Below are 251,270 nucleotides of genomic sequence, written 5' to 3'. Positions count from 1 at the left end.
TGGGTGAAGGTGGACGGGTGAAGGTGGATGGGTGAAGGTGGACGGGTGAAGGTGGATGGGTGAAGGTGGATGGGTGAAGGTGGACGGGTGAAGGTGGATGGGTGAAGGTGGACGGGTGAAGGTGGACGGGTGAAGGTGGATGGGTGAAGGTGGACGGGTGAAGGTGGACGGGTGGAGGTGGATGGGTGAAGGTGGATGGGTGAAGGTGGACGGGTGAAGGTGGACGGGTGAAGGTGGATGGGTGAAGGTGGACGGGTGAAGTGGATGGGTGAAGGTGGACGGGTGAAGGTGGACGGGTGAAGGTGGATGGGTGAAGGTGGATGGCTGACGGCTGAGCCAGCAGCACGGCAGCACGGCTCTGCGTTAGCAGCAGCACTTGCCTAGGTGGAGCTGCTTCTCTTCGGCATCGCTGCGCGTCCGGCGGCAGCGCCGGGTCTCATCGCACAAACATCGCCTGGCTGCAGCTCCCGGGTGGGATGGGCAGGATCGGGCGGAAAGAAAAAAACCTGTGGGCTTTTGTTTGTTTTCCAGGCTCCCCCTTAAAGTGCTGTGCGAAAGGTAATCACTCCTGGAGGCTGGGCTTTGGCAACCCCTGCTACGCCGCCGAAACCTCCGGATACGCCCTGGGTGAGCCCCGAGCACGTCCCCACGCCCGGCTGGGGAGCGCGTCCCAGCCCCGGCTTTCTGGGGTTGTGGGGACGTGGGGACACTTGTGACCAGCTCCTCCCCAACCTCAGATGGGCTGCTACAGCCCAGCCCTACGGGCAGAGTGCCTTTTTTTTTGTTTTTTTCCAAGAGTTTCACAGCAATTACGGGACTGCAGGTAAATACCCAGACCTCAGGGCTGGGAAAAGTTGCCAATTGCCGTGCCGTGAGACAGGTTCAGCCAGTGACGTTTGTTCTCCTCGGCCCGGCTGAAACAAGGACCATGTTACAGCCCTAAATAGTCGCTTCTGGGGGACAGGTGGGTCACAGCAAACTTTATTTTTCTGGAGACAGCAAGCACACTGTGCAGGGAAGACTTTCCAAGGATGCTCCCCACGCCCTTTTCAGGAAATACCACGCCGCTCTCCTTATTGCCATGCCAATATATATATATTTTTTTAATTGGCATAAATGATAGTCTCGGCAGGGACACGCCGTGTTTTCCCTTGGCTGTTGTATTTTATTTTGAAATTGCTGTTGTTTTGATCTCTGCATCTCTCCACCCCCCGGCTCGCCTCTCGCCCCGCACGTTCGTGCTCTCGGTTCCTGCTCTGCCGCCACCGCATCTGCTGAGCCCGGGTGTGAAAACACCGCGGGGGCCTCGCACGCCGGTCACAGCGGGTCCTGGGGGACGTCACCCACTCGGGGACACGGCAGAGGAGTTGCAATTCAACTTTGCAAAAGCCCCCGGGGCGAGGAGCGGGCGGCCATCCCTGCCTGGTGACTCACATCCCTCGCGGACACGTGGGCAGCGCTCAGAGAGCCCCGACGCCGCTGTGCGGGGGCCCAATTTTAGCCCTGGGACAGACATTTTAGCCCTTGGGGACAGACATAATAACAGCGAGAGACGTGTGGCTCCGGCCGGGGGGGGACCCGAAATATCCTCCTCCGCACGGCGATGGCACGGCCCCTGCCCGGCGCCCGCGTAAACCAGCTTTGGCCAGACCTGCTATTCCAGTGGGTGGGGTTGGCTTTGTCCCGCGTTTATTACAAGCTCCCTCTTGGCACCGGTGCCAGCTCCTGTGCCTGGTCCCGGGACGGTGCTCTGGGACGTGGTGGGGCTCAGCTGGGCGTCCCCGGGGAGGTTCAGAGCTGGGGCAGCTTCCTGGGGAGGCAGCAGGGGCTGGAGCACCCCCACCGCCCCACCAAGCCCTGCTTGGGCATCTCCTTCATCCCCCTCATTTCTTAAATAGCAATAAAACCAAAAGCTGTTCGAGACGAGTAAAACGTTTGGTTTCTTTCCCATTTTTTTTTAATTCAAGACCAGGCACACGGTTGTTTTTTTTTTTAATTTATCAATATTCCCCCCACCACGAATGTCTGTGCTGGGCCTCTCCATCCCTCGAGCAGCCGTTAGCAGCTGATCTTCGGTGCTGAAAATTGTTTTTAAACTTCCAGATCCATCTTTTGGATTTTTTTTACAGGCCTGAGTCCATAGTGGGCCCTTTCCTTTTATTTTTTATTACTAGCATTTTTACCAGGATGACACTTTGACTAGTCTGGGAAATCTCGCCCGCCACGCCAGCTCCTGACGATGAAGATTTAATCTTTCCGGAGAGGAGTAGCGCACCAGATGATAGAAAACACTGCAAATTTCCCTCAAATTGCGGAAATCCAGGGCAGAAGGAGCCTGCTGCAAGCCTCTAGCCCCACCTGGAGCAGCACAGCAGCCGCGTGCGCCCAGACCTCGGCCGGGCAGCTGTCGGTGTCACCACAGCTCGAAGCACCGTGGTGCTCAGCTCTCAGCCCCGGGTGCACCGCCACCTCTCTAATATCCAATTTAAATCTCTCTCCCAGCACCTTTTTCCTCCAAATCTCCCCCAGAAGTGCCGGGGTGCAACAGGCAGGTGCAGCATTTCTCTGTCAAGCACAAATTTCCTGGAAATCCACCCAGGAATGTGCCAAGGCGCAGGCTCAGAGCTGCAGTTTATGAGCAGCGGCAGCACTGGCAGCGCCCGCTTCCTTACGCGAGCCGTCACCCGTGGGGGTGCAGCTCCACGGGGGCTGCAAATCTTCATTTTTCGGCCAGTGAAATGCACAGGTAGCTCCTTCCTGCACGGGATTTTTCCACGAGCAGGGCTGAACGCAGAACGTCTGCTCCATCTGGGGTGGGAGCTGGAGCAGGCTGACGGTGGTGTCCGTGGGCATCCTTGTGGCGAGCGGCCGGAGCCAGCCGGGGATTTTTCACCAAAGCCGAGCTGCAGAATGACTCCCGAGTGCAGACAAGATCGGGAACCACACTGCTTTAATTACACCAGCCCAATTTTCCCTCATTTGGTTAAGCCTGGGAGCTACAGAAAAAGCTATTTCCAGGTGCAGGGCTCGCATTAACGCGCGACCCCTCCCAGCCCCCCGCACGCAGCCGGGGTTTCGCCGCGTCCCGGCGGCCTCGCTGCGCATCCCAGCGCGCTGGGAGCGGGCACAGCAAGCAGATAACCGGGGTTGGACCCGATTCCTGCCGTAATCTCTGCTCTGACGGGCTTGATTGCCTTGCCTGCGTCTCGCCAGGCTTGGAGTCAGCACGGCAAAAAGAGTTAAGGGGAAGCCTCTGCCCCGGCGCACCACGTCGCAGAGCGCGCGGGGCCAAAGTCTGCCTCCCGGGCAGCCCCGGGGTCAGCCAGCACCCGGCGCCTCCCTCGCTGGCACGCAGAGCAGAGCCGCTGTTCTTCCACCCGAAGGAACGCACCCTTTCCTTCGCACAGCGCTCCCGAGCCCTTTTCCCCCATCTTTCCACTTTTGGGGAGAAAATCGGCAGGACGCAAGCGGTGAATTGTGAAATCGCAGCGGTGAGAGGGGGGCACCCACGGGCACCAGACCTGGCCAGCAGCCCCAGGCCACCTTTGCCTCCCCTGCCCTCCCCTCCTGCTCTGCTCCTCCACCTCTTTCTGCACACACAGCACCCACCAGCTCTGTCCATCGCCCTACGAGCAGGGAAACGCGAGGAAAAACCCATAAAGCAGGGACGCGAGGAGGGGATTTTCCCCCACTAGCGGGAGCCGTCCCTTACCGCTCGGTCGGAGCGGTTCTTAACACGTCGTGTTTGTCCTGTTTTAAACCAAAAGGTGTTTCTCAGCAGCGCTACCTCTGTGGGTAACACAATTTTCATTTCCCCTCGAGGGTGCGAAGGGGCCGGAGCTGCGGGAGGGTTTGGGCCCCCGGTGCAGAACAGAAACCCCGTGAGTTCCCCTTAAATTGGTTCAGGGCACCCGGTGACAGCAATGGCTCTGTTTTTGGGGCAGGGCCGGGCAGCAAGAGCTCGAACCCCGTTGTGGTGCGGGGCAGCTCCCCCCGGGGCAGCTCCAGAGCTGGCCGAAGTTCACCCACGGCCGATTTATCGAGCGCCGAGGTCAGGTTCACCGCGACCCGGCAGGCCGGGTGCCGAAAAGAGGGGGGGCTCGCCGGCCACCCAGGGCACCAAGGACGGTGCCCCCCCCCCCAGCCTGGCCTCTGTGTGAAGACCAAACCCCCCCAAGGGGGCTCCCCAGCGTCCAGCCCCCCCTGGCCCCCTCCAAACCCCTCCTGAAGCCCCCTCGGGGCTGGCAGTGTTTTGCCTGGGGGTGCCGGGGGGGCTGCCAGGGGGGCTGGGCAGTGCTGGGGGGGGCCCGCAGGATGCCACAGGAGATGTAGGGGGGGCCTGGGGGCACACAGGTGGATGTTGGGGGGGGGAGAAGGGAGATCTTGGGGTGCGGTGCTGGGGGCAGGGTGCGGGGAGGGCTGCTGGGGGGCATGTGGGGGCTGCTCAGAGCTGGGGGTTTATGGGGGGGGGGGTGCGGGAAGGGTGTACATGATGGGGGGGTTTGGGGGAGAAGGGGGAGACACCGGAGGGGAGATACCCAGGGGTACTGGGCGGGATACCCGGGGGTATGGGACCGGGGGGGATACCCGAGGGTACGGGGGGATATCCGGGGGTACGGGACCCCCAGGGGGGGGATACCCGGGGGTACTGGGGGGGGGATCCCCGAGGGTCCGGGACCCCGAGGGGGGGGGGACCCCCAGCGACACACCCAGCAGCCCCAGGGGGCCGCGGGGCTCCACCCCCCCCCCCCACCGCTCCCCCGCTCTGCCGCCTGGGCCGGGCCCCCCCCGAACCCCCCCCCGAACCTCCCCCCCCCCCCCAGTCCCTCCCCACCCTCCCGGAGCATCCCCCCGCCCCCGCCGGGCTCCGGGGCCGCTTTAAAAGCCGCCGCTCCCCGCTCCGCCCAGCTCGGCCCCGCGGCGCGCACCATGCCCGCTGCTGCCTCCTCTTCCTCCTCCTCCTCCTCCTCCTCTTCTTCCTCCTCCTCCTCCTCCTCCTCCTCCTCCTCTTCTTCCTCCTCCTCCTCCTCTTCTTCCTCCTCCTCCTCCTCCTCGTCCTCCTCCTCCTCAGCGCCGGGGAGCGCGCCCCCCGCTCTCCTCTGCCTCCTGGCCCTGGCCTTGGCCCTGGGCGGCCGGGGGGTGGCGGCCGAGCCCCCCCGCCCCATCTACACCAACCACTGGGCCGTCAGGGTGCGGGGGGGGCCCCGCCGAGGCCGCCCGCCTGGCCGCCGCCTACGGGTACCGCAGCCTGGGGCAGGTAAGGGGGGGGGGGGGGGGTGTGCAGTTTGGGGGGGGTCCCGGGTTGGGGGGGCTGCGGGGTTTGGGAAACTTCGCGCCGGCTGAGGGAGAGAGCTCCGGGAGGCGGGGGGGTGCTGCTGCCTTCCCCCCCCCCCCACCCCCCCCGTCCTCGTCCTGGGTGGGTTTGGTTTTTTTTTTTTTTTTTTTTTTTACGCTCGGTTTTTCTCCCCACACTGTAATTGTGGGGTCTGTGGGGTGGGTGCCCGCCTCCCCCCCCCCCCCCCCCCCCCCGGCTGAAGGTGTCTCCGGGGGTGTAAGCTCCGACCTTGTCCCTGTCCCGGCCCTACTGGGACGCGTAATTAGTGTGAGGGGGGGAGGCAGGGGGGTGCGCAGAAGTAGGGCCGGCACCCCCCCCCCCCCCCCCCCCCCGCGTCCCCTCGCCCTCCCCTACCTCACCTTCATCCCCAGTTTTAATTACTGGGAGAGCCCCGGTTTTAATTACTGGTTGAGCCCCAGTGTTAATGACCGCTCCGCCATGGGGCTGGCAGAGCGCAGCCCTGCAACCCCCAGGGGCTGCCCGGGGGCTGTCCCCGCTCGGCCGGAGGGTGCCTTGGGCGAGTGTCGTCCCCCTCGCCCGGCTCCCGCCAGCCTAACGCCAGCCCAGCTTTGGGGTTTCGCCGTGTCTGTGCCTGCTGGAGCATCTGCTGGCCCCGCACGCCGGCGTCCCGTGGCCGTGTCCCTCCCTCTGCCCCAGCAGGCTGCAGACCAAGGGAAATATTTCTGCGGTTGCATCAGGGTGTTCCTGGCTCGCGCCTTCCCCGTGCACCTCTGGGGCTTCCCCCCTGGCCGCTCTCCGTCCCCAGCCCCACTGCCACAGGGACCTTGCCCTGCAGCCCCCCCCCCCCCCCGCTGGGAATTGTCACCTCGGGGCTCCCCGAGGCTTTACGTGCCCCAAGGTGCCCGCGTTGGGTTCTGCCCCGTGCCGGAGCCAGGTCCCCCCACGTGTCCCCGTGCCCAGGACGTCCTTACGCCCGCGGTCACCGCGGAGTGACGTGGTGCTGGGGGAACACTTCGCGTGCGGAGCTCGCTGGGGTTTTTATGGAAGAGCAGCAAACAACCCGACAGCAGGAGAGGCACTTACACCCCCTGCTCGCTCCCAGCCCTTTGTTTGCCTCCAGCTCCCGGGGCGAGCCGGGGCAGGCCCAGGGCGCTGCGAGGGGCCGGGTGTCTGCATCCCGGGGGATACAGCCTGTCCTTGTCCCCATCTCTGTCCCCGCACAAGGACTTGCCCCATTTTCAACTTGTTTGGTGTCCAGCAGGGTAAGTTGTGAAGATTTCCGATGTGCACGGCAGTCCTGCCAGCAGTGCAGGATGTCAGTGCCCATGGCAGGACTTGTTCGGGGCTGGATTTGGGGTTTTCCTGAGTTTATGTTGTCTGGGGGTGCTGGCCCTCGGTGGGCTCACTCCAGGCTCGAATTCAGCCACAGCCACTTGAGGACTGCTGAAGGCAGGAGCCAGCAGCTGGGTCCCTGGGGAGGAACGGACCAAGTGCCCATGGCACAAGCAGGCAGGGGACCCCTGCTGGATCAGGACCCCCCTCTGGATCCATCCCCGTGCTGGAGCAGCCGTGATCCCCAGGGATGTGCTCGGCTGGCGAGGTGCCCGAGGACCTGCCTCGTGGTGGGAGGGGAGCAGCTGGCTCAGAAACGCTCTGCCCAGCTCTGGTGCAGAGCTCGGTGGTGCACAGCTCCCGAGAATCGCTTCACTTGTGGCTGAATCGCTTCTTAGCGTTAGGAATGAAATTCGTGGGGTAATTCCCATCGGGAGGAGCCTCCGGTCCACCCTTCCCCAGGTAACTTTGAAGCTGAACTCGGCCATCTCCTGTGCTGCCTGGTGCCTTTGGTGTGCTGGGCTGCCAGGAGGGAGCTGGAGGGTGCCCGTGCTCGTCCAGTGAGCCGGGAGGGATCAGCCCCTCCATCACCTTTTTTCAGGTGGAATTCCCATTTTTAAGCTTTTCTCCTCGGGTTAGCTTACGCTGAAGGGTGCCCACGGAGGTCACCTGGCCCAACCTCCCCCCCTCCTCCTCTCCACTTGGCCCCCCCTTGACAAGTTTTTTTTTTTCATTTTTTTCCCCTCAATAAATCCCACGAGAATGAGGGAAGAGGAGCAGGGGAACAGGAGCATCCCTGCAGCTGACGCCTGTTTGTAGGTCGTGGTCCTGCTGCAACGAGCACCGGAGGGAGCAGGGGCGAGGATAAAAGGAGTGTTACCGACCCGCAGGCTGGAGAGGCAGATGTGGAGCTAAGCCAGGAGGGCTGCGGGGTCCGGATTTCCAGGCAAAACAAGCAGGAGGCAGAGTGGCCTCACCTGAGCCTTCCCCAAAGTCCCGGGAGGTTTGAGCTTCCCCAAAATCTGGGGAGTTTTGAGACTCCTCCTGCACCTTCCCGCGTGCACGGAGTGGGTCTGGAAAGCGGAGCTGTAAAAGGCAGCAGCTGAAATGTTCAGCGCTGGCAAATCTGGAGGTACTGAGGACGCTGAACGTGGAAGCAGCCCCTGTCTGCCTGGCTCTGCCTGGGGTTTGGGGACACCGGGACATGGGGACAGCTCGCCCCGGTCCCCGTGGTGCCCAGCCCCGGCACGGGGTGGCCCTTGGGGAAGCAGACAGGACGCCGGAGGGGTGGTGACAACCCCCTGGGAGCTGGCAGCGGGGTTATTTTGCAACTGCTTTCCTTTGCTGCAGGGTGGGATTTTTTTTTTTTTTGCTTTTTGCACCAATTTCCAACCCCCAGGAGACGGGAGGAAACCCTCTGTCGTTGCAGGCGCCTGGCACAGCCCTGCACGTCCCCAAGCCTGGTGGCAAGGAGAAGGACGGGGACAGTGATGGGTGACCAGCACTGGTGCCGATGAGCTCAGCTTTGGGGTCAGATCCTTTTTGGGATCAGCTGTGCCCACAGATCCCCTGATTGGCTTGGCAGGGTGGCACAGTGTTTTCCTGCGAAAGCAGGGTCCTTTTGCCCCAAAAATAGGGGCAAAAATGTGTATTGGGGGATCGTGGGGCTTCCAACATCTGAGAAGAGTGGGTGGCAACCTTGTGCCCACCTCCCCTGGTAAAATAAATCTCTTACAGATCGGGAGCTTGGAGAACTACTACCACTTCCACCACAGCAAGACGTTCAAGCGCTCGACGCTGAGCAGCCGGGGACCTCACACCTTCCTGCGCATGGACCCCAAGGTACGGGGCCGGGGGGGCCCCGGGGACCCCCATAAAACCCCGGAGTCACCCCAAATCCCGGGCACTGCAGCCCGCTCTGAGCCGCAGCTCCGGGGCGATGGCAGCACGTTACCCCTGAAACCCAGCCCCGTGCACGCCGGGGGTGACTCATTTAACACGGGTATGTTGATCGACGGTGAAAAATCCTCAGAAGGGACTAAATGCTAACGTCTGCCCGAAGGATGGGAGCAAGAAAAAGGGGGTGGGGGGGTGGGGAGGGAAAAACAAAAACCCTCCCAGCACAGCGAGGCTGCCGCCCGCTCGGGGTGTTGATCCAGTTGCCACAACATTCGCTGTCTCGAGGGTTGCTATGTGTGAAATCATCGGCCGTACCGCGCCTCGCTTTTTCCTAGAGCAAGCACCCGAAGGGATTCGGGCTGCAGCTGGATTGACAAAAGCCATGGGGGACCGGGATGGGCGAGCCTGGGGCGGCACCGAGGGGAAAAACCTCGGGGTCGGCACCCAGGGGTGGCCGGGGAGGTGGCTGTGCAGGCACAAAAGCCGCTCGGCCTTGGGGGGGGATCCGAGCAAGCGATGAGTTCCCGTCTACAATGGAAATAGGCCCACTTAATGGGGTCTGGTTGCGCTGCTGCTCCGAAAGCCGAGCCAGCTGGCTTCCTGGCTGCTAACGTTCACCTTGCCTGGCTCCGCGGGCTGCACGTTAGAGCAATGAGCTCCCGTTCTTGGCCGCCGCCCCGGGTTCAAGCCCTCCTGGCATGCGCTCTCTCTCCCCCTTCCCCGTGCGTGTTTCCAAGTCGTTTCGGAGGTGTCCTGGCATCTGAACGGCACCGAGTTCGCGTGCACGGCGCAATTAAAACAAACAAAAAATAAATAAGAAATAAAATCACTGCGAGGCGCAATGAAACGCGACGTCTCAGGCTGGAACAGCGAAGATGGAAACAAATCTTGCAGAAACCCCACAGACCCAGCGAGCTCAATCGTTTGCAGATGTTCCACGTCTCGTGTCTTCGAGGGGGCTATTGTTCCAGCCCCGTCCTTTATGGGTTTGCTTCGCCACAGGGGTTGGTGGCGTGGGGGCTGTGTCCCCCCCAGGCACTGGCAGAAGGATGGTGACAAAGCGTGCCAGCCCCTGCAGCCTGGTGCTGGTCCCCACGGGGACCCAAATCCCCCCCCAGGAGACCCCCTTTTGGGGTGACAGGAGTCGCAGCTGGTGGCTTCTCCCTGTGGGGCTGGTGTCGGCCAAACAGCGTGGTAGGGGGTGGAAGGATTTAGCAAACCCAGCGATTTTGGGGCAGATTGCAGCAGTGAGAAGACACGTGGAGCACGGCTGTACCGTGCTGTGAGCTGCAGCCCGTGTCTGGGGCCCAAAAATGCCAATTACTGCAGGTAGTTCTAATAGAAAAGCAGCACCAGAGGATGGCACGCCCCATAGCAAACCCCATAACCCTCCGATTGCTTTTTGGGCTTCGTGGCGAGCACGTGCTGGAGCCGTCTGCTTTGTCCCAGGGCTGCATTTTACCTGCTCCATCTCCAGCTGAGCAAGCCAAGCTGTTGCTTTTCTGGAGGTGTGAGGGGTTTGTGTCCTCGCCTGTCCTGGTGTTTACACGTGGTGGAGCTGCATCGTCCCCTGGAAATCCTAAAGCGGTGCAAAAGCTGCCCTCTGTCTGCAGCCAGGGCCGTGGGTTTGGCTCCGTGGTGCCTGCACCTCCTCTTGGGTCCTCGGGTGCCTCCTCAGTGCTGATTAGGGTCGGCCAGCAGGGCCGGGAGGGAGCAGCGAGCCAGGCCCCCAGGCTCAGCACTGTGTCGTAACAACTTGGGCCGCTTCTTGTAGCAAAAAGCCATTCTTTTTTTTTTTTTTTTTTTCCCCTTGTATAATTTCCGAGAAGCTCCCCCCCCGTGAAGGGCTGGTGGAAGCCGCTGGGAATTTCACAAGCTCAGGACCCACGGCGGGGCTGGCCCCGGGCTCTTTCCCGCTCGCCTCCTGCTGTCGCTGCTCATTTTTGCATGCCAGCGGCATCGATTTTGGCACCGGCCGCCCTAAATCAGCGCGGTGACGCTGCTGATTTGACTGTGAATTAAATTAAATTAAAGATTTGCTCCACGCGAGGCTTCTGGGTTGCATCCTGGCTCGTGCGGTGGAGGCAGGGCGTTTGGGGTGAAGGTGCTGCATCCGAAGGCGAGGGCTGGGTGACACGGCCTGGGAGCACTGCTTTCTGGAGAAAAGCCATGTAATTGGGCACATTCCCCTATTTAATCCATCTTCCTTTAAACCAGACCGTGAAGTTGCATTTATTTTTTTCCCTTCCGATATTTAAATCCATCGTTGCATAAACAAAGCAGCGCGCTATCAGCAGCCGAGGCGCTACGGAAACATATTTTCATATGAAATATGTTGTGGTTTTTTTTTCTCGTTTGTTTCAATGTGTTTTTATTTTCCTTGAGAATATATTGGTTTAAAACCCAAGCTCTAGGCTGGAAATTGCCTGGTTCGATACGCACCGCTCCCCCGTCCGCTTTGATCCCGGTAAATCACAGCCATAAAGCCATAAACCAGGCAAGGAGAAGTTGGTTCAGCTGGCAGCTCCCGCATAAATAAGCCACACAAAAGCTTGCCTTTTGAGTTTTTATTCTCCTTGTTGAAAAACCTTCGTCCAAAGAGCAGAGCCGTCCCCACGAAGGCATCCCGTGCCACCAAAAGCCCCGAGCCGCGGGGGGAAAAAGTTTCGGGGGAGGTTGGCTCCGCGGAAAAGCCTTCCCTTCTGCTCCAGCGTGGAGAAAGCTTTTGGTTATGTGGTTTATAAACTGCTCCTAACCAGCCTCGGTTTGTCTCTGTGCCTCTAACCTCGGGAGACCTGAGACCTCGGGGTGCCCCTGTGCCATCCCCGTGCCCTCCCGGGGCGCATTTTGGCACCTCCGGGAGCCCCCGGGCAGTATTTGCTGTCCTATTCGGCTGCCGCAGCTGGGAGGAGGGTGAGCCCAGAGCGAAGCCAAGCACCTGAGCCCCTCCCAGCAGACCGGCTTCTTCGAGTAAGCGCTGAAACACGCGTTTTGTCTCCAGCGGGACCCCAGCGCGTGCTTACAGGCTTCGCTCAGCCGGGACGGTCGGGGCACGCGCTCGCCGGCGATGTGTTTGGCGCCGGGGGAGGGATCTGTTCCCGGGCTCGGAGCCCACGAGGAGCTGAGCTCGCCCTGTCCGTCTGTCCGTCTGTCCTCCCCAAGTGAAGCCTCTCTCTGTCTGCTTGCAGGTGGACTGGCTGCAGCAGCAGGAGGTGAAGCGGCGGGTGAAGAGGCACGTCCGCGGCGAGCCGCACGCCCTGCCCTTCAACGACCCGGTGTGGCCCAACATGTGGTACCTGGTGCGTGTCTCCTCGCCGCCGCCCCCCCCCGGCCTTCCAGCCCCGAGAGGGGCCGGTTGGAAGCCTTTAGGGCACCAGCAGCCCCGGGCTGTGGTCCCCACGCGGGCGTTTTTCCCCTTGGTAGAGCCGCAGCCGTCTCTCGGCAATGCGGTTTTCCCCCTGCCTGGCTCGCCCATCAGTGTTTGACAGGGAAATTTGTTTCAGGTTAAGTGCAGGGAGGAAACGGGCACTTGAGAACTGAAGAGCCCGCGGTATTTGAAAGGGGAGAGAGGAGGAATAACGGGGAGGGGGCGCTCCCCAGGCCGGCTGCTGCCGGGGGGGGTTGATCGACGGGGTGAGGTTGTAACAAATCCGTGAGTTACGCGGAAGGCAGCGGGATGTCAGAACGCTTTGGGGTCGATTAAATGTGCTCTGAGCTGGATGGGCTGGAATTCAGGCCCTCGGGCCGCAGCCCCGTGGAGGTCGACCGCTCTGCCATTCCTGCCCTTAGCACTGCGGGGACAGAAGCAGCCGCTGCAGGTCGGAGATGAACGTCCTCGCCGCCTGGCAGCGGGGCTACACCGGCAGGAACGTGGTGGTCACCATCCTCGACGACGGGATAGAGAGGAACCACCCCGACCTGCTGCAGAACTACGTGAGTGGGGCACCCGCTGAGGGGCTGGGGGTTCATTTCGGGACAATTTCAGGGCCTAAGCACAGCCTCCGCCTGTGCAGCAAGAGGTTGGAGGAAGAGGGTTTTGAAATGCTCAGGATCTTTTTAAGAAGGAAAATAAGGGATTGGGGAAACTCCAGCAGGGTGGGGGCTGCTGTGCCCTGCCAATAGGCAGAACCTGATGGCAAAAACCTTTTCAGGACCCTCTTGCAAGCTACGATGTCAACGGGAACGACCACGACCCGACGCCGCGCTACGATGCCAGCAACGAGAATAAGTACGTTAATAATAATGATAACGACAATTGTGAGCCTGCTGAGCCCCCATCCCGTCCCATCGCCTCCCACGGGCAGGGTGGCAGAGGCACAAGAGGTTGTGCTGGGGATAACAAGTGTTGAATCGGCTCCTTCGGTCCAGAAGCGCCATGGAAAATAATTTTGGATATGGCCTCGTGCAGTTCCTCCAGGTGATGCGAATCTAAGCACAGCCCTGCCCCAGTGGCTTTGATGTCACAGCTTTCACTCACTTTCTGGGCTTCAGTTAAAGCGGGACTGGGACGTGGCAGCGGGTGTGAAAGGGAAATGCAAAATGGCAACGCCAGGAGCGAGTTGCATTGGGGCACAGAACACAAGGAGCGAATTTCCTCCGTCCCCGTCCCTCGCTGGGGGTTTGGGTAAGGGCTCTGCAGCTCCTGGGGCGCTTCCTTCCACTGCTCAGGCCTTGGGGCTGGCTTCTGGGTGGTGGTGGGGGGTGGCTGGAGGGGTGTCCTTGGCTGCGGGACGTCTGCGGACGGGGGTTTTGTCCCCGCAGGCACGGCACGCGCTGCGCAGGGGAGGTGGCGGCGGCGGCCAACAACTCGTACTGCGTGGTGGGCATCGCCTACAACGCGCGCATCGGAGGTGAGGCTGGCGCTGCCCGCGGCTCCCTGCCCTTTGTGTCCCCCCCCCTCCTCCCCGGGGGGGTCCTGCTTGGGGGTGGGCTCCCGGAGAGGGGTAGGGGGGTGGTGGGATGTTGTCCCCCCAAAAAAAATTTTGCCAGGGGAAGGGTTTGTGCTTGGTGATGTTGGCACCAACGTGGCTTACCGTGAATTTTGGGCAAATCCCGATGGGGGGAGCAGGGAGCCTGGGGGGTCTGTGGGGAGGGTGGGGGTCCCCAGACGCACACAGGTGATCCGGGGTTGGGGGATGCTGGCTCTGTGTGTTTTGGGGTGGAAACCTGCTGCTTGGGTCGTGCCCTCGCCATGAGGCTGATCGAGGATGGAGTGGTTTTGCCCTAAAAGTCTTTTTTTGGGGGGGGGCTGTATGGTGGCTCCAGCAATGGCTTGTTTGTGGGGTCAATGGCTGTAAATGAGCCGCTCGGGAGCAGTCTGGGGACCCCAACACACCTTGGTGGGGAAAATAAAATGCCTGCGGAGGTGTGGGGGGGTTCAGCCCGGCATCCTGGCGGGGCTCCGGCAGGAGAGGGGCTTGGCGAAAGGGCTCTGCGCCCCCCCCGAGCCACCCCCACGTTGGGATCCCAGACCCAAGCACCCAGGGTCTCGATCCCTCGCACCCCATTGATGCAGGCACGCACTCTCCGTAGGGCCGGGTCCTTCCGTGCGGGGCTGGCGGCGGGGTCCCCGTGCTGGGAAAGCCCCGACGGGAGGAGATGTCCTGGGGAGGGCGAACGGGGGGCTGGCAGGGGTCGCAAAGGCTGCTCCCATTTCCCCAGCGATGTCCGTGGAGGCGAGTTGCTTGTCGCCTTTATTACGGGTCCCATTTCAATTTGCTTCCTTCCTTGGCTCCTGCGTGTGCTGGGGGCGCAGCTGGAGGTCGGGGGGCAGGCAAACAACCCCCCCCCAGCCCCGGCCACGCCACCCCAGCTGATTTCCCTCGCTGCCCCTGCGTCGCTTCTCATGCGCCGGGAGCGAAATCCATCGGGGTGCCCTAAGCAGGGATCCTGCACCTCTCCTCTCCCTCTTTGACGCCTGCTTCGGAGGCTGCTGTCGCTGCCTTATCGCTCTCTACAGTTACCTTAAAGGAGGCTGTAGTGAGGTGGGGATTGGTCTGTTCTCCCACGTGCCTGGTGACAGGACGAGGGGGAATGGGCGAAAGTTGCACCAGGGGAGTTTTAGGTTGGATGTTAGGAAGAACTTCTTTACCGAAAGGGTTATTAAGCATTGGAACGGGCTGCCCAGGGAGGTGGTGGAGTCACCATCCCTGGAGGTCTTTAAAAGACGTTTAGATGTAGAGCTTAGCGATATGGTTTAGTGGAGTGCTTAGTGTTAGGTCGGAGGTTGGACTCGATGATCTTGAGGTCTCTTCCAACCTAGAAATCTGTGTCTGCCTGCGTGGAAAGCAGCCCGCTTAGCTCCCGGCCTCCGTTACCCAGCCCTGGGACGGAGCCGGATTTTCCCTCCGGGCTGCATTTTCCTGCGGGGTGGAGCAGGAGCGGGCTCTGGGGGCTGCTGGGGCCTGCTCAGGACCCGGCATCCATCCTGCTACGGCGCTGGGTGCCGGCACCCGGCCCTGCTCTCCACCTTTTCCCCTCGCCTTTTCTCGTTCACACGGCAAGGAAAGGGAAGGGAACACGGCAAGGAAAGGGAAGGGAGTTCTCGGGAGCTGCTCCGCTCCCCCCTCCTGCATTTTTAAGCTTGTTTTTGGCCGGCTGGGGACAGCGTCAGAAAAATGTATTGGAGTTGACCATCGTCCAGAGCGCAGCTGCGGCTGTAACCACATCTGCCCGCATTTGTTTTCGTTAAGAAAAGCACATGTGGAAGGGGGAAAAGCGGTTTTTTGTAAGCCGGAGTCTCCCCAGATGGCGAAACGCGGAGCTGAAATTCCCGGCACCGGCTTTCCCGGTGCTGCGGGAGGGGGACGGGCTGGGGGGCTGCCCCCGATGCTGATGGCAAGGCCCTGGGACGGTGACAAGGCTCTGGGACGGTGACAAGGCCCTGGGACAGGCACTTTGTGTCCCTCTCCAGCTGCCGATGCCGATGGCACCGTTTTGCTCAGCTCTCAACCTGCAGTCTCGATTCTTTCGTGTCCCTTCTCAGTCGGTGCCTGGCCACGTTGCCGCAGGGTCGGTGTCCCTGAGGTGTGCTGATGGCATTACAGGGACCGGGGGCTTGTCCCTGACTGGCCCCGATGCGATCGGTGCCTCCCAGCTGGGTTTTTCTGGCCGGGCTGCTCTCCCTCCGGCTGCAGGTGGATGCGCTGCCCCGTGCCCAGCATCGCTGGGTGACCCCCGGTGTAGTTGGCAGAGCTGGGAGGCTCCTCTGGGGTCACCAACACCCCGCGCCTGCAATGAGGAGGGGGATACTGAGGGGCATGGGGGGCTTTGTGACCCCCCGTGGCAGCGAGGAGGGCGTGGGGACTTGCAGCTCCACCGCGGCCGGTCCCGCTCTGCTCCGGGCTCTCCCTGCAAAACACCAAGGCTTGCATCCACCGGCGCCTCCTGCGTCCCGTTTTCCATTTCCAAGGTATCCGCGGGGTACAAATGCAGCGTTTCATGGCTTCTCCTGCAGTGGATGAGAGCGGGCAGTGCTTCCACGGCCGTGCAGCCTCCGCCTGGGGCTGCTGCCGCCCCCGGGGCTGTCCCCTCCTGGCACCACCCGGACAGGGGCATGGGGACGGGCGCAAGCAGGGGTCTCAGTCCTTCTGTGGCACTGGGGGGCCTTAAGCATCTGGGAAATGCCGCCCTCATGCAGGGACAACGGGGTTCTTGAGTTAAAAGGGGAAAAAGGGGAAAACAAGCCTTTAGCACAGGGAGTTTGGGGCTGGCAGCGCAGCTCCCTCCTGCCAGCCCAGCCCTGATGGAGCTGATTTTTTTTCTCCGCCCCCCCAAAACCACGGCCGGCGGTGAAGCCAGCAGGGCAGAAGGCAAGAGCAAAGTTTCCAAACCAGCTCCCCAGCCCCTCGCCGCCGCGGGTGTCAGCTACCGAGGGCGCGCCGAGCCGAGAGAGGCCTTTGATTGCGATCCTTGCGCTTTCCGTACAAGCCATCCAGCCCCTAACGTCTGATGTTTTTGTGCTTTTAGGCATTCGTATGTTAGATGGAGATGTAACAGATGTTGTCGAAGCGAAGTCGCTTGGCATCAGACCCGATTACATTGACATTTACAGCGCGAGCTGGGGGCCCGATGATGACGGGAAGACAGTTGATGGACCCGGTCTGTTGGCCAAGCAGGCTTTTGAGCATGGCATAAAAAAGGTGTGGATCGCGCAGCGCCCAGCCGCGCTGGCACTCCTCCCCTGCCCCGCGGGACCCCTGCCCGGCCCCCCGACCCCGACCCCGGGGGCGAATCCCCTCTGGTGGCTCCCGGTCCCCCGAGGGACTCGGCGGTGGTGGGACCCCGCACGTGGCCGGAGCATCCCGTGGTGGGCGCCGGGTCGAGTGGCAGAGCTCTGCCGAACCCAGAGCATCCCACGGGGAAACCCCCACGGCGAGGCGCCCCCCACCCGCAGCCTCTCCATCACCCCCTCTCCGCCCTCCCCAGCTCCCCGTTATCCTCCCCCGGGGGGTCACGTGCAGCATTTCTGTGGTTTTTTTCACCCAAAATTGAGTCTCGCGGCCAGGGTGGGAAGCGGGTGCTGCCGCAGGGTCCTCCAGGGCTCGGGGGCTGGAGGGGTGGGCTCGGCGCTGGCTCGCGTGGGTGCAGGGAAAACTCAGATTGTCGTCCTCAAAGCTCTCCACTTTTTATTTTTTTTTATTTAAAAAGCCAAATATTGGCTAAAATCACCGGGCAAAGCCCGTCGATGGCCCCTCAGTGGGTAAGCGGTGGGGGGGGGGGGGCACAAGGTGGGCTCCTCCCGTGTTTTGGGGCAGCTCAGGGTTGGGTTTTGCCTCCCTGACCCGATTCCTCCCTGGGTTTCCTCCTGTCCCTGCGACACGCGTTATCTCTGAGGAGGGTGGGGTGTTTTTCCCACTATTTACTTGACTTCCTGCCGGGGCGGTCGGGCTGAAGAGGAATTCATTGAAGTGCCTGGGAGTTCATCAGGCCGTGTAAATACAGCGAACAGGCTGCTTTTTAGAGCTTTTCTTTTTTTTTTTTTTTTTTTCCCCATGCGGGAGGGAGCCGGCGGCAGCGGGGTCCCTGCCTGGACCCGCCGTTTCGGGAGGATTCCTCCAAATCTGCTTTTATTTAAAGGACGAGAGCGGGGTGGGGGTTGGACAAGGGAGGAGGATTGGGACGAGGATGGGTCCTGCGCCCCTGGGTGCCCTCTGTGCCCATTCCTCTCCACCCTGAGCCCTCCCTGCCTTTATTTCCCATGGTTTTTGGGTGAAGCGGGATTTGGCGATGGGCAGCGCGCCCCAGCTTGGTGTTCCCAAGCTGGTACCGAGCTGCTTTGGGTTCCCAAAGCTCCTGTCCCCATGGGGTCACCCGTGTTTGCAGCACCCCCATCCCGCATGCACAGCTCTTAATTGCCCCCCGCCTCCCCGTAAGTAACGAGGAAAGCCGTAGGCAGACAGTGGCAACCTTCAGCCCAAGCAAACGGCTGTCGTTGAGTTATAAATCCTTAAAATCGAGTTTTTAATGGAAACGTTCAAATAACCTCTGTCTGCTAGCGACAGGGCCGCGCCGGGGTGATTTCTCCTCGCGCCGGGGTGATTTCTCCTCGCGGTTCTTGCTCCTCCAGCCACACCTCGTTAGCTCCCGAGCTAATGGGGCTCTATTGATCCTGGCGCTAATTAAGCGCCGCCGGGCGGCTGCCCGAGCCCTGGCAGCGCTGCAGGAGCAGGGGACGCCGCACAGCCACGTCCCACTGATGGTTCAGTCCCAAACCTCTGCCGGGGAGGGGTTTCCAGTGGTTTAGGGGACGATCTGCCTGCGATAGCTGGGCCTTGCTCTGCGTTGGCCTCTGTCCTCCTGGCTCCGAGACCGCCTGCCCTGCGCAGCCCTGGGGACACGGGCACGGCTCCGGGGCAGCGCCAGGGCTCGGCAGAGGCTGAGCACTCTTGTAAGGGAGCTCTCGGCTGCCTTGTGTATGCACCCCGCCGGAGCCCGATGTTAAATGGCACGCAGGTGCCCGTAGGCTGGTGGGTTTGGGTGTTGGTGTGAGCCGGCGGGGGCTTTATTGCTCTTGGTGGCCACCATGTGTGGCTGGCCGTGTGCCCATCCTGCTTGTCCGCCTGCACAGCCACACGTGTGGGGCTTGAGAAAGCCGGACCAGGGACCCCAGCAAGCTCTCCATCATTTCCGTCGATCCGTGCGATCGTTTCCTTCGTGGTGGCTCCTCTTGCAGCCCCGCAGACAGCTCAGTCCCCCCTCGCTAGGAAATCCCCAGCACGTGCGCCCAAGTAACAAAAACCTGCGTAAAGCAGGGCAGGAACCGGGCCGAGCCCGAGCACCAGGGGCAGCTCAGAGCCTCTGCCCGAGGAGGGGAGCAGGTAACAAAGCAGCCCTCTCCCCGAGCGCTTCAGGAACACGACGAACCCCGGCGAATTCCTCTGCCCTCGCATTTTTTTCCGCGGAGGCAGAGCCAAGCAGTGGGAGGGAGGCGAGCGCCCGACCTGCCCGGGCGAGCTCCCCGGGGAGGATGGGGCTCGCCCCGGCTGCTCCCGGCCTCCGCGGAGGCAGGAGAGGGAAGCAGCCATTTCGGGGAGGAGGCTTTTACCTAAAAGGAGCGGGATACGCCAGGCTGTGGGTCTCGGCTTCGCCGGTCGGCGTCGGTACCCGCGCTGTGCTCCGGGATGTCCCCAAGCATCGTAACGTGCCGTAACGCACCAGCTCCGTGTGCCCCAAGGGGCAGCGAGCGGAGTCCCCCGCCCGGTGTTGCACCGCCGGCTTCGTTAGGGGCCCCGGCTTCGTTAGGGGCCCCTCGTTAGCAGGAGGGCTGCTGTTCCCACCTGGGACTTTCCCGGCTCCGGGGAGGTCTGCGCGGCCGCTCCCGTCCCCATCCCCTCGCTGGGCTGCCGCAGGCGTGCCCGGTGGGGATGCTCCATCAGATGTTCCTGCCAAACGATGGGGGAGGAACAAAACAAAACAAAAATCCTAAAAGACACCTTGCAGGAAGCTTTCTTATGGTTTGGGTGGGCGGTGGGTGCGTTCGTGATGGGCTCTGTGGGCTGCAGAGAAGCAGGCGCGGGGTTTGGGGGGAGGGGGGTTCCTGACGTTCCTCCTGGACGTATGGGATGGGGTGACCCGGCTGCTCTTGCACAGGGGGAAAACACCCTTCGAAACTGGTACCTTCATCCTGGCCCCATCCTTTTGCCCTCGCCAGCCCCCCGGTCCTGCCCCAAACCCCGGGCGATGCTCAGCACAGCCATCCCCTCATCCCCGCGCCGTTCCCCACGTTCATCCCACCCGAACCTCGGCTCTCCTCACCCCTTCTCCTCTCTCCGCCCGCAGGGTCGCAGGGGTCTGGGCTCCATTTTTGTCTGGGCGTCGGGAAACGGCGGCCGGGAGGGCGACTACTGCTCCTGCGACGGCTACACCAACAGCATCTACACCATCTCCATCAGCAGCACCACCGAGAACGGCTACAAGCCCTGGTACCTGGAGGAGTGCGCCTCCACCCTGGCCACCACCTACAGCAGCGGGGCCTTTTACGAGCGGAAAATCGTGAGTTTTAGCCCACTGGCTGCTGCTTCGATGTGGCGGGTGGGTTTTGCTTGGGTTTTGGAGGTTTTCTTTCTTTTTTTTTTTTTTTTTTTTGGTGAGACTGGAACTGCTCGCTGCAGCAGCTGCGGTTGTTTCGTGCTTGGGAAGAGCTCGGAAATCTCGGAAGAGCTCGGAAAAAAGAGTTTTCCCCCATGGAAAAATGCAAAAATGGAAATATTCACCTGGCCCCCAAAGTTTGCGCTCACTTTCCTCCTGCTAAAAAAAGAACAGGGGGATTTTTGAGGGTTTTAGCTTGAGACAGAGAATAAAGAGGGGGGATGGAGGCAGTTGGCAGGGATGCATTAAACCCAGCCAAAGTCCTTGCCGTGCTGCAGGCGGGTGCACCAAGCAGCAGCAGTTTTGGAGAGCCGCTCGGTCAGGAACCGGGTGCCACATCCCCTCCAAAAATCACCAGGTTAACCCGAAACCCGGCAGCCTTTAAAAAAAAAAAAGTAATCAACTGGGCGTCTCTGCCCACCTCCGCTTTCTGAGCTTTTAGTGCTCAAGCACCCTGCTCCTTCCTGAAACTAAAGAGCTGGAAATGGCTTTCTTTTGTATTTTGTTTTTTCCCCATGCAAATGGGAATTCTTGCCTGATGCAAGGAGCTGGAGCTTTTAAGGACAGCGTTTGATTTGGCGTGGCTCAACCCCAGCCCGTGGGCGCGTACTGCTGCCAGCTCTGCTCCCACCCCAACTTCTCCTCCAGCTGATCCACAGCAAAATTAACTTTTTTTTTTTTTTTTTTTGCCTTTCAAATAGTTTTTGCACCTTTTAGCAAAGGAAAATATAAGTACGGGTGTTTTTTCACGTGCCAGATGTATCTGCAGACCCTTTTTCGGGCTGATGCTGTGGCAAGGATTCGGTATCCAGACCTCAGCTCCCCGCGAGCAGCACCGTGAGCAAACCTCGAGCTTTGGGGTCGGTGCCGGGAGCACCTCGGGCACCCCGGGGCTGCAGCTCCTCTCTCCACAGGTCACCACGGACCTCCGGCACCGCTGCACCGACGGCCACACCGGCACCTCCGTGTCCGCCCCCATGGTGGCTGGCATCATCGCCTTGGCTTTGGAAGCCAAGTAAGTGACCTCGCCGCCACCTTTGGGGAGGGACGTCCCTAGCTTAGTGTCTGGAGGGCAAAATGGGACAAAAAATGGTGTTTTTTTCCTCTGGGGTGGCTCTAAGCGGGGCAAAGTTGTTCTGATTTGCTCCTTTGGGGCCAGGTTTGATGCAGGGCAGTTGTTTCGCAGCTGATCTTCCCGCAGGTGTTTCGTTGAGCTAATTCTCCGCTCGTTCCCATCTGGTGGAGAGCTGGGCTTTGTGGGATAAGTCGGGCTTTTCGCTTGGTGCTCCGAAACTGCTGACAGCCAGGCGCTCAGACTGCGGGCCCCGTTATGATGAGAAGGAATAAATTGAATTTTGTTTTCCTAAATGTTGTTTGAGAGCAGTATCAATCACAGCTCGAGACGCCGAGACTGTCAGGGAAGCATGGAAAATTCTTCAGCAATATCCCTGGGTTGGGGTTTTGGGTGATGCCGAAAGCACCCAGCGCTCAGTGCACAGCACCACGAACACACAGGCATCATGTAAACCCTGCCTGAGGTTTTTTTTTGGAAATGCTTTGGGTTTCAATTTCATGTTAAATGTGCAACCCAAGTGTTTTTTTTTTTTTTTTTTTAGCACTTTTTGCCATTATTCCCAGAAGGGGAGGGTTTGCCTAGCAGCTTGTATCAGCTTGTGTCATCGTTGTGCTTCGTTCCTGCAGGAAATGGGGAAAACCTTTGGGATTTATATATATATATATATATATATACACACATATGTATGAATGCGTGTGTGTATATATATATAATATATATATTTAGTGTGAGAGCTAAATACCCTTTGCCAGGAAGAAATCCCTGCAACACCCATGCACGCAGCATCCTTTGGGTGCTCCCCCTCTGCTTAGGCACCCCAGTCCTTGGCCATCCCCCAGGCAGGGGGTGAGCATGGAAATAACCAGTGCATGCTCTACGTGAGCAGCAAAGACCCTTTTTTAACCCGATTGGGGTCCCTCCTGCCGTGCCGTGACCCTGTCTCCTTGCAGCCCCCTGCTCACCTGGAGGGACGTCCAGCACCTGCTGGTCAGGACGTCGCGGCCGGTGCACCTGCGGGCAGCCGACTGGAAGACCAACGGAGCAGGGCATAAAGGTGAGCAGTCGTTGTCCCTTTTGGCAAGCAGCGTCCCACCCTGGGCTGCTCCTGGTGTTTTCCTGGCACTGGGGCATTTTTGGGGTGTAAGCCGGGCAGGTCGATGAGCTCCATGTGTTGGAGCACCTCCTACCCCGGCCAGTCGGAGGATCCTCCAGGAGGAGGGTCTGGCAGGCAGAGCGGTGGGTTTCTGAGCCTTCTCTCTTTCCAGTTAGCCATCTATATGGCTTCGGGCTGGTGGATGCAGAAGCTATTGTGGTGGAAGCCAAGAAGTGGAAGACGGTGCCCCCCCAGCACGTCTGCGTGGGAAGCCTGGACAGGGTGCCCAAGTGAGTGGCGGGCACCGTTACCTTGAACTGGGAGAACTGGGGCTGTGAATTCGGGGTCAACGAGAGCCTCGTGGACAAGCCAGAAACGTTTCTCCTCTTTTTTTGGTGGCTGGCTGGTGTTGTGTGCTGATGAGACACTAGGGCAGGAGGTCCTGTGGGACCAGATCTAACAGTGGTGGTTTATTCCTCCCTTTCTTTGTCTCCCCTTCCCGGGGCAGGGGGATCAAGCTCTGCAGTGAGCCCTGATTCCCACAGGGCTTTTGGGGTCCTCTGGGGCAGCCCAGAGCCTCCGACTGAGACAGGTATCCCAACCAGATACTGCCTCGCCTTGCAGCGAGCTGCTCAGCAGGGCAGCGCAGCTCCTTTGGAAAGCAGCGAGGATGCAAAGCAGGAACGGACTCGGAGCCAAGTGTGTTCACGAAACTATTTATCTGATACAGACGCTAATTACAACCCGGAGAGGAGCGCTGCGCTGATAATTATAATAAAAAAGCGCCCTTGCAAGCCATAAGGCATAGATCTTAGAGGCGGTTCAAAAGCACCTCGCTACCATTGAGCAATTCAGCAGATCCCCCTGCGAGGCCGATGTAAGGCGCTGGAGGAGGCGATGATTTGCCACGAAGCGGTGGGAGACCAGGTTTAAACACAACTGAGTGTCTGCGCTGATGGGAGCAGGGCGAGCACGGTGTTAAGAAGGAGACGAAGGAAATAATCCCAAATTTGGTCTCGTTAAGTAGTCCTCTGCTTAACATGAGCATTAACGCCTCGCTGCAGCCATCTCCAGCCCGGGGTTAATGGTATTTGGGTTCCCAGCTCCCATCGGTGGGATTAAAAAGGTTTTTTTTTAATCGGCAAGGAGCAGCCATCGCCTTTGCACCGTGTGTTTTTGAGTGCTGGGGAGTTGCATCAGGGTTTATTGATTAGGATTGCCCCCTGCCCCCGGCAGGTACATCCGCCCCGACCACGTGCTGCGCGCCAGCACCCTGAGCAGCGCCTGCAGCGAGCAGCGCGAGCAGCACGTGCAGTACCTGGAGCACGTGGTGGTGCGGCTCAGCATCGCGCACCCGCGCCGCGGGGACCTGCAGATCAGCCTCATCTCGCCGGCGGGGACCAGGTCGCAGCTCCTGGCCAGGAGGTGAGAGCAGCCAAGGGAGCCTGCGTGGGGTTTTTGGGGAGGTGGGGAGCACGCGCGCGGCGTGGCCGCAAGGGGGGTCCACGCAAGGGTGGGAGTGTGCAGGGATGTTTTAATGCGTCCTTAATTCAACACCTGCCTCTTCCGATTGAATACGGTGTTTGTGCTGCTCCTCGCAGGGTTTTCGACCACTCCAACGAGGGCTTCAAGGGCTGGGAGTTCATGACGGTGCACTGCTGGGGGGAGAGGGCGGCGGGGGAGTGGACGCTGGAGATCCAGGACACGCCGTCCCAGGTGCGCAGCCCCGCCGCGCAAGGTAAGGGCATCAAACCCCAGGGCGCTTCCAAGAGCGGGCATAAAACCCCAAACGCTGTTGTGCAAAGGCTTGGGCCGAGCCAGCAGCAGGCCTGTGCCCCCCCCCTCCCCCCGTGAATTTACTGCAACCGAGAGCGAGGTTTCCAAAATTAAACCGTACCGAGTCAAAACGAGGAAAGCCGAGAGCTGTAATTTTTGTTTGTTTGTTTTGCTTTGCTGCTGGAACATCTGCAGCGTGGGCTGCTTGTGCAACAGCAACAGCAGCGCGAGGGGACGATGCCCCTCGGGGCTGCCACCGTGCGGGCAGGGGGTGGCTGTCCTCGGCCGGCCCCCCCTGCCTGTCCCCAGCCCTGCCATGTCCCCAGGAGCTGAGCTGGCAGGATCCGGCCCCGTGGAAAGGGGCAGTGGGGCACGAAACATCACGCCTCGGGCTAGTGCGCCTTGTGGGGGCGTGCAGATTCACCTTAGCATTGATAGAAAGCCAGCAGCAAATTAAAAACCTCACCCACGCTGCTCTCTGGCACGTGGGGGTTAATTGCCCGGGAAGGCGTTGCTGGTTGCTGCCGTGGCCTGAAATCTTTTTGAACTCGTTGTAGCAGCACCGAAACGCCCCCCGGAGCTGCTTTTCCCCCCCGGAACTGCTTTGCCCCCTGGATTTGGTTTTCAGCTGGTATTTCTGATCCCCTCCCACGAGGGGAGCGAGCTGCACGCTGCCCCAGGGCTGTGCCGTACCTGGCTGTGCAGAACAGAACCAAAAGGAGCACACGAAGCCACCCCGTAATAATGAAGCAGAGAGGGCGAAACAGGAGGGAAGGACGGGGAGATGCTCGTGGCCGGGGCTGGTACCTTCCCCTCTGCCGCCGGCAGCAGCCCGGTGGGGAGCTGGCACTTGTAGGCACTCGGCTGCGAAATTGGGAGGCGAAAATTTAAAGTCAGACAAATGGCATTTTATCATAATGGTGGGGGTAAAACCTGGGGTGTGGGGTCAGCGCTTTGGGTGACGCTGAGCTTGGAGCGAAGCGTGGGTAGGGGTGAGTGCTGGGCGAGAGGCAGCCGCTTCGGGTGACAGGACGTGTGCCCCGCAGGGAAGCTGAAGGAGTGGAGCCTCCTCTTCTACGGGACAGCCGAGCACCCCTACAACACGCTGGGGGCCCCCCAGCCCCGCGCGAGGACGCTGGAGGCCTCGGAGACGGAGCCGTCGAGGGCGGCCTTCCTGCAGAGCCAGGTGGAGGTGGCGGAGGAGGAGGAGGAGTACGCGGGTAAGAGCCACGGCGTGGCCCCGAAGTATCCCCAAAACGCAAACTGGGATGAACTGGGTGGGCTGGGGGGGGCGGCGGGGAGGAGAGGTGCCCGTGGCCAGAGCGGGGCAGCAGGATGGCGAAATTAGAAGGTGGGGAAAAAAAAGCAGCCTGTCGGCGCTCCCGCCGCAAATTGGCGCTGGAGGTGGCTGGGGAGGAAAAAACAAACCCAAAAAAATCCTCTGCCCACCACCCTGGTGTGCACAGCGAGATGTGTCCCTGTGTCCGGCTGCCCGGGGAGGGACCGGCAGCGCCCTCCCAGCCCGCGGGGGTCCCTCAGCCTCGGTCCCCGTGCCTGAGCTGACGTCTCCCGCAGGTCCCTGCCACCCCGAGTGCGGCGACCAGGGCTGCGACGGCCCCAGCGCCGACCAGTGCCTGAACTGCATCCACTACAGCCTGGGCAGCGTGAAAAGCGGCAGGTGAGGGGCCGCGGGGTGTTTGCACGGGGCAGGGAGTGTAGGGGACGGAGGGGAGATGGGGGGAGGCACGGGGGGCTCTGCCCCAGCGTAGGGTGGCTTGGGGGACACGGTGCTAGAAGTGAAGTCGTGCTGGGGAGAAAGCGTTGGGGTCGCTGGTCGGTGCCCAAGGGACGGAGAGCTGAGGTGCCAAATGACTTCTGAAATTGGAAGTTTATTATTGTCTTAGCGAGGCCAGGGCTGGAGAATCCCCAGCACTCTAATTCAGAGCCACGGCATCCAAGACAACCTAAACCTTAAGAAGAAAACGAGGCAGGGACGGGGACGCTGCATTTCGGGAAGGAGCCGCCGCTCTCTGGGCTGTGTGGGTGCGGGATGTGACGGATTCGGGGAAGGCAGGGGGGCAATGATGGGAAACCATCCACGCCAAATCCAGGGCAGAGCACGGAGCTCGCAGTGCCTCGCTTCCTCCCGCAGGATGTGTGTCAGCTCGTGCCCCACAGGGTTTTTCGGCGACAAGGCAGCGCGGAGGTGCCGGCGGTGCTACAAGGGCTGCGAGAGCTGCGTGGGCAGGGGCCCCGGCCAGTGCACGGCGTGCAAGAGGAGCCTCTACCACCACCCCGAGATGGGCGCCTGCCTGCCCCTCTGCCCGCCCGGCTTCTACGCCGAGGAACGTAAGGGCGCTCGTAAACCGCTTGTAGATCACCGAGGTGTGCTCACGGTGTTTGCAGGAGGAGAAAACCCCTCCGCTGCCCTGTGCTGGCTCTGGGACAGCCCCGACCTGCTGCCCCTGAGGGTGGAGGGGGCAAAATGTGGGCACTCAGAGCTGTTAATTAGAGGCAGTTGTTATTAATGATCCTAGCTGCTTGCAAAGCGTATTAATTCGTAGCATGGAGTGGCACGGTGGGGCTTGCTGGGGGACCACACGTCCCGTCCCTGGGGAACAGCCCCTGGGCTGTGCGGCTCTGCCCGCCGATGGCAAATCCCTGTCCAGGTGTCATCCTCACCAGCTCTTTGGTTGTTCTTCCTTTTTTTTCTTTGGAAAGGTCAGAAACGCTGTCTGAAATGCCATCAAAACTGTAAAAAATGTCTCGGCGAGCCGGATAAATGTACTGCATGCAAAGACGGATTCAGGTAAAATACCAGCGTGGTGTGAGGTTTTATAACTTCATCCCCTCTGCACCCCTGCGAATCTGCCAGCACCCCCCGAAATGTTGCACCCAGCAGGGCACGGTCACGGTGCCCTGCTCGGGGAGCAGCCGGGGTGCAGGGAGAGCTGGGGACGGGCTGTGTCAGGTCCCTGGAGCCTGTGGTGTGGGTGCAAACGTCCTTTTCTGCTTTGCTGGCAGCCTGGCGGGAGAGAGCTGCGTGCCGGAGTGCCAGCCCAGCATGTACCTCAGCCGCGAGCCCCGGCGGTGCGAGAGCTGCCCCGCCGGCACAGGTACGTCCTCGCCCCCAGCACCTGCACACGAAACCCCCAAATCTTTGGGCATCACGGCCCCAAGCCGGAGAGGGAGTGGGGAAGAAATCACGGCGCTGGGAGGCTGTGGGCTGCGTTGTTTTTCCTGCTCCCATCCCCCTGGATAACCGTGTCCGTGGGGAAACGCCCCGGGGACGGAGCTCAGCAGCTCCCCTGGCTCCCACGCACGCTGCAGGTGCTGGGATGTGTTCCCGTTGGAAAGGATTTTAGGGAGTTTTTCGATTTTTATTAGAGCCGTTTTTTATTTCCTGATCCCTCCGAAGCCAGGTGCTTTGGTTTAATAAGGTTGCGGAGGAGACTGTAAAACCCTCTCGGAGGGATGGAGGATGGCTTGGAAGCATTTAGAAATGTCAGGTGCCCGATGTGTGCTGACCCCGGGGCCCTGCCCTCCCGATACCCACCCGCGTCCCCAGGTTGCTTGACGTCCCCTTTAAATTTTGCCTTTTCTTGCCCTTTGAAAGTCCCATTATTTTCCATTGTTCATGTTTGTGTTTGCTCTCAACATCATCACGGATCTGATAATGGGATCTCTGGACAATTCAGGCTCAGCGCTGTGAGTCTCATTCATCACACACGGGCAATTGCCTAGGACTAAACCCAAAATTTATTGATCTCCTTGGCAAGCGTGGAAGGGGACGGACTCCTAATCCCTTAAGAAAATTACTTCCTTTGTAATTCTTATTCCAGGCAGTGTAAATATACTTCACCACAGTTTTTTTTCGAGCCCTTTCCTCTCTCCTTTTCCCACATAACCATTTCTCAAGCGCAGTGCGTGGAAGGCCTCTAATAAAAGCGCCTCCATCCCCGCCGCTGCCGCCCAGCCGCGACACGCTGGCACCACTCGTCTCCTCCACAGCCGAATTTTGCATCTCTTTTTCCAAGCATTGCCCTACACAGGGTGGCAAAACCAAACCGGTGCTCGCCTGGGAGCAGCCGGAGGGAACGGGGAGGGGATTTCAACACGATGTCCCCAGCCGAGCCCGTAACCAGCCACAGAGGGCCCCCAGGGCAGGACGCCGGCTGGGTTTTTGGGGTGGAAGCAGGGTTCAGGACCCCGTCAGCATCTTGTTTATCCGCAGGGCCAGGTGAGGAAGAGTGCACCCCCTGCTCCCCCGAGACCCCCACGCCCCACTGGCGTTGCGTCCCCGCCTGCCGGGAGGGCTTCTACCCCGCCGACAGCCACGGGCTTCCCAGCAAGGTCTGCAAGAGGTACGGTGCCTCCTCCTGCGGGGGGGGGGGAGCGAGGAGAAAATAAAAATACAAAATTAAATGAAAATTCATGAAAACAGCTCGCAGCTGGGGCTGTTTATGGGGAAATAAATCCAAAGGGCAGGGGAGCGCCGAGCTGGCTCCCTCTTCTTTTTTATTTTTTTATTTTTAAGAGCCACCCAGCCAAGGTGTCTTAGGGCTACGTGGAGGGGCTCAGCCCTGGCCCCAGGCTCCCTTGGGGAGGCGTGGGAGGAAGGGTGATGATATTTAGGCAAATGTTCCAGCTCTCAACCAGAGTCCTTGCCCTGTGGCCGTGGCGTTAACCCGTTCCTGTGCCCAGCACGGGGCCGGAGGTGCCGCAGGGCAGCGATTTGGCTGCCTGGTGTCGGAGTGGGACTCACTGCAGCCTCCTTAGGGCCGGCATGCCAGGGAAGGGCGAAAGGCAAAAGCACCATGGGAGCACCAGGAGCTGTCTCGCAGCACGCTCCCTGCCTGCCGAGGGTTTCCCTAGCCCACGTGCTGGCCTTACGGGGGATGAAGGTTGGGATTCGGTGTTTTCCCCGTTGCGGGTGGCTGGCTCAGCGCGGCGGGGTCTCCTCCCCAGGTGCGAGGACCACTGCTCGGCCTGCGAGGGCTCCAGCGGGAACTGCATCAAGTGTAAGGAAGGTTTCAGCCTCCTCGGCGGCTCCTGTGTAACCAACGAGACCTGCACCAACGGTAAGTGCCCGTGGCGTAACCCCCGGCTGCAAAAAATGAGGGTTTCTGGGGATTCCCTTTGTAGGGTAAAGCCAGAAGCTGCCAGGCTTCCCGGGGCACGGCTGCGGTGGGCGAGCTGGCAGAGCTCTTGGATGTCTGCCTGCTGCTCAAAGGCATCCAGGCGTTTGTACTTCGTTATGTTTTAGTCTCGGGGCTAATTCTCCCACTCTCTGCAAACCTTCTTTATTCCTTCATTAAACCCCCATGAAAGATGCCCTTAAGAAGCGACTCCTTCGCAATTCTCTCTCCTCAAACACTGGAACGAATTGCACCGCCTGTTACGTGTGATGTTTGTTTATTTAAAATGTTAATCTGCTCTCATTTTCTCTTGTTCCTCGCCCCGCCAGCTGACAAGACTTTCTGTGAGATGGTGAAATCAAACAAGCTCTGTGAAAAGAAGCTGTTTGTGCAGTTCTGCTGTCAGACGTGTCTCATGGCCGGGTAAAGTTCAGCGGCTGCATCCAGGACTTCCACCAACTGCCAGCCCAGTTTCGCCAAATGTTTAGGACAAAAGTTTATTTTTTCAGCTTCGGGAGAGTTTACATGGTGCTGTCAAGCGTTCCCTCGCAAGTTTGATAGCTTTAATATCACTGTCAGCTCGTTTCTATAGCAATACGTTGAGCAGAGATCGGATCGTAGCCTGAATGACCGAGCCCGGTAAGGCACCGTGCAGGCGGTGATATTAATACTCTCAAACACTCCTCGTGAGCAGGGAGCAAGGCGTGATCCGTGTACCCAAGCTTGGTTCTTCGCAGAAATCCTACTGACGTGCGCGGCTGGCAGGAGCCCGGCCGCAGGGGATGCGGGACACGAGCCGGGGCTGAGCCCCGCTGGGTGACGGCGACAGCGACCTGCGCTGCCACCAGCCAGCGCCGCGCTCAGCACCGGCGTGAAAACGATGAGTTGGGCGGCTCGGGAGCAGGCTGTGCAGCCCGCCCTGCCACCCCTGTTCGGGTTCAGCCGTGAGCGTGGCCATAACCGGAGCTCCGAGGATCGAGGCGGCTCCGCGGGCAGGCAGGAGCCGGGTGTCCGCAGGGAGGTTCGGGGGGGTTCATCCACACGGAGCAGCCTGGGGGGCCGCAGCCTTACTGTAAAATTAATTTCCCTCCCTAATTGCTGTTTAGTTCAGTTCTGGAACGAGCTAGAGCCTTCCCCTCGGGGCTGAACGAGGTGGCTTCCCAACCCGTCCCTCCCAGCGTTTCGCATCACCGTCCTTCCCCCGTTTTGCCGGTATACCTCTCACAAATCCTCCTGTTCACGGCAGTGATATTTTTTCTCGGGCATCTGTTTCCAGAAGAGACATTCCAGGGATCTGGCCAGGAAGCTCTTAATTCCATAAAACCCTCCCCCGAAACAAACCTTTTCATGCTCTCTCTTAATAGTACGTCATGTGGTGTTTATATAATTGTGTTTAAAATATCCCTGGCTATGTTGTTTTACAGATTTTTTTAAAAAATAACTTATACAGTCCTTGTTTTTCTCTGTAGACTATTTTTTATATGGGGAGCAGGGAATCTTGTCTTACGTCCTTATCCTCTCCGACCTTGCCGAGACGCTCTTTTCACCAGACATATGTAAACAGCATTCCCTGCGCTGCATGTTCTGATTTTCATTGTTAATAGATTTAAGGAGTTAAACCTCTTGCCAGTGAAACTCGCAGTGCGGATTGTCACCCGCTCCTCCCGGAGCTGGGCTAATCCCTGCTTGTTTTCGGCTGCGACGACGCGCCCTGCCTGGGCTTGCCCAACGGAGCTTACCTCCGCCAGGCGAAGGGGCGAGAGCCACACCGCCACCGGCAGACAAAACCCTCGCAAAGACGGAGCTTTGGTGAACCGACCTTTAAGTTAATAAACTATTGATCTCCCCTGAGCAACGGGTCTGTGCTTTTTCCAAATTCCTGCCTCCGGAGGCAGGTCAGGGCGGTGGTGCTGCACCTCTCTTTGCTTTGCTGCCCTTGCTGGAGCCTCTCTGATCAGCGGGAGAAACGGCTCCTGAGCAGATGGCGCACGTGCAAAAAACCTCGTGTTTCCTCTCAAAAAGACCTTTTGCCTTCAGAGCTCGCAGTGTAGTCCTGGCCACAGTGTGGGCTGGTGGCCACGGGGCCACCTTCCCCTCTCTGGCTGGGGATGGAGGGAGCCGTGGAGCCTTTTTGGGTTTCTTTCACAGGGTTTTACCATGGGTCAGGCGCCCAGGGTAGTGCAGGTATCTGGAACTGAGCTTTTTAAGTGTGAAAAGGGAAAGAAGTGAGCCCTCTCATGAGGGAGTCATGGAATATCCCGAGCTGGAAGGGAGCCACAAGAATCAGCGTGTCCAAGTCGAGGGAAGACGCTTTCTCAGAGCTGTGCTGCTGTGGGCTTGTGCGTCTTACAGTTCTTCCCATTTATCATCTAATAAATGTGAATTAACCAGATGATGTATCACGTACTGAGTCCTTCTGTTGCTCTGGGATCCCCTTTTTGGTCTTGGGCCAAACCAGAGGTCAGAAGTGGGGTGAAATGCTTCTGGCTTCTGCCACTTTGGTTGTAAAATAACAAACTTTAATTTCTGTTGCTGTGTCACTGTCAAAAACGGGAGCTGTGAAGCAGGAGCACTGCGTCAGCTCTGACTTCCAGTTCTGGCTCACAGTAGCCTGCCTGTAACACTGCTCAATGGTTTATTCAGATGTACTGAAATGCTAAAAAAAAAAAAAAAAAAGAAAAAAAAAAGCTGTTTACCCTTACATCCTTGGCATAACTTAAAATACGAAAATACACCATGGGTGAAGCAATGCAATTTAAGATGACCAATCCCTAGCAGTCGCAGCTTTATCTAGCTTTCTGCTGCCCTCCAGCCTGCCAGGAAAAGAAATAAATTCTACACATCGGGTTCATGCAACAACACCAGTTTCCAGTATTTCCCAGGGCTCTAACTCCATCAGAAATCATTCTTGGAAAGTAATAAAATTCAGATTATTTATCTAAGCTATTGCAATGCTAGCTTGGAGCTATTAAAGTCTCTCTGACACTGGTATGCTCAGAGGATCAAAGTGGCTGTCTCTTCAAGATAAACGAATACTTAGGCAGTGTATTAAAGCACATTTCTCTATTGTCTCTTGGCACCAGTGACCGATCCATAATAGCTGTTTTCTGGAAAATCTTCTTAGAGTAGCCTGACTCCTCATTTGCTGTTTGGCTGCGAGGTTGCGTTCACAGCCATCGGCCATTTCATAGCTGGCAGGTGGAGAACACACATCTTAAAAATCATCACTTTGACTTTCCATTACAAAGAAGGGGCTTTTAAGAGCTCATGTACCGCGTCTGACACCAAGAATCTGTCTGCTCTCAGTTACGGCTCCATTACAGCCAGAGAGCTGAGGCACGCTGCTATACTGTGCTGTAGGAGAAAGGTCCCCATTTTGTTTAGCCTTGTCAGGGGCAGGACCTGCTTCCCAGGAGGCTGAAGAGAATCTCCTTTCAATGTCTGCCTGAAACAACTGAAGATTGCATCGACTTTCCCATCGTGTGATTCCTTAGTCATGTGCAACCACGCTGCTAATTCATCTCTGCTTATGACACCTCTTTCTCTTGCTCTCTCCTAACTTCTTTTAAAGAAACGCAGATGTTATAAAAACCTGACTACGTGCTTTCGTATGTAGCATTGGTCACAGACAGCAGCGAGGGTGTTTCTTTAGCAGGGAGCACAGGAACTGAGTGACCTCAGCCGACACCTCCGCAGGGATTGCCAGCCAGAACGGAGCCAGCGCTGACACTGTAATCCTGGGGACCAAGCCAGGCGTCACTCACAGGATGCTGCTGCTGGATGCTCCCAAAAGAAAAGTATGAGCCATCCCTGTGTGGTGCCAAACGTGGCTGCAGCACTCACACTGTCGTCACATCCTCTGGGTTCACAGAAATGTCACAGCTCCCAAAAAAATAAAATCCTTCCCTAGATAGTGGTAGATGCAGAAATCATTCTGCCTCATCTCACAGAGGGAGCCTTGAGGGCTGGAGAAGTATTTTTCCAGGGTCACAGAGGTGGTGGCGTGGTGACATTCAGCAGGATTTGGGGACCTGGGGGTGACCAACCACTTCCCTTCCCATGCCACCTTCAGTTAACGTCACCTGCACTGTGGCTCATCCATCTGCAAAGTGCTGCTGCTGCCAGCCGAGCCCTGCCAATGGGGCCAAGTGCCTTGGCTGTGACTACCTGACGTTAATGCCAGGCAGCTCACCAGCCTTGGACCTGGTTTACACTGAAGTGAAGCTGCCTGCCCAGGCACGGCAGGCTGAGCCATCTCAGCTCCCCAAGAGATACACCCAGCTCTTCCTCAGCTTTCCAAATCCGTAAAGTGGGTCAGGAGGTGGGTGATGCCACTTGAAAGTGTGCTTTATCTTGAAGGCGAAAGGTGAATGTTGTGCTGCAGCCTGCAGTGCTCCCAGCCCATCATTTCTTCCCTGAGAGCTGGAAAGCATGTGGAGATGCCAGAGCGACTGTCTCGAGCGCTGCAGTGGGAAGGTGTTTACGGGCAACCCTGTATTCGGGAGCAAAGCCCAAACTGCTGCTGGGATGGTGGAAAGCACCAAGAGCTGTAATTACTGTGTGAGGCTGCCCTGGCTGTGTAGCAGGAAGGGAGCAGCACTTGTTTGAAAAAGCACAGTCCCACTGGCTAAAAGCACAGCAGCTGACTGTCCAAGGGAAAGCAGCCCGCTTGCTGCCATTCAGCCCACGGGAAGCAGGTCCCCAGCCTGCTCTGCCTGGACTCCTGCAGAGTTAGTCTGATCTGAAATGCCAGAAGCAGAGAGGGAAGCTCTGGTAACAGCTTCTGCCTGTTTTAGGGTTTAATGGATAGCAAAGCCAAGCCTTTACTCCGTTGATAGATGTGCTTGGATGCAGGGCTCTGCACTCTCTGGCTGTGCACAGAACCGAGCTGTTGGGAACGTGGAGAAACCGCAGCTCGTGGAGAAACCGCAGCTCAGCAGAGGTTTTGCCACAAGGGAGACTGCAATGGCCTCTGGCTGGGTCATGTTGTCCATGAGAGGAGGGCTTGGGGCAAAAAAACTTCTGATTTTGTACGTTTTCCCTCAACATTCACAATTGCTGCTAGGAGCCCATAGAGAAGGATCGCTGCCCTTCTCAGCAGTGCTGCTGCAGACAAATGAAAGACCCAAAGTTTTCCAACATCTGCAAGGCCTGGCCTTCCCCTGGCCTGGGGAGAGAGGGGTGACAGAGGCACCCTGGGACACTTGGGGCTGCTTTGGCCAAAGGCAGAGGCGTTTGTAGGACATCAGTTCCCTCTGCTGACGAGCTGCTGAAGTGCTCTGGTGCTATGGCGGCACTCGCAGGGAATTGCCCAAACGCCCCAAGCGAAGGCCGCACCTGAGCAGAGCTGCTCCCCTGGGCCCTTGCTGTGGCTCCCCCCAGCTCCCTGGGGGGATGAGGTTCCAACTGTGTGGAAAAGCACTGTTTAAAGACATTTAAAGTGGTGAGATTTAGAAGGATATGAGGGACAAAGGGAAGAGTGTGACTTGGGGGGCACCCACAGGAGTCCCTGTGCTCCCCTCTTTTAGAGGTCCCGCACCCTGGGGTGTCCCCAGTGCACCCCAGACACCATCTGTACAGTGATCTCCTCCTGAGGGGAGCAGAGGGGCAGGCGCTGAGCTCTGCTCTCTGGGGACAGCGACAGGACCCGAAGGAATGTCATGGAGCTGGGACAGGGGAGGGTCAGGCTGGACATTGGGAAAAGGTTCGGCACTGAGAGGGCGGTTGGGCACTGCCACAGGCTGCCCAGGGCAGTGGTCACGGCACCAAGCCTGACAGAGTTCAAGACACATTTGGACACCGCTCTCAGACACACGGTTTGGGTTTTGGGTGATCCTGTGTGGAGCTGGGAGTTGGGACTCCATGCTCCTCCATGATTCAGTACAAGAGGGACGTAGAGCTTCTAGGGAAGGTCCAGTGCAGTGCCATGAAAATGGTTAAGGGATTGGAGCATCTGTCCTATGAGGAAAGACTAAGCGAGCTGGGCCTGTTGAGTCTAGAGAAGAGGAGATTGAGAGGGGATCTTATCAACCTCTATAGATACCTGAGGGGGCAATGTAAAGGGCATGGGGCCAAACTCATCTAAGTGGTGGCCGGTGATAGCACAAGGAGTAATGGGTATAAATTGAACCACAGGAGTTTTCACCGCCACGTGACGAAGAACTTATATTGTTCAGGTGACAGAGCTGAACCTAAAAGCGACCACCACCACGCTCTTCCCGCCTCCCCCTCGCCCTCCCCGGCCGCCATTTCGCGGAGGAGGAGCCGAGGGGCGGAGAAGAAGGGGGGCGGGCGGCGGGCGGTGCCTGCTCGGCGCTCGGCTGCGGGGCCTGGCGGAGCGGGGCGGGCTCGGCGCGGCTCGGCACGGCACGGGGAGGCTCGGCACGGCTCGGCCTGGTGCGGCCTAGCACGGCCCGGCGGGATGGTGAAGCTCACGGCGGAGCTGATCGAGCAGGCGGCGCAGTACACCAACGCCGTCCGGGACCGAGAGCTCGACCTGCGCGGTGCGGGGCTGAGGGGGGAGCTGGGCCCCGGGGGGGAGCTGGGCCCGGCGCTGTGGGGATTGGTTTTGGGCCCAGGGACTCGTTTTTTGGCCTTTGGGGAGGCTGCGGGGGCTGTTGGAGGCTTTATTCTGTGCGGGAGCGGGGTAAAGGCGCCCTGGAGGCTTTTTTAGCAATCCCTCTGTCCAGGCGTCTCCCTGAGGCCCTGTTTTTGGCTGTGTTTTACTCTTCTGTAGCCACCCTCTAATCCATGCCTTACTTTCTCTCCCGCAGGCTATAAAATCCCCGTTATCGAGAATTTAGGCGCCACTTTGGACCAGTTCGATGCGATCGATTTCTCTGACAACGAGATCCGTAAGCTGGACGGGTTCCCCCTGCTGAGGAGGCTGAAAACCCTCCTGATGAATAACAACAGGATTTGGTGAGTGGTCGAGTTTGGGACCCTGGGGCAGAGGAAGGTGCTCTTGGGAAGAGAAGCATCTGTGCATCTGTCAGTGCAGGGTAGTTGTAGAAGTGTTTGTTTTGTGGGGAAAAAAATGGCAGTGAATACTGTATAAGCCCTATTCAGCTTGCTTGCTTTGTTCATTGAAAAAATTTGTCCCTGATCAGTCTTCACTTTTCAGACAGGACAGTGACATACAGAGTCTGGAACTTGGCTAGAATCTTTGGAGTTCATTTACCATCCCCATAAAGAACAGGCAAACAGGGATACCTGCAGTTGAATGAATGTAACTCATATCACACATCTAATGCTCTTTCAGTGCCAGCTGGTATTTTATGCTGCTTTGGTTAGAAAAAGTCTTGTAGCTGATGCCAACCCAAACTTGTGCCAGTGTCAGACTTGGTTATCTTTAAGAGAGAAGCTCTATATTTTCATATTTGCGTGTCTTCGCCATTGCTAATTTCCAGCCTAAGTTAAACCTTTGGATTTTTGTTCTTCTTCAGTCGGATCGGTGAGGGACTTGAGCAGGCTCTGCCCAGCCTCACGGAGCTCGTTCTTACCAACAATAACATTGCCGAATTGGTAAGCTACTGATGCAGAATAAATCCAAACAGGACTAAGTTGTGTGGTTTTGTCGTCTTTCTAATTAACCTTTTTCTTTAGAAAAATACCATGTGAATTTGGTAGTGTGGTGTGTATGTCGGTGTGTATGGTTTAATTAACATAACTTGCAGCATGCAGAGGAACAGCAGTCAAAAAGTTTGGGTGGGTTTCCTGTTAAAATAGCTGTAGTAATTCTAATTGATTTCTAAAACACATATGAGAGTCTAGTGAGGAGCATTCACAAAGGTGATCTAATTACTTTGAGATTAAATACTGTTAGGTCTAATATTGGACTGAACAAACAGTCTCTTTTTAAAAACTGTATGAAAATTCTCTTTTAAAACTTCTTTTTGGTCACTTATTCAGAACTGGAAAACACAAGTGCATCTAATGTTCTCCATTTGAATTATTTAATTCATAAGCCAAGAGCCTGAGTGCAACCTTATTGGTTTTGTTAGTGGTGTTATGTGTAAAAGTTGAGCAGATTTGAATCCTTTATATAGCATTTGAGCAGATTTAATACCAGCAGGTCTACTTGCAATTTTCTTATTCTTAATTCATTTGTTAAAAATGAAACTTGCTTCGTTGCTCTTTTTTCCACCTGTTTCTGGAACGTATCTTTTCCATAGTAGAAATCAAAACTTTTGGCTCAGTTGGCCACCTTAAATTGCGTATAGTAGTATTACTTGAAACTTCATTGACTTACTGCAGTCATTTGCCACAGTACAAATGCTATTTGCCTAAATTTTCAAAAAAATAAGCTTGGAATGAACGTGAGACTATCCTGACTCTGAAGCAGTAACTTATAAAGACTGGTAGAAGTTTAAGAACTTTGTTTTCAAATATTGGATTCTTATTAAATGCATTCAAGATTGTTTCTGTGTTCCCATTATGTAGGGTGAACTGGATCCATTATCAAGTATTAAATCATTGACGTATCTGAGGTAAGTAATCTTGAAGAGAGAAGTTACTTTGTTTTGTGTTTTTCCTCTGAATTTATATCTGTATTTGAATATAGCTATATCTTAATTTATTTTAATATATTTCATATTAAGTACCTCTTTGTAACCTTTATTTACTTTGTAGCATTTTAAGGAACCCTGTAACAAATAAGAAGCATTACAGACTGTATGTAATCCACAAAGTTCCTCAAGTCAGAGTACTGGATTTTCAGAAAGTAAAACTCAAAGTAAGTCTACTCTCTTCTGATTCAGCACACGATGAAGACCTTTTTTCTTGTTACGTTCTTGAAACTTTAGTGGCAAGAGCAAGCTTTTTGCCATATTTGTAAATTGTATTAAACTATGAATCTAAGTGGCTTTAAAACATGTGCTTTGCTTTCTTTTATGATTTCATTCTGTTAAGAAATCTAGTCTGCTTAATTACATTTAACTATGTTTTACTGCCATCGTTTGTTTAGTCTGATTCTCTTCTGGCTGGCTAGTTTTGTTGGCAGAAAGAGATCTGGAGAAAGGATTGAGAAATCACAGCGGAGCCCTCTGTTCTCAGTGAAGATGCAGTGTGGGAGAGCTGTTGTTTTTCAGAGCGTTAGGCTGATACGCCTTGAGTCTGAGCGTTTGGACAGTGTTTGTGTGCTTGTTGTTACGTCTGCTCTCCGTGTGCCAATGTTCGCTGATGAAGATGAGCCAAAGCATCTTTCTTTGCAAAGACAGCAACTTTGCAAAATGCAATGTTCCTAAATTAACTTTGTGTGTGTGGTATCGCTGTAGGAGCGACAGGAGGCAGAGAAAATGTTCAAGGGCAAACGGGGTGCACAGCTTGCAAAGGATATTGCCAGGAGAACAAAAACGTAAGATGAAAAATAAATTTACGCTGGCGTTCTCCTTCAGAAACACCACTTTGTGTGCGGCATTACGCGCTACACTGAAACAGCCGTTATTGGCAGGATGGCTTAACTTTGGTAGGGTGATTCCACAAGGCACTTCTGACTAAGTTTTGGATGGTGGTGAATACAGCTCAGAAATACTTCTGAAAGAGATCTTTGGTCAGGGTGGATTCATTTACATCAACAAGCTGGAAACCTTTTTTCCCCCCCTCTGTTACTTTACCGCAAAGAGGCGGCCATTGTTTGTTTGTACGTTTATTTTTCCACTCTCTAGCTGATCGGTAACTGAAAAATCTTATGTTTTTCTAGGGACTCTAAACAGTAGAACCTGTTTTAACTAGGAGGATAAATGCAGATGAAAACATTTAGTTTAATATAAAATATATAAATAATATATTTTAAGGTATATTTTAATATAAAAATGTATGCTTATTTAACTAAATTCTTAAATGGTACGTCATAGAATGGCTCAGGTTGGAAGGGACCTTAAATATCATCTTGTTCCAACCCTCCTGCCGTGGGCAGGGATGCCACCCACTAGATCAGGTTGTCCAGGGCCCTGTGTAACCTGGCCTTCTTTTTGTTTAATTTTTCATTGAGTTGTTTGGAAAACAGAATTCAGATCACGCCTGGCAACAGCATTTCCAAATTCATAGCTAAGTAACGAAAGTATCTCAAATGTATTTGGCATCTAAAACTGTAACAGGTGGACTTTCACTAAGGATTGTAAGTATTAAAAAAAAAAAAAAAAGGGGGGGGGGTTCAGGTCTGGTAGTTTTAGAACAGGTAAATCGGTGATCTCAATAGTTTGATAAACATACAAAGAAAATCTCCCTATAGCTGCAGAAGAGGCTGCAGGTTTCTGAGGCTGGGTCAGCATTTCAGGAAAGTCTTTCCTGCTGCTTAGTCAGTAACTCCCATTTTCACAGACTACAAAAGTTTGGTTTTTTTTCTTAAACCAGGTAACTCTGAAAAGCAGAAGTTTAAGATTCTACCTAGAGTAGCGCAGGCTTTAACACAGGCTGCCACAATGGCACGTTAGATGTGTAAGAAAAGGAAACCCCCATTTCATTTACTCTGTACTTATCCACCCTGCTTTTGTAACGGGGACGGACAAAACGGAGTGTTCAACAACATCCAAATCGAGTAGCTCTTGTCATATACTTGATAAATTATGCCCTGCCTCTCGTTATGAGCAGATGAAAGGTGGGAGGGGGAGCGGGACCCTGAGGACAAGTTGCTGGTGTTTCTGAAGGAGGCCATTCACTGTATCAGTTTGTTAACAAAGATAAGATACTACACTTGATTGAATGAAATGCTTCCAAACCTGGTTTGGAAGTAAGAGAAGCACGTGCTCCTCACAGGGTGTAATGATACTTTACTTTTTTTTTTTTTCTTTGAAGCTTCAATCCAGGCGCAGGTCTGCCAACGGACAAAAAGAAAACTGGGCCCTCCCCAGGTGATGTCGAGGCAATTAAGGTAGGTATGGCAGGACAGCACACGGGGACAAAAATGGAGGAGAAAAACTGTGAATCCAAACAAAAAATGTTTTTTTATTTTTTTTTTCCTGGCAACATCTGACTCTGCTCAGATGAATAGAACAGTACGTCCTGTTTGTTGTAGGTGCTTCTCCTGTAAGTTTTCTTCTATGGCATACCTGTTTTTTTGAGGTTTTAACTGAAACTTTGTCCTGAGCTTAGAGTTCTCCCAGAGTAGAACAGCTTGTTTAATAAGGGAGGAAGTAAGTTCGTGCTTTGTCATATCTAGAACCTTCTAGAATGTAAAAGCTTAGCTTCGCTTAGGTGGAAAAGAAACTTGGTATGTTTATTTTAAACAGACTGACGTGCTGCGTGTGAAGGTTCATCGTGTTCTTTTGTCCGTTTTTTAGACTGCCATAGCAAATGCCTCGACTTTGGCTGAAGTGGAGAGGCTGAAAGGCTTGCTGCAGGCTGGTCAGATACCCGGCAGGGAGCGAAAACCAGGTCACGCTCTGCTTCTACTGCTGGTTTCCAAACAGAACCTACGTGTCTTAAGTGCTCAGCAAGTGCTTTAAGTCGGAAGGGGCAAATAGTGAAAGAGTTGAAAAAAAAAACTCGTTAAAAACCCCCATAATTCGATGGCCGGGGATCAGCCCTAAGGCTCTGCGGCGAGCAGGGGAGCCGCCTGGCTGCCAGCATGGGGTTCGGAACTGGCACAGGGTCTCGTGGGGAGCAGCAAGGTGCCGCGGTGTCGGCTGTAAGCGCTTAGCCTTATCGCCTGCCTCCAAGCAGTTCGTCCCAGTCGTTTAAAGAACAATGATCCCAGGATTTTGGGCGTCCCCCGGGGGGTCTCTGGGCGTCCCCCGGGGGGTCTCTGGGCGTCCCCCGGGGGGTCTCTGGGCGTCCCCCGGGGGGTCTCTGTGACCACGAGCAGACACCCCCTAGCTGCAGGCTGCCACCACCGCTCGTTACCCGCAGCTGAGACCCCCCGCAATCCACCTTTTTTTGGGGCGTTTGTTAACACTTTGCACTATTACGCGTTATTATACACCCCGCTGACCCCCGCCTGTCTCCCCCAGGGCCGGCCGAGGACGCCGAGGAGGAGATGGAGGAAGACGCCGTCCCCAACGGCTCCTAGCGGGGGGCCGGCGCCGCCGGGGGCTTCCCTTGGGGCCGTGCCGGGGGTTCTGCGCCGCGGTCACCCCTCAATAAAGGAGCGGGGCCGGGGGCCGCTGGTGCTGAGTTGCTGCTGCCGGGGGGCGTGGTCTGGGGGGCCTGGGGGTGTGGCCTGGGACAAGGGGGGCGTGGTCTTGGGGAATGGGGGCGTGGCCATGACCGGGAGGGGCGGTCCTTCGCGGGCAGGGGCGTGGTCAAAGCCGGGAGGGGCGGTCCTTTGTGGGTGGGGGCGTGGTCAGAGACAAGGGGGTGGTCCATCGAGGGCGGGTGGGCGTGGCCAGACCTTATATGGGGAACCGGGGGGGCGGGCCTTAAGGAAGGCGGCACCGCCCGCTGCTGTTGCGCCCCCATTGGCCTCCCCGCCCTCACTTTCTCATTGGTCCTCGCCGTTCTGATCTCGCCCCCTTTCCACTCTGTCGCCCCGCTATTGGCCCGGGAGGCGGAGTTCGCTTAACCCCATTGGCTCCCCGCTCGCCCAGCGGGCGGGGCACGGCACGGGGCGGGCGGTGATTGGCGGCGCGGCGCCCGGCCGGCAGGAGGAGGAGGAGGGGGCGGTGGCGACGGGGAGCGGGGCGATGGAGCTGGGGGGCGGCGGGGCCGGGGATGGCGGAACGGGGCTGGAGCGGGGCGGGGGCGGCGCCGAGCTACTGCGGCACGCGGGTAGGAGCCGGGCCCGAGGAGGGGCTGTGAGGGGGGCTGGGGCTGGGCCTGGGGTGTGAGGGGAGCTGGGGCCTGGGGGTGTGACGGGAACCGGGGCTGGGGCCTGGAGCTGGGGGGAGAACCGGGCCTGGGCGTGTGAGGGGAGCTGGGGCCGGAGCTTGGGGCTGGGGGGAGAAGCGGGCCTGAGGAGGGGGCTGTGAGGGGGGCTGGGGCTGGGGGTGGGTTAGGAGGGGAACCGGGCCCGGAGCCCGGGCCGTGAGGGGAGCTGGGGTTGAGGCAGGGGGTGTGAGGGGAGCAGGGCTCGGAGCTTGGGGCGTGAGGGAAACCGGGGTCTGGAGCCTGGGGTTGGGAAGTTAAGGGGTGGGAGGGGTGTGTGGCTGGTGGCGGCAGGCAGCCCGCCCTAACCCGCGCCTCGTCCCCATCCATCGCAGTGGGCTCGCTGCTGTCCAACTACGGCTGGTACATCCTTCTGGCCTGCGTCGCCGTCTATGTCATCGTCCAGAAGATATCCCAAAGCCTGGCCGCCAGGCCGGGCGGCCGGTCAGGAGCGGTTGATGCAGCAGATATTGGTCAGTAAAGCCTCGCGTGCTCCTCGGGGCTGTGTGCGGTGGTGCTGAGGTGTGGTTGTCAGCCTCTAGGTTCCTGCTGCACTCCTCAGTCGCTACGGGATGGCTGACAGCTGTTGGGCTCCACACAGGCAGGATCTTGCTTAATGACAGCGGAAAGAGATTCCGCTCTGGGGGATTTTAACTGTGAGGGGTACTCAGGGTGGCCGTTAGGGCCCATGGAAGCGTGTAGATCTTCTTGCTGAAGAGACTGGGGGGGGGGGGGGAACGAGAAATGTTTTTAAAAGTCTGTGTTGTGGTGGGGTTGTGTTAGGAAGCAATGTGGTCAGGAGGGAAGGAGCAGGGCTCTGCAGCACAAGGGAATGGCTGGTCTGACAGTGCAGGAGATTCGAGAGCCACGTGCTTCAGGTGAGTTGTGGCCGTTTATCTGTCAAAAAAACTTCCAGAATTCTCAAAGAAAAACAAAACACCCAAACGGAAGTACTGGAGGAGGGACCTTTTTAATTAATATTCATCGTTCCTCTCCTTTGAGTTATTCCTTCGCAGTCCTGACTCCGTTGCGATTATGTACATTTGGGGTGTAGCCGCCTCCTGTGCGCGTTGCCTTCTGCAGTGTGGCAAAGGTTGAAAACCTTACGCAGTCGTGATCCTGCCCCACTCCAAGACCTGCTGCCGTAAAGCGCGGGCTGTGCTTGTATGTCTGCTGAAAGAAAAGTGCTTGGCACCGATCCCTTTGGTGTGCTGGCATGGCAGTTCGTGTGACCTCAGAAAATGTTACTCACTTGTCCTTACCCTACTGGTGTTTTTTTGTAGTCATAATTGGATCTTGATTTAATTGCCGGAACTGCCTATACAATGAAATTCCTGAAACTACCAGAAGTTCTTTTACGCTCATCATTGGGTAGTTACAGACATGGAAGGGGACAAACAAACGTGGAGGTACTTCAGCTATCGGAAATAAAAAAGAGTAATAGTTGCCTCTGTTTTGGATAGCATTTTTCTCTTGACCCCTTCTAAAGGCCAGCCAGGTTACTCGGTGTAGATTTTCCGAGACTGCGAGTTTTCTGTTGAGATATGTTTGACATTTGTGAGTAATTTCTCCGCTGACGGAGCAGATTAAATCTGCCAGTGCCCCGCTGCCATAATCCAACCAGCAGGACCAATTGCCAGAAGGAGTAGGAGTGAACGTGGGCTGGTTGCCCTATGCTTCTGAATAAAACAAGCTCTCTGGGTAAAAATGGAATCCCTGCGAAGCCTGGATGATATTTCTGAAATCATTTGTGTCAAACAAATCCTTCAGAAATAGAAGCAAATATTCTAGAAGCATGAATCTTAATTTTTATGGGTTTGTTACATGGGTGTCTGTATTCATTAAAAGCCCATTGAAGTACTGCTCTAAAAATATTCAAATATTATGAGATTTAAATCAGCGTATGAATTACTGTGAAAGATAAGCTGCAAACTGGACTTGAGCTGTGATTTTCTGCAAAACTGTTGTGGCAAGGGATGCGAGCCTTTCCTTGTTACCATCCTTTGAGGATACCATTTAGAATTTATTTCGAACTGCTTTGCAAACCCTTTTGCGATTTCCTAGAGCCCGACCTGGTGGTAAGGAGGCAGGAAGCTTTGGCAGCAGCACGCCTCAGGATGCAAGAGGAGTTGAATGCACAAGCAGAAAGATACAAAGAAAAACAAAGACAGGTAACTGGAGAGCACTCCTTTCCTTAGCTCCTAAACTTGTCATCAGGTACTTCGCTGCTGTTGTAGAAAGGTTTATACCGTGCTAGTTGCCGGAAGGACAGGAGACTCGTTCTCTCTGCGGGAATGTAGATGGTGGGGTTTCTTCCCCTTTCGTCACCTGGCCCTTGTCACCAGGCGTGTGTCTGCGTGCTGTGTCAGCCTGAGGTCCTGACGCTCATTCAAACTATTGATATGTTTAGTATTCTGCTCGTTCTTGGACCGATCAATCTCTGGGACGCTTGATTCTCCGCCAGTATTTGTGTGTCTGGAGCACCTTGGGCTTTTATTATTTGTTTGTTTGATTGGTATTTTTTTTGAGAGGTAAGTCTGTACCTACAGAAACGTAGTTACGTGCACCGTGAATGGCTGGAGGGGATCTGCTGGAGTTTTAGATTAAACATACGTGTGTTTTCTGCTCTTAGTGGAAAATACGAGTTCTTTGAAACGTAGTTTAGCACAACATTGCTGTGATTTAGTGTTTGGAGCTACAGTCTGAGGTAGTGACAGATAGCGTATTGCTATCTGGGGCGGTGCAGAAAAGTGGATGTGATCAACACAGCAAAAATATTGCTCATTAATCCCGGTTCTTCTTCTATTTTTGCTTTTGCAGTCAACTACGTTCAGGTTTCAATTTATAGCTGATACTGTGAGAAATGCTGGCAGTTAAAAGAAAAGTCATAGTGTGGGAGAAAATAGCCACTGTTTAGAAAATCTGGGCCTAATGTACTTGGACTTGGGGAACTTGGTTTTGTTTGACTGGATGGGTCAGCTGTCTTGTTTTCTTCCTGCTTGTTGAGAGGAAGGCAGTCTGTCCTAACTATGAATTTATTTATTTTTTTGGATTAATTACTTCAGAAGAGAGAAGGGAGAACCTTTGATAGTGTATATTGGGATGTAAATATGTAGCTGGCTTGTTCATTTAAAAAAGCACGTTTTCTGCCGTAGAACCCCCCGTTGTGCTTCAAATGGCCATCAGATGCAATATTCTTTGCTCAGTACTTTTTATAGACTTAGTTCTGTTCTACTTCCAAAATATTTTTAAGCATGAAGGGGTCAAAAGAAGCTGCAGACGCAGTCTTGTGTGTACTGGGGAAGAGGGGGTTGCTGTTCTGTTGTTGGGAAGATTTGGGCGTTCACAAAGCTGAGGTACTGCATCGGGTAAAGATAGACCCGCTGGGTTCTGATGAGTCCGTCGTAGCTGTTCCTGTAGCACGAGCAATTCTCTTAGTTCTAAAATCTTTGTCTTACGTATCCTCAATTTGTCTCCTAGCTTGAAGAAGAGAAGCGAAGGCAGAAGATAGCAATGTGGGAAAGCATGCAAGAAGGAAAAAGTTACAAAGGAAACCTGAAACTGAGTCAGGTAACAGCTGAGGTGTTAACGAGGTTACAATTATGTATGTGTAATGAGATTAGTTGAAGTTCGCATTGGCTAAATTCTGAGTAACGTTTACTTTTGTGAACAGCAAGAAGTAGAATCCGGTGCCTCCACCTCATCAGCAGTCCCGAAATCTAAACCAAACAAAAAGCCTTTGAGAGGAGGTGGTAAGTATGAAATCTTTAAGATGTTTTGAGCTTGAAACAGAGCATTTACCTACCTGTGTACGAAGTCATTGTGATTACCTGTAATTTCCCTCTTGTTCAGGGAGGAAACAAAACTGTACCTTACAAACAAGTTCTCTAGCTTTACCCATTGTGGTCTGCTCACACGTTGTACGAAACCTAGCAGGCAGTTTCTGTCGTGCTTTTCCCCAGGGAGACAGTATTTCGGTTTTCTTGTAAATGCTTTTGCCATAACTTAGGGAGATTGTTGTGACTCAAAAATACAGGTTCTTGCAGTATTTCTGTGACTCTTCCCCTATGGTTGGAAAAGTTCAATCATTTAACATCTGGCCTGTCTTTCAGTCACCTGTACTACTAATTAAATGCAGGAAGAAAATATTTTACTTTCTCTTACAGACTCAGGGACATGAAACGCCTCATTAAGGTAGATGTGACCTTGTTAATCAGGTATTACAGTAATAACCTATTGAATATGCAAATCCCGCAGATGTATAAAACAATTGCCAACTCTGACAAACCACCATAGGGTGGTTTCATTGAACTCACTGTCAACCACGGAAATTTATCTCGATGGATCAACTGTTTTCTGTAGCCATAAACCCTCCCCGTAAGGGTCACTGCTGTAGGTCAGCCATGCAGCTCCTCTCCTTCCTCTCCTCTTGGCCAAACAGCCTTTGCCATACCTGCAAGTGCTGATTTGGCTATAATATCTTAATTACAAATTTCCGTAGCAGAAGGGATCACCCTAGACAACCTCAATTGTATCGGACTAAAAGGGAAACACACTTAGGGCGCAGCACTGAATAAGTCACTTGATTTAAATGTATCAAACCTGAAGATCCTTCATTTATATGTCCTACACCTCAGTAACTGTTCAACGCTGAAAGTTCTGCTTTGAGTGTTACAGATTGATTCATCTTAGGTTGTTTAATATGAGTGCAGTCTAATGTCTGATACTGTCAGATATCTTCTGTAGCTCTTGCACAGAATGTTTGCTGCTACTGGGAATGAGAAATGCGTGATCATTCTTAGCGCATGGTTCTTTCATGTGCTGAGAAACGTGATCAGGGCAACTAGGTTGAGGCATCCTTCCAGCTGCTACCTGTCCTCATTTCAGCCTAAGCAAAATCTTTGCTTAAGTTTAACGGATTATAGAATTAGAGGTCTCTGATCTTCTCATGAGTTAGCTAAGGATGAAGTGAAAGAACCATCTGCGCCGTTCAGCTGCCGAATTAAGCTGGAAAGCAGAACTTAGCTCGTACAACAAAAACAAATTTCAAAGATGGAGGTGGTGCTTGAAGTTTCAGTGGAACAGGCTGCTTTGAAACCTGCTTGGTTAGCAAGGCTTTTGGTTTTCCTTTTCTTTGCCTTGTACAGAACAAACTGAATATGTTTGCCAAGTTGTACCTTTCCACGTGCGTGCTCATAAAATGAAGTTGCCTGTAGTATGGCATTGGAAGGCTCAACTGAAGGATCTGTTTGCATCGCTGTGTGCTTTTGCCTTTTCAAATTCGTTTAAAAATCTTGTAGTAGTAATAAGTGAATCTGCGTTTTAACCTTCAAAATATTTGTTACAGGACTGGAATTAAAGATTATTGTAAGTCCCTAACTAGTAGGGCCCTGGGAGAACAGATGAACTCTTCCTGCTCTACAGCAACTGCAGAGCAGCATTACGGCTTTAACGCAGATTTAGAGAAATTAAATGGCAATTAATTTTAATTTAATTTAATTGGTCAAATTAAAACACAAATGATTTGCAATGGCTTTTACTGTTAGCCCTGTGAAATAAACCATCTCAGGTCTGGATATTTTCTCTGCTTTCGTTTTCCTTAAGTTGCTGCCTATGCAGTAACTATAAATCAGGTGCAAATAATTGTGAAATTTATTTTTGACTTGTGTGTTGATGAGTATTAATACGGTGGCTTTCTTGTGTGTCCTTCTAGGCTATAACCCCCTGTCTGGAGAAGGAGGCGGAACGTGTTCCTGGAGACCAGGCCGCAGGGGCCCGTCAGCAGGTGGATGAGGCTAACCTCCCTAGTGTCTCACGTCACTAGCAGGCTTAATCCTACCCACTGTCTGACTGCCTACAGTTGGCATGTCACAGTGACTCCTCTGGGGTGTGGTTTAGTGCAGGTGTTAATTTAAAAACAGATTTTACATCATTTGCATATATTAACAGCAGACGATACTACACAAGAAAAATACCCGATTCTCTTAGAGAGGGTGAAGAAAGAAACCAAGTCAGTATAACCAGTTCATTCTCTTCCCTCTGTAGTGAGGAAGCCTAGTCTCCAGCCCAGATGCGTCACTTGTGATTGAGAGCTGGATTCTGTGGCTGGCCTTTCAAAAGACTGGCCTCGAGCCGCTGAGTGAATGATCTAGGCCTCAGTTTACCTGCGTGAAATGCGGATATTTGCCATCCTCAGACGTGTAGTGGGATTTACTGTGTTTGGCTGGAAGGCCTTTAGAAGGGAAGAATATTACCATTGGCACATACCTTCAGTTTTTGGAGGAGGGACTTTGAGAAAACCCAGATGACCTGACAAACGCCCTGGATTTGCACTGAAGGCCAGTTACTTTAGAAGAGTCTCTGTGACAAGCTACCTTGAATGATGTTTTCCTTAGAAATGGTGAACAAACCAGTGAGGATTACTGATGCTAGACAGCAGATGGGGGTTTCTTGCTATTCCTTTTTTTTTTTTTTTTAATTTCAACTGCTTTGTAAAAAACAAGATACAGTTAATATTAAATACAATTGCCAACAAATCCTAAATCTAGTATTTACAATCTTGTGCTTTTCTACGGCATCTTTTCTATAGAAGGCGTATGTTCTAGGGCAATAAATGTATATAAAGTGAAACGCTAAAGCGTTTTGTATATATGTGTAAAGCAAAACATATGAGAGATCAAATGAAATGATTTTGGCTAGCACCATAAACAATAGTTTGGGGTGTTTTTTTTTTAAAGTGGTTCTTTTTGTTTTTATGTTTTGTTTTATTTGGTTGTTCTGTGTTCCAAATCATGATTCCTAGAAGAACCCTCTTCAGGTTAAGACCAAATCAAATTTTCCTCAAGTTTAAAAAGTGACACTCTCCATTCCCTACCCCTAGTAAGTGATTCAGAAGTGGGGTAGGTTGGATTAATAGTTGTAAAACTCTCCAGCTATATATAGTTGAATCCAAATCAAGAAGATCTGTATCAAACTCACTTGCTCTTAGCAGAGCAGAGGGTTTCTTTTCAAGTTGCCGCTGACAAATATGGTTTGTGGAGGAGGGTTTACACAGGCGTGTTCAGCTTGAGCTGCGAGATGTTCAAAGGGAAAAGAGAAGCCACGAACTGTGCTGAGACCTGTGTGGTGCCTTGTTTCCGGGCAGCAGGACTGCGCGTAGCTTCAGCCATGCAGCATCAGGGTTACACCTCAGGATCGCTGAGAACTTACCGTGTTCCACTTGCTGTTCTAAAGGTGTCTCAGGGTGTGAAATGAGAGCCTGGCTGCATTGCGCGGCTGTCCCGCTGCCCTGAGTAGCCTGGCGAGATGCTGAGGTGTGTTCTTACCTTGCTGTCAGCCCGTGCAGCACAAAAGCTTTTTTTTCTTTCCTTTTCTTTGGGGGGTGGGCTGCAGGGGGGCTGAAAAGAGCCTATGACTAGCAAATGCGTAATGTTGTCAGGTGAGAGGCTGTGAGGAGTAAGTAACAGAAGCATGTTTGGTCTTCATCCTTATGGCCTATATCCAGCAGCGCGGACAGAAAATAGAGTTGGTCATCAGAAATAAACTTCCCAAACCTCCCATCCTCTTGGTACTCTCTCTGGCACAGAATGCAGAAAATGCCTGAAATCCAAACTGTGCATTGTAAAGGGTGTAACAGCTCCTGTTAGCGCATGACACGTGCGTGTCTGACTGCTTCTGTTGAGCTTGCATGTAGGCATTTATGTATATCAGTATTTTATTAGGATAGGTTAAGGCTGCTTGAAAACTTGTCTCTGAGTGCTTGTGTTTGGATTATTTGTGTCCGTCTGTATGTGTGATGACTGCCAGCTCCGAATACACTGCTCGTATGTATATGGAGACTGCTCCTTCTACGTGTCGCCCGATCCTCCGTGATTTTCTATGACTGTAAATGTAGCAGGGGCACATTACCTGGGAGTTTTAAAGTTGCCGAGTAATGAAATGGAAAAGTGAAGACCCTTTTACTTTAGACCTATGAAGTGTGTGCTAAAATGCATGTAGAAGATGAAGTGAGAAGGCCATTAACGTTCCTATGGAAACTAGTTTTCATTTCCTGGCTTCTGTGCATTTTGATACGTAACCTTAAATTTCCATTGTTGTAACACAGAGTGCAGAATGTAACTTCAGGTTTTCTTCTTTAATAAGGCAGAAAAAAATAGAGGCGGGGAAATATTTTTCAAGATCTTCATCCGGGGGAGGGCTAAGTTATCTTGCTCGTGCCTGTGGGGAACGTTTTCCCCTTCTGTTTGGGGAAATAGGCAACAGTCTGAGGTGGTGTCTTCAGAAAAAGAGCCGTGGGAGATTGTTGTCGTAAAGGTACAGAATTCCTTGTCTTGATGAAGTGGCGAAGATGGGTTGATTTAGCTCAGTAAAAGCATTCAAAGGCATAAATAAGCAGGTCTGGGCTGAGTATATGCTAATCTTTCTCTGTGTCCCAAGACTAGCTTCTGGCTGGGGCTGGGATATGGATTTTTGCCCAACTCTTAAGATATTGAGACGTATCCAGGGAGAACAAAGTGATTTACATATTTCTTGAAACTTCAACTTTCCCTCTTTTTTTTTTTTCCCCAACCCTAAAGTCCTTAAATTTTTCTTGATCAGACACTTCTAAGCTATTGAACAGAGTGGGAGCAAGAACCTCAGTTTGTAAGACTTTTCCTTTTGGCTCACAAACTATGCAAACAGATGGAAGAGTTTTTCCTCTGACTTCAAATAGAAAGTCCTCCCTTGACCACAAACAAGTATGGAAACGTGGCTGCTTGTTGCTTTACAGCTGAAGAGTGAAGCATGCAGAAGGCATTAGGTGAAAGTGAACCCTCTAATAAATCCATTGTTCCTGTTTTGGTATGAATTCCCAAGAACTTTAAATTATGAAAGATCATATTAAAAAGCCTTCAGGAGATTTTTTTTTTTTTTCCATTTACAGCAGTTATGCAAGAACTCTCTTACTCTACTGATGCAGATGTTCTGGAAATACCTTTATCTGGAAGAAAATAGATAAACTTAGAGCTGATACAATGGTGTTAACGTGCTACATGTAATGGTACTCAGCTGCTGAACAGTAAATCTGTCTTGGGTATTGAAAAATCCCGAGTCAACCGATGTACAGAGGTACGAAAACATTCTGTAAGTGTTAGTCGGTTGAGAAATAAAGGTAAGTATTTTTCATTGCCTTTCAGATGAGTTACATGCTGGAGAAACAGAGGGTTTTGTTTTCTTTAAATTGCTGATGAGGTTTAGTCTGTGCATTGTTCTGTTAAATCTTCACCAAGAAATACTGAGTACTGGAATTACAATCGAACCAAAGCCGCGTCACTCAAAATTTATTTGGCTTTACTTGGGCCTTTCAAAAACACTAAAATGAAGAAAAGCTTCTAAGAGCGATAATGCGTTGCATACGTAGATGTTAACAAACAGAAATGTTTCTTACACTGGAAATTTCTAATAATGAACAACAGAAGACGGACTTGTGGGACTGAGGGCAAACAGGAAAACTGTTAGCAGAGCTGTTCCCAGGCATCCCAGAATCGCCTGTGTGTTGTTCAAAGATCTTGTGAATGAAAATGATCACCCATTTCTGCAAGGAAAGGAACTGCTCTCCTAGCAGAGACTCTTTGTAGGTGTGTAACGACAGAGCTAACAGATGTCTGTCACTGTGGTTTATGCAGACCTGTGTTATTTTGATTCTAAACTCTGGAACTCAAGGACTTGGGCTGCTCAGCTGTTGCTCTGTACACAGGCAGGTTTCATGTTTGGACTGGGCTGATATTCGGTTCAGGTGTTTGGGTTGGATTGGTTTTTTTGTGTGTCTTCTTTCCCCCTCCCTAGGAAGATGATTAAAGAGAGCGTTTGCGTTCAGAGAGCTCTCTGGACGAGAGGACGTTCGGCGTGGCAAACTCTGGGATGTTTTGCCAGCAGCGCTATGGTTAACGACTGCATCTGAACCATCCTCACGCTAATTCATGCCTCCTGCACTCAGCGAGGCTGTTCCCAGTTCTGGCAGCAGCGGTTTTTCAAGCCTGGCTGCACATCAGCTCACATCTCTCCGTCAGATCACATCCACGCTTTGGGAGATCTCTGACCTTGTCCAGGCTACAAGGCGACACCTTTTTGGTGGCCAGGTTAGCCGGGAGCGTGCCACAGCGCGTTTCTGTCCGTGCTATCACTGAACACTGAAACTATATAATTTCCAGCTGTAGAAAAAAAGCTGGGCTAGGCTTGGATAGGCTGAAGATGTGGCTTTCTTTTTTTCCTCCCCTTTTTGGAATGAAAGCTTAGCTTTTGGAACAGCTCTGCAACCGCAAAGGAAAAGCATACGGCTGCTGGCTGGGTGGTGTCCTGGCCCGGTTGCGCTGTTGTAGCTGGATGTCTGTGAGCTTCCAGCCCAGCTGTTCCAACCCTGACACACACCCTGCCTATATTCCCAGCTCCAGAGCCAGCATCTTCAAAAACTTCCATGAGTTTTTATGAAGCAGCCGATGGCTGCAATGGAATAGGTCTCCTCGGCTCAGTTTTGGTGGTGAGCCGCGTGTGAGTGCACGCATTTTGTCGCAGATTTCTCTTGTGGCGGGCTGGCAGGCAGCTCTGATCCCTCTTTCTTCTGTGATCGCTTTTGTTTTGAAGTACACGCCTGCTAAAAGGCACTTTCAGCACGGAGCAAGATCTCCAGTGGTAAATTAATAATTTCATTCCTTCCTCCGTGTTTGCCACAGTTTGCAAATCAAGATTCTTGTGTGCTGCTTACCAAGCTCAGCTTCAGTGCTGGCACCGTGGGCAACACTGAGGTAGGGAGGGCAAGGAAAAGAACTTAAAAAAATCTATTTAAAGAGAACAGAAGGAAAAAATGGATATCCTGAACTCGGGGGCCTTTCAGTCTAGTTCTGGTGCTTTCACAGAATCGCAGAACGTTAGGGATTGGAAGGGACCTTGAACGATCATCTAGTCCAGTCCCACAATCTCCTGCATGCCTTAAAGTGGGGAGCTACTGTGAGGTTGCCCTACGTGATGCAATCAAAAAACCCACTCAAACCGTGGATCCTAAAGCTTCTTCTGCTTACTGAAGAGTAACATGGTCTTGTAACGTCCCTGCTTCTTGGTAACGTACTTGCCGCTTCGTTAGCTGTTCGCCTTCCTAGGTATCTGTCATCTTGGCGCTTGATTTAAATACACATTCTAGGCTTTTTCAGTGTTTTTTGCTGACTGGTCTGGGGGTAGCGGGTTACAAACTCCTGCGCTCCCCCTGCGTGCTGCAAAGCAGCCGTTTGGTGCAGCACAAAGCGCCCCCGCTGCGGAGGGGAGGCTGGAGCAGGGAGCGGGGTGCTTTCCCTTGCCCTCCTGCTCCCCAAAAAGCTGGGGCAGGTTCCTTGGCCGGGAAGGGAGCAGCCAAGGGTGGCTGCAGGCCGGGCTCCTGCGGGAGGGGAGCTGCGGTGCTGCACTGCGGTGCTGAGCCGGGGGATGGCAATGTTGGCCTGGCTTTCTAAGCGAGGAGCAGCCGGTGGCGTTTGCGTGTCCCTCGAGCGGGTGTCTCCGGAGTGATTCAGCCGAAGAGGAGAAGTTGGGATTGGTCCGGGTCGGGACCAGTTGAGGATGGGGATGAAAAAAGTGGGTGCTGGAACCGGGGCAGGAGTTTCTGCATCATTCAGGAAAATGCAACGGAGCTGGAAATACCGTGACAAAGACAAATGCTGCCGGTTGCCCAGCGAGATTTTTTCCACCATGAGTCTGTTACCTTGAATGTATGAAGTATGCTCATTTTCCAGTGTCTGGGTACTTTCGAAAGTATCGGTTTAAGTACTGGAACGTTAATAACTAGAGTTTCTGGGGCACTGGCAAACTAGTTCACTTCTTTAACTCTTCTTTTAAAATATGGTGAAGATGGTAATAACGTAGAAGGCACATCCTGTGAGTGGGGTCGTTACTGTGGATATATCACAGATCAAAACCGGTGGGAAAAAGCGGTTGCAATGCAAAATCATCTGTCTTTCCTACCTAGGGTAGTGCCCCTCTTCTGTTACCCTGCTCCTTTGTTCCAAAAGGATGACATTTACTCTGCAAGCATACAAAACAGTTCACTGCGTCAAGTACGTGGCTTTTTTTTGCATTTAAAAAAGAGGATTACTGTTTTGTTACTCTGAATGTGAATCTAAACTGCTGGGGTCTGACAAGGGTGCTCGCCCTGGCTGGTCCGTGTGCTAATCTCGAGTGGGATGGGAGCCCGGAGGTGGGGCACGCACCGCGAGCATCCTCTTCAGGCTTCTGAGAGTCCTCGAGAAATTTCCTCAAGCAATCCCACAAACTGCGTGCGGAATAGAAAACGTGCTGCATAAAAGCATGCCTGTTTATGCTTGTACGCAGTTACATTAGAAAAATACCTTGCGTTTTAGTTTATAGTAGCAAGAATATATAGCGTCAAGTATTTATTAAAAATAAATGTTCTATTAATAGAGGAAGGCACTTAAATGTGTTTGTGAAGTACGAGCTTTCTGGGTCAAAAATTTAAAACTTACTCTAGGCCACCAAGGGTAAGGGTAGGGTTTTACTTGTGTTGGAGGAGCTAACCTGTGTTGTTCAAAATTTCCCTGAATTTGCTTTTTTTTGTTGTTTTTAACCCTATGGTGGCAACAGCGGCTGCCCTATGCAAGAACAGGGGAGGGGGCAGGAGCAGTGAAACGGGCATTTGCGCATCTGCCACTTTTGAACTCGATTTTGGCATAAAAATAATGGAAAAAAAAAAAAAAATGATGAGATCAGGTGAGGCACCGTAGCTGTGCCTGGGGAGGCCCGCGTGGCTGGGTGCTGCCTGGAAGGACATTGCGGTGTCCAGAGCTGCTCCGTGCCACAAGGAACTGCGGCTCTTTCGATGGGTTTGTGCTGTGACCATGTTTCATGGCAGCATCCTCCAGGTCCCTGGGCGAAGCGATTACCGAGCCCTGGCAGTGCCGAAGCCCAGCACGGGATGCTAGTGGGGCATCTCTCGCCGGCAGCACGCCCGAGATGAAGTTGGTTACAGCTTCACTGAGCCTCAGACGTCAGGGCAGTGGTGTTTGTTCAGGCAGAGGCTGGAGCCTGTGCGTGGGAGGTATTTGTGTACCTGCCGTGAAGGACGGAGGGCAGCCAGCCTCCCTGATGCGAGCCGAAGCTTGGGTTCACCTGCTGCCTGATCTCCGTCCTGCTGGGCATCTCAGCCCTGTAGCTGGCAGCGTGATACGGGATCTTGCTTTGCTCGCAGTCCTGCCATGGTGAGAAGTCTGAGCGTGCCTCCCCTCACAGGGCTTAAAGGCTGGTTAAAACACTGCCCAAGCGCCCCTTCCCCTTCCCAAGCGCTCTCCCCTGCGAGCTGCGGGGCCGGAATCGCGCTGGGAGGCGCGGGGAGGTGGGAAAACGCCAAAGTAAACCCCAGGGCAGCAGAGAACTGAAGCCCTGCAACGCCACGTGAGCCGGGCTTGGTGTCACGCCGCTGCGGGAGGTGCAGCAGCGTCCTCGTGCTGGAGAGCTGCAGAGGACAAAGCCGGGTCCCCAGCACTGCCCTGCCTGCTCCGAACGCCGCCGTGTGTCCCCTCGGCGTCGCTCCCCTCGGTTCTGCGAGCTCCTGCGCTTCATCGGTTCCATGTGTGTTGAAGTCGCATGGCGCTTTCAGTTCTGATGACTAACTTCTTTTCCTCCATGGGAAGGAGCCAGCTGACAGCTCCTCAGCCCCAACCCTTCTTTTTTTATGGCCTTTTAACCACACTAGCTCTGCCTTTTCCTGTAATTCGCAGGCCACAGTGTCTTTCCCTTGAATCAGGAGATTTTTCCTGCTGATTTGGAGCACGCCGAGAGTAATCCTGTTCCTGCTCACCGACTTGCCACATCTCCTCCTTTTGGAAAGGAGGAAAGGCCTCCTTAGTTTAATTTCAACATCTGTTGGTTTCCTGAGTTTTAGGACCTGATATTCGGGCTTATTTGGGGAGAGAGGAGGAGCAGGGTTTGGCAAGGCCCCTCACCAAAAAAGCTTTTGAAAGTAAAGGAGCCAGAGTGGCACAGGCTGAGGGCAACCCCAGGGGAAAGGGATCAGGGAAACAACAGAAAAAATAGTAAAACACTAAATCCTGAGAGGTAGAAGGGAATTACAGTAGTGGGGACAGGGTGGGGATTTCCCCCTGTGGAAGGGATGGAGAGCACTGCACAGCACAAAGGGATTTTGAGTTATAACTGGTTTGGGATCATTTTAATGGGGATGAACTGAGGTGGATGCTGGGTCCCACTCCCCGTTCCCCAGAAGAAGTTTCCAGATGAACAACTTTGTGCTGGCTTTGTCGGAGCAAAAGCAAAGCTCCCTGCGAGGCCCAGCCCGCGGGGCTCTGCCTGCTCTGCTCTCTGCCAGTGGCAGTGGTGGCGAGGTGGCAGTGGTGGCAGCGCAGCCCTGCTCCGTGCGGCACGAGGATGCTTGGCGAGCCTTTGAGGAGCCCTTTTGGGGGATCTTCACCACTCTTTTATCTGCCTGGCGGCAACACAGAACTGTTGGGAAACTGCAAACGTTCGCTGCACCCAAGCTAGTGCTGCATTTTTAACCCTTTCCCCACGTTCTGCGGCTCTGGAAGGCAAACCATCTCAGCCTCGGAAACCCCTCCCGCCTTCTGGCTGGTGTTCGCCAAGCAGTTCCTCTCCTCTCCTCTCCTCTCCTCTCCTCTCCTCTCCTCTCCTCCCTTCGAGTCTCCTCTCCTCTCCTCTCCTCTCCTCCTCTCCTCTCCTCTCCTCTCCTCTCCTCTCCTCTCCTCTCCTCTCCTCTCCTCTCCTCTCTCCTCTCCTCTCCTCTCCTCTCCTCTCCTCTCCTCCACTCTCCTCTCCTCTCCTCTCCTCTCCTCTCCTCTCCTCTCCTCTCCTCTCCTCTCCTCTCCTCTCCTCTCCTCTCCTCTCCTCTCCTCCCTCTCCTCTCCTCTCCTCTCCTCTCCTCTCCTCTCCTCTCCTCTCTCCTCTCCTCTCCTCTCCTCTCCTCTCCTCTCCTCTCCTCTCCTCCTCTCCTCTCCTCTCCTCTCCTCTCCTTCCCCTGGTTTTTCCCTACCTCCTGTCTCTTCCTGTTTGGGCTTTTTTCACTTTCCCTGCCTTCTGCCTTTTAGTTCTCGTCTTTTTCTTCCTCTTCCTATAAACGAACATCTCACGCGATCCTGCTGGGTTCTGCCTGTTGGCAGCCGAAAGGAGACCTCCTGCTCTTTTGTTTATTTGCTTGCATTTCTTCTCCACTTCCATTTATGTTTTATTTCTGTTTAATGCCATCAATTGTCATGGCACTCGGGTAATTCATTGCTCCTGACATCGCAAGAGTTCATCGGTTCTGACCTCAGTATCAGGCTTGCAACATCACAGCACCAATAAAACCATGCAGAAGCGTTTTTTTTTCAAGACACATCAGCATTTATTAAACGATTGGATTGTAATGTTACCTGCCACTTCCCAGAAATGTGACACGCCATAGGAGGATTGTAAAAATCCACCATAAATGCCCAGGTTTGCGTCACTGAAGGTTGGCACAGTGGTCTCTTTCACAACGGTCCTTGCTCAATAACAGACTTTCTGAGCTTGTTGTGGATGACACCATGACATAAATAAATTGTAAAAGATGCAAAGGGAAAGACTGGCAAGGGGAGATGCAGAACTGCATAGGAAGGGGAAGAAACCACGCTGATAAGTGGACGGTCAGTGGGCTGCACCAGCTGCGTTTGTTCTGTAAAGGCTGCAGGCTTTTTGCTTGAAAATGTCAAGGGTTTGGGGCTGCACTATTTGAAGCCGAAGCACTCCGCAGATGAAACGCATGCGGAGAGTTAGTGCAGACAGATTAAAGAGAAGTACTTCACCCTGTCTTCCCTCTGCTGAGCAGTCCTTACGGCCTTAGGATGGAAACAGACTGACCTATTTCTGCTAGCTTTAATTAGCAAGGTGGGAAAAGAGAACTGCCCGGGCCTTCTCTTCCCTGGGCAGCTGAGCAGGCAAACGACATGGCACGGAGACACGGCATGGAGTGAAGCTGGGGCTGGAGCGTTTGGCCCCACACGCAGCCAGGGGGGCCTGGCTGTGGGACGGGGCCGTGTGGCTGTGTCCCGGGGGTGTTTTGTGGTGTGGGGATAACTGGAGCCTATCTGTGCTTGATCCTTGATGGTGTAGAAGGGGGAACGGAGTGTTTCTATCCCGGGGCTGTGCCGGCTGTCCTGCCCGGGTGCCAGTCCTCAGCACCCCCTGTGCCACCTCAGCCCCCCCCCGGGTTCCCATCCCTCACTTTTACCTCACAGCTCCCACCCCACACCCAAAAAAACCCCAAATCCTCACAGCCCATCCCCTGCTGCACCCGGGGGCTCCTCACCCTCGGGGGCTCCGCACCCCCCCGGGGCTCCTCATCCCCGGGGGGGCTCCGCACCCCCCCGGGGCTCCTCACCCCAATTCCTCCCCCGTCCCCTCAGCGGGGAGCTCGGTGCGGGCGGCCCCCTCCCGGCCGGGCGGAGCCAGCCGCCCCGGTCAGCTCGGCGAGGCGCGGGCCGCACACGGCGCCTGTGCCGAGGGGCAGGGCCGGGGAAGGGGAGGCGGGCGCCCCCTTCCCTCCGCTTCCCGTCCCTTCCCCTTCCCCCCATGGCGGCGCTGGGCGACTCGGCGCGGCTGGCGGCGGCGGCGGCGGTGGCCGAGGAGGAGGAGGAGGAGGCGGCGGCGGCGGGGCTGTGAGGGAGCCGCCCCGGGGCCTGAGCCTCGGCGCCGGGCTGCGTTGGGGCCGGGCAGGGCCGGGCTGGGCATGGCGGGCCGCGGCCGCCGCGCCTGGCTCAGCGTCCTCCTGGGGCTGGTGCTGGGCTTCGTGCTCGCCTCGCGGCTCGTCCTGCCCCGAGCCTCCGAGCTGGCGGCGGCGGCGCGGCCCCGCCGAGCCCGCCCGGTGGGCTGCCGCCCGCCGCCCCCCGCCGCCGCTGCTGCTGCCGCTGCTGCAGCCGCCGCCGCCGCCCAGCCGCGCCGCCCCGGCCCGCAGGCACGGAGCTTCCTCTTCGTGGGGGTCATGACGGCGCAGAAGTACCTGAGGAGCCGCGCCGTGGCCGCCCACCGGTGAGAGGGGCCGAGGGGGGGAGGCTCCGTGATGGGGCCAGAGCCGACGGGGATGCGGCTGAGCCCCGCGGGGTGAGGGATGAGGGGGTGCCCCGGGGGGGGGGGCGGGGGGTCGTGGTGGGGCTGAGGGGGGTTGAGGTGCTGGGATGGAGCGCCCTGAGGACAGATGGACGGATGGATGGATGGATGGACAAATGGACGGACAGTCCTGTCGCTGAGGGGTGGCTCCGTGCTCGGCCCCGGGGGACCGTGGTGGTGGTCGCCGAGGGGTTTGGGGACGGCGAAGCGCTCGCCTCGGTGTGCCTGACACGGGCACGGCGCTGCCGTCCTCCCCTTCCGAAGAGAGTAATTGTGGTAACGTGTAAAAGGCCGTCCTCCCTTCCGAAAAGAGTAATTGCGACTCCCCTGCCAAAGACAGCAATCCTCCCCTTCTAAGACTAGCTGTAATAATGTATAAAAGGCTTAAAAATAAAAGCTCGGGGAGCGCCGGAGAGGGGGATGAATAAAAAAACCCACCCCAACCCTGCGCCGAGCCGAGGAGATGGAGCCCCAGCAAACGCGCCTGGGAACAAAGGGTGAAGCCGGCCTCCGCTCGCTGCCTCCGCCGGGGGCTGCACCAGGTAGAGCCGGCACAGGAACCCGCTCCTGGTCACCGTGCTGGGATTAGGGGACACCTTTGTGCTCTGCACGGCGTGCCGTGGACCCCGGTGATGGGGATGGCGGCGTGTAGACGGGGCTTCAGCCCTCAGCCTCGGAGCCTGGCGTGCCGGAGACGTGGCCCTGCCGAAATACGCCCCTCGCTCCGGGAGTCTGAAAGAGTTAAGAGCTGGAAATGTCAGCCCGGCTCCGAGCAGGCCACAGGGGCTCCGGGGCGGGTCTTTGCCTCATAAAACATCCCCTCAGTGCCTGTGCTGAAGGAAAGCCTTCTCCATCGCCTCTCTGCCCCGCTGGGAAACGCGTGGCCCCGTTGGTCGGGCAGGGCGGGATGGACATGGACGGGCCGTCTCCTCCTGCTGCCCGCCCCGGCTTTGGGAAGGGGCAGCTCTTCATATCAGCACCAAACGCAGTCAAATTGCTTAATTTGGGCAATCTGCAGCGTATTGTGCACCAAAGACGGTTGTAATGGAGACTTAATGCCTTCTTTCGGCAGTAGACCTGTAATTAAGTTACAGAGGGTGTGTGACTGATCCTTTGAAATGGGTGAAAGAATGTGTTTCTTCAGGGTTCTGTATTTTTCTTCACCGTGTGGGATGAAGCACTTTGGATTGCAAATCCCACGAGCCCTGCAATTCCCATTTACATACGGGAAGGCTGGAGTCATGTTGGGACATCACGTAGCAGGTTTTGTGGCAGAGCAATCGGTCTAGCAGCCACCAAATTTTGTGTCAGGAATCCCCGAGAGGACGGTTTATCACGACGTTGTCCGGAGATGGGTGTTAGTCCTGGATGTTTTCCCGTGCTGGTGTGGGAAGGGTTCTCGCACCTGGATTTGCCCGTGCTTGCTGAACAGTCCCGTGCTTGAGGAGAGCTCAGAACCAGATCTGCAACGTCTGTACACGAATAAAACAGTTAAAGATGCAACTTGGCGAGTCGGGCTCCTTCAGGCCCGGGAAGGAGGGCTGAGCATCACTTTTTATTGTGCTTCTCTTTTGGTTTAACCTCTAGAGGGGATTTCAGCTCTCAGAAGGGCCGAATAATGAGAGCTGGTAACGTTGCGGTAGGGCTGAACGCCTTTTTTTCCCCCGCTACTGGTAACAGAAACGAGCTAATGTCCTGGTGACAGGAAGACGTCTTTGGGGGAAGGTGGGGAGGGGGAAGAGGAAGACGAACCTGAAATCTTAAATGGCTTTTGATTGCCATGAAGTGCTCCGGCAGACAATCGCTGGGATTACCACACTGACAAAGCATCCTGGGGAGCTGAATCGCTGGCACAGCGAGCGAAACGGGAAGCTGCTCGCAAGGCTTTCCCGGGGTGGCAGCGTGTGCAGAGCCTTGATACCGCTGAAAGGAATTAGGGATTCAGGGGCTGAATACCTCCGCGCTGCCGCGGCTCAAAGGCCATTGACGGGCAGAGCTAAAAGGGGCCAGAGCGGAAAGCATTCGCTGATCCTCGCTGCTGTGAATCCACATAGGGTCTAACAAGAGGGGAAGCAATCCACTTCCTGAACATCAATCACGAGCAAAATGACCACTGCAAGGCAAAGCGGGCCTGCTGGATTTCCAGGAGCCGCCGGCCCTTTGAAACAGTCGTGCTTTTGTAGTCTGCGAGGCAGAGAAATAAGCTTCAGATCTCCAGGTTGTTTTTTTTTTGCAGGGCGGATTCGTAGCTTCGGCGGTGATTGCATCTGACAGCCAGGTTAGAGGAGCTTCCCTTCGAGAAGGCCGGCGAAATGCGGCTGCAGAAACTGCGGTGTCACATCAAAGGGCGCGAAATAGCCAGGAAAAGAGCAGTGCAGGAAGGAGTTAAAGTACGGCTGGGGTTCAGGGAAAGTGCAGCACTATGTGCTAATGGCTTTGCAGTTGAGGGGAGTTGTCCTGAAAGAGCTACAGGAAGGAGAGGCAATAAGGGCTAAGCAGCCTCCCGCAAGATTTAAGCCTGCTGTCTCAAGAACAGAAATACCGAGCAGTTAACCCTTTTTTCTTTCCTTTTTTTTTTTTTTTTTGTTTTGCATAGCAACTAGATTTCCAGGGAAGCCCGAAAGGAGAGCGGCGGTGCGAATGCCGCCGATGGCTGGGTGTCAGAGGTTGGCATCCGACACCGCGCCTGCCTTGCCCGTGGCGGTGTGACTGCCCGGTGTCCCTGCAGGAACAGAGCCATGGTATTTCCCGGTTCGGGACGGTCCCCACGGCACCACGAAGTGCCACAAACCCCCTCTCTCGAGCTCGAGGGGTGGCTCCGTTTTGGACGCGCTGCCCCAGGGGAGGCAGGCTGCGCCGGAGTCTCAATACCCGAGCGCTTGGAGGAGGCGAGGTGAGAGGCAGCCAGGAGGATTTGGGGTCTCACGGCGTGGGTATTATCTGTCTAAGCCCGCTCTAGCTGCTGCTGGCCTATAATGCAAACCACATTTTCATGCTTCCTTTCAGTTCAGAACCTAGGGCTAGCTGTCGGGTGGTGGCTGTGGGGTTTTCTGGTCACTAGCGAGGTGGGAAGATGGATTGCGGAGTGTGCGTTCACACCTCCTGGGAGAATTCACGTGCACTGACTTTGAACATCGTGACGGAGCTATACGTGTTTTGCTCAGCATATCAGCAGTGCCACAGGAGAATTCTGTGTGTCCTGCTCCTGTGTCATCTGGCACAAAGATGACGTACCTGGGCTTTCCTAGCAGGAAACAGGATTTTTTCCTAACATTTCTGAGAATGTTCATGGGACAGAAGGACACAAATCAAGTAGGATCGACTGGTGCATGGGGGATGTGGAGAAATTAAGTTGCCTGCAGGGGATGGATCCCTTTTTGTCCCTTCTTCCACGAGGAAAATCCGTGCGTACCCAGGGACAGAAACCTGGCATCTCATTAATTCAAAGGACTTTAAGGAACTGTGGAAGCTGCGTAGGTTCTCTGTTAAATCCCCCTGTAGCAAATCTTGGTGGAAAGATGGGACTTGGGCTTTTGAAGAACAATTGTGCAAAGCTACCACTAATTAAACATGAAGTTTGCTTGAAATGTGTGTCTGAGAAGCAAGTCCTGTAGGTCCCTTATCGCGCTGAGTTCTTCACAAATAACGATTTTCTTCAGGTTAATTACACAAGATGACCATTTCTGCAAACTTAAAGGGATTTCTCTGGTCTCTTCTAAGGGAGGTTCCCAAACTGCGCGGACAAAAGCAAAACACATTTTTCTGTAATTGTCTCTAATTCGGGTCTCTACAAAGGGGGCACTGTCTGCGTAAGGTAGCAGGCTGTTTCTGCCAAGTCTGCAGAGCTGAGGATAAAGCAAGGTAATTCAAATAAATAATAAACACTATGGAAATTGAAGGTACAACTTTCCAGATCCGTGCTGCTCCAAGCTGTGCTTTTATAGCTTACTTTTAAATGAAGAAATTACTTACGACAGCGCTCAGAAGCTATAGTAGTGGTCACCTTTTCTAATAGATGTGTATATATTTTTTAGAACTATCTTTGTGCACGCAGTGTGCTGTAGTGCACAGCTACCTGTAAGAGCTCTGTCAAAGTCTTTGCATCCAGTTTGCTGGTGATTTGCTCAGACGAAGGTGCACATGGGATATCCCAGCTGTTATCCAGCCACTTAAGGGACGATAAAATTGACTTGTTAGCCAACAACATTGGAACAGTCCCAACATCCTCTGCTAAGAGGTTTCTTCTACGGAAGCGTTGCCTAATTTTTATGTGTACATGTTTGTTTAAATTGCATTTTAATTTCTCTTGTCGGTGCTGGCTTCTAGTTTGTTGGAGTTGTGTGCCCAGTGCACCGAGAGAAACCAGGTCGCACATGTCCCGCGTGTTTCCAGCGCTGCTCCTAGGCAGGTAACAGAGAGCCTTGCTGTCCTGATTCATGCACGTCCTCCCGTTTAACCGAGCCGATTCAGATTACACCAAGGAAATAAGCTTGGGAGCTGCCTGGTTTTTAAATGACCGGCGCAGTGCACGTATCGGTTGTGTTCAGAACCTGATATTTCTCTCTGGACCGGGTTGAGCACGGCAGGACCTGAAGCTGGCCGAGGCCACCAGCGGTGACTGCAGTGGAGGCGACCACTGCAGGAGTCTGGTGGCAGAGACACCGGGGCTGCAGTTCCTTTAAACAACCGAGGGTGACCCAGGAATCCACGGGAGGGGAGGGAGGGTGCCAGGTTTCTCTAAAAATATTTTATTTTTTTCTTATTACTGTCATCAAACGTGGAACTCATCTGCAGATGCATTCTGCAAATCTTCCCTTGGAGAAGCCTTGGCCAGAAGAGCAGTATCAGCCGGTGGGAGCGAGTGCCGAAGCAGGAAGGTGGTGCTTTGAGAGCAGGGCTCTGTCAAGGAGCCCAGCAGGTCAGGTTGCTGCCCATAACCTGAGATCGGAGACGGGGAACTGAGCTAAAGATGGGAGGGCTGGCAAGAAATTCAGCCGGTAACACGTGGATCTGCAGCATCGCTTGTGGCCGAGCCAGGTCTGCCTCTTTGCAGTGTCAGAGAAAAAAAAGCAGCTTTGATCCGAATTCATCCCAGCATTTACCAGTCCTCGATCCTGCTGGTGGCTGGGGCCAGAAGGATGTGCTTACAGCGACCTTACAGTCTGTGGTTCTGCTTCTTTCCCTAGGTGCAGTAACGTTTCCTGAACAAATTGTTCTTTTTGTATTCTTTCCCTAAAAAGGGGACGCACGAAGCAGCGAGCTGTGGCTTGGGCACGAGGAGCAGCCCGTGGCGGCTCCCATTGTCTGAGCCTCGGAGGAGCAGCGCTCACGCTGCCACAGACGCTCGGGCAGTTTGTTGGTGGGGGAGCACATTTCATCTGTCCGGGTTCCAACATACGCTGGGGACGTAAATTCCCAGCGAGTCATCTTGAGCTGGGAATTGTGCTGCCGCAGGAAACGAACGGGGGCTTCGTCGGGCCGAGGCAGCGCTGGTCTTGGGGTTATTTCTGCGCTGGGCTCCTGTTTTAGCATGAAACTGAACTGTGGACCGGGTCCAAGAAAAGATTGGGCCAAACTGGCCCTGAGCCAAGGGGCTTAAGGCAGCGGGAGGGCTGGAAATCAAATCTGCCAGGGTTTACGGACGTACATGCGTTTTGTTCCCCCTCCGTTGAATGGGGGCTCTGTCCCGACAATGCTCCAGCGGGTCCCCAGGGGAGGGGAGCTGGGGAGAGAGCTGGGAGGAAATTTAAACCGGGAACCAACACAAGGCGGGGAGGCAAATAAATACATAAATAAAAGCGAAGACCACTGCTGGAGAGGCCAGAAAAGACATAAAACTTGGGCTGGCAGAAGCCATCCCACGTTGTCTGTGGCTCCCAGCCCTTACAAAGGCAGATCTTTCAGGGTATCGGGGGCATTAAAAATGAGAGATTGAAGTTGGAACGCATCGAGAACCTGCTTTTTGGGGAAGAAGCCTGTACATTTAGATCATGCGCTGCTATGGGAAGAACGATTTTCCACGTAGCCTTTTCGTTTGAACCCCGGTATTTGTATGCAAGGGGGGGGGGCTGTCAAAATAAACAGTAAAACTTAGTCTTGTTTTAAAAGGGGCAGTTTTCAGTGCTTTGCCAGAACGTAACCGTAAGCAGGAGCACCACGCGTTAATTACATCACCGATGATTAAAGGCCTCATCACCTCTGTTGGGAAGTCATCAGGAATGTTTCCATTGACTTCACCGTGTGCTCTTGTGGGACGTCGGGATCTAAACTTTTCCAGCAGAACACTACCCCTATGAGTAAGAAATCCAGAAGACAAAGCTTTTAAAGTAATTGTATGATATTTGTTACACAAAGCTGGGGCAGTGTGTAACTGTTAAGGTGTCAGAGTCGATGTTCAGTCCCGATTAAATGCTTCTGCATTTCCCAGGCAAACCGAAGGTTTAATTTTTCTGAAATATTTTTAGATTTCCAAGTCGGTGCGGGAGCTAATTCTGTCGATTTTTGAATTGCACATGGTTTGCGCTGCCCAAAATCTGCTCAGCTTTTGGCAAGGAAGCCGTGCTGGGAGGCATCTGGTGAAAGTGACAGTGATGCATGGGAGGTGCTGTGTCCTTCACCTCGAGGGTGCTTCCACGTTGGGCTCCGAATGCAGATGAGACTCTGAGCAAAGTCACCAAACGTAACGAGAAAATATTCTCCTATCCCTATAAAAAGGGGTAAAACCTGTCCATTATCAATGAAAATAGTTTTCTGTACGTTCCTGTGAAGGACACCTAAACTCTGTTTTCTCGAAGTTAGAACTGGAGGAAATGGCTCTGAAAGCTCAAAGTTCGTATTTTTTTAGGGCAAAAAGGGTTACATGACTGGAAGTCCTCCCCGGAGGAGGCTGAGTTTTCTGCCGTCTGTCTTGCGGAGCAGTCCCGCGGCTCTTCCTGCCGTGTCAACGCGGTCCCCGCGCGGATGGGCCGGGTTTGGCAGAGCCGAGCACCAAGGTGCGGAGCAGATGTCGCCGTGCTGCTTCGTGCCGAGCAGGCTCCTCTTCTGGGGACCTGCCTCCTGCTAAAATCCGGCCCGAAGCGTGAGGAGAGCCGCTGGACGTGCCGCAGCTCACCACTTGGGTTACGTGCTCTCCATCAACGTCCTAGGTCTGCTTTTACACCAGTCCTTTGCTGGCATAGAGCCTTTTGGGGTTATTGTTCCTGGGGTTCTCCAGTGGCTGCAAACAACCAGGAGCATTTCCCGAAGCCTTGCAGCACCTGGAGGAGCCGCCCTTCGCTTGCTTTCCCACAGGATCCTGGCCCTTGACAAGTTCACGTGAAATTTAGTGGCTCTTTACTCCTTGGAAGTCAGTACTTCTGAACGTGTATTTGAGCTTTGGGGGGTGCTTAGGGGAGGTGGGAGGTGGATATGATGCTGAAGAGCTTGCAGGGAAGCTTTTGAGGCATTAAACCCGGTCGTATGAGTCGTTGGCCTGTCTTGGTTCCCTTCAGCTTTGCTGTTAGACCAACACCAAGTACGTGTAAGAAACCCTGCCCACCACTACTGAACTGCTCTTATTGTATTTTTTTACAGCTACAGCTGCAAAAGCGGTGCTCAGGTGCTTGCCTTGTCAGATGTTTTTGCGTGTTAAGCCAGTTGCTCGGGGTGCAATGCGAGTGTCCTTGTTTGCATGGGAAAAAAAAATAACCCTTCGAGGCGTTCAAAAAGAAAATTTGTAAAGCAAATGAGGTGCAGCTCTGAGTTCTCTCTGCTGGGTAGCGCTTTCTGCCTGCCTCTGTTTGCATGCTCAATTAGTTCTCGTTGTCTTTTGCAACCTAGAACCTGGTCCAAAACCATTCCTGGCAAGGTCGAGTTCTTCTCCAGCGAGGGTTCGGACACCTCCATTCCCATCCCCATCGTGCCGCTTCCAGGGGTGGATGACTCTTACCCACCCCAGAAGAAATCGTTCATGATGCTCAAATACATGCATGACCACTACTTGGACAAATACGAATGGTTCATGAGAGCCGACGACGACGTTTACATCAAAGGGGACAAACTGGAGAACTTCCTGAGGAGTCTGAACAGCAGCGAGCCCCTCTTTCTCGGGCAGACCGGCCTGGGCACCACGGAGGAGATGGGGAAGCTGGCGCTGGAGCCGGGCGAGAACTTCTGCATGGGGGGCCCCGGGGTGATCATGAGCCGGGAGGTGCTGCGCAGGATGGTGCCCCACATTGGCGAGTGCCTGCGGGAGATGTACACCACCCACGAGGACGTGGAGGTGGGGAGATGCGTGCGGAGGTTCGCGGGAGTGCAGTGCGTTTGGTCCTACGAGGTAAGGACGAGGGGGCGGCGGACGAGGGGGGTGTTTTGGGGGAGGGAGAGGCTGGCAGCAGGGGATTGCTGCCGCAGGGCCGTGCAGAAGCGGCTCCGGGGCTCGCCTCCCTTTGCCACCTGACGGTCCCAGCCGTACGGTTTGTACACTCTCGTTTCTTACAAGCGCCGCCCCAGGAGAGACCTACACGAACTTGGAAGCGGGGAGGGAAGCGGAGGCCAATTAGGCACGCCGGGGTGGTGGGAGGAACGTTCGGCGCTCATAACGGGTATCTTTATTTAGACACAAAGGGAATAAACCTAAATCAAAGTGGCCACAGGTCCCTGCAGTCCTGACTGCTCAAGCCGTCTTTCTTTTAGCTGGTTGTGTCCCAGTGTCAGCGTGCAAAATCGAGGCTCCCAGTGCCGCGGTTCAAACGTGCCAGGCTGACAGATGTTTGCCTTGACAGTGGCAGTTTTTCCCACCCCACAGCCGCTGCAGAGATGTCTCATCGGTGCTGGCACCGTCACGCAGCCCCGTCCTGCGCCCGCCCGCCCGCCGCGCGGCTCCTTGATGTCAGCAGAGCCAAGCCACTGCTCTTACACCGAAACTCCCGCTCTGCCCACGCGGTTGTGGCTGCGGAGTTGGCACCTCGAGGGGGGAAAAAAAACCCAAGAGTCCCCAGGCTGCTTTCGGCAGTGTTTCTGCCGCAGCTTCCTGCTGCTGCGGGGTGCCGGGGCCGGCGGCTCCTCCGAGGGGCGAGGAGGGGTTCTGCTGCCCCGCTCCTCTGCGCCCTTTGAAGTGAGCCCTGGGTGTTTACAGACTGTCTGATCGAAACCACCTGCTGGGCTCGAGCTGCGCTTCCTAACGCTCCTCCCAGGGAAAACGCCGGGGGTTTCGCTGAGAGAGGAGAGAGGAGGTGAGAGCAGAAGAGAGAGCGAACAGTTTATCTTTTTATGCAAGCGTTTACGGCCAGCATACAACCGCTGCTTTGTGCTTCTGGGAGACGTGGTAAAGAGAGGGAGATTTCTGTCTGCGTGACGGAGGAGCCGTGGTCGCGGACGCCGACGGGTGCTGCTGCTGCCTCGCTCTTACCAGCAGCGACTCGTGTTGAACTCTTGATGTGTTTACTGAATCCTCTGCCCCCGAGAGCTCTTGCTTCGTTTCAGTTCACAGTTCGGTGACAGGAAGGCCGCTGTGGAAGGGGAAGGAGGGTTCCAGCTGCAGTAATTTATTCCTATCTGTCGGTCCTGAGGGCTTGCTGGACTACCAGCCGCTCTCCACATTCCCAGCTTACCGACCTGGAACTGGTTTATGCAGTGCCAGTGTCGTGGTTAGCCCTTAGCAGGAAGTCAGTAACGTTTTTTCCACCGTTTTTGGCAGCATAAAATTTTCACTCTAGCCGTTCCGAATCGGAATAACTTTCCTTGTGAATGCCTCTCCCATGGGGCATTTGCGAGCTTACTGCGGGCCAGCACCTGGGCTCTGCTGAGACTGCCAAAGACCCCTTGGAGTCAATCCGACCCCATTTGGGCTTGAAATAACTAATGATGGCAAACAACTGCACTAGGAATGATGTCTGACAGGGTGAGGTTGGGCTTTTCCTCAAAATCAGTTTCGTTTGGTCAGCCACTGTTCAATTATCCGTAGTGCTGGGTGCTCCCAAGTGCCGTGAAGTCCTTTCGTGCAAAGACGTGAGATGCCAAAGCTCTGCTGCTTGGGAGGGAAGGAGGACGCTGGGTGGTAAAAGCACGCCTCTTCTGCGACGAGCAGCCCTGCTCTCATCCAGTCGAGGGTTTTCAGCTGAAAAACCTGTCATCTTTCCGTTTTTTCGGTGTGGTCCTCTCACTGCCCAGACGACTTGATTAAATGCGCCTAGTATTTTATTTAAGATGAACCAATAGCCGTGCGAAATAACACAGCTGCCCTAACAGCTGTGGTAGGAGAAGCTCGGGGTAAAAGCGACGTTTTCCGTGCCTCGTACGTTCCCAAATGTCAACTAACAGGCGGCTGTGAGCGCGGTGCAAGGCGTTGTGTTTCAGTGAGCTTCTGGTGGAGCAAAGAGTTGGTCTGCACCAGGGCACGGCGTCCTTCACAGCTCCCACCGAAAGGGAAGCGGCTGCAGCGCGAGGTTCAGCAGGCAGAGCTGCTTCGGCCTCACAAAATCCCAACCCAGACAACCCGAATTTCCCCCTCTCATCCTGCACGTCCCATTGAGCAGCACCAGCGAGGAGCTCACGTCTCCGGCCGCAGTCACCCCCAGCTCCCTGCTCCCACCCGTAGCGCCTCGGACACGCGGAGCCCTGCAGGACCTCGCTTTGGGTGGTTTTCTTTTTTTCCCCTGTGCTGTTCTTGCCGTGGGCGCTGTGCCCGGAGGCATTTTACTCATCTCCATGACTGTCACTGCCCCCTTTCTCTGACTTCAGGATCCCACAATGTCCTCACTGTGCTGCTCATCTCCACTGGCTCGTTCCCTGGGGTTGTGCCCAAGCGCAGCTCCAGCCCTGGCTCTGTGTTTCTCTGCTCTCAGCAGGCTGTCTCAAAACCCTCTTTTTCCCCCCTTCCTGTGTTTCTGTCGCTTCGCTGCTCTCCACGGTGCCTCGCGGAGCACTTCATTAGCGGCACCGCTTATTTCAGGGCTTGTAAGGGTTTGCTCGTGCTCTTCCTGCTGTCAGGGGCTTTTCAGTAAATACAGCAGAAAGAACTGACGCCGCGATTCTTCGGGCTTCCTGCTTCACCCCGCCCCAGAAGAGATGCCACAAAAATAACAGGCAGGTTTGGGGAGAACTGAAACTCCCCTGCGTCCGCAGCGCATCAGGAGCAGTGGATGGATTTTAGGCTCCTGGGGCCAGGCTCGTAGCCGTGGCCCTACAGGAGACGGGTCGGGTGAGTCACGGATGAGACATACCTCTTAAAATGTTCTGTGTGGCGAGGGGTTGTCATCGTCGTGAAAACAAAACCGAGGCAGCCGCGGCCGCTTGACAGATAGCTCCAAAACTCGGCCCTCCGTGGGGTGGAGCAGACAAAGCTGTGGACTTCGTGCAGCACGCTGGGAGGAAAAAGTCATGAAAAGAACGGAGCTGTGAAGTATGTGAGGAGTGCAGACGGGAGCTTCGTGCTTTGGGGCGATGCACGGTGCGGGCCTTCCTCCTGCAGGGGAGGAAAGGCTTGTGCTGAGCTCGCTAGGAAGTGACTCTGCACTTCTAGGGAATATTGGTGTTCCGGACATCTGGTGCTTTTCCTTAGCAGCAGTTTACATACTCAAGCCTCCTTCTTTCGTAGCTCACCCAGCTGCACAGACCCCAGGGGTGCTGGAGGTGTGCGTTGTCGCGCGCTGCGGCGCTGTGCCACGCGCTGCCCTGCTTGCTCAGCCTGAGGACGCCTTTCAGGGTTGGGGACAGCGTCTGGTTTGTCATTTAAACAGTCCCAGCGTGTTCGTGGTCTGCTTTCATTTTGAGTTTAGCGTTTCCTTTAAACGCGTCTGAGTTACGGAGCTGTTGTCCTGCAGCTCAGTGTTATTTCGATCTTGTTTGTCTCGTTTTAAGACGCGGTGTTCAATATCCTCAGCATCAGAGTGCTGATAACTTTAACACAAGCCCTTTGTAGCGGCCAGAAATCGAGGTGGTGCTGATACGCACCCCGTTCATCTCTTCGGCGTTAAAACCCATCCGACACGCGTTGCTTTCAGGTGAGCCCAGCAGCTTCGCTTCCTGCCCTGCGGTGGAAACAGCCGGACCCAGCGAGCAGCTCGCGCTCCGCCTGCGCCGCCTCTGGTTTTCCTTCTCCTCTGGCTGAGGCAGTGACAGAAAGGAGGAACACAGCAGTAAGGGGGGTACGGAGGGGGAAGTGCTTTCCTCCACACCGCCACCAAATGCTCTTAAACCTCCAGAAGCGAGATTTTTTTTATGTGTATGGTACAAATGGCAAAAAGGGTCGTGACAAAGGGAGCGAGCGCAGCAGGGAAGAGCAGCCCGAGCCTCTGGGCGTCGGCTGGGGGAGAAGCAGGGTGGTGGTGACTGCGGGTACTGGGGGGCTCCTGGGAGAAGGGTGGGTTCGAATTAGCGTTTTGTGCGGTCTTTCATCTGCAGTAATTGAAGATAATTGCTGCTCTGAAATCCACTGAAGTTAGGAGAGCCCTTAAAGTGCGCCTCGGATCTGCCAAGTACGTTGGCAGCGCCGGAACGTGCTGCTTCTGGAAGGGACTCTGCCCTGAGCAAAACTCAAGTTTAGGGTTGTACGAAATAATCCGAATGACGTTCAGAAATGCCTTCTGTTCCTTCCAGAAACCTGCGATGTGAGCTGCAAGTGTGAGAGAGAGGGAGGATGCAGGCCTGCCCGCTGTTTTAGGGTGGATGTTTGTAAATGGACCTTTCTCAAGCGCTCGATTTCATCTTTGAAGCGCTTCAGAGGTGTCTGCTTGGCTTCAGAATGAGAAGTGGGTGGCTGTTTGTCCTGGGGGAGTGCACGAACAGAGCCTGAGCTCCGTGAGGGTGGTGAGCAGCGGTTCCTTGTCAGGGCACGCAGGTAGGAATAGAGGAGAGCCTTATCCGGGCAGGGGGGGTGATGCCTGGGCAGACTGAAATACCTGCCCGATGTGACAGGCAGTCTGTGGCTGCAGGGGGGGAGGCAGCGAGGTACGGCCACGGGGCTCTAATTTTAGTGGCGGTGTTTGCTCAGGAGAAGGGCAGGGAGGTCACAGGAGGGAGCAGCCGGGGTTGGCGAAGCCAAGGCGTGGGCTGGGAGGATTCGGGATAGGAGGAGAGACCTCAGATCTGCGCCCAAGTCCTGACCGAGCTCTTTCACTTCAGAAAATAATTACGTATTTGAGAAACAAATATTTCAGAGGGGAGGAACTGACTTGACACCACTAGGTCGTTGCTGACTGACCTCTGAACTCAGGTTGGTAAAGGCTTTTTGTGTGTTGTGGGGATCAAGACCTGCTCTGTATCGAGCTCCGAGCATCATACTGGGGTCACTTGAGCCTGGATCTCGCTGACTTTCTGCCAGCCCTCGGTTTGAAAGGGGAGGGCTGCGTGATTCGGGCTTCCATGTGCCTTGCGAGCTGGAGGTGCTGCTTGGGACTGACCCATTTCTTGTGAGCACAGAGGCAGCGAGCGTGTTTCTGGCGAGCTGGCTGGCTTGCTGCAGTGCCCGCGCTGGGGGCTGCGTGATGCTGTAGTGCAGACACCAAGGAGGCTTCCCCCATGAAGCCAGAAAACAGAAATATTGCTTTTTTTTCCCCGTTATTGGCTTTTCGAAGTGCAGTAGTTCTGCTAGGAGTCAGGATCCGTCAGCCTGCCGAGTTAGGTGGCTGTCTGGCTTAGTTCTTATCGTGAGGACAAGCCAGCGAAGGCTAATCCGGATCAAGAACCCCGCTGTAATACCTCGTCATCCCGCTTGCTTAATTAAGGCGCACGGAGGATGCGTGGGGCTGTGAGTTCGTTCAGCTGAGCAGCCGTGGGGACAGGAGGGAGGGGAATCGGAGCCCAGAAGCTTCCCAGAGGATTTTTCCCTTGTGAGCTGGCTGCAGGGCTGCCCCGTTTCTGCAGGGTGGGCGCCCGCTTTGTGGCCCGCCGGCGCTGCGAGGCACAGCGGGAGGAGAACATCCTTCCTCCGCCCCTAAGGAGCTCGCCGGCGACTTGGCGCTGTAATCCCAGAGCCGCACAACGCCTGTCGTGAGCGAATCCCACCTGCCTGGAGACCTTGAAAGGGCACGGGGAGATTCAGCCTCTGGTGGGTTATAACCCAGCGGTACCCGTGTGGGCAGCTGGCTCCCGTTACGCTTTGAGCTGGCCGCTTCCACGTTAGTTAGTGCTTATCTCTGTGTATAAAAGGCCAGGGTGGGGTGGAAGAACAAACCTCTTCGGGCTTCCCTCCGCATAAACAAAATCTCGGCGAAATGCCCCAGGTGACAAGACAGGGGGAAAAAAAAAAAGTTAAAAAAAAATTGACTTTCTCACTTGCAGTGGACACGAAGCGGCTTCAGCTGGGGCTCTTGGCCTGGGAGAGTTTCCCCTCTATAAGCGGAGGGTAACAGTGGCCTGGATGCTTTGGGGGCGAGGTGTGTGTAAACCTGGGGGAGAATACCTGCTTTTCTCCCCTCGGGCTGCTCCGGCCCAGCTGGGTGAGCAGCTTAAAGCACCGCCAGCACGGAGGTGTCAGAGCCTGCGAGGCAGGGAGAGAAAAGCCAGGCTTGTGTGGCGATGGGAAAGGAAAACAAGGTGGGGAAGGGGCTCGATGTGAACTGCCTGAGGTCACCGAAGGGGTGGCAGAAACGCCTCCAGCTCCCGTGCTTCCAGTGCTGGCTGCACCGTGCTTGGTATTTGGGGGAATACTTAGGTTTTTTAATAAAAGCGATCAAATTATTGCAAAGAAACAAAAGGTGGATCTTTTAAATGGATGGATACGATGGGTGTTGATATAATATCTATTTTTACTTGGATAAAAAACAGTTTACCGTAAAGCATCATTTTCTTTTGCACTCAGAGTGAAGGAGCCCAGATCGTTATCCAGAGCTGCTCTAGGCACTGCTTGCAGCCAGCCGTGTAGCATCAGCCTGCTTCGAAGGCTTTTCTTAGTGCTTTGGGGGGAAAATAACACCCAGTGGGCTGCCGCTGCTTCGATGCAGCACTCTGTGAGCGCTTCCCCGTGCTTGGTGGGCTGGGGCAGCCCCTTCCTGAGCCGCCAGCTCACCGCGCTGGCAGTCACAGGTCTGCTGCTGGGGAGAGCTCCCAAAACCAGGGCAGCCCCCATCTCGGCCCAGGAACTGCTGATTCCTGTTCTCTTTCCACATTTCCTCCTCCGAAAGCCACCGTCGGGTGCTGCCGAGGCAGGCGGCGAGGCTCAGCGTCGGCTCTGGGATGGCTGGCGCTTCGCGGATGGCCCTGGAGAAGGTGCAGGAGGACAGCCCGCAGGTTTCGCTCGGGCCTCTGCCTGTGTCTGACGGCTCTGCGGGCGGCGTGCGCCATCCTCCTGCAGCCTGTGCCCTGTGCCGCCGGAGGATTAATTGCTCGGCATCTGCCTAACCTCATTTCCTGTAGAAACCTCCCTGCCGGAGACCTGCTGCTGTTGTTTTGCCTTCCAAACCCATCCGATTTGGAAAAAAAAGAACTCGGTTCTACTTTGCTGGGCTGTTGCACCGTCCTTGATGGATCGCTGAAATGCTTAGAACACGTTAGCACTAATTTCCTGTGTTAAAGCTTATCTGGGCTCCTGGCGGTGCGAACTTTCATGGTTATCAGCTGGAGACCTCTTAAAATCTTGCCAGAAATCCTGCTTGCCCAAAGGGTGGGGATTATCTTCCAACAAAATGACCTTTATGTGGCACGGAGAAGTTGGGAACATAATTGGGAGGGCCGGGGGGACCGACCGGTGGTGATTTCTTAGATCCTGAAATTCTGGGTAGGAAGCATGTTTGGGGTCCCCGCAGAACCGAAAGTTCAGCGCTGGTTGGTTTCTAAACCCCACTCCTGAAAGTGGGTTTCCGCTGCTTCCCTCAGTGAAAGCAAGGCAGTCGTCAGCGATGATCTCAGCCGCATTTTGAGCAAGTTCAAAATATTGCTGCAGTAGGGAAGCAGAAGTTGTGGCAGATTTTTATCGGTGGGATGCTCGAGAATGGGTTCAGCCTCATGCCGGGGCCTTGCACCTTGTGTGGTGATGACGGTGGCTTCAGAAAAAGTCAAAAGCTTGAGTGTAATTTAAATTGCTGCTGGTGGCCCCAAATGCTTCTTAAGACCTTTTGAACTGGAAATCTCCTTATCCGCCTGTACAACGTCCGTGCCGCACTGCGTACCGTGATGAGGAGCCCTGTGGACGGAGGAAGGCCCCCGCAGCGAGCTCTTTTCCAGCCCAGCAGGTTCCCTGCGCCCAGGTAAGCTCTGCAGGCTGCACGGCGCCCTTGGAGCGGAGATGCTGTGCATCTCGTGACGTCCTGGCGACGTTGCTGGGGCTGCGTTTTGTGTCCGCTCCGGCGTGCGGCTGAGAGCACGTCAGGGCAGGATGGAGCCCCAGGTGATGATGCAGGGCTGTGAGGTGCAGCTCCTGGACCTCGTACTTCAGAGGAATTAACTCAGAAAGATGGCTGGGAGAAGGCACGACGTGCTCTCGTGTAACCACGGAGCACGGGTAGGGTCGTGCCCACTGCATCTGAACTCCATGCAAGGCTCTGGGGTTAATCCTCCCTACTGAATGGCTTTGGGGAGCTCCAGCTGAGAGCTGTGTTTTTGCTCTTGGAAGCTGCCTTCGGAAGCATCTGGCGCTCTTCGGGGATTAAGCACAGGTTCTTAGACAGAGGTTAGGATTAGCAAGGAAGGAAGCAGGAGCCCACAGTTTGGGCTCAGGCAGCAGTTCCTTAGGAAGCAGGATGATGGTAGCAGAAGAGCTGCTTGCGGGTCCCAGAGTGCTCCTGTCCTCTTCTCCCTGCTGGCACAAGGAGGGAAGCACAGCGAGGAAACACCAAGAAACCCCAACCATGGACTGTGACCATGCTCGGCCCTTGTGGGTGGCTTGGAGAGGCACGGGGCTGGTGGTGGAAGCTCGCTGCCTGCTCCTCCCCACGGCTGCTGCCTCAGCTCGGTGCCACCGGTGAGAAAAGGGCGCTGAGAATCGCAGCGGAGCGTTAAGGAAGGTTCCTCTGCTCATAAGCCTTCAATGGGTTTAATTACTTGGCAGTAACTTCTTTAAACCGTATTTGAGTTGAAGCTAAATGTTTTGGCTGGTTATGTCACCGCTGTATTAGCGAGGAATGCAGGAGAGAGTGCTAGTTTGTATTAACGGAGCTGCCTTAATCCTTCGTAGCCGTGCTTTTTAACGTGTTGCTGTCTTACAGGGAGAGAAAACATTTGCCCATGAGACAGCAGAGCTCGCTCCTCAGCGTTTCTGCGTAAGGCAAATGTTCTTTGTCCTTAATAAGGACTAAGAAAGTTCTCGGTAGTGGGTGTCCATAATTAATGGTCAGCGTGCATGAGTGCTGGGTGGCCAACTGTCTGCATCTGAGGTCTGGCTTTTTGTAAATACTTTTTCCTACAATCCTCCTCCATTTATGGGTGGGTTGGAAGCCTGACCCCATTTTTAGTGGTTCCATACAGCCTTCAGCCCCGATGTTTCCCTAACAATGGCCCTGTTGGCCTGGGGTGACTCCAGCACGCACACCTCTCGCGTTCGCCGTCCAGGTCAGCAAAAGTTTTCTTGTGAGCACGCGTATCTTTGCTGTCCTGACAAGAGAGAAATTTGTTTAACCTTCTCACGGATGATTTGTTAAGAAACCTCACCCTTACCTTGCCTTACATGTTTGTTTAACCTTATCAGAGCTTACTGAGCTGACATGCTCGGTTTTATATCCTTCTCCTGTTGAAGACACTTCCTAACATCTTTGGCCAAGGGGAACTTCATTAAAGACAAAAAAAAGCAAAAACCAACCAAGAGACAGTAGCGGGTTTAATCTTCACAAAGCAGCAGGGCTTTTGCCTCCCTGGGAATATTACGAAGCTGTGACTTTTCCAGATTTTGAGCAGAGCGATTTTTTTGTGACTTTTCCAAATAATCTTTCTCCCCCTTCTCTGGCTCCTTGGCATTGAAACCGTGCTGCAGTCGCCGCGAGAGCCTCCTGCAGCTGCGTGTCGCCTCGCCGCTGCGTTGCAACGGGCCCAGCTGCAAGCGGAGCCACCTCCGATCCCGTGGAATAACGTGAGCAGCCGAGTCCCGACGTCTGCTGCTGGTATCGTCACCGCTGCGTGCGCTTGTCCGGGGGAGAAAGCGTCCACGTGGCTCCTTATCTGTTCCGGGCCAAAAATAACACCGCGGCTCCTGCGGCCTCAAAGAACGAGCCTGGTCTCGGAGCGGGGGACTAGGGTGAAGGTGAAAAGGATAACTGATGGGGTAAAAGGCAGGACTGGGGGCCTGAGGGTTAGGATGGCAGGGCTCAGGACCGCGGGGACGAGTCCCTGCTGACCCGCAGCTCTGCCCTCCCTGTGCCACGCAGCGCGGGTTTGCTGCGGGAGGAAGATGAGAGGTGAGGGCAGTGTCACCTCCGTGCCGTCGCGGCACGGCTCCCCACGGACCCCCGCGGGGCTCTGCAGGTCGTGTCTGCGTCCCGCCATCTGCCCTCGCGGCTCCCGGGGCGGAGGAAGCGTGAAACGCGCGGCCCCGCTCGCTCGGCTAGGTGGTCGGGGACAGAAAATGCCTTGTTCCCCGTCAGCCCGCACAAAGGCTGCTTTATAGGCGCTTGGCCGTACGTCTGCCGAGGTGCCTCAGCCTGCTAGCAGTGGTTGCTGCTGGAGGTATGCAGGCGCTGGGGCTGCGATGGACAGGGGGATGTTGTTCGCGCGCTGCCTCCCCTTCCTTCTGAGGGCAGGGAGCCGCGCGGCGGCCCGGTGCTCGTGGTGATGGAGCGGTGCCTCGGAGGCTTTCCCTGCGAAAGCAGGACTGGAACCCTCCCGTCACACGCGTGGGGACGGACCTGGCCCGAAACGCAGCCTGCGCCAGTGTGGAGGGACCCCTGTCCCCAGCAGGGCACGTCCCAGCTGGAAGGGATCCCCGGCTTCGTAAAGTTTTTGATTTTCTTTGCAGCCTCTGGATCGCTTTCCCCCCCGTCTTTCCCCTCCCCAGCTTCTTGCCCCGTCTGCCCGAAGTCATTTTTCTCCTGTCCGTGTCCTCGTGCTGATTTCACACAGAGGCTTGGCTGCAACCAGCCCTGCCCCGAAACGCACACTCATCGTTTGAAACCTAGGGGAGGGAGCGAAGGGAGAGAGGCGGCGTCGGCTGGCGGAGCCCTGCTAAGTGCTCGCTCTCTGAAGTTCGCCTCCTTTGGCTTTTAGGCATCTTCACAGTTTGCCATCTCCTGCCTCCTGTGTTTGGTTTTCTTTGCCTTTTTTTTTGTTTTTAACCCCCCAAAGCTAGCTGACAGCCCTCCAGTTCCGTTCCCAAATAGCATTCTCATGCTGTCACCGCTGGCTCTGGGACTCGAGGGAGAGCTTGGGTGGAAAAACAGCTTCTCATCGAATTACCAAGAGAAGGATCTCATGGGATGAAGGAAGAGCACAGGAGGGACGTGCCCTGTTTCCCATTAAGCTCTTTCCCTTTAACATTTTCTTGTGCTCCAGTAGCATGGATAAATATTGAAAACTGGAAGCTGAATGTGTCAAAAGGTGCCATGGGGCAGGTCCGGGGTACGAGCCACCGCCGGCTCTGTGTCCTTCGAGAGCGGCAGCTCTGCCCTGGGGACGTGTGCCCCCACTTGCTCTGTCCTCTGGGGACTGTGGTGCTCTCGCTGAAGGTTGCTTGGGCTTTGAAGACGCATTTAAGCTTTCTGCCGCCTCTCTCACAAGCGGGTGAGAAATTACTTTTCGACTTAATTTCAGACTGGCTGTCGTTCTCAAGCAAGCCTGGAGAAGCGCGGTTTTGACCTTGCTGGCGGGGAAAACTTGGAGGAACCAGATTTCCCAGGACGCTGAGGGAGGATTCTTAGGTCTAGAATCCTGTGCTTCGGCATCAAAGCGCCTGCAAACCTTCCCGTGCCCCCTCGGTGGAAGGAGAGCTCTCCTGCACGGCACAGGGTTATCCCCGGGGCACCGCAGGAGGAACCGTCAGGGCAAGGTGGGGAGTCCAGGAGGTCCTGGCCCGGTGTCCCGCAGCCAAACCACACCTCCCCTCCCCTCCTGCACCAGTCACTTCAATTAAAATTCCACCGTCAGGGCCGAAGTGAGGGCAGGCAGGAGCAGACTTGTTTTCGGGAGGGAGGACTGAATTTTCTGCCGGAATGGGCCTTTTCTCAGGGTGAGCTCAGGAAATGCTCCCCCCCCACCTCCTCCACCGGTTCGGTGCAGAAAAGCCACAGGTCGAAATTGCAAAAAATAATCAGCATTGTCTGCTTCGGATCCCAGAGGGCATCAAAGAGCGAACGAATTGAGGAGCCCTGCAGGGACAAAGCTGCGGTTCTCCGGCAGCCTCTCTGAACCAGAGCCCAGGGCACTCATTGAAGGCAATTTGTTAATGAAGATCGGGGGAGCCGAGCAGGAGAAGAGATCCCCCCCGGCACCGGGAGCAGCGTGCAGGGTTGGGGAGCAACCTCCTGGAGGTGAAAGGTGGCGAAAGCAAGAGAGCCAGAGCGAAACCCAGGGGGGTCGTAGCGCGGTGGAGTCTGAGAAATTCCAAATATTCTAAACAGAGGTCCCATGAGCAGAGATACGAGGGAACCAAATTCCTTTGGCGTTTGCAACGTCAGGCTGGCTGAAGTAGCCGCTCTTGTGCAATGCTCTGCTGGATGGTTACTGAGCAAACGCTGCTCCTTCTGCGGCTCACGGCAAACCAATTTGTTTCCAGCCACCCGTGTAAAGCAGGTAGCTGTGGCACGGGTGCTCATGTGCAAAGGGTCAGCGCAGCGACACGAGTTGAGGTTGGAAGTGCTGGAGGGTGGAGGAGAAGCAGGCTTGCAGTTCCTGAGCAAACTGTCTCGTTGAGGAGTGTGAAGACGAGGCAGACCTTCACGGCCCCCTAGTTGCCGGCGGTTTCTCCGGTAAGAATGCAGGAGCTGGGCAGGTGTGGGGGGGAAAGGCAGAGGAGGACAGAGACGAGCTTTCAGAAAGGAAATCGGTCTCAAAAAAAAATTGAGTAAAGAGCAAAATGTTACAAGGTGCGAGTTCGGGAACAACCTGCTGTTTGCCCTGGCTCGCGCTGTGACACGGCTCTAATCCTCAGAGCCGGATGTCATATCTGATGGGCCGCAATGGTCTCGTTCTTTCTAGACGTAGAACTCCCCTGTGTCTGTCTCCCCTAGGCGAGGAGGAATACCTGCCAGGGAAGCAATGCTCTCTGATTCTCAGCTGCTTTGGCACGCCAGCAGAACCATCCTGCGCTAAAGTGATGCCGCAGGGACGTGTTCTGGCGTGGCAGCCGAGCTCAATCGAAGGGGGAGCGCTCGGGCACCTGCCTGGTGGCCAGCACAGACGAAGCGCCGAGCAGCCTGCGTCGTAGCTGGTATCGTTTCATGCCTCGTTACCGTGCTAAACAGTCAGCTCTTCGTTCAGAACCGAGGTCTGAAAGTGACTTCTGAGAGCGCGTTTTCTTCCCGGCCAAGCAGAGGGTGTGCAGCGAAGAACAGTGGCTTGGATTTTGTTTTTCTTCGGTAGCCAACATAACGTCACTGGTTGTCTTTGTGCCTGTGTCTCTTTGTGTGGTGGGGCAGAACAGCCGTGTCCAGCTCGGGGTCGGTGCCAGTTTCATCAATATGATGATTATACGCAGAAGAAAGGAGCTGCAGTGGTTCTCGTGGTGTTTCAGAGGTAAATAATAGGGAAATATGGCCATCTCTTGATATTCTGGTTCGGCTCCACAGGTTGCTGTGCACTGTGCTGGAAAGTCCCCCTTTTCTTGTAACCCTGCGTGCTCATGCACTCTGTGGTTGGCTAAAGTAAACGTTCCCATCCTCGTGTGTGCTGGGCTATAACAGAACCGCTGTAAAATACTCCAGACCCCGGTCCTGAGCGTTGCTGCATGGATAATGCCGTCATGTTTTTCTTTATTTTTAAATCCTAAGGGTCGCTGCAGTCCTTTCTACGCCAGCCTTTGGGAACCAGACCACAGCTATAACTTTGAAACTTGGAAATACCCGTGCAGCCTCAGTCCTGCGTCCCACACCAGACAATAATGAGCGCTGAAAGCTAAACTGAGCCCATTGATATGGTGATGATCAGTACTTTTCTCTTTCTGATTAACATTCAACCTGTGTCTTCTATAACGTTTCGAACAAGCCATGGGATTGTCCATTCTTCTTCGATCCAGTTGCCCGGTGGATTCGAGCCCATCCTGCCAGGGAAGTTGCTGGCGCCGTGTCCCGTTAGGGCGGTATCCCTGTTGGCCTGGGATGCAGTTTTGGGTGATAAGTGTGATCCAGTTGGGGTTGTTTTCACTTCCCCACGAGTGAACCTGTGACAGACGGACGGCGGAGCGAGGTCCTTCTGTGTTTGACCCGTTGCAATCCCGTGCGGGTTGCTGCGTCCCCGCGTGTCGCGCAGGAAATGCCGGGGGCCGTGAGCTGCAGCCCTCGCTTGGGAAAGCTCCGGGGCCAGGAGATTTTAGGAGAGGCGCGGTAAATGGCCGGACGCCACGCGGTTCTTTGGGGAGCGATAAGCGAGCGAGAATAGACGCAGATATTTTTAATGGGGTTTTAATGTAAATCTAATGCAGTTTAGGCAAGCAGCCTGGTAAAGGGAGAGCTTCTTGCCTGCACTCTAGGGGAGCTTTTATTCCTGGGCAGCCTCTTGGTAAAGCCGGATGCTCCGGATCCCCCTGGGCTCTCACCAGCGGGTCCCTGGGGTGGTGGATAAGCTGTCTTGTTGCTCTTGGCCATAGGAAGGTGTCTGTAAGTCACCAGCCCTTGGCAGTTGTCCTCTGGGGAGTGGGAACTCGGCCGTGGCGGGCTGGCGGCCCTCCCAGGTGTAAGGCACAGCGAGGGAGGAAAGGGGAAGGAGGAGGATCCATGCCATGAGGGCAAACGCTTGGTCGGAGGTCAGAGCTGGGAGGTGTTCGGGTGCTAGGACAGCCTGGGAAACTCAGATGTCTCAGGAATTGGGAGGTTTGTAAGAGCTGAAGGTGAATGAAGATGGAAGGGCCCACGGAGGGCACTGGGGCACGACCGCCCGTGGGCTTTGAGTTCCAAACCAGAGCTGTTGGCAGCTCGCAGGGCTTCGTCGGGCGGGCGAATCCCTGCCTGCCCAAACCAGAGCCCTCTGGGCAGAACGGGAGCCTGGAGAGGTGACGGGTCGCTCCGGCTTGTTTCTCTGTCTTCTGTTTGTGGGGGCGTGCTAGAACGACGGAGGATTTGCACGTGTGTGTGTGTGTGCTGTGTCTGTATTCCCCTGAAGGAGAAGGCACAGTGGAGATGCTCTGCCAGCACAGAACTGAGGAGACCAGAGGCAAAATAGCAGATGGGGGGGCTAACCCAAGCTTTATTCCTCTCTCTGCAGCGAAATAACCTTGGTTGATGCAGGTCCGTTGTAACTCTCACCCCCTCAGCAAGCTGCTGGAGGAACCTGCTGGCAGCGTCTCCAGGTAACAGCGGCAAGCAGGCGATGCTGACAGGATTTCACTTACCACACGTGAAATACATGAAATGCCCGCGGGATGGCTGCAAGCAGGCGGCTGGAGGAGAGGCCAGCGGGCAGCTCTCTGCGCCGGGGCAGCACCTCGGCTTCCCGGCACCCTCCATCGACACAGCTCGGGATGAGGGCTTTTTTCTTGTCCTTTCTTTCTCTGTTTTTTAACCGATTTCTAGGAAATGCAAGATGAAGTGGGCTTTGTTTGGACCCTCCCCAGCAGACACTTTATCACGCCGGCGAGGCGGCGCTGGGTGACGCAGCACAGAGGCAGACTTGTTGCTCGCTGCAACCGCTGCTGCCTTCACAGCCGGAGAGAGCCGGGCTGCGAGCTCGCCTGAAGCACTCCAGGGCTAAATCTGCTGCTAAAGCCCTTTCAGGGGAAATCCTTGTGGCAGAAGGATTTCAGGTTTATTAATTGGTCTAATTTCTCTACCGAGTGAAAGAGGTCTTAAATCATTCCGATAGTGAGGAGTCAGGTCCAGGTAAATTTATATTTAATGAGATAACATTATAATGAAAGAGAACGTTTTAGCTGTACAGAAATGTCTTAGTAAATGCCTTTCACAGTCCTAAAATGGAGTAAAGTTCTTTTTTTTCTCTTGCATTTTCTTTTTTTTTTCTTCCCCCTCTGGGCAAAACCTTGCTGAACGCGTCTGGACAGTGAAATGTTCTTTTGTAGGGATGAACTCACGATCTCCGAGGTTACATTTGCTCTGAAAGGTGTTTGCACACAATAAAGCACTTTTATACGTGACATTTACTGCATTATAGCAGCTAGCTTTAAAAATAGCATTTTGGGAAGGCTTCATTTCACATGAAGTGTACGTACCCTGAGCTTCCTCTTTAAAACGTCAGTGCCACTTGACAAAGCCCCTTAACACCTTCCTCGCCGCTGCTGCCTGTCCCTTCCCAGGAGTGCTGTGTGGGGTGTCTGGGGGTGCTGTGTGGGGTGTCCAGGGGTGCTTTGTGGGGTGTCCGTGAGCTCCGTATCAATTCTTGCTGGTCGGAGCTTGGGAACTGCCCGTGGTCCCTCTGGTCCAGGTGTGTGTTGTCGTGCACTCCTCAGGTTGTGCGTAATCCCCCCTTGCTGCAGGGGGGTCTCCGGTTTGTAGCTCGCTGCAGAAGTTGGGGAGAACTTCACCCAAATAGAAGCCAACACACGGCTTTTCTCAGCACCTCTCTCCCAGCGGATGCCTATGCATATTGCCATTTTTTTCAGTTCCTCATATCTGTTCGAGAGCATCACCATTAGTACTTTACCTGCACAGAGTAAGTACAGCACAGCAGCACTCTATGTAGCGAGAGGCTGTTTGTCTTTTCTGGCTCCTCTCGGTGCATTTAGTGGCTTTTTTCCCTCTCTCTTTCTTTCTTTTCTCTTACAGATAGGTTTTGGCCACTGCTTTTCAAATTGTTCAAATTTCCGTCTTCAGTATCTGAGGCTAGCCACTGAAGCTGTCTTGCTTTTAATGCTGTTCAGGATGTGTCTTTTTTTTTAAATTTTTTTTTCTTTCTTTCTTCAGTCAAGTCTACAAAGAATACTCTGTTTTATGTGCTTTATATGTATGATTTCTTCTTAAAGGACAACTCATTTCCTCTACTTTAGAGGTATTTTCTTAAATCTGTCACTTCCTGTCTCTTTCTTGGCTGTCTGATTTGCCAGTTTTTTACATTTTTTTATAACTGTTCCACTCATTAACTTCTCAGATCCGCTGGGAATTGCATTTTGCCCAGGCGAGGTGAAACTCCCTTTTTATTCTCTGGCAAGAAATATTTGACGATTAATTTAATTGCTAAATTGGCTTCCAAGCAGAAGCAGGCTTGGAAAACTGCAGGGGAATTAATCATGCCCGTTTAACAGAAGGGACTTGAAAATGTGGAGGCTGTGCTAAAGACGTCACTGAAAGCCGAGGTGCATGGCAGCTAGCAAGCTCTCAGTATTTTATCGTGCTTCAGACCTTCTTTGTAATTCCTTGCTGGCTTTCACCACGTTTTTCCACTCGAAGAGCTGAGCGCGCCCTCCCACGAGGAGAGCAGAGCCCTCGGCTCCGGGAAGCACCGGCCGGCTGCGGGGCTGAAGCCCTGGGGCTCACTGCGGACACCCGAAAATTCAAGTACTGGCACAGAAAGCACGTGCAGGGCTGCCTGCAGACAGAGGTGGGTGGGCGCTGGCACCCAGTGGGTCCTCGCCCTGCTTTTCAGATGAGTTACTTCTGAACAGGACAACTCCTAAGGCTGAATTTCCCTCTGATGGAAATGGCATGCGACTTGATCAGGTAGCAAGGTTGTGCTGGTTTACGTCAGCTAAAAGTTAGGCTTAGAAATCTTGCGTGTGGCTGTCAAGTACCCCAAGAAAACAGTGAGGTCTAAAGGATGGTTTTGTTCAGGATTTCATTCAAGAAAATGGAGTCCCTTCTTCAAAAGCTTGCAAGACTGCATCTGAGTTGCAGTGAGCTCAACTTCATGGGACTCCAAAGGCATTATTACAGCTTCTGTAATTATCCAAAATAGCTGTTCTGTACATGAGACTGGCAGGACTTTAAAGCCCGCTGTCTCGGGCTTCTGCAGGACTGGGCTCCAGCACTGACTCTCCCATTGTCTAGCTGGGAATCTCCCTTGGAAATGCGCAAAGCCCATCATAAATATCGTGTGTGGGTATCGTATCGGGTGACAAGCTGCAGAACGTCTGATTTTATTAATTATATAGGATCTGCTCTTGGTAGTAGATGTCAATAATGTCTTGCATTGACTGTGGCTTGGGAAGGACTTACAGAGCAAATTCAGTGCTCAGAGAGGTAGGAGAAGCAATTTCATTATGGGCTGAGTTACCTGTTCCGCCTGCTGTCCCCATCAGCAGGGGAGAGCTGAGCACTGCCGTGGCACCGTTAGGATGTCAGATTTGGTGTTTGGAGGTTAAATTAAATGGGGGAAAAGGAATGAGAAGTTACAGCTGTGAAAAATACTCTTACGTAGATAAAACCACTGAAGTTACTCTATACATTAATAAACATCGTTGCTTATAAAAAGCACATGTAATATAAAAGTCTCCAAGATGACAGTACCTTGACAAATACAATCCTGCAAGCCCTAGGTAAATACATTGATGAGATTTTCCACATTGTTTGCCATGCGTTCATTCAGACATGCAAATAATGAACCTTGTTTCCGCAGTGCAGGAAGTATTTGTGAAGTGCAAGCACCTCTGATTTGTATCCGCATTGTACTGCCAATTTGAACACACACCTATCCTCTGAAAGCCCTTTTTTTTTTTTTTTTACAGTTACACTATCTCTAACTGCAAATAATCCAGTTCCTCTGATCAATTTTAATTATTTTTGCACTTGTTGCTCAATAAATGTTGATATTCCGAGAACTGCAGTCACTTTTCCATTGTCTAGGCAGCAATTTGGCAGAGCCAAATAATCAGTTATGGTCACTGTCGATTTTTAAGTGCGTGAGATGTTGTAAGGCAGGTGTAAGTGAAAATCCAGCTACGGTCCGTACAGTCGTCCTGAACACCTGACTGCCTTGGTGCTTACACAATTAAAGACAGTAGCAGGTATCCTGTGCACATTATCATGTAAGCTGAGATTTCAAATGCTAGAGTTGTGTAATGGGCATTAACTGTCTGCACAGACGCCAGAAATACCCCGCTGGTAAAGTGCTGGGCTCTGACCTATAAATGGGAAAAGTAACGGAGAAAGCAATTATGCAGTAAAATTGAAATTTCCGAAAGGGAATGAAGCAGAGTGGTTTTGTAATAGGAGAGAGTAGTGGGACTTCAGGTCACGTCTGCAAACTTTACCTTTCTCCTCCCTCGTACTCTTCAGGGAGAGCCTAAGGCTTCCTCTCTGCCCTGTAAGTGCCGGTTCTGGACATTTTGTGCACCTAAGCCCCTCGTTCAGTGACGTTTCTTCCTGATTCACTGGGAAGATCTGTTCTTCCCCTATAAGTTGTAGCTGAATAACGTCTTTGCCTCGGAACAGAAGGGAACACCTCGTTTTCACGGTTAACCGGTCCCTTCTCGTTTGGATTACCTCTCTGCAAATATTTGTCATCGTTTGAGTTGATCATCCCTTGGCTCCTAATGCCCTTACTGCTCCCTTCATCCATCCGCCTGGGTTCTGCCACACATCGGGGCAGCTTGTTGCTCTGCTGGGTCCTTCCCCAGCCCTTCCAGCTGTATGGGGCAGTGGCACCTTGGCAGGAACATCATCTGCTTTGGGGCTGCGTGGTGTTGTGGAGGACGTATGGCTTTAGCTGCCTGGCCCTGGAGGTGGGGATTCCATTAACACGTAGAATCACAGAATCACTGAGGTTGGAAGAGATCTTCAAGATCATCTGGTCCACCCTACCACCAACGTCACCCCCTAAACCATGTCCCCAAGCACCAGGCCCAACCTTTCCTTGACCACCCCCAGGGACGGTGACTCCACCACCTCCCTGGGCAACCCGTCCCAGTGCCTGACCGCTCTTTCTGAGAAGAAATGTCTCCTCATTTCCAACCTGAACCTCCCCTGGCACAACGTGAGGCCATTCCCTCAGTCCTATCACCAGTTATCTGTGAGAAGAGGCCGACCCCAGCTCCCCACACCTTCCTTTCAGGCAGTTGCAGAGAGCAATAAGGCCTGCCCTGAGCCTCCTCTTCCCCAGAGCAAACACCCCCAGTTCCCTCAGTGTTCTTTCTGTGCTCCCCCTTCTCTTCCCACCTGCCCCGTCCTTTACGGTGTTCCAAAGGGCACTGCGACAGCAGGAGAACATCTGAACAAGGCAACGTGAAGCCAAGAGCTCTTTAAAGCTAATGAGTTAATGTCCTTTCCTAACGAGCTGTGGCCTGGGGCTAACTGCATGCAGGTGGGGAAGGAGGAGAGACATCTGCTTTTGCTACTGATGTCTGATGATTTAAGAACAGCATCTAGGCGGTTCATCTTTCCGATGCTCAATCACAGGGACGAGTAAGGCCCCTTAAAGGTTTTGTTGAGGTTGGAGCGCCCGACCTGGTGCTGCTTTCTGGCCTCCCTTGGGTGGCAGCGTGAGGCCAGGAGGTGCCCCCGTGGGCAGCACCGGCTGGACCTGGACAGGCTCTCGGAGCTCCCCAGAGCAACACCAACACCAATGTGGCTTTTGACAGAGGCAAAAGCCGTTGTGATTTGAGCACTCCGCTAGCAGTTAAGGATTTTCCCAGAGTTTTGTGGATGCTTGGATGTCAGGATGTCACTTTTTTTTTTTTTTCAGAAGGTAAGGAGCGCATCTCTGGGGAGTGCTTTTCTGCCTCTGAATCTATGCAAAACATCTCATTTTTAGAGCTGGAAGCATTTCTGAGGAGGACAGACTGGTGTTGGTTCCAGGACTGACTTAGTCTGGTTGTGTAGTGGGTTTTGGTTTGTTTCTCGTGTACAATAAGGGGACGATTTGGCAGCTCATCATATCTGTTCAATTGCTGTTAGAGAAGTGAATATTTAAGCTGAAGGCTTTCTTTGGTCAAAACTGGTTTCGAAAGGTGAACAGCTTAGGAGTTCATAGAATGCCTTGGGTTGGAGGGGACCTTAAAGGTCATCTGGTTCCAAGCCCTTAAAAAGCTGTGTCCCCCTAAAGAGCTGTGTCCTAAAAATTTGTTGCTAATAATAATTTTTGTGGTTGGAATGTATTTTTATAGTATTGAATTGATTATGTCCTTATTCCTTTGCCTGCAACCGTTAAAATAAATGGTATTAGTTTGTCTTGTAAAAAACAAACAAAAATTAAAAAATCACAAATACTTGCAATCTCACAGGCTTCTGAAAATGCTGGAGCTTTAAGGACAGAATGAAACAACTCCTTAGCCTTTTTGCCATCCAGGATTATAGCTCCTGCAACAGAATCAGGCATGAAAAGGGATCATTGCGGTAATGCTTCGTCTCTTCTCTATCTTAAGCGCAAAGATAAGCATGTTTATGCTTGAACATGACGACACTACGGAAAATAACTGCTGATCTGATTAGCTCGATTGAGATGGAGCTCGGCTTCCTGTGCTTTATGGGTGTTCCTCTGCCCGGGGCGGCGAAGGAAGGCTGCGCTGCCGAGGCTCCTGCCTCATTCCCATTCTGCAGCAAGCCGGAGGATCGGACAAGTTGGGGCAGCAGACAAAAGGCAGGCCTGCAACGCTCCGCTCTGCGTGGCAGGCCAGCAAGTTTGGGTGTTTGAGTAAACGGGGAGCTGGAAGTCATAAAAGCTGAGCAGGACGGACTTCTGAATATCTTTAGGAGAACCCATGTGCTTTTATTTTTTTTTCCTTTTAAAATGTTTCTTGGTTTTGTTGTTGTTTTGTCTGATTTTTTTCCATGCGAAAGTGGATTTTTATTTTCACCTCTTTTTCTTTTAATCCAGGCACTCAGAAAACCTGAAATTGAAATTGGCTTGTATTGATGGCTAGATAGAGCTGAGAAGCAGACAACTGGAATTTCTCTCTCAGAAAGCAAGTATTCAGTTAAGTCAGTAAATCCCCCTATGACACTTTAATCCTAAGCCAGAGTGTGAAGTCTCATGCAATGAAACAAATGTCCACACCATTAAGGAGGACTCTCAGAAGCCTCTTTTAGCTGCTGGAAACAAAGCCATGCTAACATGCTGTTCGTTCCCTAAATGTTTCCCAGTTGTAAGCTGTAATGGGCAAATACATTACCTTTCAGCACAGCTGTGATTAAAAACGGCAGGATTGCTAAGCTGGCTGCGTGTGGAACTCCCCGAGAACGCGCAGCGGTGCGATGTGATGTCTTTCCTCTCTTCTTAACTTCTGCCACAGCTGAAATGCAAAGCTTGGGGCAGCGAAGGGCGATGCGCTACTCAGAGCACTAAACACCCGAGTGTGTTTCATTACAGGAGCCTTTTTTTCCCATTCCACCCTTGGACTCCCGCTGCTACAAATAATTGTTCCAGTGGGTGCTTTGGTCAAAGCAAGTGCTCAAAAATGTCTCTGTAGGGTCAAGCTTAGGAAAATCAGTCGTTCTTTATCTGGGCTCTGTATTCGCAAGTAGCAGCGTGGTGGGTAGAGTTTGTTCTCAGTGTATTCAGCCTGCAAGACCACTGCATAAAAGGGTAAAACATGATGGAAGGAGCTGTTTGCTTGATCAGATGCCATCTGCTTATCATCAGGCTCATCTGGAGCCCTGTTTCCTCTGTAGGTCGGTTCCAGGTGTGTGTGTTCGGTCTGCAGACACGGCTGCCCTCTGATGCTGAGCTATTCCCTCATCTCTTGCCTTGTGCTCTCCGCTCTGCCTGTACTTGCCCGTTGCCTGTCACCTTACTTTTGTACTGTAAATTTTGGAGGTCAGAGAGAGGTTGGGGTTTTTTTAGTATTATTTTTTGTTGCTCCACATTCACTTTGTTACCGAGCCTGATGGGTTCTCACCTGGGGTAAGAGAGAGCCTTAAGCCATCCCCAGCCTATAAATTATAAACAGAATTGTCTTTAACTTGCAGATTTTGAGCAAATCTTTCTCAGAGTAGCACTGGAGGTGGTGACGAGGGCTGAGGTTGGTTGTCTGACAAGTGTGAAGTTCTCACGGCTGTCTGGCGAGGCTGCCGGCTGCCTGCTTCCTGCAAAGTCCTCCTTGTACAGCTGGCTCCGACTCTGGGGTAGTAACATATCTTTTGACATGTTCTTCTTTTTCTTTCCCTTTATTTTTTTGTACTTGGTGTTGCTCTTCTCTGACTCCAGCACATGATCTCGGGTCCTCCCCGCAGACAATGAAGTCGGCCTTGGGCAGCAGCCTTTCCTATTTTTTTTTTTTTTGGCAAATCCTTGCCCAGAACCTGTTTTGGAGCCTCGACCTTGTCATTTAGTTTTACTCTTTGGAAGGGATTGTTCATAAAATGCTGGGGACACTCATATGGATCCGTCCCAAAAGTGTTGCATGCTACAGAAATGTCAAATTATTCCAGACACTTACCAGGAAGAAAACCTTTGGAAATAGAAATGTCCATAATAGGTTATGTGCACAGAGATCCCTGCAGGGTGTGTGTTTCAGAGACACTTGTCTCTGCTGTTAATACCAGAGCAAAAGACCACAGGCATCTATTTAAGGGGTTTTTTTCATTATTATTATGGGGTAGAGAAAAAAAATAATATGGTTTAATATAATACTAAAATTCCAGTCAAATGCAGAATTGACCTCTCTCATTTAGGTGCCGGATTAGCCGGTCAGTCCTCATTTTGGACTTGTTTTTTGCTCCCTTTTTTAAGGGAGGAGTAGGGAAGCTGCTGTTTAAAACATCTCAGTCTTTTATTTATGGTTCTCTTCCAAGCCTTTAACAGCGACGAGTCGCGGTGCAGCTTGGCTTTATCCAGCACACGCTCCCGCTGCGCTTCGCCCTTGCTGTCCAGTCCTCCCGAAAGGTGCCTGTGGGTAAGGAGTCCCCGAGTTCAGCCCCTCCGAAGGACGCCTGCCGTCGGAGGTGTCATTTCCTAGAGCCACATCTGCGAGAGCTTCGCCCCGTTGCAGGGGCCGGCCCTCCCCGCTGGCCCTGCTGGCGCGCAGTCGGGCCGGGTGCCTCCCTGGGCAGCCGCCTGCCTCCGGCTTGGAAGCCGAAGCTGCCGCTTGGCAGGGAGACCGGGCTCGCTTCTGAGAACTGCATGGGTGTGAGACCAGACGCGAGGACGGGCGCAGTTCTGGCTTTCCTCCCCTGTCCCTCAGCTGTAGCTTGCCGTGGTCTCTGCTCCTCCTCCTGAGAAGTCACGGAAGCCAGCTGTCAGTGCTGCTGGTGTTTTTCTCCTCCTCGTCTCGCAGCTCGAGCTCTCCAGCCATGCCCTGTTGGCAGGGATCTCCTGACACTGCTGTCATTTGGCTTCTCGGGGTAAAGTGACCAAATCCTAGGATTAATTTTCCAGGAGGGTGTATCAGCATGTCTTTGATGGGAGCTGTAACTTGCATCCCAAGCCACTGAAAGTGACGTTGGTGAAGAACCTCGTGAGCATCTATCTCCTGGCTAGCAGCAGCAGGCGGTGAGGCAGCCGTCAGCTGCTCTTGCTGCTGCCGAGATCGCAGCAACTTGAGTGGCCCCACTGACCACTCATCCACCTCCTTTAAAAGACTTTGCAGTGTATCCAAAGTGGTTCATTTAGAAAAGCAGGTCGGCCTGCTGAGACGTTCGCAGCCTCGAGCGCATCTCAGCTCTGCAGCGCTTGCAGAGAGAGAGTCTGAAGGAACGAGCATCTTCTGTGCCGCTGAACTGAGCGGTGCTTGGCGGTCCCCTACATGAGCAGCTTAGGGCTTGGGGCTCCTCTAGTCCAGGAGGTGCTGGTGCAGGACGCCGGGATGGAGGTTACAGTGTGGGACAGGGAAGCAGAGGTCAGTGAGAGACGATGCTGTATGCTTCCCATGCACAGATTTGAGTTTTCTCATTGTATAAAAAAAAAAAAAGCCTTGCAAACCATTTGGTACATTCCAATGCATTCTCCGAAGGTGTATTCGGCATCTAACAAAGCAATGGTGAAGCGTTGACAGTTTGAGGATACAAATGAAGTGAGGTTTGGAGGAGGAGCAGCCAACTCTTCTAATTTTTCCTGATATTATTTAGTCTGAGCAGAAAGGTTTTCAGGCCAACAGCCCTTATTCAGGCTGGAAAAGGCAACTTAGATGCCGAAAGCTTGTCAGTCTCTTTACCCCCCTGCCCCTCCGCCCCTTGTTTGTATCAGTTGGTCTAATAAAAGATCTTACATCTCCTGAAAAATGTTTCCTCGCTAAACATTTAAACATAGTGGCTTGGATTTGTCAAAACTGTCTAGGCGAATTAGGCAGGTTTCCATAACACTCCTGAATGGCGTCTAGAATCAGGAGGATGGATTTGGAAACGCCGTTCAGCTTTTAAAAAGTGGGTGGTAAAGCATGATGGACAATACAGCAGCCTTTAATGTTTTAGTTATTGAAAGCCAGCGTCTCTTTAAACAGTCCTGCAGCAGATGTTTGCTCTGCTTTTCTGCCTTTTAATGCAGCTGGGCTTTTCGGTTACTGGAGCCTCTGCTGCTTTATCATCCAGCGTTAACTGCAGCTCTTGTTACGCCTTCCTGCAGAAATCCTTGCTTTATTTATTTATGGCCACCTAACTCACCCAGCTCTCTACTTTCCATTAGATAACCGCGCGTTCCCGTCCTTTGGAAGCACTGGAACCAGGGCTCGGCCCCCAGCTCCTAATGTAACGCGGCACAAATTGCTCGCCTGCTTTACGAGGTGGTGTGCCCTGGTTGGCACTTGGTGCCAGCAGACTTGATAATCCCTCCAGAGCAGATACAGCAATAAAACATCTCCCGAAGTCCTGCGGACGTGCTGCAGGGGAGGTGAGTGCAGCCTCCAGCATTGATCCGTCCCTGTGTCACTGGCAGGGAGAAGTGTTGTGCCGAGGTGTCACGCCACACACAAATCACGTGAAATGCTCCAGTTCTTGGCAATTGGTTTTTTAATATCAGCTGGCAATTCATATTCTTGACCACCGTTTCTCAAGTACTTCTGCAGGTGAGCCTTGAGTGCTTTTTCGATGACTGTGAAGCCATTAACATTCTCCTGACAAGTTCTGCCCTTTGCAAGAAAATGTGTTTGGTCGTATTCACCACGTGCAGGGAAGGGAGAAAGCAGGAAGGTTATTGCAGTTCTGGGTTTGTTCCTTTCCATGAATGCACTGCAGAGAATTAAGCACGCTGTGAGGAGCTGCTTCTTGCTCTTGCTGCACTGCTTTTTTATACCAACAAGCAATGTTTGTCAAACTGACGCTGTACCAGAATCTGCAGAGGATGAGGCAGCTCAGCTGATTGTTTTTTTCCTTTTTTTTTTTAAACTGCTGAACGAAGGCATGTATTAGTTGGATCTGGCTCTCCAGTGTTTGTAAAAGTCTGCCTTTCAAGCACACGGTGGTCCGCTTTTAAGTGGCATTACTGCCTTTTAAAATTATGCTGAAACTTTTGCAACCCATTGACAGATCTGAGTTTTTTGTTTTTTTCTAACCGTGGGTAATTACAGGCTCACAAATCCTGGCTCCTGTGGGTGCGTTGCAGCGCAGGCTGCAGGGCGGTGTACAAGCAGCGGCCGCAGCGGGAAGGTAGGCGACACGAAGGGGCTGTGGTTGCCGCAGGCATCTGCAGGACGCTTCCTTCCCGGAGCAGCCCTGCACCTGATGCATTTACAGCCCGTCCGGGGGCTGCTGTGCTGCTCTGAAATGCCCCCACTCGTTCTGCAGAGCCCAGACCTGCATCGTGCCATCAGGGGAAGCACCACGCCGCTGCAGCAAGCGGCAGTACAAAAGGGTTTGTGCTTGGAAAGTCAGAAAGCTGGGGCAGCTGATTTTTTGTCGTGCTGCTTGCGCAGGCTTTTTAGGTGCTGTTGCTGTCAGAGAACCGTCTAGGTTGGGAAAGGCCTTCAAGGTGACTGAGTCCGGGTGTTTGGTAGAATTGGTTTTAGTCGTACATCTCTTGTACATAGTGGATTTGTTCAGTCCCCATATCCTATAGAAGCACACGTAAAAATCGCTGTCCCATTGGCTTCCAGTTCCACACGGGCTTACAGGTTAAATATAAAGACTGTGTCCAGCATCTCTGGGAAAAATATAAATTCAGTAGATTGAACTCAGTGGGGCAAATACTTGTCTGAAGTTAGAAGCTAACAGATTCTCCCCAAAGGTGCTCAGTCTCTTAGGCACGTAGGGAGTTTTTTCACGGGAATTGGAGAGCAGGGGCCTTCTGGCTGCGAGGTCTTTCCTGTGAAATCATCTTGTGGTTTTGGGAGAGGACAGAGGGCTCAGCCTGCAGCTTCTGAGCCTCTTGACCTGGAGGGATGGGTAGGACCGTCGCTCCTCCTCTGCAGAGGCAGTTTCTCTTTCTGCTTGGATAGCTTTCTCATTTTTCGAGCCCCTGAACTTCTCAGAAAGAAACGACTGTAGGAGTGCAGTGGAAATGGCAAATGTAATGGTTTCTAAAACAGACAAGCGTCTCATTTCTTCACATCCTACCCTCTGTGGAGGTTTCCTGCTGGTACTGTTGATGACATTTATAGCTGTTGCTAACAGGGGAAGGGCAAAAAAAAAAGAGACTTGTTATTTTTGCTGTCATAGCAGTACTCAGAGCACCAACTTTAGGAAATTGGAGCTGGAGAGCTCTCTTATTAGCTATTAGTCTTCCTGTCCTTTCCAGGCATGCTCCCCCAAACTTCTGTGCAGCATTCTGTGACGTGAAGTTTTGAAGCGTTTGATTATTGGCATTAATCGCACTAAGCGATTTAAATGCTCTTATCTCCGTAAGAGCCCCAAATCTTACTTCTCTCCTCGAGCAAGCTGCCTGACAGCCACCGTGCAGGTTCCAGAATTCAGATTGCCTCGAAGATGCCAGGGACAAGGAAGCATTTGCCTTCGGCTGGGAGCTGGAAGGAACGAGGTGTGCTGCTCCCTGGCCTGGCCTTTAATATCCCAGCGCTGCTTAAGGGCATCCTCCCCTTCTGAGCTGCCTGTGAGAGTGCTGTGCTCGTCCCCCACAGGAGAGGTATTCCCAAACGTTTCAGATGACGGGAGAACGAGCCTGGAAGAGCTTGGACAGACCGGTGGGGCAGGGAGTAAGTGTGCGAAGTTGAGAAACGCAGCATTTGGTGTACAGTTCTCTTTAAAAGGAAAAAAAAAAAAAAAGGAGAATTGGCAGGGAAACAAAGGCTGAAGATCACAGCTCTTGCGTGGAGTGGTGTTGAAATCTGCAAGCTCTCTTGAAATAATGGGCTTTAGAGGGAGGCTTGTTCTAGCATCAAACCCCCCATCTTCCTGATGGCCGGGCATCTCGCGTGACTCTCATTTTCAGTCACCTGTTGCCGTGTCACAGCACTTGGGTAGGATTTCGTTACACGAAAAGCAGTTGCTTTTCCCTGCATCTTGGCTTAAAGAGAGCTACATGAAACGCAGACCTGGGCAGAGCCACGTGTGCCCAGCTCTGCAGGGCTGGCGCAGACGTTCCTGCACGCGCCCCCGGCGCTTTCAGCATCGCTGCAGAGGGCACAGCATCCCTCCAGGCTCTGGCTCCTGTGGCACTGTGAGGTTTATGAGGTTTGCTGTTTAGAAGGTGCCGTTCAGGCGTGCTGTGAAGCAGTGGTCCAGAGCGGAAGGCTGATGTTTCTAATCTCTTTAAAATCCGGTCTGAAATTCGGCCCCACGCCTCCCTGCTTGTCGGGACTTGGTGCGGGGCCAAACTTTGTCTTTACTCAGAACAGCCCTGCCAAATTTGGAAGTGAACTTCGGAGCATCTCGGTCCCCCATCGTTTCTGTAGCTCACTTGAGAGTGCTCTTTATCGATGGCATTTATTTCTTAAAATCTGTAGTGAAGGCGGTGCTGGAGACTTGCCGAAACCTAGGGGGGCTTTGCTGTTACCTTGAAAAGGTGTCTGGGGGATCAAGCGCTTCTGGGTTGGAGCTTGCTTTATTTTCCAGACAACACAGTTTCCCCAGGGGTCTCAAAGGTACAAAAGTCCTTCTTTTTTTTTTTTTTTCATTGTTTGGTTTTAAATGGCAGTTGCTAGCTGTCTTTTTTTAATGATTTTTAAATTACCATTAGTGCATTGCGGTGGCAAACTGTTAGCACTTTTCCCCTCCTGATTTCTTCCCGAGTCCTTGCTTTGTTCATGCCTTAAATATTAATATAAGGATTAATTCCTATGGTAACGCCGTGAAAGTCTTTCTTGGTAATTATTAAAGGTAATACCTCTGTTTTTTTCACTGTGCTACTCCTGAACTTCTCCCTAATCTCCTTTGAGTGAAACGGAAGGTTGCTACCGAGACCCTCCCAGGATGAGGGGGTGGGGGAAGTAGTGGCCCAGCTTGAAAATTCGGTTCTTGCCAGTTTTCAGCCCAAATCCTTCCAGCACTACGAAGGAAGAATGATCGATTTTGCTGTGTGGACACAGAGGAATAATTTCTGTGTTTGAGCTTTACAAGGATTTATTGGCATGCATTTACAAGATGTTAAGGCTTTGACAGAGGGAACTTTTCTTGAAAAGAAAAGGAGAGTGTGGTAGCTTGTTTGGCTTCCCTTCCCAATTACATTTCGGTAAAATTAACTTGATTTCCTCTTCCCCTTTTAATTATGTTACACATGCAGCTGGAAATCAAATAATAGACATGTGCAACTCAGTGTCACCCCGGGGATAGCTTCTCCTGGATTTCCTGTCTCGGCCAGCGTGGTGCTCTGCGCTCCAGCTGAAGGAGCCCAGCAGCTCAGTCGCAGCAGCTCGTGCCTTAAATCTTCTGTGCCCTCAAGTTGAGATATCTTGGGAAGAAACACCGCTGTGCTGTTCTCTGGATTTACTGACCAGTGTAACAGAAGGGCTGCTGCCTCGCCCCAGTATTACGGTTTGTCTGGGAGCAGAGAGCCATCTTTTTGTGCAGAGAGAACGCAAATCTCAACTAGGACAATTTTAAAGCTGCTTGAGGCTTTTGGGTTTTTTATATGAGGTCTCAAGCTTTGGTTTGACTGGTCCACTCCTGGTTACCTCGCAGTTGCCTTTAAGTCCGAACGCAAGAATTGCTGTGCTAGCACTATCACTGCCTGCTGATTTACAGTATTTCCTCATTGCGCTCCTTGCGGTTCAAGGTCCGTTTAATTACACTGATTACGACGTTACGCCGATGTTCTTATCCTTATCTGGTCTGAGCTTTGTCCTCTCGGGGCTTTTGCACCTGCACGTGGACTCAGTCCCGTGCCAGGCTCCCCAGCATGAGACATGGACGTACTGCAGTGAGTCCCGTGATGGGTACCAAGAAAGGTGGTGGCACCCGGGGACTGGACAAGAGGCGATGGGCCAAAGGGACGGACGTGAAATTGTGTGTAGAACCAGTGAGGCTGGAAAAGACCTTCAAGATTTAAACAGCAGAGAAAATATCTTTATTGCGAGGGTGGTCAGACGCTGGAACAGGCTGTCTGGAGAGGCCGGGCAGCCTCCATCCTTGGAGGCATGCTCCTGAGCTGCTCAGGTAGCTCTCCCTGAGCAGGATTGCCAGAGGTGCCTCCCAGCCCTGTGCCGTTACACTTAACGAGGCTTCTCAACTGCCTTTGGGGTGGGAGTTGGCCATGTGCTAACCCCACTGGAGGACGCAATCCTTTGTGCAACCCTTTTGCAACCGATGGTCTGCCGCCGGTTGGATGCGTGAACGCAACGCCAGTTGAAATTGCTCACACGCATCTAGGAGAACGAGTCCAAGTGACGTGCCCGTAAAATATTTGAGACTTGGGGCTGTTGGCTACAAATTGGGCAACGCGTTCAAGTGGGGGTTGCGCGCGGTAAACCTCTGTCTGTGTCAGGCGAGGGCAGGGAACCCTTGCGGTGCTAACGGCCCAGTAAATGTTTTCAGCACATTGGACGGGCTGCATCTCGACACACACTTGTTACTGTGTGTATTGTGCTATGCGTAATAAACTAAAACAAATAACGTGGCTGCCAGCCATGTGTTCCCTGTCGTTGACTTAGCGCAGCCGAGATTTTCACAAGAGATTGAAACCTTCGGCTTCAGTCATCCCTGTTCGTGCCAAGAGAAATCGCGCTTGTTCTTGGGGCTGGTGGTCTGGAGATGGAGGCTGCGGCGCTGCAAGTTCCTGGTCTGTTCCTTCCCAGCACCGTTATGTGCACGACCTTTCCTCGCCAGGCTGCGACTTTTTGCATGTTCTGCACCAAAAAGCATCGTGTGAGGCTGGTAAAGCTGATGGTCTGCAAATGGACATCGCCCGTTCGTGGAGAGTGACCCAAATCCTGCCTTGATTAATTTTAAATGTTGCCTCAAAAGCTTTCACACGTTGCTAGAGCAGTACCCAAGGAGCTGTTGCTACCATTCGGGCAAAATTACAGCCTGCAGTAAATGGGGCTGATTGTGGGAACTGCCTTTCTGGTACAGACGCATCAGGGTAACAAGCAGCTTGATGGGTGACTTTCCTTTCTGGCCTCCTGCGGTGCTTTGAAAGCCTGGGTGGTCACTTGCAGCGTCAGCATCTTCCTTTAAAAAAAAACAGAAAAAGGGGAAAAAAAAAAAGAACTTTTAAACAGCTGTCAGTCCAAGAGGCCATAAACGAGAACAAAGCGCTCACAGCGAGACGTGGCGGTTCAGCGCCCGGGCCGGTGCGCGGGAGTCCTCAGAGGTGACGTCCAGAGGGCACGGGGGTGAGTTTGGAGTCACAACACGTCCCTTGGGGGCACGCATCCAGCGCCACGTGTCCCGAGCAGCACCGGGGTCGGCGGTGTAAGGCCGACACTGGGATTTTGCCTTCTGGGGCTTGAGCCTCCCCCCAAAGACTGCGTTTAGCCTGCTGGAGAAGGAGATGCTTTCCCCACCTCCATCCCTTCTTTAATCTTTAATCTTTCCGGCTCTGAGCTCCCCTGGTGTCGGGGAGCAGATTCACGTGTGCATCCCCGCCTCGACAGCCCTTTGCTGGATGCCGGCTGAAGTCAGTGAGCTGAAAATGGGGGCTGTGGGGTATGGCTGGGTGGGCAAGGAGTCCCGCGGGGCTCACCTCGACGGGGCGGCGCTGGTGCTCGTCACGGTCATCAAACCCTCGGTGCCTGAGCCTGAGGTCAGGCACTGAGCAGATAAAACCATGATTTCTGGAGCAGTGCGCTCCTATTTTAGTTTTGGGGGTTCACCCCTCCTTTCCCAGCACATTCAGCATTGATATGGAAAAGTGGCTCTTTGCATCCCCCTTAAGGTGAGCAGCTGTTCTCAGAAGGCCTCCAGCGCTGTTTTTCTTTCCTTTTCCGAAAGGAATGGAACCTCCGAGGAAGGCCAGGGCTTCTCTTGCAAAATCTGATCGTTTAAGTGGTTTTTGGGGATGCCGTGTTTTGTCTTGCGTTGATTAAATGCCTGTCTACAGGGGAGAAAAGCGCTATGGATTAAAGCGTCCTGGTTTTCTCTGATTACATAGGGGCTGATTTGTATATAGTGTAAAGGTAAAAACGCTCCAAATTGAACTATTTGTAATCCTTAGGCTTTAAATACATTTTAATACCTTTACAGTTTGTCTTAAGCAGGAAACAATAGAGCTTCGGGCAAGGCGTACGTGTTAATATTGTCACAGTAATTTTGCATCTTTAATGGCTTCCTGGCAGTGCACTGAAAACCACACCTTGCAGGCAGGGAAGGGCTGTGTTACCCAGCCTTTGTGCATGTATCTGCGTAGTTATCTCTCTTTAAATGGGGAACGTGGATCACAGAGGAGGAACGCGTGTTGTAGGATGTCAGTAGAGGGTTTAGTTTGGGGGTTTAGTTTCCTTAATCTACCCAAGCAGCCAGGCCAGCAGGAGTGGAGTCTGTATCCCCCCCCTCTCCTTGGCACTGATGAGATGCACCTAAAATATTATCTTCTGAGCTCAGCAGGGTCATGGACGAGCTGGAGAGGGCTTAGCAGAAGGCCACCGAGGTGACCAGAGAGCCACGAGTCACAGATATCCTCCAAGGAGAAGCCGAGGGTGCTGGACTTGTGTCCTCAGGTGAGGGAGATGCCGTGGGCTCATCCGCCAGCCGCCTCCAGCTCTTTGAAGGGCAGCTGGGAAGATGGAACCAAACTTGTGGCGGTGCAGCGAGGAGCAGCATCCCCAAATTGCAGCTCGGGAGGCTCGGAGCTGTGCCGGGAGCCCCACGTCAGGCAGGAGGGTGGGCGATGGACCCCCGGAGCTCCCTCATCAACCCGGCTTCTGGAGCCCCGCGCAGAGCTCGCTCAGACGTTGGGGTGAGGCGTGCAGCAGCTGTCCACCCCTGTGGTCTCGAGGCAAACAAAACCTGGTGTGGCGAGCCCGAATGTGGCTTTGTTCCCATTTCTTCCGAGTGACTAATGCCACCGGGAGGTGGGAGGGAGGCATCGGACGGGGAACATCTGGGTTGTCGCTGCCTGGCCACATCGCCTCCAGACCGTGCTCCTCGGCCACTTGCACCTCTTTAGGCTGACAGGGGTTGTGGTGGGTTTAATGTTATGTTTAATCAAAATCGGAATCGTGCTGAGCCCTCCTTAGGGAGGTAAAAGGATTTTTCTGATCCTGATCTGCAAGAATGTCAGGCGGGATCCGGTGCGTGAAGGATTAAAGCGAGATAGGGTCCCTGGGCTTGCCTGCAATGGGACAGCTTTAGGATGTTGTTATCTGCGTTGAATTTTTAGGCAGGAGGTGGTGAGGAAAGGAAACAGATCTTGTTTTCACGTGCAGCGTAGATACTCCATTGCAGCCCTGGCAAAAATTCCTGCCTCATGAGTGATATTTAATTAGACCCTGTGTAGTGCTGCTAGGCAGAAGCTCTTCTGTGTGTGTGAGGGACCAATTTTAGCTTAACACACGTGTGTGTTTTGCATGTGCTAGACCATTTTTAGCTTAACAGCCAGGACTGTTTCTCGGTACCCCAGCAGTGCATGGGGCAACCTCCATGGTGAGAAGAAAATCTTTGCTAAGCACGGGTTTTTGCCCTCTTGGGGTCCTGCTTGGGGTGCAGCAGTTCCATTTGGGGTCACTCAGACCCCAAATCAGTAGGAGATGCCTGCCTTCCTCCCTGGGCCGGGGCAGACCCGCAGCTGCTCCTCTCCTTTCATCCCACGGGGTCAACTCTTCCCTCGCAGGATCTGACCAGTTTTCATCACCTTCAGCAGGAGCTTGCCGTGCCCTGTGGGAACAAGCAGGCCCAGAACAGATCCTGCTTCCCTTGGGATTTCCCAATTTAAGGCTCTGCAAACGCTCGTAAGACCTTCCTGCACCCGAAATGACCCAGTAGAGCAACGCTGGCAGTGCCCTCCTGCTTTGGCTGCGTTTCAGACCGGCTGGCTCAACCCTCTCCATCTAGTCCTCGTGGCTTCTGGAGGCTCATTTTTAGAAAGTGCAAGCGCGGAGAGCCGTCTGTCTGGCTTGCTCGACAGATTATGTCCAAGATTTTCGGTAGCTTAGCTATGACCACTGTCTTACTTCCTTCTGTCTGAAGGATGGCCGCCAGATTGAGAAGGAGCACACATCAGAGCACTGACGCACATCGAGGGAAATCCGGGAGCTGTCTGCTTGGAACAGCTGCTTGCCCTTCTTTTTCTTTTTTTTTTTTTTTGAAAGAAACTAGAAAAAAAAAAAGGACAAAATTGAGCAACAGCGTGGGATGCTCGAGCCACCAGCACATAGACTGATCGTCTCCACCGGCTTCGTAATCAGCCGTTTGATAAGGAGTTAGGGCAGCGCCTGGGAGCTGGGAACGTTTTTGGGATGTCCTGGTTTGTGAGGATCTGTGCACGGGGGCCAATCCCTCACAATAATAGTTGGTCAGGATTCGAGACTTCCAAATCAGGGAGGGAGGAAAGGAAACGTACTCGGGAGCTGAATTTGTTAGTATCGTGAAGTGGAAAAAATGCACTCAGCATGCTTTTAATTGCAAGTGCTGCATTTTAATGGGTTTCATCCAGCTCGTGTTGCCCGAGAGGATCATGTCCACTGCAGAGAATCCTGTTTCTTCGCAGTGCAAATTCCCTGTCTCGGTTAACGTTGGAGGGGTGCTTTCAGGCCTAAAATAAGCTTGCCAGCTGTGCCTGGCTTCGAGCTTGTGCGTTTGAGGATTTGGGAAGGCGCCGGCTCCTTGCGAGCCTCCGTGCGCCGCTGCCCTGTGAGCCCTGTGCATCTCCCCGCGCTGCTCAGAGGGAGGGCCATAAAAAATCCTGTAAAATCCCATTTAAGGTGGGCAGGCAGCAGAAAGCACAGGGCGATGAGAAGGTGCCAGTGAGATCCTTCTGTGCCGCAGCGAGGGCTGCGCAGCGGGGAGAAGCAGAAGGAAGGAGCAGCGAAGCCCAGCTGCTGGTGGACAGCGTGGCGCCGCGTTGGAGCGCAAGTGTCTGTGTCGGGGTGGCAAAACGGTGTCCCCCTTGCACGGTGAGTCGACCTCAGAAGAGTGAAACGGGTCCTCTCGATCTGTGCTTGCGTGTGAGCACGGGCTGGAGCACGCTGATGAGCCGAGCGCTCGGCATTGCGTCCCAGCATTGAGGCAGGGGGGACGACAAAGCCCCCCCAGTTTCTTCCCCCCCCCAGTTTCTTCTCCCCTGCCACATTGCTTTGCTCGGGCAGTTGTGGAAATACCCGCCCACGAGTGTGAGCACTTGCACTGCGCTTGTTTACAAAGAAAAAAGGAAATCGCTCCCTTCTCATCAGCCTCTCATTTCTGCCTTCTGCATCATCGTAGATTAATTATTGCCAGTGGTTATCGGAGAGGTTAAAGGAGAGGCATCAGCAGAGCCTGTAATAAAGCTGTAGGTGGGCAATAGAGGAACAAACTCCGATCACCCTGGCTGGGCGTTGTGCTGGGTCGCTGTGGGTGCAGCAGGATCGCTGTCCTTCGGCACAGACCTCCTGCTGAGCTGGTGCTGGGGGAGGCTCTGGGGTCGAGCTCGAGTCCTCCTTAGTAGTTTGTGGAGTAAATCGCTCTAGGAATTGCCCGAGCAGCTTCATGCTGTGTTGAAGGGACACTTGCCGAAGCATTTTGTGGATGGGAGTGCTTGAAGTGATGCTCAGCAAGGAAATAGCGCAGCAGGGAGCTTCCCAGGGGGTGGTGGTGCAGAGGCACGTGTCTACCATACTTACAGTCTCTGAAACGCAGCTTGTGTATGTTCTAGCATGTGTGCTCTGAAGGGCTTGTAGCCCTGCACGTTGGCATCTCAGCTTCCTGAGAGTGTAAATTCTCAGCAGCTCTGGCTTCCAGAAAAATACCAGGTGAGCAGTCTAGACGGAGGTGCCGGAGGATTTCCCTCTGAACAGGAACCCAGCAGAAGCTAGAAACCAGAGCGAGTCTCGATGGGAGAGGACAGGGCTTGGGCCTCTTTTCTTTTTTTTCCTTTTCGTACTGTAGTTAGCTGGCAGTCCACCCAAAACCAGTTGGCTGTATTAATTCTTCCTAAGTGAAAGCTTTACATGGGTGTAACTCTTTCTTTTCTTTGGCGGCCAAAACATTTTTATTTCCAAAGGCAGAGGGATAGAGCAGAAAAGTCTGTATGTTTTTTTCTCTTTTGGTGCCATTTCTTGGTAACGGAGCTTCAGCTAACTCAGAACTTAGAAACATTTCAAGTGGAATTTAAAAAAAAGAAATGGGGGAAAAGGGACACAAATGCAAACCGGGAATATGGGGCAAGGGCAGCGCTGAGGCTGGCCGGACGGTGGGAGGTGTCTTCATAACGTGCGAGAGGAGGCACATTTCACAACTTCCAAGGGCACCCTTGTTGTGTAGCACCCGTTAACCCCAAAGCCACGTTGCTGCCAGATAGGGATCTGCCAAAGCCCTCTGTGGGGTTAGGAAGCCTTAGGGCCAGCTATCAATATGTTACGACAGAAAAAACATGCATCAGTTGTCAGGTTTCTTGCATCAGGGAGTCAGTTCGTGATGGAGGGGGTGTAGGAGAAGCTCTCGCAGCGTGGGGAGGATGCTGGGTGGAAATCAGCACCAGTGGGAACCCCGGATCCCAACAGACACGGAGCTGTTGCTGCTCCATGCTCCGGGTAGGGCTGGAGGAACCAGCAAGGACAGGATAATGCTGCAGGTCCCGGTGTGTTGAGCTGGAAAGGAAGCTCAGAGTGTGGGGGAATGGGGAGCATCACAGGAGGCGCTGGATCGGTGCGGGCTCAGGATCGACACCGACCCCGCAGGAAGCTGCTCAGGTGCCGTGCGAAAGCCTCGAGTCCCAAGGCAGGGCCAGGGCAGCCCGCTGCACCCCGGGAGGGGACAGGTCGGTCTGGGCTGTTAAAAACCTGTTAAAAACAGCCCCACGCGGTGAGAAACCTCTGGGTGTGCAAGCTCTCACGTGGAAATCAAAAATGTGCTCTGAGAGCTGCTGTGTCCTGCACTTCTGCTGTTCCCCCCAGCAAACATCCAGCGGCTCAGCAGGATGCTTCCTCGTGGTGCTGAGCCTCCGAGCAGAGCCAAGCAGCTCTGAGCAGGGAGGTGCTGTGCTCGGCCTGGAAATCCCGTGACATTTTAAAGCACCCCGAGCTGTTTGAGCACAGGGGCCCTTCCCCTTTTCCCCCCCGCCCTCGACGTCCCCGGGAGCTGCGGTGGCTTTCGGCAGGGGTGGCGTGGGTGGTCGGCGAGCTGCAGGAAGGAGAGCCCAGTTCGGGGAGCCCGAATGCTTGAGGAGAAATAATTGTCCCTAATCTGCCAGCAGATCTAGCTAGGCAGAGGACAGCTCATCACCGCGTTAGCACAAACGGGCTTTCTAACGGAAACGGAGCTGATGGATGCCTCCTAATTATTCCCTCGTGTTGCGCATGTTAGAGAGCCAGCCTGAAAGCTCTGCCCAGAATTCAGAGCCTTAATTTCTTTGACCTTTCCACTGATGAAGACGCAAGGCTCTGTGAATTGCAGTCATCTCCGTTAATTCCTCTATTGTTCTGCGGCTGCAAACGAGCCTGGCCTTCCGCACGCCCCGGCCGGGAGGTGCGTTTTTGGGGACGCTGAGCCGCTCCGTGCCGGGGGCTCGTCCTCCAGGCAGGTCGGGTAAAGGAGCCGGGCGGCCTGGAGCTGGGGTTTTCGTTAAATATACTGATGTGGGGGGCTTCTCTCCCTTTGCACGTCTTTCTCTAGAAATAAGCGCTTCTGGCAGATGGGTTTCTGATGGAGGTGCCACCTCGGACACACCTGCTTTGACACAGCACGGTGCGTTTCGGAGAGCGTATCTCGAGGGGGTGTAATGCTCCAGCGTCGCCCTCTTGGCTGCAAAATGCTCTTAATCAGCCTGAAACCCCTTTGAAAGCACACGTGTGATTTCCCCTCGTTTATCAGGGAGACCTTTATCCCCGGCTGGCTTTCATCTTTTAATGAAGAAAAGCTTCAGCTGCCGGTGCCGACGAGCACCCCGGTGCCGCGTGCGTCACCCTCGCTCCGTGAATCACCGGTGGGTGCAGCCGTCATTTTTGGTAACTAGGAGGCAGACGAAATTGCTGGTTATGATTTGATGTCTTGCCCACAGCACAGCAAGCAAAAGGGATGAATTAGAGACAGGAATAGTAGCACAGCCTTCTTTTTTTTTTTTCTTTGTGTGTGTGAGAAACCTCAAAGCACATAATAAACTATTGCCATTTTGATTACCCAAAAAAAAAAAGAAGCTGAATGCGGAGATAAAATAAGAAAACCTCAAGTATAATGGTTTTGCCAGTAATATAAATACACCCCAGAACAAAAGGCTGCAGAGCTTTTTTTATATCTTGTGTTCAGTACACTGGATTGAAGAGAAAATTGGCCGCAGTGTGTTTCTAAGCCCGCACCTCGCTTGCAGGTCCTTGCAGTCCAGCGCCGCTCCCTGACTCCAGCGAACAAAGAGCCATAAATTCCAGGACCAAAGAGCTCCTTGGGGCTGTTCTGCGCTGGTGGGACTTGTTTGAACCGTTATAAATACATGGCACTGACGTCGGCACTTGAAGTAAAGCTGCTCATCTCCTTTCTGTATTTTCTATCCTCGGCCGCAGCCAGGGATCTGCCTCCTTCCCTCAGCCCTTCCCTTGCCCCGACCCCAACCTGCTGCTCCCCGCTTCTCGAGGCTCGTCCCGCTCTCCGCTGAGCTTCCCGGGGCTCTGCAAGAGGACAGGAGGACAGAAATCACACAGGATGCCCTTTTTCTCTGGACACTGCGTTTTGATGGCAGCTAGCTGAGTTTTGGTGCACTGCACCGATTCACATTCTCGCTGCGTGCCTCCTGCTAGCAAAGTGATTTTTTTTCATCCTCTTGCTTTGGGTGTGGGAGCGCGGTGCCCTTCTAGCATTACTGGGAGGTGGTGGGGAGCTAAGCCCGGGTCAGCCTGCCCTATCTGCTGCTCTTCTAGGACCAAAGCAGGATTTCTTTGGCCTCCAGCGGCGGCGGAGCCATGCGGCGCAGCACCGTGCCTCTCGGGGACATCTGCACCAGCTGCTGTGCTCCACCCAGGGTAGATGGCCGCGGAAAGCAAAACGCTGCTTAATCCCAAATCCCTTCTTGTGCCCACAGCTTCACTCAGAGCTCCTTTGTGGCTGAGGCTCGCGTTGCTCCAAACTCGTGTCATTACCCCAGCGGCATAAAATGTGCAGCCGGACATGCGGGTGCCTGGAGGAATATTGTGTCCCCGCAGGTTCGCCCGTCCACGTTGATGGGGAGGCTGCGGCTGCTCGCTGCCGGTTCTTGGCAGCGTTTAAGCTCGCTGGCTTCGCAGAGCCTCTGACGATGGTTTTTCCACGAGGTGCAGCACACGGCCGTGCCCAGGGCTGGCTGCTGCCGTGCCGCCGCTCCTTCGGAGCTGGGATGCTCGTGGCTGGCACGGCCGCTGCTCTCCCCGCAGCAGGGCACCGCGCCGCAACCCCGCAGGCTCCAAACCCGCTTTTTTGTTTCCGTGCAGAGCACGAGGAATGGGAAAAGCAGGCAGGGCTTGTGCTTCGGCGGCAGCTTGCAGTGCACTGAGCCGTGGCCCCTCCTCGACTTGGCTCGTTTCGTCCTCCATGTACCGCGGGCTGTCGCGTCTCACCCGGGTATCTCTGTTAACTGAAGGATTTCAGCCTGGTCTCATTTTGCTCAGGAGAGGGGAGAGAGAGGCTCATTTTCTGAGCTCCTCCAGAGCTGGTCGGTTAGGTGAGAGGTTCTTAAGTGTACCCCAAAGAGAGGCGTGTCCCACGCTGCAGAAGAGCACCCTGCAGGAAGGATTTATTCTACCATCTGCCCTGGGACAGGAATTACTCCTGACACCAGCACTGACCTCCAGCACGACCCAGAGAAAAGGACAGTGCCTTGTATCAGTTCATCATCTGCAGCCGCCGTCCCTTGGGCAGCAAAGGCTAATTCTGCTCAGAGGTGGAAAAATGGCACGTTCCTAACGGTGCTTCAACGAAACAGTGACACGCAGCAGCCTCGCTCTGCTTTATGGACCAGAGAGCACTTGAAATGGAATCAGTCTTCCAGTCCCGTTAAAACCGTGCCAAAACACTTTTCAGACTGGGTAAATATTAGCAGCGGGCTGACGAGGGTTGCTTGCAGGCTGCCATCTCGAGCGTCAGCCACCTTGGGCAGGGGGACCGCCTGGCCAAAATTTGGGAGGCTCCTTCTCTCCTGGGACGGGGCAGGAGCCGGCGGTCAGGTCCCCAAGGACACAAGGGGCCCTGTATTTAACATGGGCCCTGCTTAAGCCACTGCTCCGGGAGCGGGAAGTCCGCGTTCCCGGTTCTTTGCTCGTCCAGGATGAGGCTGCCAAGTCTTTGAATGCTTTAATTACCATGCTGTAATTCCATCTGCGACCTTAATGAAGATGATGTCTTGAGGGGCGATCTGCTCTCGTCCTCCTTTTGCGCGCCGTGGGCTGACACCCGAATGTTTGCGTTTTTGGCGTTCCCGATTTTTGGGTTTCTCTCTTAAAACCAGAAGAGACTGTGTGAAAATCAAAGGAAGTACAGTAAGTCGTGAACGCAGTCAGGGCAGAACTTGCACAGCTGCCAAAATGAGGTTCAGATATTTTACTGGGTGATACAAAATGAATGTTTAATTCATCGTGCATAACACTTTAAATAAATATCACTTGGCCACCACCTAATGAGGATACGTTTGACCATTGACACCTAGTATTCTGGACGTCGTCTCTCCGGCTAGTTTTTACAGCAGTCCGTGCATTTTTGGGAAAATAACTTCCAAAATACAATTCATTCAATCGCGGCTAAGCCGAGTCTTCAGTTTTGTAACACCGCCTTTTAAAGCCTCGATTCAAATCGCTGCTTGAAGACAGCCTCCAGGATTAAAACCGGTTTTATAGGGCAGTAAACTGCAAATTCCTGTACCGGATGGCAGCAACATACAGCTGCTGTGTGCTCGGAACTAAAGCCCTCGATGCTTGGCCTCCTTTTGCCTTTCTCCAGATACATTTGCCTATTGCCCCCGTCCCGCGCCATGCCCCGAGGAGTTTGCCCCGTTCTCAGCAAGGGAAGCTGTCCTTTAACCGGTGCTGAGCCTGACCTGCACAGAGGATTATTGTTTCCCTTACGAAATTGGGAAATATTATTGTTTAATAATTACTGTTTCCCTTAATGAACAGAGATGCCCATCTCCCTGCTTTTTGTCTGATACCCGGTTCATTTTTGGGACTACCTGGGCAGGGAAGGGAAGGGCTCGGCGTGCCCGCGGGAGGAAAGTGGACCTGCAGCAGTGCAACTGGGATTTGTGCGGTGCCCGCTGCAATGGGTGGGGAGAACCCCTCTGCTTTTATCAGCAGTGGCTGTTTGTAGCCGTGCTTTTTATTTTCTTTTTAAGAATTCGGTCTGTAATCCCAGCTAACCTTCGGCTTGCGGCTATCTGGGCACGGTGACTTATCAAGGCGCTGTCACGTCCCTACCGTGCCCTTTTTCTGGCGAGATAAGGAAAGGTGAGAGGAAGGGAGAGGCCGAGCGTGCTCCAGCAGCTTTTCCTCAAGCCCCAGGTTTGTGTCTGCGGGGGGACCCAGGCGGTGCCGACGGCTCCCGGGGGATTTCGCCCTGCTGCCCGCGTGGCCACACGCCTCGGGGCTGCCCTGCAGCGGGGCCGTGGCTCTCCCCCAGCTCCTGGATGGGACACGCTGCCGGGGAAACCTGCTCCAGGAGCTCCGTGCACCACTTCCCCCAAGTCTTTCTGCTGCTTGTGTCGGTGCCAGGGCTTAAACATCAGGGAAACCAGAATGTTTGCGCTGTGAGCTAATCTGCTCTTTAAAGATGGTAGATAATGTAATAAAATAGCTCAGCGGTGCCTTGCAATTACCTTGCACATTTCGTCATGCTTCTAAAATTTTTGTCTCCTGAAATTGGGACTGTATTTTTAGTTCAGTGCAAGCAAAAATGTCTGGCCAAGAACCTGATATAGTTCCTAGGAAAATGGAAATATTCCTTTAAATGTCTTCCAGAGCTGTGGGTTTCCTCTGAGCATTAAACTCCATTCGTTAGGTCCTGATTACATACTTGGGTCTGGGCTATATACGGCTTGGATTTACAGTTCTTTCTATGGACAGTTTGAGCTCTTCCTTGCTTTTTTTAAAAACCAAAACACAACTTAGGCTTTTATTTTAGCAGGACGTAAGCATATTTATTTAGTGGGCAAGAGAATAAAGATTAGATTTCTTTTGTTTGCTGCCGAGGGTTACGGTTTATTATCATTTTTTTCTTCGTGGCTATTATGAAAAAATTCACACGTGGAAAACCCAAACGTCACGGCAGGATAAGGGCTTTGGTAGCTTCCAAGGGAGGAAGGGTAGTAAAGAGCAGTGGAGTGCCTTTGGATTTGACTTCGTTCAGCAATTACACGAGTTGGTGCGGCTCTTACAGACCTGCAGCGTGGTGAGTTCCCACGGGGCTCTGCCCGTCGTTCTGCAGCTCTCAGGCCACAAACTATTATCAGTAGCATTAACACGAAGCACAACGGGAGCGGAGCAGACGGGCTCAGTTCCTGATGTCCTTTCCAGAGCGTTCCCAGTCTCAGCACCACGTGGGAGCTGCCTGCAGGATGAGGATCAGGAGGGTGCTTTGGCTAGGGTGGGGTTATTGTTTTCTTCATGTGTGCTTTTTGACGTTGTGGGGTCGTTTTACTTTTCCCGGTGTATTTTAGCCCTTAGACAAAAGCTGGATGCTCATCCTTGCTGCCAGAGGACACTGCTTTGTGTAACGGGGAGGCAACGGGCACCAAAGGCACCGCGCCTCCTGGCTGGGGCCGCGCTGCTCCAGTTCCAGCCGTAAATCCCTCTTAGGAATCCTACAGGTGGGAAATCCCAGACTGCAAGAACAGGCATAAAGCAGTGAACAGCATAACAGCTCCTGTAAATCACGCCTGCCTGTTGTCTCCTCACCATCCCACGTCGGGCAGGGAAGAATCCTTCCCGATTTAGCGGATTTAGTGGAGTTTGTATGCGATTTCTGTCGACGTGCTTCAAATTAGTCTTGGTGCTTTATTTCCTAGGCTTCATTAAGCTTGTGGTCTGACCATATTGTGATAGCCACTCCCAGCAGTTTACTGACTACTAGTTTTAATATCCGGATGTAGATTTCTTCAATATCCTGCGATGCATTTTTCAGTCCTTTTCTGGATAAGGCTAATGCTAAACAGTCTGTGATGCACCAGGCCCCCGAGCTACATTTTAAGGTTAGCATAATGCTTTCCATCTTTCTTCTTTACACAACACGGACTGCTGTTGTGCTTCTTTTCGGGACATAAAGTACCCTAAGGGAGGGTCTTGCATAAGAAGGACTAGAAGATGACACAGCGGTGCTGCAAGCCTGCCTCTCCTGGTCAGTCACTGTGCCCTGTCCCTTCCACTCTCTCCCTGCATCTTTGCCCATCCTTTGCTCCTCTTTTTTCTCCCCATCTATGTGAAATATTGTAACAGCGAACTGTTTCCATGGAGAGCAAAATGCCCTGGGGATCATCTCCGTATTCTTCTGGCTTAAAGTCCTGTAGAAACAAATGCAATACCCGAGGAAAGGAAAGATGCTGTCTTTTGACCGTTTGCTGGGGAAAAATATGGCACTGAACAGATTTGGCTCGATTTATTCACAGTGTTGCTGTAGTACTTCTGGATTAAGACACGGGAAGGTAGAAGGCAACTATTCCACAAGTTAAGATGTCAAATTTCCCTCCGAGACAGAGGGACGTTGCTTGCTGGTGTCTATTCTAGACCACGTGTAGATTCACCTTCTCAAAACAGAAAAAATCCTTTGGATATATTCCCGTTACATTAAAAATATAAAAGAAACCCACCCCCTTGGGCATTTGACAGGAGGCCAGCCCTCAGAGGCCAGCTGAAGACAGGGAGACAGGTTTCTAACATCTGTTAGGGGTGGGTGGATTTTATTTGACTCTGGCGCTCGCATCAAGGCCAGGCAGAGGCACGGCGTGATGGGAATCACGGCCCGGCACCCACACACTGCCCCGCTGGCACTTCAATTTAAAAACCCCACAAGCAGTGGTGGGGAGAACCGCTACGAAGTGCGGGGTGAGGGTCCTGGGGTATGTGCTTGGGTCCTTCTGTAGTATTCAAGGGAAAATACCCATGATGCTGGATTTGGCACCCCAAATCAGGATTTTGCTAAAGAGCATGTCCTTGCCAGGCGTCCTTGAGATCGTTTGTCCCACCCTGGTGCCTCTCCAGGTGCCTCCGAGCCCTGCCTGGCGAGCTGCATGGACCGGAGCTGTGATTTTAGGACACAGCCACGCTGTCGGTGCCCACCTTGCTGCTTGCACACAGTGCTGCCCCGGGGCTGTGTCAGCAGGATGTGCCCAGCCGCTGGCCGAGCCCAGGTGCCGAAGCGCTTTGGGAGCAGGCAGGGGATGAGCAGCACGCCTGTTTGCTCGCTGGCGTCACCTCAGAGCCCTTCTTAGCTCCAGCTTGAAACCGCACCGAGCTGGGAGCGACCTGCCATTCAGATGATAGAAGGGTATCTCAGAAGGGCACTAAGGCGACGGCAGCAGAAAGTAGTCCTGTGTGTCCCGCTGAAAGCCCCATTGAAGGGCTCTGGCTCCCTCATGGACGTGCCGTCGTGGGACAGCAGCAGAACACAGTCCCCAGCCATGCACCCTGCCCGATGGCCCAGCTGCCTCTGAACCGCGGCGATTTATAACGCCCCGAGGAAACGTGTGCCCCTCTCAATGCTGCTTTAAGCTGTCAGGCCGTAAATTGTCTTGGTTCGGGAGCTACTTCAAAGCAGCCCTGCCTTCCTGCAGCAAGGAGAAGTCTTTTTGGCAGACCCAGCACAAGTCATTTGCTATTCATGAGTCAAATCCCTGAAACGTCCTCGATCAACAACTAAAAATGGGTCAGAAGAAGACAAGGCATCGCTGTCTGGCGAACGAAGCCGCTCACCCCACCAGCCTTCTCCATCTGTTGGTAAAAGCCGCTTCTGCTTCCCCAGCGATGGCTCTTCCCCCCTCCCTGCCTTTCCCCGAAGCGGTGGGACTTGGCCCTGCGGTCAGACCCTCTCCGATCCCCTTGTCTCCCTGCTGCTCCCATCGCCGTGTCTCCTACACGAGGGACAAATGGCAATGGGGTAAGAGGAAGTCACAGGTGAGGATGTTGAATTCCTCAAAGCTGAGCGGTTTCCAGATCCAGGGGGGCTGCAGCCCTCAAGGGGGAGGGAAGAGGAGGCAAATGCCATCTGGGTGCTGATAGGGACATGCGGGCTGCAGGCTGGCTGCCAGAGGGATAAGGGACCGAGCAGCGATGGCTGCAGGGACCAGGCACAAATTTTGGGGCTGGGTCCACTCTCCCGAAACTGCAGCTGCAGCAGCTCGGTCACAGCCAGCAGAACGAGCCGTCCTGCAGCTCAGAAGCAGAGGAGCAAAGAAAAACCCAAGAAGGGACCAAAAAACCCTGCATATGTGCCTGGCTGGTGGTCGAAGGAGAGCTTGGTGTGCTGTAGGACTAGGAAATCCTTCCCAAAGCTTGGAAAAATATGAGGCAGGGTTTTTTTTTTTTCCATTTCTAGTAGTGCCTAATGCAGTAGCCTTCAGCATAACCATGTTTTTGTCAGTATCCACATCTGTTTTAATCCAGGGCGTGACAAAAGCAGCAGCAGCAGTATCTCCTTTCCCTCAAGGGCAGGTTGCAACAGGCGAAGGTGAAGCCCGGTAGCTCGGAGGTGAGCCCGTGGCATGGCCAGACCGTGTGTAATGCCAGAGGCACTCTGCTACGGCGCTGCGCTGCTTGTCACTTCTCCAAGCCGTGCCAGACAGCCAACTCGCAGAAAACCTCAGCCCATATACAGCCAGCCAGCAGCGCTCTGCGAAATCTTTAACCATATTTGAACTAACGGGCGGACTTGGATACCGCAAGGGGGAAATGCCAGTCTGCCTGACAGCTCATTTTCGTAACGAGAAACTTCTTCCACCGACGGGAGGACAATAAAAGCTGTGGCTGCTTAGAAAGATGGGGCCTTCCTTATAGTTCAGAGCATATAGGAACAGCAGAGGAACGGGCTGGTCCCAAACCTGTGCACGTGCAGCCCTGCTTTTCACTCCTTTCACCGCTTTTCTCCCCTTTTCGGGGGGGAGACCCTGTGAGTCGCAGCAAAAGGAGGATGGAGTCTCTGTTAGTGATAGATACTTTCTCCTAAAGCATGGTTTATTTGAAATATACTGTTCCTTGTGCACAGAGAAGCAAGCAATAAACGTAGGTGACCTTTGTAGTTAGAGCTCTTACTGCATAATTTATGGGGCTTTTAACGTACAGGGCACAAAAGTCAAATTCTTGAGAGATCAGCAGCCCTCCGAGTGGGCAGGCTTCCTCTGCTGATCCCCTGGATGACCAAGGAGCCATATTTTTTATAACCGAACTATCACGTAGTGCACTTACATGCATTGTGTGTGTTTTAGATAGCAGAAGCCTTGGAGGCAGAGCCCTCCTTTTGGCAGTTTACCTCAGCTTTGGCAGTGCCACGTTAATTTAGCCAGTGCACGCCTGCTTGCAGCGATGAGACAAAGGGCAGAGTTTGCTTCTCAGCTCAGCACACAACAGCGGGCAGGCTTCAAGGCCTGTGTGGTAATGATACGAGCACAAAAAAAAAGAACCCACTTTCGCAATCATGGCATCCGACTGTGGAAATTCTGTCTCCGGCAGCGGCGTTGCCGCGCTCTGCTCTTTACCATCGCGCCCTCTGAAGCGGCGTTACTCCCGGGCCAGGCCCCAGCTGTAAGATCCTCACGGGCTGACTGAAACATGTGGGCTTCTCCACATAAAACGAGAGCTTGTGGCTTCATTTCCCTCCCCTGCTCTGAGCAATTACTAAACAATTCTCCTGGCAGCAAAGCCTGCACGCGTTTCACATGCACGCCTCAGAACAATGCCGCGCAGCTTCGGCGACCCCTGGAAATTGTCACCCCGTGCCGCTCCCCCCGCGAAACGAGCTGGGGATCCAGCCCAGTCCCTTTCAGATGCCCTTTGAGCCAGCTCTAGAAATGGTGGATCTGGCAGAAAAGCAAAACTGAACATGAAGAGCCCACCCGAGCTCACAGGCTGTGGCAAGAGGCCGGCTGAAATCACCGGTGTGGGCCGCGGGTGCTAAAACCCGTTGGGGTGCCAGGGCTGTGTAAGGAGCCACGCAGCGTGTTCTTCCCATCCACCAACGGGAAGAAAAAGGCCGTGTTCTTTTAAATCAGATTTAATTGAGGAAGGATGGAGGAGCGAGCTCCCACTCGGCTGCTGGCTGCCTGCAGGGGCGTCCTGCTGGCTGCAGCCCTGTCAGGAAGCCCGGGCGGCTCTGGGCTGCCGGCTGCTCCCGCTCAGAGCCCTCCAGCAGGGGGGTCGTGGGCCTCGCCGGGGGGCTGGAGTGGAATTATTCACTGGCCCTGGTGCTTTGCAATGAGCCCTGATCGACGCTGGTATGGAAGGGGATAAGGTTTGGAAAGCAGCCCCCAAATAACAACCCTACAGCAAGCGGCATCACAGCACCTGTGAGGATATGTGGCAGCTGTGGGGAGGGCTTGCTAGCAGAGACATCAGAAATCTAATAAATTCCCAGTTTTCTGTCATTTTTCATTAGCCGAGGCTGGTGGCAGAGGAGTGGTGTTGCCATCGGTTGTCAGGAAAGGATTTCCAAATGCAGTTGTGAAAGACGCTCCAGCACGTTGGGACGGCTCCTGGCAGGGCGCGGTGCAAGGCTGCAGCTCTGACATGCAGGCACAGCAGTTGGCTCTGTCCTGGTGATTTTACTCAGCATTCCCCTCTTGCCTCTCTCCAAAAGATGTATTCCTGCCACGAGTCTTTACAAGGGATCAGAAAAAGCAAGTGTGGACTGTTGCTGTAGGAAAAGGCAGCCGTACCTCTCCTCATCTCACACAGTGCTGCCTAGGCTGGAAGCACCGGAAGTCTTAAAAATGGATTCTTTTTTTTAAAATATCCCCCCACCTGCTTTCTACACCCAGGGAAGAACTGCAGCAGCAGCTATGGTGAGGCCAAATCTTTCCCTAATCAAACTCCCTGTGATCTCCTGTGACAGCCCGGACCTGTAACCGTGACATTACTGCCACGTCCCCTGGGCACCGTGTACCTACCCAAGGCTGGGGACACCCAAAAAGGCACACATTAACACAGAAAATATTGTGGGTGATGTGTGCAAAGCAGGCAGGGCTTGATCCTGCAGTGGTTTTCACAGAGTCTGATGTTAGCAGACCCTGGGACCTTTTTGGATGTGCTCTCCAGCATCGCCCCAGCATTATTCCTGCTGCTGAGATGATGCCAGGCTACGCAGGCTGCAGCTGAGGCTTCTCCAAGCAGGGGGTTTCTGTCCCCCCCCGCACACAGCAGCTCGGGGTGGCCTCGCCAAGTGCCTCGGGACCAAAGCAGCTCGTCGTCCAGCGTGGCTCGTAACTCTTACAAAATCCCTGGATGTGGAAACCAGCTCCCAAACAGGAATTTTTGAATTCCACGAACAGAAGTATTTCTAAATGATTACATTACTGCCTCTTGAAAACACATGGTGGAAAATCATGCAGCGGTCCAGAAGAGGTCTTCTCTTCTGCAGTCTCTGCTCAGAGGAGACCGCATCCTTTTACAGCATCCAAGGAAACATTTGCCAGGGTGTCAGAAGCTTTCTGCTCATCATCTCCAAGAAACGGCCCCGCAAGGGTCATGTGCAGCTCCTCCGAAATCCTAACACTCCGCATGAGAAAGAGCAGATACAGGCTCCCAAGGCTGCGCCTATTTCTTTCACGGGCCTGTTGAAAGTCCTAATGAAAACCAAGTTTCTCTTGTGCTCTGCCTGTACCGCCGAGTCGAAAAGCGAGGAGTTGACAACAAGGAAAAGAAATCCCGAGACGCAGTTCTTTTTTTTGGTGGGGAAGTAATTTGGCGTCATCCCCGCGTCTGGCCTTTAAATGAACACATCAGCAGTGACTCGCTGTGTTCCTGCTTCCCTTCGGGTCTGGGTCGGAGGCAGCCCCTCTCTGCTGGAGAGGCAGAGCTGAATCATTTGCCCCGTGGGTCAAAGCCATGTGCTTTTCACCAGGACCCGTCATTTGGGAATTATGCTCGAAACAAATTCTGAGCACACTTTCTCAAGCAATAGCCACGATAATTAGTCATTAGCACCTATCATGTTTTGCTTCTTTAATAGCTGGAGGATAGAACATTTGTTAATACTTAGTGGTGTTTTCTTGGGATTTGTTTCTGTTAAATCAGAACCTTTTGGAAGCAGAGCCCGCAGTTGCAGGCAGCTCTCCTAAGGTCTGCAGTTGCATCTCCGTATCCCAGAATGGCACAGTCAGTTTTTCTTGGTTTCTTCTGGGGTACAAAAGGCTTCCAGGTTAAATTCTGGTTTTTCCTTTAAAAACAAAGCTCATATCTGTGTGTCAGATACACCCATGGGGAAGGACATTTCACAAAATGAGCGAGGTCTTCTCTTGAGGGTTGCCTGTGGTTGCTCTCGTCTTTCTTCTCTCTGTCAGGTTGGGTCTGGTTCATCTCGTCCCCCTTATCCACAGGAGGACAGCTTGCTTACCAGTTAAGACGACCGGGCTCCTTTATCCTTATTCAGATAAGGAGGATGAAGCTCTCCATTTATTGCAGGGCCAGAAGGAGGGAGGTTCTCCTCCGCTTGGCCTCAGCAGTTGGCTCCCACGTGGCACAGATTGCTCCCATCTGCAGGTCTTGGGTAACGAGAGCATCGAGGTGAAGTGCATGGTGCCAGCTTTGAAGGCAGATTCATTTTTGTAGGTTTTCTCCTTTCTGTTGCCGAGTTAGGCCTACTTTAAAGGCTACTTGGTTTGAGAAGCTCTAAATGAATAGGTGATTTTAAAGCTTTTTGCTTGCTTAAGCGAGATAGCATTTAAGGGCGGTTGTTTAATTAAACAGCTACTTGGTATTGTTAACAAAAGATTAAACTCAGCAGTGACGCTCCTAACTCACAGATGCCTTGGGAATTCAATGACCTTGAGTTTGCTGTGCTTGAATCTTGCCTTGGACACTTGGCTTCCTTTCCCGAACGCTTTGCAGAGGGGAGCGAGGCTCCACGAGGCTCCGGGGTGAAGCAGGCGCCTTTCACCCGGAGCCATGTAAGAAGAAGGGATTGTGCTGACCGAGTGCATTTCTTGCTCAGAGCATGCCCTCGGGTCACGGCGGATCGCATCTGGGGCTGCCTCTGCTCCTCTGGCAGCCAGCTGTGGCAGGTTGGGGTGCTGGCTGCTCGGGATGTTTGGCTGAGATTCTTAGTTTAGGAGACGGAGCAACGGGAAGCAGAGGTGCGTGATGGCACTGGTGTGAGAAGTGACTCACTCGGCCGAGGGATCAGCTGGGAAGGAAGCCCCGTGTCCCAGCCGAGCGGTATCTCCTGCATCCCTTCCTGCATTTTGGCATTTGGGGGGGGTTATGGGGCCGAAGGAGTGGCCAAGTTGGCTGGAAACGAGCGTTCACCCGTTCCTTCCCTGTGTTTCCCCCCACCATAATAACAGCCCAGGAGTGCCTTCAGTCACGCAGTGGCTGGCTGTGGGACTGCACATCGGGATTTAAAGCAGAAAGGTTGTCAGGATAAGAACCTCGTGGATGCAGATCTGTGTTCGGAGAGGTCCCTGCTGGCTGAGGAAGCAGGGGGCTGCTGTGGCTAATTGCCCCAAAGTGGCAAGGCCTGATGATGAGCACAGCCACGGCAGCGACCCCGCGGGGGAGCAGCCCCTCGCCAGCCGCCCACGAGCATCTCCTCCCAGCTAGGTGACACGAGCCAGGTTTTTTGGGTTTTAATTAGTTTGGCTTTGTATTTAAAGCACATCTTGGGCATTTCGAAGGCTGCCGTACGACATGTCTTGTCCGCGAGTGCTTTTCATGAGACTTGTGGGGCTGTGTTTTCCGGGCTGTGGCAGTACAATCTGGAGCTGTGAGAGAAAGCCCTCGGGGGCTAATCCGTGGCTGCAGGCCAGGTTCTGCATAAACCGGTCTTATTTTTTAAGTCCATTTTCTCCAGTACACTTTTTTTGGCCTGCAAAAGACTTCTTCATTTAAAACGAAGAACATAACACTCTCTCTTTCAGTTGGTCTTCTGGCCGGGAGCCAGGAGTGCCCACAACAGCTGTACCACAGTTTAAACCTTCAGTCTCTAATGGTTTGGGGAACATTAGGGTTTTTAAGGCTTCAACAGGTCTAGAGTAAATAGTGATCAATAAAGAGTAGCTCTTCTTTGTATCCTTACGCTCTCGGTGCTCTGCACTAGAATAAAGCATGCTTAGAATATAATCACTGCAAAATTAATATCCGTGAAAGGTTCTTTTTTTTTTTTTAAGGGAATCACAGAGAAACCTGTTTCCCTGAAAGAAGAGTTTGCAAGAGTTCAGCGAGCAAGAGCCGGGTCAGAGCCATGTGAAAGCTGGCACATAATGCCCTGAGACATGTGCCCTTGTGTCGCAGCCCGCAGGGAGCGCGTGGACCGACTGCTCCGGGGCAGGGACAGCAGCTTGCAGGGGTCTCTGTCTCTTCCACCTTCTGCCGCCCACCCATCTCTATTCGTAGGGTTGTGTAAATGTCTGGTCGCTGCCGTGCTTCCCATGAGCTGCACTCAGCGTGGGCCGGAGCGCTTGGCTCCTTGCAGGTGTCACCCCCTGGGCTGGAGCAAGGTGGCCGAGGTGGAGCAGATGTCTCTGGTCCCAGTCGCTCTGGGTTGGAGCACTGGGAAAGTCTCCTAGAGATTTGTTTTATCATCAGCTCAGGTTTCCAGCCTTTGGAAGAGGCAAGAAGTGCTACCGAGCGTTCAGAAGTTAACCTGCCTGGCTAAGGGGTTGTTCCTGCGTGGCAAGCCACATCTTGGAAATACTCCCGCTAATTTTCTTTTGCTAGGGGTTCCAATCTGTACTTCCACTGGGAAGTTTCATAACATTTTCCTACCCATCAGTATCCCATTAAAGCTTTGTTGTGTAATCTAAAAGCCTTTCTGCTTTCATGGTTTCCTCTTGTAGCTAATTCAGAATGCCCTAGATGGCAGTTCTGGAATAAATGCACTCAGGCTGCATGGTCTTGATTTTGGTTTTGTATAAATTGAAAACAAGATCTGAAATTAAACCCTATTGTCCATTTCCCTTTAAATAATAGTTGCCTAATTATGAGTTTTAAGAATATTTATCTAATGCTACAATACTCTGGAAAGCTTGTGCCTATGGTTGTAGTTAAAATGTCGATGAGATCTCCAGCCTGTTACCATGCACATTTTATTTGTAGTGCTATATATATATATATCACTACGAATATATATATACATGTTGTGTTGCAGAGGGTAGATCAGTGGAGTCAGTACAAATATACGTGGGGGTATTGCAGTTTTTGTGGCTTTCTCTTGCTATCTAAGCTCTCTGTTATAACAAATTGTGCTTCCTGACTGCAAGTCTGTGTGAGCTGAGGTCTCCGAGAGCCCTTAGCCCAAGCAGCAAGGGTCAAAGTGGGCGAAAAATAAAGTGTTATTAGCAGAGGAAGCAGCACAGGGACACCAGTGAAGAACAGGGTGCAGGTGAGTGGCAGAAGAGGCTGCTCGGGAAAGCCCGAGCGAGGCTCCCTGCAGCTGGGCACCTCTCTGCTGCACGCAGGAGCACACAGCCAACCTCTGCCTGTGGCGCTCTTAAATCCTGCACTCTTCTTAAATCCTGGGCGGCTCGTCTGTGCCGTGCCAAGAGCCCATAGCCAGGAGCTTCTCCCTTGGCCTCGTCGTGGTATGATATTAATAAGAGGCGGCCTCTGGCCCGAATTACAGACAGCAGGAGTCCCCTGGGGGACAGCGGGCAAGAAGGTGAATGGGGGCAGGAGTGGAGATGGGGAGGGTGAAGGGAGATGGAAAAATGTGCTGGCTTTCTCAGCCCAGCTGAAATTCACCCCTTCCTTCGAAATTAATGACATTTGTTCAGATTAAAACCCAAGCATACGCAGGTTGCTCCTGCGTTGTCCACAGTGATCCGCTGAGGTTCAGGTCGAGGTATGTGCACATCTGGGTCGTTGGGACAGCGGTGATTAAACCCAGGTGTCAGCTTATCCCAGGATTCGATGTCTGTCCACAATAATGGGAAAAATGCGATTGAAGGCCTAATAAAACAGGGCTTCTGCGGGGTCCCAACAGCTGGTAGAAGCATCGCTTGCCCTGCCTGAGAGGGGGCCTTTCTGTGCGTGTGCTTTTCCTGTTAGTGCTCTTTTCAACTGTCGTCATACGTGGGTCTTTGTTATGTTTGTCTTCGGGATTTTAGCCCTGCTAATTTTTGTAGCCCTTGTGTACGTACTGTATTACCTATGGCAAATTCTGTTGGCGTAACGCAGACTGGGTCCTCTGTTAAACAAAGCCGCGGTGTCCGCTCCTCCGGCAGGTCGATGGCATTTGTGTTTCGATGCAGAATCAACCTGTGATCTTTTAAAATGTCCTTTGTCGAGGCTGGTGTGCAGCATTGACCTTGAGGGTTAGATTTTTTTCCATCTCCTCCTTTTTCTTTCAGGCTGTTTTGCACATTATCATCCTGGTTTGCATACACCTTTCATTGTGTCTGCCCGAGCCACTGGAAGCTGTAAGGCTGGTCTGCCTGCTCCTCTTACATCGTGGCTGTCCACAAGGCTTCTGGATCTAATCTTAGCTCGCTATCTTGTTGTTTTGAGAAAGCAATTTCCATTTTAAAGATGCTTTTATTCTATCACACATACACGTCCTGTGCTGTCTGCCTTCTGGAGCTGCTGCCGGAATCTCAGGTGCATTGTGCTTTCCACTGACGCTTTAAATGACAGGGGAACTGCAGCTTGTTCATCCTTCCTGCATGGCAGTGCAGGGCTTCGGCTGGCATATTCAGCACCTCAACCCAAACGTCCATCAAGCTGGATTTTTTTGTGCCTTTATTCTGTAGCTCTAATGCCTGAACAGCATTTGGGTGTAATGGAAAAGCTGTCATCATCCTTGCTTACTATATATTCGGTATCCTTTTTGTTGTTTTATTATCATTATTAAAGCCCAAGGGAAGCAAAGGAATAGTAAGAGTTTTGTAGTGAACGCTTTGTGTTTTTATTTCCTGGCGATTGCTGTTAGGAAGAAATGAGCTTAGGATCTTCTTACTGCTCAGTTGTTTGGCTGACGCTGGTGTCTCCAGAGTGGGCTGTAGTAATCCCAGATCCACGGTAGATGTTTCTTTCACCAGTTTACAATGAATAATCCTCTTAATTTCCTCAACTAGCAGCTGGTATTGCTACAACCTGTGCCTAAAACCAAGAAGGGCTTATTCAGAAAGCCTTCTGGCCGTGCGAGCAGGGAGGCATTTTCTCCCCGTGGGGGCTGCGTGGGCTGACGTTCCCAAGGCCGGCGCTGCAGGGCCGCTAACTTCTCCTTCCTCTCTTCTAGATGCAGCAGCTGTTTTACGAAAATTATGAGCAGAACAAAAAGGGCTATATCAGAGACCTGAGGAACAGCAAAATCCACAGGGCTATCACGCTGCACCCCAACAAGAACCCCCCGTACCAGTACCGACTTCACAGCTACATGCTGAGCCGCAAGATAGCAGAGCTGCGCCACCGCACCGTGCAGCTGCACCGAGAGATTGTCCTGATGAGCAAGTACAGCAACACAGAAGTCCACAAAGACGACCTGCAGCTGGGGATGCCGCCCTCCTTCATGCGGTTCCAGCCCCGCCACCGGGAGGAAATCTTGGAGTGGGAGTTCCTTACGGGCAAGTATTTGTACTCGGGTGCCGACGGGCAGCCCCCTCGCAGAGGAATGGACTCTTCGCAGCGGGAAGCGCTGGACGACATCGTTATGCAGGTCATGGAAATGATCAACGCGAACGCCAAGACCCGGGGGAGGATCATAGATTTCAAGGAAATCCAGTATGGCTATCGCAGGGTGAATCCCATGTACGGGGCAGAGTACGTGCTGGACTTGTTGCTCCTGTACAAAAAGCACAAGGGGAAGAAGATGACTGTCCCCGTCAGGAGGCACGCGTACCTGCAGCAGACCTTCAGCAAGATCCAGTTCATGGAGCACGAAGAGATGGACGCCAAAGAGCTGGCCAGCAAAATTAACCAGGATTCCGGATCCTTGTCCTTCCTCTCCAACTCGCTGAAGATGTTTGTTCCATTCCAGCTCAGCAGATCAAAAGTGGAGAGGAAGGAGCTCAAAGACCAGAAGATCAACATCCTGATTCCCCTCTCCGGACGTTTTGACATGTTCGCGAGGTTCATGGGGAATTTTGAGAAGACGTGCCTCATTCCAAACCAGAACGTCAAGCTGGTCGTCCTGCTCTTCAATTCCAACTCCAACCCCGACAAAGCAAAACAAATCGACCTGATGAGAGATTACCGCTCCAAATACCCCAAGGCCGACATGCAGGTTTTACCGGTGTCTGGGGAGTTCTCGAGGGCACTGGCTCTGGAAGTCGGATCCTCTCAGTTCCAGAACGAGTCTTTACTTTTCTTCTGTGATGTTGACTTAGTGTTTACCACAGAATTCCTCCAGAGGTGTCGAGCCAACACAGTTTTGGGTCAACAAGTATACTTTCCCATCATTTTTAGCCAGTACGATCCAAAGATTGTTTATAGTGGAAAGGTTCCTAGTGACAATCATTTTGCCTTCACCCAGAAAACAGGTTTCTGGAGGAACTATGGCTTTGGTATTACCTGTATTTACAAAGGTGACCTTCTTCGAGCCGGCGGCTTTGATGTCTCCATCCAGGGCTGGGGCCTTGAAGACGTAGACCTGTTTAACAAAGTCATTCAAGCTGGCTTAAAAACTTTCCGAAGCCAAGAAATTGGAGTAGTCCATGTGCATCACCCTGTTTTTTGTGACCCCAACCTTGATCCAAAACAATATAAAATGTGCTTGGGGTCCAAAGCTTCGACGTATGGATCCACGCAGCAGCTGGCTGAAATATGGTTTGAAAAAAATGACCCGAGTTTTGGGAAAAGCAGCAATACTAATGGCTCAGTGAGGACAGCCTAATGTCCAGCTATGCTGGAAAAGACTTTTTTTTTAATTATCTAATTTATTTTTGGGAAAATGTTTTTTGATAATTCACTTTTAAAAGACCACACAGGATATATTTTAGAAATCATCGTTGTTTTCTTACAAAGTGCTCATTTTGAGAAGAACAAGGCCGTTGGTTTTTTTGTTGTCGTTGTTGTTGTGTTTTTGTTTTTGAACAAAACTGTGATCAATATTTGCCTTCAGACAAACAAACAAAACATGTTTAAGAATTATCTGACCGATCTGCGGAAGCCTGACTTGAATTAGAATTTCCTTATGAACAAAATATTGTTTCCTACCTTTTCCATTGCTGTCTTCGTTGCTAGGATTCTGTAAATTGGGACCTGAGCGTTCAAGCAGAGCGACAAAACGCTGTATCTAAAAGCTGTTGAGACTGCTACAGTGCACAGATTCTGCTTTTTTTTTGTTAAGGATAGCCATTATTTTTAAAATTGTGTTGGAACAAAATGAATCAGTGTGGCGTTGGTAGGGGTGTTCGTTGCAGGAGTTTTTTCAAATGGCTGATTATTTCAGTTTAAAATACACTTCCACTTGTTATGGCCAGGCAACTTGAAGGGAGGGGAGAAAGTAAGCACAACCTGCAATGAGATGAGTCCTCGTAGAAATTTTTGTCTTTTATACTTGGTCTGTGTATGGATCCAATGTTGGAAGAATCCGTGGTGGATTCTGTATATTATCCTCAACCGCTGTCCTGTCTGGAGCTGAGGCCGTGTGATAGAGAAAGGCTGAAGCATAAATGAATGAAATAAATCAAATGAGAATCTCTCGCAGAAAAGCGACAGTACACACCGAAAAATTAGAACTCCCTAACGAGGACTTTGAAAAAACTTCCATACAAAGTGTACTGCACCTGATTGCATCGATTTTGTTCGGTTACGTAATGTTAATGGGAACAATTATTACATTTGATTACTAGTTTTGTTTTGTTTGGTTTTGTTTTCTGTATCTGATAGACCTTTAATTTATTTAATATCCATTGTTTTAGGTTCTTGACCTTTCCTTGAATATCTGTTAGTCATTTTAATATTTTATATATATATATATGTGTGTGTAAATATATATATATATATTAGGAATGTATTGCATCTTCTCACTGATAAGGTAGTGTACATCATATTTGCAGCAAATGATCTCCAAAGATTACTTTCTAAAATATTTTTTCATGGATCTTTTTTTTCCCAAATTTCTTTAACATTTTTGGAATGACTTACGAAAGCTTAGGAATTTTTTTGGTATTCTAAGAGGAATCGGGGATGGGGAGGCTGAATACAAGGAAAGTGTGATCCCTGTGAATTAACACCTAGCAAAGTTAGAGAAAATATACAAAATAAAGTGCCTTAAAGCCAGAAAGGGAACCCTTTATACTGAGACTTAAGCAGTGAATGGACGTTGTCGTTGAAGCAGATGATCTGTCGGGACCTACCTACCTGTAAATATCTTGCTCAGCAGAAACAAAAAATAAAAACCAGCGAACAATATATTTTTCTATCGTATCCTCCAGCACCATTTTGTCTCGTTGCTCTCAGTTCCACTTTGCCTACTCTTTGGGAAGTGGAGAATGGCGAAAGAAAGGAGAAAAACCGATGCTTAGGTTGTTGCCACGTCTGAGGGGATCTTATGGAGTAATTGCTATTCCAGTAGAAAAAAAAAATAACCATTGTTTACACATGTATGGAATATGAACTGCAACTAGCGTAGAGTCGATGTCTTATAATGTTCATCGTTTTTTGGTGACAGTCCCAAGGATGTAGGTACTTGGATGGATTCAGTGCATGGAATTTTTTTTTTTTTAAGACTTGCTTCTAAGATGCAATAAAGATTTTTTATTTGCAATCGGAGCTCCTCATGTCGTCTGCCGCCGTCCGTGCCCATGACGCAGCGTGGGCGCAGCTGTGAAGGTGAATTGGCCCGGGGAGGTAAAGCCTGGCAAACCAGCCCCTCTCTTCCAAAGGGTTTTGACCTCTCTGCTGTGTTTCGGCCTGGAAGGAGCCTCGTGCCACCTCGCTGGGCTGGGGGAGAGGGAGAGCAGCCTTCGTGGCAGGTCCCCGGGTGCTCCTGGTTGGGTTTAATGGGGGCTTTGGGCTTGTCCCTGGGGAGAGATTAAAAGTGCTCCCGCTGCTAACAGAGACATCTGAAAACATCCGTAACGACACATCTGAAGTGACAAGGCTGATCAATTGAGTCATGTTTTGTGTATTTAAGACACAGTAAAAATAATTGTGAGAAGCGTTGAGTACTTATTTTTAATAGCCCTGCCACCTTTATCACGGGTGTTCAGTATCGGTGTGGGGCTTTTTAATGTGAAAAATAAAGTCCCAAAGCAACAGTCTGAGGGATCGCAGAAATGTTTCTTTGCAATAGGGAAGGGGGAAAAAAAACAACTTGTATTTGTGGCTGCAGAACAGAGTTTGAAGAATATGACCCCTAAAGAACTGCACCAGAGGACGGGGGAAAATAAGGCCTATACTTATACCGTATTTATTAAAGTTTATGATTATGCAGGACTTTTTTAGCCCATAACAGCTGGTAAAAGCAGAATGCATTTAAATGGAAAAAGTCATTTAATGAAAAGCACCCGTCCAGTGTTTTTTTTTTTTTTTCAGTTGCTGCAGTTCTGGTCCAGCTCCCAGACAAGCTCAAGGAGTGAACGCGAGTTGTGCACCAAGCTCGGAGTCAGCTCTTGGGGCCCACATCTTAATTGAGCACATATTTTATGAACTTGCAGCTTCAAAGTAATCCATTTTAACGTTCACTTTTAAATTATAACCATCTATGATAAAGTCTAACCTTATAAAACAACATTTTATGCTAAAATAAACTCTTATTTGCTGCCCGAGTGTTAAGGAGGTTGCGCAGGTGGAAGCCATTGGCTCTCAGGTGCTAACCCAGCCTTCGACGGAAATTACTTTTGGAGCTGGGACATTGCCTTTGCAGTTTGCCTCATTTGTTCGGTTCAGGGAGAAGCTTTCTAATTTCTGAACAGTGAATTAGCAGCGGAGACACCAGGAGCATTTGCCTGCAGCCTGTTCAGAACCTCAAGGTGTGAGGGCATCAGTCTGAAACAACTCAGTGACTGAGAGCAATTTGCTCAGCTGCTTCTCTTGTGCATTAAAACTGTTAAAAATATGCAAGGCACTTCTTTCCCTTGTTCTCCCCGTGTGCTTAGCCATGGTGCAGGGTGGCGAGGGCAGCCTGGCCGAAATCTGTGGTGAGCCTCGGGCTGGGGGGGGGGGGGGGGGGGGCGTCATCGAGGCTGCACTGGGCTTCGTGCATCACACACAGGAGTTAAATCAGACCTGACCTTTCGGGGAGGAGCTGGATTTACTGCCACCCTTTTCTAAAAGCGCTTCCCTCTCAGCACCTTCTGCCCTTGCTCAAGGATAAATGATGTGCAAAGAGGGGATGGGGAACGAGAGACAACAGGATGGGGAACGGCGGCACGGTGCTTCGGTGGCCGCAGCGCCTCTTTGCAGGTTAAATATTTGTGTGCAGCTTTGCAGAGTCACGGTCTGTGGAAGGATTTCAAGTTCTGGTCCTTCAGGCACAGCGGGTTTTTATTGCCCTGAAAATGAGTTACCAGCTTTGGCCTCCAAGCGAGTTCCCTGGACCTGGCCATACAGCGCCTTCCAGCAACATCAGCAAGAAAGTCCCAACCCAGAATCTGCTTAGTCTGGAGTTTTGGGTGAAGGGCTAACTTTACGCTGCAAATCATTAGACTAAGCTGTTCTGCATGAATACTTGCTAAAAATATTCCACTTGCAGAGCCAGCCTCACTCGAGAGATTTTTTTTTTTTTTTTTTGGAAGACATCCTTCAGAGGCCGCGCGAGCAGGTTTCTGTTCGCCCGGGCAGACGCTGCCGGGTCCCCCGAAGCCCTTTGCTTGGGGATCAGGTTGCTGGGCCCTGCTTTAAGCAAATGTTTTTGTGCCCAGCTCTGTAATCTCTACTGCTCTGGGAGCATGAGTTATTGCTCTGGCTGGAGCAAATTCAGTTTCTTTTTGTTCATATTGCACTCAAAGGCTTTTTTCTCCGCGGGGCATGGGCAGGCTTGGGGACATCAGCTCGCCTGGCTTGGGCGCATTCGAGCCGCGGTGCAGACTCATCCCATGGGCTCCCCCCCCCGCATCCTGCCCCTTGGCACTGCTGCCCCAGGAGCTTCTCTGCTCTCTTCCAAGCTGCTGCCGATGTTTCCCAGGTGCAGGCGTCCCAAAGCGGCTCCTCGGGGGGGGAGCGACGCTGCCAGGGCAGAAATCCACTGGGCTGCAAATCATGTTTATGAGCGGGGAGAAAAAATAAAAATTAAAAAAAAAAAATTAACATTAAAAAAAAAAAACAGACGGAATACCGGGCTGGCTGTATTTGCTTTCACACTTTAATTCAATAAAAACCTCGACTTTAATTGACCTGAATAGGCTCCAAGGTTTCCAGCGGGCTGGAAGCGGGGGTCCCCGGTGCAGGGGAGCTTTGCTGGGCACGGGGCCGGCTCCTGCTTTGCTGCTCGCCACCTCTTTGTTCCTTTAGAGAAGGAAGACAAAAAGGAAAAACCCACAAAACCCACACCTTTCTGCTTTATTGACTTTTCAATGATAGGGCTCCTACAAAGGGCACAGTTAAAAGCCACTTGAGTGATTGCGTGCTAAAACAAATGCCCAGAGCAAACAGGCTGTGACATGGGGAAGATGGGTGCTGTTTGCTCTGCTGGCGCTGGCTCCCCGGGCAGTGTTTCAGGTGGTTCTGAAACAAAAGGTGGGCCCCGGGGCACCTATCCCTATCCCTAATCCCTATCCCTATCCCTACCCCTACCCCTACCCCTATCCCTATCCCTGGCGCCTTCCCCATCCTCAGCCTCATCCCTTTCCCCACCCCAAACCTATCTCCTGTCTCCTTCCCATTCCCTTCTCCACCCCTTCTTCATCCCTTCCTCTTCCCGTCCCCACCCCCATCCCCTTCTCCTTCCCCAACCCCACCCCATCACCATTCCCCTCCTTGTCTCCAACCCATCTCCATGGCTGCAAATCCGGGGCTGTGGCCGATGGCTTCTGTCTCCACAAGCCAATGCTTTCCTTCATTTCTGCTCTTCAGAGCAGGCACCGCGGTCCTGTGCCTGGCCCGCAGCCGCCGGCCCCCCTCCCCAACCCTGGCTTCTCCCCCAAAATAATAGGAAAAAAATTAAAAGAGGCAAAGCAGCGGGGCACTGCCGGGATCACTGCCCTCCCCGCCTGCTTCCCAGCCAGCTCCCCGCCTTGAGACGTGGCCAAGGTAATGCCCGTCAAAACGCAGACAGGTTTGGGAGTCTAAGTGGAAAGGACTTTGGTTTTTTTTTTTTTTTTTTTTTTTAATTGAATTGTTTTAATTGCTTTTTTTCTCCGAGCATCCCTGGGCCGGTTCTTGCAGGGCCTGGCAGCGTTTCCAGCCCCTGTTGTTTGTGGGCAGCGTGCGTGGAGCTGAGCCGGGCGCCGCCACCTTCTCCCAGGAAATCAGGAGCCGCGCGTAAGCAAAGCGCAGGGTGTTATTCGCACAAAGGGAATCGTGAATTGTTTGTTTGTTGTGTGGAAAACTCGACACAGCTGAAAAGTTCCCGGGTTTGTAACAGCTCCTCGGCCCCCAAGCTGGGGATTTGGGGTGCGGAGCGGCCCTGGCAGCCCCATCCCCGTGGTGCCGCCCGCACCGCCCAAACCCCTCAGAAACCCCAATCCCCAGGGGTCAGAGTGACGGCTCCCCAGGGAGTGTTTATTACAGCCAGAAGACGCTCAGAAGTGCTTAATGGTGCGGAAACCAGCAGCCCCCCGCACCTCCGCTGCTCCCGTTACAAGACCCCGGGGGTGCCGGGACGCCCCCCCCCCCCCCCCCCCCCCATGGCTGCCCTGGGACCCCGCGGCCGGCGGCTGGCAGGGGGCTTCCCGCCCCATGAAAGCGCCGCGTAAAAGACCCTATTGTCAAGCTGAAGAACTAAGAAATAAAACAGGACCGAATTGTGCAGAGGAGCCTTTGCCGGCTCATATTTTTCCTACAGAGCGGGCCCGGCGGCGGGGGCCCTGCAGGACGCGGCGCGGGCGCCTTAATGCTGCATTCAGCAGCGCTGGCCCCATAAAGTTCCCTTGTAGGGCCCAGCGGGGCCGCGATGAATGGGGCCCTGTGGCTATGCCGGGAGGTCTGGGGGTGGCAGAGAGCACGGCCCCGCTGCAAGGTTCCCCATTCACGCCGTGGAGAGGTTTTGGGGCTGGGTCTTTGGGGTGGTGGCAGCGCTCAGAGCCACGGGGATTGCACCCAGCGGGGTCTGGTGAAGCACCCAGCGATTCCCAGCTGCCTTCACCACCCCAAAGCCTCAGCTGTGTCCTGTGCTCCTCTGGTGCTGGGACAGGAGTGCCCCAGGTGCTGGGGACAGCTGCGGGGCCGTGTCACGGGGACAGGGACGCGTGCTGGAAACGTGCAGCGCTGAAGTGATGGGGAATAAAAATCCAGGAAGGGCTCATCTCATGCAGGAGGTGGCGTCCAGTGACATCCGCTCGGGCTGGGACCGAGAGGAAGCTGCTGAAGATGCCGTTCTTACGTGTTTTTAAATCTCAGTGACGTTTCTCTAGGCACGGCAATGCAGTGAGGAAGATGAACCGCCCATCTCAGCAGGGCATCAGCCGCCCGCTGCCCACAGCAAATCCCAGCCTGGGGACATGGTGCCCCTAAACCCCACACAGCGCCCCCATCCCCGTCCCCGTCCCCGTGCCCCAGGGTGAGCTGAGGACACGCTGGCAGCCCGAAATAGCCACCCTATTTCCTGTCCTTTTAACATTTGCTTAAAGAAAACCAATTTCCTTTGGCCTTTGGGCAGCAGCATGCAAAGCAACGCGCTGCCCCTTCCCGCGGGGAGCGCCCAGCCCCACAGCCACGGGGCAGCGCTGGAAGAGCGCAGCGGGATTCGCTCCTGCCCAGCAGCAACCTGCTACAAGAGGGGGCAGGAGCAGCTCAGCACCGAGCGGGGAGCGCTCCCAGCTTCGTTAGCAAGTAATTAATGGCCTAACACCCCCCTCCCTGGCCCTTAATCCCATTTGAGAGCAGCCGATTCCTCGAGCTGAGCCCTTTTGGTGTGGGCGCTGCTGCTGGATGGGCTGGGGGAACCGGGACCTGCCAGAACCACAGGGCACGGATGCTTCGTCTGCCCTCGGTCAGCTCCCAGCCCCTTCCAGGCCTCTGCTCAGCCCCGGTTTTAGAAACTGGAACAAAATAGCAAGGACTGCAATTTAGTCAGCTGTCCGGAGGCAAGCACGGGGAGCTGGGTGTTAATTGCAGCAGCTCCCAGCCCATGTGGCCTCGAGGAGAGTCCTCATGCTGGTGCCTGGGGCTCGGGCAGCCCCCTGCTCCTGGGCTTTGGGGTTTTTCCTGCCTTTGAGCCCTTTTCTCTCTCCCCAGGCAAGGCAGGGCAATGGGTGCCGCCGCTCACCCATCCCACCAGGAGCAGAGCACGGTTTTGCTGGGTCAGGAATGAGCATTGAAGTCTCCCAGACTGTTTGACCTGGTAGATTTGGGATTATTTTTTTGTTCATTTTTCCTCCTGGGGATTTACTCCCATGGCACATGCATTGCCTACGTAATGGGGCCTTGCACTAACACGGTTCTGGGTTTGTTGGGGATTCTGCCCTGACTCCCCAGTTGGAAGCTCTTTGGGCTCGTGGTCTCTGACCCCACATCCCAGCAGGTCTCTGCCCAGTGCCACACGCTCGCTCCCAGCCCCGCAGCAGCTCCGTCCCCCACCACAGCCCCCCCGGCCCCTCTCCCTTCCTGGCCAACCATCCTGACCCGTTGCAGACCGTCCTTTCCCGGCAGCAGGATTTTCAGAGCAGCGACTTTATGATGTGTCTGGGGGCGGGCGGGCGTTTAATAACAGCCCAGGAGCTTGGCTGCGGGAGCAGAACAAAGGCGGCTTTGTGCCGGGGCCCGGCCCGTGCCCACCGCAGGTGACGGCGAGGCTTGGGCTGACTCCTGGGGGCGTTGGTGCAAGCCCCCAGCCTAGGAAGCGGTGCCTGAAGCAGTGCCTGGGATGTTTCGGGTGAGAGGGACGATAAGGATCCACTGTTGTTCTTCCAGACATTGTTCTCTCAAAGAACACATGGAAGACTCAATGAAAGTACAAGCTGTTTTACAGCCCCCGGGGGGGCTTCAGGGATTGCTCATGCAACTGCTGGGGCAGGGCTGAGCCATCTCCTCCCTCCGTGTGGGACAGCACAGGGCCTGGGGCTTCACCAGCTGCTGGAGGGATGGAGACAGGTAAAGCTGCGCCAGGAGATTGACTGATAAAGGATAAATCCCGTGTCCCCCCCCCGTGGTGCTCACCAGGAGGAGATGCATTTTCATCAGCTGCTGCAAACCCCGAACGCGCCGCAGCTGATGCAGGCGTGGGTTGTTAATAAGGAGTGCCACCAACGCAGCGCCGCCGTGGGGAGGAATCTGTTTATTTTAAGATACACTTTGTTTCCGAAGAAGGATATTTTAGCAGCCTGCAACAGAAATGTGAACCAGACGGTTAACCTGCCCGCTCGGCCTTGGCCAGCCTTGCCGATGCTCACACAAGTTTCCTGGGATAGAAAAAAAAAAAAAAAAAAAGGTCCAAAATCCAAACTGTACACCTTTTTACAGGGCGCTTGGCCGGGCTCACTTTTTTCACTGCTGTACAAAGCTTGGGGTAACGAAGTGCAGTTGTGTTCAGAGCCAAGGCACCATCCTAGGCCGCTAATGAAGATAAAATAAAAGCTGCAGTGAGCGGAAGCTGAACAGATACACAGGCAAATTAAGCTTATTGTGTTCCTGATACTCCAGAGTGCATTTACCGAGAGAAAGAGGAGCAGAACAAAGACAGCTTGTAAGCTCTCCTGCTCACAGGGCTCCCTTCTTGACACATCAGGAAGCATCTGTCAAACCGAGTGGCTTTGCTTTGTATCAGCTCTATCTTACAATTGACTTTGCAACAGTGCAATTAAATAGCTCACTTACTGAGATTGTGCAACATTAGTGGCTGAGAGATTAATTTTAGGATCTCTCACAGTAACACTACACCGTAATAGCTTGGAGGAACCAGAAATGCACCGGCCAGCCAAAGCGTATCGCTGGTTCCTGCACCTGGATGTCCCTGCACAGCTCCACCTGAAGCAGCCTCTGACAAACGTGCAGGGCTGTGGGCAGCAGCCCCGCAGCAGAGGGCTGGCAGCAGGCACATCTCCGAGGAGCAGGGCGAGTTACAGCCCGCAGCGCCAGCCAGCAGGCGGTGGGGCACTGCAACGTGCTCGGGCTCCCAGGACAGAGCCCGCTGTAGTAAATGGAGCTCTCCTGGCTGACGACACGCACCGTAAAAAAAGCAGCAGCAGCAGCCAGGGCGTGCTGAGGGGGAGGAGGGAATTTAAAACAGGGAGAAGGAAACTCAGAATAAAGGGCATGAGCAGAACTGCAGCCACCGCCACCTCCTGCTCGCAGGGGAGCGTGTGGCAGGCGGACGTGCAGAGTGCCCACGGCCCGGCCTCACGCCGGGGCTGTCAGTCTCCAAAATCCCCAACGGGGCTCCAGCCGCTGAAACCCCGCAGAGCTCATTAGCAGCAAAACAGAGGCACGCTCCCCACACCCCTCTCATCCCCTCCCTGCGCGGGGCCGTGCCCTGGAGTCCAGCTGTGCCCGGAGCAGGACGCGTCCATCCTTCCTGGGTCCTTGGGTCCCTTGCCACGAGCACTACCTCCGTTTTCGCATGCAGGTTTCGAGCCTTCCCAGCTCTTCGTAGGCCTGGTAGAAAACGTTGAAGTCTCTGGCGCTCCAGCCCCGCCAGACAGCCAGGCACCACTCCGTGTTTTCGTTCTCGAAGCAGCACACGACGGTGTCCTTCGCTATGAGGGCAGCATCCACCAGCGTCCTGGGGAACCAAGAGCAGAGAGTGGCATCAGCGCAGGGAGCTCAGCTAAGGCAGCACACCCTTAATCTGGGAGGCACTGGCTCACGAGCTTCCCTTTCCAGCCAGCAAATCTCCTTTTATAAGCTGCAAACCCTTGGGAAAGGAGAGCACAGCAAGGAGAGGAATCAGAAACTACGGCACGGCAAAAGCAAGCAGTTTGGCGACACGAGATTTTTGAAAGGGATTCAGGTGCCTGCACAGGAAGACGGGTGCTTAAGTCTGCCACGGCATTTTGAAGTTGCTGGTAATCTCCTGATTTGCTAAATCCACAGACTCCTTCCTGCTGCCAGCTGGGTGTTTGCAAAGTAGCCTGCATCGTGCCACAGCTAACAGGCTGCCAAGAGCTTCTGGGGCCCAAAAGGCCACGTGGAAGCGGGACGGAGCCCACCTCTGCCAGCTCGGGGTACGAGCCCCAAGTCCGGAGCAGCAGGCACGGCTGCGACAGCAGCACAGGGACCTGTAAGGTTCGTGTACAAGGAGTGCTACGTGACAGCATCGCTTGTGGGGGTCCTTCCCTTCACAGCCTCCTAGCGCATTTCCTGATCAAGCAGTGGGGACTGAAGCTGGCCCTGCAGACAGCCCAGAAGGAGCTGGCCAGGCAGAAGGTGGTACTTATGGCCTCGCAGGGTTCAAAGGACAGGAGTCCATCCCTAGCTGGACTCTTTCCACCACTCCAATAGCAGATGGGGGAAGACCAGCCCCAAAACATCCCCCAGAAAGGCCCCCAGACCTCGGTGGGGAGCGCTGGCCACGAGGGCTGCGTGGCATCCTTGGCAGCTGGTTTTTATCACAAGCTGCCCTAAAAAGCCATCTCCCTTCCCGTCCCCCTCCACGCAGGGCCTGGAGCTGGCTCTGGGTCGCCAATAAAACTCCCCACACCCAAGTGAGTAACGGGCTCGGAGGAGGCAGGCAGGATCCTGCGTTCGTCCTGCCGGTGCTGTGGGTGACTCAGCGGGCTGCGTGCCCGACCCGGCCAGCACCCGCGAGCCTGCGACGGCCGGGACACCTTGCCCGGACTCCACACTTCATTTTTTCCCCTATTTCTTTCCACAAACTGGGCGAAGTTAAAAAAAAAATGGAGCTAACAGTCACCGATACCTGACTCTCGACTAACCGATAGAGACACTCAATTAATGAGCAGAGGGAATGGCAGGAGCGCTTTGATCTCACGCTGTGTTTACCCAGTGGTAATAAATGGTCATTTATAATCCTTAGCACTGCTTAACCTCCATTTGTTTGGACATAAATAGTACAATCCTAGCCCGCTATTTAAGTGATCAGCAGGAACACTCCCATCTCTCCAGCAGCTATTTATTTACTTGGACTCTTGCTTGCTGCATGAAACATTTTAAATGAATGTATGTAACTGCTCCCCCCTGTGCCCCGGGAGCCTTCCCCCGGCCCGGCCCTGCCGGCAGCACAAAGGTGCTCATTTAGAGCCAGAACTTCAACCTGACCCACGTGAATGAAGCCACAGACAGGCGCTGCGCTCTGCATAAATACGCTGCTTGTTCTTGACACAGGGCCCGGGCCTGCCAAGCTCCAGCCATCTCCTGCCAGGTGCCGGTGCCCTCCGAGCGCCGGGAGCCAGCACCAGGCAGGATCAGACCAACGCTGATGGCGTTGTGCAAAGCGGTGCTGCCTGTCACCTTACGGGGTGCTTGGTGTCCGTGGCTTTTGGAGCGCTCCAGCCCGTGGCTTTTCAGATGGTGCTGGAAGGAGAAAGGAAGCTCCCGAGAGCCCCTGGAGCCTGCAGAGCCACCCTCTGCCACCCTCGGTCCCCTCGTGCCCCTGGAAACTGGTGCGAAAGGCACCGCCCCAGCCAGCCTCACCCGTAGGGAGCCAGTTCCCCAGCCTTCAGCACAGCAATCACTCTGCCCCGCTGAGTGCCGGATTCCTTCTCCAGTCCGATCACGATGATATCCCCTCCTCTCCTGGAAGAGAAACAAGGAGATTGTACTCATACGCTGCGGTGGGGACCGCTGGCAGCCAAAGAAAACCCATGTTAGATATCCATCCCCTGCCACAACCCCTCCCGTAGCTATATGGACTTCTTTAGGAAAGGGGGCGCTGCAATGTGACCAAGTGTGATCCCAAATCTACCACAACGAGGGCCCCTGTGACTGGCAAAATCGCATTTCTGGTGATTTCGATCAGCTCAACAGGAGGCAACGGGACCTGCCAGAGCTGCGTCTGAGCGAGGAAGCTGCCTGCTGCTCTTTGTTTCCTCAGTAGCCAGGGACACGGGGTGTCGAGTCTCACCACCCACTTTTCCATTCTGCTGAAATCAGTCTCACGAGACATTAGATGTGACCAGTTCTGCCCAACACCAGAATTCTTTAAAAAGGAGTAGAAAAATTGATGTACCGTAGTACTGGGAATGTAATTTCTCAGTGGTACCTTGATTTTCTGGGCAGGTGAATCACACTGGGCATGCCAAAGTTCCCGAATCAGCTGGAGCTCATCTCTCATCCCTCGGCCCAGGAGGGATTTGGATCAAGTTGCTCTGGTAAGCGACCCACTTACCTGGGGATCCATATGAGGTCTTTCACTGCAAGAACCTTGACAGCTTGAAGATGCTGTGCGTTGTCGCCTGCAGGCATAGCATCGTGATCTGGGGAAGGCTTCAGTTCATGAAATTTGTCAGGCTCCTCAAAATCCGTGGAGAACGGTGCGCTGGAGGAGCTCGTGGGTGAGCTGGGCAGGCTGGAGGGGCACCGGGTGAGCCTGGTAGGAGGCGAGGAGGAGTAGGAAGACATGGAGCAATAGTCTGTGAGCGAGTCCTGGTGGTTTAAAATCTGGGTGCCAACCTCCGGGCTGTAGATAATGCTCATGTCCGCCAGCGAGTTACCCTCCAGGGCTTTGGGGTGTATGGGTGCAGTGGCTGGGATGACTGCAGAAGGCTGCTGGATCGTGAACATGTCTCGGAGGGGGCTGCAGTCTCCGCAGAAGTAGCGGGCACAGAGCTGGTAGGTGGTAACGTGGTACATGACCAGGAAGTTGCTCTTATCGTCCAGGCACCAAACCACCTCCTCCCCGTGGCACTCGGAGTTGCAGGCGATGGACGTGATCACCGACGGCGGGCTGAAGGGCTCCAGCCTCCTGCTGATCTCCATGGTGGAGCAGTCTATGATGAGGATGCCGGGGCCGTTGCTGTACCAGACCTCCGCCCCGCTGTTGGTGATCTCCATGGCCTTCACGGGGTAGGGGTTCTGCCGGGGGTCGTCATCGGAAATGTTGAACTTGGACCTGTTTGCCGTGTGGGAGCACAGGTAGGAGCAGGTGTCTGCTGGGATGCCCTGGGCTACCGAAAACACTGCTACGAGGCCATCCGACAAGCCGGCCAGCACCACGTACGAGTTCTGCAAGAAAGAGTCAGCAGATTGTCTCTCTGGATTCTTTACCTCCTTCCAACACAAAACCTTTCAATCCCAGAGGCTCTGGCTGCCTCTCACAACCCTATGAGTACACGAGTAACTTACCCCAAATCACTCGGCGATAACAGCAACATAAAAAGAAGTCATTACATGGAGGCTGCTGCAGAGCCATACTCCTCTCACCCAGTATTACCTCTCTTTATTGGCAAGGGAGGATAGACAGGCCTGGCAGCCAGCCCCGAAGGTTAACAAATTCAAGCTGGAACATGTTCAGAGACAGCCATCACGATCCCAGGAATCCAGCTGTAGGAACCCGGCCCACATCCAGAAAGGAGTAAAGCACAGCGAGGCTATTGCTATCAGGCTAGGTAGGAGAGGAATGGAAGAAATGCAGGAGGAAATCGAAAGAGAGGGAGACAACCCAACGAGAGTATGGAGTGACTGCATCTGATGTCTGCTGCCCTGATAGCTCCGCTCCTCCCAGGGATGTGCTCTCAGCCTGGGAGCCCCGGCAGCTCACGGACATCCCAGCGGAGGGCACAGAAGCAGCAGCTCAGCAAAGCGGCTGCTGAGTGCTGTGAGCAATTCTGCAGGTAGCTAAAAACCTGCCCCCGACTACAGACGTGTTCGCTGCAGGAGCTGAGGCCAGCACTGAGCTCCGGTATGCTGTGTCCTGTGGACGGGGGCTGGCGAGAAGGCCACGGCTCACTGCAGCTCCAGCTCCCTGCAGCAGTGCAAGGAGCTGTTAAACAGACAGGGAAATGGCTCTCTTGGGAATTAACTCCCCATGACCTTGGGTCCGTACCAGAAACTCCCCATCTGTGCAGCAGATAAAACAATGCCTACCTCAAAGGCCTTTATTTCCTCCCCAGGGAGCAATAACTTCTAAGAAAAGCCTCTTTGCCCAGGGCTTTTTCGCTGATACAAACCAAAGCGAACAGAACCGAATGACGCAGCACTGCCAGCTGACCCGACACAGCCTCACCCCTCCACGGCCCCGTCGTGGCAGAAAGCTCTGCCTCCTGGCATGCCCGGGGCTCCAGCAATGCTGCCTGCCTCTGCGAGGTGGGCTGGAGACCTGGCGTCATCCCTCACTGCTCAAAAATCAAGGGAAAGCTTGTGCCCTTCCAGGGATCTTGGCTGTGCCAGCCCCGTAAGATAGCTCCCAGGCTGCTTAGGTCCGCAGGGGCCAAAATCAGCATCTTGAGTTGCTCTCAGATATCGAGGGGCAGATAGAATAGGGATAAGTATTAGTTTAATTGATAACACTGTTTGCAAGGCTCGTTAAGAGCCTTGGAGTAAACCACACTATCTGCATATGAAGTGTGAGTAAAGCCATCGGTGTGCTGAGCCCATATGACTAATCCAAATCACGGCAGAACTTCCCTGTAATGGGAAAAACTAGAGAAGCAAGTGGAAAGTTGTGAAATGGGACTTGGACTTCAACTCAGTCCAGTCCCAATTCTCTAACAACTAATTAAAAGAAACCCAAGTGGCCTGCAGTGCTCGATGCCATGGCCCTGCTGCCATGTGGATCTGGTGTGAAGGCTCCTGGATATGCCAGGAGGTTGCATCAATAGGTTGGAACATGGCACAGTGCTTTGCACAAGCTGGGCTTTGGATTTTTTTTTTCCTTTGGAAAGGAGTTTGATTATTTAAACCAGAACAAAACAAAGCACAACAGCCCACATTTCTCTGGTGGAAATGGTCCAACTTTTCAGTCCAAAGGACCCTGCATAGCGAGTATTTCTTACTAAAAATGGAAAATTTAAATTGAAATGGGAATATGTGAAATTAAAAGGTTGAATTTCATTGTTTTAATGACCAGAAAATTGTTGCCGAGTTTCATTATCAGGTGCACTGTAAGAGGGTGAGGAGTTCCGAGATGCTGTGGCTATGCTGCTTGAAGTGCTTACGCTGGCTCGCCTAAACATACTGTGGGTTTGTTGACCTGGACTGCTCCTCGTGTGACACAGAACACTGTTAGTCTTCAGAGTTCTCTGTAATTTTGTCTCACTTGCTTTGAAAATGCTGAATTACCCAAGCATAGTCTTCAAAAAAAAATTTATTTCCTTGATTAGCATCAGCTCGTGTAAAACAATCACGATTCCCTTCTGGATTTGATAGGCCAAAGCCCCCTGCACTGAGAAATCAACACCGCAACCGGGCAGAGCTGCACCAGTTATACCCACTGAGCTTTACTGATTATACCAACCATGCCAAATTTTAGCCTGTCTAGACTACCGTGGAAGCAAATCTGAAAGATGTTTTATGCTTTGGGGCACTTATAACTCATAGGCTCGACTGTCAGGATTTTTTAATCCACTATTACCATCTCTTTGTTTAGGAAAGGGGGAATAAAAGCTCAAAATCCTGAGAAATGCCCTCTACCTGCCATCCTGTCCTGACGAGGACAAGGAGGTGACACATTTCACAGAAGAGCACTGCAAAGGCCACCCACCCGTGGGTGTTACGGACTCACCAAACTTCATTAGGTGCTGGTGCGGCAGGGCAGCGAGGCAAAAGCTCTCCACATCGGGGTATTACAACAGCGAACAAATGCAGGCAGGGCGGCAGGCTCCAGAAACCTTAAGTAACTTTCTCAGAATTCATTTTCAACATTCGAGCCCCACGAGGAGCCAAGAAAAACACGCAGCAACAAAACTGCATTTGAAGTCTCCGTCTTGCCAGAAGCCCCGCTGTGCCAGCAAGGCAGGCCTCCGAGCAGGGCTGTGACGGTATGTGACGGGCAGCACAGAAGATGAGCTGGCTCCAGACGTCCTGTCCTCAGAGCCGAGGACAGTGCAAGGCTCAGAGCAGCTGGGATGGCCGCAGTGAGCAGGTTAAAATAAAAAAAAAAGCAGCCCCCAGCACCATGGCCTCGGTCACCTCCTCCCTCCTTCCCCGCGGGGTCTGGCACTGCTGGCACCGAAGGCCGCGGCAGGCCGCAGCCTTTAAATGCAGCTTTTGTTTTCGTGTGCTCCAGGTTTCTGCAGGAGGCCAGAGACTCGCACCCATTCAGATCTCTCTCTCCTTCAGCATTGCTTTGTAAGAGTGCTGCAAAACAATTTAGAAAGCATCGTTTCGTTCTTTTTAACCTGTTTGTGTGCTTGCTTGTTTTTCTGAAAGGGATTGCACTGAAAACTTTATTTTTTTGTCAGAAACGATGATACTGGTGACAGAAACCATGCAACAAAAAAGCTTAAATTGTACAAGACTTTTCCTTGGCGGGTGAGTTTTGGATTCTGGGCCCCTCTCTGCTGCTTTTAAATTTCCATGATGCTTCCTTTGGATGAGAAACCAAGTTTTGGAAACTGTTTCTTTTGGATCAGCCTTCCCAAGGCAGTCATAAAGAATTCCCCTTCCCAGCAACATCCCTCGGCGATCCTCTGACTGCAAGTTACCTCACATCTCATTAGCTGAAGTCTTTCTTCCCAGGGAAATGTGAGCAATTCTCTTCTCCACTGGACAATAATTACCATGCGATAACTTTGATACAACTTGCTAGGCCATACAGTAAGTTTGACAAGTGTAGCTTTCCACTTAGCTTTTTGGGAAGAACTGGCTGTGTTGAAAAATGGTTTAGTTTCTTGCCAGCCTGGTCTGCACATCCCCATGGCTGCTGCTGTGGCTATTTCACTGCCAAATTCATTCATAGAAAGGAGAGAGGAAAAAGTAAGTCCAATAAACTGAGAAGGAGTGCGCCGAAGGGATGTGGATTTCTGGAAGGTTGGGTAGGGTCGGGGGAGGAAGGGAGGTGTCTAGACTCAATATTACTATTGTAGGGCCTGGCATTATTTATGACATTTTCTAGGCAAGCCACAAACTGAAAATAGAAACCAGGAGACATAAAGCCACTCGTAACCCCTGAGGAATGGCTTTGCAAGCTGTGTGACAGTGGAAAAGCTGAAAGTGAAAGGCTCCTTCGACTGTCCTGGACAAAACCTCAGGCAGCACGAAAAAGAAATTTGCCCTGCACATCAGAAATGAAACTCCAAGGTGAAGAAACGCTACAGGTTTGGGTGCCAAAGAAAGCCGACAGACACAGCCTCCTGGTGGGTGAAATTCATCCCTCTGCCAACTTCAGATCTATGCCCTCCTTCAGTCCTACATACACCATGTTTGGAAGTTAAGTGGTACACCTTACACTAACCATCTGCCTTGGATTCAGTCTGCAGCAGTCTAAGCAAATGAGCTAGAAATGGACAACAATGCAGAATGGAGACATGCTATAAAACAGCTTCATTGTTGCTCTGAGAACTGCTCCATATTGAGCTTTTAGACTTCTAACAGTACACTGGCATTTGCAAAAGCTACAGAGCTACCAATAATGTTGGAGTATAATTATATGTTTTTACTCAAGGTGGCTGTAGGCAAACCGGAGGTAATTTAGCCCCAAACCAGTTTTTATGCATCTCCCAAGACTTGCCCACAATAGGCAGTAATGTCAGACTTCGCTTGCCAGTAATTGGATGTTATCATCTCCAGAACCAGATAGATAGTATACAGCTTTTGTTATTACCCACAGGTGGCAGTTCGTGGACTGCATTTATTATCTAAGTGTTCTCATTCAAAACCAAAAAAAAAAAAAAAGAAAAAGAAGTGTGGCTGGGCCTAGATAATATTTAAAGATGGCTGTGCACACAACAGCATGCACACATGCCAAGAAAAGAGTGAATGCAACAGCTAGGATATACCAGAGTCCTGTGTCAATAGTTAACAAATCTCTATACTAATTATTAGTTCACGTCCCCTCTACTTTCCTTGATCGGCCTAAACCTTGTCTTGCAGTGATGTGGAAACACAGCTGGAAAACTTCCTTGTGGAGGAATTTGATCTATTTTGACTGTTTTCCCAGCAGGCTTGGAAGTGCCAGCTCTGGTCCCCGACTCAGGTTCATGCCCACGCCTGTGTCTCTTGCTCTGCTGGCAGAGGCACAAAGACCTGGAAACCTTCTCCTCCCACTGCCAAAACATTCCTAGACATTGCAAAGTCCTTCGATGCTGGCTAGTGACAAGTGGCACTAACACTCCCTTTCCAAGTAAGAGCTGGGTTCCTCCTTACCTTTTTGACAACAGGCATTACCAGGAAGCAGCTCACAGTAGCAGGAGTGTCTAAACCTTTCTGTGGAGCCTTTAGAGGACACATGCCTTGCAACCCGTACACTGAAATCTTCTGGTCCTGTGAAAAAGCACATAAAATTCAATAAATTTCAATCACCTTTCATGCTGTTTACATTTGATATCTGGACAAGATCAGATTGGTTCCAAAAACAAGTTTTTATTTGTGTTTCTCGATATCCAAAGCTTTGTTTTCTCTTTGTTTTCTCTGGAGACCCTCTGCCTTGTCTGTGGGTAGAAACTGGGTACTGCCTTCCCCCGAACGAGCTGTGGGCGATGTATGCACCATCCAAGAGCAACCAAAATCACCACTACAGGTATTTTATCACCACATCTATAAAAAAACTTGACAACTCTGCACAGAACATGTCAGGACAACTGAAACACGTTTTGTGTTATTTTGCATTAATCTGTCAATTCAAGTAAAGCCAATATTACACTGTATGTGGAATTACACCTGCTTTACACCTTGTGTGTCCACTAAACTGAAATAGAACACCTGGTTTGGGGAATATCGACACATTTAATTTTGATCAAAAAGGTGGAAATAAAATGCTTAAAGTTTTCTGATTTATACTTTTTTTATACTCCTTGTTATGGAAAACATAGGAATATTCGAACTTTGCCTCAATTTGTGAGGACAGAAAATGTCAAATATCTTATTTTCCTACATGGAAGAAAGATCAATACTCTCATTCAGTTCCAGTATCTATACCACAGCTGAGTGAATTAACCAGCACAAATTACTTATTCAGCAAGTGTGGCCTTTTCCTCTCTCTCTGAAACTGAACTTCAGGAACATTTCAATGTGTTTCAACTATTTTTTATTTGTTTTGTGTCAAATGATTGTGTCAGAACTGGCTGACACTTAACACAGCCCTTTTTGATGGGCAGACAGGGGCTCTGAGAGATAAATCAGCCATGCTCCCTCACTCTTATCTTTTCAGTCACAGTTTTCCAGGATGAATACTAAACTCGGGTACCCATTTCCCACCAACTTTCAAATCCCTCAGGCCTCTTTCAAAACCCCACCCTTAACGCATGGTTTCTTTCACTGTTTCCCTTTATCACTTACAGATAAGGACATTTCCCAGATCAAACCCCCAGCACAGATATGCTACAACCTGGACAGCTTCATCTCAGGCAGCAGAGGTTCCCACGACCGCTTTGAACACCAGGAGACGTGATTTTGATCTAGGTGTCAGCTAAACAACCAGCAGAAATGATACACCAGGGAACAGCAGATGTGAAGTCACGCTGCTCATCTGAGGTGCCTGTTGTCTCAAACACTCTTAGCTTTACCAATTTAATAGGCCCTTGATTTGTGTCTCTTCTAATGATGCTCCTTGTGAGCAGGGCACTGAAGTGCAGGACATGCTTACCTCTGTGGCAGCCCACAGGGCATTCTGAAATTTTAGCTGGCAGCACAGCCTCATTCCTGGGCAGCTCATCCTCTCCACTTCTATGATTCCTTTCTCTGGATTCACCACCGTGTAGTTTCTGAAAAGAGCAAATAATTTGCTACTGCCAGCAGCCAGCCTGCAATCTGCTACAGGATGGTACTCAGCACTTTTAGCCAAGCCGTAACATGATGTGGACAGTGCTACAAGGCTCCCCACCCCTCCAAAAGGTCATCATAAGGGAAGACATACAGATGTGCCACAGCTCTTCCTCAGGGGGCAGATATGTGATTGCTGCAGTGAAGATTTAACTCAGCTATCTGACTTTGCACTAAAATGGATTAGGAGCACTTCCATGGTCTGTTACTATAATTCAGCTGCGAGACAACTAGCTCCAGCTGAATAGCAGTAATTAATAGCTGGGAGGTCTGAGCCTTTCTTGCCCATTAAGATTCTCAAGAGAGTATGTGCTCTTTCTCCAAGTCCACTGCCTCAGTATTATCTTCCTTTATTACTTATTCTAGTACATAAACAGAAGATGACACCTCTTCCACAGAAGAGCAAAGAGCTGTAATCTGATAAAAACATTTATAAATATGACTAATTAATATTTTTGGAACTACAAGGATTTTTTTTTGTTTTGGGCTTGGTGAAGGGTTTGGGTGTTTCAACAACAACTGGATATTCACAATCACATCTGCGAGCCCAGATGTTCTACCAACTGTGGCACAAGCAATTACACATCCTGAAATCTGTCATATATAAGTAATTTGTTATTCAGCAGTCTCCAGCAATTGGATTGTCCAGTCAGGAAGCAGATTCACTGAGATATATTGCTGTGAATATTTGGACAACATCCATGTATTCAAAATACATCTGCGAGTCCCATGTGTTTCACCAGTTACATCAGGAATAGTTATACTGGCTGCGCTGAGCGACTGACCAAGCACCACAAATAGCAAAGCCAACAGTTCATGAACAAATCCCATACTTTTCCCACTAGGTTAATGCTTACAAACAATGAATACATTAATACACAATTCAGATCAGTTTGTGAATGTTTCCAAATAAAATGGGGGCTATAAAAATCCGTAACATCCATAAAAATAAACCTAGCTAGCTATGGGTCACATGTGGCTGAGCAGAATACCGTCATCTCAGTCACAATTTAATAACATTTAAAGCACATGCCTATTCAGTGTAGCATACATTTTACTGGAAGTATACACTTGGATGCACCCACAGCTTCAGGCATGTGGCTAACTCCTGATGATTTCAATAGGGTTTAAGCATGTGCTTAATTGCTTTGCAGAACAGAGATGGAGCTGCAGTCTCAATTAGGAAAGGTTTAGTGTTAAATGGCCTCATTAGGAAAGGCAGAACACGTCTGTTCTCATGTGCAAATGCTTCATCCTGTGTGTATGAATCATTACACTGCCCTAATCTTCTCCTCATATTAACTGAAGCAGAGTTAAGCTCATTAAATATCCTTTATAAAGCAACCACTGTTCCCAATTAAAAGAGTTTGGGAAAACAGTGTTCAATGTATCCTTGGCATTCACCCAAATTCACTTTCACCTTCTTTACCTCCCTCCCAGAGGCATTAGTGAAGACACTGAAGGATTTTTGCTATAGTATGAAAAAAGAAAAAGACTAATATGAGCCATCTAACCTGGTGTCTTCCTTTCCATCCCAGAACACCACAGTGTATTCCTGTCCTTGGGAGCAGAAGAAGGAAGACTGCTTCCCGCATGACAGCAGGTACATAAATGTTGCAAAGGTAGGGTCTTTCATCCGTCCTACGACAGAAATGGCCAGTGGACGCTGTGGGGAAAGGAAAAGAGAAAGACATGCATCACACAGGCAGCTGGAGGTCCTGACGAAATAACAATCATAATAGTCATTATTTATTAGAGAGTCAAGAAACAGGACTTCTTTCATAAAAGTTCCTGCTATGTGTTCAAGTCTGCACCAAATCCTCCTTACAAATCCCACCTCATTCATTCTTAGCATCCCTCTGTATCCCAGACACTGACACCCAAACATCTTCTGTATTTCCATGTTTTGGTCCATGTTTCTCTTACACTTTTTATTCATGAATTTCTTCAGATGTACGAACTTTGGAAGCTGACCCAATCTCACGACAGAGTCTAGCTGTTTGTGAGTCAAGCCAACCTTTGTTTGAAGGACAGGAGCTCTGAAATTCCAACTTAATTAATGAGAAATATAATGCAGCAAAATCCTTTTTTCATACTTTAAACCCTTTTCTTATCCCCTCATACTGCCTTTTATAATCTCGGGATTTTTGAAGTCTTTGTAGTTACACTCACAGCATGATACTGTAGCTGCTTCTAGAAATTATGGGTAATGTCTTGCCCAAGTGAAATCAATAGCTTAACTGCCATTGACGTCAAGGGACCTTCGTGTCACCCCAGATGTCTAAGGCCACCAATCTGCCATTGTTTCATTCATAAAACTCTCATTTAATTTAGTACAAGTTCTGGGTCAAATCAGCAGGAGGGGTAAATAGGCAACTGAGCTGTTCTTCTGTACCAAGACAGAACCCTGCTCTCCTCTGTGAAGAGGCCTGCCAGAGCCCTGTAGCTACATGATCAGAGAACACTGGTGCTGAGGGTTGTGTCGTACCTTTTCTGGCTTAGTGTCCCAACACTCCATCATGAGTGCCTGCATCCTATATAGTTGCACCTCTTCTGGCTGACCAAGAACAGGACGAATCCCTTTAGACAGCTTCTTTGCAATCTGGAGCTGGTGTTGTCCTAGCACAGGCCGCTGACCAGACAGTAGCTCGTACAGAACCATCCCATACGAGAACATGTCAACCTAGAGGCAGCAACAGAGAGAAAAGGGCAAACCTCCCTTGGTGAGTGGATAGGAGAGCAAGAAAGACCACGGTGGGAAAGCCTGTCACCCAGGGGCTGCCCCAACAGATATGCCACATTTACCTTCTCATCATAGACTATCCGAGGCCTGATCTCAGGGGCTTGATAGCCTGGTGTGCCTTCCACACCAAGTGCTCCTTCATGGAACGACTGCCGGGAGATTCCGTAGTCAGAGAGTTTGATGTTGATGTGCTCCTTGACATCCAGCGACCACACCAAGATGTTGTCTGACTTCAGGTCACAGAAGATGATGTTCTTCTTATGCAGGTAGGCAAGGCCTGTCACAATCTGATACGCTATTTTGTGCGTCAGCATGTGCCCCAGCGGCACAAAAGAAGACCCTGTCACAAAGGAACGGCCTGACTTCAGTTCTTGTAATTGTAATAGCTCCTTTCTTTCCCATTTCTTTCTCTTTCAAACTCCAGAGCAGTAAGTAACAACCATTTAAAACATCACTCAGCGCCATGACTTGAAGTGACGCTGTTCATGTTACTATACGCATCTGGGAGTTCTATTAGATTTTTTTAAAAGCCTTTCACTTTCAGACCCCTAAATCTTCTGGTGAAAATTAGTGTTTGACTGCAAGTTGACACAAAGCCAAGGTGCCAAGAGGGTCAGATGGCCTCAGCCTATTTCAGAAGTAGTGTCATTCATTTGACAGTGACAAAACCACAGTTACTAGAGAATTTAGAGTGCCAGACACTCATCTGAAGGGGGAACAACACAGACTACACAGGCAGCATTGAAGTGAGATGCACTTCTTATTAATTTACAGAGGAATTGAAAATCCAGGTTTCCAAAGAAGTTCTGAAAACCCTGAACATCAATTTTTACTAGGTTACCAAAGGCACTGTTTAAGAGCAATTCCATCCCTCCTACTTCCCCTAGTATGGAAAAAAAATCCCCTTCAGTAAACAAAGCAGTAGTTTCAGTGTTGTTTACCATTTGTCACTACTGTGACTTGGGGAGTGAGCTCTCCTGGGGGGAGACCATGCTTTTACCTTTGGAGTTTTCAGATAAGACAGTGGTGAGGCTGCCCAGAGGAGCCAGCTCTAGTGCAAAGCAGAGCGGATGGATACTGATGCCAATGAGGGAGACGATGCAGGGATGTTGCAGTGAGTGGAGCATGCTGGCCTCCTGGCGAAACTCAGAGAAGTTCTTCATGGCGTCCATGGCTCTCAGGTGTTTCAGCATGGTATCTGGCAAGACAAACAAACTCCTTCTCACTCTCCAGCTAACAAAGCATGTTAGGAACTTTTTGGAGGGTGCTAATCACAGAGCAAATGAAATCTCATGCTGTCCTTTTTAAAGTAACATCCTCCGAGTATGGACATTATATAGAAGAACCTTCAGTGGAAGGAGTCTTCTCTACCCTTTCCTGCCTGCCCTGCCAGAAGTTGGACCCTTTACAGCAATTGTCCTTCTGCCATGGGACACCCCAGGCTGCTCAGGCAAGTCTGGTCTTTCCGAAGGCTATCTGTCACTGGGACAGCAGCTGGCCTCTTCCACACCTCAGGGGTTCACTGCACCTTTCCCTGATAAAAATGAGGAAGTGAGGCACTTTCCCCATTTCTTCTGTTCATGGACTGAACCACCAATGGAAACCTGGGCTCAACACCCAGCATATGCAGTACGAGAGGCTGTCCCTGCCTGGAGGATCTATCAGGTGGAGAAGGATTTCCCATTTCCTTTCCTGAGGTGCTGGTACAGAAGGATTGAGACCTGCAAGTCCTTAGTGCAAACCCATGCACATGCACACTTCTCATTGCCAAATAGCTTGGGAACAGAAGATGAAATCTTGCCTTCCACCTCAATTAATTGCTCTGCCTTGGCACCCTATAAGTCCACCCACTGACCTGCAGATAAGAAGCTTCCTGCAGTGCCAGTGACCTTCCCAACATCTTACAGGTGCTTTCATGAAATACTCGTTAAGATGCATCCTCCTCCTCCATGAAAACACATCAATTTTGCTATGAATTTCAAAGCAGCATATAAACAGGTGCTGCCAGCACTACGGAGAGCAAAGGCTCTTTGGTTTTAGCTTGTGATCACAGGCTGCAAGAGCCGATTCCCAATACCAATTTTGTATACTGTACCTACAGCTGAAGTGGGAGAACCATTGCACTTTTTTATCTGAAATCTCTTCACAGCCACTGGTTTTCCTTGGTATCGTGCCCGATATATAACGGTTCCACTTCCACCCTGGCCAAGAACGTTGTTTTCATTTTCACTGCATTCCAGTTTGCTATTTTCCAGGAACAGTCTGCCAAAGAGAAATTGGGGCTTTTTAATTAAAAGAAAAGCTTTAAAGGCACTGTAAATTCACATATTTAATGCCAATTTCACAGATCCCTCTTAGATTCTTATTTGCTGAGAGGAAAGGGTTACCTCAGCTACCTTTGTCATCTTAAGGTACTCTGGCTCATGTATGGCTCAACAGATTCCTTGCAGAAAGAAAGTAAAAGGCTTTTTACTGAGGCAACTTATCCTGTGAGAATCAAATAGATCTGGAAAGCACATAAGCCCTTTCCCAAGCAGATGACACAGGTGCAATATTTGTAACATTTATCTATATTAATAATTTTTTTGCTTCATTTACCTCCAATTCCTCTCCTCTCTGCTGAGGCAGGACAGGATGTTTACGAACAGCCCCACACTCTGAAACCTGATTATTCCAATCAGCTCGCTATTCCCAGGCTGTAATTTCCCCACTCTTCCAGAGCCTACTTTTACAGCGGTTCGTACTTGAAACATCTCCACACACCTCGCACCAGTGAAATAAATCTATAAGAGAAAACGCTGCGAGGAGGCCATCGTGACTGGCCACTCGGTGTTGGCCCAGAATGCCCATTAAAATGATTGTGAAAAGGGAACAGGGGCCATTGGGAGCACAGAAAGCTCCGAGAGCAGCTGACAGGACATCATTTGGTCTGGAGGCCTCACAACTCTGCACTGGACCCAAAGGGGTCTGATGAGTGTGAACTGAAAGGGACACCAGCCTCTGCCTGCTATCAGGTCATCTCTCGTTCCACTCTTGTTCTACACACTAAGTAATACGGGGTACAAGATCAAACTCTTCTGGGAATGCAGGTAAGCAGCTAAAAGATTTGGCAATGCTGCTACAGGTATGGAAGTGCTGTTCTAGCTGTTCAGGACTACCACACTACTACTCCAAAAATAACAGCTCTGAATCATGCAGAAGCCTCAACACCCAACGTGAATTCTGTAGTGGTGCCTACATAAACTCACTCTCCTAAAAGCGATTCCAACCTAAAGGTGATTTCAGTGCCAGTCTTGTGATGCAAGCAGCACTGCCTTTTGGGTTTGCCATATTGATGTCTCCTTTCCGGTTCAAAACAGGGATCCTAGAAAGGCTCCAACTACAGAAAGCTCTAGCCAGAATACTGGACAATGCAGAACAGCTGTGGTGTTAAAAAGGGACTGTCACATTGCACTGCAGTGATCTCCGAGGACCCCGTGAAGTGAATCAAAGAATCACAGAATGGTTTGGGTTGGAAGCGACCTTAAAACCATCTAGTTCCAACCCCCCTGCCATGGGCAGGGACATCTTCCTCTAGATCAGGCTGATCAAAATCCCATCCGACCTGACCAGGTTCCCCTAGCAGAGATGACTTAGGAAAACAAAACCAACTGAACTCATAGACACACTGAAATCTAACCAAAGGCGATTGAGTAACATTACCTGGCAGGAAAATCTGTCATGAAAAGTTCTGGGACCAGCTCTTGGAGAGAAACGGGGATGTCAGGGTGGTTAGGACACGTGATGCAGTCCAGCTCGATGGCAGTTAGGACACAGTCCTCCATGTTAAAGTACTGTGCGTCCTCCACCTTCTCACCACAATCGTTCTCCTCCAGCCTGGAAGCTGCACAGATGTGGCAAGGCACGTACTGCTCCATCAGCAACGTGCCATCGCTCTCAGTGGCTGTGAGTGCTTCAAACCAAGCAAACAAACAGAAAAAGTGAATCACAAATTGAGAAGGAGAAACAGTTCCTAGCACATTCAAATGTCTACAGTCACGGTTCGCAGGTAATGCACAGGCTTGCAAAGAAAATGCATTCTGGACCAGTAGAAATGCGAAGTATAAGAATAAAGAATTAGAGAGAGCTTCTTACTTGCTGGATGTCTGCGTGTGAACTGTTTATAGGGATCACAGTGTATCATAAAAGGCATGACCATGCAGCAGAAGAATGGCAGCTGTGAGGCTGCCCATGAGCCCCAGCCACTGCAAGCTGCCAGATGGCTTCGGGTGGGGAGCAGGCATGGGAATGGGAATGGGAATGGGAAGGGGCTGGGAGGCACGACACGCTGCGCTCAGCCTGGGAGCTTCAGATGCAGGCTAGGAGGAAGCACTCAGCTGCAGCACCAAAGTTAGGAACACAGTCACAGCAGGCTCCCTCATGAGCAATGCTTTCAGCCCCTCTGGGGGAAACTGAGATCCTACCGAGGCAGAACCTCTGTGAGGCTTCCACCTCTCCCACTGACTACAGAAGGATTTTGTGGTGACAGCTTCTGTTAAATGCCTACAATTAGGCAGGGTGAATCCAGGCCGTAGCCTTTGAAGTCATGACTTCTCAAGCTTCAGTGATTAATACTATCATTATTTTAATTTAAAGGCAAATAAAATCTTCTTTTATCTTCGTAACATGCAGAACATGGTTATGTGAGAGTGCACAACTGTTTCCTCAAGAGAACTTCCAATTAGGAGATTTTGGCACCGTTTTCTAAACCAGTGTGTGACCAATGTGGGATGACAAAAAATACTTCAGATTTTGTTTTGGTTTTAAACAAAGTGTATTGGGGTTGCAAACAGCCCGCTGGGTAACAGCAGGGTCTGTGCTGATCACAGGAAAAATAACTGCTGGAATCAAGGAAGTTACCTTGGCACAGAGTCCTTGGTATCATATTCACTCATGCCTCTCGCATCACAATTTTGTAAAATTACAGGCTGTTAGAAATGGTGGGTAAAATACTGATCCCAGCTGATGCCAAAATGAGTTTTGGCATCAAGGAACAGTACCAAGTAGTTTGGGCAAAATCCTGCCTCTGCTGTGAGCACAGGAAGTCTCTCAGACTCCTCTGGAAGCAGGTCCTGTTTCAACTGTAATGTTTCACCTGTGATTGATGAGATGAAAGACACAATGTCTAGACCAAGGTTTGTTGGCAAAGAATCTCAATCTGTCTGCAGGTTATCAGCTTGTCTCAAACGTTATTGGCTTGAGACTGTCAGAGCCTGAGGGTTCTTAATTTAACGCACAATATTGTGCACCTGGAGAGCTCTGTCAAAAAACCTTCTGTTAAACAGACTAATACCGCATAGAAAATTACAGCAGTTCTCTTACCAGGAAACCACTGGTCTATCAAAGAGTTGACATGATCTGTGATGAACGCCATTGCTGAAAAGTCTCTCACTTCTGACTGGCAAATGATTTTAATTCCACCACTTTTTTTCTTTTTCCAGTTCACATCAGAAGACTCCACACTGCACAAGAAAGCCAAGACAGACAAATGAAACTTTTGTGAAGTATCAGTGTCAACAAACTTTTTTTCTCCTAGGAAACCTGAGTTACGAAATAACATGTAGCTCACAAGTAATCAAAATAAAACCCAATCTAGCTTTGAAAATCATTTTCAATTCAGTCTATTCTGCAAATGCCTTTGAGAAGAGAATTCTTGCACAGAAATGCTGATTCACTCACAATGGATAAATGCTACAGAAGGTCTGGCCCAGAGAAAACTCTGGCCTCAGTGAACCGAGTATAATGTAGAGTTTTGACAGAAATGCTCTATCCAGAATGATGGAGGGTTAGGATTTTTCCAATGCCTCATGATATTAATAATTAAAATATCCCCCAAACTTCCAAAAAATGTTTGACAAAAAAAAAAGGATAGAATAATTCTTGTGCAATTCCCACAAAAAGGACAAATATTTAAAAAAAAAAAAAAAAAAAAAACAGCATCTTTGTATTAAAGAGCTTTAATTTTCTGATGCACAGAACCTAGGAAGATACAGTATGACCACAACCACGTTCTAGAATTTAGGGTTCTAGCCCATGATTTGCAACATTTGAATCCAAGTCGCTGTTCATCTGCAGACTGCCTAAACAAACTCAGGAAAGTCACTATGCCCTTCTGGTCTCCAACAACACAACAGCATCAATGGTTCCTCCCTGTCTTGCCAGGGAATGGAAGAATAAATGCATCTTCAGCTAGTGCAGAGATTAAAGTTTTTATGTGGCCGCCAACTCTCTGCATTTGTGAAAGAATATGGGTGGCAGGTTTTCTCCAGGCTCGCAGCCAGCAGCCACTCTACCGTGGCCAGCTTAAACCCATTCCCTGTAGTCCCTGTCACATGCACACTGATAGCACTGAAGCACCTCCACCCATTTGGACTGCTGCCATACAATGGTGAGGTTTTAGGATTCCATGGAAGAGTCATTGACTTAAGGAAATTTTTGCATGTGACAATGCATGATTTTACCTGGCAAAGAGTTCTGCTCTGAATATCACTTTCTGTTTTCAGACCTCTTTAAATTTGTGGCTGCAATAACACATAAGGCTGACATTTTCAGAACTGCCAAACAATCACTTACTCATCATTGTTGTCACCAGTTGTTACCAGATGAGTTATGGCTATTAGAAGAGCCTCCTCTTCTACTGATGAGTGAGCATATACAATGAGTCAGGCCCATTCATCTCCATTCAGATGATGTGCTTCACACACTCTATTAGTTCCCTTGTAACGCATGCTGCATTACAAACACAAATTACCTAAGATAGCCTCCATCAAAGGTAACGAACAGACCTTCCTGCCAGTAAACAGTTTGTTTCCTTTTGACTCGGAAGGTGCTGCACCGATTTCTTTGAGTGCCTGTGAAGCTGTAGATGGTCACCTTTTTGTTTCTTGTCTTGGTGTCCTTCTTGTTTTCAAAAAGCTGAAACAAGCAGAAAAGCATGATAATCGTTACATCACCAAAATTTCTCAGGAGAATGTTGCTTTAATCAAGCAATAAGGTGACTTTTTTTTTTGGCTTTCACAGATGCTATCATAACTTTTCCATACAGAGCAACCCACACTCATTAAAAAAATTGCAATAGAATGAAAATACACACAGTAAAAGTTGTTTTTGCAGCCATCAAAACATTTCTATGCCACTCAAAAAGAAAGAATTTCATGTCAGCAAACGACTGTTAATTCTATAATCATGACATTTGTTACATGAATTCTGTATTTGCAGAAGTCTTATAAACTTCAAGAAGAGCTTAAATGCTTTACTGAATGATCAAGTCTGCCCTCAATGTAGAGAGTTAACTTTTCCACCTGTTTCAGTGGGAGGAAGATGGCTTTCCTCCAAGGCATTTCAAATCAGTACTTAGAGCAAAAGGTATTTTTGTTTTTAAACCAAAGCATTAATCTGCAGAACTTCACTGTACTCACTGCCCTTATGCTTAGTTGTCTGCAGACTGGTGAGATGCCTTTCCATTCACTTCACTGTGGATTGGGTGAGGTCCCTAGTAATGGGGCTTTAAGGTTATATAGTGTCCATGAGGATGTAAGCAAGGGGTTGCCAAGACAGCCCTTTAAAATAGGCAAAATTATTAAATGGTTCCAGAAACCTGGAACTCAGAGGACCTTCCAAAAAAAGTATCATGTTTTCCATGTTCTGGACATCAGGGACAGAACACAATGTAAATGGATAGCTGTAAAGAAGACACCATGGTAGTAGTAAAAATATTCTGTAGGTATTTATCATGGTTTCCAGCAGAGCTGTGTTTTCAGACATAAACAGTTGTAAAAAATTGTCAATACCAGCAAAATTCACTTAGCTTTCAGAACCTTACAAAGACTACTTTAATGATATGCATATTACTTGCACTAATAGGGTGCCTCCTTGCATTCATTATCCCTTTAAGACATGAGTTGTGTAATTTGTTTCTCATTTAAACCCTTACAGATTCAGATAGCTGACTTGATGGAGATATTCCAGATCTCCACTGGCAAGTGAAAGCAGAGTCTGACCCAGTGGAATCGTCATGGACAAGAGCTGCAGGCAGAACTCCAATTACTTGTAATTGGAAGATGGTGGGGGTACTGAGTCCTTCCAGGGAATCGTGCTATAAAGAGACAGTGGAAAAGGCAGGGTTTCTTCCCAGTGTTAATTTGTTGTTCTAAATGACACCTACTATAAAAACAGTTTCAGATTTTGATTGCAGATTGCATTACTGTTTACTCAATAATTTTATTGAAGTCTGTGACCAAATCACGCTGGATGTGCAGAAACAAGCACTTAGGTTGAACGCTAACTTCAGCTCTCTCCTTTTGCTTGCAGAGAGATACAGTAACCTACCTGAAGGTCCATCTCTGCCAGGCTAATTAACATTCGTGCTATGAATCTTTGCCAAAAGCCAACTGGGACAAAACTCATCTTGAAGACCCTTTGGACTGTGTTTGTAGTCTGGTGGCAGAACCCGTGGATATCTAATGCTGGCTTGGTAGGAAGCAGATGAGGGAGGAGGTACCTGAAACAAATCAAATTCAACAGCTCAAATTTTAGCTACAGCTTGTAACAGTGAGTACTTTGTTACTGGATAATAAGGCAATTCAGTCTCCAAAGAGATTTTTAATGGCACAGCCTACTGCATATAAAAAAGCTTTTAGACTAAAGGCACTGCAGCAATACATGAAGTTCATTTACACTATGGAAGTAAGCAGAGGCAAAACAGACATGACATAATTCAGCCAGGGCTATTGGACAGGGCTAAAATTGATGTAATCAGCAGGACGTTTGTGTAATTACAAATTAAATGCATTAAAATATAGCAGTCATTAGAACAGCTGTGATGTTGAGACTCATTCAGACTTGGTATCTTTACTACTGTGCTCCGGTAGTAAACAGAGAATTACAGCTGTGCTGCTACATGGAACAGGAGATAAATGCAAAAACAACATACAGCAGCTCAGCCTCTGTAAGCCCAGAGGGTGGGAGGTGGCAACGAGACATTTATGGGCTGCAGGGACTGCTCTGGCTCTCATCCTAGTCCCAAGAATTAGAGCATCTTATGCGTCACCATGACAGTGTTTCCTGCTGTACCATGCTGCAGCTGATGGACTCCCTGACACGTCCCTGACAAACTCCTACAAGCAAGAGCTCACTGTGCCAGGCTGATGCCAGCACCTTTGCTCCACCTCCTCCTGCGGGCAGGTTTTAGGTCCAGCAGTGGATCTTTTCCCAAGTGTGGGAGGAGACTCAGTGCTACTAGAGTCCAACTCATCCGAAGTAACAGCTACGCTGGGGTAGAGGCCCACAAAGTTTTCAAATTATTTTCAGATCTCTCAGTAAGCACAGAATATTCATTTGTGCTGATCTTCAGTATTTGGGAAGCTAAAAACTTTTGGAAGACTAAAACTGTTTTGAAAACTATGAGCTTATGGCTTTCAATACCTGCCAATAAATCCCTTAGCAGTGATACTCTTCTGCACCAAATACGTTCCAAGATGCTTATACGATCAAAAATTGGGCCAAATCACATTTGGTTGTAAGCAGAAACACTGCTCAGTGTTGAGCCTGAGAAAATTTGTCGGCATCTGGGGCTCATCATCGATGGGCATAATGACAGCAATGAGGCAAACAGCCAAGGGACTTGACCAAAGTAACAGTGACAGGGACTACACACACAACTAGAACTAATGCTGGGTCCAAATCCAATGCTTTAAGCCTATCACGTTTTCTTTCTAGCAGCTGCAGTACTCTGTAAAAACTGAAAAATCAGCTCAGAAAAAATAGCCATCACTAGACAACAGCTTTCTCCATATGTTCCAGTCCATAACATCTGATGATGTTTTACATGATCAAATTATCCCTTCCATAAAAACATCTCTGGAATGTAAAACTGATAAAAATTTCTCTTCGCTTACAAATTACAATAAGAACGGTCATATTTTCAATCCTTTTTTTTTGCAAGCAGATCAAAGCTAACTTATATGCACCTTAAGCAGGAAAGTGGAGTGCATCAAGTTTCCCCTGTAAAGGTAGTTGATGCGTTGTATGACAGCCAATAAATTTTCCTCAGCACATCAAAGAAAGGGTCTAGGAGTGTTAGAAGCAAGAAGGCCAATAAGGCCCTCCTGGACCACAACTATATAGTGGATTATAATACAGATGGAGATTCGATGCTTTTGAACAACAGCCAATGCAAATTTTGAAAATATGTGAAACATGCCCCCATCCACCCTTTCAGAACAGAAACTGGCAGCTGCCTTCTCTCCTGACTGCACAGAAATCCTACCTGGCAATCTAGACAATAGTTGCAGAAGCACAGTAACAAATAACTGCTCTGTGTCTGGCTAGTACATTAAATTAATCCAACCTGCTATAGCTACAGCTCGTCAGTGGGAAGAATATTCTGTTAATGTGGCTTGGATCGCTCTAAAAAAGATTGGGCAGGCCATGGAAAAGCAGTTTCCTTGTTCCCGAGGCACAGACAATGTAATTGCCTTGGAGAAAAATGGCAGATAGTGACAAGGAGCCCAAAAGGCACTCTGGACTAAGCAGAAACATTGCTGCTTTATCTGTGTTAAGCCTGAGAAAATTTGTTGGCATCCGGGACTGGATAAGTGACAGGCATAATGACAGCACAGAGAATGCTGCACTTGTGCTGGCATTCAGAGCTCCCGAGAGGCTCAGAGCGATGCAGCCGTGCTGTCCTGGAAGGGCAAGGAAGTGAAATGAAAATGCCACATCAGAAGTGCAATACGACGATCGTTTCACCGTTAACCCAACAACAGGCGGTCGCCAAGCAGATGGGAGAGAGAAAAATAGCAGGGAACTCTGCCCAGAGGAAAAGAGATCAGGGGGCGGGAGGGAGAAGGATTCATTAACATTTAAAGAGAAGGAGGTTTTCTACACCATTTCTAGGAAAACTATTGATCAACACCTTTGGATGAGGCTAAAAAAAATAAAACAAGAAAATCACTTTGCTACTGAAGCTGCAATTTCCTGATTTCACTAGAAATAAATTATAGTGCTTTCAGGCCGACATATTTATTGACTACCCAAGGTTTTCTGCCCTAGCCTGAAGCAAGGATCACTCATTGGAAGCAGATGACTCCAGCTCATCTCCATTTCAGGCCCAGCAGCCACAAGCCCCACATCCTCTCTCAGCTGCGGCTGTGCCAGCCAAGCACTTACAGCTCCCACCTGCTCATCACCACATCCCTGCTGGTGTCACTGCCCCTCCGTGCTGGTGGTCGAGCCATCCCCGAGTGTCCCTTACCCCGTCAGTCTTAATGCACTGAGTGGGCTCAGACCTGCTTTGGAAAGTTTTCACACCGGCCTAGCTTGTTTGGACCAAAGGATGCTCATGCCGGCCTTTCCAAGGAAAGGAAATACAGCCCAAATGGATGGGTGTCTTCCATTACACTGCTTAAAGCACTCAAATATTTTATCACAACAGGATCCTTGTCAAGACTATTGCTTACAGTGACAAAGCCTGTTAACATCCACTGATTAAATGGCCATTTTTCTCCAGTCTGGCCAAGCCTCTCTAATTACCAACCTACCTGTTATTGGCTACCGGCAGCGCAATTTCGAACTTGGCCAAGAACTGGAAGTACTGTTCTTCAGTTTGTTCAGTGAAGCCCGTCCCTACCAGCAGCATCCTGAGATCTTCTGCTCTGATAACTCCATTCTTAGCAACAGACTTCGAGCTCTTGATGTTGAAAATCCTCTGCAGACACTCTGAGAGCCAGACAGGGTCGAGGAAGTAGAGATTTCTCAGGCCGTGGCTTGTGTCTGGGAAATGCAGTAGTGTACCCGTTTCTATGAGAAAATTAATTGCTGCAAAAAAAATACAGAATTGTAGATCAGTAATAGGCCAACATTAGGAAAATACAGTGAAGATGAGGAAGACTAGGAGGCACTCTGGGTAGCTTTATCCACACCAGCTATAGTCAGCATGAATAACGTGAGAATAAGAGCCAAGAGAATAACATGTATCTGGGGAACACTTCAATTGGTCACATGTATTAATTACCAAGAAATCACCAGTCTGCTGTGACCTACCGGTTTGCAAGTCTTCATAGTCTTTGATATCATTTCCAGGGTTTTGCTCAATGATCATCTCTATTTGTCTGTCTGTTAAATACTGTACATCATCATTCTGACTTCTTTTATGCTGTTCCGCAAGGACAGCTTCTTGAAGACTGAGGTAACTTCGTGGTATCTGCAAGCCACGTGAGAAAAACAGCAGAATCAATATTAGACAGCAATCACTCTGCTGGTGATGAACTGTCTAAGCTGTCTCCCCTTTACAGGGATCTTGAAGTGATGGCTTTTTCCAAAGCAGTTCTGTATACTTCACCCACCTTTTGTGGCAGCAGTAAGTCCCAAAGTTCACCTCCCAGTCCCAAACCAACCCCCCAGGAAGCCCGTCTTTGGTAAGGATCACTGCTGGAAAGCACAGTTCTCACCAATCTCCCAGCCAGTTTCTGTGAGCAAATTGAGCTGCCAACATCCTTCATGTTGCAAGTGACGTGAAAAATCAGCTGTCGGAGTCCATCGAGGCCTTCCAGAGTCTTACATGAGAGCTCACTGCAAAAGTCATGCAAGGGGGAGGATTACCAAACCTTATCAGCACACCGCCTCCCTTTCCAGGCTCACTTTCTCTTATCACTGCCTAAGTTTCCTGTGTCAAATGAATGGGAGGAAGGCTGTCAGTGAGCATTTTTAGTTTGGAGAAAAATACTAAGAAGCCTGGAAAAGATATATTAAGCCAAACTGCATGCTTCATTCTCTGCATGCTGCTCTTCTATCCCCTAATGCACTCTGACCTATGGGGACTTCCTTGGCAGACCAACCAAAGCCATCACCTTTTTTCCCTTCAGTGCTGCACACATCCTGGAAGGGTCTGCAAGAATGAGGAAAATGCTGTGCTCCAGCAACCACTGGAGACGAGTCTGGTCCTCAGATCAAAGAGACATGATGATGACTACCAGACACCTTTTCCCACCCTCATTCCGGCCCTCGCTCAGCTGGGTCCCGTTATCTGGGAATTGATGCTTAGATCCTGAAAGCTGGCCTCCATCCTCTCTTTAACAGCTAAAAACCTGTTCTCTCCAACTCTTGCTATTTCTGGCCTTTTTTTGTGGGCCGGATAAGAACAGTTCTGTTCCACTCTCCTCAACAAAAGGTCTTTCTAACTGATCCCACACATGTTCCTGAGGCCGACAGAAAATGGTTTTCTAAAGATTTATCTTAAACCTCAGCCATGAGTCACGCTGGGAAGTGTATGCTCACTGGGATGCTGGAGGACCAGCACTGATGAAGGCACCCTGGGCTCACCCACACAAGGCTTTCACAACACTCCTCGCACTCCTCCAGCACTGCTCCATGCAGATGGATGACAGGGAGTGAAGGAGACTGTCTGCAGTGGGCACGGGAAGGAGGAGGCAGGAAATTGGGCAGAATGCTGGCTGGGAGAAAATGCAGGAGAAAGGAAGGTAAAGAAGGGGAATGTGCAGGATGCGGGGTAGGTGAAAGAAAGCCTCCTTGAGAAAGGATGAATGAAATCATGGTATCGTGCTCTGTGGTGATGGGAAAAGACCTCTGAGGAGACTGAACCACAAAGCTTTCTCTCTCACGCCGTGCTTCTGTGTGCCTCGAACTGGGTCCCTGGTACTTGTAACCAGAGCCAGATGAAAGAGCCAGCTGGGGTGCCTGGTGCAGCGCCTGCCTTTGCAGAACAGAGTGTGGGAGGTCTCCTGACGGCTTTGCCAGGCAGCAGATGCAAAGCGCGATGGGACATAGCAGCACCCTTCTTTACTTGCCAGCTGCCACCTGCTCATGCCCCAGGCATTGGCAATTTCACACTGTTTGGAGCTGGTTGGTGCCAGCCGGTTGCATCCATGCTCCCTCTGTGCTGTGCACTCCCCTGGCTGACAGACCCGCTTCTTTCCCAGCCAGAGAAGCCTCCTCGCCCTCGGGGCGTTCTCCATCAGAAGAAGGGAGGGAGCTGTGTCAGACTCCATGGCCTGACACGGATCTGCCAGACAGCACAGCCCCTCTGTTACCACATGCAGAGAACTCAAACGGCACAGGTTTGGACTGCCAGGGGCTCAGGAGGCTGACTCACTGCTTGCACTGTGAACACTGCCACGCTCAGGTAGCGAGAAGTTCCCATGCAGCCTCCCCTGCCAAACCCTGCAGCACCCACCACGTAACAGTCATGCTTGGTAAAGTAAGCTTTGCAGCATTAATTACTCAATCTGCTTGTTCTCTCCCTGTGACTAATTAATAAGCTGTATCTCCATTTAACCAGTGAGGAAGCTGAGCAGAGCAGGAGCACTGAAACAGGTGTACCAAGGTCATGACTTTGGAGCTTCCAGCTCTCAGACCCACGATCAGACCCCTGAGCTGCACTGAACTTCTCTCTGATTATACTACATTATCCCAATCAAAAATAGATGAAATGCCACGCTGACGACTCTTCAAATCAGTTCCGTTGCCAAGGAGATCAAGGATTACAAAATTGTTCAAAGTGACATAAAATAGAGTGACTGAGCTTCATAAAGGCACAGATACTTACTGCAGGTGCTTGAATGTGATATCTGGGAAGCCAGTTGCTCTGGATCCAGAGGGAGACCGACAGAGAGCCAGGACATATGCCCTCAGAGTTGCTATCCTCTCAACACGGAACTTAGTTTCAATTAAATCAAGGTGTGTTCCTACCACTAACACCGCTGAATTTGGAGCTTTGGCCTGTAAGAGAAAACAGTGACAATGATCTCATCTACATTATGTCATGGTACATTCAGTAAGGACATGTGAAAAGTATAATATCTAACGGGGAGTCAAACACATGAATAAAATGCGTAATATACAAATAAAATGAAGGCAATCTGTCTCGGCAGCTTGACAATAGTAAAAAGTGGTCCGGGTGTTACAGAAGTTCTCCTACAGAACATGGCTCAATAACCCGAAGCTACTGCAGAGCAGGAAACTGTCAGTTAGGGTTTATTACATAAGGGCTCAACATAAAGAGTCATCATGTCGTATTAAGTTGCTACAAATCAGCTAAATGAAGGAAACCATTTCCACACAGACAAAGGAGAAGAAGATAGCTTAACCCGTACCTAGAAGGTCTAACTCTGATAGCCCAAAAAAGGCTACTGACATTCCAGAATGGGTATCTGGGGAAGTTATACACACATTTGCTCTGGAGGTTTATGGAGAGGTGAGATAAACTGCTAGAAATGTCTAAGTCTACCTAATCCTGAATCAGTGCAAAGGAATGGATTAGATGATCTTGTGGTTTCTTCCAACCCTTCCGTGATTTTATTACAGGGTTGGAAAGTATCCAGATTTCAGGTAACATACTGCCAATTACAATGGGATTGCACAGGCTTAAGCAGGGATCAGCCACTGGATCAAAATGACTTTGAGCACAGAAGAAAACTCAGATGCAGAACCATATGCTGATTTGCAGACAATCAATGTCTCCCTTACAGCATTCACTGAAAACTCAAATCTGAATGGCACCAAACTTGATCTCATGCAAACACAGGAGGGATGGCTGTACTGAGGCAGACCAAAGGGCCCACCTGGCCCAGTATTCTGTTTGGAGGCACAGACAGAATCTGTGTCTATACTTTTCATCAAAGTATAGGCACAAGGTAAGCATACAGAGACCTTCCCTGGTATGTTCTCCCAGGATCCAGTAGGCTGGAGGAAACCAAATTCCTGAGCATGAGATGGTATCTCTGAATTAAGAGCATCTGATGGATTTTTCTTCCACCAATCTGTTTTTTCAACCTCTGATACCCACAGCACACAGTAATCCCAACAGACCGTGCAGCTTCGTTATCCGTTGTGTTTAGGGCACTTTCTATTTTTTGTTTCAAAGCTACCATCTCCTTTGCTCATTTGATCTCTCCTAGTTCTACTGTAAAAGATAATGAACAAATACTCCCTTGGGGTTTTCACCTTATCTTCTCACGACCTAGTCTACTAAAGCCCTCCTCATTTACCTCTTTCCCAAGCTGCAGAGGCCTAATCTGTTTAATCAGTCTGCATTCAGAAACTTTTCCATACTTATAACCATCACGCTCACCTTTCTCAATATCTTTTCTGATGCTACTATGTGCTTGTTGGAGTGTGTGAAGGACACAAGCACATCATACGTTTTTGAAATACCATAATTATGTTTTCTGCTTTGTTATCTAGATTGGTTTCTGATTGCTGTTGAACATTAAGCTAATACGGTTGCAATGTCAAGATATTTCTTTGAGAGGCATTGGCTTAAAGCCCATTTCTGTGTGCATAATGTTAAGGCAGATATCAAGTAATGAACATTGAACAAAAAAACAATCAACACCAATTAACTCCCTGCAGCTCTGAGTCTCAGCTGAGAGCTGTCCGGGAGATATATACCAGTTTATCTGAATCTAGAGTGTTAAAAGCATAACCTCAAGACCAATCTGTGTCTAATCCACACAAAAAAAGAAGGTGCTTCAAAACTCCTTCAGAGCGTAGTGTGGTCAAACACTAATTCCAAAATAAGTACGTACTTAGCAAAGGTTTATAAATCAGCTTTTGTTTCATTCTCTGATGTGTGTGAGGGAGAACAAAGGAAATGATAAATTTAAACCATTAAATGCTGCGATAATGCCAACAGAGCAATGGAAAATTAATTCCAAAAGCTATGCAAAATTCATAGTTTGTGGAGTTTTTAAGAGGAGACTAAAAAGACTCTGTAATACCACATATCTATGTGCTGAGCTACTACTTGATAAACAGATACCCCAGAGTCCACCAGTGACTTCTTACCTCAATGTTCAGCAACCAGAACTGTAAGTTTGCCACAGCCTCTTCCCCCAGTGCCAAGTTCCATACAACTATGTACAATGCTTTGTCTGTGAAGAAACACTGATTGACTGTAGACATGCTTGCTGGGCCTCCGATATCCCAGACATTGAACTCCACTGAATCAACCTACTTAGACAAAGAGAAGTGTTCAAATCAAACGGTTGCAGTAAATCACAGGGAGATAATAGCTGAAGCATAAACCTACGCCTGCATAATGTATGACACAAGAAGGGTTTCAATGTCCTAATTGTGCCTCCAGGAAAGAAAAATCAACAAGCAATTGTTAAGCAAGGCTACTACTTCCCCACAGGAAATCAAGACTAATTACTTGCTGCTAAAATGATAGAGGTGCCCTTGATGCTGGTAAATCTCCAGTTAATGCTGTGGATTCTCCAGTACAAACAAGGGTCTCATTCTGAGCCCTGTATTTCACTGCATCTTGAATAGAAACTGCTTCATCCTTGTCTGTGCCACACTTAACAGGACTGCCGAAACTAGTTATCTGCCACTGCGAGGGGGAGCAGGAAGCCTCCTGCTGAAATCATTTCCACAGAGCTCAGCCCCAAGCGAGGCACACCAAATATAGGTGCCTGGGAGGTGGGAACCTTCTCAAGCCTTTCACAAACATTTCCTGCCTGTCGCTCGGAGGCTGCTGACATGTGCATGCCACAGCAGAGATGGGCACGAATTACAACTCGCTGTAATTCAGACTTGCTGACTTTCAGGGGAATGTGTGAATGGAAGTCTCTCCAGCTCAGGTTCTCCTCTGAGTAGCTCAGCACCCATTCCTCAGTGCAGGCCCACAACAGCACTACGAGGGAGAATAGCTCTCTGCTTAAATGGTATTTGAGCTTCCAGCTGCAGTAGGAAGTACCTACATACCTTGGAGGCTCTGTCTCTAAATTATTTTACCCTGGGGAAGCAAGAAGCTTGTGGATCAGCAGGAAACCCTTCTCCAGCCACCATCCTCAGAGCATCATGTAACTCCAACTGGGCCCTGTTTACTGGTCCAACTCCAAGTATTGCCTGATCCCACATGACAAGTTACTCCATGAGATTTCAGAGAGGAGTCTAAGTATCTTGGTATGGCTCTGATCTAGCACAGTCCCAGCCTGAAGTCTCCCAGGAACAGCTGGAAGAATTTCCATATTGTTTAAACCAAACCCTAACTAGCACCAGGGCTGCCTTGTGCATCCAAATGACCTTCAGCTGTGGGTGCTTGGATGGAGAAATAGATTCAGAGGTAGGGACAAAAGCCTGTTCAGCAACTTGGATCCTACTCCAGGTCTTTGACACTGTCTAGGTTTTTGTTTCATTCAATTGCTCTTCAACACAAAACGCACAGCTCTCTTCTCCCATCAGTCTTCTCTTTAAAGAGTTGGGCTGCGCTTGCTCTTTTCTTTCTGTCTCTGGCATGGCACTCTTTGCTGTAGAATAGCTGAACTCAGCAGGCTCTTCCAGCCCTTCCAAAACAGCCTGGTGGCCATGGCTCTCATCTGAGAAGTGAGAGCAATGCGTTTACACACCCTCAGTTCTGACAGGAGCTCAGGATCGGTTCTGCATACTCTAATCCTTCTGGTACTATGCAAGCAGTGGACAGAGACACCTACAAATCTCTCAAATACTTGAATAAATTCAGCACTGTCTAAATCAGTTCAGTGTGGGTTGACATAATCCCTGGATGAGCCACATGAGATTCAGAGTTTAAGGTATGCCTTAGATATCCGTAGATCACAACCAAAAGTCGGGCATCCTACCTTTCCCACACCTTTTACATTTAGAACAGTTCTGACATCAAGGGAGTGCAGCTTTAGGTATGATGTCCCATTTTGTGGCCCCAAATGAAAGGACAATCCGCTTGAGAGAAGCCGACTTAAAATATTCTCTCAAAATCAGTGACCAAAAACCACCCGAGCTGGGACAGCCAGACTTCAGGCAGTCTACAAATAGCTCTCACCATTTAGGACAAGAAGTCAAGGTTGAGTTCTCAGAAAAACAGATCTGTCCTCTAATATCAACTGCAAATGAAACAGAGGAATTGTGACAGCTCTAAACAGGTCACGTGTGAGGTCTGGTTCACAGGTAAGGGGAAACTGCTTGTTGTAAAAGGACAGGCAATTGCAGACCCCAAGGGTCACTACAAGGCTCAAGCATCTCACAGGGACTAAAGATCTTCAATTGTTTTTCACCTTTGCCTTGTGTCCCACTGGCTTGGGTAGTTCCCATTTCGTTGTACGTATGGTGGCATCGCTGTGCATCATCTGAGGGACTTTTCCTGTCTGTAGGATCTCAATCAGTGTTGACTTTCCCTGTCGCGGAGGACCGATGACGATCATCTTCATTAGCTTACACTTTTCTGCTTTGCGCAGCTGGGCTCGTAAGTACGCCAGCACTGTTTTAGGGCCTACGGGGGGGAAGCAAACAGGCTTTATCTGTGGTTAGCAGTTACAAATGTACATATGTACAGCAGAACTGCACAAAACCTACTGCTGCAGACACATCAGCTGAATTAATATTTTCCCTGGAGTTTCGCTGTGGGCTGAGACAACCCAGAGAATAAACAAAGAAACCTCTAGTGGACAAACCTGAGACAGAGACCGCAGAAAAAGGTCACTGCTTTGAGAGTCTACAATGGAGCACTGTAAGGAGAAACAAATGCTGTGGCTCGTATGCTTCAGAAGCTCAAAGGAAACATAAAATACTAATTTAGTATTGGAAAATACTCAGTTTTTCCTTCTACTTTTATGTTTCTACTTAAAATTAGATTTAGGCTTCAACAGTGTGCTGGAGAAGGAATAATTCCTAATAACTTTATTCCCACAGGATTTTCTTATTAAAACACACAAAAAAGAAGACAGTATTGTAATTGATCCAAAAACCTAGCAGCTTACAATAAAGTTACTGCGATGTGACTGTGACTGCTGATCCTAAGCACTTCAGTCTTTAGAAAGAGTGTCTAAATACCCTAAACTATACACATTCAGAGAGCAAGCCACAGAATGTATCCAGCATGCATACAAATGCAATACTTCATTTGCAGTAAGTCGTTATTGTAACATGTGATCTACCTTAAACTGATCCTATAGGCAGAGGTTAGCACTGACTATCAAACTTGCAGATATGTGTAGGAGGTTTAACCTATGCAATTTCTGTTGTTAATAGCAACAAGGACTTGGGTGCACACTGTCTTTTCGTGTTTGGGACCATTAAAAGGATGCGATTTTCATTGAATGTTCATTCAGTTTAATAAAGCACACACAGGGTCAGACTTACCCTCTTTTATGATCTCTGCAGGAACATTACTGATACTTAGTTCTTCGATATCCAGCTGCCAGAGATTAGCCAGCTGTCCAAGTTCTGGAGGAAGCTCTCGGATACCAGGGTTACTGTACAAAAACAAATAAATCTACCAACAACCAGGCTTTGTGTGTAAGTAGCTGCTCTCACAGACTCTCAGATTACACTATTCTCTCCTTGTAGAAATCTTCCATTACCATTTTAATAAGACTACTCAGCACTTTAAGAGTAATTTTCATCCTAAAAGTGATGTATAACTTCAGTTTATCCTCTGGGGCAGACAAGTGTAATCATCTTTACTGGACAGTTGAGGAAATATAAGCAAAAATGATGAGTTATTGACTCAAACACTAATAGAAGCAGACAGCAGAAAGCCAGCATTAACTAGAGGCACACTAGATTCCCAGGCCTGTGTTCAAAGCATTAGATCATCTTCCCTGATTTAAAAGGTTGGCTTCCTCCTTATCTAAAGCAAATGATGGGCACCGTTCGAACAAGGGGCTGACTATTTCCAGCTTTTTGACTTCAAAAGCACTGGACATCTGGGGTGGGGCTCCGCAGAAGACTGGTCACTAAAACAACATGGAAATAATACTGCATAGCTTTTCCAGAACATGGACTTACTTTCCTAAATAAAGTTCTGTTAAACCTTTTAGAAGGCAAACGGACTGCGGGACAGATTCCAGCTGATTGTCGTTCAGATAAAGGACTTCCAGAGAATCACTCAGAAATGCTGGAAACTCCAAAAAAGGACCTGAAACAAGACAGGAAACAAATTGCACCTTTAAAACATAACAGGCACCAAGGCTCTGTACCAAGAACTTTCACCTTAACTTTGTAGGCAGGACATGAGGTCATGTTCCTTGGCAGGAACCACCACAAAGCAACAGCAGAAAAGCAAACAGCCTTCAAGAGGGACCAAACTTCAACGCTCACATCTCAAATTTTTAAAGCCATGGTGATGCGCATGTTTGAAGGTGACAGTCTCCAGGACCTTTGAGGTGCCAAGGGAGGAACTCCAGGCCTGCCAAGATAACTATACTTCAGAGCATGAGTGGCATTTAGTTTCTCGTTGTTGAATAACTGCTAACACCTTGCCAACTGCCCCTATTCCAGCCTGACAGCTCGCAGTGAAAGGGCATACCAAAGGCACATGTGTTTCTCAACATGTTTTTTCCATGTTGTGCAAGTAAAGCCCCAAACTGGGCAGAATTTACCTTCGGGCCCCCATGTTGCATCCTGGAGCAATATATGGTGAATCAAGTCAGTAACATCAGAGAAGAAAACCCAAACTGCAGTTGACATACCGCTACCCTATGTCACCTCTAACACACAGCCTGCATTTGCCCCTGTTCTGTTTTATACTGCAAGATCTTACGGCACTTCAGCCTTCCTATACGGCTGAGCAGAAACTAGCTTATTTTGGGAGCAACCCAAGCAATAATAGCGACACTGCATGGCTGACTTGCTGTTGCTGGAAAGGATCAGACAAAGGGAAATTCATCTGGTTCCAAAGAGCATCATTTTGCTCCACAAATTACTCCAGGGATGGTGGCATGAAAAGCTGCCATGAATTGTATTGCTGTCTTAAGACTGTCACATATATCTACCAAGAAGCATCGTGAAGTCAAGGCAAATTCGGCTACACAGGGACATGCAGATTTTGAGTCTCTGATTAGGAAAGTACAAGCAGCACCATCTGCTGCCTCTGCAGTCTGTAAAAGCAACTCGGAGATGTGATACACATCCTTCCTCAAGGATGGAACAGTTGTACTTCCACCACGATCTTCCTCCCTTACAGAGAAGGCTTGAAGAACTGTAACTAGATTTAGCCAGAAAAGAGAAAGAAAAGAAAATGGAAGAGGTTTTCACCGGAGAAAGTTCCCCAGTTCTAATTTTAACAGCGTTTCAGGCCTGAGCTATGATCAGGAAGATAGAGACCCACTGTCTGCAGGGGTGTTCACATACGTGACAGGACTGTCTGCTGTGGGCAGGGTGTCACAGTCTGCCTTTGAGTTTTCAAATAAAAAATCATCTCTGAGATTATTTTAGGAGAACTGCAGGCTTATTCATGGATTCAATTTACTTCCTTTCTGGCTCATCACTGGACTTAAACTTTTCATTGTTCCTCTTCAGTGCACACCTAGGCACAGACAGATTTAGTCCCTCTTGGACACGTAGAAGCAAACACCTAAAATAGTAGCAATACTCTCAATTCACTAAGAAGTCCAAAGTGAAAAGGACTGTACAGTATTGGAAGCAAGCTCAAGGTGTTTATGAATTGCAATTATTTATTCATGAGTTATTTATGACTTCTCTGGCTTGAGCTCAAATTTTCTCTTAAAGAACTGTAGAAAAATTAAAACAAATCCCATCTTGAAAATATATTTTTGGATGAGTAAATGCCACCAACACCACGTGCGTGTGCAAGAAGTTATTCTGAGACTTATCAAACAGGTACAGTGAGCATCCATAAATTCTTCTCTTTAAATAATCTAGACTTGTGTAAACACCTTTGTTGGTAAAATCATATGGAAACCTGCCCCCACCTCGCTAGAAGATTTCTGTGAGCCACTGATGTATTCCAACTTCTGTTTTCTCTTGTTCTTTAAATTCTTGGCCACATCCTCTAGTCTCACCAAGCTATACTTGGCACAGGAACAGAGAGAAAAGGATGAGCTGGCTTTGCTCTGTCTCTGTGGCTCTTCAAACCATGGCACCAGCCAGGTGGGCTACCCTGTGCCCTGCCACAACCCAAGGCAACCTCAGGCACCGCTGAGTTGCACCAGGGTATTACGTGCCAAGGTTTTGCAAATGTTACGAATGCAGAGTCCATTCTCTTCTGCCTTATGCAGAGGGGTTATGCTGGGTTTGCAGAACTTTCCATTAGGACAGCAATTCCCTTGTAGTGCTGGTTTTAGCTGTGCCCTTTGCACTCTGCCTACTACTTCTGCCCTCCTCTCCCCCTTGGGAAAAGCTGCTGAAGCTGTTCACAGAGGAGGTCCGAGGATACGTCAAGACTCTACAGATTGGCAAGATTCAGACTCCTTCCAATTCTTCCGTGTTCAGGATTTCACTGATATTATAGCATTTCCATTCCAACTTTCCATCTCCTACTTGCAAAACAGCATAGTCCAACCCTTTCTCCTCATTTGGGTGCTCATACATGACTTGCTGCACAGCAGCCTCTACTTCCACAGAGGTATTGGGGCATGACTAGTTTTACCTGGAGATCCAGGTAGACCCTCTGCCTCCCAGATGGACAGACTGCATGTTAGGACAAACACTGCTATGGCTATACATATTCCCTTATTATAACTTGGTGCACTGACCAGTTTTACCTATTCACATTGATGCGAATGCACATTTTTCAGGGGAACTCACTACGAAAGCAATTGCAGGAGGGTCTTTCCCTCCCATGAGCAGCTGAGGACTGCTCTGCTGTGCGTCACAAAAATGCCAGCTCTATTCCACTCTGTGATTCTCAAAGACCGCTTTAGAGCAAGTAATTCTGCAGGCAGTTCAGAATGAGAAAGCTCTCCAAGTGATTTAAAATAAAGCAAACAAACAAAAGAAATGCAGATGACTCTCACAGTGAGCAGGAAGCTGTAAAAAATATATTCAAATATTTCTTTGTTCTCTCTGGTATTTCATGTGTGCTAAATCCAGGACATCTCCTGTGCTCTGCTACAAACTTCAGGGGCAAATCACAGAGACAGGGGAAAATATGCTATTTGCAAATTCAACAACAGAAACAATCCTAAGAGTAACTAATTACGGGTTAGTTTCCCTTCAATACACCAGTTAGTGCTCTGGCTAAAAAGAATAATTTTCTCCAACAGAATAAAAGTTCTATGAAAGAAACAGGTCTTACCCATTCTTCACCTTCGTATGTTGATGGTAGGAACCAGCTGCACTGCTTCTTTAGAAATATTTTATCTGAACACATTTTCTCTTTATTTAAGTGCAATTGCACTTAAAATTGCAGTTGAATTTATGCTGATCTTCCCCCAGGCAAACTCCACAGATTCCTGCTGCTTCACAGCCCACCTCAGCCCCACTCTCAGCATTTGCACCGCTGCGCACCTTACCTGCCTCTGGGCCACAACGCACCCTGCTCCTCGTGGTGAAAAAGGGAATCCGCTTTGTTTTAAATCCCTCGTCGTTCCTGTCACCAAGACAAAATGGCAGCATGTGGAAAAGTGAGCTTAGATGTGGCAGTTGAGAACTGTGCTGGAGCTCTGTGCCCGTGCCAGATGCAGAGCAGAGCTGGACCCTACCCAAGGCTGTGGGATGCACAGCATGGTTCTTACGGGTTCCTTTCTGGTTTTGAGGGTATTGAAACCCGCTGTGCAATCACAGAGCTAGACTCCACCAACACTTGTCCAGGCCCAATGGTTTTCTTCTGGCAAATTAACAAAGCTCTGCAAGGCTGTGCTTTCAGCTCCCAGGGCGAGAGCACTTGACCCCCAGCTTTATGGGTGTCAAGGTTAAGTAGCCTGTCAAACAGCAAATTGAACAAGCTTCACGAGGAGCACTGGAGAACCGACCTGTTGCCACTCCCTGCTCTCACCAGAGAATCTCTGACAAGGAGACCCAACAACACAACTAGGGAAACACACCGAGACTGAAAAACGATAATATGACCTTAGCAACTGACACAGCAACTCATAAAGACTCCAGAAAAATTTTTGGACAGTCACCCAGATGGGAGGACAGAAGTATAACACAGTTAAATGCATCTCTGGAGAAGACAACGGACCTTTAAGTCTCTGTGTTAAACATCCCTGTTGTAATTTCTAGATAGAAGAACATCACCTTCTTATTAGATGACCTTGTTAATGTCAGTATTCTCTATGAACTTGCAGCTGCTTACACTTCCATTTAAAAAAACAAGACTTCTCATATTTCCAAACAATACTCCCACCACTAACTGCAAACTGCAGCCCAGCCAGATGGTTTATGGTTAAGATATGCTCCCCACAAACTAGTATTTGTAGTGATGAACCACACATTGGGTTAAAGAAATTCCTACATGTTCTGAAGTTAAACTGCCATTATCAGTAATCTATTAATAAATGATATAGTCTGCTAAGCATCCAAAGAAGCAGTAACGGATAATTCATCACTGTCACAGACACACAATATACTTGGAGACATGGTATGCTGATGTCAATGCCTTCATTGCAGGTAATTAATTCACTACTGACACCCTTTGTATTACACGGGGGATCAGTCTTGCTATAATTTCTTCAGCTTTTGTTTTCTCAGACAAAAAAAAAAAAGAAAAAAAAAAAAAAAAAAGACCCACACCACACTTACTTCCCAAGTTGGTTTTTTGAAAGATCCAGTGATTTAAGCTGTTTGCAATTCCACTTATCTTGTGAAGGCAATGTAGCTAACTGATTTCCCAGCAACTTCAGGGACACCAAAGACTAAAAGAAGAGTAGCTTGGAGTTAGAAGACAGAGTATATCAAACACACAGAGACTTTTTAGCATGGCTTTTAAAGAACTGAAACAAGAAGAAAGCACATCTTTTTCATCGGAACATCCTGTCCAGCCTGCCTAGCACGCAAAAAAATTTCAATTCTGTCTACAGCAAGTATATTTTTTGCACAAAGCAATACCACTATTAGTTTTGGGAGATTATTAGTCTACTTGCTGACAGATTCAATTGGAAACAACCCATTTAGGAGGACATTTTACTTTTAGTAAGGAAACCCTTCCAAATGGAAAAGAACAGCATGATCTATCTACACAGTAAGCCACATACGGATGAGAATTCGTTTATGTCTGTGCAAGCTAGTGTCAGAATGGGCTTATACCTGTTGCATATGTATAAGATCAATGTGAAAAATGTGAACTACTTCACGCAAGGAAAGTTTGCACTTGCTTTGTTATTATTTGTTTGTTAAAACTGAAAGGATTTATATCACCTTTCTGTGATTTAGAGAATTCACCTAACAGCTTTTTTTCCCCTCACACCAGAGAGAAATTTCAAAAACAAGAATTGAAGCTGATTTATACCATTGACACTGTACAGATAGGACTTGGCTGCAAATACGGTCAATAAGGTTAACCACAGGCCCTCCTTTAACTGAAATGCAAAAGAAAAAAACGCATTTCACATTCAGATGTGTAAAGTTTCTGCTCTTCCATCTGTCTTTAAAAATAATGTTGAGCCTTGAATAAGCATTTTCATTGGCTGACAATCCAATTTTCCACTGGAAAACAATTGTCTATGTAGGATTTCCAAGTAGGTTTATTCTGCAAGTTCCCCCATAAAAAATGAGATAAGCAAATCATCAACTAAATTATCTCATGCCATAAGTAGAGCAGTATTAATGAATTATACCCCATGGAAATCCTGTTTACCAGCAGAGACTTTGGCTTCAAGTGTGTTAAATGTTTTATGTGCTCCACATAATAAAAGGTTTATGCCCCTTTTCATCAAGCAAGATTAACAGTGTTTCACAAGCCAGTCTGTTGGCCTTCCTCCCTTTTCTCAAACGGAAAAAAAATAGGAGGTATCCATGTGACAAAGCAATGGACAGCCAGCAGTCGCTGCAATGGCAATTAGCACGCAAATGCTCCCTCTAGTGATAGGAGAGGTGCAGCACTGGGCCCTGGTGGGACCTAGGGAAGGTGAAGTGAAATGTAAAACCTGCAAATATGCAGAGCGAACCACTAGAGGAAAAGGTTGGAGAACTGTGCAAACTTATAAAACCCTCCCTGCCACTCTTGTCTTGACAGCCAATGCTTTATCATCATTAGTCTGCCGCTGGCTCAAACCTCCTGTTGGAAGGAAGACACAGTCCTCCCTTGGCGCCTGGTGTCGAGCTCTCTCCAAGTATCAGCGTGAGGCTGTTCAATGACAATGCTTCAAACTTCTCTCCCGAAATATCCCTGAACAGGGGGCTGGAGGGAAGGGAGGCTGCACAGTCCAGAATTAGCACAAACTCCGTTCTGTGTGGTCTAGCTGGGACACTTCATCTTCAGTCAACTGTATCCACATTACATGTCTCTACAAATGCTGACAAAGGCAATGCTCCAGGAGAGTTAAGCGCCTGGTGGGATTATATGCAATGCTTATGTGCTTGCTCCATAGGAGGAAATTAGTTACTTTCAACTGGCTGTGGACTCTTCGCGACTAATTCTGGAGATCCACGGTCCTTGTTTGCAATTGCCTCCTTCTCTCTCATCTCTAACTTCTCATTTTTGTTGCCTTTCGGAAGGGAACGAGAGCTTCCAGAACTGAGAGGAATGGCAGCAGCAGACAGCTTCCTTCAATCTGCTGCTGCGGCATGCAAAAAGGGCTCTGGTGTGTTAGATTATACCAGAGGAAAGGGATGAGAGCATCCAGATTACGCTGCCTCAGTCAGCTCGTGATGTGGAAAAGCTGACCAGAGTCTTACCTGAACATGTCCACACAACGCAGCTCAGGTCTCTTCAAGAGAAGCTAACTAGTCTCAGAACTAAGACATGGCTTGGAGCACGTCTAGTTCCTTTAGAAAGCAAGGGATAGGAAAGCTGAGAAGGCCTCTGCTTCCCTTATCACCACATTTTTAGTACATACCTCATATTAGTGACTGTGAACTGGTGTTAGACTTTAAAACCCCCTCCTCAAACCAAGCAAAGGTCCGTCATAAACTACACGTTTGCACCAGCTGAGGTCAGAGACATGCTTTCAAGTCACAGTTGCCTCCCCTGCTTTCAGCTTTTGCCAGGAAGGAGACAGCTCACTACTCCTCAGCACATTATGTGTAGCAACACATTGCTGCCCATTTCTCCCCTTTCCACATCTACTTCTGGGGAGGGTGGAGTGACAAATGCAACCCTATTCACTGACACGAATTCTATAATCAAGGAGTAGACCAAGCACAGCTGATCCAGGCACGGACTCTAGGTGCTCACTACACTCTCTGGCCCTGGCGGGACTTGAAAATACCTGTTATTTATTTCTTCTGTGACAGTACATCTGAAGAGATACAGGTAAAACTGGCATAGTTTACAGCAGCCAAAGTTCTCTATTTTTAAAGACAGATCATCAGTAGGATTGCACTGAGGTCTTCTCTAATGTCCCGTACTTGGCACGTTCATATCCCTCTGCAGCCTCTGAGCAGCAGGAGCCAAGGAAATGTGCCCTTGAAGCATCATCTGGCATTTAAATCTACCATGGTAGTTCCCACCCAAGGGGTTTACTTTTAATGCATACAGAAAAAAACAAGTTTTGGAGACAATAGTCCATAGGATTCATTCCATTTCAGCGAGAACACCAATTGAAAACAATGTTGTTTCAATTTTCAAAAGCAAGCACAAATCTGCAGGGATCGTTAGAAACAACCAAGGCAGCAAATGATCCTCAGCACTCCTCTAGGCATGAGCAAGAGGCATATTTGCAGCAGACTGCCGAGTTCCAAACTGGACACGGATATAAACCATCACTTCTGCATCCCTCCCACAGAGGCCAGCAGTGAAAAACTAACATACTTCTGCAGAAATATTTACCTCTGTTTCTATCTACACGACTCTGAGTTTCACAATCTAGAAGGGAACCTTGGAGGAAACCCCCAAGTTCTGCTTGGTTTCATGTCAAAACTGTGTGAAGCCACAGATTCTGAAGAATTCTGAAGTAAAACTGTGGGTCTCTGCCATCCATGGAGAAGAATTATTTAATTTGCACAAGCCAAAAGATAAGAGATGCCAAGTAGCACTGCTAAGGGCATTCAAATATGCCATTTTCAAATCATAATATCAGCAGAGAACAATTAGTACTTTATCACATAACACCGGTGTGCCAGATTACAAAAACACATATTTATTTGTGAGCACACTTGAGAACATTTGTATTTCAAAGGTTGTAACATGTAGCCATAATGCAGTGGTTGTCTTCTGCATTGTGCTCCCAAAAACCAAAGACATCCAAAGAGTTCTTGAAAGACCTGCATCAAAATCTAGGTATGCCATGACACTGGATGAGGGCCAGAATGTAATCACTCATGGGGTTCATGGGGTGCTCAGAGGCCCTGCACAACGGCTGCGTTCATGACCACAAAACAGCAGGCAGTCTCCTACCTTAGCAGGCAGTCACCACTATGACACTGAGCTCTGAGTAGGTATTAAGAGAAATATGTGCAAGGTGGGAAGAAATGACACTTACTTCAAGCTGGAAGAGTCCCAGTGGAACTTTTTTAGTGAGTTCTCAGAAAAATCCAGTTCTCTGAGGTGATTTTTCCAGAAAATAGTGAATGCGTCAGGTAGGAATTCCAGTAAGTTTCTAGATGCTTTGCAACATTTCTGGAAAACATAAAAGAAAAAAAAATCACCCAAAGAGTAGTAATTATCTCTTTAGAAAATTAGGCAGGTCAGATGTCATGCATTTGAGGCATTAACACACTCATTCCAGGCTACTTCTTCAGATATTTTGATCTAGATAAACTATTGCACATGCAGGTACATAGTATTTGCTGAGCAGACACATTCACTTAAATTGATGCGCAAATTCTTTGTTGGGCTAAAAGTATTTCAAAAGTTATTTTGAAAATCATCTCCATTTGCTTTTCAATCATAAACAAACACTTTGCCAAAGCATACTGTTCTCCTGCTATCCACAGGGTCTTGTCATTAACTTTTCCTATAATAATTGAATAAAGTGACAGCAATGTGCAGGTATCGATGCCTCATTTATCCATGGGTTTGGGCAAAGTTAACTTTGAACAAAGGCTGACTGTTCTATAAAAACCTTTTAGCCTAAGACATCTGACAGCTTTGTAAGCATCACAGCATAGATTTTGCACTGTTTCAACAGCTTTTACAGCCTGTGACTCTGACAGAGCAGTTTGACTTACCAAGGGGCAGGCCCAGGGATCTGGAAACACTTTCAGCTGATTTCTGGAAACATTCAGTATGTTTAGGGACTTGAAGCAGTATAGAAAAACCGTTGGAAGTTCCACCAACCTGTTGTCAGAGACGTCAAACTCCTGCAGCTTCCTTAAGCCAATCCAATTAGTTGCTGGAAAACACAAAGCATTGCAGGCTTGGTGTAAGCATGAGAGCAGTCTCATCCAGCCAGATGAATACTCGCTAGATAAGAGCCAAAGGATATCATGAGGGATAAAAAATAAACAGGCATTTCATGTTCTTTGGACAAAGACTTGAGAGATGCTAAGCATCTGTAGCTAATACCGGCTTTAAGTCATTATTATAACAGTTTGGGGTTCTCTACAAATCAGGCCTTGAAATTTAAGCATAACAAGGGACTGCACGTACTGTTTTCCTCGTCAAATAACTTCTCCATATGGTTTTTGGCAGCGATGAGTTTTTTAAGGTTTTTAAGATGTAGGAATCCAGAAGGGAGAGTAGAGAGCCTGTTGCTGGATACATCGACCTCAAGCAACCTGTGAATACAGAAGATATTTAGTCAGGCATCAATAAAATGCTAGCAAAAACTCCTGTTGCCATAGACATCCAGCACACAACCTTGTACATATAATTTCGTCAGATGACTGTACGCTGGGTAACTCTGTCAGCTGATTGTCAGCCAGGCTGAGCTTCCTGAGGTTTATCAGGCCCCATGGGATCACGGATGGAAGGGAGACCAGGCAGTTGGCAGACAAATCAAGCTCCGTTATCTGACAGGAAATATCAATCAGCCAGTCCAGATCCACCCAGGGCAGTTTGAGGTTTGACCAGTTCACACACAAAGCCTGCATTTTCAAAAAAAAAGAAAACCACATTAGTAAAAGCCCTCTTGCTTGACTGTTCTCGGCCCGTTGCACCGCTGGGAATCTGGCAGATCAGAGCCCAGGCATAAACATTTTGCTCACTTTCCAATCTGCTTCTAGAAATTAAACTGACTCAGATGAAATCATGCCTGGATATCAGCAGCCCGCACTATATAGCTGCTCCATGACTACACTCCCAAGACCACGACCAAGTGCAGGCAGAGGACCAGGCCTTCTCTGCCTGTCCAACACTAGCTCCGGCCTGCCCCGCAGAGGGTGAGCTGCCCTTGCCTGAAACCACCCCTCTCAGGTCCAGGGGAAGCCCTGTGGAGCAGCCAGCATCTGAAAAGCTTGTGGGTCTCTGTCAAGAGGGCATGGATAGGTCTGTGAGCACGATGATGACTTCTCATGAGGATGCCTGTTGCTGGAATAATTAATATATACCCGGGCACCACTCTTCCGTCGTGAACCTTCCAGCAACAGCAGCCCAGCACTGTTCTGGGAAGGTTTAGGTTTAGGTTTAGATGTTGAAAAGCAACATCTGGGACAGGCAAGGGAAGGCAAACACCCTCTTGTAAAGCATTTCTCAACACTAAAAGTTTGTTCAATATAAAGTATCTTCCTGAATTATTATCCGAGAGAGTGATTTTGGCAGTCGCTTCTTTTCTAGATAATGTTTTGCTGCTTTTGACAGTTATATGAGGAAGTCATCTTATCCCCTTTGGGAAAAAAAAATAAATAAAATAATAAAAAAAAAAATAAAACAGAAGTTGTGGATGGCAAAACTACTTATTTCAGGTTCCGGCTCAGACAGAAGAAAACATGAACACATAATGGCCATCAATGCAAGGAAACAACCTGAGGCTTCATTTTCAAAATCTCTTCATTGCCTTCCAACAAGATCTACAATGCAAAATACTCATTTTAAATCTTCTAGTCCCAAAATGTTTTCATAAACTCAGTGGTTTTGACGCAACTCAGTCCTAAAACAGCCTCAATGAAGTGATCATTAATTCACCACCAGGAGGCAGCAAGGACCTGACAGCAAGTTTAATTTGCTTTTCAATTTCGAGTATTTAGCTTGTAAGATTTTTAACTCCAAATTTAAAATTAAAAGGAATAAATTTGGGGAAGGGAGAAGAAAAGGGAAACAAAGGTCTAACTCAGATGCTTATTTGAGACTCAGAACTCCAAGTAATGGAGACTGCATAGGTAAATATGTAGGAGGATGGAATAAGTTGCACTTTTTAGAAATTAATAATAATCATATCTAGTGTTGACATAGAGCTTTTCAAATGTTCACTAGTGAATCCTCAGGACAGCCCAATAAATATGAACGGAAATACTATGTCCATGGTATCACTGGGGAAACCAAGGCAGAGAGAACAAGCTGTCTAAAGCCACATTCACCGTCATGCCACAAGGCATCCCATAGAAAACACACCAAGCTAACTGCAACAGGAAATCAAATTACGCGGAGTTACAGAGTTACACTGAACCAAACAAATTCTGCTTTATTGTTAGCTTTTCCAAGCCTGAATATTTAACAGCTTTCCACTTACAAAATATTGTTTTAAACTCTGTATGCAATTTTCTCTCAGCTGTAACAGCCCAGGAGCAAGCATGTTTACTTCGCTGGACAGCAATCAGTTGTGATTTACGGTGTAAAGTCATTCCTAGCTACCCAGTGCTAGGATGTGGCACTGATGCTAACAGACTAGAAGATTTTTCTGGCATGAGGAAACCTCACCAGGGAAGAGCACGTTTGTTCTGATACACTTGACTGTTTTTTCCTAGTGCTTTGAATTACCCCAAGAACTCAAAATAGCAGCCAGACACCTTAACACAGTTAATGCAGAAAGCCACTTCTACACTACAAAGCCCTCAAGTGGCACTGATACCTGTCCAGCCACTTCTGAGCATGTTCAGAGCACCTCTAACATTATTATTCTGTATTTTAGAGAGAGAATTTTCAGCTGGTTTAGCTCCCAGCTAAGGTCTCCAAAACCAGACTTATAATGGTACTGATGCAAGTGCGGGGAGGAGCACATGGCTGGGGAGAGGAGGAGAGCAGCATCACTGTAGTTCCATCCTACATCAGTTAATCAGTTAAAATTGTCCCTAACAGAAATATAGCTTAATCAGCAAGGAAATTCTATTACTGATGCAGTTTATACCATATTGCAGTTTGTAGTGATACCAGCAAAAGGCTTATGTCAAGACAATTACATCTCCACCATGACTTCTGCTGGTACAGAAACAAAACCATCACAGTCCTACCTAACAGCGCTGGGCAAAATCACATGCTCTGCATTTGCAAAATCATGTACCACAAACCTCCCACTCTCAGGAAGAGTTCAGAAAGGGCCCAATACCCTACTAAATGTGTGCCGTATAGATTTTTAATAGGTTTTTCTTGGGGTAGGATTTTTTAATAGCCCTCTTCAGGCTAGAAGAGAAAGGTGTAAAGATCCAGCTATGGAAATCAGAATACAAGCATAGTTTGCCTAGGCATGTGAGAAATGTTTTAACAGGGAATTAGCCATTTTAACAACCCCAGCTGGCAGTGCATATTCCATCCTGTTCCTTTCTATCCAAGAATGCAGACTTTTTCTGTCAAAAGCTATGGTGAGATTCAGCCAAAAATGGGTGTGGGGGTTAAACCACAATAAGTAGGGGAAAATCCAAGCTTTTAGGCAGCAGTTCCAGACATCTCCATGGTCCAAAAATAACTGCTGCCAAGTAAGGGTCTTCCCATTTACCCATATCATCGTCAAGACACTGGGTCTGGAACAGAGTTTTAACTGCTAACACAGCAGTGAAGGACATAGAAAGGTGGATTCATCTCACAATCTCTATTGGAACCATCACTTATCTCCTGTAACCATCACAAAGATCCTGTTCAGAGGGAGACTGAACTTCAGAAGTGGAGGAACTATTCACATATTTCCCCTATACATGCAGAAGCAAGAAAATGCAGAATTACAGACAAAAGTCTGGGTGAATATTCCATTCAAAAGGATATCCGTAGGTCCTTCAGTCAACATAGGGTGCATATATCCATGTAGGGCTTCAAAATTCTGGCAGTAATTGGAACAAAGGCCTTGAGCTGGCTTGCTCATTTGGTTTCCACCTCACAGGAGAAAGCAGACTCTTTGTGTTGAGTTCCTGAATTCAGACTCCAGAGCCTCAAATTTCCTGTGCGACACCAGTCACTGGCTCAAGTTACCCAGGCTTTGCTTGCCAGTCCATATAATAAGAACATTGCCCCTTCTCCTAGGGGAGCAAGGAGGAAAAACGTACTACACACCCCAACTCCCAAATTTCCCGTTTTCTTGCTTAAACTATTCCCAGCAAAGCTGCAAGAAAATAAATCAGAAAAAAGAACTGTTGGCATTTATCCTCTCCCTCCGTTCCTGCTCTGTTTCAAAAGGATGCTCCCTACAGCAGGCCCAGGCTCTTATTTCAGAACAAAAAAGAACTTGTCCTTGAGTAGACCAACTAATACTAAGATATATAGCCAGCTTTTAGCAGGTTCAGACAGGACCACGAGCCTCTGCTGCTTCTCATTTCAGACTGATACTCATCTCAACTTTTATTTAGATTATCACATATCATTTACCTCAAAAATGCAGAGCCCTGGCCTCGGGGTGTTTAATGCAATAGAAAGATAACTGCAGAGTTCAGATAGTGACTTCTAAAACCACAGACAAGATGGTGAAATCCAACATGCTGCAGGGTAGGTGTCTGCATCTCCTGGGCTGCTTTTCATAAATTGTGAGTCTGGAGCCTGGGTGGAGTGTGTGTCGCTCTGCCGAGTGCTGCAGACTAGAGGGCCAGCTAAGCTTTAAGCAAGGGTTGCATTGAGGTAAGGACTAAGGAAGGTAAGGGACTAGAAATGTGCAGAAGCAAGAAATCCCCACTGTTTTGGGGCAGACAATGAACTCCAAATACAAAGAAAGTATTAACTTGAATTATGACTGTTCAGTGATGTAACTGAGATTAGCCAGGCAGTGGATAGAGAAATCAGAGGAGGTTCACACACATATACATAACATTTGTATGCAAAAAATCCTAGCAAAGCACTTCTGGGAAAATGCAGCATTTATCTCTTTTCCAGTCCATGATGGAACACACACACACACACAAATCTAATGTTGCACACACTGGAAAGTTAAATATTTCCGTGCTTACGACGCACTATCAAGTCTGGAATCTGTGCCTAGCCATCTTACTGCAGGGGGTACTTTGGGCATTTGCTACCTGTTCCTGTAAAAATGGAGCACTTCCTCTGTTTAAAAAGATAGGGTTTGGTATAGGGTTAAATATACACCAGAAAAAAAAAAAGAAGAAGAAAAAAAAAAGAGAAGAAACAGTATTAGAAAATGAGATGTAATCCTCTTGCCTCAGGAAAGGCAGCACTGTACACACCGCAACAGCAGCCTGGAAGGCATGGCAGCCAACCTGGGCTCTCCAACCACATTTTATGCATAGTTGGTAGTGTTCGCTGCTGTGAAATCAACTGGAGGTCAACTGAGCAGTGTTTTCACTCAGAGATAGCACAGATGGGACGAGTCCTTCTGAAATTCTGGGCTCGTTCTGAAATGATCCCTGCTTGGCCTGCTCTGCCAAGAGAAGAACTTCTGACATCTAGCTGGCTGCCAGACGCATCGCCGCCTCTGCACAATCCTCTTCTGCTTCCTAACGGTGAAAAATACATCACAGCGCTTACTCAGGAAGACTGACGTTCACAAACTTTATAGGTTATGAAGAGAGCACTGAGGAAGCTTGTTTGCAGCTGCCACGAAGCCTTGTTTTAAAAAATTATAAAGGTGTGTGACTGTCACTTCCCAGAGACCTGAGCTCGGCAGACAAACTAGGACAAATCTTCCCAAATTTGGCCCAGGCTGCCAAAATTAATCAAAGACAAAACCTGAATATGCAACATAATAAAAATAAACAGCCAATAGAAGAATCAAGGTCAAGTTTCCGAGTGTTTTTTGTTTTTTTTTCTTTTTCTTCTTTTTAAACCAGGCTCCTCTGGCAATTAGCTGATGTTTTAAGACTTCTCTTTCTTTGCTCAGGGTGTGACAAGAGCAAGGCTGAGTCATTTTTTACAGCAGCTAAGTTAAAAATTGCCAGCAAGTTCACATGGAAAACAGACTTCTTCCCTGTGATTCAGACATCTATTCCAAAGTTTATTCAAGCTGAATTATCCAGTTAGTTGGATTTTTTTCCCCTTCTAAACAGGCATGGAGTTTTATAACTGTTATTCAGGAATCTTTTATTCCTTTTGTTCACCTTTCAATGAAACAAAGAATGGCTAGAGAGGCTCTAAATCTTATGATTGAACCTAATGAAGTCAAGTCACATATGTGGACTGCAGTTCCTACCACTCGCAATATTGTCTGGAATCCAGTGAGACAGGATGTTGGCAGGAAAACAGAGAAGGGAGAAGCTCAGAATGTTCTGAGAACCTCTCTGCTTCTTTTTACTTAACACAAAGCAGAATCAACACCCCACAATGTGCAAGCTGAGCAAAACAGATACTCAAACTGGCAATGGGATTCATGCAGTCAGAGCCTTGATCAAAAATTTTCCCTTAACATTTTTCACCACACAATTTTTATGACCAATGAAAACTGTAACTATTGAAAATTCAGGGCTTTGATGCTCCTATTCACCTGCCTGATAAGATGGCCTGATAATTAAATTGTTGGATAGTATACAAATACTACAAAACTAACATGCGCCCTACAATGCAGTAACAGCATGGGCTGTGTGAGATGTTTTTCAGTTGAATAAAGGAGACTTGGATAACAGAGATTAAGAGAATGGAAGAATATAGCCTTGTTACACAAAGATACAGGATAGTCATGAAACGTAGTAAAACCCCACATGAAAACAATGCCACTCGTCTGTGGATCTCAAGTCATTACCATGTATTAAGACTTCCAACAGCTGTGAGATACAAGGAATTAAATCTCCATGTTTCACAGTGGGGAAGAAACAGATGCAAACAGATTTACAAAATTGTCAAAATGCTATCAATGACTAAGTAGTGAACAAGCTCTTGTCAACTAAAAGGCTTTAATTGCTTTTTGTTGGCCTCCACCAAAAACCCTTCAAGTTTTTTGGTGGGACAAGGTGGGACAATTTGGTGGGACAATTGCAGTTAAACTGATATGGTCTGATCACACATGACACTCACCATGATGCTCCAGAAAGCCAGAGATGTCCTTACTGAGTGTGACAGTAAAGGTTACCAGCCATCTTTTGCTGATGAGGGTTTGAGGCTGGGAGGAACATTTATCGAACAGATGTGAGCTTGCTCTACCTATGCTCAGTTAGCCAAAAGCCACATGAGCCCATTTGTACGTGCTGTATCTGAGCTAACAGACCCCAGGGGAAGAGAAGGGTTTATATGATCAGCTCTGTGCTCTAACTCTCCTGGCCAGCACAGGGCTTGTGGTGTTATCTTGCAACCAGGATGTACTACAGAAGCCTAAATGAAGAGATTTGCCAGGGGTCACAGAGGAAGCCCATGTTCATACTTATTCTCTGTAAGACTCTGAGCAAAGCTAACGATTCCTTTCCACAGCGTAAGCCTGGTTCACATGCCGATGTTAAAATGGCCAAGTGGAAGGTATCATGCACAGCACCTTGCACAATGACACCGTTTAAATGCCTAATGTTTTACACCTTGCAGTTCAGCACTGGCATGAAAGCACTTTCACAGCTTGTTTTCTAAATGGGTAGCAAACCACGAGGATCTTAGCTGAGAAGAATCACCAGCCACATGGTACGCAGACAAATATGAATTATTAACATGATGTTCCTTCAAAGAACATCTCTTCAGACAGATAAATGGCTACTTACTGTTTTTGTGGAGCACTGCCTGGTAAAGGACTTGTCTCAATGAAATACTTCCTCAGAAGGTGTTTGCTGGATTCAGGACTGTCCATCAGGATGTAGAACAAAAGAAAGCTCCATTCCGTAATAAGAACACAGCTACATCTTCATTCCCTTTAGAGAAAAGGCAGATTGTCTGTTCTCTTCTTCTCATGTAAGTGAATCAACAAGGACCTGAACATAAATCCTGGGAAATAACCACTTCTGAAAAAAATCATGGGGGTGTGCAAAAAGGGAACTGAACCATGTAAAGACTGTTTCTTCCAGTGGTAGGATTTAGTTTAGTCAAACCGAGACAGCAAAGACACTCTGTAAAAGCACTGGCCCAAGCTCCACTTCTTTTTCTCTCTCTTCCCCCCTCACCCCAGCTTATTAAACAATACACACAGCTGTGCTTTGAAGTGTAAATTATTTAGCATAAATTAAGCTGTGTGCCATAGTGTCCATAACAATAATGCTTTTACTTGCAAGGTTTCTATTTTTGGAGGGCCTTTTCCCTAGGAGTTTAAAATTAAAGAGGAAAGTTCAGCCTCTCAGCGTTTACAGTAACCTAACTTAGGAAGGTCGTGACTAAAATTTGGCTAAGACAAAATATTCAGAGCCAATTCTGTCTTAATTTATCTCACTGGAAATCCAGAACAATCCCAGGAAGCCAGCCCACACTAACACATTCTCAGAATGGAACAACTCAGCCCATTCTTTGAAAGATATTGCAGAACAAGGACAAGGCTTCAAAGCATGCAAATACATACCTGCCTTTATAGCAGCGTAGAGGGGCAACCGTATAAGAACTGGAAACTCATTCCTCCTGACTGCGCAGCTCTCTGGGTCAGCACTGTATGCACGAATTAGGAGTTTCACTATGTCCAAGTGTCCCTGCTGGCAGGCGATGGCCAGCATCCAGTTCAGGAGCTGTTGGCAAGTCCTGGGACCTACCAAAAAGATAGGTTATTCGACAGTTGATGCCACTGGACTGTGATGTGCAAGACTCATCCATAAATAGCAGCTATGGAAAGGGTATAAGATGAAGCCCCTGATGACAAGGAAGCAGACTAAACTGCAAGAGCGCAAGTGTTAGAGAAGAGCCCTAGATGGGTCAGGCACAGACTTTGCAGCTGAGCAGAAAAAGCTACCTGCTTTGCTTAACTGTTCATTACCTACCCAGCTAATGGTCAACTTTTTTGGCTGGCCCTGATCTAATCACATATAAACTGGCAACAGTGGAGGTTTCCAGGATGTCTACTAGGGTGCCAGTAGAGAAATCAAACATCTAATCCCAGGCAGAGGTTGCAAGGGTTGACCAGCGCTGTGCATCCAGAGACAAGGGACTTGATTCAATTAACATTGGATCCAAACACCCAAGCTGGGCCACAGCTGTAACACGAGTTCACACTGAGCCAGGGAGAATCACTGCAGTGCGTTAGCCAAGGAAGTCCTCCCGGCACAGGATACACATGCAATTTATTCCCAAGCCCTGTGATTGGTTTATATGTAATTTCACAGATGGAAAGTCCTGCATAAAAACTTCTGGAAGTTGCAGTTTTTACAGAGCACCTATAAATACAATCCCCCAAAGCAAAGGCTTAAGGGAATTTGGTCAGTTTGAAACTGATTTAAGTTTCCAGCAAATACTTAACTCACTTTTTATTACTGAGACTATTATTATATTAATATAATTTAACTTTTGCTACTGGGTTATACGCACAGCCTTGTCAGCCTCCTTTCTAGCTGAAGGAGATACTAGGTTTAGTCACATCCCTCAGACTTGAAAGTTTAAAAGTAAAGTTTAAAAATAAAATGTAAATAAAATATAATGATAATTCAAGGTAAGGAATTCCCCTGCAAGTCAAATGGAAATGCCAACAGGAGAGCACAGAACATGCTGCCAGCTGTGCACCCAAGCTGTTACTCGCCAGGCAGTCATGTTGCACTCTTACTCCCAGCAAAACTGTGTCTGCAGAATCAGCAGAGTGCGATGATGCTGCTTCCTGAAAATCCCCTGATTTCTCTGTGGGATCTGGGACATTATCCAGTTGTGAGGGCTGATGGGAATGAATCGTCTAAATGGCATCTTCCTCTGCTTCTGAACTGCAAACATGGAATATTTTTATTCACGTACTTTTCCTCCCATGGGGGAATTTTTCTTAAAACACAGAAGAGATTAAATCCCTCTGTGCACTTTCCCATGATTGAGTTCCCTCCCCTTTTAAGGGAAGTGAAAAAATTAAAAAAAAAAAAAAAAGAAAAGAAAAGAAAAAAAAAGCCTGCTTGAAGCTATATCAAACAGCTACTGAAAAGCCTGGTGAAAGGTAGAGGCAACCCAATAGGCTTACCACGCAGGGAATCCAGCAGTTCTTTCACAACATCCTTATGTCCAAAATATGCAGCCACCACAGCAGCATTGTCATCATTAGGTTCTGTTGGTAACACCACTAATGCTTCCTTCAGTAAATACCTCACCGCCTGCAGATCTCCGTACGCTGCCGCAATACCTAAAAGCTGACACTGGTGAAGAAAACACAAGCAAAATAAACTCTCAGATTTTTCTTTGCCTCTGCGTAAAGGGAGCAAACAGAGAAAGATGGCATTTCTAGAGTCATGTATTTATTTCTGCCCATGCAAATGCCTACAAACTGTCACAGTGGTTAATTGAGAACATCATGAACACTAGTAGACATTATAATTGTTGTTGATATATTAAGTAATTAGATTAATTTGTTGGTTTTGCTTAATAGTTTTTTGTATGGCTTTACTGCAGAAGTGCCCAAGGCACTGAATGATGACCGTAAAACAATTTTTCACAGACCAACAGAAACAGCATTTTTGTGCTCTGCTAAGAGGTGTAGTATTTCATGTTTTGGAGACGGCTGACTGGACTTCACACTCGGGTACTCTCCCAACACACTAAGGTGTGTCCTAAGAGCTGGCTCAAAACAAGGGCTCTGAAGACACAGCAGTGCAGAAGCTGGCACAAAGGTATGGCTCCAAACGCAAGCAGCAACATCTTACCAGTGGTCCCTCAACCATCTTTGGACTGACTGGGAAATAAGTTTTTTGCTAGGTCTATAAACTGCTGCTTTTTGATGGGGAAAGATGCATTTCTCTCTTTTAGAGACCACAGCACCAGCACCCCTCCTTGCATAGCCTCGAGAGGAGAGCGTCAGGGACCACCCAAGTAACTGCTCTCTAAGCTGATGCATCTGCCAGCGGTGGTGTGTCTTTTGCTCTGTGACATTACCCAGACCTGTTCTGGCTCTACACAAGCTGCATTTACTCAGTGGGGATCTTCTGGATGGTACAAAGGCTCAGGCAAGGAGGTTAGGGTGAAAGAGACTAATGTGGTGTTTGGGAAAAAAAGAAAAGAGGTAATTCTGGCTGATTCAACAGAGACTGATACTTTCTCTCATCTAAAAACATACATGAATTCTAAAACACTGTCATAGACCTTCACCTTCAGGCAGATGTGTGCTATGAAGAGTACTGCACACACAGGTAATGAAGACAGGGCCAGGAGCGCAGTTAGTATAATGTGTCTCTTTATATCAGCTACGAATCTTGCACGGTGTTTCTACTTTTAATACAACTTTTGCTGATTACAGGAGACAGAGTATAACTTCAGCACAATCAAAACTTTAAAAATACTGTTTATACATGTTTCAGCTTTTGGCAGATAATTCCCTTCAGTAACCATCCTCCTGAGCCATCATGAGCTGTTATATCAATCTGCCACACTGAGAAGAGGAGATTTTAAGGTTTTTTTGTTTTGTGTGTACTTACTGAGTGCAGGACTGAGCTCCACTCTAAAGCAACTTTCAGCCCTCGTTAACATTGCAGGGGTTGTGCCGGCACTTAACCACTAGCCCAACAACCTGAGGTGCAGTATACCCTTTTAGATCAAGTCATACACATACAACTTGCAATGCAGGGCCTGCTAGCTGGAGGTCAGTGCCATGCTCAGGTGGCAACACAGCTCCTGAATCAGAGCTGGCTTGCATTTGGAGAGCAGGCAGAAGAGCCCAGGACTCTAAGCATCTGACAAAGCCAACACACCCACACATACCCCAACAAACTGGCAGTCTGGTGTGCAATACTGACCCCAGTAAAGCCAGCAGGGGGTTTTACCACCACTTCAGTGTCGACAGGATTTCTCCCCTGTGGTTCCTGTCCTTGATCCTGTTCCCAGGTACACTTTTCCCTGTGGTCTGTCTCATCTTTCTGATCATTGTTTTCAAGGGCAAATATTGTCCCTGAGCACATTCCTGAAGTGCCCCACACAACCAGACATGTCTGGGGCCCTGCAGCACCAGTGTAACACACACAACTGAACGGATTGTCTGCATGAGGAGTAGTGGAAGACAGCAGCTCAGTATTTGAAGGTTTCTTTCCCAAAAACATTTGAGAAAGAGCAGTAATCTAATCCTACCTTTTCCACTTGCAGTGCCGTCTCCTCACACGACAATTTAATCAACTCTTGGGCTTTAGTGGTGTCTCCAGCTCTGTAAGCAGCCTGAATGCTTTCTGTAACGGGTGTCTGAATTATGGAGACTTCGCCAACTGTGGACTGCTTTCCACCCATGTCCACAGTTCCTGCAGCAAAAATAGAAAACAGGTGTCAGGAAGAAGTCCCTCTTTATTACTCAAGTACAGCTGCAACATCAATGCACCCTGGCAACACAAAGTGGTGAGTTATTAACAGTGAAATATTTACTGCATATGATTAAATAAAAAAGAGGAAAAAATGTCATTGCTAAATTTTCTGATATAAGAAAGTGATAATAAAGTACTTTCCAGCAGGGACATGAAACTGAAAGGGACAGCAAGTTCCCCAGTTGTTCCCAGAGGTGGTTTCCAAAGGAAGGTGTGAAGAAAGCTCACACGGACATGGACATATATGCTCTGCTGCAACCTGCCATGCTTGGCCCCTGGCTACAAGAAATCGGGGAAAAAATTGCTTATTCGCAATTGGTTAAAGTCCTTAAAGCGCACAGGTTTTCACAAGCAAACAAGGATTTTTTTTTTAAATAATATATATTTTAAATAGACACACGTAATTCAGGGGCTAGTTTAATGCAGTCTGGAGAAAGAAGTAAATTTGGACCAATCTATAACCGTCGGTAAATATCTTTGAATAATGCAGTCTGAAATCATCCATACATTCTGACTAACGCTTCTCATCAATTATTTAAATGAAGCTCGAATCACTCAGACACTGGAGACAGCTCCAGAGATTTGTGCCATTAAAAACGTGCCCGCATCAATAACCTTTCTCAGATGATGCAGAACGTGTGAAGGACAAACAACAGAAACGAAGGCAGATGAATGTGATATTAAATTACAGCACAATCAACAGCATCTCAGAGTTCATGTAATACGTACAGATGCCTCATAATTCTGTAGTTTTAGGGGGTACATGGAAAAAAAATAAAAAATCCAGCATTTGCTCTGGTATTTCGGAGCAGACCAGCCACCTGTAATGGACCTCTAAGAATACTGCTTGTTTTAATTCTCTTTTTCATAGACATCACAGGTAGGAAATGAAAATGATTCCTAGGCAGGTAACTGTTTAAAGGGGGATAGAAGAGAGAACTTTAAAGCAAAACAATTCTCCAATGTAAACGGTTCAGTACTGGCCTAGCGCAGATGGAAGCGAAGACTGCAGTTACTGCAACACGCAGCCTCCCCCGTGCTTGGTGCCCTGTGATGAAATCCCGAACCTACAGAGAAGCTCTGGAATTCCCCTTGGAGGAAAGAATGCCTCACATCGGAGATCCAAACCAGCTGGAGAGCTGAGCAGGAAGCCCTGCAGATCGGGGCTGACAGAACACAGGGATTTTAAGCAAGTTCCTATAAATAAATGCCGAAGAAGGGGCCGGTTTTATTTCCTTTCGGCCTGGATCCTAATTTGGGGGGCTATCACTCAAGATCCAGAGGTGGAGCCAATTCCTAGTGCACAGGCACATCCTTTCCAACAAAGCAATGAGCAGGGCCACCTCTCTGTTTAAACCATGGCCAGGGAAGGTGGAGGTACGAGTGTCTCATGGTCGGAGACTCCTTTAGGGTCCGGGAGACCCCAGTGTCACTTCCTCATCTACTAGGCAGGCCTCCAGGCACCTCCACACCCTGCTCACCAGATCTCTTTTTGGGGAAGCCTTTTCCACCTCTCCTGCCAGAACGGCCCTGCCGTGCAGTGGGGACGAGCAAATCCACTGGGCCAGCGCACACGAGGACCACAATTTCTCTAGCTGCAACACAGATCTTCCAACCCCAAATTAACTACATCTCGAGCTCACTTTTCCTCATTCTGACCCCCTCTTTCAGATGTGCCCATAGCTAAGTAATTCATGAGCAAGTGTGTATTACCAGGGCCACTACAAGGAAACTAAAGAAACGAGACAACAGTTCTATTGTAACCGAGGGAAGGAGGAACTCAGCAAGCTAGACCCCAACCCCAAGACAGCTTCTGTGTTTTACCCAGCGACTACTTCACGAATGTATTTGACTAATGTGTCATGCTTCCTCATGCATTTTTGGCCCCGCAAAACTTCTTAAATCTTTTCCAGCGTAACGGTGGAGCTATAACCACGGCTAACATCACCACTGGTAGGAGAACATGGGCTGGCCATCATCCGTCACGGACTTGTGGGCACTCTGGCACTGGAAGGTCTCAGATGGCTGGCTTCATGGAGCCCATATGCTCCCAGAGGTACCTGGCAAAGTCCTCAAGATAGTAATTTTAGTCCCTAAATGAAGTTTTAGCCCTGTCTTAGGCAAATAAGATTTTTCTATCGATCTAACAAAAACATACTAGTGAGGCTACGTTTGAACATCCATCAAGTAGAAGTCAATAAAAACCTCATTGAATGTAAGTAATCTGGGCAATTCTACTGTTTGAAACTGATATATTTGTATTTAAACATTCTTGGCAGAAAGACAGTGCTGCTCGTCGTTCAAGTTTCTCATATAGCTGTCATCAAAACTCCTTTCTGTGTTTGTATTTTGCAGAGTAAGTTGACCTCCTGCCTAAGAAGACCTGGGAAAAAAAACATGTCAAAGATCTTTGCCCTAAAAAAGATCTTGCAATTGAACTGATTTCAAGCCTGAAAAGAACAAAACCGACGAGTCACAGAGTGATAAAAAAGCTTGCCCTCAGCCAACAGCTGTACCCACATGATTCTGTCAAAGTGAAGTTGAGATTTCAAACATTAAGCGAGACAAGGTGGGCCATCTGCTCTTGGGTTCCCAGAAAACACCAAGCCACCCATCGCAAAGCTAAGCATCGCGTGAAGCAAATTACCCAATTCACAGAGGGCTTTCTGGTGACTTTAGAAATGATATACTGACTTCTAGTATAGGAATGGAAAATAAGAAGCAGCATATTTTATGAGCTCAGTTTATACTTGCCAGTAGGAAAAAGAAAGAGAAGTAAATTCTACTGACTAAAGACTGGTTTATTTCTAAAAGATGCATGACTGAACCATCATCAGTACTGCATTCATGTAGGCTGGGAACAAAATTTTGCCAATACATGCATCAGCCATTTTTAGCAAAAAATCTGGGCTGAAGTCCAAAGAAATTCTGCCTATGTCTTTAACCCTACAAATCTCATGTTTTTTACCTGAACACTTTGTGGCTGTCATAATAGGGTCTCCTCAAATCCATATACCCTTGAGCAACACGGTATGAGAGCAGTAAGTGACACTGAATGATGCTGAAACTCTGTTTTCAGACTTGATCCCACCATGTGCTGAGCATTTAAACCTGGATGTCCTAAAGTGCTTTCAATTCTTGGATTACACAGACTCAGGAACCAGCTTCTGCACTTTGCTCAGCAGGGTCTACATTATTTGGCAATGCATATGGCACAGCAAGTTACGATATTGTTACGATATACTTCTTGGGTACTCCTGTAATAAAAGGCTGCTAGAAACTCCAGAAGCTCTTACACACCCATTGTGATTTCCCTTGGTTTTTGCTTTATCACACACAGGTCCAGGACAGAGTTCCTGGGTCCACTGCCCCAGATCTATGCCCCTTACCTCTGAGGCTGCGGCAGGGAAGCAGATAAACGAAGCCTATTTGGACTGAGGAGGAATGGTGTGGGGTCATTCTCTAACATATTTGAATTTCCATGCAAAGGCGGCCACAGGCTTTACTCCCTAATATTCAGTCCCTATCTCTGCATCTTCTTTGTTTAGTTTCTCCACAGATCCACAGCTGCTTTGCTGGCTTTCTGCTAATGACTGTAAGCAAACCAAGCGCTGTTTGTAAAGGTAAAATGGGGGCACTTGCTGACGTTAAAAACATATCCTTCGTCTATCTCTCACAGCAATTAACAGCCTGCACCAAAGCAACTACCTTTGAAATCAGGAGTGGGAAATATTTCCAGTGTTTAATACTTTGGAAGTGTTTTTTTAAGTTTGGCTTTTCAGCAACAGCTTTTAATAAAGGCTAAAGGCAAGACTAATTTTCATTTTAAAAATATTCCAGTGGAAACAGCGATTATCAATATAAAAAGAGTGTTATTTTATTGCCATTCAGAGGTTACAGCAGCATTAATTTAAAAATGCAACAGACTGCACGGTCCCAGCTGAGAGAAGCAAAATGAAAATAGGTCTAATTAATAATAAGGGGTACCAGGAGAATGTCAGAGAGATATGCAGTTACACCCAGTCTTAGGCCGTGTTATTAGAGCAAGTGAAAAAAAGATAAAATTTCTAAACTGACATTATGCCATTATCAATAAAAAGGTGAGGGTCTGCAGGTCAATGCTGTGAATCAGCAAACAGCTGCATAACAGAACAGCACATCGTACAGATTATTACCTTTACGTCCCAAATCACTGCATCCCTGTCTTTGACATACAGCCTCTCAGAGATTTCAAGTGCTGCATTAGTCCCTTTGGTAAGGTAGGTGCTTGGGGAACTGACTAGGATATTTTTATCAGAGAAAGATATAAATGAGATGTTTAACACAGGATAAAATAGGGCAGGTAGCTAACTTACTCCACAACAGATTTACAACAATAATAAGACTTTAAAACTGCTACTGACCTTGTCATAATTTGTGCAGGTGTTTCCAGAGAGAGAAGCAAATCAAGATGATGGCTGTAGCACAGCCTCCCATTCGGCGATGCTCAGTCAAGCTATTAATTCCTTGGACCGTTAGCCATCCACCTCTGCTTCAGCACAAGCAGCTCTTACAGTGGCCACTGGCTGGCTGGCTGCTGCTTCGTCTGAATTAACTACTGCATTTTAGCCTTGACAGTTATTTTCATCTCCATGTCCCATTACGGTGAAATCCAAGCCTCTGGTTCAGAGAGGATCTGGGGATGGGGGTGGGCAGGGAGGCTGCCTTTCCGGGCTGAGCTCAGACATTAATTCCTCAACAGCACCAGATGGCTCCAGCTAACCTCCACCAGCTTAATCTTTGGCCATTTTGACTTCTGAGCACTGCCCCAGAGCTGAGGTCTAAAGCGCCCTGAATATTTAAAGTCACCCCTCCCAAACTCTTCAAAACTCACAAGAGTTGCTGGATGTTTTTTAATGCTGCTCTACCAAAGCTTTGGCAGGCTGCTCTGCAAAATTCATGGAAAGCCCTATTATTTCTGAGGCGCAGAGCTAGAGTCTCTGTAACAGACTCATCTATCTCCCATCGCTCTGAAAAACTCCAGATTAACGAAGCGAACAACAGCCAACAGGAAGCCTCCAGCGATTTCAAGGGATGATGGATCTGTCCTACATTGTGCTTTCCAATGAGATTGGGGGTGAAAATGTTTTTAATCCTACAGAAATTTCTGAGATACTGAAAAGTATTCCCATCCCAAGTCAGGAAGAAGAAACAAACCTCCATTTGCTACAATAATATATATATTTTTAAAAATCAGTCCAAGTCAGTCAGAATGGTTCATGAAACAAAGATACTTTCTGCGTTCCTTCTCTAATTCTCTAACACTTCAAAATAGCCTTTTTTTTTTTTTTTTTTCTAAGTTAGGAGGTTTCATTCATTCCTTACTTAAAAGACACAGTCACAGACCAAGATCTGGCCCCAGAAGGGGGCTGTTCCCCGCCTGCCCACGTGCCCCCAGTCCCGCAGCAAAAAGCCTGTGATCTATTTTGTCTTGTTTTCAGATCTAGGAAAAATACGTACGGCCCAATCCATTCTGGTATCGAACGAAGCCAGCAGGATTAAAGAGTGGTGAGGAGCACTTATAAAGGTCCCTGTGAGAAACTAAGGAGGGAAAGTTACGGGGAATCGGACTGCGGGGTGGCAAGAGGGTTTATCTGGGAAATCCAGCATCCCTGCTGCAGGGGACACGACAGAGCTGGGCTGTGTCCTTCCAACCCTAATTAACATCTCTTCTTAATGAGCGAGACCTGCCAGCTTCTCAGGACAATGAGAGAACCCTCCATGTGCACTTTTTCTTCCCATTTTATGTGGTTTGATTGCACCCAAACATCCATTATTTAAGCTAATTACTGGAATGGCTTTACACTACGATCTGCCTGCCAAGCCAGTGGAAAAGATGATATATTTAGTACAAATATAACCTGCCTCCACGACAGAGCTCACAACTGATGCTCACGGCCGCAAAAGTAAGCTTATAACCCTACAAAAGGCCAGACTCGAAGCATAGAAAAATGCTTTGAAGACAACAATTTAGTACCAAAGGGATCTTTTTCATCATTATTGCATAATCCAACATTATTTTAAAATCGTTTACGTGCCAGTACAATGCATGCCAACTGCTTAGCTGCAATAAATGTTTTCCAGCAAGCATACGGGATTTTGGAAAGGACATGCTGACAATTTTAGGTACAGCAATGCAAATTGACCAATTACCACCAGAGCCACTGGAAATTTTCTATTTAGAACCACTCTTAACCTGCAAGGAAAAAACATTTGCTAATGCAAATCTGAGAGGAAAAAATTAAGTCCTGGACAGCAAAATGCTCTGGACTCCTGCCTTTTTCAGGGCTCCAGAACTGAATTACGAAAACCAGACAGCTCAGAAAGCTTTAGCTCTACATGTATACAGTCATTTCTCCATCACCCAGGATAACGAGGGGAGGAGAGGGCAGAAAAGCCTCAAATACTAGCAACACTGAGACTTGGCAGGCTTTGGTGGACAGTAACACTGATCATGAAGCCTCTGCCTGTCACAGCACCGAGACAGGGTCGAAAATCTCTGCCAGGCCCGAGCAGGCTCCTGCATTTGTGCACGTGCCTCCCAGACTCTGCAAATGACTTGTTTTACCCAAGAAGTTCAAACAAAATAGTTATTTCTATTTTTATGACGTACAAAAGAGGCTCCACAAAGCCATGACAAGGAGTGTGACCACCAGAACAAACCCAGGGGGTCAGTGGGCGAATCACACCGGCAAGTGGAGGTAGCTCGAGGGTGAGTGACGGCGAGCGCCTCGTCCTCCTCCTGCGCTGCTGGGGCTGCACCCAGCCCCTCCCGGGCCGATAAACCCCACAGAAATCCCAGCTGGGAACGTAGGGAAACCTGGAAATTCACTGAAAGGAACCCGGCCTTCATCGTTGAGGATGATGGGTTTGCCCTCTCACCCGAGGACACGCGTCAGGCCTCACCAGCTTCACGGGCACGAGTTCAGCCCCTTCTAACCGTAGGAGTGCTTGAAGCATCAGGGGCCACAACACGTTTTTCAGTGGATGGACCGTTTCATGGTCCATGACGGTGAAGGCACCATCATCGCTGGTAGACACATTACAAGCTTCTGGGCAGGGGAGGAATGAGGTAGAGGCCAACCTCCTGCAAGGACCAAGCACAGGCTGGGTCCTGCAGTGAAGGGGGACCCCCGCATCCTTCCCTTACATCTTTGGGGTGCAAAGGACCAACAGAGACCACAGGGAATAGTGACACAGTGACAGAAATGCCACCATGTTGTTCCACTCCTAAGGTAGAGAGCCTGAGGAAAGGAAGAGAGCTCCAAATGGCCAGAGCCACGGCTGCGGTATTGAAAATACAAATGACTCAGCTCTAAGTGAAAGTTTCTATTTTTGTCTTTTGGCTCCAGTGATTTGGTTCCAATCCTACAGCTTGAATCATTCAGAAATATGCTTTTGCATGCAAGGCCAGCTATGCCACTCTTGCTTTCCAAAATTTAAATTGGAAAATATACATTAAGCATGCAGAAGTACGACCACGCTTTTGGGTTTTCTTCGTGTCCATTTCCAGGTATGGCTGGAAAGAGAGGATTATTAAATCATGAAAGGTGTCTCTAGCGAGGCCATTCCTGTCCAACTGAATCAAATATTATACCCGTGAAACCAAACCAGGCTTGGATTTCCATTTGAAATTTCATAAAATAGAATTTCACGGCTAACTCTGGTTTATTTTGAAACTTTCCTGTTTCCCTAATGTTCAAGCTTTCATCAGAATGGAAAAATTCCCATGCATCATTGTTTTCTTTCTTTCAGACTGATCGTTTACTCAATATTCTTCTAAAAAGTAAGTCGGCACTTACGCACACTGGGGAAGCACCAAGTCACAGTCAGCCCCCGTATGCTTCGTTCTCCTTAGACGTACATTTAAAGCCAGCTTAAGGGAGAAGCAAGTGCTTTGAGCCCCATTGTATGACAGGGCTCCTGGGCAGATGCTGTAACCTGCACAGTCGCCAGCGTCCTTCCTCCTTTTCCCAGGGAAGCACTGCAGGTCTCTTACAGAACCTGGATACATGAAGATTTTGGGAAGACTGGCCAGAAAGGAGGAAAAAAAGGGGAAGAAACATGAAAAAGATACGTAAAAATACCTTGCGTGACTCCAGTTTATCATGTTCAAGGAAGGCTATGACAATCTGGAGAGCTGAAGAAGATGAATTAAGAAATGGACAGTCTAATTACATGATTAGAGACGAAAAGAGCTTGGTTTGTTGAGCGTGGAAAAATGAAGGCTGGACAGGGATGTGAGCACTGTCTATAAATACATCCAGAGGGATACACCAGGGAAGAAGAGCTATTTATGTACAGGGTACAAACACATTTCAGCTGCCAATTAGAAGAAAGTTTAAAGTGTTAGAGGAATGAGGCTTTGGAACACTCCTCTAGAAAAAGCAGAAAGAACAGACAAGTCAACTCATTTAAAAGATGCTTTGAATAAGGTTTAGGAGGGTGACAGCAGGACACTGACCTACACATCCTTCCAGTCCTACAGCTTGCATTCCTACTTTACACCTGCGCTGAAGTTAAATCAGCTATCGGGCACCAACAGTCAATACCAACTTTCTTCAAAGTAGTCTTTGTTAAGAGAGGGTGTCCTTTATCAACCCCAAGAGGTTTGGCCACAGCAGAGTCAAAGGAAGGATGGAGCTGGGAAGGACACCAGAGAAAAGATATGAATGTGATACTCTGGAAAAGAAAAGAAAAAAGTTGGGAAAGCAAGGCTCTGCTCCAGCTTCTACTGAACTTGCTGTGAGCGCTTCCACCAGCATCCATGCAACAGAAGCAGGTCCTTAGAGGTTTCCAGGAGAAAATATCAAGTAGGGAAGATTACTTTAGCAGCTGTGTCTGGAACAGAACAGAAAGTTTTGTTGAAAAGGCCTCTGCTGTTGGCCAACGCAGTGCTGGTCCTGAATCAGGCTGCGTGACGATGTGCTGCCAAAAATGTAACGGGCTACCAAAAAAACCCCACCACCTTCCGTATCTGGTGACAAAACCTACAAGTGGCAAAAGTGTCTGTATTTGGGAGGGGAAACATTTCCCTTTCATCTTCCTGATGTCTGAGAATGTAAACATTAATTTCAGTGGACGAAAGACAAGGATTTTGTCTGGGAGGATGCTGTGTTCAACTGAAGGTGCGTGCTGTGAACCCACTGCAGCTTGCAGCATTTTCAGGTGGTTGCTCCACGGTAAAAAGGGCAAAACGAGGCAAGGCATGTTTCCTTCCTACCAACATATGATGAACACAGATCCAGTGCATGTGAAAACCTTGCCCAATCCATCCAAAAACACTTTAACAGCTTTTATTCATACCCTGTCATTGTGTGAAAAGTCCTAGGTGCAACACATTGGAGAGCTGTGACCGTGATTACAAGCCAACTTAAGGAGCTAGACATTTTTGTTTTCCAAGCTACATCTGAGATCTGAAAAGGGATCCTGTCCATTAGTGTTAAAAAAAATATGTTCCTGTTTGATGCAAAAATAAAAGCTTTTTCAAAGGCTCTTTGATGTGCAAGACAGAAAGACATGCAGGCAGATGCTGAAGGAGGTCTTGTCTTAAGCAATTACCAGCACTGCTTTTGAATCTTACTCCCTAGACAGAATTTTAATGTGAAATAGATAATCACACTGCAGAGCGTATCAGCTCTAAACCTTGTGGCTTTTCAATTAAGCAGCAATAACCTGTAGTCAAAATACTCCCTGCCCCACAAGGGAATAAAACAAACAACCCTGAACCAACTAAATCCAGGTGAAGCAATTCCGAAGATACACACGCTTTTAAAAGGTCTCGTTCTGAGCTCTCCTTGGGTAGCCAGGCCAGTTTTCCAAGCGATATTCTGATCATTAAAACAAGCAATGATGTAATTTCCACAGCAACCACAAACATACCAAGAATATTTGAGCTAAATTTATCCAGACTTCTTGTTTGAATCACTGCTTCGGTTCGTTATTTTTCCACGACTTTCAGCGGCGCGCAGAAAAGAAGCTGTGGGCAGCCTGGGACAGGGCTCTCTCTGCAGCAGTGTCTGAAATGCCAACCTTTGTGCCTGCAAGCCACTTAGCGACTATTAGAAGGGAATTTTGGTCGCTCTCCAGCTCCCATCTCCCCAGGTCCCTGCTCTTTCACCCTTCGCCCTCCTCCTCCCTTCCTGTAGCAGACTGACCCCTTCCCTCTCCTCCACACGGTGAGGCAACGCAAGGCTTGTCTTTGTGGCTGAGAAGTTCCCAAACTCACCACAGACCTGCTGTCCATCCCTCCAGGAGACGGTGAGCTGCAGAAGGAGGAACTCACACCAGAGCTGGTGCTGCTCTGCGGCAGACCCCCAGCCCTGAGGTCCTGAGCCCCACGTCCCACCACCAGCGCCAGGAGAGCTCAGCCTGGGGAAGGGGTCACCACCTTCACCGGCAGGTACACGCATCCCTGCTAAAAGTGCATCACCAACAAGACGTCACGGGTCTTCACCCTCTCTTCCAACACGGCCAAGGTGGCTGATTGCCATGGTGAGAGGCACTGGGTGTCTGCAAAACCTGCAGCATAACCTCTAAGATCTTACTCCATCGACACTGCTGTTGTTCTATAGGAATCTTTTCTTTTCAGCTATCACATTTTACCACGGTTGGACATGTCCTTGCTGACTCCATTTCAGTTTCATGATCAGCCTCACAGTTTGCCTGCCTGTCACCTAGCTGTACATGGTTTAAGGGCAGTCTGTTATTTCTCAAAGCACTCCTTTCTGTTTGTTTTGTTTGCTTGTTTACCAGAAACTTCAACCCACGCATCCCCTCTGACTGCAGGAGGGCTTTCTGAAGGTTGAAGGCTTTTCCTAATACCTACAGACTTCTTTTGTAAGGCCTCCCTTTAAGCTAAAGCAATGCACAAATTCAAAGCATGCACACACTGTCATCATGAAGCTACCAGTAGCCTAGATAAACGGGCTGCTGCTGCGGTTACGTATATGCAAAGAAGCAATGCTGACCCACTAATGAACACAGACTGATTAGGGAAAGGAATTAAATATCGGCCTAACTTGATGTAAAATCCAAGACAGAACCTATTAAGGGCCATAATTCACCTATGGGGCAGACTGAGAGCTGAATGGCATTAAATCCATCCCCCGACACCCTCATCTACAATGCAAACATTTCCTCTCAGTTAGCTGCCTGCTGCCAAGCGCAGCCCTGGCAGCTCCTTTATTGATCAGAGAAATGAAAAACAAACAAACCGCAGACCTGATGCTCTAAGGATCCCTGAAGATCGGATCCAGAGCCTGTTATGCCAGTGCAGAGACTTTAATGGGTCTTACATAAGGCTCCCAAAGGCTTTGGAGAGGATGAAAAAAAATAAATTCGTAGCACTTTCTTTAATGCAAGTATAAAATTGCCTGTAACATCACCGGCAAAACAGTAAATCAATTACAGGCCTGGTAAAGACCGAGTCAGTGTGAACTCTATCAATAGCTTTTTCCCCACTGCAACGGAGGATAACAGTTCTGCCTATGACCAGTGCCAACCTCACCTGCTTTATAATCAGTAAGGTAGTTAAGGGGTCCCTGTGTGCAGGTTCTCGGTGCCAAGGCTTTTCTTTAGTTCCCTTATCAGCTCATCCTTGTTTTTTCCAGGCGTCTTGACGGAGCTGTCTTAAGTTACATTTCAGTGTACCAATACATCTTAACTGGAAGGTGGAAAATAAAGCTGGATAAAAAGGTGGAAAATAAAGCTGTGTAGCAACAGATAATGCCATACAGAGCTCAGATAGGGACTGGTGTTCCACTACTGCCTGCACATCACTGCCTTTCAGGCTGGACTCTCTGCCCAGCGGGGTCTGTACTGCACCGCTGGCTCTCCCTGCAGCTCTGCCCTCGAGTTCAAGAGCAGACTGGCTTCTGCGGCATCTACTAGGAAAAGCTGATCCTGCCACCACTAAGACCTAACTGCTCCTTTACATCCCGTGACTCCAGAGGGGCACAGCACCCCCAAGCCAAACTCCCTACTGGCACAAGCACCCATTTTCCAAAGCAAACAGTTCCTTCAGACGCCTCCGATTCACAATGAGAGGCATCTCCCAGGGCATGTTCCGAAGAAGAGCACTTAGCATCCAGACTCTGAAAAATCAGTTCAGAGCATCTCAAACGAGGCACCTAACTGCACATGTCCCCGCGTTCACTGCCCTTTTGGGAAACCCTGCCTGGGCTCAGCGGGATGGCGCAACACGGCTGGGCTGCAGTCTGCAGAGGAGAGCAGGCTCAACCACAGGCATGTTCTGCTGGCCTTCCGCATTAGCAGTTGGCCCCATGTGAGATTTCACCACTTCTGTATGAAGTGTGTATTTAAATATGTTTAAAAATACAAGCCTATTACTGCTTTACCAGTGTACTTCCTATTCCTGCCTAGCACTTCCTACTTCTCCTTCTGCAGGGCATTGCTGAGACTAACTCACATACGATACCTGTTCTATTTTTTGTGTCCTCCCACACTGCCTTTTTTTTTTTTTTTTGCTTGTAGGAATACTTTCAATTCACTTTTTAGACTCAAATTAACTTGCAGCTTAACAAGTAGGAAGAAAAACAGAAAACCTACAAGGCTCGTTGCACAGAACTTCAAGCAAGCAGCACGCTTTGCAGGCCTCAAGTGTGCTCAGGTCGCTCCCCAGATGCTCTCCTGGCCCTCCACCCTGCCACACCATCGTAGCAGACTCAGGCGACGCTACTACCTACACTGTGAGGATGGGAAAAAACAGGGCAGAGAGTGCAAGTACCTTTTTCCTTCTCACACAGTGCAACATGCCTCAGATGGGGCTAAGGTGATGTGCCCTGAGACACAGCTGCTGGCTGTAGCCCCACGCACAGAGCTGTAATGCGAAGCTTCACACGGGACTTTCACAAGGAACAAAGTGATACCAGGGGTGCTGCACACACCAATTTTGGCTTCTTCCTCTATTCAGCTGGAAAAATTTATAAGCAAAGATATTCACGCCACCAAACGCAAGCTCCTGTCCTTCACGTGTAAGGCACCAAAACCAGCCGGGCGAACAGCGAAGGAACGACAGCAGAGATCTCATCTGGAGGCCACGCACAGGGTGGGCCCTGGCTACTTGTAGGGCTAACCCCCTGTGAGCTAACCTCAGGCTATCGCCACTCGATCGCTTGTGAAACTTTCCGTACAGAATTGCACCAGCTCCTGCGCGGTGCCTCTGATAAAACGACCCGTTAGCTCCTCCGGCTCAGCTCCTCGGACTTGGGCTGGAGACTTGCCTGTGATTCAGGAGGTGGCAGCAGCTCTCCCTCTGAGTCAGTGCTGAGCCACGGCCGAGGCAGGATTGCAAAGGTCGCTGCCATCGTGGGTCGCCTCTCCCGGATAAAATATGAAGCCCCGGGAGCTGCAGGGCCACCACGGCCCCTCTGACACATAGCTGGTCTGCCCCAAATTCCAGCACGGGTCAATATATTCTGTCTACTTGCCTGCTCTCTCATTTTAACATCCGTGTCCCTTTTCCAGGCATACTGCATGGGCAAACTTCCCTCAAAAAAAAGTTGTGAATGCCACAAAATTTCAAGCACCTCTCACCGGCATCGTTGCTCCTCATTATGTAAAATTATATACATTACAATGCAGCACAACTTTTCAATATTCATCTCTAGATTTAGCAGGAGAGAAGAGACACCCTCTGGTGCGTTGGGAAGATAATCCAATTCCAGCTCAGAGACACACACAAAGGGCACACGAACACTCTGGGACTTTGAATAAAATTCTCAGTAAGAGAGATAAGCTCTCTAACAAAACTATTCTTACATTTCAGAGGACGATGATTGCTTTTCTACATCTTTGCTGAAATGTCTCCTAGAAACTCATCTGAGAATTAAATGCTAGCTGTAAAATTTTGTAAGGTTCAAAGAAAACAAACAGCCTGTAGAAAGGAGATGAATCTCTGTTATGTTCTAGACATTCATGTGGTGATATCTTTGGGCTTCCATTGTATTTCCTACAAGAACCACATTATGTCACCTCCATTATATTATGCAGAGCTCTTTAACCCAGTTGAAAAAAAAAAAAGCACACTGCTTCATGAGATACTGCAGCCGCCCCCATACCTCTGCTCGCTTTCTTTCTTTTAATTAGGATAACATGAACCAATCTAGGAGAGGGGAAGCCAGGTCTGAAGAGGCGAGGGAGGTGCTGACTGCACCCGAAGGGGAGCATCATTCTGCACTCCAGTGACAAACCCTCCCTGCTCTGCTGGCAGCGGCCAGCCAAGCCCCGCGGCATCCCCAGAGGCTGCGCAGGGTCCAGTGGTGAAACACGGCTCGCCCGCTTTCGGGGGAAGCGGGCATCCTGCTGGGACACTGGCGAGATTCCTGCCACAGTCAAGTGAAGCAGCAGCGGAGACACGAGCAGATGCAGTGAGGTGAGCTCACGTTATCGTGCGTTACACTTGCTGACTTGTATTAGTGACGCCGTGGGTGCATTCTCCTCGTGAAGATCTGGCCAAATGCACAGCTGTCAGGAAAAAAAGCCCTAAAGCCTTCCAGGCACCGGTGTACCTTGTGAAAGCTCTCGCACCCTACGCCCATCCTTCCTGCCTGAAAGCAGGCTCCAAGCTTTTGGGGTGCTAAGGGGGTCCTCAGCGCTGCAGGAACCATCTGCGGTGTCACTTCCCCGCGGGTCCCACTGAATGGGAGCAGGAGGCTGCATCCAGGCTGTGAATAGACGCATGTAAACAATCGATTCAAATGTGGAGGCTGAATGAGTCACTGCATTCCTGCATTCAAGTTGTGTAACAGGATCCAAACGCAGAACGAGGACCAGCTAACTTAGGGAGTGGACCAGCTAGCTAATAACAATTATTCTTGGCAGGACTCAGTCCAGAAAAAAATGAGTTTAAACACGTACAGTATGCTTATAAAGAACTAATCCACCAGGGCAGCACCAGGTCTTAAGCTTTCCTAGGGTCACTTGGCCAGTCTTCCAAAAACTGTTTATCAAATAAAACAATCCAGGCATGTAAGGATAGAAGAGTTATACCAATAAGATTTGTATGCCTCCAGTTAGCCAGTTTAACTGAATATATTTACATAACAAACACGTAAGAAATTTCTCAGAATAAAAAACATTCACAATGTAGAAAATAATTTATACCTTTTCCTCTTCTCAATTCATTATTCACTCAAACTAATTTGCTTATTTGCTGTATCTTTAAAAAGCAAGAAGAACTTGTCAAATCACTATTGCAGAACAAAAATTTAGCAATTCTTAACACTTAGCACAGATTAAAATTCTTCTCATGAAGAATACTTCACATAGCTTAGTATTCAAACGGAGTTAATTTCTTCCAGAGAGAAACTCATACGATAGAATTCAACAATTTTAAAGATATTCAATAACCAAGTGCTTATGATTATTAGAGATACAATGCTAAACAATGAAAGCAAAACCAAACAAAATCAGTAGCACAGAATAAGCAGAATACATACGGAGAGTGGAAAGAGTTCCCAGAGCTCCCTGTGACGCTGGTGAGAAACGTCTTTAGACAAGATAAGGCAGCCTCTGAATAAAGTACCAGGTTTTGCTTCATAGTTGCTGATAAAATCCAAAATAAGGCTGCAAAAACATTAGCTTCTACTGAAGCCTGCTTACTCACTACAAAGCGTCAAACACACCTTCATCCCACACTTAAAACGCAGATGCCGCCTCCTAATGAACTGCTTGTTGCACGGGGGGAATACCATTATACAATAAGCAGAAGGCTATTTCTTGATGCAGAAACATAACTGGGTTTTGGCTCAGAGAAGTACAGCACTGCCTAGGAACTGAAGGGTTCTGCATTAAGAAACAGCCAAAAATAATTTGGCTGTTCAAAAAAACCCACAAAACTAATTAACAGGAAACAACCTGAAGCTTACATCCCTTCCTAAAGAGAAATTTCCACCTATGGATTTATTATGTTGTATAAATGCAGACCTCCTAATCCATCCCACCAATGCATTACTGTAAGTCACTGAACCAAAGCTCAGAGCAAAACTGGAGCAGGCTAGTATCTGTTCAGCCTGAGAAACGATGCTCTGATTTTAGCAGCTTTCATACCCTGAATACACATTGCATCAGTGGCTGGGAACATATTTGCATTCGCATGCTGAAAAAGCACAGATCTTGTAAAACATATTTAGGAACTGCTGAGACATGATACATATATTGACTAATTCCGTAGGCTTTGGGAGAAAATTGGTCTTCAGAGAAATGCTATTCTTATCACCTGAACAGTCCAACGTCACTCTCCTTGCAAGTATAACTCCTCGTTCTGTGCTGTAGATTTTCTAAAATTAAGGCTCAAAGCACTCAAAGATCTTTCATATATTCAGATTTCATTGAAACTAAGTGGCAGCTGGCTAGCGAGTTCTCTTAAAACCTTCCACTCCCAACTGGAACAGGAAAGAAAAAAATCATCCTATTTACCATTCTGTGGATCCATGTTGCTCTCTCTGGAAACAGCGGATTCCTCAGTTCCCACACACCAGTACATTCTGGGTCGTAGTTGTGAAGATTCAACAGGCAAACTTTCTGCAGCACTTGAAATTGAGTAGTGTTGTCAAAGCTGAATGATCTCTGTCAATTAAGTGCAGGAACGGAGCGACTGCTAGTGAGCACCATCTTGAGGAACCATAATTTACCCTGTTTAAAAATAAACGGTAAAACAAATTAATCATTCTAGTAGAGAAAGTGCAAGATGCTTATTCCTGTCTGAATGTTACTTTGCAGAAAAGCACTCATCATCCTATGCAAATATAAATACAATTATTTCCATAAAAGTTTTGTTCAAAGAACACAACGTGAATTAACAGAGGAGACTAACAAAGCCTGCACTATAGAAAAGATAAATGTTCCCAATTTTTCTCCACCAAAGCTGACTCTTTGGTGAGTCTTCGGGTGGAGGGTGGAGGGGGTGGGCAGGGGTCACAGCTGCAGTTTGATTCTCCACAAGCCAGTGTAAAGGCAGAGCATTGAAACGACAAAATGCAGCTGGAAAAATCCTAAATGCAACCTCAAAACCTTTCCCATCCGCAAAGAAGACTGTGGCTGTTGTGCAACTCCACCGTGAGAAACTGAAAAATAGTGACATGGTTACTGAGACCATTCTCTATAGAAAAGAAAAAACAGAGCTACGAGAAACACACCAGCTTCTTTCCCCTCTGCCCAGTCCTTCTAGAGAAGTCCAGCGCTCTCGGAGCAGCAGGCTTCTTCAAACACGTCCAGGGAGGCAAACCAAGCCCTTAGGAGCTCTCGGAGGTTGGCTGCTGCTGTACAAGACAGCTCTGAAGAAGACTGCACAGCTCAGTCTCCCAGGGCTTCTGACTTCTTCAAATCTGCACACCTGCGCATTTTCTCTCTTCCACCGCTACAGGTGAATTTGCAGCATGTGCCCAGCCAACGCCAGCGCTCCTTCATTTTCTGCTTTCAGTTTCAGCCCGTGAACGCCTCTCAGATGTAACACAGTGCCCTTTACCTTTGATCCTTATTAGATTTTCTCATGCTCGGTGCGTGATGCTGAGGTTTTGATCCAATTTGGCAAAGCACATAGCCCACCTCGTGCTTCAGCAAGCAAGACCCAGGTGCATTGCTTCGTGAGCAGAGGTGGCTTTTGTGCTGGGATCGGGATCAGGGAGTGCATAAGGACACATGGATCCATCCCCACTCTTCAGAAAGCTGCCTGCTCCTCCCTCATTACACAGCATTTTAACCACAAGCCAACACCGTTAAAAAATACTGAACGCTACATCAACTGTTTCCAGGCAAATACTTGAGTTTTAGGCGCACTTAGAGCAAAACTGAGCTTCTGATGACCCCTACTTTGTGGTGCCGGCAGCAGGAACCAAAACTCACAGCCCAAGCGCCGTGCACATCCTGCAAGCTGGGCAGCGGGCGAAGCCACAGGCTGCGGTTTGGCTCTGGGGTGTTTTTCAAAGATGGGAAAAATGATTTGGGTGCCACACAGCAAATAACGACACGGACTGAGAGGCGTGGAGCGGGCTACAGGCAAGCTCTTTCACGCACCCCCACAGCCCAACGCCTCCTTCGCGGCAGCACGGCCGCAGCTCCAAGCAGCCGCAGATGTCCGCGCAGCCAAGCACCAGTCCGTCCGTCCGTCCATCTGTCTGTCCGTCCCTCCCCACCACAGACTGCAGCAGACACGTGGGGATGTCGGGGAGGCTGCTGTGCCTCCCAAAAGCTGTCCTGGTTGTTCCCTCTGAAGATGAAGGGGACGTGATGCTCGCAGCACTGAGCCCCTGCCTTCCCGGCACCCTCACTGTCAACGTGCTGAGCAGCTACATCAGAAGAAACACTTCCCCATGCAAAAACCAACAGAATAACTCTTTTTAGCAGATGCTGGTTTTTGAAGCGTTTCCTTGCTGTACAACTGGGGCACACCACGTCTGAAAAGCTTTGAGAAAAATCACCCCGCTCCCAATGTTTAAGTCTCTACCCGGATTACTGCCCGGGATGAAACTTTCCTTGTACACAGGGAAAGGAAAAAACTTAGGTTAATATTTTTCCTGAAACTTTGATGATCAGTTCCCTTTAACGTCAACTAGTGAACGCTTTAGCTGTAAGTGCACTGCTGCCACACAGCCCCCATGCAGGCAGTACTGCTCCTGTATTTCCGTATTTTGGGACCTTTGTGTATATACTAAAAACGTCCCTGCAGTGCTGTTACCTTAAGCAAGATGCACTCAACTGCAACACGTGCAAACACCAGGTCTTAATTTGATTTAGGGAGAGAGAGCGCCTGGAAAAACAGCACTACTTGGGTGCTACGAGCTCTGAAGAATCTCATTCAGGAGAGAGACTGTGAAGAATACATCTGGGTGCAGGTTTACATCCTGCCTCATGTATTCCCAACGTCTCTCCTGAGCCTCCGTTACCGCCAGCTTTTGGTTAACACCCCAGCACACCCGGCCGTGGCTGCTGCGCCCGGCATCACTTCCCAACCCACAAGCAATCTCCAAAAACTTCAGTTCTTTGACGAAACCTCCTGATGCTTCCGAAGAGCTCATTTAAGGCCCGGAGCTGTGACAGACAAGGCAATGGGGTCTGGAGAGGCGGATGGCACCAGTGGGGCTGGGGGCTCGGATGGGTGCCCCCAAAAGGGCCTGGTGAAGGCTCCCCAGGAAGCAGCAGTGACTGCCTGGTGAGGAGCAGAGTGTGGCTCAGATCTGTCACCTGCTGAGGGCCTTTCGGCGACACGAAAAGCTGCAGAAAGCAGCAAATCGCTGCTGCCCCCTTCACAAAGCGGGAGCCGAGAGAGAGTAAGCCACCCTGCGCCCTACCCGGGTGTAAAGCTCACCAGGAAGCAGGAGCGTAAATCACACCCAGCTTCCCTTGGGTCTCCCCTCTTCTTAGCGGCCACGCCGAGGGGCCGAGAGCAACAAGGGGCTTTTACCCGGGCCGGGCCGGGCACGGCAGAGCCCCCGGCGGCCACCCCGAGCCGAGCCGCCCCTCGCGCGCTTCCTCCTCCCCGGGGCAGCGCCTCCCGCCCGCCGCTTGCTGAGGAGAAGCAGCCCCCCCCTCGCCCAAAAACTTCGCTCCCAACTTTTACTTTGCTTTTATTTCTTTTCAGCTCCCCCCGCAGCGTGCTCAGCCCCCCCCCCCCACAAAGCCCCTCGCCGCCTTCCCCTCAGCGCGGCCCCGGCGGCGGGGGCAGGTGCGTGCGGGGCGGCCGTACCTCCTGCGTCCTGCCGGGGCTCGGCGCCTTCTCCTCCTCCTCCTCCGGCCGGCCGCCCGCCTCGCTGTGCGGCTCGGGAGGCGGAGGGAGGAAGGAAGGAAGGAAAAGGAGCGGGGCAGCAGCGCGGCGCCTCCTCCGCCACCGGCCCCCGGAGGCCGCGGTGAGGGCGCGGGCGGCGCCCCGCGGGGCTCGGCGCCCTCCGCCATGCCGGCGGGCCCGGGCTGTGGTGAGGGGGCTCCATCCTGACCGGTCCCCCCCCAGGATAGAGGGGCTGCTGCGGGCCTCACAGCCTTCTCCTGGGGGCTGCCTCTTCCCCCTGCCCTGGGGCGCGGCCCGGCCCGCTGAGGGGACGTGAGGGGACGCGGTGGGTGAGCTGCCCCTCTCCCGGGCTCCATCTCGGGACACGCTCACCCATCAGCAGTTGGTATCAGTACTCTCACTGGGCACGTCTACACAGGCTTATGCTGCTTGTTTTATTTATTTATCAATAATTTTTTCAGAAAAGATTGGTTTCTGGAGGTGAAGCAGCTGAAGCCCCCGTCTCTCAGTCACGTTATCTGGATGGCTTCGACGTCGCTGCCAACCCGCTGCTGTGCCACGCAGTTCCCGGAGCGCAGGTATCAAGCTGGAAGTGACTCCTGTAGCTTCGTGTTGGAGGCTTGGCCTTACCGATATAGAGACGTTAAAGGGGACTTACCAGAGTCCAACGTTTGCCTGTTTCAGAGCCCTGCTCAGGGCTTTGACTGAGACAGTTTCACAAAGTTGAACATATTTAATGAGGCAACAGATATAACAGTTTCAGAATTGCCACTGATAAATACAGTAGCGCTAATATACAATAATAATGCAATAAAAATGCTATCCCAGGTATTATTCCTCGCCGAAAGGTGCAGAGCTTACCAAGAAGGTGTCCCTGTCTTGGTGGAGGAGGAGCGCAGCCCGTTGACTGCCTCTTCTAGGTTTCCAATTCCTTCTCCCCCCCAGCTTTTCTTTTTTCCTCCAACTTTTTTTTTTTTCCCCACACTTTTTTTTTCCCCTAACACTCTTTTATATCCTAACCTTACCTGTTCCCTTCCTGGGGTGACATTTAGCATGATTTGGTTGAAGAGTTGAGTACTATAGCCACATATGTTTAGCATGTACTTTATTAAGCTCATTATCATATTCAGGGTGTGTTAACTTTAATATTCATTTTATACGTAATGAAGCAAAAGGTTTCACTCAGGCACCATGGCCCTCAAGATTCTGTTCTGCCACCAAAACAGGGCCGTCCCACCAACAATAGACTCCCTTCCTCAGCAGCCTCTCATACCGAGCCTGTGGCCCTCCATCCACAAAGTTGGTATAAGAAACAAGAACCAGCTGCTCAACTTTCAGCCCCTTTGCCCGAGGCTGGTCCTTATCAGCGATGCTGACAAGCCTGACTCTTCTCCACGCAGAGTTAATCTGAGATTTGTTTCTTTGAAAATTGCTCCTTTTCCAGATTGTGGAGGGAGTTTGCGCCTCTTTCGAAAAGCAAAGCCCAAGATCGCCCCCTTTCTTCCGAAGGTGCTACACATGCTGCGCTCCAGCTATTGTGTTGGTGTTGCACACGTCCTTTCCTCATCACAACCCAATTCATTTCCTGATACCAGGGGACTTTCTTCGTGTGTGTTTTGTGTGTTTGTTTGTTCCCTGGCCCAAACCAAGAAATGGGTCTCTGATGATTTCCTGAGGAGGGAAAAAGCCATATTCATTCACTGAATGGCTGCTGCGGTCCAAGATTTGCTCTAGGGTGTTTCTTTGTTATGATTATGGAGACACAGAGAGGATGGGTCTTCATTGGTGCTTTTACCCGTGTTCAGGTGCCCGCTAATCTGCTTTTAGCTGCAACCATGTGAGTGCTATCTGTTTAGCACCCTTTCCACTTTCTATCCAGTCTGCTGTCTTTTATGCCTCATAGCCTGGCTCTTATCCAGAGCTTTCTTACAACTTTTTTTTAGCACCATTGATTAAAAACCCACTGAAATCACATTTTTCCTTTCATTTTGATAGAGACTATAAATTCCCCTAGCAAAAAAATCTCTTTTTTTTTTTCCCCCCATATCTCATCCCCCTCTTCCTGGCTTTTGTCTCCATTGATTATGTTACTCACAATAATTCCTTTGTATCTCCAGCCTTCTCCCTTCTAATGTTTGGTCACAAAGCTCCTGAGCGATGCTACTACCAGGTAGAAAATTCAAGGCGCTTGGCTTGGCCTGTGTAGGGAGATGACAGGTATTTGCATCTTTTCTCACATGTGCATCAGATGTGAAGAGAGTTAAAGAAAGCGGGATGTTCTTGCTCTCCGTCCCCACTGCAGATGAAGGAAATAAGACAGGAAAGGGAAGGTGTGGAGCAGAGTCTTACTAGTGATGGCTGTGTCACAAAGGGGTTTAGGAAGCAGCCAGCCCAAGGCAGGACATCCCATCTGGCAGCATGGTCCTCAGTCCTTTCAAATTCTCCATGTTGAGGCTCACCTCAGAAAGCAGAAAGGATCCATCCTGCTCTAAACTGGAAGGAGCTGTGCTCGCCCCTGCCCAATGCAGCCCTGCTCTCCTCCCCCCTCTACTTACTTTAAGTGGCAAAAGCAACTGCTTAAAGGGTAAGCTAACAGACACATGATCCAGCTTTTATTTGTAGAGCACTGACCACACTTCAGCACTTTACTTCCCTTGCCCTTTTTAAAACAGGCTATTCTTCACAGATTGCAGAAATGAATCCAAGTTAAGATTCCTTCACAGTCCCCCAGTGAGATACTGAATCCCCACATACACAAATGCATACACACACTCTACATTCAGTCCTGCTGAGTGGAAAAGGTACCTTGAAATAAAGGTACCTTGAAATTACATTGCCTCTTGTGAGCCCCATGCACGTTTCTGTTTGGGGAATACTGCTGGGTCACTGAATCGAGGGAAACAGACATCAGGCTGTTCAAGGAAGAGCCCGCTGTAACTAGAGCAATACAGGGCCATTTTGTTTTAGAAGCACGAAACCTTAACTCTTTCCAGTGATCACTTTTATTAACACAATGGGCCAAATTCAGAGTGAAATAAGAAACGGCAGCAGGAGGACTGAGTTGAGTGGAAGTTGCACACTGATGGAAAAGGTCTTAACATGCACAGTAGAGGGGTCAGAATTATCTCGAGGCACGCTAATCAGTGTAAATAAAGTATTAGTTACTCCTCTGTTAAAATGAGTACAGTCAGCAGAAGTTTCCCTCTTCCCCATCTCACTTTGAGGCATACCAATATGTAGCATTCAAAAAGCATTTCACAAAGTTAAACATTTATTAGGAACAAGAACTATTACAAAAAGATACCCATAGTCTAGATATATACAAGAGGTTTAAACATAGCATTTTCATGTACCTTTAGCTATAAAAATACATTAGATTAACTGTATCCTAATTTATAAATATAGTTCTTTAAAAAAAGTAGTATTTCATATGAAAGCCTTACTGTGCAATGAAAGAATATATACCCTCTAAGGGGTTATTTTAAAGTTAGTGTCTAATGTTATATAACTTAGAAAATTCAGTGTGTAGAGTCAAACCCTGATTTATACAATAAGAGATACATCAACTTTTTAAAAACTTGATACGGGAAAAAAAAGTGTTGAAATATATATTATACATATAAAGCCAGAATACTAAGATTTTAAGATTTTCAGATGATTTCAGTTACAACCACTGTTTATCAAAAGTGAATACAGAGATACATCAAGATAACCAGCCTTTTACTGTTTGCCTTACCTCCCTACTGTCTGACTGCAGCCCTAGAAAACCGTTAAGTAGGCAAAAGTAAAATATTTGTCTGAGAAGATGTTTGCGCTCTAAGTGTATTACAAAAATAGAAGCTTATTTACAATGTTCCCATTTGGCCTTTCATGGGGTAGGGAGGACATTTTCTTCACTGGATGGGGAGATTTACCTGTCCCACATATCCATGGGAGGACAGGCACTTAGTTGTACACAGCTGTTGGAGGTATGTCATTTAAGAAATTAAGCAGTGTTGAAGTGCAATTTCAATGTTCAACAACTAATAAGGAAGTTTAGGCTCATGCAAACTTTTTCCTTACTTACCACCACCCACCTTCCTTCCCCCTCCAAAAAAAGGTCCACTCACAACAGAGCTTGTTACTGACTAGCTGTCTCTCTGATCACAGAAGTTACCAGTTAAGTTCCTGCTTGCATCGGAGAATAGAGGTTAGACTTTCATTCCTGCTTCAAGCCCTGACATCCAAAAAACTCCAAGCAAGTCTTTACTAGCACTCTGGGGAGAACTGTCAATATTCCACAGGAAACCTGTATCAGTTTGCTTTCGGAGGATGAGCCCAGTGAGATCAGCTAAACTTCCTAACAAGCTGACACCACTAAATCCTGCATACGTACAGCTCCTGCAGACCTGGGACTTCCCATTCTCTTGCCAGTGGTTCTCCGGTACAGAAACAGGAGGAGGGGGAAGGAAAGCAGTGAACTCAGGATCTGATGACAGCAGGTGGCTTTTCATCAATCTCATAGTAAGTAATGTCTGGGTGTGCAAAGAAATTACAGCAGGAGGTGCTAAGGCATGAACTTAGTGTGACAGCCACTCCGAGGATGCTATTCATGTACGTGCATGCTCATATGACTATAAGCAAGAGACAATTCGAAGCAGTTTATTCCTCAGTGAAGGACCAGCTACAAGACAACGGCACTCTCAGGGGCATTTACTGCAGAGGCGCCGACACACTGAGTTCAGCCATAGCTTATTCCTTGGTAACTCATTTGTACACCCACATCTTTAGCATTCAGTATGTGCTTGGGAGCACCTGCCTTTTTATACTGTACTTCCAGAACTCTATTTTAAGCTACATTCACAAGGGAAAAAGAAGCGGTGAGAAGAGCTTATAAGTTTTACTCTCATAATGACAGCTCTGGCTCAAAAAATGGAGATGTTCACACAGCCTGAAAGTGAAAGAGAGAGGAGGACAGCTTCTTGCAGCTCTTCTGCTCCCTCTCCCAGATCAGAAGGACTGGTGTGGGATGTTTTCTGTGGGGTATCTACCATGCTACATGTTTAGAATTCAACTCTGTGTCATCACGGTAAGTACAGTGCAAAATCCTCTTGCAAAAAGTGCTATAGTGAAGGTATGAGATACAATTGTGACTCATTCGGAGCCAGAAGGGCTAGCAAGTCAGTAACTTGCATATGCAGCATGTGTAATGTGTGCACACCAAAACATCAGGTTCAAAGGACGCTTTAAAGCCTAGCTCTGTTGGGTGAAATAATGGCCCCAAAAGAGTTCTCCAGGAAACTCCCATCAATCTCATTCAGGGCTAGAATATCACCAATATGGAGGATGCACGTATCTTTAGAGAGACCAAGATAGCTCTTTCAAATAAAATTTCTTTAGATCCTTCCTTGAAAGTTTGCACTCCCATCCAAAACTTCATCTGCAGTCTTCACACAAACTCCATCAATGTCAGTTAAGTTGTATTAGCCCTACTACTCAGGTCCATTCATGCCAAGAGAAACCCACATGCCTCTGAAGGTGTTTAACAATCAACTAATTGTTTCACAATCAACTAATTGCTAAAGGTACCAGTAAGTCTCTCTAACACGCCCTTGATGTCCAAGTCCTTCAGGGGTACAGTTTGAAAGCAGATGTCCCGCTGACAGGTGACTGACCAGCATTTTAGTCACAGGTAGCAGACAGATGTACAGCCAGGGACTCGCGTAGTACACGTGTGTGCTATGCTGCCAGTAGGGTCAGTTAAATCAGTTTTCCAAGAGCCAGTTGACAAAATGGAGTCCAGTAGATTCAATGTTTCTAGAGGAAAAAAGTTAGGTGTTTCCATTTTCTTTCCTACCCCTCCCCTCCCACTTGCTCTGAATACACCCCCGATGTGTCACATTCAGAGTGTCAGCATTTTTAGGCCTTCTGTTTTCATGGACTCTTCTGGGAGAGTTTAATGGTGACTGTTTTCACTTCAGTATATTCTGCCAAGGCATATTCACCACTGGAAAAGAAGAGAGAGGAGGGAAATGGACAAAGGATTGTAGCGTGTTAATGTGTGCTTCTCTAAGATAAGAGATTTCTGCACAAGTGCATCTTAGCCACGGATCAACAGCTGCTGCAGATAACATCAGGCCATTAAAACCAGATCTGAACTAACATCAACTATCATTTTGGCTCCCCACATCTAATAATCTATGTACGCGCATGTATGTGCACACAATTACACGCTGTCGTTACTGTGGTCACAGTAACTCACAAGATGACACCTTGTGACTCTTGGCCTAGTGAAAACAGTATATTGTGAGATGCCATAAAAACAACATCCACATGAACATACTTATCAGTGCTTAAACAGTAATTGAAGTTACTTTTTCACTGAAAGTAGGCTTCTGTCAACCAGATAACTGCACATCAGGGGGGCACAGTTACTCCAGAAATCGATATTGATGACAAACCCAACCACTGCATTGTGTTGTAGTTGGTGGCAACTGCCCTCATTGCCATGCCTTGCCCAAGGGATATACCCGACATCCTTTAATTAGCCAGGCAGTCAGGCAAAGTAAACCATAAGGTCTCAGTATGTATCTCCCTTTTGAGGATTCATTCATTTGATGCGCTTAGCAAGTGAGGCATCTGAGTATCTCAGAGCAGCAGATGCACCAGCACTGTTGCTAGAAAGGGTTCCTGGAAATAAACCTGCCTTATGAAAGAAGAGGTGCATTAGATTCCTCTGTATGGCATAATAAAACCCGCCTCTCTCATGGACAAGAATAAAATTAAGATATAAGTCAGTTTCTCAACTCTTCTTCTAACTTGTAGGATGACCTTGTTTTAAAAATGTCTGCATTAGTAACTAGAGAGCAGGAATGTCTGGTAGCCAGCTGAAACAGGTCGGGCTGGGGAAAAGGGACAGAAGGTCCTTCTGTAATTTCCTAAATTACAGGCAAGCTTAGAAGGCAGGGATCTCTTCTTGGAGATCATTCCTTGTTTTTCTAGCTCCAGCACTTGAAAGCTAGACGTGTGATGCAGCTGTAAAGGGAGGCCTAGATACCAGCATGTAAAGGTGGAGGACGTTTGAGGTGGATACAAGTGGCCCCACGCCAAAGTAATCTAAAAATCCTTCTTGATCTAAAGATCTAACTAGTAAGAAAAGAATGCCTGCAAGTGGAATTGACTGAATGGAAGTTGTTAATAGTTTATAAAGTAGATGAAGGTACTCCTGAAGGCACTGCTACTGTTCTCAAATCTGTGCTTTATATCCACACTGTACTGGCCTAGCACCAACCTGTGGAGCAAGCTGCAAGCCTGGTGGTTTAAAAGCAAATTCAACAATATTATTACCAAGTCATAATCACTACTGCATTTACCAACCATATATAAACAAAATACTGAGCAAAACTTACAGTTCTCTGCCATTGCCTGACATTTTAAAGCCACCAAAAGGAGCCTGTGCATAGAGTGCATTGTAACAGTTGATCCTATGATAAAAACATAAAGACAATTCAATACCAGGGAGAAGCAAGGTGATGACAACAGCAGCGTTACAAAAGGCTGAAATCTGTTACAGTTCCTTTACTCGAGAAATCAGATTGTAGCAATATCATCTTATTTTGCTACAGAAACAGAAGACATTTGAGTAGTGCTCCGAGTCTGATTCATATCTCACTTCATAATCTCTAATGGCTAAGGCATTCATGCTAGAGCTGGAATTTATGTTGTGTTCAGGGTCATGCTTAAGGGTAGATGAAAGTCTGCCCCAATTTAATGAAGTGCATTCTGAAACAAACATGCTTACACAAAGTTGTCTGAACACTCACAAACAGGCCCTACCACCCACTTCCAGGTATAGAAGAACAGCTGGCCTGCATTAGACACTTGTGTCACAGGAAAAAAGAAGCACTAGCCCCTTTTCTGTAGACAACGGGTAGGAGGAACTAATGCAGATGCCTCCTCAGCAGTTTAGGGAGATGAAATGACTGAAGAGAGCCGGTTATGGCTTGGTGCAGTAGGACTGCACCTTCACGTGTGTACAGTACATAGATCCTTCAAAGCCCAACATCCCTTTTTTATTTAAATATTTTTCAAAGAGGTGAATTCTTCTGGCACAAATTCTTGAAATCAGTCCTCTGTATGCATCAGGTTCAGAGACCAGATCAAATTCCTGTCTTCAGTGGGAAAAAAAATACCAGAATTCCACCTTTAAAACTATTCTAATATAAAATAAGAAATGTTGTAAGTAAAATAGCTACTTATCTTTCTGACAGTGGTACGATGCCATCTACTGCCCATAATGGTTTGTGCAGGACCCCAGTTGATGCTACCTTATGATCATAAGAGTTGCTCTTTTCTACATACATGATTTTGGAAGGCATCACGTCTGGCAGAACTTAGTACAACCCTTACATTTTCAGAGTTCTCCAGATGTGAAGAACTACAATGACTGAATGAACAAATGCACCATTTCGTGCCAGATCGTCTGGTCCTCACCGCCTTATTTTGATGAATGGATGTTGCTTAGGAGAATATCAAGAATTGAACAGACTACTAACACATCTGACCTCCAGCATTTACACGGGATTACAAATCATACAGCCCTCCCCACTCCCAGCATACAAAAGCACAGCCCAAACTGAGATCTCACACTGCTTACCAGACAGTTCCTGACTGCAATGCAGAAGCTAACATTAATGCTCTGTCCAGATTCTTTGTGAACACCGCAGCCGTGAGTCCATACTCAGTATTGTTGGCTCTTCTTATGACCTCTTCTATACTCTTGAACTTCATAATTGGCTGAACTGGCCCAAAAATCTGCACACAAATTAAACATTAGCATGGGACAGCCTTTGCTACTCGCGGTAATTTTGAAGTAATCAGAATCAGAAGCTCTGTTTGGATACTATAGTTGAAGTGTTATACACTAGCTTTTCTAGAAGTCACTGGTTGAGTCTCTTAAATTCAGTTTAGTGACCAGTTTTTAAAGAAAGTACAGTGATGTGCTGTAGTAGTTAATAAATGCAAAGATCCAACATCTAGCGGATCATCTACAACAATCAAATAAGCAGTTAGATCTGGACAAGTTTCAAATGATTCATCCTTACTCCATTTACAATTCATTCCACTTTTGGACTCAGAAGAAGTTGAATGCATTCAAAAAGAAATTAATGTACTTCAAGCATTGCAAGTTTTCTTCTTTGGCTTTAACTTTGCTTCTGCAAGTGTATGCAGTTAATTTGCCTGCAGAGCATTTACCACGGATGCGTTTGACCACAGACTTGGCATCCCAGGTTGTTAGCACAGAAGCAGCCAGCACACACAATACTTCCCAGTTTTGGGAATGGAATCTCCCATCACGAACACTAACAAAGGTGGGGCCTGCGTGGTCTTGCAATATAATAATCATTCCCCTACTGAAGGTGAGATAAAGTCTCACTTGTGCCCCATTGAGGGCTAGGCTAACCAAATTGCCTGGCCCTTCGGCCCATACAAGTGTTTCTATTTTTCACCCTTTTGGAAGATGCAGGTATTTAACTGGAGCCTTGATCCTAGGCAAAGAAAAAATGTGCATTTGCAACAAAACCGTATATGAATGAAACTGGTTAAAGCTCATGAATCATGACTGGGGATTTGGAGTCAGTTCATTAAAAAAAAAAAAAGGCCTGTCATGGGATTTTCAACTTTTATCCCCCTCTATTTTTAGAATGCAACTCATGCCCAGACTGACTGATATCTTTCCCAGGTTCCTTGGAGATTCTGCGGCAGATCTGAGACATCTAAATATTTTGTCGGGAGTGAACAGTAAGCAGCCCCATAAAATGCACTAGGCTAAACTATAAAAAACAAGTGCCAGTTGGACTTCAGCAGCTACTTATTTTCCATTGGGGAACATGATGAAAAGTAGATTAACTATATTTCAAAGGAATATCACAGGATCTAATCACATGCAGCTTGTTCATTTTTTCTGCATATGGATAATGGAAGCCAGAGTATTAGATCTGCATTTTGCTGGCTTTGACCATATTTCTTATTGGGAAAAAATGGTCAGTCTCAGGGGATTTCACCATGGGAAGAGACTCTGAGATTATTTCAGACGCTAACACTACTTGAGAAATGTTCTTCAGTAGCAGCATAGCAAGACCATTCCTTCCCTGCTCCCCAGTGTCAGGTCCCAGGGTTCTCATTCCCTCTTTCTGCAATAAAGCAACTCCTTTTTACAAAGAAGCGGGTCAAGAACACACATCATACTCTCCCCTATCACTTGGAATCAGCATGTACTGAAATCAGCTAAGCAATTTCAAGTTTACTCAGTAGGAGGTGTGTGAGAGCACATGGCACATACAGCCATCAGTCTGTACAGAGGAGTGTATAATTCTGTCTTCAGAAAACCTTCCAAACTACAGGGCAACATTGAATTGCTCCAGTCTGACACTACTTCAGTTATTTTTACTGAGCTTTAAAATCTAAGATTCTGTCAGAAACCAGTCCATCATCACTATTCACAAATAGCATTTACAGCAGCTACATCTAGATAAGGCGTTCGTTTTTATTTTCTGTTATATCGAGTTCTCTTCAAATGAGACCCAAAAGCCTTCAGGTAATGATACCTACTAGATTTTTATGTGGGTTTGTTACTGTACAGTGAGCACACTCACAGGGCTACTTCGCTTTTGGAAAACAAAATAAAATGGGGGAAAGCAGCAAGGCAGTAGAAATGGCTGGCAAGCAGGCACTCCATTAGTTGCACAAAAGAATAAAATGCTGCTAAAATATTTTGGCAGCATTTTTGCCTGTGCTGCTCTCCTCCTCACATCCTCTCCCACCCCGACTCCGGATTCAAGCTCACCTTGCAGACACTTCATCAGAAGAATATGGATTTCACAGTTTTTAGGATGTTGTAATAAGTAAAATATGTGAAATTTCTATTCTCCTTTCAAGTCTTCACTTCAAACCACGACCACACCTCTTTTCTACAGCTGCTTTCCCATTTACATCATGGGAATGCATCTAAAGGTTCAGGTGACTTGTACTGTACCTCTTCTTTGGCAATACGCATGTTGTCAGTGACCTCTGAAAACACAGTGGGTTTTATAAACAGGCCTCTGTCTTCAATGGCAAGACCCCCACACTCCAGCTTAGCACCTTCTTTCTTCCCACTTTCTATCAGCTCCAGGATCTTATCAAACTGGTTTTGGTCAATCTGTCAGACAAAAAGAAAGAAAACATCAGTGATTTGCCATTGCTGTTCCAGAGGCTGAGACCTGCTGCTGCCATGTTGTATATCCAGGGACATGTTTGCAGGGCACTGCTAGAGCAGGTAAGTTTACATCTCATCTATGACTGCAAGTCAGGCAATAAGCACAATGAAAGACAGGAGATAGGCCCTGAGCCACAGAAAACAGAAGGTGAAGGTACATATGGTAGTTTAACCTAATAGTTTGCTGCCACATGGAGGGAGTCTCTTCACTTTCCCTTCTGCTGCATCCCAGACATGCATTTCCATGGCTCACTTCACACCAGCTCTGGGACCTACTAATTGTCCCTCATAGCATCCTTCTGGACAAACTGTCCAACTGTGAGATAAACAGGTTCACACTACAATGAACTGGGTGAACCCCAGAGCTCAAAGTCTCATAATGAACGGGGCTACATCTGGCTGGCAGCTGGTCACTCGGGCGACTTCAGAGCAACTACTGCACCGAAGTCATATTTGTAAAAATAGAATCACCTTTCGAGGATCTCAGAGACTAGTAGCATCCCAGGATGTTTTGGTTTTCTGCACTAGAAGGAGACATCCCTCCATCAGCACAGTGGGTCCTGTGCTGGGGAGAGGTGCAGAAGCCCAGTACTGACCAGTACCAGTCCTTCTTTTGTGCTCCACGTGCAGCGTTGCACTGCAGGTGCTGCCAGGTTTCAAACAAAGGAACACGGCTATTTGCACGATGCATAATTAAGCAATGAAACACCTCCTCACAGCATGCTGCAGGTAGTAAAAGACTAATGGAGATGTTCAAACAAACAAACAAACAAACTCAACAAATCCATGGAGGTGAATTAAATAAAAGACTCCACCACTGGCTCATGGTTGCCTGGGAGGTGATTCTGAATGCCAGCTATCACCGAATGCTTGTGCTGGTTCAGTACCCCTCCCTACACATCTGCTTTTATTTTGGCAGGGCCGGTTGCCAGTTGGGACTGCTTACACGGAGTGTTCCACACTCGACTCCTCCAGATTACAGACTATATCCTGTCCCTTGCTAATCCTGGCCACACACAATCCAAGTTTTCATGCTTTTAGACAAATATCAAAGCTTCAGGAGGGTGTCCTTAGGGTACTTCTGGTACACAGCAAAACCAGAACAGCACATCTCCTGCCACACAGATGTGCATATCACATGCGCTGTGGACAGCTTGTACTAAGTGCTCGTGTTCTCTCATGTGTTATACCCAAGAAAACACTTGATACATGCTACTGCACAAAGAAATGCGTGCCCTCGTGTAGAATACAGGGTGTCACATAAGTAAGCTTGGCAGGTGTCACGCATATTGTCTCTTTGCCTGGTTGCTTAGTTGCTGAATGTAAATAATTTGAAAATATCTGCAACTGCTTTCCATCCTGGCATGTCTGTGATCCAGACCAATCCAGTTCATCCACTTCACAACACAGAAAACAAAACAAGGATATTTATACAGCTGTAACTTGTTGCAAGGCAAACTACAGTTAGATGAAAAGACACTGGGGAAAGAAAACATTTGTGAAAATGACATGCAAGGGTGGAACTGTTTGTCATTGTAACTAGAGCTTGCAAGGCTTGTTTAAATTCTGTTCCCTATTCCACTATTATTTATGGTTTGACTATTGCCTTCTATTAAAAACACACTAGTAGAGCAAATTCTATTTTTTGTCCATCTAATTCAAAAAAGAGGAAGGCTTTTAAAAGATCGCTGTAATGCTGAGAACCCCCAAATCTTCACGTCTTGCTTCATTTACTTCAAGATTGCAAGACGCGGTTTTTCCTTTTCCAAACCTAGTATTTGTAATCCTACAGAATAATCCCACAACTGTGTCCAACAGACTGACACACGCTCTTTCTACTCACATATTCTACTTTCAAACTTTAATCCTAACATCCACAAACACCTACGGTCTAAGAAAAATATTCACTGTCTCAAAATTCAAGCAGTGGGGTTTGGGCTGAATAACTTCTGGCTAGCAAGTACCACACAGCAGCTTTAGAGCTTATTTTCTTCCTGTAAACCATCCTTTATAGTCCAGAAGCCCCAGTATTTGGGGTTTTACAGCAAGAAAACTAGCCTAGTCTTGTTCTGATTTAATCCCTGTTCTAGTCCACCAGGACCTTAGTCTTACCTAACGCAGTCTGCTGTTCACAGCTTTGTAAATGCTCTGGTTAACCAGCTTGCCATCTGTGCAGATTTACTTTATTCTTTCCTATGATACAGCTCACAGGAATCCGAAGTTGAAAAGTGCCCTTGGTCTGTTATTTGAGGTTGGCACTTCACTCAAACAGCCCTGATTACCCCTCAGGTCTCTTGTGGTGTCCTTTGAATTCCAGCCAGCCAACACAGTCAGACACATGTGAGTTTTGGCGAAGTCACATCAGAAGCATGCCTCACTTCTATTTAAACTTAATACTGTTTAAATTTGACTTAATTTTGATCGGAGAAGCGCAGTTTATACCAACATAACCCAATATTGCAGCTGACACAGTATTTTCCCTATACCCATGCCACAAGCATCCATGCCAGTGCACGGTAATACATATCAGGGAACTGATCTGACTAAAACGTTTCTTCCTCACTTCCAAAAAGGCTGGTTCAGCCCTGAATCAGCCAGTTCCCCAATCTAGCTTATAAACGCGGTTCAATATAGGAAGGAACAGCTGCAGACAGGCCCAATTTTCCAGGACTAGCTTACATCAAGTTCTCACAGAACAGTACTGTCTGTCCCTCTCCAGGGTGTCCCCTGCAGCTACCCAGAGCACTGTGCCCAGCTTGGTTTCACACAGCACCAGCTCAGAGCTCGGGCTGCAGAGAATCTCCTATTTCACGCTTTTTGAGCTCTGTTTAAGTTCCTGGTCCCGTTGTCTGGCTAAAAGCACCCAGAGCTGGTGAAGGACCAAAAAGATGATGGGCTACAAACCCCAGAGCCTAAGGGCTGGCTCTAACTTCTTCACGTTGCTGGCGTCTAAACCAGTGATCGTCCCAGAACGGGGGCTATACAGCAGCCTCTGTACAGGTTTTGTTCATCCTCTGACCCACAGAAGGAGAGTAAAAGCAATGACCTGGATCTAAGGAAACTAAGGCCCAAAGTGGAGAGATGAAGGGCAAGAGGAAGAGATTTTTTTCTCCTAGTGACTCTTCCTTTCTCCATCACTTCAGAAAACCCCCTTCCTCACAGCGCAGCAGGTTACTTCAAGAACAGAGGAGAAATCTGGTCTGGAAACTACAGTTCAACGGTAGCTTGTGGGCAGGTGTGAATCTTTGCTACTTTGGAGGTATTTTAAGCCCTTGTGACACTACATCATTTCTTTCTTCTGCTCAAATTTCTGTGTGTTGCATCTTACAACAGGCTCCGGAGAGAAAGCAACCATAGCTGCAGAGGAAGTGGTTTGCACTGGGAGCCACATGAAAGCCTAGGGTTTCGCAGTTTCCTTCCACTTTCTCAACACTTTTCCATCCTGGACTTGACAGAGAACTTCAGGTATGTGCACATTGGGTGCTATATCTCCCACCCACAGGCAAGCCAGAACAGGGAAAGAGGACATACAAGCCATATTTACAGCCTGGCCAGACTCTATTTGTACTTACTGTTACCCTTAATTACAGCTCTGTCTGCAGTCTCCCTTAAATCACAGCAGCGATACCAGAGCATGGTGCTCAGCCAGCCTGCCAAGTACTGAGGGCAAGGATGAGCTGAAAGAAGCAGCCCAGTTCTACATGTTCTGCCCAGTGCGGGGTGTTTCACCCTTTAAAACCCCACTACTACTTCCTATGATTTCAGGGGCTGTTCTCATCAAGTCAGTGGTCTTTGTCAGAGCAGCCAGATGAGCATGGTCCTCACAGGACTAATTATTAATGCAACTCATTCACTGCTACTAAGAGCTGTGTAAGGCTTAGGATGATATTATATCAAACAAACAAACAAAAGAAATAAAGCCGAGAGCTCTTAACAGAAGGCAAGAGCAGACCCTGTGATAGTTTGAGGGTCAGCTCATCTCTGCTGAAGCAAGTTCCAACATAGGATTATCTCCCTAAGAATGCTGAGCAGTTTGAAATCTCTTTCTAGGCCAGTTACAGGGATAGACGCAGAACCAGCATGATCTGAGGATGTACATTGACTTATTCCCCATACATAAGAACACACAATTAAGATTTCCCTTGCCCAGATCAAGAGTGAATGGGCCTAGAGCTCCAGATAAGGGGAGGCAGATGTCCCATGGTCATCCCCTCACTGAGAGATCCCATATGGCATCAAGGAAGAAAATCTCACAGTGCAGTACTGAGAACAGGAGGCCTGGGCTATAGCTTTCTGGGATTCCCCCTTTATTTTTGGAAGCAAGCAGTGGCCCTGCAGAAGATCTGACTCAAGGATCATCTTCCTCCAGAGCTCTCGACTTCAGCTGAAATCGCTTTGAAAGGAAGAAATAAGATGAAGGCTCTGGAAGCACTGACAAAACTGGTTGTGACATCAGCTTGGCATGGTTCTTCCTGCTAATTCAGCTGAAACCTCTCCAAAGGATCAGAAGCGGGGCAGAGGAGGAGAGGGAAAGTGGGGACTCAGGAGTCTCTGGGTTTTAACTACTTGTCATCACCAGCACAGCCAAGTAGCTGAACGGTCGTTTCTGCAGCTGCACCCATCTGTGCGTCGCTGTTCCTCGCTGCAACATGCTTTGTATTACTGTACCAGGGAGGCAGCCCCTTCCATAAAGCTGGATAAGAAGTGAATTAAATACATTTGTGTTTAAAAAATTACAACATAACATTTCAACAGTTGTGATTGATTGGTATTTAAAATAGAGAGAAAAATAAAGCCATGATACATTACTCACCCTCTGGGCTTCTGCTGGGACCATATTCACAAGGATAATATTTACACAAGGAAAATTAAACCGAAACACAACCAATAACCAAACAACGACTGTTCTCAGGCACACGGTTACCTGGGGCCCTTGTTCAGTTCTGGCATCAAAGGGGTCTCCAACGAGTCGCTTCTTTGCATACTCTACGCTGCGCTTGACAAACTCCGGGTATATCTGCTCCTCCACAAACACGCGCGAGGCCGCCGTGCAGCACTGCCCTTGGTTGAAGAACACGCCTTGATGGGCACACTCCACTGCCAAGTCCACTGCACCACGGCCCAGGAGGAAAAAGCGTTACCACATGCACAGTTTCAGCCCTTCAGTGTTTCCAGACTTGTTTTTTCCTTTCTCTTTTGAAAGCCTTCTTAAAAAATGCTGAGAATGGTCCACACCCTCTGAAGACACTCACACGGCCTCACACTGCCCTCAGACCAGCTCTTTTATTATTTCCACTCCCCTTCCTGCCTTTTGTCTCAGTGTCTAGTTGGTCACAGCCACAGATACTTTCTTCACAAGGACTCGTTGCAGGCAGCAACTAGGTTTTCTCCACTGTGGGAACTGAGACGTGGATCCCTAGATACCACGCGTCGGTTCCTGAAGACTCATTTCTGTGGTGACTGTTTAGAAAGCGGCATGCCCTTCTGTCGCACAGCCAGCTCAGACCAGCTCCTTGCAATACTCACCGTTAACAGATGGCACAAGTACCTCTGGCTTTCAACCTCCACAGGAGAGGAGAGAGTATTTTCCCAAGCCAGACAGGATTTTCAAATCCCTTTAGTGGCCACATCTTACATATATTTCCTAGTGCTACTCACACAGTCCCAGTGTACTACACAAAACGAGTTGTGCAGACCCCCAGGACAGAGGTGAGCTCTGGATTAGATGAGGACCTATGAAACTTTCCTGTCGTATGAATGCCTGCATAGGGCTGCATTTTAGGAAACTACTTTCCCCACCATTTGGCTCAGGCCTTGCAGTACCACCAAAGAGAAGGCACCACAATAGCAAAGACACACAAAAGCAAGATTTATCTGCAACTACAGCCATCCCCAGGGGAGACAACAGGATAATGGTCTGCTCATTCTTTCAGGGAAGGGTCCCTGTGCTAGGGAAGAGCTCAAGTGCAGCACAATATTGTCCTGCTCTTGGACAGGGGTTTGCTCTAGCCTTTGGGGTGAAGGAAGCAGCAAACACCAGCCTACTGATTGCCAAAGGACAGCAGAGGCTCACAAAGAGCACCACACCTGGTGTATTACAGCAAAAAAACACAGCAGCCAATACTTACAGTCAGCATCTGCACACACGATGCAGGGGTTTTTTCCTCCAAGCTCTAACGTCACCCTTTTGAGGTTGCTTTTGGAAGCAGCTTCCTTGATCAGTTTTCCGACCTGTAGCATTGAGACACAAAGAGGACACGGGCTGTTTCCCCTGGAAGCCTTAACAAAGTGCGTCAAGTGAGATGCTAGCAAGAGTAAGAGAGCCTAGTGGGTGGCTGAAGCAGGTAGAAGTCAGGGATTCTTAAATGCCTTGAGTTTCCTACTGCTGTGATGAGCTGGGTTAAAAGCAGCCCCAGAATTAATGTCTGTTTTAGGCAGATCTGAAATGGTGGGTGATGTGGGAGAGCTACAGGAACTGCACTCTGAAGCTACCTGCTACCCAGAGCTGCAGAACAAGGCATTTCCCACCCACTGCAAGGTAGTGACTGACACTGGCACTCACCGGGGCTTCAAGGATTATGTTTTATTTTAAAAAATGAGGAATTAAACTTCTTCAAGTAGAATTTGACAACACGGTGATAAAAACTGGCTGTTCCTATCTGCTACCACTCCCATACCAGAAAGCCAAAGAGAGATTTTGACATTTAGGAGAAATCTACATCTTTCTGATAGTTTAGGCTGAGCTGCTTCATGCACGAGTGGCTGAGATATGTCCCTTCCTAGGCAATACCTGAGGATGGCAACAGATAAACTCTGCCTAGCTTTGCTGTAGCGCTCTCTTCACAGGAGCCTGCTCTGATGATCTGGTGGAATTTATCTGGCCACAGGGAAGGATTAACTCTGCTTCCAGATTTTAATCCAAATAATGTCAAACTAAGGGCATTTCTCCCCTCCACCTCCCCCAGAAAAAAATGTTTTTCCCAAATTCTGACTATGCTATTTCTTTTTTATACTGCTAACACCAAAACAGCAATTTATCTTCCCGTTTTGTGAAATGGAATTCCTCACAAGAAGGGCATAAATCAAATGTCAGTATCACTAAGTAATCTAATTTTATTAGAGACAGTGTGAATTAAAACACCGTGAGAGTTTCAATTGTAAAGGCAGGTTCTTATTATTATTTTAAGTGTGACCTTATATTTGAATTTCTTCATTTTGTAACTGTTCTTTTTGTATCTTACCTTTGCGCATGGCAGTTAACTTCCTTTCTGCCTAAAAATATTGTTGCCCTGCAGGGAAGCTGTGAGAAAGTAAAGCGTGCAGCAGCTAGCTGGCAGTTCTAGGTCTGCATTTCTCATGGCTTGCCTTTGTAACTCAAGCAGGACTCCTAAACCTAGCAGTACAGATCATCTCTAGTCACCCAGCAGCCCAGACCCAGAGAGAGAAGAAAAAGTGATGCATCATGCTGCAGAGGAACATAGCTTCACAAGAGGTATTGCTACAAGCTAGCTGGCCAAGGAGGAGCAAGTTAACAGACTGAGGGAAAGGAAGAAATCTAGACAGGAAGACTCTCGTGGAGTTTGTGATCAGCATTTCCAGGCTGGCCCTGAGCCCAAACTGGGGCTTAAAAACTAAGTCAAAATGTATTTTGAATTAGCTTCACTTCCTGGCTCAGAAACAGTAGCATTATGCTGCAAATACTGCAGAGGTGCAGCTGAACTCACAGATGGGTGGAGGGGGAAGAAAACACTTCAAAATTACACATGCATTAGTGAAGAATCTGTCTCCCTTGGTGTTTCCTGCACACCCACGGATTAGGAAGACAAGCACAGCTTCTATAGGAGTTTTTTTGCCTATGGGCTCCAACAGCTGAGGTTTTCCTTCTCCCCAAATCCACTGGATACTCCTTTTTCATTAAAAACCCAAACAGATCCATGTGGGCTGGATGAGTCTATAAGCTCTATTGTTTTGACATAGCCAGCATCTAATCCTAGCTAAAAGTTTCTGATCTAGGATTCGGAGACCAGCATGAACCTGAATAAGCTTCTAGATTACACCAGCTATCAAGAGAGTAAAACCTCACTGTGAACTTTTACTTTATTGTGTTCTTGTTTGTTCCCATGATCTCTGTACAGAAACGGAGGCTTAACACACCTTCTCCTTTGGGATAAGCTAAGCAGCTAATACAAATACACAAAGCCACTAGATGGTACTGTTGTTAAATGCAACAGCTTTTGAGTGTTTTACGAGTTACCTTTACTGACCAAGATACTATTCGAGGTAATTTGTCATAATTAAGCAATTAGATTACACTCTGCAATTACGCGGACAGGCATAAGAATGGACGAATTCAGCGAATGATTGACAAGAATAATGTTATTCAAGAAAATACAAGTGAGGAGACTGTATCTGCCTCAGTTGTACCCATTGGTGTCAGCATTTCCATTCTTTGTACGTCGCCCTGTCTTCCGGGTGCATGTATAAGTTGCAAGGAAAATCTAGAGCAGTGAGTGGAAAAACATTCACATTTCTAAGCACGCTTTTGTCTGAGACTTTGCAGCACTTGTTACTGGAGACAAATTTATTTGCATGTCACAGCTGTGCTCAATTCTATGGACTAGGCCAAGCCATACATTCTTTTCCCCCACATAGGCACGGAAGAGGATGGCTGGAGGTGCCTGATACTGTAGAGGCCTCACTTCCATCTCTCTCCTAAGCAAGGCAGCTGTAGCTATTTACGCAGGAAAAAAAATGAATAGAAGGTGCTTCACTGTGCAGGTCTCAAGAGAAGCTCAAATGTTAATCCCATCCACATCAGCAGAGGAAGCTGTGGGCACAGGGCCATGTTTTTATTTAAGTCCTAGTTCCTCAGTGGTAACTAAAGCCAAGGAAGAATTGTTCGGGGCCCTGACTGACATGTTTTCCAGTTGCACACGTTTGCAGGGCAGGATTAGTAGGCAATCTTGCCCAGAAGCTCCATCAGGTCAATGACATGATGTTAAATCCCTGCCAGCCTCTCCTGTAGACTATCCTACCTTGTGTCAGAACATCTGCTGTTTACAGTTCTTATTAAGAAATGTGGCAGTTTGGCAAAACCCAGTTTACAGAGGTGGGACTTTCACTAGAGCAAGAATCAGTAGCAAAAGCAGAGGGACCTGACCAAGACAAATCCCGAACACTTCTGAGAAATCCTGTCACATGGAACGTAATGGAAAATAGAGCTGGTAACAGAAATTACCGATATTTCATTGGTACTGTCTTAGGAGAGGATGCAAAGAGAAACAGCAGGTGTTTTATCAGAAATCCATTACCTACCTTTGTTGATCCAGTAAAAGCAATTTTATCAATACTGTGATGGGTAGAAATAGCAGCTCCAGCTGTGGGGCCATAGCCTGGCACAATGTTCACCACACCTGGAGGGAAACCCACCTAAAACAGAGGTTAAATAGAGCTTTGTAGAGAGGGATTTTGAGCACTCTGAAGGATATCTGCACTCCTGAGAGCTGCAGTTCAGTTTTCAGGAAGCTTGAATTAGTAGCACTATTCTTAAGGATGAGGAGAAACCTTAAAAACAATCACAGTGACTCCTACAAAGCATTTCCCTTGCAAGCATTTCTTCAGCATTTATAGGAAGGCTGTGCAAACCCCATTCACCTTTGTAGCCTCACACAAGATAAGTGAGCAAAACACCTTAATTCTTGAATAATCAACAGCACCACCTCATTTTACTAATCTCACTGAAATCAAGTTAAGGGCACAAATATACATTTCCCTCTTACCATACAAAGCACAGATACGCAAAAAAACCCACATCTTTAATGTGCCTAGTGCATGATAAAGTACCTCAAGGTGCATGCAGCACCTCAAAACTGCAAGTTGCAGGGAAGGAGCCCATACTAGATACATCCCTGTTTTCCAGACTCTCCAGTAACATAGCTGCGTGCTACCAGCTGGAGTAGATGTGGATGAAAATAACAGCCATGCTTAGGAAATGCCAAGATTCAATAAGAATTCTTGGAGGAGCCCCAGTTTAAAATCAAAAGAGAGCAAGCCTTTTGGCCAAACTTGGCCCTCAGCTACTGCCGTGCAGCTGGAGCCAAGGGGTAACTGCATGAAAGTTTGTTTTGAACAAAGGTTGACATTTGTGGTTCTTCAGAGGCTAGAGGGATTAAGAAGTCAGTAAAATCTCACTAGATGATGGGGGCTAATAAAACAGGAATACAAGAGCAGATGGTAATAGACTTATGCCAGTTTCCACCACATTTACAACCTAGATTAGCCAAGTAGTCATTCTGCCAAAAGAGACAAATGGCAAAACTTTAGATGAAATTCTAGTGCAAGAAAAAGTGTGGAACTTATTGGTCTGTTTTTTTTACTTCCTGAAATAAGAGTTTCAAGGATTATGCTCTTCTAGGCTAGCGCTTCCCTACTACTGATTGCACAGGCTGTTTTCCCTGAATTTACTAACAATGGAATTGCAAGATATTAAACGTCCAATTCATTTCACATGGCTTTTTAATAAAAGAATCTCCATTAATGTAGCTGCTCCTTCCTAATATTGAAAAAAAAAGGAAGAAATTGCTTACGCGCTACCTTGGAAAAATTACTTTGGTAAGATTTTTTTTTTTAAATAAATTAGAAGGGCAGTCTGATTCTCCTATGGATGCAACAACGATAAATAGGAATTTGATAGAGTTTGCATCTTGGCTAATGAGTTTCCAGGAAAACGTTGCATGTCAAACTGTGCAAGTAATGGTGTTTGGAGTCAGCAGCAAAGCCACAAGGAAGCAAAAAAATGTTTCAGGTCACCCTGAGGTAGACTTTTTTTTTCTGTTTTTCAGCAAAAATAAAAGCCAAAATATTTTGGTTGGCCCAAAATTATTTCATTAATTGTAACACAGTTCTGCTTGTGTGTTAACATCTTCTGCATCCTATCAAGAATTAAAAATGAAAAAGTTGAACTTATTGTTCTGAAAACCTGCAAGGAATGTAGCTAATTTTGGGTGGAGAAAGGGATATCTTCAAATAAAATTATTCTGCTCTAATTACATTTCTGCCTTGAAGTGTAAACTAGCTGCAAGAAACAGCTTGAATTTTCAGCTCAAAAATTAATTGCAACAGAATGGAACGGTTCTTCTGGGGAAATGCTATACCTGCGTTTGGGGAACTGTACGTCAGAGTGAAAAGATCACTGCTGTGGCAGGTCATGATAAATGCACCCTATGGTCACTCATCTTGTGTGATCTTATTAAGTCAATTAGCTGTAGGAGGTTCTTAAGTGGTAGTAGTTTTGCATTGCCTTTCCAGGCAGAGAAGCCCTAGGTGTCAATTTATTAGCATACCCCTCTGTTTTCTCCCAGGCTAAGCCAAGAACAGATAGAATCATCCCTATTAGACTGAGCCTAACAAACAGGCTTTTCCAGCTGAGAGGCAAAAGCATACCTCCAAACCCTTTAGTTTTTGCTCACAGTTAGTCACATAATTAGATATAGGAGCTGACATTTTACTAACCAGTCCTGAAAGGTACTGTGCACCTTCTACCACCTCCATATGATAAATATCTGAGGACACCTGGGATCCCTACCTGACAAGACCTAAAACAACATTTTGAAGTCTCAGCCTATGATCTTCCCTCTGTGTCAGTATAGGAATTGGCTTTAAAGGCCAGATGTAGCTAAGTTGTTCTATAAGCCACATAAATATGAAGAATTGTTTCACATGGCACTCTCTCTGTCTTAGTTAAGTTATCCCACTTCAAAATGCTACGAACACAGCACTGTTATCTATCACACTCTTTTTTGCCTCATTGCCTAATAAAACTGAGCTGCAGTCTTTCCCTCATTTGGGAGAGGGAAAGACAGAGCAGAGGAATAAAAGCACCAACTCAAATCACAGTCTTACAATCTTAGAAGAACAGTACGTAGACCGGCTGTTCAGATTTCCTTACCTCCTTAATCAGCGAGCCGATGTACAGCGATGTCAGAGGCGTTTGTTCAGCTGGTTTAATAACCAAAGTGTTTCCACAGCACAGCGCTGGTGCCATCTTCCAAACAAGCATCAGCAATGGGAAGTTCCACTGCAAGAGCACAAGAGGTCAGTTGGATGAGACCCCTACTCACTTCCACACAGCATTTCCCCCACCTTCAGGCAGCTCACGGAGAAACCGGCAACTGGGAATATAGCCACATAGAAAAGTGCTAACAATACTGCATTTGCACAGACTACAGAGTGCATCCTTGATTGCCCCTGAGATCCCAAATACCATTGGCAGTTCTCAAGTTAATCCTTGAAGTTGACCAAACCTTTGCATGATGTGCCCTCATTCTTTACAGGAGTCTGATCACATTTCGTGTAGGATTTTGGCTGTTCACAGAAACCATGCTGGAGGCAGTGTTCTGATGCATCATTTTTGTACAGCATCCTTATGCGGGGGAATTACGGGGAGAAACTGCTCAATGAAAGAAACTCAGTTTTTCTGTGTTAGGTATTGTCTGAATAGTTAGGAGTTATACAATATCATTCATTTCCAGTTTATAACTAGGAAACCAGTGGGTGTTCAGTCATGGAAATCCAGGGCAGCTCTTATTCTCCCTTCAAATTGTAAATTGCTCCTTTCCAATTAGTTTTCTTTTTTGGAATTAGGAACCAGTCCCCATCAGTTTCCTCTGTGCTAATCTCTTTCATGTTCATGGGTATTTGTAGATCTTGGAACCTAAGCAAGAAGTGGAAAATCTAGCTCACACTGAATCTCAGGAAAGGTCATTTGGCAGCAGAAAGGATTTCTTCATTAAAAATAATTAATGCTGCTTTAGGGATGATGGAAGCAGGCCAACAGTAAGGAGACTTCTTGTCAAGCCTCAAGCCACAGGCCTTCAGCTATCAACAAAGATGCCAAATATGTTAGGAATCCACAAATTCACACTTGCAACTAAATTAGCAGTGTAGCTTTTAAGAGATGAGTTCTGTTCTAACCCAGCAGCCCTGAGACAAAGCGGAATTTAGTCTAACGTGCTATTCTTCAGCTCATCTCTCCCTCTTTCCCAGACCCATTTCGTTTCAGTGATCTCCAAAGGCCACATCCCACAATTTGCCCATCTGACTTTTTCTCCTAAGCCTTCTTGAAGTTCTTAATTCTCATCTTAGGCCATCTGCACCTCCACTACTTCTCTACACTTTCAGAGTATGACATAACTCTACCAGGATCTTTCTGCTGGAGAATGGCTGGTGAAAGTAAGTTAGAAAAGGTCATCAGGACTGCTGATGACATCACCTTGGGATAAAGTTCAGTCAAATACTGCACTTTCTAAGAACTTCCCTTGATAAGAAGGTTAGTTTAAATAGAGTCAAGCCACAAGAGGACTGTTAACTGGTCTAGGGAGACATGCAGAATAGTGACAGAATCCCTTGATATCAAGGAGGAATACACACATCCACTGACTGTTCATGTCAGAGATCAAACTGGAAAGAAAATAACTGAGAGGAGTTGTTCTAAGTAAACTGGAAACAGATGTGGTTCTGTTGACCCCAATCATCCTTTCTGCAAACACTGTTGAACTTGAGACATATTTGGTCTTTCTATTGTATTTATTGCTAATATACGGTCGACCTGAAACAGTAAGAGTCCCACAATTTCCCCTTACAGTGGCCCTCCAAAATATCCTACATGCAGGCTTTTGAAGTTATCATTTCTGAAAGCACTGCTGAGTGCCAAAGGTAGCTGAAGGACGACAGGGAGATACCTTTTAATTGATGACAGTTAATCTCACAACACTGATGATTATCAGTGAGGAATCTGATGTTTTGATCTTGTGTCACAAATTCTAGCTGCTTATGAGCAGTCACATTGCTTGTTCACCCAGAAAGGCTGTGCAGAAGTCATTAAGCCAAATGTCTTATAATTAGTATCAAGCACCTCCCAATTTGCCTCACCCTCACAGGGCTAAGTAGACCGTACCACCTTATCACCGGGGATACACGCTCAGTCCAGCTGAAGAAAAAGGCAAAATTTATCCAGATGTCTTTGGGAACCGGTCCAGACCTGTTATTCCCAGGGTCCAGAAAATCCCCAACCCCACATGCATCTCATTCAGCCTCTCCTATAACCTTATCCCAAGGGTCAAAATCTTCCATGGACTCTACTGATCTAAGTATCCAAAGAATCTTGGCATGCCACCATTTGCCTGATGGCCTGTAGGATACCATGTTCAAAGCATTTTACAACCATACAGGAACAAACTATGTCTCCCATGTAGCTGTAAAGCCCTTCTAGCTGGCTGTTTAAACAGAGCGAGAAACGCACACTAAAACTGGAGGCATTCCAAGAACTAGCCACACTGTCCCCTCAGCAGAGAATGAGACCTCAAAGAAAAAGAGAACTGTATCCAGTGAGATTTAATCACAGGAAGCTCAGAGAACTGCCAGGGGTTATTAATAATGGATATGATTTAAAACTCAAAACTATGCATCAGCTCTAGGCAGCAAGAAGCTAGCGCATGTAATGACAAGATGGTTGTCCTAGCAGTGGAAGAGTCAGAGAGCTCTGACTGGTCTCTGGTGACTGCTGTCAGCCTTAGAGAGGAACAGAGCATCTGATTAGGAGACCCACCCTTCCATTGCAGAGGACTTTGCACTGCCAAGAGCAATTGGCATGGGGGTAAAACAAGAAACTACATCAGGCAACTGAAATGGGAGTTCCCTGCAGAACAGCTGTACTTAACTAGGAAGCAAATGGCTGCAGCATAAGATGGGAAGTGTGCATGCACTGCTTCCATTTCCAAGAGGGATTCTGGGCACCATCACTGTTACTTACCGGGGTTATAGCTCCACAAACACCCATTGGTTCATGCCTGGTGAAACAGACAAAGTTTTCATCTGCAAAACAAAACAATAAAGGGAAAAAAAAACAATAGTCAAAATGCTTGCTTCTAGAGAAACAGTCTAAGATGACTGCAAACAAAAAGGTTGGGGACAGAACCAAAACCATATTAGACAAAGAAGCCTGTATCTGTTCATTTTAACTCAAGCCTCTGGGATACCCCAGATGGATGAAGACCTGTTTGAGAATAGGTCTTGTGTTAGCTCAAAAGCCAAACACTGCTCGCGTGCACAGTGGAGCCTTTTAAAACCAGTGGGTCAATTCCTTCCGCAGACTCCCCGTGTTGAGGCTCAGGGGAGGATAACTCCTTACTACACTGAAGAACAAGCACAAATTTCATTCAGATGGTGTCTCATGAAAGAAGCAAAGCACTCGTCTCCCTGAGGGGGAAAGTTCTTAAACCTGTTTTGCACAGGAATCACATTCGTTGTAAGAGGAATTGCATTTCTGGTAAGAAATCACACTAAAAAAATACCAAAACTCTGGGAGTAAACTAATACCATTCGTCTTAAAATACTACACTTTCCGAAAGAAAGTGGGAAGGACATCTTCCTTATACATTCTTTTTTTGCATAAAATCTAGTTTCACTGGGAAGATCTGACAGAAAATGTGAATGTGAATTATAGTTTTTGAAAGCGATCTCCAATCAGGACCAATGACCAATATCCAGAAGGCAAAGCTTCACATTACTCTGGATGAGAGTGACAGATCTCAGTTTGTATGACTACCATCACTGACTTTAGACCCTTTGCTGACTGCACAGGCTGAACTAGTTCAGCCCTTCAGAGCCCTTCCTCTGGCGACTAATTTTTGTGTGCAGTGCCCGTCCTTCTCCTTCATACACCCTTGGGGATCACCTGCACGCAGGAACAAAACAAGCTGATTTTGAAAATACACTAAATAGCCTAAATGTTAAATGCAAAAAGGTTTCTGTTAAAAAAACAACAAACAAACAAAAAACTAAAGAGCCCATCCATTATTTTCTAAAGATCCTTCCAGGCATTCACTGTTCTCCCGAGTTTAAAATCTCAAAACGTGCCTACTTAAAACGCATCCTGAGATAGAAAGGGAACGCCTTCCTTTGTAGGTTTTCAGAAGCAAATCTTTCCATGCATCTTCCTCCCAACCTGCCCCGTGAAGCCTGATCCCTTTCCAGCTCTGACACTGGGTCTTAAGGAACTTACCCACTGGGATAGTTCTACCCTGGATTTTATCAGCCCATCCAGCATAATACCGAAGTGTCTTTATACAACCTTCCAGGTCAATGAAATAAGCCTGCAGAAAAGGTTTTCCTGTGTCCATTGTTTCCAGAGTCTGAAAAAAATAATTAAATGTACCATCAACCACCTCCATATTTTTTTCTTTAAAAAAGAGCTTTCAGAAAAACTCTCAATTTTCTTTTGTCTCATGCCACAGACATGGAGTTTCCTTCCCTCACCTTATATTTAAGGAACAATCTAGTTAATATAAGGTAGAAAGGAGACAACTAGACCCAGTAACCCTGATACACACACAAGTTGCTTTGTTCAGTGATTGCAATAAAGGCGCATTTTCTGGAAGACCCCAGAAGGCAGCTGTGGGTGGGATTCGGGGCTGTGGTCTGGGCACCGCTCAGAAGTTACGCAAGTGTCACGGCTTCGCTGTATCTGACCCTCTTGCCACAGATGTTCTGGATTCCAGATGGTGTCACTGAAATCAGTCTGACCCATTTTCCTTTCATTTGGAAGTCTATTTTTTTCTGTTCATAGTCCTAAAAGCAACCTCTGAAAAGCCTCTTATCCACACGATGATAGAAAACACATTTTTTAGAGATCTAGTAAAGTAACCTTCGGGCTCAGAACTGTGCTTAAGTGCAAGGGAGAAGTTACTTCACTGAAGTTGCACCGATGTTGAGCAGCTCTAAATGAAACCCAGTCTCAGCCCGCATCCTTCTCGTTGTTCTGGACATTAGCTGAGTGAAGGCTTTGTTCTCTACTCAGGTCATTAAATGGCACGTTGGTGGAAGTGGCCAGCACATCCATAAAGGAAGCGCTATCCCTTGGTAGATTGAAACATCTTTGTTTACAAATGAAGTCATACCCTGTCATCTTCCACAGACATTAGGGTCCAAACAGCACTCAAACAGACGTTCCCCTTGGAATGACTAGGATTGTTATCCACTGTGAATGTCTGCTAAAATGACTGATTTTTATAAGTCATTACTTAGCATGCAGCCAAGGCAGCTAGGGCTGGTTTTCTGCAGTGAAAATAACAATGCCAAACAAGCCCTCCCAGATCAGAAGGACAGCAGAAAGCTTGAAATAAGCGTCCTGGTTTATGGAAAAAGGAGGCTTCTTTGAAGCTGCATCAAAAAATGAGCAGAAAATGAACAGGGTGTATTCATGCACACATACACACACATTTCCTTTTATTTGCTGGCCAGAACTGCCTTCAGACCTGGAGCTTTTGCTTCTGTCCTGCTGAAACTGGAGACTGCCATGTGGTTCAAAGACAATGTATTGGGGGAAAGAGGCTCAGCTCATGCAAGTACAGACTTGGGACAACAGCTCAGGAACTTTTGCATATAACAGCACTGAGTATCATGAGTGCCATACTCCCTAAGACGAGCACAACAAAAGTACTGCATTGAACAGGTGAAGTATGGACAGGCATCAGCTCAAAGCTGAGAGATAAAGAGAACTGTGGGCACAATTTGAAAGATATACATGTCCCACATAGTCTAAATGCCTCTGCCAACCGCAGCACATTTTAATTCAGGTCCTAGTCTCCTTATTCTGCATGAGAGGACAGGATGAGGAACCATTAGCAATAGTTCTTCAGTGCAGAAGTCCAAGTTAACACAGCTTCACAGCTATAAAGAGATTTTCCTGAGCCAGGACATTCAGTGGGGAAAGCACCAGTTCCCACTTACACACATTTCAATCTTTGGATGACATCCAACACGGGAAAAATTCTCTTCCCAGCCCCCCATTTTAGGGGAAGCAATTTGAAAAGAAATTTGAAAAGAAGTCAAACTGGCCTTGCATTTTTATAATAAAGAAGGATCAAGGCAGGTTTGTTTGTTTGGTTTTTTAATATGTAAATACTTCCTAACCTGGTGGACATATGAACATTGATGACTGTTAAACCAAGAATTAATATGTTTATTGCTTTAAAAATTTAAGCACTGACATCTGCAATCACTTCAGTAACTAGCCAAGGTTTTGGAGAAGAACTCAAGTACGGAGAGCTAACAGACTTCTTCTAAGACCCCCAAAATCCTCCTGCAGAAAGAGGAAGATAAGCCATGACTCCTGCCTGGATTCATATAGGGAGGAAGAAAAGTCAGGGAATGCATCCAGTTCCAGAGAATACATAGTCAGAGCTCCAATCAGACCAAGGAGAGAAAGCTTGGGCCTGTGCCACTGTTGTTTCTGAGTGGGAGACAGTGTCACTGTTCTTCACCCTAGACTCAAAGGACGGGGCCAAATCCTTTGTTCCTGTAGGGAAGAGGAGGAACAGGAGTTCAGTCAGGTCTGAACTATGGCTCCCTTTCAGAGGCACTGAAATCTAAAATACAGGACTGGAATAATAAAGCCCAGGCAAGACAAGCACAGATTAGTCCAGGAAGGATTTATGGATGTGACTGCAGATATTGAAAAAGCTGTCTGGCCTTCCCTGGTGTCCAGGACAAAGACTGGAACAGGTAGCCTAAGACAGCAATGAGCACAGGAAAATGAGGAACTAGAAGGTGAGACCTCTCTGTGGCTTCCTTCTTTCTTGGGAGTCCTTAGAAGCAGTGTGACATGAGATATGGATGCAGCAAAACCAGAGGGATGGAGCTGAGTTACAGCCACTGCTGGTTTATTATTGCTCACCAGTCACAGTACTTACTGCCAGGATGACTCTGTCTCGCTCAAGAAGATCAGCCAGCTTGTGTAGGAGCCGTCCTCTGCTCAAGGCATCCATCTGTCTCCACTGAGACCCCCTCTGGAACGCTGCCTTCGCTGCTTCCACTGCATTATCCACATCAGGCTACAGCAGCGACACACACAAGAAAACGTTAGGTTACAAGTAAGTAAGGAGCTCAACAACGGTACTGACACCCCAGCAGGCCTCTTCCTAGAGGATGGGGTGGTGGCTAAAACCAAGTCATCTGACAAGACCATCTTCATTTTACTCCTGGATTTGGACCCAAGCCTGCAAGCCATTCTGGGTTTGCTCTAGGTTGATAAACAACGTTGAGGTCAAAGGATCAGAAGGTTTTTTCAGGGGTAATTTTATGCAACTGGTTTGTTTATAAAGTAATCCAGAATCATGTTCCTGCTGACACAGGATGTAAATGACACCAGGGGAGAACAGAAAAATGAGATCCCAATTCTGTTCCCATTGGGGCTTCCCTAAGCATGACAGGCTACTGGCCTCCACAAATCAGCCTACTCTAAACAAATGTGGGAAGGAAAGTCCCCCACGAGAGACCAGAGTTTTATCCAGGGGAGCAATCATAGCTCAGATCCCACTATTCAGTCCCACTTGAGCCCATGCCAGCAACAGTTAACACACCAAAAAAGCTCCCTTAGATGCTAGGTTGCACTTCAAGAACATTTCTACCAGATGGGAAGGGTTTTGTGTTGTTCCGTGCTTTGACAAAGTCTTTTCACCTACACAGGCTTAGTGTCACTCGCTCAAATGCTTTACTCATGCTGGACCAAAGCTAACTGTTTACATAAGTTGCTACTCAGGAGGGCAGCAAATTCCCTCTCTTCCCACATCACCACCGCCTCCAGAGAAGCTTCATACATTTGCTCTGGCTACAGTATGCCCCAGACTCCTCCCTTCTCCCCTCCACTAGCATACATTGATTAAAGAGAGCGGAGCCAAGGGCAACCTCCCGACTCAATGAAGTCAATGGGAACGCTGCCATGAACATCCACGGGGCCAAGACTGTACCCCGAGCATACATAAAAGCATACTTCACCCTGTCTTTGGTCAGATTCCTGCTCTACGTAATGTCTGGCACGCCCAAGCGTCCCTTCAGCTGGTGGAGAACTCCTTACACCCCACCACAATGTGGCTCGAGGGGGGTGGGAAAGGAGGAAGGGCTTCAGGCCTTGAGCGTTCTTCTAAGGAGAGCAGCTGGTGAAGAGCTAAGTCTTATCTCAAGTCTTATCTAGAGACACTGGATCCAGTTACAGGGTAATGCTTTGCTCTGATCCAACAAGCACTGGCCATCCTGCTCTCCTAAGAAAGGCTGTTGTGTTCAACCAGGAGAAATGTTATGGAGGGAAACTACTTCCAAGAAAGGTTTACAGGGAAAACGGCAAGTGAGCACCCTCTGCAATGGCACCTCACACTGAATTTGTCTCTCTTTACAAGATTGCACAGCTTTAAAGTAGCCTGACGTACATTGCCAGGAGAACTCCACCCTTTCAGAAGGGCACTGATGGGGAAGCCATTACAAGAAATTTGTGTTGTTACGGGGTTAAGAGTGGCTCTGGTCAAGCAAGCACTCCTGCAATGCAGCAGTAGCAAACAGCCCCTGCACACAGGCAGGCACATCCTGCCTGCTGCCCGGCACCCACAGGCACGGCAGGGCTCCAGAAGGGTCACTTCTGGTCAGCTCTTCTGGATTCAAGGTGGCGTGTCACAGAAGCCAAGAGGCACCACCAGCCACTGCACATTTGTGTTCTCCTCATCCTGCCTGCTGGAGTGAGGACTCAAGCTAAATACAGCCATATTTTAGGTCACAAAGTGTACAAGAAGTGTCAGGTTTAAACATGTTCTCCCTTGGCAGCATTTAAGCAGCTTTCTGAGAGCAGGCTGGGAACACCAGTGTGTAAAGACTTGGGTCTGCTGTGGCACAGGCCAGAGGGCTGAAAGCCTCCCCACCATCCTGGGGCTGACAAGAGAAGAACAAGAAGGCTCTGTGGGCAAAGCACTTCAGTCCCCATCCTTTAAATCCAGGTGCACTCAAGCCCTACTGCAGCTCCTGTAAGTGGCAGTGGTCATCTGTTGGGGTGTTGAGGACCAGAGGTCTTGGCAAGATGTTTTCCTTTCCATTTTGACCACTAACTGTGGAGATGCTGCCCCCTACCTCTTTCCCCTAAAGCACTGTTTCGGTTTTTGGTAATGTTGCACTGGGAAAAAAAAAATGAACAAAGGCTATTTCTTTCGTTCTTTTCCTGCAGAGATTACTACTGGACACACCTGTAATTTCAGATGCATGGGAAAAAGGTGCATTTTACAGATAGAAGTGTCATAGTGTTACTGTCCAGAAACTTTAGGGTGAGTATTAGTTGAAGCTGTATTCAGTCTTGTCCCTTTTCTTGGGCACGCAGAGCATGCATGACAGCTTGCAGGCTGCGGTCGCTGTCACACAAGCAAAAAAGTTCTCCCAAAACACCCTCAGGGGCAGCACCACCAAGTGAGGTCCTGTGAGCCTGCAGTGTCTCTATAGGCCCGAGACCAGCAAAAACAAGGAAATTCTTCAGGAAGGCTGAAATGCCATTCTTAATCCATCCTGTTATGACTAGGCATTAGGGGAGTCTGAACGGTGTGCTCACTACAGGCATGTTGCAATAGGTAGGCACCATGCGTGACAGAGACAGACCTACAGCTGTCAAGGTGCCAAGGACACCACGGTGTATAAAACCGCGAGGAGGAGGTCCGTGCATCCTGGTGCTCAGTTCTGATCCACACAGATTTATTATAACATCAAAAGCTCCACTAAGAGAATATTAGGATTGCAAAGTCAAGCAACACAGCGTTGAGAAATGCCTGCGAACCTTCAACCCTGGATGTTTGCTCTGCGATACAAGCCCCAGTTACACAACTGCATGCCATTTCCCCCTGAGCAAACTCAGGATTTCTTTGTTCTAAGCTAACGTCCTCCACCTTCCTCCTCTACCTCAAGTCCAGCTCATCGCTGCTCCACTTCTACCCTCTCCCTTCTTCCTCTCTCCTGCCTCAGCACCGGGATGTGGAACATGAGGGAGACCATCACCCCAGTGGCTCAGAAAGTAGGGAAAACACCTGCAGGAAAAGCCTCGTTCTGCTTCAGGCTCAGTGTAGACAACGTGCTTCAGTCTGGCCAGTAAGGAGACTTGCCAAGGTAGAGTACACCTCATAGAGGCTGTCTTACCTGCACTGAATTACTAGCTTCTTTGGAAAATCCCCCTGTGCACATCTTTGGAAAGGCACTTTTCTGACACAGGGCACGACCATGCCACAGTTCCTCAATTAGAAGATGCCCAGAGCGGAGCTGCTCCCCTGCAAGCCTTCTGCAAACAGCCTACACTCTGCAGCTGGTTGAAACTTGGATTCCAAAGTAATGCGGACTGCAACTTCACAGCCCTTGGTGTCCCCAAAACCATTGTCTAGGGGGTTGTGAGCCAGCTGTAGGGAATAATATTCCTGTGGCCTCTTACCTCAGCCTGCCCTGTGATCTGCAGGAGGCAGGATGCCTTCAAACAAAGCCTTCTTATAACCCTCCAAAGATCCACATGGGAGAGCAAACAGCTCAGAAGTGATTGTGACAGATGCTCCGCAACATCCAGCCTGCTCCGTCACAGCTGGGGACCTGTGCCAGCCCGCTAAGCTGGGCACTCCTTTAAGGAGGGAGCTCCTTTCCCCCTGCTCCTGCTGGATGTTAGCAGGCTGCTAGAAGGAGAGCCATCTTCGAACTTTACCAACAGCACAAGAGGAATGGCAGCAGCTCAAATACTTTTTCCTTGACATAGCAAAGGGTAGAAGTTCTGGGGCTGCACCGTTCCTTGGGGGCAGAAATCTAATAAAGTTAGCCCTTCGTGACTGTACCTGGAAAACATCAGGACACCGAGTCCTTATTTGGGAGGCAGAAAGCCTCCCAGTACCCAGTAGAAGCATTTGCCATTTTATTTTTAGAGTTTATTTTCCACCCGAGACTTTCCTTCATCCCCCAACCATCCCACCAAGAGCAATTCTGTCTTAAGTTTTGTAACTGAAGAACAAACAAAACCTTTGCTCCTAGTCATATAAAACATTGGCCAAGTTTCAGCACCAGACTCAATTGTCATCATTGAAACGTTTGGCTGCCAGATTCCCACCCCTCACATGCAGCCTAAGCAAAACAAACCCTGCACGGCCAGGGAGGGGCAGGTTTCTGTGCAGGGATGGGGAAGTGGAGCCCTGCTCCCTGCCTGCACTGAGGGCAGGGCCAACCTTGGCACAGCTGGGGCCAGAGCCAGAACCAGGGCTTGCTGTGGGACTGACCAGCACAGCAGCTCACAGGGACAAGCCACTGAGAAGCACCAACCATGACTTACTATTTTCTGTACTAACAGGGAACTTCACCCCCAATGGACTACAGTCACAGATTTAGGATGGGGATGATCAACCAGGGCAAATGAAGTCTCTGGGGACCCTGCCCAGAGGGTGGTGGGACATGGCCATGTGTCACCAGGAGCCCAACAGCCTGTCTGGGCACTTCTCACCCCAGCTCTGCCTTCCACCTAACCTGCATCCAGGTCTAACCTCTCTCAGTCCCTCACATGAGACTACTTAGAGGGAAGTAAGTCAATCTGTGTGAGGTAAAGAGGTAGAAGAGGCTTTCAGCACCCAAACTGTATTTATCCCATAATTATTCTATGCACCATGGGCAGAGGGCCCCACTGATCAGTCCCAAGGCAAGGTTTTCAGCAACTCCCCTGCACACAGAGCTATCCTTGAACTCACTGACCTCTTATTTCTGCGTAAGAGTTTTCTTTTACCAAGTCTCTAAGAACAGGTTTGGAACACTCATGTAATGCTCTGTAACTGCTTGAGGAGGCACTCAGTTCAGGGAAAAACAGTGGAGTCATGGTTTCGAACTGGTAAAAAAAATACAGTTAGAGAGTTAGCTTAAGCTCCACTATTTATATGCCACAGCAATTAAGTGTTAATTGGGTAGGACACAACTGTTATGTGTAGTTTTCTCCTGTTAAGTTCCACCTCCATGTATATTTGCCCCATGGATGCATGGATCCACCATGGCAGTAGGTCTCAGAGGCTGCTTTAGTGCCATCCAAGAACAGCTACCTCGTGCACCACCTGCAGGGAGGCTGCAGACTTGCATTGCAAGTAGGTTTGCTCCCGTCTCCAGAGAGGCCAGGCTCTATTGACCTACAGTTTAACACCCAAAGCTACGGTACCCCTGCTCAACTAGTGTCACTCTTACCAGGAACAGCTCCCCAAGGCAGCTACGTGGATGGAAGCCATGCATCCAGCCTCACAAGGGTCAGGCAAGCTTAGCTACTGAAAAAAAAGATACCACAGCACAGGCACTGCACGCTGCCTGCCACTTACTGCCCAGAGCAACAATGAGCCACAGCCATGGTACAGCAGGGAAGCTGTGAATCACCCTCCCGTGACAGACTGTCAGAAGCAAGCTCTTGGGCCAGCTCTCTCCCACTGAGCAGAGCATGGCACGTGTGTGATGAGCTGTCTTGGAGTGTCATATTTGATTGTTCCTTACCTCAGACCGTTACCAAATGCAAGCAGTTATGCCCCAGGGAACTGTGCAGTGCCCCAAGGCCAGGGACTACTACTACTGAAGTTCTTCAGAGATACTGGTTTGGTACAAACATGGCATCTGACGTTTAAAACAAGAGGCCAGAACTCACAATACCAGTTGGAAAAGCAAGCACTGCTCACTTTCTGTGGGAGATTCCCCTGTGCTGATGCATGACTGAGCTCAAGTTCTCCCAAACAGGGTATCTGTTGATTGTTTTTAAAAAAGGTGAGCTCCGGTTCAGTGCCTCCAACAGGCTGCCGTGCAGCTTGCGTATAAACCACTCCCAAGATGATGCTCAAGTTCTATCAGGGATGTACATACACCGTCATTGCTATTTCCTCAGCATGGCTGCTTCTTTCCTGCTCTATAAAGCAAGAATGATGCTGAGTCTCATTCCTCTGACAGTGTCAGTAGGCAGTTCCTATCAGGGAAAGTGACTCAGCTGAGCTGCAGAGGACTGATCCCACCCAGCCCGTGTAATCCTCAGGCAGCACTTGTAGCATCCCAGGCCTCCAGCTCACAGCCTGGCTGGCTGCATGTCAGTGTTAAGAGCCAGCTTTTCCTCTGGGTACTTTTTTAAGAAAGGAAGTCCCTTGGAAGCTCTGTCATTTGCACTGCCTTTCCAGTAACACCTACCTTGTCTCCTTCCTCAATGTCACAGATTTTCTCCAGCGTTGAAGGGTTATAGGTGGGGAACTTCTTTCCACTTGTGGACTCGTGCCATTCGTTGTTAATAAATATCTAAAGAGAGAGCAAGGGGAGCAGGACAGGTGGGAGAATGAACACACTGCTGCAGACAATAGGGAAAAAAATCCCACAAGTGTTCCTCAAAGGTCCTGAGGCTCTTCAGTTTCCATTGATGGCACGTTCAATCTCTCCCAGTGAGACTGTTTATGACACAGACAGCATTTATCCAAACTAGAACCTGAGCCAGAGAACAGACGAGAAAACGTTCATGCACCCAGTTAGCTTTGAGCAAAAGGAGGACAGAGGATGGGGCCCACACAGTGTAATGCCATAATTTGGCAGTGAGAAACAGACAGTTTGAAATCCATTTCCATGGGAACAGCAAGTAGACACCAAGAGAAACCCATATGGTTCAGGCAAAAGGAACCCCTCGTCGCATGCTACAAACAAAACGTCAACGTTCGACGTTACTTGGTTATTAGCGTCCTGCCCCGGGCTACTTCCATGACTCTGCCCTCACGGAGGGAGCAGGGTAGGAACAGGCTCGGTTCTACCCCACTACGTCTTGTCACAGGATGCATCGAGCCTCCCACGTCACTTGGAGTCGTCTGTGACAAGATTTAAGTGTTTCAAAATACTGCATTTCCAGAGCAAGAACAAACAGTCCCAGTGTTGCGTAACTAAAAATGCATTAAATACTGGAGTGTTGTTACACACTGTAAACAGAACATGGATACCTATATACAATTAATTGATTCAGCATGCATCTTATCCACACTGATCTAACTTGGCAGTGTTATGTTTTATAAATAAAGATACTTTTTAAGTAAGATTAGATGAAGTAATCTTTATTAGTAGCCTGTTAGTGGCTATAGGCTAGTACTTTTACTTGGAAGCCTTCCACATTTGCAATCTTGTTTATGAGTCCCTACACACGACCAGGAGATTAATGTTGCATCCCTTACATTCAGAATTCCCACTGCTTTGGGTCATTTTTCCTCCCCCCCCTTGGACAGCTTTTTTTTTTTTCCTGAAAGGAGTTTCTCCCAACTATTTCTGCAAAAAGCATCCAAGACATAACTGGCACAGATGCTGCACTTCTGGGCCCACCTGTTTCATACAGGCCGGGAAGAGAATTCCACCAAAAAGAGGCTGCCAAGTGAAGTCTATGTTAGAAATATTAATTAACCTTAAACTAGTGCTCCCAAACTACCTCTATTATTCAAGTGCTGCACGTAATTTTTAAAAATTACATGTTTTCCACTTCAGTTTTCACTTTGTTTCACTAGCAAAGAAAGTCACATTATAAATGTGAGAGATGGGAAGAGCTGTAAAGTTACAGTCCGATACGTACTTGAACTAAGGACGAGGGAAGATGCTGTTATTCCTCTGCATTAAATATTAGCTCTATATGGAGGAGTTAGGATCAGAAAACAATGTTCCTATAAGTTATAGGACATGAGGGCATTGGGATCAGACCCTTTAAAATACAACATATACGCTGGCATCATTCTGGGAATCATACCACAAGCCTTAGTCTTTGGTGCCAGGAGTTGAAATCAAATAGAAGAGCATATCGGCTGTTCATGCTTCCCACCCCAAACCCGGGACAGGAGATTATGGACAGATCACTTCCATCACACACCCAGGACAAGCACTAAGCTGCTCTGCGAGTGAGATCTTTGTTGATAATCTTCCTTCCCTCTCCCCCAGCCCAGTAACTGGTGGAACCGAAAATAAAATCTTTGCTAAGCAAGGAAGCGTGCCGTCAGCTGTAAACATCTGGTGAGACTCAAAGGAGCTTGTCGAAAACCCCTCGCAGTTTTATGAAAACTGACTGCTGCTCATTACTTTCTCATATGCACCGGGAGCATCAGATCAGATGTCAAATTCACACTTTTAATTAACGTTGGTTTCCACTATTAAGAGACTACCTTGATACCTTCAGTGCACAGAGCCTCCTGCAAAAAAACTCTGGAGAATTAAAAAACACGTGTTTTAAAGCACACACGGCTGCAGGATTGGATCCCAAAGGAGTATTTAAAAGCATTCACAACAATAAAAATAACACAAAACAGAACATTTGTATGTTTAAGAAGAATCCTAATGGCCGTGTCCATTTCTGACACAGGAAAGAACTGTTTGTGCAGCATTACGCCACTCGACAATCAGCGGCTGCAGATCCGATTTGCCGCTAAGTGACAAGTTTATCTTTAAAAAAGAAGTAGGTAAATTCCAGATGTTAAAAAATAACAATTAGTGGTAATCACTTGGACTACATTAATCTGTTTCAGTATTTTGAATGGGTAATTTAAATCAACACCTCGCTGGATAAGCTACCGCTGTTTACTCCCTCCTGCTGCGAAGAAAATAAATGTAGTTTTGCCTTTTTTTTTTTAAATTATTTAGCACAGAAATGTAACTAATTAATACACTCCTTCGGCCCCTCCAGCTCTTTCAGTCTCAGATAGCTCACACGATGGCAGGCAGGGCTGCTAGCAGCATAACAAGCCGGGATGTTTGCCCCGGTGCGCCAGACCTTGGTTGGGCTGCAGGGGAACAAAAAGTGAGGCGGCTATGGCAGAGCGACGGTGGCGTGAGGCAGCGGGGATTTCTGGTGTGGAGCTGAGCCTTGCTGCAAAACCAACACCACCTCCGAAGGACAGAGCTACCAAGCTGAGGAGCCCTCGGTTAAGCGTGAGGGGTGGTGAATAACAGCAGCAGGAGGCTCGGAGGCACAGGTTTGTGTGGGTTCGCCAGCCGGGTGCTCTTATCCCGCTGGGAGGCCATGAAAGAGCTCTGTTGGGACAGCAGGCATGCAGCAAGATGTGTGTGGACACCACTCACCCTAGGGAGCTGCTGGGTGGCCCTCTCACAGGCCTCCTTTGGACACCAGCCCCATTTTGGGCACCGCACAGGGCCGATCCCACCTCAGAGCAGCCTTGCAGGAAGGAGCCCCGTGCAAGCAGCCTCCTCACACGTAACCCCCTTTTCAGCCCTGCCAGAGCTCACCCCAGCCAAATTAGGTTTTCTGAGCAGTAGCGTGATGGTAAAGGCATTACGGGCTGGTTCTGTGAGCACTGCGCGGGGGAAAATGGCCGTCACAGCAAGATGCCACAGCCAGGCACAGGGCCTGTCACTGCTCACTGCCAGCCATGCAGCAAGGGGCAGAGATGCTCATTGGGCACCCAAAGCACCTCTATGCATATTGTTAAAAAAAAGTTGGATTTTTCAGGCTTTACAGATCATGGCAACTGCAGCTCACCGAGGAGCAACAGACATCCACTTGCTCTAGCCACTCAACAACCCACTCATCCCCATTATCCCTCTACCTAGCGCAGCACGGGAGACCACACAAATAAATAAAACCCCCTCTGAAGGGATAATTTTTTTTAAAAAAAGAAAAAAGCACCTCACCAACAGCACCTCGCCAACACCCCAACTCTACCAAGCACCACACAACACCCTCAACAAACCCCACCACCACCACCACCACCACCACCACCACCACCACCACCACCACCACCACCTGCCTTCCCCTCCCTAGCTCACCTTGGTGTACTTCACCTCCAGGCTCCTCAGGGGCCGCGGCAGCGGCGGTGCCCTCCTGTCGGGCTGCCCGTTCTCCACAGCACCGTTGAGCGCGGCCATGGCCGCCCCGTCAAGCCCCCGCCGCCCTTCTGCCGCTGACAGTCCGCGGAGCCGCCTTAAGAGCGGCGCGCGCCGGGCGCGGGGCGCCGCCGCCCGCTCCCATTGGCCGCCGCCCGCTCCTAAGCCCCGCCTCCTCCCCCCGTAGGCCCCGCCCCTCCGCGCCGGCCCTCAGGTAACGGGCGGCGCCGCCCCGCCGAGGCGCCCCGGCCTGAGAGGGGTCGGGGGGCGGCAGCGAGGGGGGGTCCGCAGCGGGGTGCGGGGGTGGGCGGGCACCGGTCTGAGGGGCTTCGGCCCGGAGGGGCTCTGAGGGTGAAGATGGGCGTGGTGGGGAGCACCCTGCTCCATCACGGGGCTGGTGGGCGCCCACAGCCCTCGTGGTGCTCCGTCGCGGTGGGGTCGGCGAGGAAGATGCTCTGTCAGGAAGCCCCGAAGGATATGGAACTTGTCTAAAGTGACAGGTCTCGGCTCCGCGCCCGAGCAAGTTCGCTGCGTATTGCCTAACTTCGTTCTGAATAAAATATGTGTAAGGCTCCGCAGGCTGGGGGCCAGGACGCGAGGAGCACCCTTAACGCCCACACACACATGGAAGATAATACGACATATTTTCCATATAACAAGTGGCGAGATGCCAGCAGTTATCTTACAAAATGTTTCACAGAATCTGTAATCCCCAGCAATAGTCAGCACTTTGCTGTTAAAATGCTCAAAAATACTCAGCGCTTCCAAAGGCAGATCGCCTATGATATCACAGCGGCATGGGAGCTAGTGCTGATTCAGAAGGGAAAGTACCACCGGTGAATCAAATCCCGCTTCCTGGGGCTCCCAGGGTGTTCTCGGAGGTCTCCGCTCCAGGTGGAAACCTCTCAGACGATTAGGAGACATTTCTTGTCAGAAAGAGCGGTCAGGAGTTGGAACGGGTTGCCCAGCGAGGTGGTGGTGTCACCGTCCCTGGGGGTGTTCAAGGAGAGGTTGGATGTTGTGCTTAGGGACATGGTTTAGTGGGTGACATTGGTAGTAGGGTGACGGTTGGACCAGATGATCTTGAAGCTCTTTTCCAGCCTTAACAATTCTGTGATTCTATGATAAGAGCTGCCAGCAAGGCAGGGGACCTTTTTTCCTTCATACCTTTACCACACAAATCACTAACACGATTTCTGTTGAACCATCGATGCTAGAGGAGGACCCATCCTGCCTCGCAGTAGTAAGGCCACATTTTCTCTTCAGATGAGAAAGTGCTTCAGTTATAAATAAATTTGTGGGAATATCCTTGTATTAAATGGTGAAATCAAAAGATCATTCTTAGAAAATAACGGGTTGCATTGCAGCAGAAATGTTTGTTTCTAAGCTGTCCATTTTTTAACTCTCCAATTGCTGTTTTCCACAAAGCTACAAAAGCATCAAAGCTAGAAGAATCTCTTAACTAAATCCCCATATAGTCCTGGTCCTAATAAAGTGGAATTTAGATCCAAGCGATCCTTGGGTGTCATTGGCAAGACTAGAAGGTGAATGATGGGATCGAGCAAGTCAAAGTCAGAGATGGAAAACTTTTCTGTCTATTCTCTCTGGAAAAGACATGGCCACTGATCCATTTTAGGGCTAGTTGCATCGTCTGGCAATAGAACTTTTTAGTTTCTCTGACAATTCGCCAGTTTTAGTTTTACAGTAATGTATCACAACACTACGGCATTAATTTGATAATTTGAGTGTCAGAGAGAGGGGAGGAAATTGTTACAGAGGTGGCACAACACCGATAGAATGAATTTGTCCATTTCCCTCTGTCTGTATTTTGCCCACAGAAACACTCGGCAGACATGGAAAGTACTTTTGTAATTAGAGAACAAAATCTCTGGACGAGGAGAAAGATGAATAAGAAGTTCCAGGACAAGCAGTGTCTAGAGATTCATTCCAGTGGTTTGTTTCATATGGAATGACCTTGTCTCAATCGCTCATGAGGAAGATTTTTTACAGGGCAGTCCTGGAAACATTATTTTAAGGCATTATTGCTTCTTTGAGTTAATGTAGATGTGAGAGGTACGTAAGGTAAAAATTCTGTGTGTATCGTTTGAGGATATATGACTGCTTTAAAAGGCTGTACAAAGCGAAGGAATTGTGAGTCACTGACATAAGGATGAGCTGAAATAATAAACTCTGACCAGCATACGTAGCAGTACGCAATATTTCCCTTACTAACGTCACAAGAAGGGTAACAACGCACTCTGCCATTGAAGAGTTGTGCAGACACTGAGCGGTCCCTTGCTGGGACACCGTCCTACTGTAAACTGGATCAACTCCATGGCCTCAGGAGATGTGTCCTCTGTTGCCAGTGCTCGTATCAGCCCCACAGCAGAGAAGACACTCGAGCTCAGCGGGAGATGCCCTAAAAGCGACAGCAGGACGCGGATCAGAGCGAGTGAGAGGCGTTTTGTATTCGTTCCCATGCTCCACGAGGGCCACACCACTGCTCTGATGGAAGCACTGAAAAAGTGGGTTTCACCTAACTTTGTAACAGTTCATAAATGTGTCAGAAGCAGACACAAAGAGGAAAAGAGCCTGTTAATGAAAGGTCACATTACTATTGAGTCACCCTGTTACATTCTACTGTTGCAGCAGTGTTTGCAGAGATGTCTGCAATATGTATCCTTAACCTGATGCACTGACTGTGATAACTGTGAATTCCTGCTTGGCTGTGCTTTCCCGCGGAGCTGTATCTCACAGAAAGTTTCTAGACTATGAGTACACCAGCTCTTGTCTGCCAGCCAGCACAAAGATTGCCTTTACTGGTTCGGGTCAGGCATGTACGCTCCTAAATCTGCCACCATCAGTTGGACCTGAGCATGCTGTTCTCTTCCAGTCTGTCGGTCTGTGCCAAGAGCAGTCCCAGGACGTGTTCATGCTATTATCGAGTGGTTTCCCTATCTGCTGTGGATGCCACG

At 49.4% G+C, this 251,270-nt stretch overlaps 6 protein-coding genes and 4 long non-coding RNA genes across 14 annotated transcripts; 7 read left to right on the top strand and 3 right to left on the bottom strand.

Annotated features, from left to right (window-relative positions):
• Positions 1–4,928: 4,928 nt before the first annotated feature.
• PCSK6 (proprotein convertase subtilisin/kexin type 6) lies at positions 4,929–31,049 on the top strand. Its single transcript, XM_040570164.1, is given in 23 exon segments — positions 4,929–4,947; positions 5,011–5,196; positions 5,198–5,257; positions 8,366–8,470; positions 11,716–11,826; positions 12,317–12,460; positions 12,679–12,755; positions 13,289–13,377; positions 16,496–16,668; positions 19,808–20,020; positions 21,031–21,131; positions 22,142–22,245; positions 22,457–22,574; positions 23,521–23,709; positions 23,886–24,022; positions 25,107–25,280; positions 25,636–25,738; positions 26,213–26,409; positions 26,782–26,869; positions 27,085–27,176; positions 28,295–28,424; positions 29,029–29,141; positions 29,528–31,049. Coding segments are annotated over 23 exon segments (2,820 nt in total). The 5' UTR covers position 4,929; the 3' UTR covers positions 29,626–31,049.
• Positions 31,050–35,503: 4,454 nt separating this feature from the next.
• Positions 35,504–41,295, top strand: SNRPA1 (small nuclear ribonucleoprotein polypeptide A'). Its single transcript, XM_040570134.1, has 9 exons — positions 35,504–35,701; positions 35,972–36,119; positions 36,644–36,722; positions 37,641–37,687; positions 37,830–37,932; positions 38,474–38,553; positions 39,993–40,068; positions 40,478–40,571; positions 41,147–41,295. Exons 1-9 carry the CDS (start codon positions 35,620–35,622, stop codon positions 41,203–41,205), a joined length of 768 nt encoding a protein of 255 aa, XP_040426068.1. The 5' UTR covers positions 35,504–35,619; the 3' UTR covers positions 41,206–41,295.
• A 350-nt stretch (positions 41,296–41,645) lies between these two features.
• Positions 41,646–48,542, top strand: SELENOS (selenoprotein S). Its single transcript, XM_040570135.1, has 6 exons — positions 41,646–41,903; positions 42,335–42,472; positions 44,064–44,170; positions 45,480–45,569; positions 45,673–45,751; positions 47,713–48,542. Exons 1-6 carry the CDS (start codon positions 41,819–41,821, stop codon positions 47,790–47,792), a joined length of 579 nt encoding a protein of 192 aa, XP_040426069.1. The 5' UTR covers positions 41,646–41,818; the 3' UTR covers positions 47,793–48,542.
• Positions 48,543–58,624: 10,082 nt separating this feature from the next.
• Positions 58,625–125,245, top strand: CHSY1 (chondroitin sulfate synthase 1). Its single transcript, XM_040569687.1, has 3 exons — positions 58,625–59,048; positions 66,945–67,440; positions 121,775–125,245. Exons 1-3 carry the CDS (start codon positions 58,750–58,752, stop codon positions 123,365–123,367), a joined length of 2,388 nt encoding a protein of 795 aa, XP_040425621.1. The 5' UTR covers positions 58,625–58,749; the 3' UTR covers positions 123,368–125,245.
• Positions 73,466–83,081, top strand: LOC121075928. The gene is made up of 2 exons (XR_005823249.1): positions 73,466–79,930; positions 82,380–83,081. It is a non-coding gene; the product is annotated as an uncharacterized LOC121075928 (long non-coding RNA).
• Positions 85,871–87,300, bottom strand: LOC121075927. Its single transcript, XR_005823248.1, has 3 exons — positions 87,218–87,300; positions 86,314–86,778; positions 85,871–86,184 (listed from the first exon to the last, which is right to left on the bottom strand). It is a non-coding gene; the product is annotated as an uncharacterized LOC121075927 (long non-coding RNA).
• On the top strand, positions 87,657–90,877 carry LOC121075929. Its single transcript, XR_005823250.1, has 3 exons — positions 87,657–87,746; positions 88,875–90,121; positions 90,791–90,877. It is a non-coding gene; the product is annotated as an uncharacterized LOC121075929 (long non-coding RNA).
• A 6,597-nt stretch (positions 125,246–131,842) lies between the features above and the next one.
• On the bottom strand, positions 131,843–208,452 carry LRRK1 (leucine rich repeat kinase 1). The gene is given in 36 exon segments (XM_040569486.1): positions 131,843–133,297; positions 135,169–135,270; positions 135,863–136,698; positions 141,778–141,894; positions 143,216–143,333; positions 144,906–145,057; positions 145,880–146,074; positions 146,197–146,474; positions 147,135–147,332; positions 148,230–148,396; positions 149,837–150,086; positions 151,496–151,635; positions 152,925–153,088; positions 154,502–154,673; positions 157,714–157,990; positions 158,216–158,375; positions 158,623–158,743; positions 160,737–160,909; positions 162,977–163,141; positions 165,205–165,419; positions 166,289–166,401; positions 166,937–167,066; positions 170,404–170,480; positions 171,635–171,747; positions 175,474–175,502; positions 175,505–175,610; positions 176,162–176,325; positions 176,583–176,710; positions 176,793–177,019; positions 183,913–184,013; positions 184,016–184,063; positions 184,702–184,881; positions 186,283–186,454; positions 188,373–188,536; positions 205,076–205,291; positions 208,341–208,452. Coding segments are annotated over 35 exon segments (5,997 nt in total). The 5' UTR covers positions 205,143–205,291; positions 208,341–208,452; the 3' UTR covers positions 131,843–133,119.
• Positions 193,805–209,194, top strand: LOC121075828. 5 transcript variants are annotated; one of them, XR_005823178.1, is made up of 2 exons: positions 193,805–203,030; positions 208,841–209,194. It is a non-coding gene; the product is annotated as an uncharacterized LOC121075828 (long non-coding RNA). The 5 variants fall into 5 exon arrangements; XR_005823180.1 differs by lacking the exon at positions 193,805–203,030 and adding an exon at positions 207,089–207,924; XR_005823179.1 differs by lacking the exon at positions 193,805–203,030 and adding an exon at positions 208,413–208,500.
• A 2,443-nt stretch (positions 209,195–211,637) lies between these two features.
• ALDH1A3 (aldehyde dehydrogenase 1 family member A3) lies at positions 211,638–248,417 on the bottom strand. Its single transcript, XM_040569485.1, has 13 exons — positions 248,239–248,417; positions 244,636–244,740; positions 238,365–238,505; positions 235,676–235,805; positions 234,425–234,486; positions 231,563–231,691; positions 228,931–229,044; positions 225,744–225,846; positions 224,540–224,724; positions 219,394–219,558; positions 217,015–217,172; positions 215,768–215,842; positions 211,638–214,365 (listed from the first exon to the last, which is right to left on the bottom strand). The coding sequence occupies exons 1-13, from the start codon at positions 248,335–248,337 to the stop codon at positions 214,293–214,295; spliced, it is 1,539 nt and encodes a 512-aa protein (XP_040425419.1). The 5' UTR covers positions 248,338–248,417; the 3' UTR covers positions 211,638–214,292.
• Between the last annotated feature and the right edge of the window lie 2,853 nt (positions 248,418–251,270).

The sequence above is a fragment of the Cygnus olor genome, chromosome 11 (assembly GCF_009769625.2).
Source record: "Cygnus olor isolate bCygOlo1 chromosome 11, bCygOlo1.pri.v2, whole genome shotgun sequence".
NCBI lineage: Eukaryota > Metazoa > Chordata > Aves > Anseriformes > Anatidae > Cygnus > Cygnus olor.
Note: the sequence above shows the minus strand (reverse complement) of the source record. Positions and strands in the feature narration are given on the sequence as shown.

Excerpts from the sequence above, each read along its gene's own strand:
- SNRPA1 (XM_040570134.1), top strand. The coding sequence starts at position 35,620 with ATGGTGAAGCTCACGGCGGAGCTGATCGAGCAGGCGGCGCAGTACACC. Across the intron at positions 37,933-38,473 it reads TTCAGAAAGTAAAACTCAAA|GAGCGACAGGAGGCAGAGAA; the intron begins GTAAGTCTACTC and ends GTATCGCTGTAG. Across the intron at positions 40,572-41,146 it reads CGGCAGGGAGCGAAAACCAG|GGCCGGCCGAGGACGCCGAG; the intron begins GTCACGCTCTGC and ends TGTCTCCCCCAG.
- SELENOS (XM_040570135.1), top strand. The coding sequence starts at position 41,819 with ATGGAGCTGGGGGGCGGCGGGGCCGGGGATGGCGGAACGGGGCTGGAG. Across the intron at positions 41,904-42,334 it reads CGAGCTACTGCGGCACGCGG|TGGGCTCGCTGCTGTCCAAC; the intron begins GTAGGAGCCGGG and ends CATCCATCGCAG. Across the intron at positions 44,171-45,479 it reads ACAAAGAAAAACAAAGACAG|CTTGAAGAAGAGAAGCGAAG; the intron begins GTAACTGGAGAG and ends TTTGTCTCCTAG.
- CHSY1 (XM_040569687.1), top strand. The coding sequence starts at position 58,750 with ATGGCGGGCCGCGGCCGCCGCGCCTGGCTCAGCGTCCTCCTGGGGCTG. Across the intron at positions 59,049-66,944 it reads CGCGCCGTGGCCGCCCACCG|AACCTGGTCCAAAACCATTC; the intron begins GTGAGAGGGGCC and ends TTTGCAACCTAG. Across the intron at positions 67,441-121,774 it reads AGTGCGTTTGGTCCTACGAG|ATGCAGCAGCTGTTTTACGA; the intron begins GTAAGGACGAGG and ends CCTCTCTTCTAG.
- ALDH1A3 (XM_040569485.1), bottom strand. The coding sequence starts at position 248,337 with ATGGCCGCGCTCAACGGTGCTGTGGAGAACGGGCAGCCCGACAGGAGG. Across the intron at positions 244,741-248,238 it reads TGGAGGTGAAGTACACCAAG|ATATTTATTAACAACGAATG; the intron begins GTGAGCTAGGGA and ends CTCTCTCTTTAG. Across the intron at positions 217,173-219,393 it reads TGCGTATTGCCAAAGAAGAG|ATTTTTGGGCCAGTTCAGCC; the intron begins GTACAGTACAAG and ends ATTTGTGTGCAG.